At 47.6% G+C, this 277,621-nt stretch overlaps 28 protein-coding genes and 2 long non-coding RNA genes across 67 annotated transcripts; 14 read left to right on the top strand and 16 right to left on the bottom strand.

Annotated features, from left to right (window-relative positions):
* Positions 1 to 11,075: 11,075 nt before the first annotated feature.
* LOC120707869 (putative disease resistance protein RGA3) lies at positions 11,076 to 15,025 on the bottom strand. Its single transcript, XM_039992924.1, has one exon. The coding sequence runs from the start codon at positions 12,743 to 12,745 to the stop codon at positions 11,222 to 11,224; it is 1,524 nt and encodes a 507-aa protein (XP_039848858.1). The 5' UTR covers positions 12,746 to 15,025; the 3' UTR covers positions 11,076 to 11,221.
* LOC120710167 (putative disease resistance protein RGA3) lies at positions 13,463 to 15,031 on the bottom strand. Its single transcript, XM_039995824.1, has one exon. The coding sequence runs from the start codon at positions 15,029 to 15,031 to the stop codon at positions 13,463 to 13,465; it is 1,569 nt and encodes a 522-aa protein (XP_039851758.1).
* Positions 15,032 to 28,255: 13,224 nt separating this feature from the next.
* On the top strand, positions 28,256 to 29,990 carry LOC120707868 (putative disease resistance protein RGA4). The gene has a single exon (XM_039992923.1). The coding sequence runs from the start codon at positions 28,342 to 28,344 to the stop codon at positions 29,905 to 29,907; it is 1,566 nt and encodes a 521-aa protein (XP_039848857.1). The 5' UTR covers positions 28,256 to 28,341; the 3' UTR covers positions 29,908 to 29,990.
* Positions 29,991 to 32,500: 2,510 nt separating this feature from the next.
* LOC120710165 (disease resistance protein RGA2-like) lies at positions 32,501 to 34,045 on the top strand. Its single transcript, XM_039995823.1, has one exon. The coding sequence runs from the start codon at positions 32,501 to 32,503 to the stop codon at positions 34,043 to 34,045; it is 1,545 nt and encodes a 514-aa protein (XP_039851757.1).
* A 689-nt stretch (positions 34,046 to 34,734) lies between these two features.
* Positions 34,735 to 36,503, top strand: LOC120707867 (putative disease resistance protein RGA3). Its single transcript, XM_039992922.1, has one exon. It carries the CDS (start codon positions 34,834 to 34,836, stop codon positions 36,355 to 36,357), a length of 1,524 nt encoding a protein of 507 aa, XP_039848856.1. The 5' UTR covers positions 34,735 to 34,833; the 3' UTR covers positions 36,358 to 36,503.
* Positions 36,504 to 76,036: 39,533 nt separating this feature from the next.
* Positions 76,037 to 77,320, bottom strand: LOC120707863 (probable serine acetyltransferase 1). The gene has a single exon (XM_039992918.1). It carries the CDS (start codon positions 77,145 to 77,147, stop codon positions 76,218 to 76,220), a length of 930 nt encoding a protein of 309 aa, XP_039848852.1. The 5' UTR covers positions 77,148 to 77,320; the 3' UTR covers positions 76,037 to 76,217.
* Positions 77,321 to 78,037: 717 nt separating this feature from the next.
* On the bottom strand, positions 78,038 to 79,292 carry LOC120707865 (chlorophyll a-b binding protein of LHCII type 1-like). Its single transcript, XM_039992920.1, has 2 exons — positions 78,714 to 79,292; positions 78,038 to 78,612 (listed from the first exon to the last, which is right to left on the bottom strand). Exons 1-2 carry the CDS (start codon positions 79,206 to 79,208, stop codon positions 78,307 to 78,309), a joined length of 801 nt encoding a protein of 266 aa, XP_039848854.1. The 5' UTR covers positions 79,209 to 79,292; the 3' UTR covers positions 78,038 to 78,306.
* A 4,568-nt stretch (positions 79,293 to 83,860) lies between these two features.
* LOC120707864 (inorganic pyrophosphatase 1-like) lies at positions 83,861 to 85,042 on the top strand. Its single transcript, XM_039992919.1, has 2 exons — positions 83,861 to 84,099; positions 84,131 to 85,042. Exon 2 carries the CDS (start codon positions 84,166 to 84,168, stop codon positions 85,024 to 85,026), a length of 861 nt encoding a protein of 286 aa, XP_039848853.1. The 5' UTR covers positions 83,861 to 84,099; positions 84,131 to 84,165; the 3' UTR covers positions 85,027 to 85,042.
* Positions 85,043 to 88,378: 3,336 nt separating this feature from the next.
* On the top strand, positions 88,379 to 90,204 carry LOC120707861 (NADH-quinone oxidoreductase subunit B-like). Its single transcript, XM_039992916.1, has 2 exons — positions 88,379 to 88,851; positions 89,701 to 90,204. The coding sequence occupies exons 1-2, from the start codon at positions 88,484 to 88,486 to the stop codon at positions 89,933 to 89,935; spliced, it is 603 nt and encodes a 200-aa protein (XP_039848850.1). The 5' UTR covers positions 88,379 to 88,483; the 3' UTR covers positions 89,936 to 90,204.
* A 382-nt stretch (positions 90,205 to 90,586) lies between these two features.
* On the top strand, positions 90,587 to 93,049 carry LOC120707862. The gene is made up of 3 exons (XM_039992917.1): positions 90,587 to 90,787; positions 90,914 to 91,110; positions 92,549 to 93,049. The coding sequence occupies exons 1-3, from the start codon at positions 90,602 to 90,604 to the stop codon at positions 92,733 to 92,735; spliced, it is 570 nt and encodes a 189-aa protein (XP_039848851.1). The 5' UTR covers positions 90,587 to 90,601; the 3' UTR covers positions 92,736 to 93,049.
* Positions 93,050 to 107,964: 14,915 nt separating this feature from the next.
* Positions 107,965 to 109,323, top strand: LOC120710164 (aspartyl protease family protein 2-like). Its single transcript, XM_039995822.1, has one exon. It carries the CDS (start codon positions 107,965 to 107,967, stop codon positions 109,321 to 109,323), a length of 1,359 nt encoding a protein of 452 aa, XP_039851756.1.
* A 209-nt stretch (positions 109,324 to 109,532) lies between these two features.
* LOC120707860 (uncharacterized protein At4g10930-like) lies at positions 109,533 to 122,837 on the bottom strand. Of its 3 annotated transcripts, none has more exons than XM_039992912.1 (14): positions 122,397 to 122,837; positions 121,541 to 121,638; positions 120,912 to 121,002; positions 120,703 to 120,752; positions 120,154 to 120,226; positions 119,941 to 120,050; positions 119,776 to 119,841; positions 119,054 to 119,670; positions 113,139 to 113,187; positions 111,856 to 113,053; positions 111,702 to 111,776; positions 110,758 to 111,238; positions 110,049 to 110,668; positions 109,533 to 109,960 (listed from the first exon to the last, which is right to left on the bottom strand). In XM_039992912.1, the coding sequence occupies exons 1-14, from the start codon at positions 122,460 to 122,462 to the stop codon at positions 109,748 to 109,750; spliced, it is 3,807 nt and encodes a 1,268-aa protein (XP_039848846.1). In that variant the 5' UTR covers positions 122,463 to 122,837; the 3' UTR covers positions 109,533 to 109,747. The 3 variants fall into 3 exon arrangements, with proteins under 3 accessions (XP_039848846.1, XP_039848847.1, XP_039848849.1); XM_039992913.1 differs by having other exon boundaries at positions 121,541 to 121,626; XM_039992915.1 differs by lacking the exons at positions 121,541 to 121,638; positions 122,397 to 122,837 and having other exon boundaries at positions 109,552 to 109,960; positions 120,212 to 120,226; positions 120,912 to 120,972.
* A 710-nt stretch (positions 122,838 to 123,547) lies between these two features.
* On the bottom strand, positions 123,548 to 125,909 carry LOC120707859 (GDSL esterase/lipase At4g10955-like). 2 transcript variants are annotated; one of them, XM_039992911.1, is made up of 3 exons: positions 125,442 to 125,909; positions 124,843 to 124,930; positions 123,548 to 124,680 (listed from the first exon to the last, which is right to left on the bottom strand). In XM_039992911.1, the coding sequence occupies exons 2-3, from the start codon at positions 124,902 to 124,904 to the stop codon at positions 123,687 to 123,689; spliced, it is 1,056 nt and encodes a 351-aa protein (XP_039848845.1). In that variant the 5' UTR covers positions 124,905 to 124,930; positions 125,442 to 125,909; the 3' UTR covers positions 123,548 to 123,686. The 2 variants fall into 2 exon arrangements, with proteins under 2 accessions (XP_039848845.1, XP_039848844.1); XM_039992910.1 differs by lacking the exon at positions 125,442 to 125,909 and having other exon boundaries at positions 124,843 to 125,412.
* Positions 125,910 to 133,129: 7,220 nt separating this feature from the next.
* Positions 133,130 to 135,881, top strand: LOC120707857 (spidroin-1-like). The gene is made up of 4 exons (XM_039992908.1): positions 133,130 to 133,285; positions 134,032 to 134,993; positions 135,075 to 135,350; positions 135,449 to 135,881. The coding sequence occupies exons 2-4, from the start codon at positions 134,823 to 134,825 to the stop codon at positions 135,617 to 135,619; spliced, it is 618 nt and encodes a 205-aa protein (XP_039848842.1). The 5' UTR covers positions 133,130 to 133,285; positions 134,032 to 134,822; the 3' UTR covers positions 135,620 to 135,881.
* Positions 134,904 to 139,195, bottom strand: LOC120707856 (serine/arginine repetitive matrix protein 1-like). 7 transcript variants are annotated; one of them, XM_039992901.1, is made up of 5 exons: positions 138,349 to 139,195; positions 137,954 to 138,216; positions 137,537 to 137,846; positions 136,034 to 136,231; positions 134,904 to 135,575 (listed from the first exon to the last, which is right to left on the bottom strand). In XM_039992901.1, exons 1-2 carry the CDS (start codon positions 139,157 to 139,159, stop codon positions 138,083 to 138,085), a joined length of 945 nt encoding a protein of 314 aa, XP_039848835.1. In that variant the 5' UTR covers positions 139,160 to 139,195; the 3' UTR covers positions 134,904 to 135,575; positions 136,034 to 136,231; positions 137,537 to 137,846; positions 137,954 to 138,082. The 7 variants fall into 7 exon arrangements, with proteins under 7 accessions (XP_039848835.1, XP_039848839.1, XP_039848836.1 ...); XM_039992905.1 differs by having other exon boundaries at positions 134,939 to 136,231; positions 137,537 to 137,662; positions 137,756 to 137,846; positions 137,927 to 138,216; XM_039992902.1 differs by having other exon boundaries at positions 134,939 to 136,231; positions 137,537 to 137,662; positions 137,756 to 137,846.
* Positions 139,086 to 139,713, top strand: LOC120707858. The gene has a single exon (XM_039992909.1). The coding sequence runs from the start codon at positions 139,190 to 139,192 to the stop codon at positions 139,505 to 139,507; it is 318 nt and encodes a 105-aa protein (XP_039848843.1). The 5' UTR covers positions 139,086 to 139,189; the 3' UTR covers positions 139,508 to 139,713.
* Positions 139,714 to 141,957: 2,244 nt separating this feature from the next.
* Positions 141,958 to 145,281, top strand: LOC120707855. 11 transcript variants are annotated; one of them, XR_005689133.1, is made up of 8 exons: positions 141,962 to 142,387; positions 142,464 to 142,689; positions 142,799 to 142,819; positions 142,966 to 143,011; positions 143,119 to 143,327; positions 144,301 to 144,401; positions 144,525 to 144,615; positions 144,721 to 145,281. XR_005689133.1 is itself a non-coding variant. In XM_039992899.1 (6 exons), exons 2-6 carry the CDS (start codon positions 142,492 to 142,494, stop codon positions 144,555 to 144,557), a joined length of 510 nt encoding a protein of 169 aa, XP_039848833.1. In that variant the 5' UTR covers positions 141,958 to 142,387; positions 142,464 to 142,491; the 3' UTR covers positions 144,558 to 145,281. The 11 variants fall into 11 exon arrangements, 2 of the variants coding, with proteins under 2 accessions (XP_039848833.1, XP_039848834.1); XR_005689134.1 differs by having other exon boundaries at positions 143,109 to 143,327; XR_005689131.1 differs by having other exon boundaries at positions 141,961 to 142,387; positions 142,464 to 142,819; positions 143,116 to 143,327.
* A 2,956-nt stretch (positions 145,282 to 148,237) lies between these two features.
* Positions 148,238 to 161,273, bottom strand: LOC120707853. 9 transcript variants are annotated; one of them, XR_005689124.1, is made up of 13 exons: positions 160,611 to 161,273; positions 160,139 to 160,273; positions 159,918 to 160,054; positions 157,694 to 157,969; positions 157,484 to 157,614; positions 156,890 to 157,004; positions 156,733 to 156,822; positions 156,576 to 156,647; positions 156,353 to 156,430; positions 156,153 to 156,208; positions 154,200 to 154,275; positions 150,193 to 150,290; positions 148,238 to 149,603 (listed from the first exon to the last, which is right to left on the bottom strand). XR_005689124.1 is itself a non-coding variant. In XM_039992898.1 (12 exons), exons 1-10 carry the CDS (start codon positions 161,008 to 161,010, stop codon positions 156,167 to 156,169), a joined length of 1,476 nt encoding a protein of 491 aa, XP_039848832.1. In that variant the 5' UTR covers positions 161,011 to 161,273; the 3' UTR covers positions 154,643 to 155,096; positions 155,751 to 155,768; positions 156,153 to 156,166. The 9 variants fall into 9 exon arrangements, 3 of the variants coding, with proteins under 3 accessions (XP_039848831.1, XP_039848832.1, XP_039848830.1); XR_005689126.1 differs by having other exon boundaries at positions 150,193 to 150,275; XR_005689122.1 differs by having other exon boundaries at positions 148,242 to 150,290.
* On the top strand, positions 151,322 to 155,048 carry LOC120707854. 2 transcript variants are annotated; one of them, XR_005689128.1, is made up of 4 exons: positions 151,322 to 151,974; positions 152,649 to 153,328; positions 153,409 to 153,803; positions 154,363 to 155,048. It is a non-coding gene; the product is annotated as an uncharacterized LOC120707854 (long non-coding RNA). The 2 variants fall into 2 exon arrangements; XR_005689127.1 differs by lacking the exon at positions 154,363 to 155,048 and having other exon boundaries at positions 153,409 to 154,196.
* A 1,454-nt stretch (positions 161,274 to 162,727) lies between the features above and the next one.
* Positions 162,728 to 167,576, bottom strand: LOC120710719. 4 transcript variants are annotated; one of them, XR_005689994.1, is made up of 10 exons: positions 167,293 to 167,576; positions 167,123 to 167,167; positions 165,784 to 165,846; positions 165,034 to 165,177; positions 164,665 to 164,938; positions 164,460 to 164,562; positions 163,971 to 164,180; positions 163,768 to 163,877; positions 162,879 to 163,620; positions 162,728 to 162,795 (listed from the first exon to the last, which is right to left on the bottom strand). It is a non-coding gene; the product is annotated as an uncharacterized LOC120710719 (long non-coding RNA). The 4 variants fall into 4 exon arrangements; XR_005689993.1 differs by lacking the exon at positions 167,293 to 167,576 and having other exon boundaries at positions 162,879 to 163,386; positions 163,466 to 163,620; positions 167,123 to 167,233; XR_005689992.1 differs by lacking the exon at positions 167,293 to 167,576 and having other exon boundaries at positions 167,123 to 167,233.
* A 1,648-nt stretch (positions 167,577 to 169,224) lies between these two features.
* LOC120707852 (fe-S cluster assembly factor HCF101, chloroplastic-like) lies at positions 169,225 to 173,409 on the bottom strand. Of its 3 annotated transcripts, none has more exons than XM_039992895.1 (15): positions 173,185 to 173,409; positions 172,987 to 173,106; positions 172,571 to 172,713; positions 172,403 to 172,453; positions 171,957 to 172,112; positions 171,737 to 171,880; positions 171,515 to 171,657; positions 171,268 to 171,337; positions 171,071 to 171,166; positions 170,895 to 170,984; positions 170,754 to 170,807; positions 170,558 to 170,681; positions 170,335 to 170,459; positions 169,706 to 169,828; positions 169,225 to 169,569 (listed from the first exon to the last, which is right to left on the bottom strand). In XM_039992895.1, the coding sequence occupies exons 1-15, from the start codon at positions 173,270 to 173,272 to the stop codon at positions 169,486 to 169,488; spliced, it is 1,611 nt and encodes a 536-aa protein (XP_039848829.1). In that variant the 5' UTR covers positions 173,273 to 173,409; the 3' UTR covers positions 169,225 to 169,485. The 3 variants fall into 3 exon arrangements, with proteins under 3 accessions (XP_039848829.1, XP_039848828.1, XP_039848827.1); XM_039992894.1 differs by having other exon boundaries at positions 172,987 to 173,109; positions 173,185 to 173,408; XM_039992893.1 differs by having other exon boundaries at positions 170,754 to 170,984; positions 173,185 to 173,392.
* Positions 173,410 to 180,338: 6,929 nt separating this feature from the next.
* Positions 180,339 to 184,948, bottom strand: LOC120707851 (protein SODIUM POTASSIUM ROOT DEFECTIVE 2-like). The gene is made up of 3 exons (XM_039992892.1): positions 184,288 to 184,948; positions 183,710 to 183,785; positions 180,339 to 180,717 (listed from the first exon to the last, which is right to left on the bottom strand). The coding sequence occupies exons 1-3, from the start codon at positions 184,498 to 184,500 to the stop codon at positions 180,557 to 180,559; spliced, it is 450 nt and encodes a 149-aa protein (XP_039848826.1). The 5' UTR covers positions 184,501 to 184,948; the 3' UTR covers positions 180,339 to 180,556.
* Positions 184,949 to 191,360: 6,412 nt separating this feature from the next.
* On the bottom strand, positions 191,361 to 201,870 carry LOC120707850 (protein MLN51 homolog). The gene is made up of 11 exons (XM_039992891.1): positions 201,363 to 201,870; positions 200,824 to 200,938; positions 195,696 to 195,913; positions 194,769 to 195,595; positions 194,185 to 194,299; positions 193,571 to 193,684; positions 192,894 to 192,946; positions 192,760 to 192,805; positions 192,474 to 192,662; positions 191,851 to 191,920; positions 191,361 to 191,773 (listed from the first exon to the last, which is right to left on the bottom strand). The coding sequence occupies exons 1-9, from the start codon at positions 201,479 to 201,481 to the stop codon at positions 192,635 to 192,637; spliced, it is 1,635 nt and encodes a 544-aa protein (XP_039848825.1). The 5' UTR covers positions 201,482 to 201,870; the 3' UTR covers positions 191,361 to 191,773; positions 191,851 to 191,920; positions 192,474 to 192,634.
* A 16,023-nt stretch (positions 201,871 to 217,893) lies between these two features.
* Positions 217,894 to 219,023, top strand: LOC120710718. Its single transcript, XM_039996313.1, has one exon. The coding sequence runs from the start codon at positions 218,129 to 218,131 to the stop codon at positions 218,840 to 218,842; it is 714 nt and encodes a 237-aa protein (XP_039852247.1). The 5' UTR covers positions 217,894 to 218,128; the 3' UTR covers positions 218,843 to 219,023.
* Positions 219,024 to 220,495: 1,472 nt separating this feature from the next.
* LOC120710717 lies at positions 220,496 to 221,361 on the bottom strand. Its single transcript, XM_039996312.1, has 2 exons — positions 221,051 to 221,361; positions 220,496 to 220,871 (listed from the first exon to the last, which is right to left on the bottom strand). The coding sequence occupies exons 1-2, from the start codon at positions 221,295 to 221,297 to the stop codon at positions 220,765 to 220,767; spliced, it is 354 nt and encodes a 117-aa protein (XP_039852246.1). The 5' UTR covers positions 221,298 to 221,361; the 3' UTR covers positions 220,496 to 220,764.
* Positions 221,362 to 226,473: 5,112 nt separating this feature from the next.
* Positions 226,474 to 231,139, bottom strand: LOC120707849 (probable sulfate transporter 3.5). The gene is made up of 11 exons (XM_039992890.1): positions 230,481 to 231,139; positions 230,191 to 230,398; positions 229,853 to 230,024; positions 228,823 to 228,888; positions 228,547 to 228,660; positions 228,304 to 228,420; positions 227,792 to 228,205; positions 227,498 to 227,688; positions 227,227 to 227,309; positions 227,053 to 227,129; positions 226,474 to 226,963 (listed from the first exon to the last, which is right to left on the bottom strand). Exons 1-11 carry the CDS (start codon positions 230,824 to 230,826, stop codon positions 226,793 to 226,795), a joined length of 1,959 nt encoding a protein of 652 aa, XP_039848824.1. The 5' UTR covers positions 230,827 to 231,139; the 3' UTR covers positions 226,474 to 226,792.
* A 13,841-nt stretch (positions 231,140 to 244,980) lies between these two features.
* Positions 244,981 to 250,285, top strand: LOC120707848 (probable E3 ubiquitin-protein ligase RZFP34). Of its 2 annotated transcripts, XM_039992888.1 has the most exons (12): positions 244,981 to 246,377; positions 246,532 to 247,096; positions 247,206 to 247,293; positions 247,736 to 247,795; positions 247,881 to 247,913; positions 248,005 to 248,082; positions 248,176 to 248,219; positions 248,314 to 248,354; positions 248,828 to 248,910; positions 249,028 to 249,119; positions 249,202 to 249,307; positions 249,607 to 250,285. In XM_039992888.1, exons 2-12 carry the CDS (start codon positions 246,918 to 246,920, stop codon positions 249,709 to 249,711), a joined length of 909 nt encoding a protein of 302 aa, XP_039848822.1. In that variant the 5' UTR covers positions 244,981 to 246,377; positions 246,532 to 246,917; the 3' UTR covers positions 249,712 to 250,285. The 2 variants fall into 2 exon arrangements, with proteins under 2 accessions (XP_039848822.1, XP_039848823.1); XM_039992889.1 differs by having other exon boundaries at positions 244,981 to 247,096.
* Positions 250,286 to 251,506: 1,221 nt separating this feature from the next.
* On the bottom strand, positions 251,507 to 259,481 carry LOC120707847 (zinc finger BED domain-containing protein RICESLEEPER 2-like). 3 transcript variants are annotated; one of them, XM_039992887.1, is made up of 3 exons: positions 259,456 to 259,481; positions 257,463 to 258,750; positions 251,507 to 251,826 (listed from the first exon to the last, which is right to left on the bottom strand). In XM_039992887.1, the coding sequence occupies exon 2, from the start codon at positions 258,467 to 258,469 to the stop codon at positions 257,531 to 257,533; it is 939 nt and encodes a 312-aa protein (XP_039848821.1). In that variant the 5' UTR covers positions 258,470 to 258,750; positions 259,456 to 259,481; the 3' UTR covers positions 251,507 to 251,826; positions 257,463 to 257,530. The 3 variants fall into 3 exon arrangements, with proteins under 3 accessions (XP_039848821.1, XP_039848820.1, XP_039848819.1); XM_039992886.1 differs by lacking the exon at positions 259,456 to 259,481 and adding an exon at positions 259,305 to 259,427; XM_039992885.1 differs by lacking the exon at positions 259,456 to 259,481 and having other exon boundaries at positions 257,463 to 259,423.
* Positions 259,482 to 260,826: 1,345 nt separating this feature from the next.
* On the bottom strand, positions 260,827 to 262,863 carry LOC120707846 (FCS-Like Zinc finger 8-like). 2 transcript variants are annotated; one of them, XM_039992883.1, is made up of 3 exons: positions 262,803 to 262,863; positions 261,365 to 262,090; positions 260,827 to 261,249 (listed from the first exon to the last, which is right to left on the bottom strand). In XM_039992883.1, exons 2-3 carry the CDS (start codon positions 262,009 to 262,011, stop codon positions 261,147 to 261,149), a joined length of 750 nt encoding a protein of 249 aa, XP_039848817.1. In that variant the 5' UTR covers positions 262,012 to 262,090; positions 262,803 to 262,863; the 3' UTR covers positions 260,827 to 261,146. The 2 variants fall into 2 exon arrangements, with proteins under 2 accessions (XP_039848817.1, XP_039848818.1); XM_039992884.1 differs by lacking the exon at positions 262,803 to 262,863 and adding an exon at positions 262,526 to 262,790.
* A 12,897-nt stretch (positions 262,864 to 275,760) lies between these two features.
* On the top strand, positions 275,761 to 276,861 carry LOC120710716. Its single transcript, XM_039996310.1, has 2 exons — positions 275,761 to 276,426; positions 276,549 to 276,861. The coding sequence occupies exons 1-2, from the start codon at positions 275,810 to 275,812 to the stop codon at positions 276,628 to 276,630; spliced, it is 699 nt and encodes a 232-aa protein (XP_039852244.1). The 5' UTR covers positions 275,761 to 275,809; the 3' UTR covers positions 276,631 to 276,861.
* The last annotated feature ends 760 nt before the right edge of the window (positions 276,862 to 277,621 follow it).

Raw genomic sequence — 277,621 nt, 5'->3', positions numbered from 1 at the left:
AGACTAAAAGCTGCATGAGTGATTGTCGAAACCATATGAGCATGGCGGCAGTCGAAGAACAGATGTTGGATTGTCCAATCTTTGTGACAATAGCAACACTGTTTACTACCCTGCCAGCTTCTCTTAGCTAGGTTGTCTTCTATTAGTACTACTCATCTTCTGAGATACCACAAGAAAATTTTAGCTTTTAGTGGAGCTTTGATTTTCCAAAGTCGTTTGTTAATGTTTGGAACCTCTTCTGGGGTGCAACATGGGTGGAGGAAAAGGTGAATACTGAACACGCACTAGAAAAGGCCAAAACCGGTGCAAAGACGTTCTGACAATTTAAAAATTGTGAAAGTTGATAAGGATATGACACAATGGTTGTTTATTATATTTAAACAACTAACTTGATCAAGCATGGTATTTCTGTAAGCAAATACCCAATTCAAAACCTTACAAAATTTTTGCAGCCAAGCACCGAAAAGAAATGCATGTATTATCTAGTATTTGACCAGCAATAGAACCCTTCATTTTTGCTCTCAAGGTCTATAAATTGTCAATTTAATGGAGTAAAAGGTTACCCGCCGCTGGTATTTGGAAAAAAAAAACTAAGCTAAACTACCCTACACCTATTTCTAAATGTGAGACTAGAGAAAAAACAAACCACCTAGAACTAGAAGTTAGGAGCGAGGGATTTCAAATACCCACAAGAATATCACTTTCTTATATTCTAACCCACAAGTTCTAGAGTTGTGGTAACCACCCTACCATTTTGCCATTAGCGCCACATGACCCGACCCATATCCATGACAAGGTGCTACAGATGCTCCATGTACGAATAATTTTGTTGCCAAAACTCGTCTCTATGAACCATCCCAAATCCGCTTTGATGGTGAAGTACTGTACCTAAGAGAAATCATTGGCAAACTTGTTAGGTATAGGAAAATTGAGGTTAAGTGACAACTACGCTAGCTGGTCAACGGGCGCACGACGATAAAAAGAAATAGAACTTACATGTGTTGGATTGTAATAAAGTGAGATCTTGCTGACAATTTAAAGACCCGTTTAGCTTGCTACAGAACTTTGGAATTTTTCTTTATCAATTACACAGCACCCATTACAAAAATAACCCAAAAAACCCATACCTACTTACAAATTGTCCACCAACGGCATTATAAAAAATAAAAAAATACCCTTTACTCCCTCTGTATTGGTAAATGAGGTCGTTTTAAGTTTGTCTTAAGTCAAGCATTTTAAACTTTGACTATAAATAAATTCTTTTGGATTGAGTTTAAAAATATGAAAGCGATTTAAGTGTATTCATCTTGCAATGTAGTTTTGTAAAAGTATATATTGACTATATTTTATAAATTTTTATAGCAAAAAGATAGTTGTCAAAGTTATTTTTGAGCCCATGTCGATGTCCGAAACGACTTTCTTTAACAACCTGGAAGGAGTACATGCTTATATATTATATCCACCCATACCATTTACTAAAGAAATGAATCCAAATGCAAAAGAGAAAACAATTACCCAATTTTGAGGCACTCAGTGAGATTGTACCACTTGGCCCGACCCCTGACTCCTGGGAGGTAGAACTGGTGGCTTAGGGCAGTAGTCTGGTCGTGTGTCCTTTTTTTCTTCAACTTGTTATATATGGCTGAACAAATTCTATTTTGGAATGTAAGAGGCCTCAATGGTCGTGCTCGAAGAAATGTAGTCCGCACTCTTGTAAGAGGCCTCAAGGGTGTCGAGGCCTCCTTACACATATTAGTCGGTGATGGGAAGGCGACGCTCTTTTGGTCAGATAGGTGGCTAGATGGGGATACGATTAAAGAGTTAGCACCTGACCTGTTTCAGGCAATTTCCTACTAGGTGTGGGAACTCACCTAAACCCTAACTCACGAACAGTTAGCAACGCTTTGACAGGGCGTCGATGGACAAGGGACATCAAAGGTGCCCTCACAGTTCCGCTCCTAGCACAATATTTGCAGTTCTAGGTTCGCTTGCAAAATGTTGTACTTACCGCGCCTTATTTTACGGTCGTACTTACCTACCCGGGGGGCAAGACCCTTTGGAAGACACGCCTTCCAGCAAAATGTAATTTTTTTTTGAGAAAAAAATTCTTTTGGTTAGCAATCTACAAACGTTGTTGGACGTCGTAGCGCCTGTTGCGCAACCATAGGGACTGTGCCCTTTGATGCAGGAGTCTGAGTCAGGAAATCCGTAACAGCAGAGTGTTGGTTCAAACTGTTACGGATCTCAGGGCATTCCCCTCTTTTCTCCACTTTTCTTCTTCAGACAGCCAAGTTCGAAATTTGAAGTCCGTGATTCTCGGAGTGGCGATCAGGGGGGCGACCGAGGCCAGGCCTTGCCGGTGACCGTCGGCGCCTTGCTGACGGCCTTCCGGCCTTGTCTGGGGACCTCGCGCCTCCGCGGTCTTCTCCCAGCCACGGCCTTCCGGCGTCGACGACGTCGCCTCTTCGCTTTCTCCTTCCGGCCAAGATTTCCCGGCTCCGACGTCACTAATTTGGGGATCGTGGATCAGTCTGCCTCAGGGATGGACTGCGCTGACTCCTGGGATTCCTGGCTGCCTCCGTCTGCCGGCTCCATTTAGGTACGCCTCGCAGTTTTGCAGGTCAGGAAGTCTTGGGCACCGGTGACTGTTCACTGTCCGGCACGGGTTGGCAAGCGACACCCGGTCCAGGTTTCGCCTGGCCGGGATGGCATGTTCACTCCAGCCGGGGGCGACCATTCACTCGCCGGCCTCATCTCTGTCCGAGTCCCTTCCGGCGAGGTCATCAGAGGTTTGTTCGACGGGGGTTCAAGTCGCGGGGACCTCGTCAGGGACTGCCGGATCGTCGGCGTCGGAAGAATCCAACTCACCACTAGAAGATGGGTCCTCGCCGACATTGTGGGAGACTGTGGGACCTCGGCGGCGGCACGGCCGCGGACGTCGTCTCACCTTGGCTCCAGCAGTTAACGAGGTACGTGCCGCATCGTTGTCACCCCGTGATCCTTTGACTAATGAACTTCCGTGTGTATGTGGAGATGCAGACTCCAACAATACACTGAGGAACGATGATGTTGTTCGCTCTCAACTGAATATTGAGGAGGCCTACCATGATTGCATCATGGCCGGATTCACCTCAGAGGAAGCGATGGACTACATCAAAGCAAAAGAAAATTCTCTGCAACAACGAACGGCTCCTGAGTACGACTCTAATTTGATTGAAAGCTTTTGGGCCGAGGTTGGGTTCCCGAAAGGGGCTCGATGGTGGGAACGTGACAATTTATCGGAAGGGAAAGGACCGGATTACAAACAGTGTATCTCAAAGGTGCTTTCTATTTCTGATAAATCTTCTCGCTTGGCTTCTAGGCCGATATCGAAAAAAGGTTTTGCCTTGCGTCCTTGGAGGGGTCCTCTGCCAAAGAGGAAGCCAATGCCCATCACGCTGGAGGCTTTCCTTCCGGACTCAGTAAAACGTGTCGTGGAGGCGCCCAAGTCCACGGTCAGGCCAAGCCATGAAGAGTTGGTCCAACGGGCCCGGCTTTATGGAGGAAAATCCTGGCGTGACATCTTCACAGCGTGGCCCGGAGTCACCAATAGCGATCGGATAGGAAAAGAAGCGCAGCGTATACCTTCACGTACGCCTGCGATTTCCGTTTCACTAGATCGATCCAAATCATCAGCGCCAAACCCTACGCCGCCAAAACACATCTCTCCTTCGACGCCCTCGTACGCCGAGGTCGCTTGACGGCCGGCAGCGATGCCGCCGAACCACCCTTGGGCACTCTCCCATGGCTTCCGTCGTGTCCAGCATGGTGGGGGCAACGGGGCAGGGAGAGGCGGTGCTCAAGGTGGAGATCAGGGCGTGCCTAGACGTGGAGATGGCACCGGTCGTGGCGCTGATGCCGTGGGTGCAAACATGGGCTCTAGCCGGGGGCGCGGCGACGGGTCCAGAGGTCGAGGCGGAGGTCGCGGCGGGCAACCGCAGAGGAATTTTGTGCCCGTCTCAGCAAGCAGCAACCTAGCTGAATCAAATCAACAGGGGGCTGACCGGCAACTGCAGCAGCAAGCGCAGCCGACAGCTGACCAAGGTACCCTAAAGAAGAAAAGAGCATTTTGCTTTAGATGCAAATGTAGCGGCCATGTCAATGAGGAATGCAAGGCAGATTTAGATTGCATAATATGCAATAAGACAAATTCGCATATATCATCCAAATGTCCGATACTCAAATTGCCTAAGCCCAATGCGGCCTTTTTTGGGTCCGCAAAAACAGAGCTGGCATTCATGCAAATCTCAGAGGCAGACTACAAGCTGGATGCCCCTGACTCAGTGCCTACAGGTCTGGTTACAGTCACGGGGGCTCCAGTTACAGTTGAGGTAGTCCAGACAGAGCTTGCAAGGATTTCAAGGATTGATTGGCAATGGGAGGCCTTTCCACAGGGTCAGGACTCTTTCTTGGTTGCTTTCTCGAGTGAAGAAGCCCTAAACAGTATGGTCGACATTGGTTATCAATTGAAAAATCATGGTGTCACTCTTACGATTTCGGTATGGCAACAAGATCAATACATCATTCCAGCGTATGAGCTAGATGAAGTCTGGGTTCATATCACGGGGGTGCCTCCTTCTTATCGTCACTACCTGGTATTTTGGGCGCTAGGCACTGTCATTGGAGCTACACTGGATGTGGACATGCTCACTTACAGGAAGACTGGCGTAATTAGAGTGAAGGTTGGGATTCTAAACAAGGGTCAGCTGCCTCTCACTACTGATCTGGTTTTTGGAAAGGTGTGCTATAATGTTACTTACATGCTCCAAGATGACTCTTTCCAGCCAGCTATTGTTCTGGCAAATACCTTTGACCCTATGGACCATGATGCTGGTGCGGATAAGGGTAATGAGGACAATGAGGATGGAGGGTCAGCAGCAAAAAAGAGGAGGAACGAGGTTGCTCAACCTGATGCGTCGGTTCCGCAGGCCGGCAATAGTTCTGGTCCTGCACCCATGCAACTTGCACTTACGCCTCTCGGGAAGAACCGGCCTTGCCCTCCATGGAAACCCTTGAAAATGATGAATGAAACTGATAAGCTCCCCTGGATTGCGGTGACAAGGCCTAAAAATGGTTTCCACCCATCTGTTGGAAGCGCTCCTAGTAAGTTTCACATTTTGTGCTCAGCAAAAACTAATGCTAATCCTTTATGTATATCATCAGGTGATGCCTTACCTGCTGCAGCTTTGTCTGATACAGGTGCACCGCTGATTAAGAGCAACAATGGCAGCACGTTAGCTGCTACAGATGATCAGATAATGGCCATGCAGCGTGCGCACACAGCTGCGGCAGGCAACAACGAGAAGGTACAGGAGTCCAGCACACAAGGGCTGCAAATGCAGCATTCGGTGGCGCTATCGGACGGTGAGTATGACCCAGCTTGTAATTCCATCGACTTGAGTGCTAGTGATTTATCCGAGTGTCGATGCGATGATGTAGATGGAATTCCTACCGGTGAGGGCACATTTTCCACTCCCGGCGCGATGAAGGCAGATGTTGCGAGCCCAGCCGCGGCTGTTCGCAGAGCTGTGCAGCAACTCGATTTAGCAGGAAGTCTCCAGGGTGCGCCTTCATCAAATTTACCCGGCAGCAACTCGCCGCTGGTGCCTCACGGGTCATCAGAGATGATATCGCCCAGCAGCTCAAAGACAGAAAGAATGACTACACCGGGTAACGAACCTTCTCCTACTGTTATGGGATCAGTCTTAGTAGAAGGTAAAAGAAGAAGTGCTCGCACCAACAATTCATTTAATGCTGATGGCATATCTACAGCAGATGAGCTTATCATGAAAAATGCAATGAGGCGCATGGCATCAAAAAATATGATCGGCGCCACAACATCTTCGAGCACGAGCCCAGCTAGAATGCCACCAGGTACTCTCTCAACTGGTTTATTCAATAATCTTACACAAGATTCCTGCTCGACAAAATTAAAACCTATTGGGATCTTCTTAGGGGCCAATAATAATGCCATACATGTCTCCTATAATGCGCTTAGAATAATAGAAGCAGATAGAGCCCCCCTTTAGTTACGCAAAAAGGACTTAAACAAGGCTGGGTTGGAGAATAATCCATTTGATCCGAGTGATGAGGAAGACGCCGCACAAGATGAGGCGCTCTTATCCCACTTGGTCAAGGACCTGACTGATATTGATTTTGACGATTCAGACCTGACCACAAAGATTTGTGATCTAAAGGTATCTGGACGAAAGTCGAAATCATCAGTGAAAAAAGACAAGGCCCGTAGACGGTCTGCAAAGCAATCCAATAGTGTTTCCCCATGAAAGGAATTTACTGGAATAGCAGAGGTCTTTTAGACTTGGCTAAATATCGCTACATTTTGGAGGCAATCAGGGAACATAATCTAGACTTTGTGGCCGTCATGGAAACCGGAAAAAAAGGATATGTCCAGAGCGAATCTGAACCGCCTATCTGGAGGTGCAGATTATATCTGGCACTGTCTTCCACCGAGAGGGCGGTCAGGTGGCATTTTGCTAGGTATTAATGCCCTAAACTTAGAGTTATCTTTAATTGTGGAAGGGGAGTTTTTTTATTAAATTCCATCTCCGCAATAAAAGTGACGATTTTAAGTGGATTCCAATGGCAGTCTACGGACCGGCTCAGGATGACTTTAAACCAGCATTCTTAGCTGAGCTCGTTCGGACTTGCCAACAGAACCCGGTGCCAACGTTGATTGGAGGAGACTTCAATATAATGAGGCATAGCAAAAGAGAAGAATAAGAACAACTTCAACCCCCGTTGGCCATTCCTGTTTAATGCGGTAATTGACAGCTTCGATCTACGGGAGATTGAGCTAACAGGTCGTTAATTCACCTAGGCTAACTCTCTTTCAGGCCCGACTTTTGAAAAATTAGACAGAGTCCTAATGACCACAGAATGGGAGTTCAAATACCCTTTGGTAACAGTGCATGCTCTCGATAGAGGTGTATCTGACCACGCTCCCCTACTATTAGACACGGGCAAACCATCCTATACAAGGGTGGTCAAACAGTTCAAAATGGAGCTGAGTTGGTTCTCCCATGAGGACTTCAGGGATCGTGTCGTGCAAATATGGAATAAGCCAGTGAATGGCCAAAACGCAGCTCAACGATGGAACCGTAAATTGGGGGCCCTTAGAAAAGATCTGCGGGGATGGGCAGCTCACTTACAAGGGGAATACAAGACCCAAAAACAACACTTCCAGAACATTGTCACATCTCTAGATACCTTAGCAGAAACTAGACCGCTCACAGATGATGAAAGATCACAGCTGGAGACCGCATGTGATGGCTTGATCAAACTCCTTCGGGAGGAAGAGATCAAGTTCTACCAGCGGGCCAAAGCAAATGATGTCCTCCTTGGAGACTCCAATACGAGATACTTCCAGATGGTTGCGAATGGCAAACATCGCAAGAAACGTATCTTTTCACTGGACCATGAGGGGATCAAGGTTGAGGGTCAGAACAATCTCAAAACCTATATCACACAGTTCTACAAAGATCTCTTCGGCCCTCCCGAGGATAACAATTTCTATACTGATGAGCACAGGACAGGAGACATACCCCAAGTCAGCCAACCCAAAAACAATTTTCTCACAGCCCCTTTCACTGAAAAGGAGATTCGAGACGCCATTTTCGACATGGAGCACAACAAAGCACCAGGCCCTGATGGTTTCCCAGCTGAGTTCTACCAGCACTTTTGGGACATCATCAAGGGGGACCTGATGCAAGTGTTCCATGAGTTGCATACTGGAGACTTACCAGTCTTCAGCCTGAATTTTGGGGTAATCACGTTACTGCCTAAAACACACGACGCAAGCAAAATCCAACAATTCAGACCCATTTACTTGCTGAATGTAAGCTTTAAAATCCTCACAAAAGTAGCAACCATCCGCATCAACTCGGTTGCGGATCACTTGATTAGCCCCACTCAAACAGCGTTTCTGAGAGGACGTAACATACTCGAAGGAGTGGTTATTCTTCATGAAATGGTGCATGAGCTCCATCGCAAAAACCAGAGTGGAATCATATTCAAAATAGACTTTGAAAAGGCTTATGACAAAGTACGAAGGGATTTTCTACTACAAATGCTCCGGATGAAAGGATTTGCACCAAAATGGATACAGTGGATCAAATCCTTTAGATCGGGAGGGAGTGTAGCAATCAACATCAATGATGAGGTAGGCCCATTCTTCCAAACAAGGAAAGGTCTGAGACAGGGCGACCCCCTCTCACCCATCCTTTTCAACTTAGTAGCCTATATGCTATCCATTTTCATAAATAGAGCCAAAGTGAACAATCAGCTGAGGGGTGTGGTGCCACACCTAGTTGAGGGCGGCCTCTCCATCCTACAGTACGCTGATGATACCGTTCTCTTTATGGAGCATGACCTGGAACATGCTCAAAACATGAAGTTAATTCTTTGTGACTTTGAATAGTTATCGGGTCTGAAAATTAACTTCCACAAGAGTGAGCTCTTTTGTTTTGGCGAGGCCAAGGACTTTGAGGATCAGTACAGGGAGCTGTTCGGATGCAACACCGGTACCTTTCCTATTCGTTATTTGGGCATCCTGATCCATTTTCTGAGATTGTCAAACAACGATTGGTTGAGAGTACAAGAACGTTTTGAAAAGCGCCTCAGTAGCTGGAAAGGGAAAAACCTTTCCACGGGAGGGCGGCTAACCTTGATCAACTCAGTTCTTAGCAGCCTACCGATGTACATGATGTCCTTCTTCGAGATTCCAAAAGGGGTTCGCAAGAAGTTGGATTACTTCCGATCTCGGTTCTTCTGTCAAAGCGATGAGCACAAATGAAAATATCGGCTAGCAAAGTGGGATATCCTATGCCAACCTAAAGAACAAGGAGGTTTAGGGATACAAAATCTCGAACTTAAAAACATCACATTGCTCAGCAAGTGGCTGTACCGACTGTTGACAATATATGGTACTTGGCAGCAGATTCTACGCAACAAATATCTAGGGACTAAACCGTTGGTTCAAGTCCATTGGAAATGTGGTGACTCTGGGCAAGCTTGATGAAAGCAAAAAGTGAGTTCCTCCGGTTCGGGACCTTCATTATAAAGAATGGGTCACAAGTTAGATTTTGGGAAGACATTTGGCTATGTAACACACCCTTGAGACAACAATACCCGCAACTATATAATATTGCAAGGAGAAAACATGATACGGTGGGTCAAGTGCTTTCAGCGCCAACACCCAATCTATCTTGGTGTAGGGATCTCATCAGAAATAAACTAGCAATGTGGAATGACCTAGCAGCCTGACTGGCTCCCATCACACTCAGCCACGATGAGGATGAGTTCACATGGAATCTTGACCCGGCAGGTGTCTTCTCAGTAAAGTCACATTACTGGGGATTAATAAGTCAGAATATTTCCAATGTCAACAAGAAATTATGGAAGCTGAAACCACCTTTAAAAATCAAGATATTCCTCTGGTACATTAGGCACGGCATCATCCTCACAAAGGATAACTTGGCGAAAAGGAACTGGCAGGGTAATGAAACGATTCAGCATCTGTTCCTAGACTGCAGTTTTGCGCGGATGGCTTGGGCCACGGTATACATGGCATGGGGTCTTCGCCAACCCACAAGTATATCGAACATGTTCGGGAGCTGGCTGAATGGAATTTCAAAACATCATAAATCACTCATCATGGTGGGAGTGGCAGCCATGTGCTGGTCTGTCTAGCTCTGCAGGAATGATGCTATATTTGAAAACAAACAATCTTATTTTTTGCAGGTTATCTACAGCACTACGCACTGCCTTCGTACATGGGCTACCCTACAACAGCTTACTTCCCAGGAGGCGCTTGTTGAGGCCTCTCGGTGGTTGGAGCGGGTGGCAAAGGATTTTTTTTACCCAGGCACATGTGTGGCGTTCTAATCTCAGGATCGAAAGTCGTTAATGTGTCTGTTAAACCTAAAATCTAGTTGGCTGTGTGCCCAATGGACAGAGGCCGGGAACGGTTTCAAGTCGTTGTATCCACTCGATGTAACTTCTTGAAATTAATAAAATATTCTCATTTCCAAATAAAAAAAAGGCACTCTGTCGGTGTTTCTAGATTGGTGGCTGGCTAGCAGGAAATCGGTGGCCAAATCAAGCCGTAAGGTGTTCAACACTTCCGTAATCCTCACCGCTTGGAAACTTTGGCTGTTGAGGAATGACAGTCTTCAACGGCAAGGCAGAACCTACCCCAAGTGTGATCAAGAACATTATCGAGGAGGTGAGATGCTGGATCTCGGCCGACATGGCGGACCTTTCGCTTTTTATCTTCCCGAATGGCTATTTTTTCGTTGTCCTTAGTTGCAGGTCGTTTTTTTTCTTTTGTGGTCCTGTAATAGAAGGTTAGTTCTCTTGGTTAGAGGTCAGATGCGTATGTTGTATCAAACTCTCACTTCTTCTTAATGAAATGCTTGCCCAGGCAAGTTCTAGAAAAAAAAACCCAATTTAGTAATTTAGATAATGCATAAGTTTACTGCACAATGTTTATTATTTTAAACTAGGTGGCAAGATGATGATGTGCTCATAACAAGTCTAATACGGTTACATAAATTTTGATGACTCAAAACTTGATATGTTAATTAGGAAGACAAAACATGACACAGGGGTTGCTGACCCTGTTTGCATGTTCAGTAGATCTGTATGGCATGTCCGCTGCTCTCTCCCTTAATTCTAATTGGACTAGTTTTTTATTCTGTAAACAAATACTCTACTCCAACGTCCAAACTTTAGTTAGTGCATAACTACCACTGCCATTTACTAAAGAAATTAAGCCAAGTATAGAAAAAAGGAGACAACCCAATTTGCTAATTTAGTTAGAGTAAGTTTGCAGCGCCAATGCTTATTTTTGTGAACTGGGTGGGTAGATGATGATGTGCTCATAACAAGTCTCACACGGTTACATACATTTTGATGACTCAAAACTGGATATGTTAACCAGGAAGACAAAACATGACACGGGTTGTTGAACCTGTTTGCATGTTCAGTAGATCAGTAGCTTTTGGCTGCTCTCTCCCTTAATGCTAATTGGACTAGTTTTTTATTCTGTAAGTTTTTTATTCTGTAAACAAATACTCTACTCCAACGTCCAAACTTTACAAGGATTTCATTTACAACTAAAAAGCATTACATGTTGGTATGAGACTACCCGAACAAGTTCATGTCAAACCATCATCTTCCTAGGGCGCTTCTTTGTGACTGTGGAGCATCCGGCCGTTTGCGACGCACAACTGAACATGCAGGTGTGGTAAGGGGGTATGCTAGACCTCCACCCAACTACTCTGAACTTCCCCTGAAGCGGAGCACGCCCAGCTATGATATCATGTGCTGTTAGCTCGGGGACACCCTGCTCCCTAGTACGCTCCTGGTAAATGTTGTAGATCACAACGGCGTGCTGGCTCCTCGCCATGCTCCAAGCGTACACGGGATGCCCTCTCTCCAAGAGGTCTTTCGGGTGCTTCCCATACGTGAGGAGGTACTTCCTCGTGAAATCTCTCGAGCACTGGAGCACCCTGCGCCAGAACTGAACGTCCTGGTTGGCTCTCATCAAACTCCCCACTATGTTTCCTCCCAGGAACGTGCCGTCGTCCAGCAGCGCCGCGATCTCCATGGCTAGTGACGCGAGCTCTGGTTGGTCGTCAGGGTTCGTGCTCCCGAAGGCGAGCGTCTTGAAGTAGTACCAGTAAGCTTCTTGAGTAAGAGACTTCAGTCTGAGAGCTGGCGCGGTGCCAAGAGCTGCTATCTTCTCCGACCGGCTTGTGATTATAATCTTGCTGCCCCCGCGCCCCATGCTTCTCGCTGCAGAGCAGTACAGATTCCTCCATGCCTCCTCTTCCATCTCCATGTCCCCGGCTAGTTCAATGACAGCAAGTGACCTCCCACGGGAGGCGGCGGTGAGATCCTGATGCTTGATCACACCACTTCGTCCGAGAGCAGCCATGTTGTCAGCGCCAAGGTCGTCTCCGCCGAAGAAGACGATCGAGGAGAAGTGGCCGCGCACCCTCTCGTCGAGGCAGACATGCTCAACTAGCGTGCTCTTGCCGATCCTCGCCGCGCCCACGATCGGAAGCACCCCTGGATTCCCGTCGCCCGCAGCCTCTGGCCGGAGCAGGAAATCAATGATCGCCTCCTTCTCCATCTGCCTGCCGAACATGACCTTGTCAAGGACCAAGTGCTCGCTGTACGGCTGCCGGGGGATGCGAGGGTACCCCTCCAGGAACACGGCGAACTCCACCATGTCGCCCATCAGCGTCTCAAGGCCGTCGAGCATCTTCTCCATGTTCTTCAGGCTTTCAGCGTCGAGCACGGTGCTCTGCAGGTTGCTTCTGCTGCTGCTGCTGCTGACGGGGAAGGAGAGGAGACGCTTGGCTGAACTGAGTCGGGACAAGACAACATCGCGGCCACCGCTGCTCACCTCGCCGTGGCATCTGTAGCTGATGGTATCTAGCACGTAGTGGCCGTCGTACATGCCTTGCCTGAGCATGTCGAGCAGCCGGAGCATCGCCTGGTTGGTGATGTGCCGCCCCTCGGCCTCCTCGACCGTGGCGTCGATCCGGAGCAGCACGCGCCGCAGCCGCTGGAGCTTGTGCTCCGTCTCTTCTGCCTTGGATGGCCCGTACCTCTGTATCACCACGGAAAGGGCTCTGCCCAGGAGATCGCTCATGATCGCGGAAAGAAGGGGCTCCATTGCTGGACTCCACGACCACGAGAGAGAAGATTTGGTGGTGGCCGGTGGGTATCCGCAATGGAGAATGGAGCACGGGTCAACTGGTGGGTAGATTTATGCGCACATGTCCTTGGCTGCCTGCAAACGATGAAAAGAAGGGCAGCGAAATGCAGAGATTTATTTTTTGCCATAAATAAATAAAAGGCTTTGATTTAGAAGTCAATCGAGCCTTATAATTCCAATCCAGGTGGAATGGATCTAAGTCTAACAGCTTCGGTTAGGTTGGTTTATTGGCATATTTGACTCGACTCTGCACACTGATCAGCTGCTTGAGCATGTGCTCTTGACTCTTCTGCCTAGAAGCGTTCAACCGTCTGTGCCTCCTCCGGATCACGATGGACCGGGCCCTGCCAAGGAGATCGCATGCGATTGCAGAAAGAAGCGACTCCATTGCAAGGCTGTCAGAGGAAAAGATTGAAAAGGAAAGCGTGATAGACCGGCATTGATCTGCAGGTCAGTCAAGCCGTGCCTCAATAGTCAGTCCCTGCGGTTGGAATTACTTTACTGCTTCCATAAAAACAATAGCCAAGTTGCAGTTAATCTGTTATTACAGAGAAGAACACGCATGATCACAAAGCAGAACACCTTCATGATTGCTAGTGCTTTATAGTGATTACTGGATGGATAAAACATAGAGATCTCTAAAACATACAGAGCCATACCGGATGAACATAAGATTCACACCGAATTCAGTCGTGGCTGCCGCCGGCGCTGGATTTGCTTGTTCATGCGAGGCACACGGAGGAACGACGGCAATGTCTGCACCTCACAACTCATCAAGTAGCTGTAGTAGGGTGGTATGCGAGACCTCCAACCTACGACCTCAAACTTCCCTCGAGGCCTTGCACTTCCAACCTGCAACTCGTTCAGGGTTATCTTGGGCAGATCATGCTCCTGGGATGAAGACGCTTGGTAGGTATGGTGAGCAGTGAGCACGGTATCAGCCTTGGATAATCTCCAAAGGTATATGGGCCGACCATTCATCAGTAGGAGATCGGATGGATGCTCACCAAAGTGAAGGAGCTGCATTTTTATGTAGTGTCTGACGACGCTGAGAACCCTTCGCCGAAACTGAGGACAGGGGTTGGCCCTCAGCATGCCACCTAACAAATTGGCCGCTATGAGGCATCCATTCAGCAGGTCCGCCATCTCCATGCACACAGATGCTAGCTCCGGCTGATCCTCCGCACCCGTGCTCCCGACCGCGATCGTCTTGAAGAAGTACCAGTAGGCTTCTCGAGGCAGAGATTTCAGCTCCAGAGCTTGTGTTGTCCCAAAACTTGCAATCTTCTCTGATCGACTTGTGACTATGATTCTGCTGACCGGCGTGGTGCGTCGTCCTCGCAGTACCGACAGTGTTCTTCCCCACCATGTGTTCTCATCCACGTCCCCAACTAGCTCGATAACAACCAGCGATTTCCTGGCCGGGTCGAGATCCCGGTACTTGATTGTGCCGTTCTCTTCCAGATGAGGCGATAGTTTTCCGTCCTCGATGTCGCCTTGGCTGAGGAAGACGATCAGGGAGAAGTGCCCGCGCACACGCTCGTCCAAGCAGACGTGCTCGACGAGGGTGCTCTTGCCAACTCTTGGTCGACCGATCACTGGAAGCACGCCCAGATCTTCGGCGCCTGCAGGCTCTGGTCCCAGCAAGAAGTGGATGATCTTCTCCTGCTCTGCCTCGCGGCCGAACATGCGGTTCTCCAGCCACAGGTGCCCGCTGTAAGGCTCGCGACGCGCCGGAGGGTAGCTGCTCAAGAACACGACGAGCTCCTTCATGTCGCTGGCCATGCGCTCTAGGCCGGCGAGCACCTCCTGCAGCTCCGCCTCCACCTCCACGCCCTCCTCGCGTCCGGTGTCTTCAGGCGCCGTGCTCGCCGGCGTCGTCCTGGCCGAGACCGTGCACAAGCGCTTCGCCGGATTGAACAGGGACGTGGCGAACGACGAGCGATCGCGAAGACTCCCGACCTCGTCGTGAACGCCTTGGCGCTTGATGGCGCTGAGCAGGTAGTAGCCTCTGTACACGCCTTCCCTCATCAGCTGAAGCTGCCGGAGCATGGCCTGGTTGGTGACGCGCCGCCTGTCGGCCTCCTCGACGACGGCCTGAACTCGTAGAAGCACGCGGCGCAGCCGTTGCGGGGCGTCATCCATGCCGCCGGCCTTGCGCCACCGGTGGCAGCACCTGTCAAGGGCGAAAGTAACGGATCGGCTGATGAGGTCGCAGAGGATCGCGGAGGCAAGCGTCTCCATGGCGAACGCCTGCGTGAATGGAACGAGCAATAGCTTCAACGCTGGAGTGGCCCATCCTTCTGCGCTTATCTTGGGTCATCTCTGTCGAGACGGTATCCATCTCCATCGCTGGAGTGGGCACCGACTCTGACTTTGAAACTTCTTTCAATTGGCAGGATAGGATGGGACGCCATGAACCAGAAGGTGGTGGAGCTTGGCTGGACTCACTGTGGACAAAGAAAAGGGGTGACCACCAGCCCCTGATCGATCACTCGTGAATGTGACTATTATACTTATTTTGACATTTTCCCATTTAGAAAACTTAATTAACATGTAAGGACATATTAGTGGATTTTGTTATCTAATTGCCCAACTCCGATCACAAATAAAAAAGAAATTAAACTATTTGAAAGCTCATCCCAAACTATTTCTTATAGATAAAATAGACGGAACACACAATTTTATCCTCGAACTTTCCATGAAGGGCCAATTTTAGTCCTTAGAGTTTTCCATGAAGCTCAATTTAGTCCTTTTGTCCTGCATGTCCTGCCACATCGGCGCACTATGTTAACATCCAAGTGTTTTTTAGAAGCAACATATGTTCGTCGAGATAATACTTTAACTTCTAAGTCACCATGTTCGTCGAGAGTCTAGAAATTCTCACGTTAATCTAAAAAAAAGAAGAATTTGAACCGTGGGATTTAATGAAGAATATGCATGCGGCAACTTGACTGACGACACCATACCTACCAAGCGTCTTCATCCCAGGAGCATGCTCTGCCCAAGATAACCCTGAACGAGTTGCAGGTTGGAAGAGCAAGGCCTCGAGGGAAGTTTGAGATCGTGGTTTGGAGGGCTCGCATACCACCCTACTACAGCTACTTGATGAGTTGTAGGGTGCAGACATCGTCGTCGTTCCTCCGTGTGCAGCCACCGGCAGCAGCCACGACAACTGAATTCGGTGTGAATTTTATGTTCATCCTGTATGGCTCGGTATGTTTAGAGATCTCTATGTTTTATCTAATCAATAATAAATATAAAGCACTAGCAACCATGCATGAAGTTGTTCTGCTTTGTGATGATGTTTGTTCTTCTCTGTAACAGATTAGTAGCAACTTGGCTGTTGGTTTTCTGGAAGTAATTCCAAACGCAGGATTTGACTATTGAGGCATGGCTGTAGCTTGCTAGAAATTCAAATCAAAAGACCCCTTAAATAGTACTCTGCTCTTTTTTCTACCCCCTGTCTGAACCCTTGAACAGAAATTATTGTACGCAGACCACTTGGATTGGAATTTCAGAAGGCCCGACTGACCTGCAGATCAGTGTCGTCTACCACGGCCGGTCATATTTACCTTTTTACGCACTCCTTTTCAACCTTCGTTGACATGAACATATGCAATTTCTGGAATATTACTGTTACATGATACTTTGCACCTAGATTCAACCGGTTGTGGGGCAAAATTCGATTCAACGTTGGAATAGAAAAATAGGAGCACTAAGAAAACACCTGCAGGGATGGGCACGCCATCACCATGGGGTGTATAAATCCCAAAAAAAACCTACAAAAAGTTGTGACTAACCTAGACACTCAAGCTGAGATAAGAAATCTATCTCAAGGAGAGAGAGACCAGTTGGAGACTGCTCGTGATGACCTAATAAAACTTCTACGAGAAAAAGAACTTAGGTTTTATCAACGAGCCAAAGCAACTGATGTTCTTCTGGGGAATAACAATACTAGATACTTCCAGATGATTGCTAATGGCAAACATCGAAAGAAGCGCATCTTCTCCCTGGAACATGAGGGGAGAAAATAGAGGGTCAACAAAACCTCAAGGAGTATGTCACCAAGTTCTATAATGACCTGTTTGGACCACCGGAGGACAACCACTTCAGCTTGAATAATAGGATGGATGATATCCCTCAACTCAGTGAATCAGAAAACGAGTTTCTCACGGCTCCGTTTACTAAAAAGGTGGTTCGAGAAGCGATTTTGAACATGGAACACAACAAAGCACCAGGCCCGGATGGCTTCCCTGCTGAGTTCTACCAGCATTTTTGGGAAGTCATCAAAGGTGACATGACGAACATGTTCCATGATCTGCACTCTGATGACCTGCCTTTATTCAGTCTCAATTTTGGTGTCATAACCTTATTGCCTAAAACCCGAGAAGCAAATAAAATCCAACAATACAGACCCATCTGTCTACTGAATGTCAGCTTTAAGATCTTCACAAAAGTGGCCATAGGCCGTATTAATTCAGTGGCAAACCACCTTATCAGCCCTACACAAACAACTTTTATGAGTGGCCGGAATATTTTAGAGGGAGTCGTAATTTTACACGAAACCATACATGAGTTACATCGAAAGAATCTGAGTGGGGTTATCTTCAAAATAGATTTCGAAAAGGCCTACGATAAAGTAAAGTGGAACTTCTTATTGCAAATGCTTCGGTTGAAAGGCTTTTCACCCAAATGGATTGAGTAGATTAAGTCGTTCATCTCAGACGGCAGCGTGGCGATTAACGTCAATGATGAGATTGGTCCTTACTTTCAAACGAAGAAAGGGCTGAGACAGGGAGACCCGCTTTCACCCATCCTATTCAATATAGTAGCAGATATGCTCACACTCCTTATCAATAGAGCCAAAGCCAATGATCAGGTACATGGAGTGATGCCATACCTAATCGATGGTGGTCTTTCTATCCTACAGTACGCTGATGACACAATATTATTCATGGACCATAATTTGGAACAAGCTCAAAACATGAAGAACATCCTTTGCGCTTTTGAACAGTTATCTGGTCTTAAAATCAATTTTTACAAAAGTGAAATTTTCTGTTTTGGCGAAGCTAAGAACTACGAAAACCATTACATGGAATTGTTTGGTTCAGGCAACTTCCCAATCAGATACTTAGGCATTCCGATCCACTATAGGAAGCTTTCTAATAATGATTGGGTTAGAATCCAAGGACGATTTGAGCAACGTCTCAGTAGTTGGAAAGGGAAAAACCTTTCAACTGGAGGCAGATTGACACTCATCAATTCGGTCCTTAGCAGCCTTTCCATGTACATGATGTCCTTCTTTGAAATACCAAAAGGAGTTCGTAAAAAGCTGAAAGGACCGGTAGCGCGCTCTAGCCTAAGAGGGGGAGGGGGTGAATTAGGCAAGCTAAAAACATAGACCTATGGCTCCAACTATTTGCACAAAATTAAGCTAAAACAAGCTATCTAGATGTGCAACTATGGTTGTTCTAGTGTGAAACCCCTATCCCAAAAGAGTTTAGCAACCTATAGCCTTTCCTATCAAGAAACTACTATATGAAAGTAAAGACACACAAATTGCTAGTATGAAATGTGGAAGCTTAAAGAGCGGGATAGGAGAAAGCAAACTCTCGACGCGGGTGTTTATCCCGTGGTTCGGTTAGCCACAAAGGCACACCTACATCCACGTTGTTGTAGCACTCACTAAGAGTATTGCTACTCGGCAACCAAGTCTCTTCCGTGAACACAATCACAGTCACCTTAGCCCCGGGTTCCACTAAGGAGCTTCTCCACAAAGGATGGGGGTCTCCATGTCCCCCGTACAATGTTGTCGTCGCCGCTCCATACCAAGTCGGAGGGTCGATGACGTTGCCGGTGAGCTTCACAGCTCCAAGGAGCCGGCGCACCAAGCTCTTCTTTTGGTTCACTAAAGAACCACTGCACAAAGGCTCAAGGCCTTGCAATCTCACTCACTAAGAGCTAATCTAGCACTCACACTTTACAAAGCTAGTGCTAAAACCTAAGGATATGATCAATGATCTCTTGTATGGCTTGGAGGTGTTCTAGGATGTGTATGAGGTGTCTTGGGACTCCAGCAATCTTCAAATGGCCAGAGGAGCTCATATATATAGGCCACCAACTCAAACTAGCCGTTAGCCAGTTTCTGCGTAGACATCGGAACTTCCGGTGCAGGGGCGTCGGAACTTCCGGTCACTCACAGACTGAAACTAGCCGTTGGCTTCTCTGATGCTTCTACAGCTGAGTTGGCAACCACCGGTTTAACCGATGACTTAGTGTCGGTTCAACCGGTGCCTCTTGATCTCCATGTAGCCATTGCCCTTGCTGACATCATTGCTCCGACGCCTTGCTCCGACGCACCACTAGTTCAACCGGTGCTAAAGACTTGGCTCTTGTGCGCTTGACATCGTCTCTGGAACATAGTACATTGAATGCACTGATGCCTCTCTTGAAGCTGTCGGTTCAACCGGTGCTTCACTTGATCTTCCCTTGATCTCCAGAGGCGCACAGACTTATGCCACAGCCAGGCCGTCGGATCTTTCGACAACCATCGGATGCACCGATGCTATGGGCATCGGTTCTTCCGGTGCTGCTGATTTCAGTAGAACTCGTCCAATTCAGCGTTTTTTTGAGTTCTTTCTTCGTGTTTTCCTTTGCATGGCCTTTTTACTTCATCCCTAGGATCTAGAAATGTTCACTTAACAAAACCATTAGTCCCATTGATTGCGTTGTCATTCGATCACCAAAATCACTCGAAATGGCATAAATGGTGCCATGTTCGTTACAAAAGCTAGATTACTTTCGATCTAGATTCTTCTGGCAAAGTGATGAGAATAAAAGAAAATACCATTTGGCAAAGTAGAGTATTCTATGCCAACCTAAGGATCAGGGTGGACTAGAAATACATAACCTAGAGCTTAAAAACATTGCTCTGCTCAGTAAGTGGCTATATCGTCTTTTAACGACAGACGGTACATGGCAGCAAATCCTACCCAATAAGTACTTAAGAAATAAACCTTTAATACAAGTCCAATGGAAGAGTAGGGATTCACATTTCTGGGCAAGCCTAATGAAGGTCAAAGCAAACTTCTTAAAATTCGGCACCTTCATCATTAAGGATGGGATGGGTCTCAGATAAAATTTTGGGAAGATGCATGGTTAGGTAATAGATTCCTTCGCGAACAATACCCACAACTTTATAACATAGTTCGCAAAAAACAGGATATGGTGGCTGAGGTACTAAGTTCAGATACCCCCGATCTATCTGAGCAAAGAGATCTAATTGGAAGCAAATTAGTATTGTGGAATAACCTTACTAGATGCCTAGCTAACATTACACTTAACCACGAACGGGATGATTTCAAATGGAATCTAGACCAGGCAAGTATTTTTACAGTAAAATCACATTACCTCGGACTAATACATCAGAATATCCCAAATACAAACAAAAAGCTTTGGAAACTTAAAATCCCACTGAAGATCAAGATCTTCCTATGGTACCAAAAACGGGGAGTCATACTTACAAAAGACAACTTGGCAAGACGTAATTGGCAAGAGAGCCAACAATGCTACTTTTGTCATGAAGATGAGACAATACAACATTTTTTCTTTGATTGTTGCGTTACACGGCTGGTATGGGCCTCAGTCTACACGGCTTGGGGTTTGCCTAAACCAAGTAGTGTATCTAATATGTTTGGATACCAAATGATTACAAACTACTTGTCCTTGTAGGTGCTGTAGCCCTTTGCTGGTCTGTTTGGTGCTGCAGAAATGCAGTGGTATTTGATAACAAAAAAACAATCTTTCTTGCAGGTTATCTTCGCGACTACACATTGATTACGAACATGGGCTATCCTACAACGGCCCTCTTTGCAGGACACCCTTGTGGCGGCATCGCATTTTTTGGCCCAAGTGGCCAAAGACTTTTTTGCCCAGTTGCATGGGTGGCAGTCTAGTCTTAGGATTGACAGCTATTAATGTGCTTGGCTTCTATCAAAAACTTTTTTGTAGAGTTGTGTGTCATTAGGACAGAGGCCAGGAACATTTCAAGACGATGTATCATCTCGATGTATCATACTTGAAATTAATAAAGTTTCCCTTTTCTAAAAAAATGATACTTTGCATGACGTTAGACCATATCATCGTTTTGTATTGTACATTGATTAGTCTATTGTTGGTTGTACTGTACAGTACTCCCTCTGTCCTAAAATAAATGCAACTATAGAGTTTAAAATTTATCCCACAAAAAATGCTAACTTTGACCCCCACCTACCACAAAAGACAAGACAATTTCTGAAATATTCTTGCAAAAGACAACTAATACCTAGGGATGAAAGCGGTCGGGAATGATCGGGAAAATACCCTAACCACTTTCGTTTTCATATTTTTTATGCGGAAACGGGTACGGGAACAGGAGAGCTCGGTCGGGAAAACAAAATCGAACACACGGAAAATGAAATCGAAATAATTCGATTGGAAGCATGTCGATAACAGTCGGGAAGCGGTATTTAAAAGAGGGAACATCAATGCATGTAACCACTTCAAACGTAGAACTCGACGCAATAGATTCAGCCATACACACATAATACATAGGGAAGCAAAACTATAATCCGTAGATAGGTAAATAGCACCACGACATAACATTAAGCCTTCACATAACAAATAACATGCCATAGTCTCATACTGTCATAACCGATAACATGCCATAACAATCAACACAACAAAAGTCCACACTCATACAAATAATAGGTGAATAGGTCCACTGTCCACAAACAGTCACACACCGACACACACAAACACAAGAACACTGGATACACCATTCAGCTTGATGTGCATCTGCTTCTTTGTGAAATATTCCCACACATTTGATGTGCATCTCTTTCGCCTCTTTCCACCAACAGAAGGTTCATCTACATCTCCATCTTGCATAGGCCCTCAATAATTATGGCATCTGCAGTGTTTCTTCCTTGTTGTCCCTGCACTTGTGTCCCTTGCTGTCCCTGCACTTGTGTTCCACTACCATCTCCAGTGGCAGCATCACTCTTGGCTTCACCATCGGCATCATTCCCACCTTGACTTAGCAAAGAGACTGATGGCGGGCTAGATGCAGGAGTCCCATTTGCAGATGCTGAAGATAGACACAGACCTAGATCCTGACTAGGGCTTCCACTTGCTGACCTAGACCTCTTGCATCCTATAAAGATAAGAAATGCCGAAATGTATAAGACGATTGCAACAATGAACTTGTATCTAGTAAACTAATTAACTTGCTGATCTAGACCTCTTGCATCTAGTAAACTAATTAACTTATTGACTACGCTCTACAGAACCACATCAACATGAAAACATGTACATTGATCAAATTCGTATATTACCTGGTGTTGGAAAAGGAGCTAGAGTGCTGTTATTCAACGGCGGCGCCAGCTCTAGGAAGAGACGCCTTCTGGCGGATGAGGTAGAAGTTGAACCGGTAGATGGCCCTTGTCCGGTCCGCGGCTTCATGGGTCTTGACATCCCGAGTGCCAGGGACAGGGGCATAGGGCGGCGAGGACTCGGCCGTGGCGCGCGCTTTGGCGAGGAGGTGCTGCCGTGCTGGATCTGGGCCTCCGAGGTGACGAGCTGGCTCCTCTGCTCCTGGGCTTTTGGTCCTGCCGGCGCCAGATGGAGGGCGGCAGGGTGCCGCCACGCCGGGGAAATCGGGCGCACGGCCGAGCGGGAAGGTCGGAGGGAGGACAGGAGGGGCGCCGGGGCCGGTCAGGTGGTGCACCGCCGTCCACCGGTGGTCGGAGTGGGAGAGGGTGCAATGGGGGCAGGCGGCACCGTGGCTGGGTGTCATGCGGCGCAGGCGCGCGACTGCGCGAGTGGGGGAGGGAAAGGGAGGGTCGGAGGGAGCCTGGGAGGATGGGACTCGGGAGGTTAGGGTTTGGTGGAGGGTGGGCGCGCTAATGGGCCTTGGGCCGTGAGGTGCGATGGCTTTGGCTGGTGTGGGCTGTTGTAATTTGGGAATACTGCAGGAAAATATTGAGTTAAAAAAGGGATCCGCTAATTCAGTCGGGAAAAGTCCCCAACCGATTTCGATCCCGATTTCGCCGAATTTTCCCAAATTTTTTCCTGATTTCATTTTTTCCCGAAAATACGGCATTCGATCGGGAAAATCGAGATACGGTGTCGGTCAGTATAGAATCTTCCCATTCCCGCTTTCATCCCTACTAATACCTCATCCACTCATCACAAAAGATAAGAAATATTTTGATAATTTTACACATAGCATGGGTTTGCGTGTTTGGTCTTATAGAATTGCATTTATTTTGAGATGAAGGGAGTATATGCTTGCCGTAGTCTAGTCAATTTTAAGGAAGCCCGTCGCCCCGTCCTAACTGTTGAGTATGTTAGCGTCACGAATAAATCCACAAGCGCACGGATACCGTTGTAGCTTTCACCTCAGAGGATTCCAAGGGTTATCGAATCCACAGGGGACGTGTGTGCACTCTCTTCTATACTAGTCAGTCCAAGGACACACCAAGATAGATAGAAGGGTAGAGAGTATTCCTAAGATAGTGCTACTGCTGAGTTAAAGGTCGATCTCTCCGGCACAATACTCGCTTCGGGCACCGGCTTACCACTGGTCTGCCAGTCGACTCCAGCCAACAGCTCTACGCTAAATCCGAACTTGGAGGATTACGAAGGACCAATAGAGCTGTCACCATCTACGGCCTACCTCTAACAAACCGTGGGATATAAGGCAAACGAAGGATAACCCCTAGCCTAGACACCACGTCTACGCTATTGATTACTGCTGCAATCTAACTACGTATGTCGACCTGTAGCAAACTACAGCACTCTGTATAAATACAGAGCGACAAACCAGCGAGTAAGAGAACTGATCTCACTCAACTACAAGCACTACTAGCATCTACTATACCAAGTAAAATACTAGAGATAGGAACCACGAATACTTATTAAAACCCGAAGAATGTAGCAGCATCCGTAGAGGTACAAGCTGGGAGAAGAGAGCCGACACCCCGGCACTTCTCCCGAACAACTCTCTCACTCTTGTAGAGGTACAAAATGGAGAAGAGCGCTGAAGACCGGCGCCCCTCCTGAGTACCTCTACCCTCTCCCTAATCTAAGACAACTCTATTGCAAGAGGAGGCTTGAGAGAGCACTTGGTGGATGTGTAACTCAACTTGGTGGTGTGTCTTGATTCTTACCCCCCTCCTCTCATATATACAGGAGGAAGCCACGGGCAGCACGGCGACCTTCAGCACCTAATCCTCCAAGAACCGACATTGTGAGCCAATGAGAAGCTGCCACGTCAAAGAAGGTAAGTCGGTTGTGGAGTGGGATGGTCGGCCGACGGCCCACTGCCACCAACCGCAACCAATCTTGGTATTTGGGTTGTCCTGGTGTCTCTTGTCCTAATCTCATTGGTCATGGCCTGTCCTAAGCAAGTTTGCTTTGGTACTTGGGTCTCTTTTGATCCGTCTCAGCCTGATTCTCGTGCTCTGGTTGGTTGCACATTTTGCCTTGATCTGTGGAGTGTGTTTTTCTACTCATGAAGTGTGTTTTCTCCCTTAATTCACCTGCATACAAATATTTACCAACACTCGTGGAAATGGTCAGTAATAATCCACTACCACTATGTTGATGTTTACATTTTATGTATTTATGCAGGAGTTGACGGCCTAGATTTGGTACTTTATAGCCGTCAACACTAACCTCAGATACAACAATAGTACAACAGATGTGTATGCACATGGCTGCTATACACTCAGTCACACAACGCGTTCAACCAGTGCAGCATATGGGCGGGCACACGGGCAGCAGTCAAGCGCGGTGTCTGCCTGCTGCTGGTATCCCGAATGCAGCCACGATCATTTTCAAAAATGGACCAAGCTACATCTGGAGCATCTTAAATCGTCTCGGTAAGGACTTAACTTCGATGATCTTAGCATATTCACACCCACAACCGAGACATGCTCTATTTTTCAATTTGCCAAATACTCATATCGAATATCCAAATTTTATTAGCGGAAGGAAAAAAAATATACTTAACTCTCCAACTATTCATGGTGGACTATTTCATCACGACAAACTATAAAACTGGATATTCTAAAACAGTTTAAGTAACACCACCTCCCCACCCCTCCCCAAGTGGTTTTAGATGGTAGTTTTGCTACAGTTGGTTTTATCTTTTTCTTTTTTATTTATTTCCACTGATTTTTTGAAAAATTACAGCAAAGCTTAGAAAAATTATTAAAAAAAAGAAAATCCAATTTTGTTGGAATTCCATACGATTAGGTCTAAACAGTGAAGATATAATATGTATGCTTTAGTATAAAGTTTTTGATATAGCTTTAGATCTATGCTTTTATACAATTAATTGAAATAATTCATAGTTGCAGCTTTTATGATACAATTGTGATGAAATTTTATTGTTTGAAGTATTATTGTATGCTTGAAATTTAGTAGAAATTTCATACTCATTGGATCATGTATATCTTAGCTACAGATAAAGCATGGATTCGCAACATAGATTCAATAAGCATAAACCTAAATAAATCTATAACTAAGTTATACATGATCCAAAGAGTATAAAATTTTTACTACAATTCAAGTGTACAATAATTTTTCAACCATAAAAATTTCACTACAATTGTACCATAGAATCTGCAGTTATGAATTCTTCGTAGCATAGATTCAATAAGCATAAACCTAAATAAATCTATAACTAAGTTATACATGATCCAATGAGTATAAAATTTTTACTATAATTCATGTATACAATAATTTTCCAAGCATTAAAATTTCACTACAATTGTACCATAGAAGCTGCATTTATGAATTCTTCTAAAAAATTCTAGAAAAGCATAGATCTAAAGCTACAGTAAAAACGTTGTATTAAAGAATACTAGACTGTATGTTTATTGTGTAAATCTACTCATGTGGAGACCAACAAAGTATGATTTTCCATTTTATGGTTTTCTATGATTACTATGATTTTCAAAGATTTTCCAAAAATAAATAAATAGAAGATAAAACCATGTCACAGTAGCAAAACCACTTGGGGGGTTATTTGACTGGTTTTAAAAAATTTAGGGGTTGAATATCCATTTTTATAGTTTTGTGGTGAAGTAGTCCACCATGAATAGTTTTTTTAGTCAGGGGTATGGAGACTTTTTCCTTAGTGGAATAGTCAATTTTGTTCTCAAATTTTCAACTGAAGCTCAACTTCATCCTTAAGTTTCAGAATTGACCATTTCAATTCTCAAACTTCTCCAGATCTATTTAGTCCTTCATCTTATGTGTCATGCCATGTTGGCACGCCTGATCATATATAATTTTGGGATCCCTATAATCATCTGTGGTTCATAAAAAATCAGCATTTCTATAAATTTAGACATTCGGCCCGTTCGGCTGTTCTGAAAAGAGCTGGTTGGGCTGGGAATGGAACGACTGGTGTGCAGCCGAACGGCTAGGGCATAAGCCGCTCCTTCCGTACGTCAACTTAAAAAAAACTTGCTTCCGTGAACGCGCATCGGCGGAGCAGGAATAGTAATAATATCAACTATCCAGTAGAAACATGCTGATGGAACAATAGTACCAGCGCGTACAATTCATTTCAGCCACCCGCCCAGCCCAGCCAGCTCTTTTTAGAGCAGCCGAACAGGGTCATTGTAAAACTTTCACCTTGATGAAACTAAAATAAATTTACTATTTTTAAATAAGAGAGTTGATCCCAATTTAAGAAAATACAAGCACAATAGTTTCTTTTTGTGAAAAGATGTAAATAGAAGCTAAAGTTTTATTGTCTCATGTTTAAGTGTGTGTGAACCAATATATGTTGCTGCTAAAAATCACTTGGATGCTGACATGGCACGCCGACATGGTAAGATACGTAGGACAAAGGACTAAAAATTGAGCTGTATGGAAAAATTTGAGAACTAAAATGATCATTTCGGTAGTTTAGAGACTAATTTGGCCAAAGTGTGAGGACAAAATCGGTTGTTCCGCCTATTTTATCTATAAAAAATAGTTTGGACTGAGCTTTCAGATAGTTTTATTAAGACAATATAAAACTTATTTGTGACCGGAGTGGGCAGTGATATAACAAAGTCCACGAATATGACCTGACATGTTAATTTAGTTTCTAAGTGGGAGAGTGGTCAATTATATAACAACTAGTCTATCAACCCGTGCCCCCACACTGGCTAGTTAGGGATATTTAATAATTATCTATCTCACACTCTTTTTTACCAATTAAATATTCTAATCCAGTACTGCAAAGATATATATTTATCATTATGTAATTGTAATAAGTGTGATAAGTTTAGTTACTAATAATTTTTTCTCACTTCACATCGCACCTCCATATATATTTGATATGTGTTTAATTGAATATTTTGTTTGAGCTATGTGAACAACATGAAAATTGGTATTCTTATCTCTTTTCTTATACATGAATATATGGTGACAAACACATTATGGTTAGTATGTTTATATAAATAATATATTAATAATGATAGGAATAGTAATTTAGAATTTTATATTAATGTGCTTTAAGATTTTATTATAATAACATAATTTTGATTCAGATTTGGGGTTCATTCTAACTTTTTATTATGTTATCATTGGATAATATATATATATAAAAATTTAGGGGGGTTATTTGATATTATTTTATAATAGCATAAGTGGGTAATTTACATAAAAAATAGAGGGTTACTTTAGATTAGTTCTTTATAATGGCAGAGGTGGGTTAGGGGGTTACTTTAGCCTATTATCATAATGGGAAATGTGGGTAATTTATTAAAAAAGATAACAGATCTAATGACTATTATGATTAGAGTTGCCCAATTGATGGCCAGATGTTTCTGATTTTTTTGAGAATTTATATGATTTCTCTATTTTTTTAGACTGTCCACTTAGAATCCTAGGTGGCTTCACCTGGAGACTTCAAAAGAGCCTCCAATTAGTAATAGTAAGAAGTCCACTAATATGAGTATATGAACTTACATGTTAATTTAGTTTCTAAATGGGAAAAGGTCAAAATAAGTATAATAGTCACATTCACGAGTGACAAGTTATGTAATCCTTCCGTTCAAATTATGGGTCATTTTAGCATTTAGATATATAATTTTTGTTATGTATCTAGATATAGTGTGTAATATGTCTAGATGCATATTAAAAATTATTGTACATTAAGAAAAAATACTAAAAGCTTTGTTGATGCTGAACGGACTCAGCCGGCCGTTTCAATCAAGCCGGCTGCACAGAAGTCATTATCTAATTTTAAATAGAAGAAGTAGTTAACCTTCTTTAACCTCAAAGTCTCAGCTTGCCATACTGAATGAGAATGGATGGTCCATGGCATTGGATCCGGTGTATTCCTGCCTATTAAAAGAATTTTCGAAGTCACGAATCTGCCGTGTCGCACTCTCGACAGAGATGGATACGTTCCCGACAGAGATTACCCGAAATAAACACAGAAGATTGAATGGGCCACTCCAGCGTTGAAGCTATTGCTCGATCCATTCACACAGGAGTTCGCCATGGAGACGCTTGCCTCCGCGATCCTCGGCGACCTCATCGGCCGATCCGTATCCTTCGCCCTTGACAGGTGCTGCCACCGGTGGCGCAAGGCCGGCGGCATCGAGGACGCACCGCAACGGCTGCGCCGCGTGCTTCTACGACTTCAGGCCGTCGTCGAGGAGGCCGACAGGCGGCGCGTCACCAACCAGGCCATGCTCCGGCAGCTTCAGCTCATGAGGGAAGGCGTGTACAGAGGCTACTACCTGCTCAGCGCCATCAAGCGCCAAGGCGTTCACGAGGTCAGCTGTCTTCCTGATCGCTCGTCGTTGGCCTCGTCCCTAATCAATCCGGCGAAGCGCTTGTGCACTGTCTCGGCCAGGACGACGCCGGCGAGAATGGCGCCTGAAGACAGCGGACGGGAGGTGGAGGCAGAGGCGGAGCTGCAAGAGGTGCTCGCCGGCCTAGAGAGCATGGCCAGCGACATGAAGGAGCTCGTCGTGTTCTTGAGCTGCTACCCTCCGGCGCGCCGTGAGCCTTACAGTGGGCACCTGTGGCTGGAGAACCGCATGTTCGGCCGCGAGGCAGAGCAGGAGAAGATCATCAGCTTCTTGCTGGGACCAGAGCCTGCAGAAGATCCGGGCGTGCTTCCTGTGATAGGTCGACCAAGAGTTGGCAAGAGCACCCTCGTCGAGCACGTCTGGTTGGACGAGAGGGTGCGCGAGCACTTCTCCCTGATCGTCTTCTTTGGTCAAGGCGACATCGAGGATAGAAAGCTATCGTCTTCTTCGCCTCATCTGGAAGACAACGGCAGAATCAAGCACAAGCACCGGGATCTCGACCCCGCCGGGAAATCGCTGGTTGTTATCGAGCTAGTTGAGGACGTGGATGACAACACATGGTGGGAAAGAACACTGTCTGATCTGCGAGGACGATGCACCATGCCAGTCAGCAAAATCATCGTCACAAGTCGATCAGAGAAGATTGCAAGTTTGGGGACAACACAAGCTCTGGAGCTGAAACCTCTGCCTCGAGAAGCCTACTGGTACTTCTTCAAGACGATCGCGTTCGGGAGCACTGATGCAGAGGATGAGGAGGAGCTAGCATCTGTGTGCATAGAGATGGCAGACCTTCTGAATCGATGCTTCATATCGGCCAATTTGTTCGGTGGCCTGCTGAGAACCAACCCTTGCTCTCAGTTTTGGCAAAGGGTTCTCAACGGCGTCAGACAATACATTCGAATGCACCTCCTTCGCTTTGGTGAGCATCCGTGCGATCGCCTACTGATGAATGGTCGGCCGATATACCTTTGGAGATTACCCAAGACTGATACCGTGTTCACTGCCTACCATACTTACCAAGCGTGTTCATCCCAGGAGCATGATCTGCCCAAGATAACCCTGAACGAGTTGCATGTTGGAAGTGCAAGGCCTCGAGGGAAGTTTGAGATCGTGGCTTGGAGGTCTCGCATACCACCCTACTACAGCTACTTGATGAGTTGTGAGGTGCAGACATTGCCGTGGTTCCTCCGTGTGCCGCCCATGAACAAGCAAATCCAGCACCGGCAGTCACGACTGAATTCGGTGTGAATTTTTTTTTTTTGTTCATGCTGTATGACTCTGTATGTTTTATCCATTCAGTATATATGGCACTAGCAACCTTGAAGGCGTTCTGCTTTGTGATCATGCGTGTTCTTCTCTGTAATAACAGATTAACTGCAACTTGGCTATTGTTTTTATGGAAGCAGTAAAGTAATTCCAACCGCAGGGTCTGACTATTGAGGCACGGCTTGACTGACCTGCAGATCAATGCCGGTCAATCACGCTTTCCTTTTCAATCTTTTCCTCTGACAGCCTTGCAATGGAGTCGCTTCTTTCTGCAGTCGCATGCGATCTCCTTGGTAGGGCCCGGTCCAGCGTGATCCGGAGGAGGCACAGACGGTTGAACGCTTCTAGGCAGAAGAGTCAAGAGCACATGCTCAAGCAGCTGATCAGTGTGCAGAGTCGAGTCAAATATGCCAATAAACCAACCTAACCGAAGCTGTTAGACTTAGATCCATTCCACCTGGATTGGAATTATAAGGCTCGATTGACTTCTAAATCAAAGCCTTTTATTTATTTATGGCAAAAAATAAATCTCTGCATTTCGCTGCCCTTCTTTTCATCGTTTGCAGGCAGCCAAGGACATGAGCGATCTCCTGGGCAGAGCCCTTTCCGTGCTGATACAGAGGTACGGGCCATCTAGGCAGTATATATTGTGATGGAAAATTATATACCCCATTCATATTGTAGACTCTAAGAGCATGTTTGCATAATAAACCTGAAACATATAGTTTCAAATTTAAACAAATAATATTTCAGGATACAAGATGCAATTTAAACAGCTTGGAAGATAATACTTAACATACCTATGCATTCAAACATCCGGCAAGAGCATGTAATAGTCGAATCTTCTTTGTTCAATACTAGTGTTGCTCCACGTTCAGATTGCATATACTTAACAAAGAATGTGGAGTTTGTCCCATTACCTTCCAACAATTCACAAGACAACGTAAATTGTTTTTTAAACTCTTCCTCAAAATCTGAATACATTCTCCTCGTATATGTTTCAGCTACAATTTTCAACATTGGCAGATTTGGAATGTAGCAAACTGGGATCTTTCGACGTGACTGAAAATCAGCATCCTTCTCATTTGACCTTAGAGTGACTATAATATTTTCACATTCTACAAGGAGTTCTGAAAGACCAAGTTTCCTACGAAATGTTTTCTTGAAGACATTGTTCATACCTTCGCTCCTCTGGGTCGAGTGCATGTCTGCTGTAAATGAGTCACGGTATACCGCAGCCCACTTTGCCCTCAAAGCATATAGGTTTGACATCCATGTGTTATCCTCAAGGTTGTATTTAGCCAACAATTCATCCCATTTCTCTGTGAAGTAAATCTCTGGTCTGTCTTCGTAGATACAACTTTTGAAATCTGCCCAGAACTTGTTGAACTTGTTACCTGACTTGTCCTCTGCCTCGTCCTCTGCCTTGTCCTCTGTCTTGTCCTCTGCCTTGTCCTCTGCCGCTTTAATTATAGGACCAAGATGTTTGACAGCATTTTGGCCAATATGCCACAAACATAGGCGGTGGGCTGTGTTTGGGAATACATGAGCAATTGCTGCTGCCATTGCCGCGTCTTGATCTGTGAAAATTGTGCTTGGGTGCTTTCCAGACATTGCTTGAAGAAAGGACTCAAATAGCCAAACAAATGATGGAATAGTCTCGTTGAACATGAGTGCACACCCAAAAATTATTGTTTGCTTGTGATGGTTGGTGCCAAGAATCGGAGCAAAAGGCATTTCAAACTTATTTGTTTGAAATGTGGTGTCAAAGGACATAGCATCACCAAAGCATTTGTAATCCATGATAGACTGACCATCTGCCCAAAAGAAATTTGCTATATGACCAGTATCCTTGTCCACCTCAACTGCATAAAAAATGTTGGGTCCTGGGCTTGTTTATTTCTCAGATATTCAGATAATGTTTGTGCATCATTGCCTTCTAAGTACTGTCTGCGCTCGCGACCAATCTCATTATAGCAATCCATCTTAGTAAATGGTACTTTGTCTTCCCCTCCATAATGCTCCTTCATAAAATTGAAAACTTGGGATGGCTTCATTCCAGACCGCCGTGCCTGCCCAATTATTTCTATCTGCCTCTAGCAGGCGGAACCGAGCGCTACGAGACGATTCAGTTCGCAACAAGACGATTCGCAGGCGGAGCCGAGCGCTACGAGCCGCGCGAGGGGCCGAGCCGGGAGCGATCGAGCGCAGGGACGCGAGGAGGCGAGCCGCGCGAGACCCCCGTGCACTCCGTCCAATCCCGACGCGCCACGAGGGGGGGCGCACCCCGTCGCTGGTGCGCGCGGCGCCCATGCAATTTTTTTCCACCTCCTGTGTCACGCTAGACCGACGTTGTTAATTGGATGTATTATTCCACAGTTACCACTTTGGATGAAATTGCAGCACGGTAGTTGACATCGACACTTGTACTAATCCATCATTCTTTTCCGCAAATAATGATGATAATACTAACGTTTCCGTAATCAGAAGCTAAGACTTTTTCACATAACAATTGCATCCATTCTCTCTTTTCCATTGCACAAAGCTCTCCTTGACAAGATCCTTCACCCTTGCAATGGAGACCATCGTTTCCGCGGTCACGAGTGACCTCCTGAGCAGAGCCCTGTCTGTGGTGATCCAGAGGTCCAAGCGGCCCAAGGCAGAAGAAGCTGAGCACAAGCTCCAGCGGCTGCAGCGCGTGCTGCTCCGGGCCGACGCCATGGTGAAGGAGGCCGAGGGGCGGCACATCGGCAACCAGGCGATGCTTCGGCAGCTCGAGATGCTCAGGCAAGCCATGTACAGGGGCCACTACATGCTCGACACCGTCAAGTGCAGAGGTCAAGAAGGCGATGGCGAGGTGAGCAGTGGCCTCCCTGTTACCTTGCCTAGATTCAGTTCAGCCAGGCATCGTCTCCCCTCCTTCCCCATCACCAGCAGCAAGAAGAACATGCAGAACACCATGCCCAACACTGAAAGCCTGAACAAGCTGGAGAAGATGCTGAATGGCCTCGAGACACTGATGGGCGACATGGTGGAGTTCACCGTGTTCTTGGAGGGATACCCTCGCATCCCCCGGCAGCCGTACAGCACATACTTGATCCTTGACAAGGTGATGTTCGGCAGGCAGATGGAGAAGGAGACGATCATCAACTTCTTGCTTCGGACAGGAGTCGCCGCCTGTGACGAGAGCCCCAAAGTTCTTCCAATCGTGGGCGCGGCGTGGGTCGGGAAGACCACGCTGATCGAGCATCTTTGCCTTGATGAGAGGGTGCGCGAGCACTTCTCGTCAATTGTCTTCTTCACCGAAGACGACCTCGGTGCCCAAGGCATGGCTTCTCCTCTACCACCGAACATCGGTGTGATCAAGCATCAAGATCTTACTGCTACCTCATACGGGAGGTCACTTTCTGTCATCGAGCTAGCTGGGGACATGGATGAGGAGACATGGAGCAGGCTGTACTCCTCGGCGGCAAGCAGCATGGCGCATGGGAGCAAGATCATTGTCGCAAGCAGATCAGAGAAGATATCTGGTCTCGGAACGACGCAGGAGGCTCTCAGGCTAAGGCATCTGCCTCGAGACGCGTACTGGTACTTCTTCAGAACACTCGTGTTCGGGAGCGCGAACCATGAGGATCAGCCAAAGCTTGCATCCCTAGCCATGGAGATCGCGGCGCTGACCAACGGTACCTTCTTGGGAGCAAACATAATGGCAAGCATGATGAGAGCCAACCTGAATGCTCGCTTCTGGAGCAGGCTGCTTCAGTGCCTGAGAGATTACACGAGCAGGCACCTACTGATGTTTGGTGAGCATCCTGCAGATCTGATTCAGAAAGGCCGGTCTGTGTACGCATGCAGGATGACCCAGCAGAGCCAGATTTCCATTTTGGTCGACAACATTTATCAGAAGGGACCTTATCAGAAATGCTCTACCCAGAATGATGTCTCCAAGCTAACAGCACAGGATATTATAACAGGATGTGTTACGCATGAGGGGAAGTTCACTGCACTGACATGGAGGTCTACAATACCTCCCTACTACACCTACTTCGTCAACTGTGAATCACAGAAGGCTGGATGCTCAACAATCGGCAAGAAACGCCCTCGGCAGGCGAGATTTTAATATGAATTTGCGGCAACTTTATTGGTACAAGTGCCGCCCATGAACAAGCAAATCCAGCACCGGCAGTCACGACTGAATTCGGTGTTATTTTTTTTTTTTGGTTCATGCTGTATGACTCTGTATGTTTTATCCATTCAGTATATATGGCACTAGCAATCATGAAGGTGTTCTGCTTTGTGATCATGCGTGTTCTTCTCTGTAATAACAGATTAACTGCAACTTGGCTATTGTTTTTATGGAAGCAGTAAAGTAATTCCAACCGCAGGGACTGACTATTGAGGCACGGCTTGACTGACCTGCAGATCAATGCCGGTCTATCACGCTTTCCTTTTCAATCTTTTCCTCTGACAGCCTTGCAATGGAGTCGCTTCTTTCTGCAATCGCATGCGATCTCCTTGGCAGGGCCCGGTCCATCGTGATCCGGAGGAGGCACAGACGGTTGAACGCTTCTAGGCAGAAGAGTCAAGAGCACATGCTCAAGCAGCTGATCAGTGTGCAGAGTCGAGTCAAATATGCCAATAAACCAACCTAACCGAAGCTGTTAGACTTAGATCCATTCCACCTGGATTGGAATTATAAGGCTCGATTGACTTCTAAATCAAAGCCTTTTATTTATTTATGGCAAAAAATAAATCTCTGCATTTCGCTGCCCTTCTTTTCATCGTTTGCAGGCAGCCAAGGACATGTGCGCATAAATCTACCCACCAGTTGACCCGTGCTCCATTCTCCATTGCGGATACCCACCGGCCACCACCAAATCTTCTCTCTCGTGGTCGTGGAGTCCAGCAATGGAGCCCCTTCTTTCCGCGATCATGAGCGATCTCCTGGGCAGAGCCCTTTCCGTGGTGATACAGAGGTACGGGCCATCCAAGGCAGAAGAGACGGAGCACAAGCTCCAGCGGCTGCGGCGCGTGCTGCTCCGGATCGACGCCACGGTCGAGGAGGCCGAGGGGCGGCACATCACCAACCAGGCGATGCTCCGGCTGCTCGACATGCTCAGGCAAGGCATGTACGACGGCCACTACGTGCTAGATACCATCAGCTACAGATGCCACGGCGAGGTGAGCAGCGGTGGCCGCGATGTTGTCTTGTCCCGACTCAGTTCAGCCAAGCGTCTCCTCTCCTTCCCCGTCAGCAGCAGCAGCAGCAGAAGCAACCTGCAGAGCACCGTGCTCGACGCTGAAAGCCTGAAGAACATGGAGAAGATGCTCGACGGCCTTGAGACGCTGATGGGCGACATGGTGGAGTTCGCCGTGTTCCTGGAGGGGTACCCTCGCATCCCCCGGCAGCCGTACAGCGAGCACTTGGTCCTTGACAAGGTCATGTTCGGCAGGCAGATGGAGAAGGAGGCGATCATCGATTTCCTGCTCCGGCCAGAGGCTGCGGGCGACGGGAATCCAGGGGTGCTTCCGATCGTGGGCGCGGCGAGGATCGGCAAGAGCACGCTAGTTGAGCATGTCTGCCTCGACGAGAGGGTGCGCGGCCACTTCTCCTCGATCGTCTTCTTCGGCGGAGACGACCTTGGCGCTGACAACATGGCTGCTCTCGGACGAAGTGGTGTGATCAAGCATCAGGATCTCACCGCCGCCTCCCGTGGGAGGTCACTTGCTGTCATTGAACTAGCCGGGGACATGGAGATGGAAGAGGAGGCATGGAGGAATCTGTACTGCTCTGCAGCGAGAAGCATGGGGCGCGGGGGCAGCAAGATTATAATCACAAGCCGGTCGGAGAAGATAGCAGCTCTTGGCACCGCGCCAGCTCTCAGACTGAAGTCTCTTACTCAAGAAGCTTACTGGTACTACTTCAAGACGCTCGCCTTCGGGAGCACGAACCCTGACGACCAACCAGAGCTCGCGTCACTAGCCATGGAGATCGCGGCGCTGCTGGACGACGGCACGTTCCTGGGAGGAAACATAGTGGGGAGTTTGATGAGAGCCAACCAGGACGTTCAGTTCTGGCGCAGGGTGCTCCAGTGCTCGAGAGATTTCACGAGGAAGTACCTCCTCACGTATGGGAAGCACCCGAAAGACCTCTTGGAGAGAGGGCATCCCGTGTACGCTTGGAGCATGGCGAGGAGCCAGCACGCCGTTGTGATCTACAACATTTACCAGGAGCGTACTAGGGAGCAGGGTGTCCCCGAGCTAACAGCACATGATATCATAGCTGGGCGTGCTCCGCTTCAGGGGAAGTTCAGAGTAGTTGGGTGGAGGTCTAGCATACCCCCTTACCACACCTGCATGTTCAGTTGTGCGTCGCAAACGGCCGGATGCTCCACAGTCACAAAGAAGCGCCCTAGGAAGATGATGGTTTGACATGAACTTGTTCGGGTAGTCTCATACCAACATGTAATGCTTTTTAGTTGTAAATGAAATCCTTGTAAAGTTTGGACGTTGGAGTAGAGTATTTGTTTACAGAATAAAAAACTTACAGAATAAAAAACTAGTCCAATTAGCATTAAGGGAGAGAGCAGCCAAAAGCTACTGATCTACTGAACATGCAAACAGGTTCAACAACCCGTGTCATGTTTTGTCTTCCTGGTTAACATATCCAGTTTTGAGTCATCAAAATGTATGTAACCGTGTGAGACTTGTTATGAGCACATCATCATCTACCCACCCAGTTCACAAAAATAAGCATTGGCGCTGCAAACTTACTCTAACTAAATTAGCAAATTGGGTTGTCTCCTTTTTTCTATACTTGGCTTAATTTCTTTAGTAAATGGCAGTGGTAGTTATGCACTAACTAAAGTTTGGACGTTGGAGTAGAGTATTTGTTTACAGAATAAAAAACTAGTCCAATCTATTATATAAATATTTGAGTGTTAGAAGAAGCCACCATGTTCACCGAGAGAGGCTTGAAGGCATGCAGGACCGGGGTTCGAGCCCGGGGCCGGGCTGGCTCCTAGCTCTCGACCTCAACCACCGAGCTGCAAGCACTTCTGCTATCTAGAGCAAAAGTTTCCTCCAAGATGGCACTGTTCGAGGGATCTCTGCGTAGCGCACCTTGCGCTCTCCAATTCGTGTTTGGAGGAGACCAACCCTTGAATTCGTGGTTTGATGAACTCTTTGTGACGATTCTTATCCCTCTAGCTTTGTGCTATAACCACTGGAATCGAGAGTTCACACGAATTGGCGATTTTGAGTTCTTGAGAAAACCCCAATCATCTTCGATCTTTCCTCGATTTCTCATGATCTACTAATCTTTTGGGTAAGATCTTTTGGGGATATGCTCATGGGGTAGTTATGAAGCTTTCCTCCAAGTTTGGTTGGATTTGGATTTCGTTTGCTCGAGATTCGCAGTTTGAAGCTTTGTTTGCGGGTTTTCTTGACGCCACCGGTCAGACCGGTAGGCGAGACCGGTCAGACCGGTCAGCCTGAAGTTTGAATTGTCCAACCGGTCAGACCGGTCCAGTGCACCGGTCAGACCGGTCTGTGTCTGCCGCGCTGCGGTTCGAGGAGTTTTCTCGGCTTTGCTTCCAAGCTGCAACCTGGGTCTTTTGGTTTGAGATAGCTTGACCATAGTTAGTCTCACAGATTTAGGTTCGAGGGTTTGCGGTGTTTTTGGGACATAGGCCGACGGTTCAAATTTCGAAGAAATTTTGATCGGCTCTCATTCACCCCCCCTCTGGTCGCCAGTTTCAATCCCTCAATTGGTATCAGAGCTCGGTTGAGGTTTTCAGTACCTTAACCGGTTCGAAAACCACTTGGCGACCATGGCGAGTCTTGGGAAGATCCTGGGGTTTTCCGGCGAGGATTATGCCTACTGGAAGGTTCGCATGAGAGCCTTCCTGTAGAGCATGGGAGCCGATGTCTGGGATATCACCAAGAACCAGGCTTACCAGGTGCTTGCCGTTCGGACTTCACCTCTTCAGGTGTCCGAACACGAGGCTAATGCCAAGGCCATAAATGCCTTGTTCGCTGGTGTTTCTCGTGCGGTGTTCTTACGCGTCTAGGATTTTCAGGAAGCCCACAGAGTTTGGACGTGCCTTGAGAACTACCACGAGGGCACACCTCAGGTGAAGGCCAGACTGTTCGAAACTCACCGGCGTGAGTACGAGAAATTCACACAGGAGCCGGGTGAGAGCATTGGCGACATGTTCAGTCAGTTTCAATCGATTGTGAACAAGGTCAATGCGAACAGATCTACAGATGCCCTTGAGTACACAGAGCACGAGAAGGCCCTCAAGCTGCTTTACGCACTTGATCGCTCTGTGTGGGATCTCAAGGTGAACACGATCATTGAGTCTGCTGGCTATGAGACTCTGACCGTGAACGAGCTTTTCAGCAAGATCAAGGCCACGGAGGTGGATAACCAGACACGAGCCAAGCTCAATGGTGCCCCTCCTTCCAAGAGCATCGCTCTTGTGACTGGCCCAAGTGGGACGAGCTCTAATACTAACTCTGCTCTTGGCTTTTCTCTTGCCTCTTTGCCTTCTGTTTCAGATGAGCAGCTGAAGACGCTGGGCGACGACGACTTGTGCCTCCTCATCAGCAAGTTCTAGCGCATCTACCACAACAGGCAGAGAAACAAGAACCCCAGGTGCTACAACTGCGGCGACCTGAACCACTTCATCGCCGATTGCCCCAAGAAGTCCGGCGGTGGCCAGAACAACTACTTCGACTACTACCGCCAACGCCACCGCAACGAGGGAGGCTCCAACAAGAAGTGTCGGCGCCACAAGCACCGCAGCCGTGACCGGGGAGGACGCTTCGACAAGGAGTCGCTCAAGAAGTGCTTCCAGTACAAGGCCAAGAAGCGGGAGAAGGCCTTCCTGGCGCAGCTCAGCGACCTCGACAAGAGCTCCGACACCGACCGCTCTTCTTCACCGACCTCCGATGACGACAAGAAGAAGAAGAAGCGGGACAAGGAAGCCACCGGCTTCATCGGCCTGTGCTTGGCGGCTGGCCGGCGCAAGGGCTTCTGCACCATGGCGGGCAAAGCCGATGGTGCTCGTGCGTCTTCGGGTGGACCTGCTACACCGACGCACTCTGGCTCTTCTCCTGGATCCGAGAGCAATTCAGAGGTAAACTCCACTATCGACATGCTTGATGCAGAAGTTAGGGAGTTGTACGCCGCTCTCGACAACCAGAAGAGGCTGCTTAAGGAAGCAACTAGAGAACGTAGGAAGCTTAGGGCTGAGCTGGCTTGTGCTAGGGAGAAGTCTAGTGAGGATGAGTGTGCTGGCTGCATATCTCACATGAACGATCTTGTTGCTCTCCGAGCCAAGCATGATGAGAACATCGCGGACTTAGATGTTGCTAAGACTTCGCTTTCTGACGTGTTTCATGAGCTCGCTAAGGTCAAGCATGAACTAGAACTGGTTAAGGATGCTCCTGTTGTTAGCGATGTACTTGAATGTGATGAGTGTCCTGTCTTTAAGTCCGATCTAGCTTCGTTGCAGTCCAAGTTTGCTACTGTTGTGTGCGAGCTAGAGGAGACGAAGTCTAGGCCAGTTCTGCTTGGTGCTTGCAAGTTGTGTCCCACGCTTAGGTCGGAGCTAGATGAGAAGAATGCTTTGATCAAGTCTTTTGGAAAGACTAAGGTCGTGGAGTCTAGCCCACCTATTGACTGCTCTGTTTGCTCTAGTTTGATTGCTGATTTAGATAGTCTTGCGGTAGAGAAAGCCAACTTGGAGAATGAGAATACCTATCTTAGGGCGATTCTGAGTTGGGTCTTTACCAGTGAGCCGCAGTTGGGCATGATGATTAAGCAGTTCAAGCGTGGTGATAGATTTGGGGTCGGTTATGTAACGGCCCGGGTTTTTAAATAGCCAATTTAGGGTAATTAGAACCAAATCATGCATCATATGCTTGAATTGCTTGAAAAAGGATCTTTTTGTAAATATAAAAGGTTATTTGTGTAATTATGATTTTATGCAAGGTCCTTTATATAGTTAAATTGAATAGGGTGTGCAATTATTGCTTTTGTGGAGGGTGTTTTTGCAAAATTCAGTGCATTTATTGCATGGCAGCAAATTTTGCTTTTAAGTCTAAGTTTAAAGTGAAATTGCTTGGAAAAAAAGACAAAGTTCCTGGAATTCAAAATCCCTCTTATGTTTTAAAAATTAGCTCTTGAATCTTTGATCAAATAAATTTTTGCACAACATCAAAGTTGTAGATCTTGAAAAATTGAACAACTTTCATGTTGGGCACTTTTTCATTTGAGCCCTAGATTAATAGTTATCAATGTTTTACAGATAGGTCCCTGAAATTTTGGAAATTTCGTTTAGGTCCCTGTCTTCTTCCCGTGTCTGTCTCTTTATGCTCTCTCTCGCCGCCGGTGCCGCCCGCCGCCCGCCCACCGCTCTGGGCCGCCCTCCCCGCGCCACCTCCTGCTCCTCATGGCTTCCACGCGTCGCCTAGAAACTCCCCACCGCCCTTTGCCATCGCGCTGGGGCTCCCTTCCATCGCCACGCCTCCGCCGAAGCTTCGCGCGGCTGCCACCTCGCCGCCGCCGTGGCCCGAGCAGCGCAGCACCCCGGACCCCCATCTATCGCGCGCATCAGCATCCCTGGAAGTTCCACAACGCGTTCCCCTCGCACTCTCGCACGCTCCCTGCCCAGTTTCCCCAAACCAGCGCCGCCGTTCATCCGTAACCCCGGTGAGCTCGACGCCGCAGCGGAGCCGCCACTGCAGCTCTCCTCCGCCCGCGCTGACCCCCTAGAAAGCTCTACCGTGGGCCCGCGCAGCTCACCGACCCATCCTCCCCTCCCAATCGCCACCCGAGCGCCACCCCGCCGGAGCAGACCGCCGCCGGTCACCTGCTTCCGTGGAGCCACCTCCCTGCTATGCCTCGACCCAAATTAGCTTGACCAGCGCCTTATACTTGCGGCTCTGATCCTTCTCGGCCCGAGCCCATTCGCTGTAGCTCACCGGAGCGCCGCCTCCACCATCTCCGACCACCACCGGCCGCCGGAACACGCGGACCCGCCGCCATAGGCCACCCGAGCCGTCCCTAAGCCACCTAGAGGTGCGGCTGGTCCCCCTATTGCTTTCCCACCCCGATACTCTCGCCGCCGGCGAGCCTAGCCGCCGGAAATGGCCGGCGCCCTTTCCCCTGTTCTCCTCTGCGGCCAAGGACCCCGTGTTAGAAGGAACAAAAGTTCCAGGGGGCTTTCTGCAAACCCCGTGACTCATATGAATAGTAGCAGCAAGGTGTAGGATCAAGAACACCGACTAGAGGGGGGGTGAATAGGCGGTTTAAAATCTAAAACCAATAACACTAGAGAAATTTAATTAGTAACAAAGGAAAGCCCTATGTCATGCTATTACTATCTCTAGATGGGTTTGCAACCTAGGGTGACAAGACACAAATCAAGCTCTAGTAAAGTAAATTGCTCAAAGTAAAGACAAGAATAAAAGAGAGCAAGAGTAGTAACCGAGCTTGACACAAGAATATATCCCGTGGTGTCGATGACTTGCCGGTCACCCCTAATCCACGTTGAGGTGGATTCCAAGAATCAACCGCTCCTCTATCAAGAACCTCTTGATCTTGAACCGGCTTGAATCAAGGAACCGCTCCACACCTCGATTCCACTAGAGTTGCTCTTCACCACTCCGGTGAGGTGAGCACAAGACCTCTCACAACCGAAATCGGGGCTCCTCAACAATCTCCTTGGAGGTGCTCCACGAAATCCACTTCTCCAAGCCGTCTAGGGAGCGGCAACTCCCAAGAGTAACAAGTTGATGACGCTTGCTTGAAGTTTCCCTAATGCCACAAAGCTCAAACTCTTGATGCAATGCACTAGGAAGTTCTCACACTCTTAAAAATGCAATCTCTAAGCAAGTGTGTGTGAGAGAGGGATGCCTTAGCTCTAATGTGTCAAGAATGCTATCCAAATGGCCAAGAGAGCCTCCCAATGGCCGGGCATTGGGTATATATAGACACCCCTCAAAAAACTAGCCGTTACACTCTTTTCTGCGAAGTCGCGGACCGTCCGCGTTTCAAAAACCGGACTGTCCGCCGTTATAAGCCAGTGAGTCAGAGTGCAATAAATGCATGTCAGAACAAGCCGTTAATCCCTGGCGGACCGTCCGCTCCCCAGTGGCGGACCGTCCGCAGTTAAGAGTTCCAACCCACCAGAGACTAACATCGTCTCTGGAACAAACTTGAGTTTAGCCTGCGGACCGTCCGCGCCTCAGGAGCGGACCGTCCGCAGTTTAACTTTTTAGCCCAAACCAGAGAAACAACGTCTCTGGTACAAAATGAAATTAGCCGGCGGACCGTCCGCGCCCCATGGCCGGACTGTCCGCCGTTCAACTTTGAAGCCCACACCAGAGAGACACCCTTTCTGGTACAAAAATGAAATACAGTAGCGGACCGTCCGCCCACCTGGGCCGGACTGTCCGCCAGCCCACCAGAGCCTCTGCAAGCTCTCTGGAACGATCGCGGACTGTCCGCCCCTCAGGTGCGGACTGTCCGCCGTTACTCAGTGAGCTCTCGAACTTAGTCTATTTCAAATCTTTTCAAAACGCCGTTAGCCCTCATGCATGCAACTAGACATTTTGAGCAAAATGGCACTAAAGACCCGTCAAGCATGAGTACACAACCCCTCTTGATAGTACGGCTAACTATCCAACAAATCCGGTCACTTTTCATCCACTAAACGCCTTGTGACCGGTAAAATGTAAAAGCCCTATTTTATACCTTTGCCTTGAGCCCGAGCTTTGCTCATCATCTCCAAAACTCCATACGTTCACAACCAAATGTCTTTCATCCGTGAATCAACCTATACTCATCTTCTCAAATGAAATCGTTAATCCACAAACCGTTGTCATTAATTACCAAAACTCGAATTAGGGGCCTAGATGCTTTCACAAGGGCCCCTTTGTAATTTTTGCTGAGAATTTTGAAATTCCATAGAAAATCGTAGGGAATTCAGAAAAATGTAAACTTGGATGTTTTGGAATCCTCTTGAAGAGCTCTATGCAGTAGAACCATAATATGTTAGGCTTTAGTTGCAAGTTTTTGCTGTAGATTTTGTTTTGTGTTACTAGGTATATAAATACTTGTTCTTTAATCTTTTTCTTATCTGATGCTGGAAAGCTTGTATTGCTCTGAAATTTTTGTGGTGGTTGAATCATGTTACACTAGTTTTGCTATAAAAAATTCATGATCAGTTCTTTGTTGTAGATATTTATTTGATGTAATCCTTGTTTAGTATACTTTATTTATGATAAATAGTTTCTGTTCTTCTTAAATCCTGAATGAGTGTTCATCTGGAGTATATTATCTTGATCAGGAAGTTTGAGCCTTAGTTCATGACTAGAACAGGAGCTAAAATTGAATCTTGCTAAACTGATGTCTGTTTTGTTTATTTTCTCAGAATTAATTCTTTGTATATAAAATCATGAAAAATTCACAGTAGATAAATCATCCCTGTGTAGAACTCCTGTTAAATTGTGAGCTTCTGTTTTGCTCTAGTTTGACCTGTATAATTCAAGATTGTGCTAGGTGTTGCCTGCATAAATGATTTGTTGTGATTAAATGGCTACATGTCTTGGCATGATTTTTGTAGGGTAGCTTAGTATGTTCATGTTATGTTAGTGTAATTTTGGTGGAATTTATTACTATTTGTACTCTGAGTTGTTGTTTTATTTGCAAACCATGACTTAATTGTATAGGAAATCACCCCCACTTGTTTATGAAGTTAGTCAACTTCATTTGTGCTGTTGATCATGATGCCTTGTGTAGTTAAATTTGGTATTTAACTACTCTATAAACGATTGCCCATGTATGTTTATAATGTTGTTCTTGCATTACATATAGACACGACTGCCTTATCGGACGGGACGTACGAGTTGATTCCGGAGTCTGACGGAGGTGATCTCAAAGCTCAAGTGAACACCGCCGTACTAACTGAAGCCCCGGACCAAAGTTCGGAAGAGCCTAGAGCTGAAATAGTTAGCAACTACCGAGAAGGCAAGCCCCGGACATAACCTATATTTCAAATTAGTATCACCTACTGTTATTATTTACTTGTGCATTTACAGTTCTTAGGTTTTGAATTGAAACCCTAGATGCATGATCCTAGGAACCTATGTACTGAACACTAGACTTGAGTTCGACTACTTGCTAAGCTTATAGGACCGGTAAAAGTCGAGTGATTGCCTGTCACTCGCGAGCTTTATAGGAATTGCTTGTTTACTTTCTATTATCAATATAAGGACGACAGACGGGGTTGTGTTCGATATCATGACCTTTTGTGAGACCCCGTCTGTGTTGATGAACTTGCTAAGGTCACGGTGTGTGGTAGCGGTGGTTAAGTTTTTGAAAGTACTAGCCACATGCCGTAAATATGGTACGCGGCAAGCCTAGTAGCCGATTGGACCGGGGAGTGGATATACCCCCCACTCTCTCTTAGGGATAGGTTTTATTTTATGTTGCGCAACACTACGACTTCAAGGGACAAGGGTGGACCGGGCACGGGTGGACCTTGGAGCCCTGTAGTCGGGGAGAGTGGCACTATCCACAAGCCGGAAAGAAAGGTCAACGGTTGTTTGGGAATGACCCGACGGTGTTCCAGACGTGTGTGCTAGGTTATCCTTGCAAGGTTGAATTTCGATTCAGAATCGTCCGCCTCTCACGATGAAATGAGACTGCTTGATCCCTTTGCCACACAGAGTAATAAGAGCAACAATATTATTTATCAATCTTGATGTTTGCTTAGTTTTCTACCATGATTGGATAGTAGTTGCTTACATAGAATGGTTAATCAACTAGAATCTTGAAAGCTAAAACTTGAAAGTAAGGACATACTCTTTATTGCTTTTCAGCAAAAGGAAAACCAGAACCTCACAAACCCTGCATAGTCTAGCTGAAGTGGGTTAAATATACCCATTGACGGTTAAGTCTTGCTGAGTATTAGAATACTCAGCCTTGCTGTTGAAACCCTTTTTCAGGTATGAGTCTTGAGGACCAGGTCGCTAGTTTGACCTATCCCTGCTCTTTGCCTCCTGGCTGGTCCGTAGAGTGGGATACGTCTTCGGCCGGCAATGACCATGACGAGTGATACCTTGCTTGGGCTAGCTTGGTATACTTTTGCGACGTGTTGTAGCCGTCGTTGTCTCTTTCCGCTGTTTTCAAACTCTGAAGTTAAAGTTATGGTTTGTATAACTGCTATTTAAAGTTTGTACTTGTAATAATGTTTTAGAACTAGTTTGTAATAACTTTTATGCCTGTGATGCAAAACTTGTGGTTGTAATATCTCTGGACTCGCCTTCGTGCGGGGTATGCTTGTTCGATCCTAGAATCGATGGTTGTATCGGGACGTTACCCGACAGACCAAAAATTGTTCCGTTTGAAGTGCGTTTAAGCTAATGTTGCCTTTATGGTGATGGCCTGCGCACTTAAGCCGGGATAATTTAGGCGGTTCTGCCACAGGTTACACATACACGAAGTCAGACTTTGAGAGGTTGTATGGTAAGATTGGCAAGGCTGCTGGACACATTGCTAGTACTAGCACGCAGCCTTCCCTTGTTGACCCCGCGGATGGTGTGTTTAAAGAACCACCGAAAGCACCTCCGCAGAAGCCCAATGAGCTAAGGAATCCCCTCGACACGCTCCCTGCTGCCACAGCCCAGGTTGCCCAGAAGAAGGGGGCTGCTCCTCCCCGTCCGCAGGCTAGGCCTCCACCTCCCAAGCGTGAGGTGAGGTACCACTGTGAGTTCTGTGACAGGGAAGGTCACCTGGAGGAGTTTTGCTTCAGGAGGAAGCGGGCTGTGAGGCGAGAGCAGGAGAGACGGAACGCGGACATGTACTCTACTCGGGTGCATGGTCCTTCTCGGTGTGATGTTAGGCAAGATGCTAGGGTGCGCCGTGTAGGTGGAGGTCAGGGAGACGGTGGTGGTTACCGTGCTCCAGCGGGTGGTAGCTTTGCCGGCCGTGCTCCTGGTCATTTTCAGTACGGCTATGGACCACGGGACTGAGGCCTTGGAGGAGGTTTTGTGGCTCCACACTTTCCTCGCGGTTGTGTTCGTCAGTCATGCGGTAGACGGGGCAGGGGATACGATTTGTCTGATTTTGCTAACCCTTCTGTAGAGCAAATGGCTCGACACTGGTTTGCTTCTCACTTTGCTAACCCAGTATTGAGACATTTGCTCACTCTTTGTCTCACTACTGATGTGCAGATTGGAGGCTTGGAGAACAGGTAGATCATGGATTCCGGTTGTTCGCGCCACATGACCGGAAATGACAAATGGTTCTCCAGCCTCACTGTAACACCCTGTGTTAATCGTCTCGCTAATCACGAGTTAACTCGCTAATCGTGGACTCAAATTCGTCATTAATGCTAATCGCGTTCGCGTAGTAAACATCTACTTAGCTGTTTTCGATCTCGTTTTTGTCCTTGATCTGAGCTCGAAATCAACTTTCGCCCAAAACAAAAGTTGTAGATCTTCTTTCCCTCTACAACTTTTATTTTGGCCAAATTTCATGTTCCCATATGGAATTTGGAGTTCTAGAGGGTCAAACAGGAGTCAAATTCGTTTCAAATGAGTTCACTGTAGCGACAGCGTTTCCACTGTGACGCTCGCCGGCCATACCGGCGACTGTGCTCGTCGGCGCCGCCTCCACGCGTCGGCAATCGCGCCCGACCTCGGCGTCGGCGCTCTTATCCTCGCGAACGCCTTGAAGCTTCCTGTCCCATCCCGTTCCTCCCTTCTCCTTCCTTGGAGCAGCGAGCGGAAGCGAGCAGAGCTCGACGTCGACGTTCCACTGGCCGAGCTCCGCCCCTCTCCGCCGACGACCTTCCTCCGGCCTTCCTTCGCGCAAAATGAGCCCCCGGTGAGATCCCCCGGTTTGACTACACTGAGCCCCCACAGTATTCAGGACACGAGTCTAGCTTGCTGGGCACCGAGCGCTGTCAGATGATAGTGAAGATTCCTGCTTGCCCCGCTCGCTTGGAATGGGACTCGTGGCAGCTCACTGTCTATGGTAGGAAGCTGGCTGACTCCTGGGAGATTGCAGCTAGGAGGGCCATTGAGGAGTTCTCAGAGAAGCATAATGCAGAGGTGATAGATACTCCTTACAGTGTGTTTCCTCTGAAGGATGAGACTACTCAGACCTACGCAGATCGGGTGAACCGCAACCTGAACTACATGATGCCCGACTACAATGTCAGGACAGCACTCTCATTCAGCTACTCCTCAGCTTTGAGCAACATGTATGAGCAGCTTCGCGAGGAAAATGCGATATGCAGGAGCAAGGCTCGAGAGGCTCACCTCCATGAGCAGCACATGATTGGTACCCAGGACAAGATCAAGAACGTGAAGGCCAAGTCCAGAGCAAGGAAGATCAGGATTCAGGAGTTGCAGGAGGAGTTGGAGAACAGGACTCAGATGGTGCAGCACCTGGAGGGGCAGCTTCAGCAGGCCCAGGAGTGGATTGAGGACGCCCAGGCTCAGGTGCAGGCAGCAGCAGAGATGGAGGCTGAGGCAGCCGAGGAGGAGCCAGAAGAAGAGGAAGAAGAAGAAGAGGACCCTGAGGAGATCGAGGGAGTGTCTGGAGTCGAGTCGGGACCTGGGACTCCATGAGGACGCAGCGGGATAGTGTTGATTCTCCCCTTGCAGTGTAGCCTAACCGTAGGATAGTTGGGTAGGATGACCAACATAGTGCTCTAGGCTAACCTTGGGTTGAGAATTCTTTTGTGGCTCGGTAGTTCGAGTCTTGTAGGATAACCCTTGCTAGTGTGGTGTGTAGCCAGGTCGTGCAAGACCCTTCTTTTAGTAGTGGTGTGTTCTCGGGTCGTTTGTGAACCCTTCTCTAATGTTAGTCGGTTTGCAGCAGGGCTTTGGTAATGTAATAGCCCTTGTTCCAGCTTAAGCATCGTGGCTGCTTAATGTAAATTTTACTCCCGTAATGATCTTTTCTATCAGTGTGTGAAATTTCAGCTATGAGTTGTGTTTTGATCGTCTTCGAATCTGAAACATTGTTGAGCGAGGTTTAGTATTGCATGTGTTGGAGCTACTCTGGACGAAACTTGTTGAGTTGAGGTGGTGTCAATCGAAACAAGCCATTTTAATTCCCTTGGTGAACCATATCGCGAGAGAAATGATTCATGCCGTGTGTTCTTATTATATATGCACATTCTTTACTTGCATGGATTAGTTTTGCTAGCGAAATGGCTAACCAGGGGAATGATTATTTTTGCAGATGGGTGATAATCATGACAATGTTAATCACGAAGCACTGCCCCAACAACCTCCCTCCTTGGCTCAAGCTGTTGCGGCTCTTATCGCGGACCGCAACGAGCAGACTGAGCTAATAAGGCAACTGGTGCAATCCCAAGTCAATGCCGGCAGAGGTCGACATGCTCCCCCGCTAGCACCAGCAGAAACTGACTATGTCGTTTTTCTGGCCACCCAGCCACCTCTGTTCCACAAGGCCGATGATCCCCTGGAGGCAGATGCTTGGATTCGCACCATTGAGGATAAGTTCAGCATCCTCAATTGCGCGGAAATGGACAAAGCCGCCTTTGCAGCACAACAACTGCGAGGACCGGCAAAAATATGGTGGGTCAATCACAAGGCCCTACTTCCCGCTGGTACACGTCTCACTTGGGATGAGTTTGTGGCAGCGTTTAAAGCTCACCACATCCCTACGAGCTTAATGAGGCGAAAGATGGCAGAGTTCCTAGCCCTGAAACAAGGGACCAACACCGTGCTGCAATATGCTCAAACCTTCAATCTGCTATCCCAGTACGGCGGTTTTCATGTGGATACTGATGAGAAGAAGCAGGATTGCTTTAGAAGGGGACTCAGCACAAAGCTTCAAGACAAGCTAGCTCTCACCACGTGCAACAACTTTACCGATCTGGTTAATAAAGCTATCACTCAGGAAGATGCCACACTGGCGCACAAAGCTGACAAGAAGAGAAAGGCACCTGCTGGATCCTCCAGCAATGCACCCCAGAGGTACAAGCTAGTTCAGACAGGGAATCAGCAGGCTTCAAACCGTCCTCCACAGCAGGGCCGTTGGGTCGTTAGGCCACCCCAGCAACAGCAGCAGTGGGCACCTCGTTTCCCGACACAGCAGCAGAGGCCTTTAATGTTACAAGGTCCTCGCCCTAACAACTACCCATGTTACAATTGTGGTAATCTGGGGCACTTTGCCCGTGACTGCCGTCTGCCACCTCGACAGAATATCTACAAGACTCCCGCGCTGAGTCAAGGTTCCAGCCAGAAGGATCAGAAAAAGAAGATTGTACCTGTCAAGACTGGTCGTGTGAACTACACCACTCTGGAGGAAGTTCCGGAGGGCACCCAAGTGATGGCGGGTACGTTCTCCGTTAATCACTGCCCTGTTACTGTGCTATTTGATTCGGGAGCATCCCATACCTTTATCAGTCAAGCATGCGTAGAATGACTCAACTTGCAAGAAATTCAAATAAAAAGACCTTATGCCATTTGTACACCCGGTGCACGGTTGCACACCCATCGAATAATTCCGAGTGTGTCCCTTGAATTGGATGGAAAAATCTTCCAAACCAAGCCCATTGTCCTTCCAAGCCAAGGGTTAGATATCATACTTGGAATGAATTGGATGAAGGAACACTGTGTTATCCTTGATACTTCTTCTCGTGTCATTTGGATTAATTCCCCCATATATGGTTCTATGGATATTCAACTTTCCAAGCATGAAATTCCAGCCACTATCATATACCATCTTGAGGGAAAAATTCTAGAAGTAATTCCGGTGGTTTGTGAATACCCCGATGTGTTTTCGGAGGACTTGCCAGGCATGCCACCCGATCGGGATATCGAGTTTGTCATTGAGTTACAGCCTGGCACAGCGCCCATATCTCGAAGACCAAACAGAATGACTCCGAGTGAGTTAGCTGAATTAAAAATCCAGTTGCAAGAGTTGCTAGATAAAGGCTTTATTCGACCGAGCACCTCACCTTGGGGTTGCCCGGCTCTGTTCGTAAAGAAGAAAGATCACGGACTGAGGCTATGTGTGGATTATCGACCTCTGAATGCAATCACCATCAAAAACAAATATCCACTTCCCCGTATTGATATTCTTTTTGATCAACTAGCCGGAGCTAAGGTATTCTCAAAAATAGATCTACGATCTGGTTATCATCAAATCAAAATCAGACCGGTGGATATACCAAAAATAGCTTTCTCTACTCGTTATGGTTTATACGAGTATTTGGTGATGTCCTTCGGATTAACCAATGCCCCCGCTTATTTCATGTACCTCATGAATTCGGTATTCATGCCGGAGTTAGACAAGTTCGTCGTGGTCTTCATTGATGATATCTTGATCTACTCCAAGAATGAGGAAGAACATGCTCATCATCTTCGCATAGTACTTCAACGTCTGAGAGAGCACCAGCTTTATGCCAAATTCAGCAAGTGTGACTTCTGGCTGAAGGAAGTACCATTCCTCGGTCATGTCATATCTGCTGAGGGCATCTCTGTGGATCCCAGTAAAGTACAAGATGTACTCGATTGGGAAGCCCCCACCTCAGTTCCTGAAATCCGCAGTTTCTTGGGATTAGCTGGGTATTATCGTCGGTTCATCCCAGAATTCTCCAGAATTGCGAAGCCGATGACTGAACTTCTGAAAAAGGGTGTCAAATTCTATTGGAGTGCCCAATGTGAGGAAGCTTTCTAGAAATTGAAAAAACTTCTCACTTCAGCTCCAATCTTGGCCCAACCTGACACTACAAAGTCATTTGATGTCTACTGTGATGCCTCGGGCACAGGACTCGGTTGTGTCTTGATGCAGGAGAACCGAGTGATTGCTTATGCTTCTCGATCACTCAAGAGGCATGAAGAAAACTATCCCATTCATGATCTTGAATTAGCAGCTGTGGTCCATGCTCTGAAGATCTGGCGACACTATCTTTTAGGTTCATTGTGCAACATCTATACTGATCACAAGAGTCTCAAATATCTTTTCACTCAAGCTGATTTGAACATGCGTCAAAGAAGATGGCTTGAGCTGATTAAATATTATGAGCTCGAAGTGCATTATCATCCTGGAAAGGCAAATGTGGTTGCCGATGCGCTGAGTCGCAAAGCTCACTGTCATTGCATCTCAGCTATACCATTAAGCGAATCTCTTTGCTTTGAAATGGAAAAGCTGAATTTAAGTATTGTACCACATGGCACATTGGCTCATCTAGAGCTTACTCCTACTCTTCGCGATCTCATCATAGCAGAACAAAAGCAAGATAAAGGGGTGAAGGAAATTCAGAGAAGACTATCAGAAGGAGACCCTAAAGTGAATTGCTTCCACCAGGATACTGAGAATGTATTATGGTTCAAGAACCGATTAGTGGTGCCTAAGAATTTTGAACTCAGAACACAGATCCTTGATGAAGCCCATACTTCACGACTATCAATTCATCCGGGCAGCAACAAGATGTACCAAGACCTCAAGCAACGATTTTGGTGGACTCAGATGAAAAGGGAAATAGCCAAGTATGTGTCAGAGTGTGATATCTGTCGAAGGGTTAAAGCCAGTCATCTCAGACCAGCTGGGACTCTCCAGCCATTGAATATTCCAGAATGGAAATGGGAACATATAAGTATGGATTTCATCGTCGGCTTACCTCGAACTCAAAAGGGTTACGACTCTATTTGGGTTGTAGTGGATAGACTGACCAAGTCGGCACATTTCCTCCCAGTTAAGACGACGTACTTGACCAAGCAATATGCGGAATTGTACATGGATCGCATACTATGTTTACATGGTGTGCCAAAGACTATCATCTCTGATCGTGGAACTCAGTTCATTGCTCGTTTTTGGGAACAATTACATGCTTGCTTGGGAACGCATCTTATTCGCAGCTCTGCATATCACCCTCAAACAGACGGCCAAACCGAGAGGATAAATCAAATATTGGAGGATATGCTTTGTGCATGTGTCTTGACCTATCCACAGAAATGGGATCAATGTTTGCCATTAGCTGAATTTTCTTATAACAATAGTTATCAAGAAAGCATCAAAATGGCACCATTTGAAGCCTTATACGGTCGTCGATGCCGTACACCTCTCAATTGGTCTGAAACCGGAGAAAGAACTATCTTTGGACCCGACATGGTTCAAGAGGCCGAGGAACAAGTTCGTCTGATCCAAGCCAACTTAAAGATTGCACAGTCTCGGCAGAAGAGCTATGCGGATAAAAGAAGAGATCCACTCATCTTTAAGGACGGTGACCACGTCTATTTAAAAGTATCACCTTGGAAAGGCGTGCAGAGATTCGGAATAAAAGGGAAGTTAGCTCCCCGTTACGTCGGTCCATATCCAATTGTGGAACGATGCGGTCCTGTGGCTTATCGGTTGGATCTTCCAGCGAATCTTTCTGCAGTGCATAACATCTTCCATGTGTCACAACTCAGACTGTGCCTTAGAGTTCCGACGGAAGCTGTTGAAAGTGACTCGATTCAATTAGAGTCTGATCTCACCTATCCTGAGCATCCTATCAAGATTATTGATCGCAAGGATCGAGTTACTCGTCGCACAACCAACCGATTCTACAAAGTTCAATGGAGTAATCACTTCGAAGATGAAGCTACTTGGGAGAAGGAGGAATTTCTGAGATCCAAGTATCCAGAGTTTTTAAACGCTCATCCAGGTACTACATCTTCGAACCCTTTCCGCCTGTTTGAATTCTCTCGTGTGTGAATCTCGGGACGAGATTCCTTTAAGGGGGGAAGGCTGTAACACCCTGTGTTAATCGTCTCACTAATCACGAGTTAACTCGCTAATCGTGGACTCAAATTCGTCGTTAACGCTAATCGCGTTCGCGTAGTAAACATCTACTTAGCTGTTTTCGATCTCGTTTTTGTCCTTGATCTGAGCTCCAAATCAACTTTCGCCCAAAACGAAAGTTGTAGATCTTCTTTCCCTCTACAACTTTTATTTTGGCCAAATTTCATGTTCCCATATGGAATTTGGAGTTCTAGAGGGTCAAACTAGAGTCAAATTCATTTCAAATGAGTTCACTGTAGCGACAGTGTTTCCACTGTGACGCTCGCCGGCCATACCGGCGACTGTGCTCGTCGGCACTGCCTCCACGCGTCGGCAATCGCGCCCGACCTCGGCGTCGGCGCTCTTATCCTCGCGAACGCCTTGAAGCTTCCTGTCCCGTCCCGTTCCTCCCTTCTCCTTCCTTGGAGCAGCGAGCGGAAGCGAGCAGAGCTCGACGTCGACGTTCCACTGGCCGAGCTCCGCCCCTCTCCGCCGACGACCTTCCTCCGGCCTTCCTTCGCGCAAAACGAGCCCCCGGTGAGATCCCCCGCGACCTCCTCTTGCTCCCCATCTGTTTCCCCTTTCGATTCCGGCGCTATCGCCGCCGCAGCGCCGCCGCGCCGTCGTGGCCGCACCGCCGTCACCGCACGCACGCCACCGGGGCTCCCTGCTCCAGCCCGCGGGCCCCTACCACGCGCCCCTAGGCCGCTTGGCCGCCCTGGACCTCGCGCTGCCCCACCCCGTGACCGCCCTGCGCCGCCGCCGGCGGAACGCCGCCGCGGACGCGCGCCGCCGCCCTGCCCGTGTGAGCCGCCGCCTATTTCCCCATGCGCACCCTGTGCTCTGCCCTCGCACGGCCCCCGCATCCCGCTCGCCTAGACGCGCGCCGCGCGCCCCACAGCCGCCGGCCCCCAGGTCGCTACCCACGCCGCATGGGACGCCGCCTCCGACGCAGGCACGGGCCGGAACGGCCGAGCACCGCCGTGCCAAGCCTCTGCCCGCCGCGAGCCGCGCTAAGCGCGTGCCTGCGCGCCGCGCGGGCGCCGGATACGCCGGGCTTGCCTGGGCCGCGGTAGGGCCAGGCCGCGCGCTGGCGAAGCCGCGAGCGGGCCAGGCCGCCGCCGCCGCCGCGGTGTTCTGGCCGCCTCGCCGGGCCACGGCCTGAGCGCGGGGAGCAAAGGAAGGGCGGGCCGGGCTCGCTGACGGTGGGCCCCGGAGGCAGCCCCCCCCCCTCTTTTATGTTTTTCCATTTGTGTTAATTATTCTATTTTCGGCTGAAAGTTCATAATTGCGTAGAAAATCACAGAGAAATGCGAAAAATGCCAAACAAATTTTGTTAGGTTTCTAAAATCATGATCTTCAGAGTAAAAATACTTAAGCATGCATTTTATCACTTTTGCTCTGGTGAAAATTCAAATTGTGTTTAACCTAGTCTATTTTGTACCACTTGTTCTATAACTCTAAAAATTATGAAAAGTTTGCAGTGGCTTAGTTCTTGCATGTGTAGTTCACTGAAAAAGTTTCAGGTGCATGTTCTATGTGCAAGTGTGTGGATCTATTTGTTGTTTAATTGCTTTTCTAGGGAAAGATAAATGCTTTCGATCGTCATTAATTGTTGGAAAAATTTGTGAGGCATGCTTTACTACTTTCGCGGTGCGCTAATTAATTGTGTTGCTAGATCATGTTTGCAAGTTAGGGTTTTGCTTATAATTTGCCCTAGCTTTGCTCTTTTCTTTATGCAATGTTGTTAGTTATTTGTTTCAGGCATGTAAAGCAAACTCATGTTCAATCCACGCTACCCTAAGCCATTTTAGTAGTGGTTGTTTTGAAGGAAACACTTCAGGCTAAATGTTTGAACTTTGGATTCGCATCGTAAACACTTATGCTTTGCTTTGTGTCCTAACGGTTGCATGGCATATTTTATTCGTGTAGACGCCGTGAGCGAAGTCGCCCACGAGCTGATCGTTGAGCCAGTCCAGGAGCCACGAGTAGGAGAGCAGCAGGAGGACGCCGTTGAGCACGCTCCAGCAGACTTTGTTAACCCCGCTGACCTGCAAGGCAAGCCCCGGAGCATAACCTTAATTTAATTTATTCAATGTTTATTTAAGTATTGTGCATTTATGTTCGAGTAGTTGAATGGAACCATAGTATGCATGTTTTCCCTAGGTACCGTGGGCCTATACTAGTATGCAGTTGTCGATAGAAATGCTTTGCTAAATAGGAATTCCGTAGAAGTCGAGTGATTACTGTCACTCGCGAGTTTAGGATCTTGATCCCTTAGCTTTGGCTTGTAATAAATTGTGGAGTAAAGAGAAATGGAGACCGGGCGGATATGAGTTGGATTAATGGTATGGAATGGATGGAAAGTAAGCTCCGCCTGTGTCGATTGAGGACCGTTCCGTTGTTGGCAGTGATGACTGAGTTTGAACAGTACTAACCACATGCCGGAAGTAGGAGGTAGTCGAAACCGGTAAGCTAATTACCTGATTTGCAACGATACTTTGAATCGCGACCTGCTACTCTAGGAGTGGAATGATGGTGGGTGTTGGAGTGTATGTCGCCTCCTAGTTCTCTGGGAGTTCGCTGTGAGGGACCCTTCACCCGGGTTTTGGCAGGCGTGATTCAGACGTCGGGGTGATGATGGGAACAGTTGACGTGTGTGGCCCGATGGGGTTTACGCGTGTCGTGTGAGTTAGATCCACCTTGCAAGGTTAAATCGGATCGATTCGCCGTCTCTCTCGGTTAAGAGAACCTTGGTCACTTTGTCACATCGTAGTAAGAAAGTGAATTGAAAACGGAATGGAAAAAGGCTGGTTTGTGAGTTCTGAAAGATAATCTGTTCCACCATGCGTGCTCTAGATGGTTAGGCGAATTTAGTTAATACTTGGTATACTAAATGGAGCTAAAATATTGAAAGTAAGGATTCACTTCTAGCAGTCTTTCAGCAAAAGAACTCTAGAGCCAGAAAGCTTTGCATGTCTAGGTAATGGGCTAAGTATACCCAAAGTCGGGTAAGCCTTGCTGAGTATTAGTATACTCAGGGTTGTTGTTGTACCCCTTTTAAGCAGGTTGTGTCCCCGCTGACTTCGAGGAGATCTGTGCGTCCTGGATTGGACAGCCGCTTCCTCCGGGTTGGACCGTCGAGTGGGCCCCGTCTTCCCCGTGAAGATTGGGCAGGTTGGCATCACATCGGTGGGCAGGATGTGGAGCTCACCTTTAATCGTCGTGGTGGCTATCGTATTGTATTTCGAACTCAGTTTTAAACTTCCGCTGTGTTTTAAACTCTGTCGCTTGTATTAAGACTGTTATGTAAAACTTGTGTTGTAAATTAATTTGAAGACTTCTGTGTGCTGGTATCACCTATGCTCGTCTTCGTACGGGTCTAAGTGCAATTGTGATCCTGGAGTACAGTAGTTTAATCGGGATTTTACCCGACAGCCTGTCAGGTTACACCGTTTTAAGTGCACAGTAACTGGATTAAGTATTAAGATGATGGTTAGTGCATTTAAGCCGGTTTAATTTGGACGGTGCTGCTACACTCACCCCGATGCGCACAAAGGAATACATTGTGTTCGGGGATAATGGAAGAAGAAAGGTACGTGGACTTGGCGCTGTTCAAGTTTCTGATCGCTTTACCCTGAGAGAGGTTGCTTCGGTTTCGAACCTTGTGTTCAATTTGCTTTCAGTTTCGCAACTTCTTGATAAGGGGTTTGAGGTTCGCTTCAAGGAGGGCTGTTCGCGTGTTCTTGATTCCATAGGAGATTTGGTTTGCCGGATTACACCTCGCGATCGGGTTTTCTTGGTTGACTTCTCTGGAACTCCTCTTGGCCCTTCTCATTGCTTGTTGGCTGGTCCTTCGTCTGATCTTTGGAAGTGGCATAGGAGACTTGGACATTCGAGCTTCGATCTATTGTCTAGACTTAGCTCACTTGGCCTGATCCGAGGATTTCCCTAATTGAAGTTTGAAAAGGACCTTGTTTGCCATCCGTGTCGACACGGGAAGATGATTGCCACTTCACATCCGCCTGTTAATCAGGTGATGACCTCTCACCCTGGAGAGTTGCTACACATGGACGCGGTTGGTCCTTCTAGGGTGATGTCTGTTGGTGGGAAGTGGTACGTTCTCGTGATCGTGGACAACTTTTCTCTCTATTCTTGGGTCTTTTTCATGAGAACCAAGGATGAGGCTTTTGAGTTTGTTCGAGACTTGATCTTGAGGTTGAAAAACAAGCTACCCCAGTCCATGCGAGCGATTCGCAGTGATAATGGCACCGAATTCAAAAACGCTTGTTTTGACGCCTTTTGCAGTGATCAAGGGCTTGAACACCAGTATTCTTCTCCCTATACTCCACAGCAGAATGGAGTTGTAGAGCGGAAGAATCGAACGCTGGTTGAGATGGTGAGGACGATACTCGATGAGCATAGGACTCCTCGCAAATACTGGGCTGAGCGGTTAACACCGCTTGTTACGTGTCCAACCGCATTTTCTTGCGTGCTTTCATGCACAGGACTTCTTATGAGTTGCGGTTTGGATGCCAGCCCCGTGTTAGTCATCTCAGAGTTTTCGGTTGCCGGTGTTTTGTGCTGAAGGATGGAAACCTTGATAAGTTTGAGTCTCGCTTCTCTGACGATATTTTCCTCGGTTATGCTTCTCACTCTAGAGAATACTGTGTACTGATTATTGATACTAACATCGTCAGAGAGACTTGTGAAGTCACTTTCGACGAGACTGCACCGTGCAATTCTTCTGTCTTTGAAGTTGCAGGAGATGATGAGCTCGGCACCTCCATCTTTGAAGATGAGGAGGAAGAAGCTGCGGAGGGCGACGCTGAGGTTACCATGCGTGCTGTGGACCCAGCCGTCTCCGCCACGAGCTCGGACGATGACGACGGCCCCAACCCGACTACTTCTACTTCCCGGGGGCCGGTCGAGCAAGTGACTCAGGCTTCACCAGATGCACCTGAGGAGACACCAGCTTTGGTTGAGGAGGAGGCGACTTCGACCAGGGAAGCACCGCGACACATTCAGCGTCGCCATCCACCACAACAGATGCTAGGTGATCTCAACGAGCGAGTCACTAGGTCCAAGGTAACAAGTATCGCTGGCTTTGCTCATTTAGCGTTTGTTGCCTCTTTTGAGCCCAAAGATATTGGACACGCTCTTTCTGATTCTAATTGGGTCAATGCCATGCATGAGGAACTTAAAATTTTTGAAAGAAACCAAGTTTGGGTTTTGGTCGAGCCTCCACCTGCTTGTAATCCCATCGGAACGAAGTGGGTTTTCAAAAACAAGCAGGGTGAGGATGGTTTGGTTGTTCGGAACAAGCCTCGTCTTGTTGCCCAGGGGTTTTGCCAAAAAGAGGGTATTGATTTTGAGGAGACTTTTGCCCCTGTTTGTCGTTTGGAATCTATTCGGATCTTTCTTGCATTTACTGCTTCCAAGGGTTTTAAAGTTTTCTAAATGGATGTTAAATCTGCCTTCTTGAATGGTTTTATTGAAGAAAAGGTTTATGTGAAGCAACCCCCTGGTTTCGAAAATCCCAAGTTTCCAAACCGTGTTTATAAACTTCAGAAAAAACTTTGCGGTTTGAAACAGGCACCTAGAGCTTGGTATGATAGATTGAAAACCTTTTTGTTGGCTCAGGGCTTTAAAATAGGATGTGTGGATAAAACTTTGTTCCTCATGCGATCTGGCACTGACTTTCTTTTAGTTCAGATATACGTGGATGATATTATCTTTGGTGGCTCTTCTCACGCTCTTGTCTCCAAGTTTTTTGAGTAGATGTCCAGGGAGTTCGAGATGAGCATGATGGGTGAGCTGCAGTTCTTCCTCGGGCTGCAAATCAAGCAAACTCCTCAGGGCACTTTTGTCCATCAAGCCAAGTACACTAGATACTTGCTGCGGAAGTTTGACATGAGCGACTTGTCTCCTCAGCCGACTCCGATCAGCACATCTACGGCGCTTGATGAGGACTTGGACGGCGAGGCGGTGGACCAGAAGGAGTACAGGAGCATGATCGGCTCTCTCCTGTACCTGACGGCGACGTGACCGGACATCCAGTTCGGCGTCTGCCTCTGTGCGCGCTACCAGGCTTCTCCGCGCACCTCCCACAGGCAGGTGGTGAAACGCATCTTCATGTATCTGAAATTCACCCCTAAATTTGGTCTTTGGTATTCTGCGGATTCTTCTCTGGTTCTTGTGGACTTTTCTGATGCCGATTTCGGTGGGTGTCGGTTGGATCGCAAGTCGACATCCGGCACTTGTCAGTTTCTCGGTACATCTTTGGTGTCTTGGTCCTCTCGCAAGCAGGCTAGCGTAGCGCTTTCTTCCACAGAAGCTGAGTATGTTGCCGCTGCTAGCTGCTGCTCCCAGATACTTTGGATGAAGCAAACCTTGCAGGATTATGGCTTGAGTTTCGGTAGGGTTCCCATCTTTGTAGACAACATGTCAGCCATTAGCATTGCAAAGAACCCTGTCCTACACTCCAGAACCAAACACATACATATCCGGTTCCATTTCCTGCGAGACAACCATGAGAGAGGACACATAGACCTAATCCATGTCCCTTCAGAGAAGCAAACCGCAGATATCCTCACCAAACCGCTAGAGCAGGACACCTTTGCTCGCTTGCGAGGGGAGCTTGGGGTTTGTTACCCCTTTTGATCGCGGACTTTTGATTTGGTTAGCTTTGTAGGTCTTTGTTTTTGCTTCTCTTTATTTTCTAGGTTTGGTAGTGGCATTGTGCATATACATTGTACATGTTTGCATTTTGCATTGTCTCACTTGCACTAGCATTCTTGGATATATTGCTATGATCTTCTAGTGCCTGCTAGTGTGAGTTGATAAATTTGATCATGTATAGCTTGCTCCACTGTGCATATGACATCATCTGAGTTAAGCTATTTTGATTTGAAAATCTGAAAACATGATCACCCAGTCTTGGATACTAGCATGTTAGGGCGTGTTGATATGCTTTGCTATCTTATTCATGCTAGTGTAGCCTTTCGTTCAGCAATTTATACTTGAAACGATCTAAATCTGATAAAATTGCTTGAACTGCTCTTGAAATGGATTGAAAAGATCCAGATGGGATTGCTTGTCGCACTGATCGAGCTTTCGGGATGGCTCACTTTGCACTTGTGAGAACCCGGGCAAGGCTGTGCAAGACTGAAACGAGTGCTTTAAGCTTCTGATTGTCTTTTGACATAGGCTTGGCCTCGTTGCTAAGTTAAGCATGACAAGTTTTCAACCCCTGGCACTAAGAATTGCTTGATATAAATCTGATTGAAAAATGAAATCTTGAAACATATTTTGGCTGAGTTTGGATCACCTGTATGAGTTTGATTAGCACTGCTTTCCATTCCCTACTTATTAGTGCTAGATCATGGGTGATGCCTTTTATTTCTCCTAAACTGAACTTGCCTAGCTCTAGACTGATTTGATATACCCTGTTGAGCTAGATGCAGGTCTTGTTTATGGATGCACACGTGCTTGAAACTAGATGTTACTCATATCTTTGTATCCCTGAATGCTTTCACTTACACCTCCTGCATTGCATTCATTGCATAGCATCTGTTCAGGGGGATTTTTCAGCTTCAGGGGGAGTTCTGGGTCTTTCTAGCCTTGATGTGTGCATGTGCCAACAAGGGGGAGAAGTTTTGGGAGAAGTGGTCGAATAAGGGGGACACTTGTTTGATTTTTGAAAAACTTGTTGTGCACAGGGCTTTGAGAGTGCATCATTTTGGGGGAGTTGCACTTGTGAGGGGGAAAAGCTTTGCTTTGGGTTGCTTTGAGAGTTTATGCTTTGTTTGGCTCCTGGCTTTCCCTTCGCTTTCTGCATGACTGCGTCGAGCGTTACCTCTGTCTTTGAGGAGTCATGTTTTGGCTTTTGATCGATTGCGTCAAGTCGTTGCCCTTGTCTTAGGGAATCGATCTTTGCTTGAGTGAGTGACTGTTCTTGACTTTCTGAGCTTTTTGTCACTTGCTTGAGTTCTTCGCTTTCTTGTTTTTCATTTTATCACTTCTCTGGTTACAGCTTGTTTCTGGTGGTGTGTTGATAATGCACTCATCAAGGGGGAGATTGAGAAATGTTGAGTACTCTATCCTGCCTATGATGAGTGAATTGTCAACCGTGCGGTGTGATCGTTCGTTTGGTCTTTGGAATGCAGGTACACGGGCGTTGAGGGTCGACGGTGAGCTGCCGTGGAGGAGCTCAGGCCGGGCGGCAGCTGTGGCGTCCACTCCTGGATCGAAGGCGCAAGCGGCGACGGAAGGCGGGTTTCTTGGTTTGCGCCACAAAACCAAGGCGGCGGACGGCGGTTGAAGACGCCAAGTCGTGGAGGCACGGGCGTCGGTCTCGGGACTGACGGAGGTGACGGGCGTCGACGGCATCTAGGGTCTTGCTACGGGCGAGGAGGTGACGGGTGTCGGGCAGCGTCTAGGGCCGTCAGAACGCCGAGGCGGAAACGGCGTCTAGGGCCACGGTGTGGAGGCGGGAATCTTCCCGCGCGAGGAGTTTTGGCGGTTTTAACAAAACCGGCCACCTACCCGGGTTTCGCGGACCCTCCAAAACCGCGGACCGCTACTTCGTCGACGTGGCGGCATCGCATCAAAGACTTCGAGTCGAAGAAAGGAGCTCCGCCGTCGATCAAGTCTGTACAGCTGGCTGCTGCAGACCCGACCGGTCTGACCGGTCCCCTGGACCGGTATGACCGGTCTGACCGCAGCAGCCGGGTATAAATGCCCCCCCTTGTCCAGGTGGAGGGCTTTGAGTCTCTTGAGTCTTTTTCGGTTTTTCCTTCCCCCTTCCCCCTGCTCAGGTTAGGGCCAAGGTCTCCAACGCAAAAATAGATTAGATTATAGCTATTCTCTTCAATCTAAGAGGGTGGATGATGGGTGGATGGCTCTAGCCCTTGTATAGGTGAATTCCTCTGAGATTTAATAGATGAAATTTGTTTGAGATTCACTTGTGTGTGCTGAGCATCTCGTCCTCCCCTTCTCTCTTGCGTTTTGGGTTCAATTCTCCTCTTTTGGTGCGTTTCGTGTTTGGAGGAGACCAACCCTTGAATTCGTGGTTTGATGGACTCTTTGGGATGATTCTTATCCCTCTAGCTTTGTGCTATAACCACTGGAATCGAGAGTTCACACGAATTGGCAATTTTGAGTTCTTGAGAAAACCCCAATCCTCTTCGATCTTTCCTCAATTTCTCACGATCTACTAATCTTTTGGGTAAGATCTTTTGGGGATATGCTCATGGGGTAGTTACGAAGCTTTCCTCCATGTTTGGTTAGATTTGGATTTCGTTTGCTCGAGATTCGCAGTTTGAAGTTTTGTTTGCGGGTTTTCTGGACGCCACCGATCAGACCGGTAGGTGAGACCGGTCAGACCGGTCAGCCTGAAGTTTGAACTGTCCGACCGGTCAGACCGGTCCAGTGCACCGGTCAGACCGGTCTGTGTCTGCTGCGCTGCGGTTCGAGGAGTTTTCACGCCTTTGCTTCCAAGCTGCAACCTGGGTCTTTTGGTTTGAGATAGCTTGACCATAGCTAGTCTCACTGACCTAGGTTCAAGGGTTTGCGGTGTTTTTGGGACATAGGCCGACGGTTCAAATTTCGAAGAAATTTTGATCGGCTCCCATTCACCCCCCCCCCCCTCTGGTCGCCAGTTTCGGTGCCTCAAAGAAGAACCAGTAAGCTTCCAGAGACAAAAGATCCAATTTAACAGCTCCTGTAGTACCAAGTTTTATGATATTCTCTGATCTGCTTGTCACAACAATTTTACTTCCGGGTGGCATGTGGTTTCTTGAAGAGTAAAAGTTTCTGCATTGCCTTTCATCTAGAACCAAATCACCAGCAAGCTCCATGATAAAAAGTGATCTTCCATGTGAACTGTGAGTTCGTTTCTTGACCGCACCACTGCCATCTAGAGCAGTAGAAGCTCCACTACATAGAATAATTGTGGAGAAGTGATTGTGCACCCTCTCATCATAACAGAGATGCTCAACAAGGGTACTTTTCCCAACCCATGCGGGGCCAATTATTGGAAGCACTTGCAAACTTTCTGCGCCGGGAGGCTCTGGCTGCAACAAGAAGCTGATGATCTTCTCCATCTCAGCCTGGCGGCCAAACATGCAGTTCTCCAAAAACAAGTACTTGTTGTAAGGCTCACGGTTGATGGGAGGATACAATTTCAAGAAAACAATGAACTCGGTCATATCAACCATGATGATTTGCAGTCTTTCTATCATCTTCTGAACCTCCATTACCCCATCAACTTGAAATGAGACATTCATCCCTCTTGTACTGAAGCACAAGTGCTTGGCTCGACAGAATATGGACAAGGGGTGACCACTAACCTGATCGTCCCTGTGTTGCTGAAGCACCTGATATGTGAAAGTATCAAGCAGGTAGAAGCCTTTATACATCCTTTCTCTCAGCATCTGAAGCTGCTGAAGCATCGCTTTGTTTGTGATGTGCCGTCCCTCGGCCTCTTCCATGGTAGCCTGGATGCGCAGCAGGACACAGTGCAATTGCAGCAGGTAGACCTCCGCGCCCTTCTGCAGCCAGTAACATCTATCGAACACGAAAGATATTGATCGACTGAGGAGATCGCCAAGAACTGCAGAAACAAATGTTTCCATTCTGAAACTTTGTGATGGGAACCTGGAAGATATTGATCTGGTTTGAGTTCTCGTTTAGTCCATCATTTCCTGGTCTATATAAGCAAGATTGGCAGATAGCTTACTTACAAACCCAGTCACAAGAAGTTCCTCTCCTTGTTGATGCAAATGTTTCTATGATGACCCAGGGGCAGTTGCTTCCAGCTGTTGGAAATTGAATAGACAAGTAGACCAAATGACCAATGAACGGTGAGAGGATTGTGTTATCCAATGTAATCTCTACATCAGCAGCAGTTGGAAGTCAGAAAATGAGGGATGTTATATGCATTTTTGACCCTGTACAAGGTCAGACAATGAGAAAAGGAGATATGCTATTAAATACTCAGATGCATCAAGTTGTTAAGGCATGTTAACTTAGATGGCTTCTCCTTTTTTCTATGCATTATTTCTTCAGTTCAGTATGGCCACATGTTTGACTATCTTTGTAAGGATCGGGTGCTCTAGCCTAAGAGGGGGAGGGGGTGAATTAGGCTCTATTCAAAACCTTGACATATGGCTCCAACTAGATTCCACAAAATTTAAACTAAAACAAACTATCTAGATGTGCAACTAGGTTGTTCTAGTGTGAAACCCCTATCCCAAAAAGGTTTAGCAACCTATAGCCTTTCCTATCAAGAAACTATTCTATGAAAGTAAAGGCACACAAATTGCTCGTATTAAATGCGGAAGCTTAAAGAGCGGGATAGGAGATAGCAAACTCTTGACGCGGGTGTTTATCCCGTGGTTCGGTTAGCCACAAAGGCTCACCTACATCCATGTTGTTGTAGCACTCACTAAGAGTATTGCTACTCGGCCACCAAGTCTCGTCCGTGAACACAATCACGGTCACCTTGGCCTCGAGTTCCACTAAGGAGCTTCACCACTAAGGATGGGGGTCTGCACGCCCCCCGCACAAAGATTGTCGTCGCCGCTCCACACCAAGTCGGAGGGTCGATGATGTTGCCGGCGAGCTTCAAGCTCCAAGGTGCCGGCGCACCAAGCTCTTGTTTGGTTCACTAGAGAACCACAGCACAAAGGCTCAAAGCCTAGCAATATCACTCACTAAGAGCTAATCCTTTACACAACACTCTCAAAGTGTGCAAAAGGCTAAGGATATGATCACTAAGCTCATGAATGGCTTGGAGTTGATCTTGAGTGTGTATGTCACTTCCTTGGACTCCAACAAGCTTCAAATGGCCGGGGTATGCCATATATATAGGCCTCAAAGTCTTGTAGCCGTTGCTCTAACGGTCAGCAGAAATCTGCGTGCCATCAGATGAACCGATGCTTCTGCATGGGGTGGCGTCGGTTCATCCTGTCACTCTGCGCAACTGAAGTAGTCGTTGGCTTCTCTTACACAGTTGCAGCCACATCAGGGACCATCGGTTAAACCGATGCTTAGGGCGTCGGTTCAACCGGTCACACACAGAAACTTGACTAGCCATTGGGCTTTCCTCTTTTGCTGACGTCAATGCACCGATGCTATGCTCCGGTGGGGCGTCGGATCAGCCGGTGCTGAAGACTTGGCTCCAGCGTGCTTGACATCGTCTCTGGTACATAGTACATCCAATGCACCGATGCCTGGGTTGACGTCTTCGGTTCATCCGGTGCTTTACTTGTTGCTTCACTTGATGTCCAGAGGCGCATAGACTTGTGCCACACAGCAGGGCGTCGGTCCTTCCGACAACCATCGGATGCACCGATGCCTATAGCATCGGTTCATCCGGTGCTACTGATTTCTGTAGAACTCGTCCAATTTAGCATTTCTGTCGGTACCCTGAAACAGGGATACCCACACCTACTGTAGCAAGCCAGGACTCGAGTAGTTATCCTTGACTACGTCATAAGGAACGGAGCAGCCGGACCCCAGGGGCCGGAACTTCCCTCACCAGACCAACAGCCCCGGACCCGTTCCCCACTCAGGGACGGGTCCGGTGACGCCATGTGTCCCCGAGGGAACGAAGCTCCGCGCCTACAGCCAAGGGCTCGGACCCCCCTTAGGGGTCCGGAACCTCCCCGCATATGTCCGGACCTCCCACGCGCATGGAGCTAGTATGCTGCCGGGCGGGGTCCGGGACCGCCACATGTCCCGTGCGCGCGGACGCGGGTGCGAGGCTTCCGCAGGAAGACTCGCCCACCCACCGCATTCAATGTGGGTGGTTGAGGTGTGCTCTGATGCCGCGGAGCGCGGGCAGCCTTTGTCAGGCCTCACTGTACGTCGCGTATTACCAAGGTGCACAGTGAGCCGCAGGCGCCGCGCCCCCGCAGAGCACGCCTTACTGCATTAAATGCGATACGATGGCACGTGTTTTTCCATCATGCCGCCTATGCCGCAAGCTACACGGCCCGTTCAGCTATGCAATAGGCTACGAAAGCTACGCCGCACGCTACGCCCGACGCCGTTCCGACAAGACGGGGCAAATCACGCCGGTCAGAAGATTCCCGTAGACAAGGCAGGAAGATCCTGGAACAAGATCTCCGTCGCCTGCAACGCCTTAATGCCTCCTACAGTATGTATCTTATACTACAATGTTGGGCCCACCTGTCGGGGACCCAACTACCATGTATGCGCCTCCCTTGATATATAAAAGGGAAGGCGTTCGCCAGAACAGGGATTCTAGGCCATTCCATCCCATTCCATTCAGGACACTCGCTTGCTCTCAGGCTCTTGAGAGCACTGGCAATACAACACACAGTGGACGTAGGGTATTACGCTCCGGTGGTCCGAACCACTCTAAACCCTCTGTGTTCATCGTGTTCTTGGGAGAGATCGAACTAAGCTAGCTACCCCTCGAGTTCATACTCCCTTAGGGCATAGGCAGGTGCATTCCGCCACCCGGTTGTGGGTTAGCAAACCACGGCAATTTCTTTGAGTTCTTTCTTCGTGTTTTTCTTTGCATGGCCTTTCTACTTCATCCCTGGGATCTAGAAATGTTCACTTAACAAAAGCATTAATCCCATTGATTGCGTTGTCAATCAATCACTAAAATCACTCGAAATGGCATAAATGGTGTCATGTTCGTTTCAATCTCCCCCCCTTTTGGTGATTGATGACAACACAATCAAAGCAAGCATAATATTTGCAAAGATTGACAAATTTAACCACTTGATACTAATTGAAATCAACTTGAAACCGCTTACGCTTGCTTGGATGCTTACTTCCATCCAATGATGGCTTGGCCTCCCCTTAAAACCATGATTCCCCTTTTATCCTCCCCCTATCTCGCTACTTCTCCCTCACGACTTGATTCACTTGGTACTTCTCCCCCTTTGTTGATAGCATGTTTTGCTTTGATCCACATTTCTCCCCCTTTGAAATCAAATCACCTAAAAAGGTCTTGTACCTAAAAGGTCTTGCAAAACAATATAGCTCAAGAGAAGATTAGTAGCCTAGGGAGTTAGTTCCATGACTCATGATCCAATTGTATGATATCAATGAAGATACCAATTGAAAATTTTACTATGGTAGATCACAAAATCACGAAACTAGCATGACATGAGCTAAACTCTGCATAAGTATGTGCACAAAATGATAATGTGAAAATCAAGTGCACAACTAGATGTTATAACTAGAGAGCTTAGATCATATCATGCACGGAGGTAGCTCTAAAAATGATAAGAGATTGACAAGAGATACCACTTGTTAGAAATTAGAACCTTGCATACCTCCGGAGGTCCTTTGTTTACCTTGCATGTACCAATTTGAAAGTGACTTGCAAATGATACCAATTGAAGTTGAGTACCACTTGAAAATCTTTAAAACAGAAGCACTTGGTACACCAAGGTTAAGCAAATGTATGAGCACATAGCCTATGAACTTATATATGAGCATGTAAGATCAATAGAGCATGATTCAATATGCATGAAAGCACAATCTATCTAATCACTCTTATAGAGTTGTTTGTTCACATGGATTGTGAGAAACATTCTCTTAGAGTGTTAACTTCACGTGAGACTACAAAAGATAAGCTAGCAAACATGTTAGTCTCAAAATCACAAGCCATAGCATGAACTCCCCCTAAATGTGTGCATTTAGTGTTTGAATCACCAAGCAAATGTATGCACATTGATTTTGACACAATTGGAAAGTTTACCCTATAGCTTGTGCTCATGGTACACATATGAAATACATACCTCATGAAATCCATGTACCATGAAGGGTGACCTTGTGTAGCTTTCTACACTCTTATCAAACCATGTAGGTTGCTCATAGGTTAGAGTCATGGCACAAGCAAACTATCATATATAACACAAGGTGATGCGATGCAAACAACCTAGCAAAAAGCAATGGAGCTACATGATGCTTGAATTGAATTCTAGCTACCATTATCTTATATGTAGGGAAGGGGAACTTGGGTCACTAATCTTTAATCCATAATTTGGCTCTATTTTAACTTTGCATGATGCATCCCTACTCATGCATCCCAAATCTTGCCAAGCCTCCAAATTCCCCGTTGCCATTCTTGGGCTTCAAGTCTCCTTTGGAACCCACACCATTTGAGGCCCATTCATATTGGTTATGACATCCTTGGGCACCCAAATGGGGCGGTTCCAACTCCTTTCTTGCTTTCCAACCTTGTGAGCAACCACCTTGTCATTTGTTTTCTTCTTGATCACATAGGTGGTGCTATTGATCTTGTTCCTCCGGTTGAGCTTGGTGTAGATGAGAGAACTCTTGATTGTGAGATTCTTCTTGTTTTTCTCATCCGAAAGCTTCTTCCTTGGTTGATGACACTTGTTTGACTTGTGGCCTTCTTTGTGGCACTTTGAGCAAGTCACGATGGACCCCTTCTCAAGCTTTTTCATCATGTCTTTACGGTTATCTTGAGAAGGTTGGACATTTCTCTCTATGTCTTTGCCCTTCAATCTATACAAGTCCTTCATGAACCTTTCCACTTCTTGCTTGAGCTCATCATTTTCCTTGGCAATGAGATCATCACATGATTCTACAATGACATTCTCATAGCATTTCTCATTGCAAGGGTTAGTGCAAGATTCATCAATTAAATCAATGCAAAAAGTTGAAGCATCTACCCTAAAGATAGGAATTGCACAATGGGTAGTTTGCTCCATTTCCAAAGAGTCATTATTATCATTAATACTCTCAAATTTTAATTTGAGCTCTTCATGCTCCTTGCTAAGCAAATTGAATTTGCACATCAAATCTTCAAAATTTGTATCAAGAGAAGCATTTAGATCTTTGAGAGCACTAAGGTTTTTAATTTCTTTTGATTGCATCTTAATGACTTTTTGGTGCTCATGAAAAAGATCAAAAAGTTCATCAATTGAAGGAGAATCGGAGTCATCATCACTTACATCGCTATCCATACCTTTGGCCATAAGACAAGTGTTTGATGATGATCCGAAGCGGGTGGTGAATTTCTTGCTTGATTCATCACTTGAGCTATCACTTGATTCTTCACCACCGCTCACACATTCACCAAATATGGCAAATGATTCATGCTTGGACTTCTTCTCCTTCTTTTGCTTTTTCTTCTTGAACTTCTTCTCAACCTTCATGAGTTGATGGTGAGGCCCATCCTTGAGGAAGACAATATACCCCATTGAGTTGATTTCCTTCAAGCATTTATTCATCTTCTTTACTTGCTCGTAAAGGTAGGGGTTCATTGGCTCTTGATCATCATTTGAGGAGCTTCTTGCATCCTCTTCTTCCTCATCACTTGAGCTACCTTGGATGGCCATCTTCTTCAATTTTTTGACTTGCTTGCATGCAAGTGCGCTATGTGTTGGTGAAGAAAGTGGTGCTCTTGACTTGATGACATTGCGTAGCTCATGGGCGATCACCTTATTGAGGACTTGATTTGGTGCCATTGTTGTGAGATCTTTCTCACATAGTATTGATGTCACCAAATCATAGTCCGGCCTTCGGAGTGAGTGAAGGATCTTGCGAATGAGCTCCAAATCTTCAATTTTCTTCACATCTAAAGAATTAATCTCATTCACTAGAATATTCAACCGTGAGTACATAGATTCGGCATTTTCATGATCAAGTTGCTTGAAGCTATTAAGTTTATCAATGAGAACATGATATCTTTCATTTGCAACATCTTTTGTGCCTTCATGGTTCTCACTAATAGTTTTCCATAAAACATTAGCATTTTTGCAAGCAAACACACGGTTGAAAATATTTTCACCAAGAGAATTTGAGATAGCACACTTGGCTATAGCATCATGTTGCTTCTCTTGTTGACTATTGCTTTTCATTCCTTCACTTGTTACTCTCCAAACATTTAGGCCCTTTGCTTGGAGGTATGATTGCATTAAGATCTTCCATAGTTGGAACCCCATGCCATCGAAACGTGGAGGAGATTCTAGAGAATCCACCCCTTCCCCTAAATGAGCTTACTCACTAGGCGGTGAAGCCTACCGATCTAATGAGCCGGTAAACACAAATTTGCCAATGGAATTGGCTTTGTTTGTGAGACAAAGTGAGTCCCGGCTATGATACCACTTGTAAGGATCGGGTGCTCTAGCCTAAGAGGGGGAGGGGGTGAATTAGGCTCTATTCAAAACCTTGACCTATGGCTCCAACTAGTTTGCACAAAACTTAAACTAAAACAAACTATCTAGATGTGCAACTAGGTTGTTCTAGTGTAAAACCCCTATCCCAAAAAGATTTAGCAACCTATAGCCTTTCCTATCAAGAAATTATTCTATGAAAGTAAAGGCACACAAATTGCTAGTATTAAATGCGGAAACTTAAAGAGCGGGATAGGAGATAGCAAACTCTTGACGCGGGTGTTTATCCCGTGGTTCGGTTAGCCACAAAGGCACACCTACATCCACGTTGTTGTAGCACTCACTAAGAGTATTGCTACTCGGCCACCAAGTCTCTTCCGTGAATACAATCACGGTCACCTTGGCCCCGGGTTCCACTAAGGAGCTTCTCCACTAAGGATGGGGTCTCCACGTCCCCTGCACAAAGGTTGTCGTCGCCGCTCCACACCAAGTCGGAGGGTCGATGACGTTGACGGCGAGCTTCAAGCTCCAAGGTGCCGGCGCACCAAGCTCTTATTTGGTTCACTAGAGAACCACAACACAAAGACTCAAAGCCTTGCAATATCACTCACTAAGAGCTAATCCTTTACACAACACTCTCAAAGTGTGCAAAGGGCTAAGAATATGATCACTAAGCTCATGGATAGCTTGGAGTTTATCTTGAGTGTGTATGTGACTTCCTTGGACTCCAGCAATCTTCAAATGGCCGGGGGATGACATATATATAGGCCTCCAAGTCTTGTAGCCGTTGCTCTAACGGTCAGCAGAAATCTGCGTGCCATCGGATGAACCAATGCTTCTGCCTGGGGTGGCGTCGGTTCATCCGGTCACTCTGCGCAACTGAAGTAGCCGTTGGCTTCTCTGACACAGTTGCAGCCACATCAGGGACCATCGATTAAACTGATGCTTAGGGCGTCGGTTCAACCGGTCACACACAGTAACTTGACTAGCCGTTGGGCTTTCCTCTTTTGCTGACGTCAATGCACCGATGCTATGCTCCGGTGGGGCGTCGGATCATCCGGTGCTGAAGATTTGGCTCCTGCGCGCTTGAAATCGTCTCTGGTACATAGTACATCCAATGCACCGATGCCTGGGTTGACGTCTTCGGTTCATCCGGTGCTTTACTTGTTGCTTCACTTGATGTCCATAGGCGCACAAACTTGTGCCACACAGCAGGGCGTCGGTCCTTCCGACAACCATCGGATGCACCGATGCCTATAGCGTCGGTTCATCCGGTGCTACTGATTTCAGTAGAACTCGTCCAATTTAGCATTTCTTTGAGTTCTTTCTTCGTGTTTTGCTTTGCATGGCCTTTCTACTTCATCACTGGGATCTTGAAATGTTCACTTAATAAAAACATTAATCACATTGATTGCGTTATCAATCGATCACCAAAATCACTCGAAATGGCATAAATGGTGCCATGTTCGTTTCAATCTTCCTCATTGAAACTAGGGTGGAAAATTAGCACATTTCAAGGAACGTGATATAAGGTGTTATCTAGGATCAAGCTTGCTCACTGTGTTTTGCTATTTTTATCATGTTCGTTGTTGTTTCTTCAGTTCAGAGTCTGGCATGAGCACACGGTCTGTGTGATACCATTGCTTTAGCTGTAGGTGTTGATTGGTGCCGAGTTTATCTCGCATCGAGTTGGGCTGTGTGTTGTGGACATGCCGCTTGACGTGGTCCGGGGAAACTGCATACGTGGGATGGCGCGTGCGTTGCGGATCATGGAGAGAATGGCGGGCGGTCACTCACTCCTCCAAGAGTCCAGCGTCTGTAATCGTTTGCCAATAAAACAGATGCGACAGGGTCAGAAAATTCTGCAAACTTTGGCAGCACAAATTCCAGTTGTTCGCGCGCGCGCGCGTGTGTTTCTGTGTGTTCCCCGCTGGTGATCGCCAGAGTTCCAGCTGACATAAGGTTCCTTCTAAGCTTGAAGCACCAGCCACAAGTCTACAAATCAGCCCTTTCTTATCTTTGAAGTGATGATGATCGCAACTGTCTACATGAGTCACATTTGAGAGATTCCAAGGAGAGACTACAAGATTTTGGTGCAAATATACTCATGTTTTTTTAACAATTGAAACTTTTTCTTCATTGTATTTTTATTGATGATTGAAATGATTATCTCGCATCCTTTAGACATGAAGCCACTCTGCCCTTGTTTCATGGATCATCCAAAGGGGGCATTTCTAATTCGCGCGCGCGCCAGGAGCGGTCCTGGCGATCGATCCGACAAGTTCCATCATTACCGGCTGTCCGGCTCCTCTCTCCGCAGTCCGCACATTCGTCCGGCCGTCCGAGTGTCCGATTCCCCCGTTCTCTTTCATCATTCTAATAAAAAAATATAAATGAACAAAAATGTAAAACCAAAATTTGTCAACATAAATTATACGAAAATATATGTGAAGATGAATCATTCAAAACAACTACAAAATGAAAAAATGAATATACACTATTTATTAAAAATTGTAAAAACATAAATTTACATATAAAAAATATATGCATAAAAGCATAAAAATATTTGCCTAAATTGCATGACACCAAAATTATGTGCATAAATTGTACTACAAAAAATATGTACATAGACTTCTATTCATAAGTTATGCAAAAAAGCATAAGTTGTATCCACACATTATATGAAAACAAAATTTATGTTCATAAGTTGTGTATAAATATTTACAAAATGTTATGAAGTAAACATATTAAGGAACAAAAAATCTAATAAAAAAGAAAAAGAAAAGGGATGCTCGGATCCACGGTCTGGTTGCTGATGTCAGTACGGAGCACCACTTGTGCCGGCTGGTGCTGCTTTTATTTAGTGCCTTGGTTCCCCCGGAGAAAGGAAATGAAACCAATGTATGCATCACATACTCCAAAAAAAAGGTATGCATCACATATGTGGCGTGTGCGTGCGTCCGCGCGGACGGTGCGGTCCGATCGGAAATCGAGCGCCCGCATCCCAGCCAACGCTCGCGCGTTTGTTTGGATTTGCGATCCAAAGGCCGAATTACAGGTTCTTCGCGCTCTTTTTTGTGGCAAGCTGGTGCCAATAAATTCTTGATCAGAAAGACGGCCCCGGTGCGCCCCTTTTCGGCTGAATAGGGCCGAATTGGACGATGGAAGATAAGGGGTGATTAATTCATTGTCTAGACAAGCTATTGTTCATAATCGAAGGAATTTGTCAGAAAACTACAGCACCCAATGGCCGATAAATCACATGTCTTGTCCAACACTGGATCAGGAACTGCGTGATGCTATCTGCCTATCTCAGTAGAGCTTGCTTAGGTTTTCTAATCAGATCGAACTGTTGAGTAAAAAATAGAAGAAGTCAACGGTAGGCACTTGCGCTTACAAGATTAAGTTGTCTTCATTATCCTGCCCCTTGACTGCAACTGTGATACATCGAAATCAACCTCAGGTTCTAGTAAGAATACGTGTGTGGAGGATGGAAGATAAAGTGGCGTTGTATAAGCTCGACATGCATATAGGACTGACACGGAACCTGTGCAGTGAATAAAATTGCGCGCCCAACCCTGACAAATTCGATGCTAGACCAAGACACGATGCGCAAAGAGTTACCAGCTGCCCGCCGGCGACGGAGTGGCTGGGCCGTCGTGACTCGTGAGGCGTGGAAGAGGAGCATTGGGTCAGCGGCCACCGCGGCGACATGTGAGGCGGGGATCAGGCAGGGAGCCGCGAGCCGGCGCCGCAAACGAGATCTGCTCGGAGCCCCGTGACGGCGGCGCCGGCCTCGCGCCGGCGCGCTCCAGCACGCGGCCCACGGCCACGGGACCGAGCGGGAGGAGGAGGAACTCAGGTCGCGGGAGCATATGCCGCCGCGACCACCAAGCGATCACTAGCGCCCGCGCCTCCCGGCGGCCTCCGGCGCCGGCGAATATCGCGGGCATCGTGGTGTTGGTGTGCGGGAGTGGGACGGAGCCACGGAGGTGAACGCGAGACCGGGGATTGGATTGGACGGAGGTGGCTTGGGCCTCTAGGCCCGTGAAGGTGCTTACTTGGGCGGATGGGTTGAAAACAGGATGATATGGGCCGAAAACGTCCCATCTCGCTGTTCCGCGGAAATTCTATATATCTTTCCAAAAAAATTTTCCTTCTCCATCTTTCAGTATTTGAGATTCGTGCAGACTATCTCGTCCGTTAGATCTACCCAGCCCTGACCTTCTTCCTTCCTCCTTCCTCCCGTGCGCCGCCGCCACCACCGCAACTGCTGCGCGCTAGTGCCGCCGCCCCTGCGCTGCGCTGCGCTGCGCCGCGCCGTTGCATGCCCGCCCCTCTCCGCACCGGCGCCGGAGAAGAAGATAGATTGAAAAAAATATTAATTTAGATTTTAGTTTGTTGAATCTATTTTTTGAGATGTTGAAATAGTATATAAAAAATATTGAATCTACTATTTTGATATGTTTAACTATTTTTTTCAAAATGTTGAAGCTAATTTAGACTTAATGAGTTTTATATATGGATAGTTTATACATCGTTATAAAGGAGCCCCCGCTGTTCCGAAGCGCCAAACCGAAGCCGCTGACATTTCAATTTGACCCGATGCCTGTCTGTCCGTCTACTCCGAGGTACTGAGGCAGAGGCAGCAAGCCAAATCGCGGTTGGACTGGAACTCTCTCTCTCTCTGGAAGGGCGCCGCAGCCGTTCAGAACTACCAATGCAATGCAAAATGCAAAAGCAGTGACGAAAGCTGCGTCCCAGCGGACAAGTCCAAGCGCCGCATCGTGCAATTTTCTAGCAAAGGAGTTGTTCGCGAGCACACCCATCTCTGTCACGCACTAGGCAGGTGTGAGCGGAGGTAGAGAGAAATTGAGGGGGTGCGGCACCGAAAATATGTACCAACCTCCATTTCCAAATATTTATCAGTTTTGACTGCTTTATTTGTTTTAAAATATTTAGCACTTCATGTTCCCCGAAACGTAACTTTCTATTTTGTCCTCGCAAGAATATTATAGCAATGTTCTAGAAATACTAAAAGTATACTTACAAGGATATTTTGGTCATTTCATGCTTAAAAGTTATCTTGGTCAAAGTTGCCAAGTATTTGAAAATGGGGGTTAGTATGATTTTCAAGTAAATATGATCAAAGTTTCAAGGTACTAGGTAATTTTTTTGATTTTTTTTTGTGCATCCGCACCCACATTTCGTAACTTGACTCCACCCCGGAGTGTGGCGTGGTATTGTGACTGTGTTGCCATATTCCAATATAGGGACGGATCCAGCGTGGGGATAGACTCTCTACCCCATGCATGACATGAAGCCGCCCCCACGCCCACCCCGCCCCCACAAAACGCACCTAATTTTCTAGCCATGGACAAAGAGAAGGAGAAAATGAGGAAGAAGAAGAGAAACAAAATTCCTCAAAAGTTAAATTCTTGGTACATATTTTGTTTAACTCCCACCAAAGGATAAGCCATCGTCAAGTTGGTACAGTACCGAAGCCCAAGAACAGTCGGATGCTCGAGCAGATCGCGTGTGAACACCTGAACAAGCGAAAGATTCCGTTGCGCCCCCCGCGTGTGAACACCTGAACCATGTGCTTCTTGAAGGAATACTGCTAGTATACAGCTCTGCACTGCGAACGGATAAAGACGGCCGCATCAAAGTCGTGCATAACGATATACCGATTAAACTCGTGCAGAGAAAAAAAAAAGAAAAGAAAAGAAGAGGCGATGCGATCGATGTTATCTGCAAAGGCTGCGGCATGTAAGTGACAGGACAAGATGGTGCCTTTCACATTCGATACCTCAACGGACCGGACAGATACGGCGTCCATTCGAATTCGATTATTCTGATAGCTTGAGCGCGTCCCCGTCCTCAAAGTTGTGGCCTTTGCTGTGCAAGACGAAGGCGAAATCTGCAATCAAACACAGCTGATGCTGCAGCAAGGTTTTCCGGTGTTTTTCTCGTGCACGGCGTGCAAACGGCGGACAGGGAAATGTTCCCCTTCCTGATCGTGAAAGAGTTTGCAATCCTGCAATGGTGGACAAGTTCACAAGTGTTTTAAAAAAAAACTGTTAAAATTCTCCAAATTCAGAACCTATCTTTTTTTTTTCCTTTTCAACTTGTCGTTCTTTGGAGATGATTGTGAAAGCAAACAGTTCTATCTTGCAAAAAGTAGCATTGCTCATCTGCTTCGAAAATTACAGAGTGAACTCTCAGCACATCTGGCAGGACTCCATGCTCCGACGAGCAAGACCGGAGCCAGAGCACAGGACGACACAACGAAATAACAAAAGTACAGTAGGACTAGCAAGACGCTCTCGGGCTCAGATGATGTAGTCGGACCACTGCTGTATGAAGGACGTGTGGTCCATGGATTCCCCCGGCATGACGTCCTCGCCCCTCTTCCCGCCGATCAGCCTCGCGGGGTTCCCCACCGCGGTGCTCCTGGGCGGCACGTCGATGAGCACCACCGACCCGGCGCCGACCTTAGCCCCGGCCCCGATCCTCACGTTGCCGAGGATGGTGGCGCCGGCGCCGATGAGCACGCCGTCCCCGATCTTGGGGTGCCGGTCGCCCACCGCCTTGCCGGTCCCGCCCAGCGTGACGTGGTGGAGGATGGAGACGTTGTCGCCCACCACGGCGGTCTCGCCGATGACGACGCCCGTGGCGTGGTCCAGCAGGACGCCCTTCCCGATGGCGGCGGCCGGGTGGATGTCGACGGCGAAGACCTCGGCGACGCGGGACTGGAGCGCGAGCGCCAGCGCGCGGCGGCTCTGCGCCCAGAGCACGTGCGCGACGCGGTGCGCCTGCACGGCGAGGAAGCCCTTGTAGTTGAGGAGGCAGTGCGCGAAGCCCGCGCAGGCGGGGTCCCGGGACCGCGCGGCGAGGAGGTCGGCGGCGGCGGCGGCGCGGACGGACGGGTGCGCGGCGAGCGAGGCGACGAAGAGGTCGTACAGGAGCGTGGAGAGCAGCGTGGAGGAGCAGAGCTTGTTGGCGAGGTGGAAGGCGAGGGAGCGGTCGAGGGACGGGTGGGACAGCACGGTGGCGTAGAGGAACGAGGCCAGCGCCGGCTCGGCCTCCGCGTCGCGCCGCGCCTCGGCCTTGATCTGGGACCAGACCCAGGACTCGTCGCCGTCGGACTCGGGCGGGGGGTACGACGGCACCACGCCCGCGTCCAGCGCCGCCGGCGGGCTGCTGCGGCGCGCCCGCTGGGGATGGGCCGGATCGGCGCGGAGCGGCTGGCCGGCCGTCATCGCCGTCGGCGGGATGGTGCCTGCCTGTGCGGCCGGTGGCGTGCGCGGGAGGTGTGGCTCCGGCTCGGGGGGTGCTGCCGTGGAGTAGCCCGTGGTCGGGGCGTGGGGCTGCTATATAGGGTAGGAGCGGTCCACGGGGTGCCACGTGGACCTGCCAATCTGGTGGGGCACACCACGCCGCAGGCCGACGAGCACGAGCCCGAGTTGCCGAGAGCAAGCGGAGCGCACAGGCCGCCGGCGCCGGGGCCCGGCTTTGTCAACTCGACCGCCACCCGCCTCCGCCTGGTCTGGTGGTTGGTTCGCTGATTCTCTCGCGCGCCGCCGTGAGCGCGAAGATTAAGACGATATCGATCAACATACCGAGCCACAGGGACGAAACGGGACTGCGGACCGGGTGGAGAGCTGTTTGGGCACCACCACCACCGGCACCAGTGCGTCTCTACCCGGAGCCGAGAGCGGGGGTCCAACCGTCCAAGTACAATGCATTGCTAAAACCTAGCAATGGTTATACTTGTTCTTCAGCTGTGATTGGTCATGCCTGATCTGATGATTCCGAGGCTGCGTCGACGACAGTGCTCACCTGCTCGGTTTGTTCGTTTAGCAAGGCAAAATCAATTTTCTTGTCCTTGGGCCGACAAGCAGTGCTGGGTCCTGCCCTGCGTCCTGGTTCGGGCCGGGGGTTGGGGGTTGATTCCAGCCCAGCAATACTCGAAAAATAGGCCCAGCTAGGGATATTTCGGTAACATTTTGATACTAGATTCCACTAGTGATATGCCATATCACACGGTAATGATATTGCATTTTTTAGAAATGATTTCTGCAGTCAGTATATTAATGAGGGTACATTTTTTAGAAATGATTTCTGCAGTGAGTATGGTGTACTAGTGAACGGCACAAAGAGCTAGCTGAGGTTTTTTTCAATTTCAATCCATCGGCCCTTTTTTTTCATGAACCAATCAAGTAATATACATGACACGATCCAAACGAACAAAATACAGGGTGCGCGCTAAGGTGCAGCTAGCGCTGCTCATCGCAGCACGGCCTCATTGTCCGTTTGCTCTTGTACGAGCACTCTCAACTTTGAAGCGAATGGGATCAAGGCGCCACGTTCGCATTCGCAGTGGGAACCGCCTCGAATAGAGCCCTCAATGGATCATCATCAGTTGCCGGGGACGAAGTTGGTGGCGTACGCCCAGGCGTTGTTGCCAACGGGGTCGGCGATGTGGTCGGCCAGGTTTTCCAGGGGCCCCTTGCCGGTGACGATGGCCTGCACGAAGAACCCGAACATGGAGAACATGGCGAGCCGGCCGTTCTTGATCTCCTTCACCTTCAGCTCCGCGAACTTCTCCGGGTCGTCGGCGAGCCCCAGCGGATCGAAGCTCCCTCCAGGGTACAACGGGTCGACCACCTCGCCGAGCGGCCCGCCAGCCACCCTGTAACCCTCCACGGCCCCCATCAAGACAACCTGATCGAGCGATAGCGAGTGTTCATTCGCGTTGCAAAATCAGAACAAGGAATAATTTTAGCTTGGATGAATTGGGGATCGATGGATTGTGATACTGTTACCTGGCATGCCCAGATGGCGAGGATGCTCTGCGCGTGCACGAGGCTGGGGTTGCCCAGGTAGTCGAGGCCGCCCTCGCTGAAGATATGGGCGCCGGCCTTGAACCAGACGGCCTCGCCGAACTTGACGCCGTTCCGGGCGAGGAGCTCGGGGAAGACGCAGCCGAGCGCGCCAAGCATGGCCCACCGGCAGTGGATCACCTCAAGCTCCCTGTTCTTGGCGAACGTCTCGGGGTCGGCCGAGAGCCCAGCGGTGTCCCAGCCGTAGTCCCCCGGGAACTCGCCGGTGAGGTAGGACGGCGGCTCGCCGGATAGCGGGCCGAGGTAGAGGACGCGGTCCGGGCCGTACCACGGGCTGCCGGACGCCGCGGCGGGCTTGGCCTTGGCGGCCGTCTTGCGCATCGTGACGCGGCCCTCGCCGAACACGCTGGAGGGGGCGATCTTCGCCGCCTTGCCGGCGAGAGCAGGAGAGGAGAGCGACATGGTGGAAGCCGCCATTGATGAGCGCCGAGGGTGGGTCTTCCTTCTACTTCGGCTTAGAGCTTGCGAGCTGCTCTGTTGCTGGCTGCGATGAGGAAGTAGGCAGCCGGAGTGGAGTTTAAATAATGGCGGGAAACGCTGGTAGCCACACGCTAGGCCGTAGCACGGATGGGCATATCTCTTGCGAGCGATCTCTGATTGGAGAGCTTGCCTGTCCAGCGTGCCACCTATGCGTTTGCTTTGCCTACGTGTAAAGTGAGCTGAAACCAGAACGATAAAATTATTATTAAATTTGAGGCCTAGGAAATGTGCACGACCAATCAGGAGACGACGAGTGGACATTTTTTTTATATGGTTGGATAGAGTGGCAACAAAAATTTTGGTTGCTAAATAGAGATCACCAGATCATAGCTAAAGATCCTGTAGTATGCTCACTTCTTAATTACGTCCTGCGTCGAACGCAGAAGTGATTGAGAGGACTGGAAGATACAAGGCAAAATAGCTAAAATCGCCCCTCAACTATCGAGTTCGGCTCAATTTCGTCCCTCAACTATTAAAATGACCAATTTAGTCCATAAACTATACAAATGAGTCCGTTTTCATCCTTATGCTGAGTTGACACGCCGCGGTGGACTGCCTCGTCAATGACAAGTCAACTTAGGATTGCATCTCGTGATTAAATATCCATCTTACCCATGAGGCATCTCTATTCTTCCTGTTGCCTGCACACAAACCAGAGCACTCGTCAGCCCCTCCCTGCCTGATTGAGTGCTCACCGCCCAACCACGCTCGCTGGCTGCTCGCCCCAGCCAGGAAGCCACGCCGGGCGTCGCAAGGGCACCATGTCGTGCGCCGAGTCGGAAGCCGTGAGGGCGCCGCGCAGGATGCCGGCCAGGATGTCGCGCAGGGGGGCTGCACGGGCAGCCTCACCGGGCGCCGCGCAGGCAGCCGCGTGGGCACCTTGCAGGTCGCCGGCCAGGGCGTTGCGCAGGGGGCGTGGCGTCGCTCAGGTCCGACATGGCGTTCCAACTCAGCATAAAGACGAAAACGAACGCATTTGTATAGTTTAGGAATTAAATTGGCATTTTTTTATAATTGAGGGACAAAATGGAGCCGAACTCGATAATTTAGGAACGATTTTGGCTATTTCGCCTAGATACAATGAAATTTTACCAAGGCAGAAGGCACAATAAGAAAAGTATTTCACTGGTTACGCCTTTCCTATACCAAAAATGTTATCAACATATTAATAAATAAAATACAAAATTATTATATCGTGTTGCAAACAAAGCCTCACTAGACTAGGACTAAACGTGGCTCCCAGCACGGTTAAACTGAGCACATGCAAAGTGGGAGGAAGAGGTTGAGCATTTATTTTTTTGGAGAAGTCTGGTTGATATCTAACTATCACTAAAATTCAATTTTGAACTTTGAACTATAAAATTGGATAATAAAGACCATCTAACTGTTGAAACTAGACAAATTTGACTCCTTAAGTGGGTTTTGAAGGTGGTTTTTCATTTTGTAGAATTAAAAATATTCAAATTTAAACTAAAAAATCATAAGTAATTCATTTTAAATAAAAAAATATGAAATGAGTATAAAAGCTTTTTAAAAAATATAACCTATCTATTGGCACAATATTTTTTAGCTATTCATATCTAATTTTTTTATTTTCATAATATTTGGTTGCTTGTAATTATGTTTATTATTTTTGAATAACTAAGATCCAGATAGAGCAATAATAGATAGATTATATTTTTCTGATTTGAAATGAATTAGTTTGGATTGTTTAGATCCAATTAGAAATTTTTTTATATTTTTTTTGAAAAATACAAAACCACCTTGGAAACCACCCAGGGGCCAAATTTGTCCGGTTTTCCACAGTTGGATGGCCTATGTTATCTGATTTATAGTTAAAGATTAAAAATCAGACTTTTATGATAGTTGAAAGGTATAAACCATGCTTCTCTTTTTTTTAAGAAAAGGAGCTGTGTCAGTGACACATCCGATGCTATTTTCCGAGCTCGCGATGTGGGTAATAAGCAACATTGACCAAAAAGTTAACGACACAATCGTCACACCGAGTTTGGTCAACTCATCCAAATTATCAGAACAGACTAGAAATCTCTCTTGGAGAAAAAGCAAGGTGATTACTAGGACAGTATGCACTACGCCCTTGGATAATTCTAGAGATGCCGGCCACGAAGCAATCCTATGCAGTCATCAACTGGCTCCAAGCAAATTGTATCCACATAATAAGTTACTAGTAATTATAAGTAGAGTTTCGCAAAGCAACACGTGTTCCCAATTATGCAAAAGTTTGAACTTGCACAGACACGGCTGCCGGCAGAAAAGGCTACCTGTTCCTGAACGTTCTCGTTGCTTTTCTCCGATAGGAATGCAACCGCATCACATCATCACATGATTCACGAAAATTGGAAACTCATCATCAGTCCCTGGTCAATGTTTCGATCTAAACTAACATGTCATGTTTGCTACATACTCGCATGGTCACCTACAAATTACAAACATCCAAACATATGCTATCTTTATATCCGTTATGCAATGTATTCTATGAAAACCAATCCTTTTGTGCAAACTTTGAAAACTTCGATCAAGATGGCAGGATTCTCATCGAGGACTAGGAAAAGAGGTTGGTTATTTTAGTACTTAAACTCTCTCACTCATCCCATCCTAGTTTTAACTTTTGCAAATAACCCCCGCCCCCCGAATCGCAGGCTGCGTGGTGCCGCTTCCCCGCCTGTCGATTCACGTCGCCGCCGGAGTGCAGGCGGAGCCGCGGAGGGTCAGGCGCCGCCGCCCTCATCGACGTTGCCCTCCAACGGCGCCGCACAGTCCAACTCCAACGGCGCCGCGGCCCTCGTTGAGTCAATCTCAAGTCGGTGTGGACAGATTTTACTATATGGAACCTAGCCAAATAAGAGACATGCCCATTTCATGCAAATTCTCTGGCGAATTTCGGTATAGGAGGCTAAGAAACTTACACTGCGCCGAACCGTGATTGTGGTTATGCTGAATGATTAACTGAATTTTGGTTGCAAAACGACGACTGATTCAGACGCCCATGTTTGCCCCATCAATCAGACATGCTATTGCGATTTGCTAATCTTCTGCCTTTGTGGCAGCTTAAATGCCGGATTATTGTCTTTATGTGCAACAGTGACCAGGAGGCGCGAATCTTACCACGACAGTGTGTCGCATCGGGTGAAGTTCAGTGGACGCACCAGGTAGCTCCTAAGTCTCATCTGATCGATCTCATTCAACCGCGCGGCGCGGCCTCCACATGGAAGGCATCTGATCTCATCTGATCACGGAGATGTGTCGGCTAGCAGAGCACGAACGCTGCAGGGTAGCTTCCTGTCTGATGCCGTGAATCCTGGGTCATTTGGTTGCGCCTTGTTGAGCACTGGACTTGTTGGGCACGTACGCCTGCGAGGACACCGGCTGATTTGGATCCTTTTGGTTCTGGCATGTGAGGCCGTCGAACCCTGTGAATCTGTACCCGTTTGGCAGGCATTATCGCAAATTATGGTTTTGTGCAATGCGTGCAAGAATGTTTCAACTCTGAGAAAAAAAATTCAGCATGTGAGGATTTCAAAACACGCGCTTCAAAAGCAAGCAAATTAAATGCACTCTTCTTTTTCACAGAGTGAGTGATACTGGCATTATTCTCTCTATACTGGCATCATCCATGCATTGTGCAAATGCCACTAACTGAAAAGACAAGTAAATAGAATAGCAGCATATTGCTAGGAACGACAAGAATGAGAATCTGTTCTTTCTTCACCACGTTGGCGCGATAAGGTGGAATAATGAAGCAACTATGAGCTTTCCTTAGCGGACGGAGCTTGATGCTTTCTCGACATTACTAATTCCATGTTGCAAACTACTTTATATACAGGCACATCCACGATCACTAGCAGAATGTTTTTTAAATATTACATCAGAAGACCATTGACGTAGGGGGCGCACGAGGTTTAACATCCACTGAAATTTCATCCGTTAGGAGGCGTCGTGAGGAACAAAACCTGATTAGAAGATAAGACGGAGAGAGAGAGATGAGGCGGAAACACAGAGCTAGGCCACCATGTTCTAGCGGTTGAGAAGAGCCAGCAGCACACCACCACCACCTAATCAAGAGACCTTGGCAGCCACCAGCTGAGCAGCCAGTCGCCGCAGAAGATCAGCTGACTGCCGACTGCCGACTGCGATACAGATATGCTAGTCAAAAACATTAGTTTTATGATGAAAAAAAAGCTTCAAATTTTCACTTGGCTGGCAGCAGCACGAGACCAGATTTTTTTCTAATAAAAAAATCGACCGGCGCGTAAAATCTTTTGCAGTTTCCTTTTTTGTTACTGCTGGGGAAATGTTGCGGTGCGTGCGCACCACGAACCGGCGCCGCGGCAGATTCTGCGAGAGCGACTCGGCCGCGGCTGGCTCCCGAGACGGAGCGGGGAGTGGATATTCCCCTCGGCAATCGGCGAGAGCCGAGCATCTCCTCCGGATCCTTCCCCACGCGCGCCCCGCGCCCTCCAGAGGCCGCCGCCGCCGCCCCCGCCCCGCGCCTTCCTCCCCTTCTTCCCCGCGGCGGCCAGCGTTTCCGATCCCACCACGGCTCTAGCCCACACGCGCCGCGCGCACCAGACCAGATGCTGGCGCGCCCGCGTGGCTTCGCGAGGAAGAGGTCGGTCCGCCGAACCGAATGTGCTCTCCACCCCCGCCAAACTTGACGCGCGCGGCCGAACGGCACTAGCTATTCTTGGGCATCTTCGTAATATTCCCTCGGCATCTTCCCGCCCGGCGCCCCCCGGCCCGGTATATAAGGCCGCCTCCGCCGCGGCTCCCCCAGCCATCTATCGATCAGATCCATCGCAAACACCAAGCAAGCGTCGTAGCCAGCCAAGCCGCCTCTCGCCTCGAGAAAACCAGCGAGCCTAAACCTCGCGCAATGGCCGCCGCCGGTAATGGCATCGTGGTGGTGTTCGACTTCGACAAGACCATCATCGACGTCGACAGCGACAACTGGGTGGTGGACAGCCTGGGCCTCACGGAGGAGTTCGAGCGCCTTCTCCCCACCATGCCGTGGAACACCCTCATGGACACCATGATGGGGGAGCTCCACGCGCGCGGGGCGACCCTGGCCGACGTCGCCGCGGCGCTGCGCGCGGCGCCCATCGACCCGCGCGTGCCGGCCGCCATCCGCGCGGCCGCCGCGCTCGGGTGCGACCTGCGCGTCCTCAGCGACGCCAACGCCTTCTTCATCGAGACCGTCCTCGAGCACCACGGCCTCCGCGGCTGCTTCACCGAGGTCAACACCAACCCGAGCCGCGTCGACGCCGGCGGCCCCCTCCGCATCGAGCCCTACCACGACTTCCTCCGCGGGGCGCCGCACGGGTGCGGCGTCGGCACCTGCCCGCCCAACATGTGCAAGGGCCAGGTGCTGGACCGCATCCTCCGCGAGGCCGCCGCCGCGGCGCCCGCGGGGAGGAAGCCGCGCGTCATCTACCTGGGCGACGGCCGCGGCGACTACTGCCCGGCGCTGCGGCTGGCGCGGGAGGACTTCGTGATGCCGCGTCGCGGGTACCCCGTGTGGGACCTCATTCGCGAGGACCCCGCGCGGGTGCAGGCCGAGGTGCACCCCTGGGCCGACGGCACCGAGATGGAGGCCACGCTGCTGGGGCTCGTCAGGAGGGCGCTCGTCGAGGACGCCGCCGCGCTGCTGCCGCTCGACTGCAAGCTCGAGTCCACCATGCCCGCCGCCGCGCAGGACGGCGGCATGCCCATCATGCCGCTCGGCGTCAAGAACTGATCGACCATTGTATTCGAAGACCGGCCGGAAAAGATTGCCGGTTCGGGTTCGTTCGTGGCGATCGCGAGCTCGATCGAACAACTGCGAGGCACGGCCGATTACTTACTAGTGTTTAACTGGAGTACTTATTATTGACTAATTTTTGTGCGTGGCGTGTGGCGTTGCGTATCCCTGATTGAGCCTGTCACCGCTGAATTGGCGACGGCTCACTGTATCTTACCGACCAACAAAAGATAAATTAATGGATGAGAAATTCCGCGAAGACAAGCGAAATTTCAGTATACGCGCCCGGCGTTAAGCGTGGGACGAGGATCCGGTGCATTAACTGCACGTGCAGTTACTGGCGCTGACACGTGGGCCCCACGGCGCATGGGCCCACACGTCAGCGGCAGTAACTGCACGTGCAGTACTGCACCGGATCTCCGTCGCTAAGCGTGGCACTTCAATTTGCGGCCATAATCATTAATTAGAGATGCGAAATCCATTCAAGTTTATTCGTAAATCAAGCGCGGCATCGCACAATTCTACCGTACATTTTTTACGGGTACCATGGCGCATGGGCCCACACGTCAGCGGCAGTAACTGCACGTGCAGTACTGCACCGGATCTCCGTCGCTAAGCGTGGCACTTCAATTTGCAGCCATAATCATTAATTAGAGATGCGAAATCCATTCAAGTTTATTCGTAAATCAAGCGCGGCATCGCACAATTCTGCCGTACATTTTTTACGGGTACCATATTCTTTCTACACACCACCTAAAATTCGAATCCCACTGATACTTGTTGCGCGCCCGATTGCCGAGCTGCTTGTTGCGCGCCACCGAAAGCCAAGGCATCAGGCACCTGTCACGCATCATGGAGCACCCGTGACCGTGAGAGTGAACCTGAAAGAGATATTCGCCGGCAGGTCGGCCGCAGATCCGAGCTCTCACCAAAATTTCAGGTACACATTCGTGGAATATGCTCTGGCCGCCTGGCGTGTCCTCGATCCGCGGGAAAGCAATCGAACTGGAGCCGCGGCCTCCCACCTCGTCGGATACACGCACTCGCATGTGACTAATGGGGTGTTTGCACACATGCGCCGATCTTGACTGGCACGGTGGCCGGCGGTGGACCGCGGGCTGCTGCCTACGGAGTGGAGCCCAGGATTTCGGGCATGGGATTGCATACTCCCAACTTCTGAGTGTTCAATCTTTCCTTCAGCTTTGATGACCTTCTTTGCTACTACTAAGGCCTTGTTTAGTTCGCAAATTTTTTTGAATTTTGACACTGTAGTATTTTTGTTGTTATTTGTCAATCAATGTTCAATTATGGACTAATTAGATTTAAAATACTTGTCTCGTGCTAATCAGTTGAACTGTGTAATTAGTTATCTTTTAACTACATTTAATGCTCCATATATGTGTTCAAATATTCGATGTGACGGGTACTGTAAAAATTTTCTTGGGAACTAAACAGGGTCTAATACAAGAGCATTTGTCGAGAGCTCAATTGTATATATTACAATCATCACAAACGGGATTTGCTTAGATGTTGACTCATCTTCTCTGCCTTTTTTTTGACAAAAGCAACTCATTCGTTACACCCATTTTGTCGCCATCATTTGTTTTACTTTCCTTTGTAATAAAGAAAACACACGCCTTTAAAAAAGTAGGTCATACTCCCATTCTCATTTTAACTTTCATCAGGTAACATCAATTTAGGTTGTTTTTTTTAACTGGCACAATAGAGAGCCAAATGGACACATCATCCCATATCACACATTGGGCTCTCTCTCTCTTATCTACGGCACTTTAGGCCTATTAGAGCAACTATAGCAGGGCTTTTATTTGAGTGACTAAATCCACATTTTAGTCATTTTGCTCAAATTTTCATTTCCAGCAGGACCCCTACTTGGGTGGCTAAAATGAGGGGCTGACTAAATTTTCTCTCCCACCCCTTTAATTTGGTCACCCTCTACTTGGGCTACTGAAAGTAGAGCCCACCATTTTTAGTCTATTTAGTTGGTGCTGCTGGAGTATAGACTAATTTTGGATGACTAAATTTAGAAAGTGGGTGACTAAAATGAATTTTAGTCACTCAAATTTAGTCACTCCACTGGAGTCGCTATGAAGTAATCATCACGATAGACGGGCCTAAGAAACTTGGGCCAGTCACACTCAAGCACGCACCCCGACCTCCCCAGTTCCCCACGCCCGCGAGACAGCCACGAGCCACCACCCGACCTCCTCCCAAGGATTACATTACCGGCGATACAGCATTTATCAGTGAGCTCTGGTAACGAAAATCGGTTGAAAATCGGTGAAAAATCGCCAAAACCGATCGTTAAAGGGACCCAAATTCAAAAAAACGAAAATCGACAATTTATCATCGATAATCGATACAAACCGAACGATTTATCGCTTCGCCTACTGAAAATATGTTTTGGCAGTGGAAAAAATATAAAGGTTTGATAGCATTTAATTTTTTAGGTTATGTATTGTATTATATTAGATAAATTACACATATATGTACAATTTTGCATATGAAATTGCCTAAGAAATAAACATGTTTATATATTTTGCCCATGAAATTGCATAAAGCACATGAATTTGTACATGTATACAAACCACGAAGTGCATAGTCCATATAAACAAACGAGTGCATAAAGTAAAGACATGCACCTTGTTTTCCTATTTAATATAGCATATTATACAACAATAAATTTTTCTCCGGGACTAATATCTAAAACTGTAGCCTAGATTTTAGATCTGTGATACAACCAACCATCCAAGAAATATTGTATACTAATGTAGTATATTTGGCCAAATCGGTGAGTAGAAATATAAAATAAGCTGGCCTGAACTGAAAATCATCCGATACAAATCGATAATCAACAATTTACCTCGATTATCGACGGGTTAGTGGACGGTAACGGATAGTTAGATAAAAATATATTTTTTCCTAAGCAAACAATTGTTGCCTTCAACATGTGACAACCCTCTGGACTCAAAAGAAAGTCTAGTTTTTTATAAAAATAAGTTCTCTACTTTTTATGAATTTTTTTAAATTTTTGAATTTTTCATTGAAATCAAGCAAAATTCCAGTCGGTTTACGTTTTCAGCCAGCGTCGCATCGGTAACGATAATCGTGATTATCGAGCGGTTTGCCCTGTTTGTTTCCGATTATAATCAACTTATCGGTGGAAATAAGCGATAATCCCACCAAACGCCTCGATTATTTTCGCTTCTCTGGTGATCCGCTTTAGAGATTTGAACTACGAGAAGCGAGAATCGAGAAGCGAAAAAAATCTTCGCTTCTCTCGGCCACGCTTAGATTATAAACTAAGCGAAAACAAAGGCCTTTGTATTCCATGCCGCCTCCTCCGTGTGCCCAGAGCTTCGAGAAGCTGCTCCCCAAATCCGCCTACGCTTCCCCCTCCTCCTCCGCGAGGTGAGGAAACCCTAGCGGACCGACCATGGCGCTGCTCCCGCGCACGGCGCGGCTCGCGCTCCTCTCCACCCCGCGGGCGTACTCCGCCGCCGCCGCGGCGGGGGCCTCGAAGACGTCCCCGGCGCCGTACGGGGGCGCGCCCCCGCCGGCGATGTCGAAGACGGCCGAGTTTGTGGTCTCCAAGGTGGACAGCCTGATGAACTGGGCGCGCAAGGGCTCGATCTGGCCCATGACCTTCGGGCTCGCCTGCTGCGCCGTGGAGATGATGCACGCCGGCGCGTCCCGCTACGACTTCGACCGGTTCGGCGTCATCTTCCGCCCCTCGCCGCGCCAGTCCGACTGCATGATCGTCGCCGGAACACTCACCAACAAGATGGCGCCGGCCCTCCGCAAGTCAGTAACCCATTCCTTTGTCCAGCGCGATTTAAAATTTCGATTTGGGTATGGGTAGATCTCACAAAGGATCTGGGTAGGGGAGTATGAAGAAATAGGATCCATAGGATAAGATTTTGATTATTATTGGTAGGCCATGCCGTTTTTAGGAACCAGGTTGCGCTTAGATCATTGGCAAGGTGAATTTTCAGTGTGCCCCATGAACACCATGTTGACACTGTTGTTGAATATGATGTAGTAATTTCATTGAAAACTGCCACATAGACTTGACCATACTGTTGTTCGGTATTACTAATTAGTGATTGTACATGTTGAAACATAAGAGTTCTCAATCAATTCCAGCATCACTTTTGGATGCAGTCCCTCTGCTGTATTCATAAGTCAAGCTTTTAAATTCTTGATCACTGATCCATGCATTTGTTTTTAGGGCTGCATCTAAATAACATTTAGACTCGTTAGATGTGCTTCTATAGTGCCAATTTTTTTTAAAAAACTTAAATACTTAATAACATAGATCAAACAAGCATGATAGAAAAACAAGCGTGCGTTCTCTTTCTGACTGCTGAAACAGAGATCTAATATATATAGAACGTGGGAGGAGGGAGTTGTTTGGTGTGTCCCTCAAAACCAAACCTGGATTGATTCACTTAAGCTTTAGTTGCTTCTAATATTGCCATTCCTCCTCCCCCCCTGTTTTTCTTTTCTTTTGTTTCTGAGATGTGTGCAGGATTAAGAAGATTTCATGAGCAATTTCTTATTGACTGTTATAGTTTGGGGATAACTTTAAAATGTTATACATTATCAACTAATAGTTTCCTAATACTCCTTAACTTCATTTATCATCTGCAGGGTTTATGACCAAATGCCTGAACCTCGATGGGTTATCTCGATGGGCAGCTGTGCTAACGGTGGTGGATACTACCACTACTCCTACTCTGTTGTCCGCGGATGCGACCGTATTGTTCCCGTTGACATCTACGTCCCTGGATGCCCACCAACTGCTGAGGCACTACTGTACGGTGTCCTCCAGCTCCAAAAGAAGATCAACAGGCGCAAGGATTTCCTTCACTGGTGGACCAAGTGAAGCAATTGTCTGTTCTTGTTGTTGCTCGCTTGCTATATTTCTTCGCATTTGACCTACTTGTCATCTGAAATAAGGACAGCCTCGGTGCTTGGATTTGCAAATTTGTTGTTGTACCTGGAAGGATGTGTGTCCAGGTTGTTTGATGAGCATGGAAGTATGGAACTCATGTACCTAAAATCAGTTCAACAGTAATGGACAGACCAGCTGTGGATCCGTATTTTTTTTGCTTTCTGTTGTAACACAGGGATGCGCCGTGTCCTGCTTGTGAATGGCAGAATGGGTTTATCTTTGCAGTATGAGTGCTGCTGCTCTTGCCCTCACCATTGGGATTTTGGGTTCGGTTGGGCTTTAGATGCAGCAGGAACTGTCTAGTTGATGTAATTGCATATGACTGCTGACTTGTACAATAGTTACTCTAAATGGCGCCTTCCAAGTTAAATGCTGAAAGCCCTATGGAGAAGATTTACTTAGGTAGTTCCTTTAAAAAAAAAAGATTTACTTAGGTAGTATTGCAATTCGTTTCTGAAAAAAGAAAGGGTATAATTGAAGTGACTGAATGTGAGATAACAGGTGGTCCTGGGACCACATGTTAGTGACACATTTGTGCTATGTTGTTTGGAAATAGTGATATTCCATGGAGTAGATTTTATTACCAGTAAAAATCGTATGCATAATAATGGAGTACGCTTGGACAAAGCAGCCCTAACCTCCCCTCCAAGACAAGAGCGCCGCTACAACACCAGGACCGGGCCTTGCCCCTCGTCTCCTCCCCTCGTCCCCGATAGCCGCCTCTCCCGGTCTCCCCCAACTCGTGCCCTCTCCTCGGATCTCTCCGTCGGCCACAACCAAAAGGTAAAGCCCAAGGAACCATCAAAGAGCCTTTGCATCTGCGCTCTCGAACCGGCGGATTTCCTCTCCTTTTCTTTCTTTCGATTTTCTTCTCACCACCCGCATTGCCCCGTTTTGAACCGCGAGCAGATCCCCATGGCGGCGCTGGGGTCGAAGCTGGCGCAGCTGCAATCCAAGGCGTGCGAGGCGACGAGGTTCGTGGCAAAGCACGGCTGCGCGTACCACAAGACGCTCATGGAGAAGAACAAGCACCACGTCGTCGACCCGCCCACCATCCAGAAGTGCCAGGAGCTCTCCAAGCAGCTCTTCTACACCCGCCTCGCGAGGTCAGTGATTTGTTCCCTGTCCTGGACTCCCGAGTCCCTGGCGTCGATTGGTTTCTGGGATGCTAGATTGTTTCCTGATGTTTGCGTAGTGGCGTCAGGGCAACTGGCAGTCGATCGTCGTGCGAGTTTGCCCAATTTAACGAGTAATTGGAACAACTTGGAACTGTAGGTGGATGTGCCTCTAGGTGTTCCTATGGCAAGTGGTAGTCGATCACCGTACTGCCAAATCCATGTGATGTTGTTAGAACAACTTGGAATTTTAGGTGGATATGCCTTTGAATGTTCCTGTGGCGCTTATGTTGCCCCCCCCCCCTCATCAAATTTTTTAGCCCCATGGGAAGCGCATTGGTGACTTTTATTGCACGCTAGGTTCAGTAATCAGATGGGGATGTGAGAAGGGTTCATATGGTATTTTTGTATGCTCTAAGGGGATTCAATGGAGGGGGATATGGATTGATCCAAAGAGCCTCTGGTTACATTCATTTCTTCTTTGTAGGGAAGAGCCTATACTTTTCCTTATTAACCTTGAAGTCTTCTAGGTTGATCTCAGTCAGGTAAGGTTTGTGGGAGATAATACAACTGAAGCTCAGGAGGTGCAAGCACTTTGATAAAAATTATGATTGCCTCTTTTTCTGTATGCACAAAGGTTGGGTTGCCTGAACACAAATGGACCATAGAAAATTACACATAAATCCTTTGGTGGCCTGGTCTAGTAGCACCTATTTAGCATTAGACCTTTTAACCATTGCAAATTGTTCCTGCGCGTTCGAGAAAAAAAAACATTGCAAATTGTAGTTTTCTTCAGGCCACATTTTGCATAAGGCTATCAAGCTAATCATAGGGATAATTGTAAGGCTCGAGATATCTTTGTTCAGATGAACCATGTATCTTCCACCACATTTATATTTTTCAATTACGTCTGCTGCCTTGGATGTCTAATTATATCTGCTTATTTTTTAAACAGAACTTTGTGTGCCTGTTTATTAACAGAAATATTTATGGTACCTTGTCTAGATAGGAAATTGCTGCTGCTCAAATTGCTTTTCCATTAAACCTTTATGGTCGATAGGGAATTCTTGAAAAATTTTATTGTTATCTCCTAAAGTTCTGGCCCCCAAGAGGTACTAGGTGCCCTATGATGAGGTACTTGATATCAGCCATATGTTTGATCTGCTAAGGGTGTTGTGATAGTTCTGGAATTAAATAAAAAATTCTTGCACGTGGTAAACCTGTAATGTCAAATTTCAATTATTGGATCAAGAATGCTTGACATCACAATGGCCCATGAACTCCACCTAGACTGAGCTCTTGGGCAGCCTCCAGTTCAATTGGACTTTTTTTTGGCAGATAATTTTTAGAAATATGCATTGCATTTGCATATACTTTGCTTTCTTCAAAATTTCAATGTAGTTTACCTGTGGATATGTGTTTCTTGCAGCCTTCCTGGTCGTTACGAGGCATTCTGGAAGGAGCTTGATAGCGCAAAGCTCTTGTGGAAAAACAGAAACAACCTGAAGGTTGAGGATGTTGGCGTCGCAGCATTGTTTGGCATCGAGTTGTATGCTTGGTCCTGCCTCGGTGAGATCGTTGGGAGAGGATTTACTCTTACGGGCTACCATGTCTGAAGCCTTACCTCTAGCATGAACAATCACATTAGTCCACATTTGCCGACGAATACTGTGTCGGTGGTCAGTTTTACTCTGACATGAATCCTGTGATGCAAAGTTTTGGTATTCTCAAATACTCTTGAACCTTGATGCCGTAGAACTACATTGATCTCGGTGGAAAGAGAAATGATGAGCTAATAATTTGCTGTTATCCTGCCCTTTTGTGCGCCAGGTCTATGATATGCTTGTGTAACTGGGCATGAGATTTGTAGGTCATGAACTCATATGCTTATGATTTGCTGATATACGCAGTGCTATAGGCCTGAAAGCCACACTACCATGCCTACAAAATTCTGGTTCCAGTATTACTGTGTGTGAGTTGCTTGTTGCCTTTGTTATCGGTTCATTAGATTTGTGTGATACTTGGAAGTGGGAAACATGGTATTTGTAACCCGTTTGTGTGATTCATGGGAAAGGTACAAGCAAAAGAACCGCAATATTCAGTCCACACTTGGACATGGCCCAAGACGCGCCCACAAGGCTAATTGCAACAACGTGCGGTTGTTTGGCTTCAGAACTTGTCTTCCAATTGTGCTTGCTCTAGTTCGAGTCTTTAAATGTCGTCGTGTGCCAATTCAATTGGTTGATCATCGAATTAATGATGAGCATAGTTTAGAAGTCGCCTATATTAATTGCACACCATGGATGATGGCGATTAGGGCTTCCGGGCAGAGGCATGGCGATCTCGTCCGACTCCCCGTCGACGTCTCGTCGCGGGCGTTCCGACGAGCGCGATCGGCTCCTCGATTCCCTTTCGATACGATGGACTCTGATTCGGTGAAGCTAAAGGATTTTCCGATCAAGTTCTGTTGGGGTTCAGAGAGAATCTCTCTGGATCGGGATTTGGCCGAACACCCATCTTCTCCGGCGAGAATCTCACCGGAGTTGGTAGTGCACACGGTGGCGAATTGCCCCGTTCTTGACCCACATCGGGTCGGTTTCGGCCCAATTCCAGCCCACCCACCCCGATTCCGCTCACCTCCCGCTATCTCGCTCACCGCAGGGATCGTTGAATGTCACCGCAGGTGGGGGGTGAGAGTTACCATGGCGGTGATCGGATCCCTTGGCCCCTGCTCACCCAGGAAGAGACGAGTCAACCCTTTCTTTCCCCTACCTCAAGTCAGGATCGTTCCTCCCTTTCCACGAAACCCTGATTCGCAAACCTAGACAGATTCCTCGGGTACTTTCACAATTCTGTGTTGCCGGAAAGCTTCAATCCTAGAAGATCGAATGCTCAAGCCATGAAGGTCCCCTCAGCGCCTATCAGGATGGTCTTCCCAGCCCCGAATCGGGGTGGGGGCGTGCCGGTTTTGGTGCGGGCCGTCAAGGTCGAGGAGGAGGAAGAACCGCTGCCAGAGGCAATGTCTGGCAGCGCCGCGGACCCCCTGGGATGAATCACCCGGCTGGGCATCAGGAGGCAGGAGGGCAACATCAGGATGAGGGAGAGCATTCTGAAGAAGGACAGCTTCCCGAACGACAAGATGAGAAATCCTCTGAAGAGGTAGGCCTTGATGCTACTCTCTCACATGATTCTGGGGTCGATAAGTCTAGATGGGGTCATAGAGAGGAGATGCGATCTGGAAGAGACTCGGATGAATCTAGTAAAATGGCTGAGAAAGGAGATCCTAGCAATTTAGAGAAAGGAAAGGCTAACATTGGTGAGGTGATGCAAGGTTGCTCTAACTGTGGGATGAGGAACCACAGCACTGAGGAGTGTACACGCAGGATTACATGTGAGATATGTGGTTACAGTAACCATCACACCTATGATTGTAAGAGAGAACCTCTTTGGAACTATGGGCCTGAATTATGCACTGCACAAGTTGATAACCAGAGCTTCTTCTTTATCGATGAGTCCATTGACCGCAAAGTCCATAAAGAGAAGTCTAGTACTGCCATTATCACTGTAATTGAGGGAGTGGCAACTGCTAAGCAAATTGAGGCTGAATTCCAGCATACCACTAGTAGTAAAATGTGGAGATGGTCTGCAAGGAATATTGCTGAAAACAAGTTTACCATGCAGTTCCCAGATGCTCAAATGGTGCAGGTGTATAGTAATTTCAAAAGATTGGGATTGAGAGATGCTGATGCTAAGATCATGGTTGAACCTTGGTCATCGTCTGCTGGAGCAAAAGGGGAATTACATCATGCTTGGTTCAGGGTAAAGGGGATTCCTGTTGATCAAAGATCAGTCAAAACCATTGCTAAAATTGGTGGACTGGTTGGGAAGGTTTTGGCAATTGATGAGAAATATAGATTCAGAACTGATTATGTGAGAATCAATTTGGCTTGTAGAGACATTACTCAAGTGCCTGCTGTTGCTGAAAGTACATTAGGGCTGAAAATATATGACTTCTTCTTTGAAAGGGAAGTACATGGAGAAAATGCCACTGATCCTTTAAGAGGAGGTGAAATGATTGGTGATCCCTCTAACCAATCTCAACACAAAAAGCCCAGAATGGATCCTGGCACAAATCTTGATGGGGCTGGGTATTCTGGTAGTACTAAATCTGGGATGGCTTCTTGGGCTGGGAAACCTTATGCAGGCTCACAATCTGCACCCAGCAAGAGGGCACTTTCTCCTAAAGCTTTGGAATGGTTACAAGATAAGGATAAGAACCTGAAAATTGACTCTGGGAAGGGAGCTTCCAAGGAAGATGACCTGGGTGACATTTCTTGGGGTAACTCTGATGACTACAGTGACTCTAGCCTAAACACTGGTGGGGGAAATCAGCTATCTGCCAATTAGCTGCTCTGTTGTGAGAATCCAATTCATGGTGAGATCTACAAACAGAAAATGAGAGCTAAGAAACAAGAGGCAATTCAAAAAATAGTCACAATGATTGATCAGGCTAAGTCTGTTGGGGAAACTCCTTGTCCAGAGCTTGTGGATGCTGTTAATTTGCTCTCAAATAACATGCAACATGAGATATTGTCTCCTGACATTAATGTTGACTTGTCTACTGATTCCCAAGACAATGAGGTAGGGAAACAGAAGTCAGATATGGCCACTCAAGAGATCCAGGCTGGTGAATCATCTGATCAAGTCCCTCTTATGGTGGCAAAAAATCTCCACGATTCTGAAGTGAATATCAAGGACATTCCCTTAACCCAAGAGGCAGGTGTTGCTGAAGAGGAGGTTCTTCCTGTTGTCAAAGAACAAAGAAGGAGGTGCAGTAGGCTTCAGAAGGATATCCTGAAGACCATGCCAGACGGCAACAAGACCATGGGTGGTGGGAAAAGGACTTTGGAATGTACTAATCTCAACTTTAAGAACTCTTTTTCTGTTTTAAGCAATGAAGAGATTATTTCAATCTCTGATATGATGGGTGTCCACATTAATGATTGTGATTTTTCTGCCATTAATCTCATTAAAGACTTAGAAGTTGCTAGGCACTCTCTTGAGGAAAAAAATAAAATCAACATGCCCACCTCTGTTGAGGTGGAGATTGAAATTGAGGAAATTGATGATGAATTGTCTGATCTACAGGAAACTGTGGAGATCACTCCAAAAAGAAAAGCCAAACCTGTTAAGAGACTCTCCTTATCAGGCCCAAGGAAAAAAAATAAAGAGTAAGGAAAATCCTACTCTTCATAATGGCTTAAGGGGAAAGGGTCAAGGAATCCATGGCTCCTCTCCTTCCAAGCCAAGGAATTATAAGAAAAAGAAATCATGAAGGGACTGATATGGAATTGTAGAGGCATCAAGAAAAATGGTGTCTCTTCCTTTCTACAAAATCTAATTAGAGAACATATGTCGTGGGATTTCTAGGGTACCCACAGCCGGGTGGCGGAACGCACCCGCCTATTCCCAGTGAGGGGGTGCTCGGGAAGGTACTAGGCGATTGGGCTGATCTAGCTCTGAGATAAGCACACAAGAACACACGATCTAGAGTGGTTCGGGCCGCCGGAGCGTAATACCCTACGTCCACTGGGAGAAGTTTTGATCTCTGTTGTGTATGAATCTATCCTCTGCCAGGCCTTGGCTCTCACCCAGCCTCAGTTTTTCTCTAGCGAGCACCCCCTTTTATAGACCAAGGGGTGCGGATACATAGGACGTTGGGGCCCGACAAGTGGGCCCAACATGACTGTGCAGCATACTGCGCAGAGTACTCAAATGGCTACAGTGGCTACGAATCTTTCCTCCGATATGCTTCCATCCCCTGCTGACCCTCTGAGGCTCTGACGAAGGGAGGTCTTCTATTGTCCCGTCAGCAAGGTGCCCGTTGGGGGAGCGTAGCTTGCGGCGTGACCTGTTGAGGCTATTATGTAGGCGTCATAATGGGTGAAGCCGAGCCGTCGTGTCCATCTGTCATGGCAGACTGACAGGCGCGGCGTGGGCGGCGCCATCGACTCCATTACACGTCTTGGTAATACGCGATCAACAGTGTTCCCTGGTCAAAGAATCGCCTCGGCTTCTGCTATATTAATGCGGACGTCCACCTACCGCAATGAACGCAGTAGTAGGTGAACCCTTGTAGACCAAGCGATCTTATATACGTGTCTGTGCTTGCAGACACGTGGCAGCTCCGGACCTCCCCAGGGCGGGATGTCAATTCCTTCCCTTAGCGAGGGGTCCGGGACCCCATGAGAGGTCCGGAGCCTCCGGCTGTTCGGGCTGAGCGCCTGTTTTTCCCGGAACACGTGGTGCTCCCGGACCTTTCCCAACCAGAGGACGGATCCGGGACCGTTGACGGGTGAACAGGGCTTCCGGACCGCAGGGGTTCGGCTGCTGGACGTAGTTAATGATAACTACAAGGCTCTTGCCTAGACGCAGCGAGAGGGGGTACCCCAGTCCTGGGGTACCGACAGTGGCCCCCGGGCCCACCTCGGGAGAGGCACGAACCCGCGGGTGGGGCCACTAACGAGATGTGTTTCCACGCAAACTTAATTGCGTCGGTATGCTTATACAAGGAGCGGGTGCTCCGGACCCCTGAGGCCGGTACACCGGTTGCTAGGTTCAGGCTCTAGAGTGCTCTCCACAGGGCGACGAAGGTGTAGGCTTAGGGTGCGGAATTGTAAGGATCTTAAGATGCCTAGAGGGGGGGTGAATAGGCAATCTGCAATTTAAAAACACTTAACAAAAGAGTCAGACACAGACTATCCCGGATACTCCGGGTATGTGCCCGGATACTCCGGGTTTGGTGGTCCGGAGTATCCGGAGTCTCCGGGTTTGAACAACCTGAAACGAAATAGCAAGTATCTCTGCAAGAAAAGTAGATCGAGCTAGATAAAGAGTACCAGGGGTTCCTTAAGGTTGATTTCCAACAAACGAAGTTCACTAGAAACTCGTGAGTGAGTAGATCGAGCTCAAACCCTAGAAAAGAAGTCTTACAAGCAAATGACAACGAAATCAAGTAAACTAAGACAAAGGAGACAAGGAATTGTTTCCCGAAGTTCACACCCGAAGGTGCTACGTCTCCGTTGAGGAAGGATTCGAGAGACGGTGCTCAAGAACCCCTATGCTCCTCTCCCAAGGGCGAGATCACCTCTCAAGCCCAAGGTTACTTACTATGGATTCCTCGGCGAGGAATGAAGATTACAAACTTCTTGTGCAGCTCACAACCTTGGTTGAGCAATCACAAGCACACCTAGTCGTCTAGGAGCACAAGGCTCCAAGAGTAACAAACTTGAATCCGCGGGCTTGACCAAAACCAAGCGCTCAAGAGATGGGAATGAGGCTCACTCGCTTGAATCCTTGCTCTTGCTTGCTTCTCACTCAAATCCCTCAAGGGAATCACTCAAGAATGGAGAAGGGAGAGTGAAGGAGCTCTCTTTGGTTTAGGTTTGAGTTCTGTTCGTCCAAAGGGGCAAGAGAGAGGGCTGAAGGGGTATGGAGTGAGTATTTATAGTCTTCAGCCCAAAAATAGCCGTTGGGTGAAAGGGTACCCGGAGACTCCGGGTATATGCCCGGAGACTACGGGCAACCCTGATTTTTCAGCCCGGAAACAGCACCCAGACACTCCGGGCAATGGGGTCCGGAGTATCCGGCCCTATACCCGGAGTATCCGGGTAAGGCAGGGAAAAACTTCGGTTTATGGCTCCTTTGAGTTGTTTTGTGGCTCACAAATGTTTGTAAAGGTTCTCTTGAGCACAGGATCTAAATCAAAACCCTTGAACCAAGTCCCTCTTGATAGTACGGCGTTCCTATACTCAAATTTCAAATTCAAAAACTAATTTCTTGAGTAAACTTGAACTCCGCTTTTTCATTTCCTTTTTGCGGGTCGTATATCGTCACTTGATTCACCTATATTTGTTCACCACCTGCACACATGCTCAATTACACGATTAAATGCACATGTGTTTTGTCATTAACCACCAAAACCCACTTAGGGGCCTAGATCACTTTCAGGAACCACGCTAAGCGGCTACACAGACCTCGGATCGCTCAGGGAGCTTGCCCACCTCCCGGACCTGGCTCTAGGCGACCGTGGCGAGCGGTCTCCGCCGGAGCGGGCCACCGGAGTGGACTTGAGTCGACCGTGGCGAGCGGTCTCCGCCGGAGCGGGCCACCGGAGTGGACTTGAGTCGACCGTGGCGAGCGGTCTCCGCCGGAGCGGGCCACCGGAGTGGACTTGAGTCGACCGTGGCGAGCGGTCTCCGGAGGAGCGGGCCACCGGAGTGGACTTGAGTCGACCGTGGCGAGCGGTCTCCGCCGGAGCGGGCCACCGGAGTGGACTTGAGTCGACCGTGGCGAGCGGTCTCCGCCGGAGCGGGCCACCGGAGTGGACTTGAGTCGACCGTGGCGAGCGGCCTCCACCGGAGCGGGCCACCGGAGTGGACTTGAGTCGACCGTGGCGAGCGGCCTCCGCCGGAGCGGGCCACCGGAGTGGACTTGAGTCGACCGTGGCGAGCGGTCTCCGCCGGAGCGGGCCACCAGAGTGGACTTGAGTCGACCGTGGCGAGCGGCCTCCGCCGGAGCGGGCCACCGGAGTGGACTTGAGTCGACCGTGGCGAGCGGTCTCCGCCGGAGCGGGCCACCGGAGTGGACTTGAGTCGTTGCTGATGATCCGATGAAATATATCACCGGATCTGAGGGTAAGGTGCGAGAAACCAAGGTGTGAGAAACCAAGCCTTATACTAGAAGGGAGCTCGGGACCTCTAAAGACAGCAGTTCTCGGATACTAGAGTACTTATAACAGGGTAGTGAAGTATGTAAACTTAGGGTACATTACCAGGCTAAGCTACGCGGAGCTTCTCTACCCCAGGATACGAGTACTACTTCTCCGGACCAGGTCCTTAGGGGTCCGAACTGCCTTCCAGCTTGAAGGGGTGTCCCCACCTGGCCACAAGCCAGCAACTTATCTTGGATTGTTAGCAATAATAGGAAGATTCTATTTTAGAGGAAAGAAAAAGCTAAACCAAGGCGAATAAATGTAATCAAGGTGGAGCCTAGATAAAACTGAGAAAGATCTCCTTTATTATTGTGGTTGTCACGGTATACATTAGAGGTCGGGATTACGAGGTCGGACCTCTACCGCTCCGGACTGTAGCTTGCCTGTTTGTGCGATAGGGCCAGAGGTCGGGTTTACAAGGTCGGACCTTGACCGCCCTGGACTCACACGTAGGCGCCACATTATTACAAAGGAGGAATTTTCCCAGCCCTATTTTAGGAGTAACCTTCGGCTGCATTCTATACAGCATGTTCTTCTCTTGATTGGGAGTGGTATCACTACTCCGGGGTTCTTCATGGTCGTCGGAGGTGAAGGCGCCCTGGATGTGCCTGAACTGCATCATCCAGCATCACCTCGGGAGCTCGGGGGGCCACTCCTTGCCTAAGAGCTGTCATATGCTTAGGTAGCATGAGACAAATTCTTTGGCTTTGAATGGGAGGGGCCCCCTGCCGCCCTTGCGCAGCAGAAGGACCGGTGCGAAGCGCGGAGAGGTGCGGTCGTTCGCCGGCTTGTCCTTGGTGCTAGCGCCAGGGGCCTCCGCGCCTGGCGGCGGGGCCCTGTCTGCAGCAGCACCAAGCTACGCTGAGGTGGCTCTCCGGTGCTGGCGACGACAGGACGACACGGCCAACTTCCTCCGGGATGGCCGTCGGCTCCAGGCTCTATGTTGAGAGAAAGCCTTGAACCGACATCATGCCGCCGGAGAGGAAGCATGGCCGTTGCTTGAGAGAAAACCTTGAGCCGACACTGGGATGGCGCGGGGCGGCACGCAACAGGCGTCGCCCCCGCGCACCACCGTGCCGGCTCTGAGGCGTCGCAGTGGCGTCGCACAGTAGGCGCCGCTGCCGTGCACCGTCGCACCGAGGGCGCTGGTGCCACAGCGTAGTAACATGCGGTGTAGGTGCCACCATGCCTCTCTTCATCTTCTCGTTCGTCGTTGCAGAGGATGAACACGGCCCCAGAAGCCTGAAGATCCAGCCAGCGCCTGATCCTCCCCACAGACGGCGCCAAATGTCGTGGGATTTCTAGGGTACCCACAGCCGGGTGGCGGAACGCACCCGCCTATTCCCAGTGAGGGGGTGCTCGGGAAGTTACTAGGCGATTGGGCTGATCTAGCTCTGAGATAAGCACACAAGAACACACGATCTAGAGTGGTTCGGGCCGCCGGAGCGTAATACCCTACATCCACTGGGAGAAGTTTTGATCTCTGTTGTGTATGAATCTATCCTCTGCCAGGCCTTGGCTCTCACCCAGCCTGAGTTTTTCTCTAGCGAGCGCCCCCTTTTATAGACCAAGGGGTGCGGATACACAGGACGTTGGGGCCCCGACAAGTGGGCCCAACGTGACTGTGCAGCATACTGCGCAGAGTACTCAAATGGCTACAGTGGCTACGAATCTTTCCTCCGATATGCTTCCATCCCCTGCTGACCCTCTGAGGCTCTGACGAAGGGAGGTCTTCTATTGTCCCGTCATCAAGGTGCCCGTTGGGGGAGCGTAGCTTGCGGCGTGACCTGTTGAGGCTATTATGTAGGCGTCATAATGGGTGAAGCCGAGCCGTCGTGTCCATCTGTCATGGCAGACTGACAGGCGCGGTGTGGGCGGCGCCATCGGCTCCATTACACGTCTTGGTAATACGCGATCAACAGTGTTCCCTGGTCAAAGAATCGCCTCGGCTTCTGCTATATTAATGCGGACGTCCACCTACCGCAATGAACGCAGTAGTAGGTGAACCCTTGTAGACCAAGCGGTCTTATATACGTGTCTGTGCTTGCAGACACGTGGCAGCTCCGGACCTCCCCAGGGCGGGATGTCAATTCCTTCCCTTAGCGAGGGGTCCGGGACCCCATGGGGGGTCCGGGACCCTGCGGGGGTCCGGACCTCCATGGGAGGTCCAGAGCCTCCGGCTGTTCGGGCTGAGCGCCTGCTTTTCCCGGAACACGTGGTGCTCCCGGACTTTTCCCAACCAGAGGACGGGTCCGGGACCGTTGACGGGTGAACAGGGCTTCCGGACCGCAGGGGTTCGGCTGCTGGACGTAGTTAATGATAACTACAAGGCTCTTGCCTAGACGCAGCAAGAGGGGGTACCCCAGTCCTGGGGTACCGACAACATAGATTCCAGTTTATTGGCCTGCAAGAAACCATGCAGCCCAACATTGATGATCAGTTTCTCAAATACATAGATCCACTACAAAGTTACCTCTGGAAATGGACACCCTCTAATGGGAGGTCTGGTGGTATTCTAGTTGGCATCAACATTGATAGATTTGACGTGGGAGGGTTCTCTGAAGGTGAATACATGCTGCAAATGAATCTCTGGGATAAAAAAGAAAGGAGTAAATGGAACTTAATTGTTGTATATGTGTTGTCGGTCAAAACCCACCGGCGAGTAGCGACAGGCAACACGAAGAGCCGGGAGGTCGCCGGGGCGCTGGCAGGCACTGCTTCCTCAGACAACGGCCCACAATCCGGCACACGCCGAGGATTCCGGAGAATGTAAGGCGTGCCACCTGACCTATACCTGATCAGGAAGGTGCGAACGTGCTTGCAACGATTTGCCTGCATACACAAACACGTGGAAACGTAAGTCCGAGCCGTGGTCGGCTCCCCGGGACGACTCTTGCATCGGCTTTAAAGAGCCGATCGAGTCCCAGTGTCAGATTGGATCTGCTTGTATCCGGATATTGATAAATAAGGCAAATAATTATGAAAAACTTGCTTCAATTAAATCTAGCTGATCCGATCCACGACAGTAAAAGCTTCACCACTAGATCGGAACGTCATACACGTAACTAGGCCTAGCGAACATAACAGGTAACTAAACCATAACAAAAAACAGAGGCCTAAGAACTAGCAAGAGCCGATTCCCGGAACAATCCCTATCAAGGCTAAAATAAAGCATCTATTACATCACCAGAACATCCAATCCATTTGCAGGGCCTAACCTAGCAGATATTGAGCTAATTCTTTAAGTATAAGAACAAACCGTAGCAGATTGGATCTACTAGATAGAAAAGAAGCAGGGTGTTGTCTCCGTGCAACTAATTTTATGCAATAAGAATTAGCATAAGATTAAAACGTGGCTGCACAGAAACAACATGATATTCGTAGATGGTAAGCAACAAAAGCATAATGAATCTACTAAAAGCCATGCTACGAACATCAAGATAACTAGTACTACTCACCATAAAAAATGCTTCAGTACGAGTAATATCAAGGTAAAAGCAAGAACAACACTGCCCTGATCGCAAGAAGCGATCAGGGCAACATGGCGCTTACTTGGATGAAACCCTAGAATTAGGGGTGACGGTGCGCCGAGAGTTGTTGTTTGTAAAACGTGATGACGTTCTCCCTTTACGAATATCATAAGGTACATATTTATAGTCCGGAGACTTGGGAAACAATCTAAACTAATGTGTCCATATCGGACTCTACCTCTAACTCAATCTGAACTAAATCTAATGATACACGGCCCATAGGGCCCAAATGCTCACGCAGGAGCCGATTCGTAAGCCTTCTTCAATCTCTTCATTAAGCCCAACTCACTCGCGGCCCATTAATTAACCCTGTTAATTTATGGCGATAACAATATGGTGCTACACAAAATGATAGAAAGGACTCTTTCCTAAGTGAGTTGGCCTCCTTCTGTTGCAGAAACAAAGATCTATTCCTAATTGGTGGTGATTTCAATATTATTAGATTCCCTTATGAGAAAAACAAACCTTCTGCAATAAGCAGATTCACTAATACCTTCAATGCCATTATTGCTGCTTATGAGCTGATTGATGTTAACATTTCTGGGGGGAGATTCACCTGGTCAAATAACCATTCAGATCCTACTCTTGAAAGATTAGACAGAATTCTCATTAGTAAGAGCTGGGAGGACATTTTTCCTCATGTACTAATCAACAAAATGCCTAGAGAGGTATCTGATCACAACCCCCTGATTATTCACACAGATGCTAATCCTCCTCTTACACATCTCTCTTTTAAATTTGAGTTGTCCTAGTTACGTCATGCTGACTTCAAACCCAAAGTGGAGTCCATTTGGAATGCCCCCTGCCATGCTGAATCAGCATTTGACAGGATCCAAATGAAGCTGAAAAAGTTTAAACAATATTTTAAAGGCTGGGGTTTCAACTTGCAAGGAGAAAGAAAGAAAAGAAAACAAATGATCCAAACTGAGATATATAACATGGAGATAGAGGAAGAAAACGGCCCCTTGTCAAGCAGTCAGCTGACGAGGAGAGCTGATCTGAAATGTGAGTTATTATGTATCTTGGAAGAAGAGGAACTTTACTGGTTCAAAAGATCTCATGAGACATGGTTACACAAGGGTGATAATAACACCGAGTACTTCCACCGTATTGCAAATGGCAGAAAAAGGAAAAAAAATACTATCTTTCACCTCAAAGATGGCAATAATGTTGTGGTGGGGGATAAAATGTTGCTGGAACATGCCACTTTGTATTACAAAACTCTTTTTGGCCCTGCTAACAACAATGTGCTCCAACTTGAACAATCCTTTTGGGACGAGGTTACCAGTCTCTCCCCTGAAGATAATGAGCTCCTGTGCAAACCTTTCTCGGAGGGTGAAATCAAAGAGGCATTATTCCAAATGGAGAAAAACAAGGCTGCTGGGCCTGATGGCATTCCCATTGAGTTCTTCCAGACATGCTGGGAGATTGTAAAGAAGGATATAATTGAGATGTTTGATGACTTTCATAAAGAAAATTTGGATGTTAGTAGGATTAATTATGGGATCATAACTCTTCTCCCAAAAACAATGGATGCCGATAGAATGCAGCAATATTGTTTATACAAATGGATCACTAAGGTCTTGACCATCAGAATGGCACCTTATGCTGAAAAGCTTATATGCCAGGAACAAACTGCTTTTATGAAAGGGAGAAACATAATGACAGGAGTTATGGCTCTGCATGAAGTAATGCATGAAACTAAGAGGAAAAGAAAATCTGGTTTGATCCTGAAACTTGACTTCGAAAAAGCATATGACAAAGTGGATTGGGTCTTTCTGCTGAATAGTGTTAGGCAGAGAGGCTTTGATGAAAAATGGTGTGAACGGATTAAACAAGTAATATCTGGTAGGACAGTCAGTGTTAAACTAAATAACCAGATTGGTCCATATTTTGTGAGCCACAAAGGTGTTAGGCAGGGGGATCCCCTCTCCCCTATTCTATTTAATTTCGTGGCTGATTGTCTCACAAGAATGATCAAGCAAGCTCAAAGAAATGGACTGATTACTGGCCTAGCAAGCAATCTGATTGACAAAGGGGTGGCAGTATTGCAATATGCTGATGATAGTATAATTTGCCTCGAAAATAACATAGAGGGTGCGAGGAACATGAAATTGTTGCTGTATATATATATGAAATTATGTCTGGTCTCAAAATAAATTTATCTAAAAGTGAGATTGTAATGATCAATGGTGATGCTGATCAAGAGAAACAATTCTCTGATCTTTTCAATTGTCAAGTAGGGAAATTTCCCATCAGATATCTGGGTGTACCTGTAAGTCCTAGTAAACTACATCTTGTAGACTGGGCACCCCTAATTGAGAAGAATAACAAAAAGCTGGACAACTGGAAGGGGAGCTCCATGTCTATTGCAGGAAGAGCTACTCTTATCAACTCCTCCCTGTCCAGCACCTTTATCTATCATATGTCAATGTACTTACTCCCAAAAACAATTTTGAACACTCTGGATAGGCAAAGAAGATCTTTCTTTTGGCAAGGGGGAGGATCTAGAAAGAAATACCATCTTGTGAAATGGGAATCCTTATGCAAAAGTAAAAGAAAAGGAGGGCTTGGGCTGAAAGATATCAGGAAAATGAATGTCAGTCTTCTTAGCAAATGGTGGCGGCGGTTGGAAAAGGAAGATGGCATCTGGCAAAGGATAATCAGAGCCAAATATATTAAGGGGGAGTTGGTTAGTACAGTTAAGAGCCGCTGGGATGACTCTCCTGTCTGGAAAGATCTAATGAAAATAAGACATATCTACCTAGCTGGAAGGAAGATCAAAGTGGGGGATGGTTCAATCACTTTATTTTGGTTGGATTGCTGGATAAATGACAAACCCCTACATTTGTTATACCCTACTTTGTTTGAATTATGTGAGGCAAAACTGATAACTGTGAAGAAATTTTTAGAAGTCGGAGGGAATATCTCTTTTAGAAGATGGCTTCCCCCCTTTCTACAAGAACAATGGGCAGAGGTGATCAGAAGCATTCTACCCCCTCCTAGATCCATGAGTCTGGACACAGTCTCTTGGAAGTGGTCAACAACAGGGGCGTTCACAGTTAAACTTATGACCGATTGACTGTCAACAATACTGGAGAATCTTTCTCTAGAATTTGGAAAGCCAAACTCCCTTACAAAATCAAGATCTTTTTATGGCTTGTTGAGAATGGTGCCATATTAACAAAAGATAATATGGTTAAGAGAGGGTGGCAGGGGGACCCCTCGTGTCGTTTCTGTGAGAACATAGAAACCATTCAACATCTCTTCTTTGAATGTTCCCTGGCAAGAGTGGTGTGGAGTATTGTAGCTATCCCTTTGAAAGCTAACAACATCCCTACCTCTCTAAGACAATACTGGAACTGGTGCAGCGAATGGACTCACACCAGTCCCCCAATGCATGCTTTTGTGCTAGCAGCAATCTGTTGGGCCATCTGGAAGGCCAGAAGTAAAGCTTGCTTTGAATTTAAATGGTTGAAACACCCCGCTGAAATTATTTGTCATGCTTGTTCCTTCTTGAAATTTTGGACAGGTTTGCACAAGGAAGAGTTTCAGGCGCAAATCAGAGACGGTGTGGACGTCCTTCTGTCAGTGGCCTGCCAGATGATTGCCAACCAACGTCAGGACCTCCCCAGGCTGCTTCCTCCACGTACTGGCGATCACTCAGGTGACCAGGAGTCGGAGTGAGCTGGAAGCGCACTGGTCAAGCTATCGTCTACTATATCGCCTTAGTTGAACCAAGACTTGTAATAATCATGTGAGCTCGTATGGGTTGTATCTGTATGACTGCCCTGGATCTTGTTCTTACACTAAAACTGTCCGGATTTTTGCTCCGAGGTCTTGCCTTGGTCTCGGTCCTGAAGCAGGTCCGGGACCGGGTAGCTAGCTATCCCTCATCTAGCTCTTCCCCCCGCTGTATCTTCAGAACTACTTGTATTTCCGTTTTGCGAATGGAAATGGGGTGCGAGTGTGCGACCTCGATTCAAAAAAAAAAAATTGCCAATCTATCATGTCTTTTGTACTAATACTTGTGCTGCGCTACTATCAAGCTATGTCATTTGAACATTCATGATCGTAAATGGCCATCTCGATTTTAATTACCCATTTGTATCAGTATTACTTTGTTTTTATGCCCGGATCATGAATTGGGAGCTGGAAGTGCCGCCGGGAGTTCAATTTTTTTTTCCAGAGAGAGAACGGGAGGGGAGAGAATTCCGTACCTGAATATGTATTGATTGGGCTATGTCCATGCCAAAAGCTTATGACAACATCGATCTTCAGCACATTTGGAAAAAAGTTCAGACTTGAGATACACGCAGCCCAGCAGCGGAGAAGCAGATGGTTATTAAAGCAACTCAAGTCGGAAGGGGTGTTTCGAATTAAAGCAACGAGCCAGTAGCATTCATGGCTGAAAAACTTACACGCCTGGTGTAATTGGCAAATTGATTTTAAACGGACGCTTCACGAGAAGAGAACTCCCATCGAAACATCTTCCTCACGCATGCCTCTCCATCAGCATACACCTCCCGCCGGCGTGCCCTCATGGCGTTGCGCAGCCTACTGCTCCCTCTCCTCCTCCTCGTCTCCTTCGGCGCCAGCGCCACCCAACCACCAAGAACGCTCCACGTCCCCGTCGTCCACCGCGACGCGGTCTCCCCGCCCGCGCCCGGCCCCTCGCTGGGCGGCCTCCTCCTCCGCCGCCACGGAGCCGACGCCGGCCATTACACCGTGCAGCTGGCGTCCCTCCACCCGACCGCCGCCGGCGCCGACGACCGGCTCCGCTCCCCCGTCCTCTCGGGCCTCCCTTTCGACAGCGGCGAGTACTTCGCGGTCATCGGCGTGGGCGACCCGTCCACGCGCGCGCTCGTCGTCATCGACACCGGCAGCGACCTCATCTGGCTCCAGTGCGCGCCCTGCCACCACTGCTACCGCCAGCTGACCCCGCTCTACGACCCGCGGAGCTCCAGCACGCACCGGCGGATCCCCTGCGCCTCGCCGCGGTGCCGCGACGCCCTCCGGTACCCCGGCTGCGACGCCCGCACCGGTGGCTGCGTCTACAAGGTGAGGTACGGCGACGGCTCCGCCTCCAGCGGCGACCTCGCCACCGACAGGCTCGTCTTCCCCAACGACACGCACGTCCACAACGTCACGCTCGGGTGCGGCCACGACAACGGGGGGCTGTTCGAGTCGGCGGCCGGGCTGCTCGGCGTCGGCCGGGGAAACCTGTCCTTCCCGACGCAGGTGGCGGCGGCCTACGGGCGCGTCTTCTCCTACTGCCTCGGCGACCGCATGTCCCGCGCCAAGGACAGCTCCTCCCACCTCGTGTTCGGCCGTGCGCCGGAGCTGCCGTCCACGGCGTTCACCCCGCTGCGGACGAACCCGCGGCGGCCGAGCCTCTACTACGTGGACATGGTCGGCTTCAGCGTCGGCGGCGAGCGTGTCACCGGATTCTCCAGCGCCAGCCTCGCGCTGGACCCGGCGACCGGGCGCGGCGGCATCGTGGTCGACTCCGGCACGGCCATCTCGCGGTTCGCCCGGGACGCGTACGCGGCGGTGCGCGACGCCTTCAACTCGCGCGCGGCGGCGGGCGGGATGCGGAAGCTGGCCGCCAACTTCTCGGTGTTCGACGCGTGCTACGACCTCCGCGGGAGAGGCCACGCCACGGTCCGCGTGCCCAGCATCGTGCTGCACTTCGCCGGCGGCGTGGACATGGCGCTGCCTCCGGCGAACTACCTCGTCCCCGTGGAGGGCAGCGATCGCCGGACGTACTTCTGCCTGGGGCTCCAGGCGGCGGACGACGGCCTCAACGTGCTCGGCAACGTGCAGCAACAAGGGTTTGGGGTTGTGTTCGATGTGGAACGGGAAAGGATCGGTTTCGCGCCAAACGGATGCTCAGCCTGAGTGATCAGATGCAAGTTAAATTTCTTGAATTTAACCCGAAACACTTTGTGCGTGGCAAAATGTAGTTCTGAACTGTTCTTCGGCTCTCAGATGTACAGAAGTTACGGGAAGGATGATACAGATATAATGGGTGTTTGGGTCCAAGTGCTAAGGTGCTAAAATTTAGCACTATACGATCCAAAGTGGAGTGCTAATAGGATGCGCTAAACTTTAGCCAAGACTCAAAGATTTTAGCAAATATATAAATGCTAAAGTTTAGCACTCAACTTTACCTCATCCAAACAGAGCCATAGCCACCAACGCCCCCCATGCGTTTCAGAAGGATTGGTACTCCGTGAGGAGCTGCCAATTTGCCGCATATGGAATTCATGTGTGGATGAATTGCGGTTTTACTCGGTAGTTACATTTACAAAATCAGGCAGAGTCAATTAATCTTCTGCTGAGCTGCCTCAACGTACTGCAGCGCAAGCTTTTTCACCTTGTCACCCTCCTTGATCAAAAAACTCGCATTCTTCGCGTCCCGGTGGAAGCTCATTACCTTGTCTGTTGTTTTCGTGACAGCCCACCTATACTGATCGACAGTGATCACACCACTCTTGCAGAGTGGCCTGATGTGCTCTTTCACGAACATTTCAACCTGCATACATTGAAAGAAAAACATGTATAAAGAAGTGATAATGGTAAGAGCTATAGGAAAAATGCCGTCGATCAAATAAGTGGGTTACCTTCTTATATGTAGAACTTGAGGCATCTGGTGTGTTATTACTAGCTGGATCAGGTGCTTGCTTCTTTGGATCATCTCCACCTTCAGCTATATGGGTTGATTTGTCTCCGTTTGGATGTTTGCTGTTTAGTGATGGTTTGTCACTGGAAGATTTCTCTTTAGTGGGCTCTGAATTCTTTGGATTTCCGATCACTTCACCATCTTTTGGCAACCCATCCTCTTGAGGTTGATTAGGCAAACTGCTAGCTGCTTTTTCCACATCTTTCAAGGCCTCTGCATTCCCAGCAACTTTATCAGGCATGTTGCGATCAACTGAAATTTCACTACCTGGTCCACTTGATTTTTCACATTGCTCACTACACCTATCAGTTTCAGCCAAGTTCATTGCATTGGTTTTGTTTGCTGTCACGTCCACAGCTTCTCCGTGAGCTGCCAACTTCTGTTGCTCCTCAGAATTAGGTTGCGGTTGCTGACACGACACAGTATTCAGGTTTTGACAGTTTGCAGCATTAAGATCATTAGGCAGTGATGATATGTCATCTTTCAGTGCGGATACATTCTTCACCCTATAATTGTGATATGACTCTAAGCTTTTGCTCTGTTCCTCTAATCTGCATTCACCTGCATTAACCAACAGAGTATCTTTCCCAATTAATATTTCCTTTGTGAAAACTTTGGATAATTAGATACTGTCAGGGAACTAGAATTACCTTCAATGGATGTGATCTCTCTCTCAGGACTGTTAGGAGGGGAATCAAAGAGGCCCGCTTTTCTTAGTGCTTCTTCTGCGCTGCTGAAGCTAACAGTGTGCTTGTGCACAGTTTGCTCTGATGCATTATCATCGCCTGGTTCACTCTCTAGATCAGAGACAACTGTTCTGTGTAGAGTATCTTCCATATCACTGCCATTAACATTGGTATTCTCAGATGTAACTTTCTGAGATATCTGATCATTGCCTAATTCAGTCTTTTTGGTTAGAGTTGAAGTGTCCTTATCAGATTTTTCCTTGGCAGGCTGGCGACTAGCCTGAGAGCAAAGATTCACATATATGGATTTGTTACTTGACCTTTCATAAATATCCTTTTCAACATTGACAGCATCAGCAATGGCCAATTCAGTATCTGCACATCTGCGGATGACATCCAAATTTGCTTTCTGCAAATAGTGCTCAGCGATGCGGTGAAGTTGTGCCTGAGATATATAACATAAGTCTGATATTAATACTTGACCACTGGATTCAAAAGATAATAATGCAAGCACAGTTATGCCTAGGGCAGTTTGTGATTGTTGCTGATGTGTATCTATCCATAATATTTTTTAATATTATGGAATTAGAGAAATTCGCACGCTTTCTCATTTAATTCGCGAGGAGCTGGATGAGAAGAAACTCTCAAATGGCTAAGTGATGGTGTGCAATATCGCTCAACCATAGACCACCATTTATTGGATCTAGTCCCCTGCAAGAAATTCTGCATATTTGGACCAATTCAAGTTTTAAGATGGTGTTGTAATTTGTAAAGTAGTTGTGAGAAAGTCTGGCATCGTTTGGCAAATCGGGTATCAGTTTAGAAAAGAAAATATATCACCACGGTTGTGTAGACAAGGGCAGCGACGAGATTCTTGAAATCTATAGCAATGCCTAACATATGGTTACCTGTCTAACTGATATGGGAACTTTGTTATTGCGGCCAGCTGCAAGCTTTGGCCTCATATCCACCGGAAGTTGTGCCTAAGAAAACCAAGTAAATGAGTATTCTGGAGCTGTTAATGTACTTCTTTAAAAACATTTTTGAAAAACTGGCACATACTAGTAGAGGGAAGTTTCCCTTGAGAGCATCATTGTCTCCAGTTTGATCTTTGCTTGTAACAGAGCTGGCATTTTTTCTTGCCAGGATCTCAAGAGCCCATTTTCTCTTGTCCTCCTTGATGTCACCAGAAGAATGATTTGTTTTATACAGGAAAGGCTGACTGTTTCTATTTTCTATTCTGCTTGATGCTTCTTTATTCAGAGTCGAAGAACTTGATATTTTTCCAGTGCTGCTGGGTGAACTGATTTTAGTTGCATCAGTCTCTGCTGCAGGTATGTTAGGAGATTTGCTATTATTAGCTTTGCTTTGGCTACTTTTATCTAATGGTGCACATCCTTCAAGGGCAGAGAGAGGTCTTATATCATCCTTCCTTGGAACAACTGACGCATCAGCTAAATACAACCTGGACAAAATGGAATTGTCATTTTCTCCCTTTTTCCCCTGAGCACTTTCCTTGTCCATTTCAGAGGATCTCTTGAGTAGCTGAAGTACTGATTGCAGTGTCTCAATCTTTTCAGGATTCGTTCCTGGGGAGCAACGGTATTTCCAAAATTCAACTTCCCAATCACGATGCCAATCACTTCTTCTTCTTCCTGTGGATGTTCCATACAACTTTTTAGTCAGATTCTCACGTTTCTTGCCCTTCTGAAGCAATGACCTCCTTGTTCTAACTAATTGGTTGGTATTTTTGGCTGTTCCATCCACTGACTTTCCAATAGCTGCACGGAATGCAGTCAACAGTTTTTCATCAAAAGATCCATCCTTCTCGAGTATATTAGTGCCTGTATCTCTAACTACTTCCCTTATCTCTTTCTGTAGCTTTTGAACCATAGCGGATGATTGTTTCCTATCTTCCTTTCGCAAGATCTTTTTCACTCTAAGACCAGGCTTATCTCCTGCTCTTCGTCCTACAGGTTTTGCCAGTTCTCTACCAGGATCCCTTATGTAGGCCTCTCCTTCAACAATACTCATTATATCAGGAACAGATTTTTGTGCAAGAAACTCTGACATATCATCAACAGTATCTTTTGCAGAATTAGTAGTATGACTTCGTGTTGAAGAAAAAACAGAGTTTCCGATTAGATTTGTATCCTGCTCATGCACTTCCAATTTTGCTTTCTTCGCAGGATGGATCGCTTCACTTCCTGATTCCAAGTCTTTCTCTTCTTTCATGTCGTTGCTCTCATGTCCATCGTGCCTAAAAAACAAAATAAAGAAGTTACTTAATGAAATGGTTGAACCAACATGAAACAAGTGAGTTCTAAGTTCCTGAGGATTTATACCTGAGTGGCGACTGCATGTTCTGAGCAGTTTTCATCTGCTGTACTGAATCTGTATCAATCACATGCCTGTCAGTCAAAGCATTGATACTTGATAGAAGAGAATACGCCATGTTGGATGCAAAAATTTGGTCCTAGAACAAAATGCAGCTTAACAAAATAGGATTATAATAGCCATGGTATATCTACACGAGATATCGTAGTTGCTTAAGTAATCTATAAAATAATAAATGGCAAAAAAAATTGTGATTAATAAATGAATACTTTTCACAGTTGCACTTAGTGAAAGCGAATATGGCACGGGAAAACTATGGATTGATTAATCAGGGGTACAGGGGTCTAGGATTTATAGAAGACACCCTAATCAACGAGATCCTTGCCTATTCCAAACCAATCACAAGTAAACCCTAAGGCAGCCCTAGCCGCATGGGCTGGGCGCCATGGCCCAAAGGCCAGCCCACTAATCACCTTGCTAACACGCCCCCGCAGCCTGATCGTCAGCCACTCTGCACGTTCAGACTGGACCTGAACTCCGTGAACACCGAAGAAGGAAGCCCTTTAGTGAAGATATCGGCATATTGCGACGAGGTCGGCACATGAAGGACACGAAGATCACCAATGGAAACCCGCTCCCGGACGAAGTGGAGGTCAATCTCAATATGCTTGGTGCGCTGATGTTGAACTGGATTGGAGGACATGTAGACGGCGCTGATGTTATCACAATACACCCGTGTGGCTTGGCGGAGGGGGTCGTGCAACTCCTGCAGGAGTTGACGCAGCCAGGAAGCCTCGGCGACACCATTAACCACTGCGCGATACTCAGCTTCTGCACTAGATCTGGAGACAGTGTTTTGACGTTTGGAGGACCAGGAGATGAGATTGTCCCCGAGGAACACAGCATAGCCCGATGTGGACTTGCGCGTATCCGGACATCCAGCCCAGTCAGCATCAGTGTATACCACAAGATCAGTCGAAGTAGACGGGCGCAGCAGAAGGCCAAGGTGTAGAGTGCCTTTAACATACCGAAGAATGCGCTTCAGAGCCGCCAGGTGAGGTTCACGCGGATCATGCATATGAAGGCAGATCTGCTGAACAGCATAAGCAATGTCTGGCCGGATGAAAGTGAGATACTGTAAGGCACCAGCAAGTCTGCGAAAATCAGTAGCATCCGCCACGGGCGCACCATCAACAGCTGCAACCTTGGGATTAGTGTCAATTGGAGTAGAACACGACTTGCAATCTGTCATACCAGCACGATCCAGAATATCTGGCATGTATTGCCGCTGCGAGAGAAGAAGGCCATCACCACAGCGTTGAACTTGCATCCTAAGAAAATGATGTAGTTCACCAAGATCTTTCATGGCGAATTCCTGCTGGAGAGCCGAAATAATCCGCCGAAGAAGACCCGGAGAGGACGCCGTGAGAACGATGTCATCCACATAGAGCAGCAAATAAGCAATATCTGAACCCTGCCGAAAGACAAAGAGCTAAGTGTCCGTTTTGGCTTCAACGAATTCTCGTGAAAGCAGGAAGGAGGCGAACCGACCGTGAAAGCAGGAAGGAGGCGAACCGACTGTACCAAGCACGAGGAGCCTGCTTCAATCCGTACAGGGACTTGTTGAGGCGGCAAACAAAGTCCGAGTGAGCAGAGTCCTCAAAGCCAGACGGCTGTGCATAGTAAACTGTCTCCGACAAGGTGCCATGTAAGAAAGCATTCTTCACATCCAACTGATGAATTGGCCAGTGATGAGAGAGTGCCAAAGAGAGGACTGTCCGGACTGTAGCAGACTTCACGACCGGACTGAAAGTCTCTGCAAAATCCACACCAGGACGCTGAGTGAACCCTCTTAGGACCCAGCGAGCCTTGTACTGCTCGAGGCTTCCGTCGGCGTTGAACTTGTGCTTGAAGATCCACTTCCCAGTGACGACATTGGCCCGCGGAGGGCGAGGCACAAGATCCCAGGTGTGGTTCTGGAGCAAAGCATCATGTTCTTCCACCATAGCTGCTCGCCAGTTGGGATCGGCCAGAGCGCTACGGTAGGTCTTCGGAACAGCAGAGAGCGGTGCGGCGTGGTAGAGTGCAGGCATCCGAAAGCCACTCTTGGCTCGCGTGGACATGGCACGCTGATTGGAGACTGGGGGAACCGCCACAACGCCTTGGGGCAGCGGCTGGTCAGCTGGTGCAGCCGGAACCGCAGTCGCGCTGCTCGGTGCTGGAGCGGGGGACGGCGGCGGGCGCGGCCGTCGGGTGTACACCTGCGTGATGACGCGGGCGGCCGGTGCTGGCGGCGTGGGTGAGGGCGCCAGGGGTGGAAACCCTGGCGGTGGTCCACTCGTCACTGCTGGGACGTCCAGGCCGCGCGAAGTGCTGGCGGGACGTACAAGCGACGTGGAGTGGTCGACGAAGGAGCTGGGGTCGTCGTGGCCGCGCGTGGCGCGGGGACGAGCGTCGATGGCGATGCCGCGCGTGGCGCAGGGGTGGGCGTCAGGGCCCCTGGACTGCGTAGCACAGGCGGGACGTAGAGCGTCGGCGGGTCGTCGGAGGGCTCCAGTGGTGCCCCGGGCAGTCGGAGACGGATTGGCGGGGGCACCAGGAGTGTCGGAGGAGGCCGCCGCAGCCCCTGGAGGGGGCGGCAGGAGCAACGCCGGTGGGAAGACGCAGGCAAAACTGTGTGCAGCGGTCCAATGGGAGCCAGCACAATATCAGTAGCATCAAGAAACTCAAGCTCCACGGTAGACCTGGGACCATCGCGCTCAGCGAAAGGAAAGGCAGTTTCATCGAAGATGACATGCCTAGAAATAATGACTCTGTTGGAAGAGAGGTCAAGGCAGCGGTATCCTTTATGGTGAGTGGAGTAGCCCAGGAAGACGCATAGGGTGGAGCGAGGGGCGAGTTTGTGGGAGGCTGTGGCAGACAGGTTGGGATAACATTTGCAACCAAAGACTCGAAGGTGACCATACGCCGGGGGTGTCCCAAGGAGGGCATGGTGCGGCGTGGAGAAGCCGAGGGTCTTGGTTGGCAAGATGTTAATCAGGACAGTCGCCGTGGAAAGGGCCTCGACCCAATAGGAGGGAGGCATGGAGGCCTAAAACAGCAGGGAGCGAACAACATTATTAATAGAGCGAATAATGCGTTCAGCTTTACCATTCTGGGGCGAGGTGTAAGGGCAAGACATGCGAAGATGAATGCCCTTGGTGAGGAATAACGTCCGAGCACTGGAGTTATCAAACTCCTTCCCGTTGTCGCACTGAGTCGCCTTGACTGAGGTGCCGAACTGATTTGACACAGGCGAGGAAGTTTTCGAGCATGTTGTAAGTATCAGACTTGAGGCGCAGAGGAAAAGTCCACAGGTAGTGAGTGCAATCATCAAGTATGACCAAATAATATTTATAACCTGAGATGCTGACTACTGGAGATGTCCATAGATCACAATGAATAAGATCAAACTTGCTAGATGCACGAGAAACTGATGCATGAAAAGGTAAACGAACATGTCGTCCTAACTGACAAGCATGACATAAGTCTAAACAATCCTCTATCTGACAAGAGATACTAGAAGCAAGCTTCGACAAGGCTTCATGACCGGGATGGCCGAGACGTCGGTGCCAAAGTGGGGAGGCCGACTTGGCGACAAGGGAGTGTGCTGGAGGGAGACGTAGTGGATACAGCGGCCCGGAGCTATTGCACCTGACTATCTCGTCCCGAGTTTGCAGATCCTTCACAGAACAGCCAGCAAGGTCAAACTCCACAGAATAATTGTTATCGGTAGTAAATTGGCGAACAGAAATAAGATTCTTAATAATGTGGAGACACAAGAGCATTATTAAGACGAAGGGCGGGAGACAGTGCAGCCGAGCCAGTGCAAGTGACCGGGAGCAAAGCGCCATTACCGACAACAATGGATGAAGGAGTATGATACCGCTGGGAGCAGGCATGTGAAAGATTATGAGGAGAGGAAGTCATGTGGGAGGTGGCACCTGAATCGAAGTACCATTCGCCGTTGGAGGGCTGATTCAGCGACGCCGTGCTGAACGCGGAGGCCAGTGATTGCTGGTCCCAGGAGGGCAGGCCGGCCATGGGGTGATACAGCCTTGGTGCTGTCCAAGGGCCGGCCCCATCAGCAGCAGGTTCCTGATGCTGCTGCTGCTGCGCGACGAAGGCCTGCTGGGGAGGACGAGGCTGCTGCAGGGGCGGCACCGGAGGGCGGGGGCCAGGCCACATCTGGATGGACCCCGCCCAAGGGTTGTAGAAGCTTGGCCACGGGGCCCCTGGGGAGGTGGCAGTCTGGGCGCCGGGGGCAGGCTGGGCGCCGCCAGCCTGCTGCTGCTGCTGAGAGCCGATGGTGGAGCGCTGGCCACCCCCGCCACCACTAGAACCACCACCGCCGTCGCGGCCATTGCCGCCACACTTGCTGCGGCAGTTGTTGTTGCTTCTGCCGCCAGTGTTGGCGCCCCCGGAGCCAAAACCGGCGTTGTCGCCCCCGGAGCCGAAGCCGATCTGCGGAGGAGGTGCAGAAGTCCTGGTAGAGGCGGCGAGGGCGGCGGCTGGCAAAGACTGGTGGTTTGCTAGGGTGATCTCCAGGATGAGATCGTCGCGGGCCTCCAGGAAGGAGGGGAAGGGTCGACCGCGCCGAAGGAGGGCCCCGACATGGGCGAAGTTGTCGTTGAGGCCGCGGATCACGTTGAGGACGAGAGTGCGGTCGGTGATGACTTCGTCGAGGGCCCCAAGGTCGTCAGCCATCTTCTTGAGTCGACGACAGTACTCAGAGATGGAGAGGTCGCCTTGGACGAAGTTGCGAAACTTCATCTCGAGCTGGATGGCACGGGCCTCCTTGTTGCCGAGGAACTAGGACTCGACGGCAAGCCATGCATCTCTGGCGGAGGAGCCCTAGGAGGCGATGACTTCGGCGAGGTCGTCGGCGAGTGTGCCGAGAATCCAGGACTTCACCACGCAGTCCATCCGAACCCAGTCCGGGGAGAGGACTGGTGCGTCGAGGTGGATGTGATCCTGGAGAGAGAACTTGCCGAGGGTCAGCAGAAACTGATCGCGCCAGCGACTGAACTGACCGGAGTCGACGTCAAGGACGATCGGGATGAGGCTGCGGATGTTGTGGACAGCAACCGCCTGGGCGAGCAGGTTCAGGAGGGCAGTGGCTTCCTGAAGGAGCATGGCGGTGTGCAGATCCGTTGGTGCAGCGTGAGGACCCGAGGAGCCGGAGGATCCTGACGGGGCAAGGGTGGCAGCAGCAGCAGCCGCCCGTTCCTGGGCGGCAAGGGCCCGGGCAGCGTCCAGGGCCTTCGCCGCGGCTACGGCGTCGGCGTCTGCCTTGGCTGTGCGAGCCATGGCGGCGGCGTAGGCGTCCTGCCGCTCCTTGGCGAGGCGCTGCGCCTCAGCCGCGGCGGCTTCCTCGTCGACGACGGCGGGACCACTGGTGGCCGAAGGGGAGGTGGGCGGGGTGCCTACCATGGCGCAGCGCGGCAGGGAGCTGGCGCGCAGGAGAGGGGGTGCGCGGCAGGAGGGCCGGTGCACGGAGGGTGGACGCGTCTGGCGGGAAGCCGGCGTGTGGGCGCGGCGCGGCGAGGAGCCGGCGCGCTAGGGAAGCGGAGGGTGAATCCGAGGGGAGACCCGGACTCTTGATACCATGAAAGCGAATATGGCACGGGAAAACTGTGGATTGATTAATCAGGGGTACAGGGATGTACAATATATAGGCAATGAGCGTCTAGGGTTTATAGAAGACACCCTAATCAACGGAGATCCTTGCCTATTCCAAACCAATCACAAGTAAACCCTAAGGCAGCCCTAGCCGCATGGGCTGGGCGCCATGGCCCAAAGGCCAGCCCACTAATCACCTTGCTAACACTTAGTGTAATTGATGTGGCATATCTAAATAAAGCAAGCTATAAATATGACATACCTGGTGAGGAAGGTTGTGGAGATTTGATCACAGGAGATCTTTCATCTTTGCTTCTTTGCGCTGCATTATCCTCTCCAGTAATTTTAGCCTCCTTACTGTTGCCTATAACTGGACAAGACACAAGCTTTGATACTTCCAACTGTTCATTCAACATGTTACCCAGCTCTGCGTCAACTATGGTTGCTGCTGGCTCACGTATTGGTGAAAACTGTAATGATGCTTCTGTTGGTTCAGAGTAAAGAGCGCGGACAATATTCATTTCAGAAGATTTATTCTGGGATCTACTGAAACTATCTGTGTTCCTCAGGGTACTAGAATCTGCTGCAGTATTATGTGTAAAAGCATCTCTAGAATGGCTTGAATATGGACTGTAGTTAAATGCTTCATGTGTTGTCTTCAAGCCTAGTGAAGCTTCTGATAGATCACTCCTAGTTTCAGACTGTACACCCACCATTGATACAACAAGGGCAGTTTCTCCCTCATCAGCAACAGCTACAGATACCCTCCCAGAAAATGATGCGCCAGTACTTGTCCTATCAGAACCAATTACACATTCCTCACTTAAGTTTTGCTTCAAGTTAACATCTGCCATGTGTTTCACTTCAGAAGACACGCACCTAGAATGGAATTGTTGATTCAATTATCACAACAGTAGAGCAAATTCAACATAATTAGTTACTACTATCAAAGGGTGATTGAAGAGAGAGCATATATCACATTACCTTGGACACAGCCAAGAATTTTCAGATGTCACTTCTGGATTGAATCCCACGCATATAGCATGATACCTAGTTTAAAGTTAAGGATCAACAAAATTAGAAAAAGAATATGGTTCCCAAGTCTAACTCTCAATTGGTAATTTCATAAAGGATGACAAAATTAAGTACCATTTATCACAGGAGTCACAAGCAATTGATGTATCTAAAGTTGAATCATCTTCAGCTGCCACAAGTCCACTCCGAATCTTGCAATCACCATCATCCAAACAAACTACTGCCTGGAGAATGGAATAAACGGAGCAAGCTACACGATCAATTTCGTGGGACCGAGAAGTATGATTGTTTGAAAGGAGATTGCGAGGGTTATCTGAATATTTTTACTTCAGCATCAATATAGTACGATGGGAAGGAAAGTGTGCTGCTTTCCTCTTGCACATACCAATCATCATCATAGCTGCACAATGAGAAGCGTAAATAGAAGTCATGAAATGGCCTTAATTTTATTTCTTTGAGCATTGGTAGGAAAGGGTTAACATAAGATTGGTGAATCATAAAATAAGAAGCGCACAATCATGGCATTCATGGAAAAAATGATATGGCACGAATGCACATGCAAATGATGCAGAAATACACAAGCTTCCAGGTCTACCAATCATTTCCTGCTTCACATGGTCAGGTAACTCAATATGACTTTTTGGTTGCATCGCTTGAGAAGAAACCAAGGCCAGGCTTTCACTGGCACAGTGATTCAAAGACTTAGGAGGAAATAAAACACTCTGAGATAAAATACTAAAGCATAGGATAGAAATAGTCTACTTTAGGACTTAGGAGGAAACAGGTGACCACAGAATATATAACATAAGCAATTAAGGATACTAGTGTTAAACTAACATGTGTGCATACTGGAAGCACAGGGAGTTGCCACCATACCTGGTTAAAGAGTATTCATCTTCATCAATAGCTCCAATCGTACCATATACCTTCACCAGTAAAAAGCAATATAAAACAATTACATTTCAATAAAATTCTATCTTCCAAGGTGACAAATTGAGATAAATGTTTTACATCAAATTTCCTCCAAAGGTATTATCAGAATTCAGTCAGGAAAAGATTGTCAAAAAAGAATATCCGATACTTACTGGAGTGCTTGTTATATGTTGAAATTCACTTTTGCAAAGGGGGCAGCGATTTGTGATGGCAGCCCAGTTGTCAATGCATGTATAGCAAAACCTGGTATTTGGAAATTCCAATTTCTATGCATCACATTACAGTTTAAGGGAATCTTCATATCAATCTTTGAAAATTAAATACTATATTTGGTACTTTTGCTAAGCTGCAAGTTCTTTTCTAAGATCCCTTGTGATACATAGATTAAGTGCTGAGATAACAGAATGAATGGCTACTAATCCAAAATAAGAGGATGTGACTCTAGCATATAATAGGAACATCAATTTAAGACCAAGGCACTTGATTTCAAATGTAACAGGCAAGAAAAGGAATTGAAGTGAACAAGTAGTACTGGAGTGTTGGATTATAACCACAGACAATGTAGGATCAAATAAGGATGAACTGGATGGTGATGAAGAACTTTGTGTACTTACTACTTAGCTTGGCTATTGGAACTATCTAATATACAGATTTCCTTTTATCATTACTATCTGCCCAATAATGTATGTTCCAAGGAAATTCCCAAGTGGCCTTGGTGGAATATGCATGAAAGGTGATGGATCAAATCCTAGAAACTATAAATCTACAATTGAAGCCCTACCAATGTTGGCAACAATCCAAGACTCCTCTATCGATGACGATGTCTCCACAAATGCCACAACTTTTGTTCTTGAATGCATAATTTTCCTGCAAAACAGTCTGATGGACCATATTAGAGCACAAACATGATTATGTGAGGAAACATGGACTCATGGTATAGATAATAGACAGCTCCTATAAAAGCAAGCACTCAGAACTATTGCACTTACCGGGCTATGTTATTCTTACAAAGTTAGAAACAGGATATTCCTTTAATGTTTGAACAATCTACTTAACAACCTACATCTACTTAAAACATTATCACACTACACACTTTCATCCCATGACGCAACAAGTTTGGTCAGCAACGGTATAAACCATACTAACAAAGTATAAAAGCGGGAAGAATTGCAGAAACAGAAATTTCCATGTATACAAAAAAAATCATTATTAGTTTCACTTTTCATCTCTCCAAAACATAAATCCTCATAAGAAAGGTGGCCTGTTTGAATAATTCAGAATTGAGAAACAACTCTGAAGTTTGATTCATTGCTTCTTCATGCTATAGCAATGTAGCCAGTGAACCGACAACATTCCATACCCTGTGAGCAATCATGACTTGCTCTGACGGTTGAAGCATCCTAGCATGATCCGACTGGAAAATTAACAAAATTCGCTACAAATAATCTAAGAACTACATCATAGTAGTTACTGGGAACTACTATCTGCGTAGAATTAGTTCATTCTTCATTGAACAACTCCACTGGCAAATGGCAGTACCACCAATTAATAGCACAACAACGAAACCGTAAAACCACCAGCAGCAAAGCAGCTCTAACTTCGCTAAGCACAAGTAAAAGCCTAAAGGGACACAGTACCGGATCATCCATCTTCCCCGGTGCTCCACTCAATTCTCCATCAACCTCCGTTTCCCACGGGAACATCGCGATTGAGCTTCGGCACGCAGAAGGCAGCTACGAGCGCGCCCTTGCCCGAACCCAGTACCCGCAGCCCGAAATCAGGGACTAATCAAGCGCTGGGGCTTAAGAGAGCTGGGGAATCTCGCGGTCCGATCGCTCGCCACTCGAATTGGGGGAAACGCGGAACCGATTGGCGCAGGGTATCACCGGCTCCGGCGAGCGGCAACTGGGGCAGCCCTAGCAAAGGTGGTTAGTTGGGTGGCTGGAGGCGCAACCCCAGTAGGGTGAGCGAGACGTCCTATGCACAGCGCCGGCGGCTAGGTGGGACGGAGGAGATGCCGCCGCGGCGGTGCCGGTCCGGCCGGAGGAGGAAAGGGAAAGGGAGGAGACGACGTACGCGGGCCGTTGTACCACTGCATTTGAGTGAGGCCCAAGAAACAAGTTTGATGGGCTCAGGCAGCCCCGTGCAGCCCAATAAGTACGGGCGGCCAATTAGACCTCCCAGTATTTTTTTTTCGATTTTAAGTTTTTTTTTTCATTGCCTTTTTTCTCCCTATAAAATTTATGTTTATGTCTTTCCCTCTTCATAAGCAACAGAAAATGTAAAATTTTGATCCATCACTTTTCGAAACTATGCTCAATGATTGAGTATTGTTTTGGGGGCAACATATGTAAATCATTAGAGTGATGGCAGATGGCACGCTTGATTATAAAGGGTTAAAAGTACCAAAATATATACCCAATATCAATAACATAATGTAGAGTTGATACCAATATCAATAACATAATGTAGAGTTGATTTTGAGGAACACTACCATCAAGGGAGCATTTTCAAACGGGAACATAGTTCATGAGAAATTTATGACGAGAACACAGCCAATTTATTTTTTTAACATACACCAAGATTTAAACTGTTATAAGTCATATCGATGCATAACTCCACTACCATACCAAATGTGCTTTCACAATTTGTTCAGTAGAGGGGGGGCACGTAACACGTTTGTTCATGTCCGCCCTATGCCGGAGGTCTTACACGAAGTAGAGGACCGGCGGCTCACCGTCCAAGAGACCACACGGATCAGTCTAATAAAGATTTGAAATTTGATTGATGCAGTTCCATGGAGACTCTTTCAGTTTCTGTTTCAATTAAACAGTCCGATAGACTATGTAGGATATAAGTAAATTGCACTACAAGTTTCCAAACCGCAATTTCACCTAGATGTCTAAACTCTCAATTTACTAAGTGTACTAATAGTAATGCGCGGTGCACTCGAGCGCCAGGTCGGGGCGCCACCACTGGTGGATCCCGTGCGCCGTCTTGAAGTCCGGCGACGGCCCGCGGTTCACCGTCAGCACGGTCGACGGGAACAGGTGCAGCGGCTCGCACCCGCCGCCCCCCTTGCCGATGCCGAGCAGCAGGTCCCTGACCGAGTTCCTCGTCGCCAGCCTCCCCACGGCGCCGGCCCCGATGGCCTCCATCTTCCTGCGGTGGTCGAAGTACCCCACGTACTCCGCGCTGATGGGGTCCGCCGGGTTCACGAACAGGTTCGGCACCCACGCCGCCAGCGCCGCGAACGACGCGTCGCGCGCGCCGCCGCCGCCGCCCCTCTCCAGGACGGCCGCCACGCCCGCGGTCACGAAGCTGCTGGCGACGCGGACGCCCTGCCTCACCCGCCGGTCCCCGATCCGCTCCACGGGCGCCGACAGGAACGGCGCGTTGAAGAGGAACGTGGGCAGGGCGGCGGCGCTTGCCCTGGCCAGGGTCTTGGCGGCCAGCGTCGCGATCGCCGACCCCAGCGAGTGGCCCGCCAGCCAGACGCGGCGGCGCTGCTGCCCGGCCCCGGCCGCCGCGGCCACCGTGTCGTGGATGGCATGCATGGCGACGCGGAAGCGGGACTTGCCCTCCAGCCCGTTGCGGACCAGCTGGAGGTCCAGCTCCAGGTCCCGCTTCGCCGAGCCCTTCTTGGTGATGGTGCCGCGGAAGGCGACGACGTGGTGCGGGGCGCTGGCGGCCGCCGTGGGGTCCAGGAGGTGGAACGGCGGCTGGAACGCGTAGACGGCGCCGAAGATGGAGCCGTCGGCGGCGTCGACGAGCACCTGCCGCAGCTCGAAGTGGAAGAACCTCCACCACGCCGGCGCGCGGGCGTCGGGGCCCTGCCGGTTCCACTGGCGGTCGCGCTCAAGGACGTACACGCCCTGGACAAGGCTCGCCATGACGGAACGCTGGTGGTGCGGGCAGTTCCTGGCCCGAGCAAAGCATCAGATTTCGCCAATTTTTTGCAGGTTAGCATAAATCAGGAATCACATTTCTAGCTCACTAGAACCATTGTGTCTACTTTCTAATTCAACGAAAAAAAAATCGATTGAGATTCAGTCATTCAGAAAGAAACAGTAAACAACTCACCAATTCACATATGTCAAATACGTAGGCCCTGAAGCATCAAAGAGGTCCTTCAGCGACAACATTTCGCTTGCCCCTGGTTCTGGTCCTTCTGTACCAAAAGAAAAACGAAGAAGAAATCCATCATCCGGTCAACTTAAATTCTTTTTCCTACAGGGATACTCCGGAGTTGTCAAGAACAAGATGCAATTTCGAAATTTCGGTGGCCAAGAAGTTCAGACAGAAGCAGAGACGCAAAGCCTCCAAGGTAAAATCTTCAGAGATCTTTTCAGAAACACAGATGGATCAACATAATCCCATACGCCTACAAGTTTCTGACCCAAAATGCCTCTCCTCCTTTACTCCTGCAGCGGAGCTGCATATGTACCCTTTTTCTCTCCGGAGCTTTCTTCTCCATGGATAAACCCACATTCTCCATCGCACCTTTATTCCCCCAACCCCCTTTCCTCTCATCGGATATTCTCAATAATCCATGATCCAGAACCGGATCCGGGCCTTAGAGAAAGTGAATCACGGATCCAAGATGCCAGCAATCACACCTCTGAAGACCCAACAGATAAAAGAAAAAAAAATATGAAAAAGAAACGGTGCTAGGAAACTACCAGGGCGATGTCTTCTTTAGCAGTTCACCCTCGGAGCAACCTCTCCCTCGTTCCACTACGAACTCTGCAATGATCAATGAATCTCGTACGCTGCCGTACCTCTGCAGCTGAATATATTGTGCACGCGGCTTCCAGGGTCAAAGAGAGGCGGACAATACTTTAAGATCCATCGGCACGGCGACGGACCAGGGCACCGTACCAACGGGGAGATGCAGCTGCAGGAGTTGGGCAATATTTTTTGCCTGTGCTGACTCAGACCAAAGGTTTTAAAAGAAATGGCACCGGAGTTCGCCGAGGAGAGAAGATTTGCGAGCAAGGAGCGTCGAAGTCTTCCCATTTATAAAGCTGGGAGGATCACAAGTGGGATGGATGACAAGAGGAGCATACCAGGATATCATTTGCAGATTTGCATTGAACAGCATTATTTCTGGGGTATCTTCTTTCCCTGAACCGGCAAGTGTGGATGTGGCCAACTGATGGAAGGAATGTGTAGATAGAGTAATTGGGCTCCTGGAGCTAGGCTGTATTAATTCTGCTCTGGACTGGTTGTTTGGATGGATCTTTTTTTAAAAAAAATGCAGTGGAGGCCTGCAGGGATATTTTTTTCTCTGAAAAAAAAGCAGGCTATGACTATGAGGCAAATTTGCTTGCCGGTTGGTGGCAACACCTTTCGAAGAACCTAAATGTGTCGATGGTCACTATGAATCTATGATTCCGTGATAATGGAGCATTGTCATTCTGCAGTAGATCGAACGCTGTTGGAAGAACTATCACTCAGTGGAAGCAAAAAGATTACATGGTAGATTCAATTCATTGAACAATCTGTTTGTGGTCGATAACTACTATGAGCTACAGATCTGCAATATTTTTGTGCGTTGCGGCCAGGTAAACGGGAGAGCGCAAATAAAATTGCAGTATTCGGCTGAAATTATTGTTAAAAGTTCAGACGTCATACAAAAGTCCGTTGCACGTCGTTTTAAGTATTTGGAGGTATATGTGGCCTGTGGATACATATATACAGTGCAAGACGCGTAGAGGATTTTCCACTCTACGTTTCCTCAAACGTTTTTTCAGTTGGCTACAGCCTACAGGATATGTCATATATTTATAGGAACTATTCTAAAAAAAAGATACAACACATTCACTAGCTTCAAAAAGATTTGGAAGTGTAAAGGCTGTAAAATCCTCATGGCTGTAAATTTTCCTTACCCATTTCGGTTGGCTTCAGGATATGTAACGCATTAACACTTTTAGGGACTCTGCTCTAGAAAAACAGGGATATCACGAGTCATTGTGTAGGAGCATTTCACTAGCTTGAAATGGAGACCCTTTCTGCGAATGCGGGTGCTTTATTGAAAATTAAGTAATGTCAATAAAAAAGAGCGAGTTAACACCCTCAGGAAAGGAAGAAAAATAATCTCGACTCTTGAAATGGCTTAGGGAGTTCATAATTTCTGATCTACTACTAGCTAGTGTTTCCCGACGGTTAGGAGGTTTTCAAACCCCTAAGAGTTCTGGGAACTCAACTTTACATATATTGTACTTACTTATTGTTAGCCGCAACACGACAACTTTATATTAATAAAGAGTTGATTTTTTTTCCTAAATTGACTACTTTGCTTTTACAATCTGTGCCGACCCGAGCTCTTGTATCTCTGCTGTCTTCGCACTCGAGTAGTCAGTTATGTATTTGCTTTTAAGTACTAAAACTACCTCGAGTATCCAACTTTTCTCTGCCTCGCAGAGTCAAAGGCATAGGTTAATGAAGTAGTTCTTAGGCTCTCACGCCTATTGGGGTGTTTTTCCACCAACTACCTCGAGTACCCAACCTTTCTCTGCCTTACAGAGTCAAAGGCACGGGTTAATCGAATAGTTTTTAGGCTTCTACGCCTATTTGAGTATTTCCCTACCAACTACCTTGATTACCCAACATTTCTCTGCCTCGCAGAGTCAAAGGAATAGGTAGTTTTTGTAGACCCTCGCGCCTTTTAGGGAAATCTTGCATGATTCGCCTTAGTCCTTGATAAGGACCCCTACTCCGAATACTTCTTCCGCAGAGTCAAAGGTACGGGTTAGATCGGGTAGTTTTAATGCCTTCACGCCTATTTAGTATACTGCTTGCATACAAGCGTGTAACTCTTGACTCGCGTAGGTCCCATTTGTGGACCGAATACAACTACTTCAAGGGCCCAACTTTTCTCTGTTTTGCAGATTCAAAGATACGGGCGCCAATGAGTAGTCTACGACTATTTGGGCAAAAATGATGTCTTGCTTAAGACGCAGCTTCTAGGCCCGTGTTACAAACTACACAGTGTTCATCCCATCACCAAATACCCAACAGGATAAGCATGGCAATCAAGTATCTTACATACAACCTCAATGTCGAGTACACTTTTCACGCCTCTACATCCTGCTATAAAGCGTTGACTATCTTGTTGGCCACAGGCTTGACCTCCTCAAGGAGTTCGACAAACCTTTCTTTATTAGAATACAGTTAATTGTTTATGCTTAAAGGCTGCCCAATCATGATATAGATCTTGCATAATTTCATGAGTTGAGGAGCATCTCCATAATCATGAAGGAACATTTTAGCCTCCCCTTGAAAGACATGGGAACCTAATTTCACTATGCAAACAAAAGGAAAGCTAAACTAGTTAACCATTGAAAAAAATCGGAGTTTTCTTAAATTATCAATCTGACAATATTAAATGGTGTCGTAATGGATGGACTAGTCCAGTAAATCTAAGGAGCACGTTCATTAGCAATCACTGCAGCAGGAAATTAGCCAAGTCCAACTGCTCCTTAGGTTCTGAATACTTCTTGTCTTCTATCACGGAGCAAGCAGAATTGTATGCTGTGACGGAACCGCCAAATTAAAACTCTAAGTAAGCGTAATGGCCGTCATTTGAACACATCGGGCGCATTAGCTTAACAGCTTAATTTGGCGATCCTTTCTCAACCCACGGCCCGATCGAAACAACACCGGTGGTCCCACACGAAGGTGAGCGCAGATGGTACGAGCACCACACAGTACTTAAAAATATAAACACCAAACGCTTATGAAACATTTAGTTTACAAACCGAGTTCGAAAATACATAATAATATACAAGTGTGTCTGCTATTATACAAAGTTTTATGAACATGGAATCTGCCCACTACAACACACCCATACGCTCCAAGCTACGCTCCTGGGTCCTCGACCTTCCACCCATCAGCGTCCAGTCGAACAAACTTGGCGCAACACGGACAGAAGTCTACGTGTGCGGGTCTGAAATCATTTTTCCAACAAAGCCCTGAGCAACTAATACTCAGCAAGACTTACCCGACCAGTGGGTATAACTTAGCCACATATCTAGACATGCACAGCGTTCTGGCAGGTGAGTTGTTTTTGCAGAAAAGCATCTATAGTTGGATCCTTACTTTCAATGTTTTAGCCGCATGTTTTGTACAGAAGACTCTCATCTAATGTTGGCATATCTACAACAATCATGTTGGAGCATTGCAATAATAAATCAAAGTAGTTCCATCATTTATCTCTAACATCTCAAATTCATTTCTACGAGGCGACAAAGAGATCAAGGCCCTCATAACCGCGAGACAAGGCGAATCGATCCGATTTAACCTTGCAAGGTGGACCTAACCAACACGGCGCGAGTATGCCCCGTCGGACCACACGCACCAACCCTTCCCCTCCCCGCCTCGAACTACAGAACCGCCCCACCTACATATAGTCAGCCGAGCTCAACGAGAGACCACCAAAAGTAAACATATGCATCCCGTTTCTCCTCGACTACTCGACTCGCCCTAAGGGGTGGTGATGAAGTTCTGTACTTTCGAAGCAAGGCAGTACTAGGCTTACCGGTTTCGACTACCTCCTACTCCCGGCATGCGGTTAGTACAATTCAATCCCCGATCAGCACTGCCACAACGACTGGTCCTTAATCGACACAGACAGAGCTAAGACAACCAGGAACCATGTCCTGCTGCCATACCTAAACATCCTCATCTTTCCCTGTCCGGTCTAAATTCTCCATTTAAATCCATCTCGAAATCAACATCCCATGTACTGGAATATAATTATATCTCATCTCTCACGAGTAATCCAGAGATTACTCGTCTTCTAAACATCCTATATCTCGCGAGTGCGAGGAATCACTCGTCTTCTACCGGAAACCCATTAAGCATAGCACTTCTATCGTCCTATACATACTAGTATAACTCCGGGAATCCTAGAGATCATGCAACTAGGTTTCCAAACAATTTCATAAATCTAATGCACAGGTAATAGTTACGTATATAGGTGTCATAATTTAACATAATAGGATGTGCACCGGGGCTTGCCTTCGGGCTGCTGCTCGACACTGGGCTCAGCTGGGCCTTGGGTCGGGTGCTCACGCCGCTCTTCCTGCTGAACTTGCCCCCGCTGCTCCTGTGGCTCGGCGATCACCTCGTACACGGCTCCCTCGGCGGCGGTGTCTACACGTATACAAATGATATGAGAACGCATGCATGGGTTGAAATCTTAAAATAGCCAATGACTAGATGCAACTACTAGTAATTTACACAAAAATTACACTCCCTGGCCAAAAACATTCCCAAAAAAATCCGGAGTATCCGGACTCCCAAGTCCGGAGTTTCCGGGCCTATACCTGGAGTTTCCTTCGGAGTGTCCCAAACCCGGAGTATCTGGGCTTATACCTGGAGTTTCGCCCGGAGTGTTCCAAAACCCGGAGTATACGGGTTTATACCCGGAGTTTCGCCCGGAGTGTTCCAAAACCCGGAATATCCGGGCTTATACCCGGAGTCTCCGGACCCGACAGCATTTTCGTCCCAAAAACCGAAATATCCGGTCGTGCCGCGCACGGACCCGGTGTCTCCCGCTGCGCCACATGCGGTCCCGGTGCCTTCCCCTGCCCTTGAGCGGTACGCTCAGCCGATGCAGGTGTACCGGCGTCGCTCGGCGCCGACACCGGCGCCGCGGCGGTACGCTGAGCCGGTGCAGGTGTACCGACGTCGTTTGGCATTGACACCGGCGCCGCCTCCTGCTCCGGAGGCTCCTGCGACGCCGACACCGGAGCCGTCGCCGCCGCCGCCTCCTCCAGCTCCCTCTCGAGCCGAGCCGGAGGTGTACCACACGCCGGTCATCCATCGGGATCCTCGGCATATCCATCCCATGGTGACTCGGCGGATGGCGTCCCAGGCCACGACTCTCTCCGCCACTGAGGGAGAGCCGCGAGTCTCTCCGGTACCCTCCTCTGTCCGCGACGCCTTGGCGGATCCTCACTGGCGTCGCGCGATGGAAGAGGAGTACGCGGCTCTTCTTGCCAACCAGACGTGGGACCTCGTGCTGCGTCCGTCTGGTTGCAATGTGGTGACTGGCAAGTGGATCTGGACGCATAAGCGTCGGGCTGACGGCACACTGGAGCGCTACAAGGCTCGCTGGGTTCTCCGGGGGTTCACTCAGCTGCCTGGTGTGGACTATGATGAGACCTTCAGCCCGGTCGTGAAGCCCGCTACTGTGCGCACAGTCCTCTCGCTTGCGCTCTCGCGCAATTGGCATGTGCACCAGCTGGACATGAAGAATGCGTTTCTTCATGGCACCTTGTCAGAGACCGTTTACTGCTCTCAGCCTGCGGGATTTGTGGACTCGAGTCGTCCGGATATGGTCTGCCGGCTCAACAAGTCTCTCTATGGACTGAAGCAGGCTCCACGGGCTTGGTACTCTCGGTTCGCCACGTTCTTGCTGACACTGGGGTTCATCGAGGCCAAGTCTGACACGTCTCTCTTCATCTACCGCCGTGGGGATGCGACGGCATATCTGCTGCTATATGTCGATGACATTGTGCTCACAGCTTCCAGTCAGCAGTTGCTTCAGAGTGTCATCTCCTCTCTGCAGCAGGAGTTCGCTATGAAGGATCTCGGTCAGCTCCACCACTTCTTGGGCGTCACTGTTGAGCCTCGCCCGTCTGGTCTTCTCCTTCACCAGCGGCAGTACGCCCTCGATATTCTGGAGCGGGCTGGGATGACTGATTGCAAGCCCTGCTCCACTCCAGTCGACACTCAGGCGAAGCTGTCTGCTGATCTAGGTGATCCGGTGTCTGATCCTACTACCTACCGGAGTCTAGCCGGCGCTTTGCAGTACCTCACCTTCACCAGGCCGGACCTCACCTACGCTGTTCAGCAGGTCTGTCTCCACATGCATGATCCCCGGGAGTCACACCTTGCTGCGCTGAAGCGTCTCCTCCGGTACGTCCGTGGCACTGTGGACCTCGGCCTGGTACTTCACCGTTCGTCCTCTGCTGAGTTGGTGGTCTACACCGATGCTGACTGGGCTGGCTGCCCGGACACTCGTCGCTCCACCTCCTGCTAGGCCGTCTTCCTGGGCGGCAACCTGGTCTCCTGATCGTCCAAACGGCAGCCGGTTGTCTCTCGCTCCAGTGCCGAGGCGGAGGCGTCCTGGCTACGACAGCTCTTGGCGGAGCTCCACAGCCCGCTCGCCAAGAGTACGCTCGTCTACTGCGATAATGTCAGCGCCGTGTATCTCTCCACCAACCCCGTCCAGCATCAGCGGACGAAGCACGTGGAGATCGACCTACACTTCGTGCGCGACAGAGTCGCCATCGGTGATGTTCGGGTACTCCATGTCCCGACTACCTCCCAGTTTGCTGACATCTTCACCAAGGGCCTACCCTCCTCGACCTTCTCGGAGTTTCGATCCAGCCTCAATGTAGCCGGTGGCTAGTTGTGGCTACGGGGGGTATTTGCCCTTTGTACTCTCATCTTGTCGAGTCTTGAATACCGTTGCGTCGGTTGTTCAGACTGCGGGGGGTGTTAGCTTTCTTGTTGTCCAGTCTTGAACACCGCTGCGCCGGTAGTTCAGAATGCGGGGGGGGGGGGGGGGTTGGAGTATATTGAGCCCATGTGTATAGAGGTCCATCTAGATGCCCATGTATATGTTCTATATATACCCACACATCTAGAGTTGGAGGAATAGAGCAATTATTCCCGTCATTACCTTAGATGAGGACTAGATTTATATGAAATTTTTAGAGCTCGATGGCATCTACAAGTTTATAGTTCAACACCTTTTCATTTCAAGCCATCTACTCAATACTAAACTAATTAATACAAAGTCTAGATCGACAAATACAAATCTGATTATTTCTTTACTGTGATGACTTTAAATAATTGATATAATTTTTAATTTTTATCTCCACATACGGTTATATGCAAAAAAAAATGTTTTTATATAAATATTATCTTGTAAAAAATAGGTAATGCCGCCTTTTGATTGGGCCGTTAAAGGACTGATGACCTTTCACCAATTGAATTGGCTATAGCCATTTCAGTTGGCGGTAGATTTGATTCTTAGAAAATATCGCCATGTCAACCAGCGGGAGAGATACAGATTTGCAAAAAAAATTATTGGACATTTATTTTTGCTAAAAACGAAATAAAAAATGTAAAAAAAACGGACGATACACAGCACTTATATTACTATAGCGGGCCTTTGCCTCACGTCCCCGGCCCACGGCCCACCTACCGGGAGGCACTTATATTACTATAGCGGGCCTTTGCCTCACGTCCCCGGCCCACAGCCCACATACCGGGAGAACAAGAACAATTGGAAGATTTGTCTAGTTGTCCCTATAAACCCTGAACAGCTCTCACTTGGTGAGCTTGGTGCGAGCGCCGCCGCCGCGCCACCACTTTCTCCGGCGCTTCGCCCGCGAGCTTGTCCTCGAGCGAGCGCCGCCGCCGCGACACCTCTCTCTCTCTCTCTCTCTCTCTCTCTCTCTCTCTCTCTCTCTCCCCGGCGCCCGCATCCTCCCGCTTCACACAGGTATGCCTTCGTCGGTGCCATTTCATTCCTGTGTCTCAGACACCAGGGTTCGTAAGGCGTCGACTAGGCGTCCAGGCTTAATCGAGAGAGGGAAACAGAAGAGAGGCGGGACTGCGGGAGATGAACCCACGGCGGCGGGGCGGATCCTCGGCGAGGCGGCAATGGCGACCCCGCAGCCTCGAGCATCTCCCTGTCCGCGAGGACCTGCGCGGCCTGCGCATCTCCGCCTGTCCGCGAGGACCCGTGTGCCTCCGTGTGCCTCAATCTTGCGTCTTCCCTTCCTCTGCTGGTCGTGTTTTCCCTTTCCCTCATCTCAAGGAGATAGTCCCTCCGTCCCAAAACAAGTCATCCTATAAATTTTAGGACAAACTAACAAGAAGTAAAATGATCATATTTGCCTTTATTTATTACCCATATTTGGCACTAATAGATTCTTGCATGCACATGCACTTTCTAAATAGAATAAGATGACTTATTTTGGGGACAAATTTTGAATCCTAGAATGACTTCTTTTTTTTTGACCGAGGGAGTAGGATGTCTATGGCGTCACCTCGCCACGCGCCTTATACGTCTAGGCGTCTAGGTGTTGTGAGGGGGTAGGTCGCCATAGTGCGCCTTAAGAACCATGGTTGTCTCCAATGAGATTGATATGAATAGACTAGATATGGATTCTAGATATGCTTCATTCTTCTTATTGAATATATAGTAGAATCCTTCATCGTTAATAATTATTTGCTTTTAAACAGATATGGCTGAGGTGCTTGGCTATTCAAAGCTTGCAGAGGAGACGTTGAATTCTGTTGTTAGCGTAGAAGCAACTCTATGGCACCACGTACACAAGAAGCATGCAGCATCAATGAAGGAATACTACATCAGGAATGATAAGGTCAACCAACTGTCCACAGAGGAAGATGATGCAGACCTACCCATGGATACAGCTGCTAAACGGAAACAAGCCAAGAAAAAGCTAGTCAAGGATGATGATCCAGAACCTGATGCTGATAAACTCCAATACCCAAATCGGGATGCTGGTACCAGGAACTCAACTGGATTTGTCATTGCTATGAGTGAGAGCAAGAAGACACTCAGAATTCTCATGTGTGCTCACACCATGGACGAATGCTATGCGCCACACGTTGAGGATTTTACAGTTGAACTTGCCAATAAATTTTTCAAGTTTGAGGTCACTTGCTCTCACCAAGAGCTGAATGTGCACAAGAATCTTGGCAACGAGATCTCTAAGCAGGTTAGAGTAAAAACACCAGCATCCTGTATTGCGCTTGACACAGAAAAAGACCTTATGGTGCTTGAGGTTGTTGCTAATCAGATATTCATGGGCTTCAACAGTGAAACAAATATTGTGTGTACGCATGAGCACCCAGTAATTGCCATGGTCACAGAGACACCAAGAGCGCTAGATCACTGCATCTTGCAAGGGTGGCCACCCCAATGCATCTAGTGCTATTGTGTTGGCCATTTTTCTTTCGGTAACAGAAGTTACCCTGACATAACAAGAACAAATCCAAAAGGGTACAACATGAAGCTGTCAGATTTCTGTGGGATGGCAGCTCTTGATGGTTGTTCCGGTGGTCCAATTGTAGATTTCAACAAAGAGTGCTTAGGTGTCTTCCATGGTGTCATGGACAAGATCAGGGGATATGCGGTCAGTCCTATGGAAGTGACTGAGTTCTTGATGCGGTTTCACATGGTAAGTTTGATTACTTACAGCATAAAAAAATTTCTTAAGTATGTGCACGTGTACTAATCAGCCTGCTTTTCTCCTTTTCAGTTTGATCAGTGGAATGATGATGATGATGATGATACTCCTGGTGGTGGTGCTGGTGGTGGTGGTGGTGCTGGTGGTGGTGGTGCTGGCGGTGGTGGTGGTGGTGCTGCTGCTGCTGCTTTTGCTGGTGCTGCTGCTGCTGCTGCTGGTGGTGGTGGTGAAGCTACTGGTGCTGCTGCTGCTGCTGCCGCCGGTGGTGCTGGTGGTGGTGGTGCTGCTGCTGCTGCTCCTCCTCCTCCTCCTCCTGTTGCTGCTGGTGGTGCCCGTGGTGGTAATAAGGTGTGTGAATTCTGGGTGGCTCAGTTTCAATGCAAAAACCTTATAATTTTATCTGACATACCCAATTATTACTTGTCCATATGCTGGTGCTGGTCCAGATCCTGGGAGTTGATGCAGCAGCTAAGCGGCAAGATGGTGTTCGTGAAGAGCAAGCTCAACAAGTAATTTGTAAACAGCATGGAGTTCATGAAGTGCATGCTCGACAATTCATTCATGAAGAGCAGCCTGGAGTTATTACATATAAGCCGCAGCGCAGAAAGAAAAAATAAATGTTTTGGTAGAGGAAGTTTGTGTTTATGTGGCTTAACATTTCTTTTGGCCAGTAACTGTATGAATATTAGCAAGTCTGGCGGTTCGTGCAGCTTAATGTAGAAAAAGAGTGGGTCTTTTGCACAGGATGCTGGTGTTCTGTTTGGCTAGTAACTAGTACCGTTTAATGTTTCCCTAAGCATGAATGAGACTTGGTAGCTAGCGAGCTCTTGACATACTTGTTTTTTTTAAAAAAAATCTAGCTGTTTTAATCTTGAGCACTGTGGACCTGTATCTCCTTTTTCTTTCTTGCCACTTGCAACCTCTCTTATTACACTGTATTTCATTTTGAAACTGGCCACTTTGATCCAGGATTATCTGAAACTTGTTTTCAGAACAAAATTCAGTAGTGATATGGTTGTTTGGCTGCTTACCTGACGTTTCGTTTCCTTGTTCAACCCATAGCATGCTCCAACCATAAAAAGAATTGATGTCAAAGAATTTTAACAGGGCTGCAGGGGAGACATTGCCTCGTCGTGTGCCAGAACTGAAGAGTGCAGGATCGTAAAAAGACCTTTGCTTGCGTTGACTTCTTTCATGTGCGATTCTCAAGATTTTATTTACAAGCAAACCTGCACAGTTGCATCAGTGAAATCTGTAAACACTCATTAACAAGTAGCAAAGCCAGATATGAACTAACAACATAGAGGACCAATATAGGGGAAATAATTGTCTAGAAGTTGGAAACTTGTTAACTCTAAAATCGTATCTACACAAGTGCTCAAATTTTGAAAAATTACCATTCAAACATAAAATCAACTATGTATGAGCTTTTGGCCGCACAAGCCCTCTAATGTATCCAGGTGGTTCTTTTAAAAAAATATATTCAGGTGGTACTGATTTTTATAAATTGGACGAGTTTTTCCTACACTCGCGTGTAGCTATTCTCATCATCAGTATACGGCAATGACTCGTGTGTGGCTATCCTCATCATTAGTATATTGTATGTCCGCATATTTAATATCACTTTGAATATATTCATATACTAATTCTAATATACTTCAAAGGGCTATATATGAAAATTTCATAAGCATCCTTATTTTTAAATATATTATAATTATACTTTAATGCTAGTATATAAAAATAAGTATGTCTATATACTCTATTATGATCACATACTCCACGTGCATACTCATCATTGGTCAGATACATCCTACATCATGAGCACGTGAGAATTTTTCTATATATATATATATATATATATAAAAACAGTTTAGGTTAGGACAAAGGAAAAAGGGCTTACACCTTTATCAAGTACTTGCATTGGAGAGATAATTCCTACAGTAGTGACTAGTGCCCACGTGAGATGGATTAAGATTGACAATAATATTAAATTAATTCTATAAATTTTGATTGATGAAACAATTTCTCATTTGGAGTGGCCTAGCCTTATTAGTAATCCTCTAGATTTTGGTGGATGAGACCATTATTCCTCATAATTACACTAAGAGTTGCTTGTGACTTGTGAGAGAGGTGGGTGGTTGACAAATCAATTTATTATTTATCAGACCATATAGAAATCTGAAAAGTACTAAGTTAATGGATCACCTTATTTCTAAAATAAAACGTAGAGAATTGTTTTAGACGCTCTAGTCCACATCCATCAATCAATTCGAGGCGCCACAAGCAAAAACACTCCCACAACCAATATACGAGAGTTGGAAACTTAGGTAAACAATAGTTTTAGAGATCAATAATGGATACTTTTTTGAGCTTAATGTTACTAGTATGCTACCAATATAATGGTTGGACCAGGAACCAGAAGCTAAACAAATGACACCAGAATAGGAGGGAATGAGCTCCAAAACCAAATGCTACACTAGCTTGTTTCAGATGAACATTCACGAAATCTAATTTACAAACCAGACAACACCAACCTTTTTTTTTTGGGCTTTGCCGCAGAACCAAGACAATACAGTAAGAAGAAAATCCCATAAATTGTTCCCACTCATCGAGTATTGGTAGCACCACAACATGGAGAACTCCTCCTCTTTTACTTTCAACTGAAATAGACATCCGTTAATCCTTCAATCAGACAGGTATCATCAGTCTATCCATCCTTAGATTAGTGATGTAATAGCGTCCTTTGTTCGAACCAGTAGCAAATAGGCACGTCTGATTTGTGGCATGGTTATAATAGCTAGGTCGCCGTCCAGCATCGAAGAAACGGTGGGAATATTGCTACGACTATATGCAAAAGAGAAGAAAAAACAGATCAGTAAACAGTTGCTTTAAAAGAATAATCGGTGAAAAAATAACCGGCACACCAAAAAGATTTGGTTTCGGAGGAAAACCATGGCCAGGTGCAGGAGATCCCTTTCCTCTTGGCCACGCAAGCGCTGGAGGGGAGAGAGAGAAGCGGATGGGAGGAGCCGAGGTGTGCGGGGACCTGGATCCAGTGCAGTTGCTATAGCGACCGCAACTTAAGCAGTTGCACGATCCGGAGCGTCGGGAGCGAATCGAAGGGACGGCAGGCAGTGGCTTCGCGACTTGGCGCTGGGTGGAGGGAAAGTGCCAACACTTAGCGCCAATTTCTTCTTTGCCGCAGGTCCGCGACGGAACGAGATCCGCTGCAGTTGAGTGACCTACAGTGGTGTCCCTGACACGTGGGCCCCACACATGCAGACCCACCTGTCAGTGGCCCAACTGCAGGCTGCCGAACTGCAGCGGATCCCTTTCCGTCCGCGACAGCTCGACCGTGCGAGCGGCCGGCGCGCCACACCGTCCTTCCGCTGCGTCGCGACCGCGGTCCAGCGGCCCGCGGGGGTGAAGCAGTGCAGCCCCGGCGGCGTCACGCGGCGCTCGCCGGGAGATCGCGGTCGCCGAGCGCGGCCATCTGGATCTCGAGCCCCTTGCCGTAGCAGGCGATGGAGTCGTCCATGCGGCCGAGCATGGCGTGCGTGTCGCCGAGCTGCATCCAGCCGGAGAAGGCGGCGAGGGACCACTTCTCGCCCCTCTGGTCGGCCTCGGGTTGAGGCTGCTGCTGGTGGTGGTTCTCGTCGGCCGCCTCGCCGTCGGCCTCGGCGGGCGGCGGCGGCGTGACGACGGCGACGGCGCGCTCGATGACGGGGATGGCGTCGGCGTGGCGGCCCAGGCCGCAGTGGATGGTGGCGGCGACGTGGAGGCTCATGGCGAGCTCGAGCTCGGAGCCCTCCCCGCGCCTCCCTCCCCGGAGACCATGGCGTCGCGCGCCTGCTTGAGGAGGAAGGGCCCCAGATCCGGGTTGTCGAGCGAGTCGTCGGCCTCGGCCGGGGCGGGCTTCCTGGGCTTGGCGCGCGAGGAGGTGGACGGGGACGGCGCCGGCGGCACCCTCCGCGGCAGCGGCGACGAGAGGCGGCGCGGCGGCCGCCGGGAGCGAGTTGTCGGTGGCGGCGAGGCCCGGCATGGCGGGCGGAGTTAGGTGGTCTCGGTGGGAGAGCAGACAGGTAGCCTGAGATAACTCCACCATCCCTTTTCCCCACCGGCATGGCGGGCAGAAGCTCCCTCCCTAGATCTCCCATTCCCCTCCCGGCCGCGCGGCCGATCCGGCGATGGCGTCCAAGGCGAAGCTCAGCGAGCTAATGTGGGAGCACCGGGTCCAGGCCGCGGTCCTGGTGGCGTTCGTGGCCGTGACCGCCGTCTCGATCTCCGCGCTCGGGCCGAGGCTCGGCGCCGTGCTGTCCTTCTTCTGGCCGCTGCTCGTCTCCACGGGGTTCTTCCTCGTGACCGTCGCCGTGCTGCTGCGGTTCTCGCCCCCGCCCGCGGGCGCCGACGAGTCCGGCAAGGAGCTCATCGAAGCCAAGTCGCGAAGCCACTGCCTGCCGTCCCTTCGATTCGCTCCCGACGCTCTGGATCGTGCAACTGCTTAAGTTGCGGTCGCTATGGCAACTGCACTGGATCCATGGATCGATCGAGGTCCCTCGGGGACCATCTGCAAACCATCGGGATGAGAAATCCCATCTCTACCCCCACATCCTTCCGAATTCCCTTCCCTACCCCTCCGGCGTGTGAATTCCCTTTCTACCCTCATGATGACAAACACTGTGTTCGGCTGGTCTTCTCCCCTCCAGCGCTACAGTAATTTCCTCTCACACCACTCCAGCCACCAGCTCCAGCTCCAGCCAGCCCAACAGTATTTTTCTCTCACCCCATTCCAGCTCCAGCCTCCAGCTCCAGCCTGCCGAACGCGGTGAAAGTAGCCGTCAGGGCCCACCTGCTCAGTTCAACACACAGGCGATTGGATCCCGTTTTGTGATTAATCAGAAATCAGATCGAATTTATGCCTTTCAATCGTGATGACTCGTCGATAACGTGGCCTGCGTTAACGGACGGAACACTATATATATCTATATCTATACCTATTTGTAAAACAAGAAACTAATCATTCATATTTTCTGTCTTTTAATTTTTCATCTGTCAACCGTCCCTTCCGTTTTTTTTCCTGAAGCGAACGCCAACACTTCGTGCCTGATGCGAACTCAGCTCCGGAGAGCCACAATCCACGCCAAGCCGGACAGTCGGACACCTTAGCCCCTAGAGAGTCGAGACGACATGCGCGGCGCAGCTATTTTACGGTCGCCGGTAAACATAGATGCCGTGCGGTCGATTTTCGGACAGGGGCACGTAAATGATGATAGCACTCTGTCGGTCCGTCCCATTATCTTTAGGTTTCCGCATGCCAGCTATTCTACATGCATGTGCATAAATTAATCTGCTAGTTCCCACCGAACTATTTTACAGGCATATACAATGTGCATGGATTCATCTAGTTCCAATTGAATCCCACGCCACGCTTGGTAAGCTCGTCCAATTATATTCCTGACGATTGATCCAGTTGATAAATACAACTAGATAAGTATAAAAAATTTACATAATGCAAATTATAAACAAATTTATATCAAAAAAGAGATAAAGTAAAAGTTTGAATCAATTTTTTTGTCCAAAAATATTCCGAATAAATTTTGGATAAAAAATTGGAATCAAAATTTGTAGCACAACAAAAATTCAAGAAAAAAAATTAAACACACAGAACTTTGTGAAAAAGAGAAAAATTCGAGGAAAAAAGAGAAAAGCAAAAGTTTGAATCAATATTTTTTTGTCCAAAAACATTATGAACGCTGAAAATGGAAAAAAGAAATTGGAGTAAAAATTAGGAAACAAAATTTTCAGAAACACATTTTGCACAAAAAATTGGAATCAAGATTTGTGGGAGAGAAAAAAGAACACAAAAATACCTGGGCAAAAACTTTTGGAGACAAGCATTGGTGTCAAAAATTTGAAACAAAAAAAAATCAGGGAAAAAAATGTAAAGAGAAATCCTATAATAAAAAAGTTGGAGCAAAACTTTGGAAAGATAAAAAAATTGCAAACAAATGTTATAGAACAAACTTTGGAAAGATAAAAAAAGGCTGGTGGTGAGCTTCACCTCGCCGGCGCATGAATCGGAGTTTGACGGACTAGCGTTGGAGCACTTATCCGGCTCGTCAGAGCATGCCGATCTGCAGCCTCTGCTCGTCGCAGAGTCAAAGCAGCTTCGCACTTTCACGTGGAAGTATGCAAGATTTGGACGGAGGCAAGATATAGAAATTAAGGGGAAACAAAATGAGAGAGAAAGACGGAGGAAAACCGATCACCGGCCGGCAGAAACATTGGATGGTGGGGCTCCCAGCTCCGGACGCGCGTCCGCGTCGTCGACCGGAAGTAAGAGAATCACCGGTCGATTGTAAAATTAGCATTGGGGAGCTGGCTGCGTCGACCGCCTCTTCAGTGCGTTGTAGCCGGATTGCCGCCGCTTGTGCCCTAGGCGGCCTAGCCCCGTGCGATATTGTCAATTTGCCTGTTCGCCACCCTGCTGCCTGCTGCCTGCTGGTGACACTGACCACCGGCCACCATGGATGCTTGGCGTCTGCCTGACGCCATTGCCTGTTCGTGTGGTGCTGCTGCTGCCTTGAGTGCTCGCTGTTACTATGCGGACCGGGTAGAAGAGAGATGTTACTGTCACGTAGCACTTACGTATGGTCTAAATTAATTTGCACTCAGTGGATGTTTTAATTTTATTAGGAGTGAAATAATTGGGCAAACTCTAATCATGGTTGAACCATCATGCACATTAATTTAATCAGAATTGCTAACTCATTTTTAACTTGGTGATTATATATATATATATATATATAGTAGGTCTATTGGGTACCCTGGGTATGGAATAAGATATCCCATACCCGAGCTCACCTTCTGCACCCGATCCGCCGCTCCGGTTTCGCACCCACCGGTTCGCCCCGGTCCACGTCCCCCCTCAACCCCACACCCCCGGCCCTACCCCACCACCACCAGCACTACCAGCACCACCGCCGCCTAGCCCAGCACCCGCTCCGATTTCCCAATCCCGTCGCCCGGCCGTCGGCTCGCCACTCCCTCCCCCAGACGCGTCCCAAATCCCGGCGTCCCACCTTCCTCATCCCGGCGCGTCTCGGCCTCCCGTCGGCGACCCTCGGGCCATCCTGGCGTAGCTCCGCGCGGCCGGCTCCCATCCCGCCCCGGTGATTCATTCCGCTCGTCGCGCCGTCGACCGTTCCGAGTTCCGCCGCCGCCGCCCGTTCCAAGCTCCTCCGCCGTAGTCTCGGTCAACCGCCGGCCGGAGTCCTGCGACCTGATCCACCTAACGCGTGGGAACTCATACATCAGTTCACCATCATTCGTGACTCCGTTCCAAGCTCCGCGAGGTCGCTCCGCTCCCGTCGCCATCGCCCCAGGTCAGAACCTGCCCCCGCCGTTGCCGTGGACACATGATTTGTTTGTTTTTTTTCCTAAAATCTAGCGACAAATCAGGTGCAAGCCGAACTGCCGGGCAACATCGATGGTTGAAAAGATTCTCCAGCTAGCTGCCCATATCACCTGCAAAAATCACATACCCCGCGCACCAAATTGCTCAGTCCCTCCAATTTCCTTATCCATCCTTCAATCCCCACGGCCACAGATCCATTCCATCGCAATCGCTGCACACCGCGTCCACAGATCAAGAAGCATAGTGCACAGGAGAAGGAGAATCAAATTGGTTTGCTTCTTTTATTTTCCACGTAAACATCTATTTATTTCAGTTTCAGTTTGTCCCAATCAACTAACATTGGAATCGCATTTGTGGCGTTCTACCACGCTGGCGCCAGCTTCCTATCCCTCCCCTTACTGTGAGCAACTAATCCATACTCAATCTCAGTTTTCCATGCTGCGTGCAGATCAAATGTCTATGATTTGGTTCCAATTTTTGGAGGCCTTCTTCCATGATTTGATTCCAACCTATGGAGGTCTCTGAGTTTGATTCTATTTTATGCAGGTCTTCTTGGCTGTGAATCTGGAAGCCCAATTTTTGGATGATGCTGGTTAGTCCCAAATCAACCTTTCTCCATAATTAATCTGAATTTCTGCACCACCATGGTGTCGTGGATTCAATCTAGCTGTGGTCTGACTGCCTATAAGGTTGTAGCAGCAGTTGCATATGTGCCGCTCGCCGCCGGCGGATGGGGCCACGTGCAGAGGCAATGGGATGGGAAGCGATGTCACCGTGTGCTTCACTGTCAAGGGAGCTTGTACTTGCTGCTGTGCATGATCCCTTCAATTCGACCATCCCTGTCCCAGCGGCCTAGCCGAATTTGTGCTCCCTGCTCTTTGTCCCCTATTCTTCTTCACTCGATACAGGTACTTCTATATCCTTTTCTTTTGTGAGCTGCTAGCCTGCTACTGCTTGCGTGTTTCTGATTGCTGCATTCAGTATACATACATATCTGGGTGATCAAAACTCAGTGTATGATCTTACGAATGATACAATATCTCATGGATTGTGATTGTTTCAGTTGGCCGTGCAATTTATGAGCTATTCAGTATTCACTCATAGATAACTGTTCCTGTTGCTGGAATGTTGTAGCAAAAGATTTAGAACTTTGATTTATTACAAATATTCTAACTGCTGCAGCTGAGCCACAGTAACCAACTGTTAATCGGAACTCCACTTTAAGAAATTGACTATAAGAATTGATCTTATCCTTCCAATCATATAGTCAGGAATGTTAAACCTTGCAGTACATTAAATATTGATCGTGGTAGACATGTATGGATGAAAGGAACTCAAATTTAGCAACTATATGCTTTTTTGGCTGGTTGAATGTCTTTGTCTGCTCTGAGCAAAGATGCCCATATCCCATGACTTGTGTCTCTGAAACAAATTCATATATGCAGCTTTCAGTTATATAGAGATTGTAACATTTACCTTGCTGAGGTTGTTATGTTCAGTTATCAAATTTGTGTCAATTATCTTCAGGTTCTAAACTAGGTTATTTAGTTTATACGCTGCAAAAGAAGGCCACAACAACTATTTTTTACGTGTTTGGGTGTTAACCTCTGTGGCTCTATGCGCTTCTTATGTATTCATTATTGCTAATCATTTTCTGTGATTCCCAATTTGTAGCGCTGATTAGAAAATATGCTGCCAGAGGCAGACCAAAGCCTTTTCCAAATTACATATCCTTCATGTATATGACTATATGATACATGCATGCAGCTTCTTTCCTGTAGCCATGCAATAATTATTTTGACAAAGGTTATATGCAGTTTTACGCTCTTTCGTAATGTTGGAGATTTTTTCTGAACTCTGCACTGCTCATTTTTCTGGCAGAAACTGATGCAGAGGTGAGCTTAATTGCCAAGTAAAGCCAGATTGTGTCTATAACTTCATATCAAGATGAACGCTACTGATTTTCCAGAGCTATAAGGCATGTTAGTGTATTATCACCTTGTCTTTACCTATGCTTCATATCAATGCCATCATTGTTGTTTCTTGAATGTTGGAAATACTCATTGGTGCAGCAGAGATAATTCTTTTTTTTTCTTTTGAATCAGCTGCAGGTGCAGGTGCCATGGCCATGGAGATGAGGTTGTGGAATGGCGGGTGTACAATGGGGCGTACACGGATGAGCTCTGTGAAAAAGAGGTCAGTGCCACCTGATCCTCTCCTAATCATGATGCTTCCCCTATTCAATCTCTGTTTGTCATGCTGCTTAACGTTTTTAATGTTTTTGAAATCTGAATTACCCAGCGGTATACATCTGCTTTCGGTTGTTGTCTTCGGAGGGATATGGATGTCCGGATGGATCCTGCTGCTGACAGCCATTTTGGCCATGCTAGAGGCAACAATCGGATAGCAAACAATGTGTCCGGATGGATCCTGCTGCTGACAGCTCAACCTGTGGAACACCCTCTGTATAGTTCTTGAGCTGCAGAATCCCCGTGATACTTCCATGACTATATATGTCACTGTTTGTGACTAGAAACCTATCTCTGATACATCCCATGTAATTGAAGTTTTTTCTAGTCAGACATCAGAGTATTTGTGATCAGTCAGTTTGGCTTCAAAATAATTATGGGTTTTTTCTTGACACTAATCACTATATGCATTTAAGAATTATGTAATAATGGAAGTTGTTATCTAGAATTTATAACAAAAGAGATATGTTCTTGGTAGTTTGTGATTAAATTTACTCCAAATAGAAGCATTTCACTGTTCTCATTATATGATATCACCATGTATAACTATTTGTTAGTGACTATAGTTGTTTTCATTAGATATGCATGCCTGAAGGTGGGAAGAATATTTGATTCATAATTCTTTTGTTGGCATGCCCCATTTTACTATGGTTGTTCTCAACTAATCAACTAGTACTAATAATATCTATGTTGTTGCATAAAAATGTGGATGCTTGAACCTGTAATGTCTTCAGATTGTGAGATGTTGTCTCTGCAGGGATGATAGGATCGATCCTGCCTCTGATGCTTGATAACCTGGAGGCTACGCAGATGGCAAACAATGAGTTGTCTCTGCAGGCTCTGAGATGAATTGGTAGCTAGCAATTATGTGTTGTCATGAACTATTGACATCTGCCTGCAGCTCCAAGCCTCCAAGATCGCATTACAGCAGATTGGTCAGAACCAAAAAGCTTGACTTTTTTTTTTGCATTATGGATGACTTCCAAACAAGCTATCAGATGATGTTGAAGGCTGAAAGATCTCGACAGAAGTGTGGTAGACATCCATTTGCATGCCTGTGATGTAATCCTTTCTAAGCCTTCTAGCATCATATGCTTGTGCCTGATGCAGGTGAAGGCTGGTGAACACATGCTATTCCGTTCCTTCATTTGTATGGCAATCATTGGCTTGATTCTAGATTTAAGATATGTATCTACAATGAGATAACGACATTTGCAAATAAAAGTCTCTAATGCTGAGAATTTTTCTCAAGTTGCAAAATCATTCCATGGATTTTGTGATTCAAGTGAATTGATTTTTTTCTGATTATAGTATGACTGTATGTAGTACAGTACTACAGTGCTATAGTTAACAATTTAGTATGTATTTTTTAACTTATTAAGAACACCATAGGAATTGATCACCTGAATTTTACATAAAATCCATGATGTTGAAGCATTAATGCTAGCTCCTTGGGTCGAGCAACCAGATGTGAACCAAAATTTCTATCTAGATAGGCAACGGTTAACATATTTAACCATAGTCAGGGAGATTATGGAAAATAACATGGAGTAACACTAACATATTGATGGGGACACGTGTGAGAAAACGACCCACACCATTAGCTTTTTCATTTAGAAAAATAATGTAAAACTGGTATTGAGTTCCCCACTTAGAGACAACCTCTGTCACGTCTCCATAAAAACGCATCTTCCAGCATTTACGAACAAGAAGCAACGATGAGACCGACACGTGCAGGCGTGGAAAAAGAAAACCAGGCGCTAGCCGCTTCGTCCACCATCGTGGGCGTCCCACGCGCAAAAAAATCGGACACAGGAGGGCGCTGGCGCGCTGCTGCGGGCGCCGACGGACGGAGCGCGGGTTGGGAACGGTGTGGCTGGGTTGCCTCGGGTATGGAATAACTATTCCATACCCAGGGTAGAGATTAGCCATGGCCTATATATATATATATATATATATATATATATATATATATATATATATATATATATATATATATATATATAGCTCGAGGATGAGGAACCGAGGAGGAGCACTGTAATACTTAAATTGATGGGTGATTGGACCAACATACCCTGTGATAATAAATTAACTGTAATTTCAGTTATGCATAGAAATTGCTTAATTTTTTTGCCATAACTGAAAAATATAATCTATGGCTGTTTTCTTTGCCTGTTAGGGTAGGACTGATATTTGTTTCCCTTAACTAATTGGTCGAATAATTGAGTATCTTTATGTTTCTTCAGTAATGGAACAGAAGTGCCAAGGTACAAGAGATTAAAATGCTTGAATATTTCTAGAGATATTTGACTAGATATTTTGGGGATAAATTTATTGCTTGTTCTCTTTGTTGATAAAGAAAAACATTTCAACAACCTTCGAAACCAGTGGCAAGTCAAGAGGCAATTGCTTTGCATTTGTCCAGTTTACAGTTGTGCTTCCTGCACATGAAGATTAATTATGTACATATTTTCAAATACCCTATCAAAATTTTTGCTGGGCATAGCTTTGAACATTGATATCACCATGAAAGTATGAATTGGGAGCGAGGAGATAGTGTTTTGGAGAGGATAATATATAAGGAGTCGTAGCAACGCACTGCTAGTAAGTCTCAAATTGCAGTTTTATAGCATGTTTCATGGTATTAAAGTTTATATCACATCACCCGCAAAAAAAATTATATCACATCACCAATTTTGCTAACATGACGAGGAGAGAGAAGATGAGTTTTATAGGATGAGAGAGAAATTTCATCCCTATGAAACTTAGCTGTACAATTATCTAGTAGTTAGTCTTGGTAAATGTGCTATGAAATTGTACATTGAGACTGGCTTAATGTGCAGTTGTTCTTAACGCGTGCAATTTCTACAGATTCTATCGTAGAATATACTGTTTATCTTCTCCGCCCACCGCACGTGTCCTCCACCCCTTGCTCCTTCCACCTTCGCCCCCCGGCCGGCGGTTCTCACCACCGCACCACGCCGCCTACCCACTACCACCCCCACACCACCAGCTCGCCCACCACGTGCCGCCACCTTCCACACGTCCTTGTTGCCCCTGCCGCCGGCCACCGCCCACCGGGGTATAACCCCATTTGGCTGGCGGCGCTCTCGTCGCCTAGCCTCTGCCCCAGTCGAACTGCCCCAGTCGAACTGCCACCGCCGCCGCTGACCTCCTCTAGGCTGTCAGTGAATCGGATACAAATCAAAAGAGCACCCATTTTGTTTGGTTCATCTTCCCAGTGCACGGTTTTATAGTGTCAATGTCATTTAAATACATTTAAATTTGCTCATGATCTAGGGACCCGGCTAACGTACGACCGGCTGTAAATTAGGCCGACCGTACGACCGCCATTAATTAGAAAAGCTAACCAATCAGTGACGTACTTGTACTTTCCTATTTTGGCAAATTTGCATTTTTCACTTTTTTTCCTTCCCTGGGCGGCCACATTCCTTTCTCCAATGCTATCAACGCAGACATAAAATATCATTCAATTTATTGCCCAACAAATTTTTCCCCCCAAGCAGTTCCATCCATCAGGTATGTGGTTTAGGCAAATATCAAGCATCTTAGAACAAAAAAAATACCAGGCAACAGATAAATTGTCAAGCGATTCATAAGGTTCAGCATCAACCCTTCATGGAAATAAAAGAGCGTATAAACATCACGCAGCATCAGACCTACAAAGTTACCTATTAATTTCACTACAATTTTCATTGCCTCACTATGTGAATAAAAATTCTAAAATGTACTCAATATGTGCTCCCAACTGCTAAAAATGTACTCAAAATGCCTTCTGATTTGCATTCATGTTCAATACTCTGGTGACCTGCAAATATAATGGAACAAAACATAAAAATCAGAGAGGACATGCAACTATGTATGTAGTGGAGGTCAAAAATACATTCCCCAATTAGTAGTCGTATGTTAACTATGTACTGAAGGCAACTAAAAAAATGAATTGTAAGATACTCAAACAAAATTGCTTAATGAAGTGTGCCGTTATGCCTAGATAGAACAATATCATTGCTTCTTGGGAATCAATATTGTCTAATTCCTTCTATATTAGTACCTAATTAGAGCCAAGTTATTGCCTAATGAAAAATGGAAAAGAAAAGATATTCATCACTGTTCAATTGCTCTAAACAAAGTCAAGTTGTAGCTGCCAACATCCACAGAAAACACCAGCAAAGCTACTGGACAGGTCTAATTACATGAATTGACCTAAAAATTCAATTTACTGGACAAGAAAGCAAGCCATGACTCAACAATGAAACAACAGTATTATTGCCTATTTGAAATAATAGTATTGCCCAATTCCTATATATATTATTGCCTAATCGAGAATCAATGATGCTTGTATCATAAAAATATAGGATCTGCCACAACAACAGGAAAAAAAAGCCTATAATTGAAGGGTGAAAACATGATGTATTATTCTGGTTAAATATATGTGCTTGTAGATCCGAATCATATAATGGTGCAGATTTAGTTTATCATATCCAGTTCTGCAAATGATTGAGAGTACTTTTGCCTGGCTATAAGCAACATCATTAACTAACAAAAAATAATATTATTGCCTAATGAAAACCATGTTATTGCCAAATGAAAATAATATTATTATCTAGAGAAAAATATGTTGCCACATTCATTAAGCTTAAAGAACAAGCATCATCTAACATGCAGGTCAACAGGTGGTGATCATAACATTCATAAAGTAGTGAAGCACGAACACTAATTTAGGAAGAGCGATCATGTACCTTGAGTTTTCTTTATGCTCTTTCAATAAGTCTGTTCATAACATGCCGCTCCAAACTCATATAAGATAATCTTAAAATTAGCCAACTCCATGCGCTAGTCTTTAAGTTATGATCAAGAAATATGATTCACCTGATACCTCTCCTAAAGATCTTTTGTATCTTGGAATGGATTTATCTAGCTCGAGTAATCACCAGCAAACGCAAGGATGTTACCATTTTAATATGCTTTGGTGCAACTAGAACAAAAAATTGTTAAACTAAAATGAACAGTTTGTCTATTCATTTGGCATAGATGGTGTACACATGTAATTGCATGCAGTGATTAGTAGAAACAACAAAGAAAAAAACACACATTGTCACAATACGTGAAAACAGCTACAAGGCACAAGAATGCTTAGCTAGTATAATTAATTTGCCTGTTGATCGAGCATAAGTTGAATATATGAAATTTTAAACAAATGATCAGTAGGAACATGGGGAAAATGCTAGAATCAGAATGCAGAAATGCTAAACTAATACAAACAAATTGCTTGATGATTTAATAAAACTTGCCTACAAATAAATTCGAGAAGGGTTTGATACTGATTAACAATCTTATTGGCTGAGACACATTCCTATTTTTCATGTAAATGATACAAAACTCCCTACAAACAGAGCTGTGGATATTTCAGTAGTGCTAAATCAGAATAACGAAAAATGCTAAACTGTGATAGATAAATTACTTGTCGATTTAGTATATGTTGCCTACAGGTGAAACAACATACATGAGCAGAAAGGTCAAACCGGAAGTGGTGTGGACAACTGGACTCCACTCTCCAGACTTGTCTCTTCCCATAGCATCTTTAACCTAGGAGCAGAAAAACTATAATTTCTTATCAGTAGCTATAACATTGCTTGGTGGAACTAGAAAAAAAATAGAACACTTGTGCATACATGCCTAGGTAAAAATACCAACAGCTGTTATACTAATCCACCAAAAATTTTGAACACAACAGCTAATGCTAGGAACAAAAAAGGACATTATTGCTCAACTGTGGGGCAGCCAACACATGAGGAGTGGATTATTCTGTGTTTCATCTGACCACTCTCCCTCCCGTTCAGCTCTGTCATGAAAAGTAATGGAGTTTCCATCCAATCCATTCATTTATTCTGGCTAGCTGTATAAACATACATACCTTACCATGCGTGAAATGCTATTGTCAGCCTACCTATGTTCTTTCCCTATAACCGTCAGTCGACACATATGTCAATTACTATCTTGTTGATTTTATTTTCACTAACAATTTCTACTGTAGCTTGCACATGAACTTTACATGGACATACAACTGGTTGCAAAGCATATTTGAATCAATCAATCGATGGATAACAGCTCTAGGCAATTTAGCTAGAAATGCTACTTTTAGTATGAATGGATGATGCACAATGATTGAATATCTCTTGTATAAATGTTGTCTCACATATCTGTTCCTCCACCACAAATTGGATCTCAGCTCATCTCCGCTGAAAAGTTCACGGGAAAAAATTCCCAAAAGCCAGTTCACATCGCAACAAAAAAAGGACGAGCATCAATAAAAAATTATGGAAATAATGGGAAATACGACATCTACGCGCGTCCCCTCGCCTCTCCACCTCCGATCTATGCTTCCAACAACACAAAATCGCTGGATCTGAGGGAACGCAAGTGAGAGAGGAGAGAGAGACTAACCCTAGAGAGAGAAAGGCGAGGATGCCAAATGAACACAAACCTCAAAAGTCTGGAGGAACGTATGCTCCACCCTGCTTGATGCGCCGCTTGCCGAGCCCGCGCCGCCTGACCCTTCCGTGCCGATGCAGCCTTGCCGCACCGTGCGGGACCCCTTCGCACCGCGCGCCTTGCTGCGCCGCGCCGGACCCTCCCTCCCCCCCCCCCCCCCCCCCCCCGCCACCGTGCCCCACGCAGCCCCACTTGCGTCTCTCCACGCGGAACCCCTCCGCGCTGCGCCGCCCGCCATGGAGCCCAGGAGGTGGGGAAGGGGAGGTCGTGAGGAGCGAGGAGGCCGGGAGCCTGGTACCCAGCCAGTCGAGGGGATGCGGGAGGGAGTGGGAGACGGTGGCAGGGGAGGGGATACAAATAACTAATGGGTTTCTACGGTGAGTGGAAAATGCAATTATGGACGATGGATGAGTATGCCGTGTGGAAGAACGAAATTATGGCTTGCTGATAGGAAGTCATTACCTTTAACCCACCAGCCAAACCCACGGACTGACGGACGAGAGTGGAGGTCCGCAAGAACCCGCAGCCTCGTCTCATGTCTCTCTCACTCCCAAATCCTTCGCAGCGCCACCGCCGCCACCGTGGCTCAGGTGGCTTGGGCCTGCCCGCCGACGCCGTGCTGCTCTCCCCTTCCTCCTTGGCCAAGTGCTCCTGGAAGGCATCAATGGCGCAGTCGATGGCCTCACCATCACCATCCAGGAACCTATCCCAGAAGGACCAGTAGCCCTTCCGCCCTCGACTCTACCCTCGCTGGGGCCGGCGGCGCCGAGGACTACCATGAAGCGAGCACCAGGTACGCCAGCACCTCCTTCCCCTTGGCTCTACTATTTTTTCTGAACTACCTTCGCTGAAGAAATTCTGCACGGAATGGTTGACATGTGTTGTCTCCGGCTCAAATGAACAACTTGCGCAAGCAATTATCTTAGTGCCTGGATCTAGCGGCAAGGCGCGGAGCAGCTGCAGCTGCCAAAAGCAGTAGCAAAAGGGTGGCCCATGCTCTCAGGATCTTCGTTCCGCGTTTGATTTCCTGTTTAATTTTCCTTGCAACAATATTTTTTTCTGTTGATGGAAATCTCTGCTGATGGAAACTCGATATGACATTCCTATTGTTCTGACAAATTAGTTAGTTGGATCATATAGCATAGTTGCCTGCATAGTGTCTATAATAGCAAATACACTTTCTTTTAATACTATGTGATTGTTCATACATATTTTCTGAAACCTGCGGAAGCCTGCAACCTGACATTGTTTCATTCAAACATGTGGACTGAATGTTGTCATAATCATTTAAATACCCATGTACCTAATGTGCTTGCAGGACATTTGTGATCTGATTTTTGCCAATTCTATATAGAGAGAGTAAAATCATTAGTGCATGAACATAAACTACAATTATGCACATGTTTAGATTCTGAACATAACAATGCAATTCTTATAAAATTTTTCCTTTTCTTTTTAACTTACCAGATTCGAAGAAAGAATGGAGGAGATTTGAGGATGAAGATTCATTGTTTTACTTTGTTGCTATTGTTATTCTCGAAAGATTTCAGATCATACGCTTCTATCAAGATTACCGCAGGGCCAAGATTTGAGATTTGATTAGTCTTTTGAAAACCTATGGAATATCGAGTTGAAGTGCCGTAAAGCATGTTAATCTATATATTCAGAATTGATTGAGTAAACTATTTGTCAATCCTAAAATATTCACATATTTACAACTTGATTGTTACACAAATTTGGGTAATATAATCTGCACATGCTTTTAACCTGTAGTCATAGTTTTCTGCAAATGTTTATAGTTTAGGCTTAATCTTGTAGGTTTGTTATTCTAATGATAAACATTCTTATTTTCGAAACTTGCAGATTTGAATCAAGAGGTTGTTTTGCAATTTTTTGAACTATTTGCTATTGTTAGTGTTAAAGTTTTGTGATTTGCTTTTTTTCTAAAAATTTTCTAAATTGTTAGTGGGCGGCCACGAACCCGCAAGATCAGTTTTGTGGCGAGCTTTGCGGGTTGCGACTGGCCGCAACCCGCCCCGCCTGCAATGGGAGGGATAACCCTTGCGACCGCAGGGGCATGCGGAAAATCCGTGTATTCGTGCAATGAAATCCTCGACATGTACCGTCGAGTATACAAGCATCATAAGGTGAGTGGTTCCTTTGTTTGAACAGATGGAGTACTTCCTCTAACAACTGGCCTGATGTTGCTTTTGCTTTGGATGCACAGCTTGTTAGGGCATCCGCAGTAGCGATTCGTTTCGTCAAGGAGAGAGAAGGCCACGTAGATGCAAAATAGAATCATCAAGAAGTCGACTCTTTCTTCTCCAGTGGTGTGGGAGCCCCCAACCGACTCATCCTTGCCTTTTCAACTACCAGCCGCTTCTCTCTCTTTTGTGCGAGGTGTGGCCAATTCATTTTTTATTCGGATGAACCGATGCAAGATCTTGCATCGACTCCTCTCTCTCTCCTCAACGAGTCGGCATTCTCCAGTGATAAAGTCAACTCATCCAGATTCCACATAGGAGCATGGTTCGCTTTGTGAAAGCCACTGGAGAAGCCCTTATAGATTGTTCTCGGCGAAAGTCTGATATTCTGAAGGAGAAATCTGAAGATATCCAACAGGTTGCCACTGTCAAACATGAACTTGCCAAAAATTAAGCAGGTTGCTGAGCTCCAAAGGCGCCTATATAGATGACAATATTAATTATCTGCAGGAAGCATTTTTGCTTCGACCTCATGTGCATATGCCAAAGTGACCCAAAGTCACTGCACAACAAAGAGGCGCGAAGCATGCCTCGAAAAAAACAAAGAGGCGCGAAGCCTCGTATGGTCATGGTATAAAATAAAGCAACTATCCGACAAAGTGAAGAACGAGTTGGGGAAAAAATAGATGTATTATTCTACAGTTACACCAAAGATTTTTGTCCTTTCAGCATCAATAGGAACGCATATCTAGAGCCAAAATTCGTCTAATGTGCCCTACCCATTGACAGTTTTGGATCAATAGGAAAAAAATACCTTAACAAATTTCGGTAGGTTACAAAGTCTCCAACAGCGGCAAAAGCTCAGCAGCATTCCCCGGCAGCAGCCACATCTACATATACTAGAACATCAGTGCACTTTGCGCGCTCCATCACAATCATTATAATAGAAACTAATGTACATTTCACGTGGAATGCAGGTTAGGAGCTGGGATTGGATGGGTGCTCCAAAATCGATTGCAGGTGGTTTCTGCAAAAAACTAGGAGGAACACACACACACACACACACACACACACACACACACACACACACTGCAAACTCCACCTTGCAACTCCTATCAGCAGCATGACACAGAACAAGCAAAACATCCTGACTAGCCCGGCAATTAAATGAAGGGAGAAGTGATCATTGATGGATGCAATGCGAATATGTAGAAACTACTAGTAGTCTAGTACATCAAATCCAATCTTTTTTAAAAAAAAAATAACATCAACTCTTTCTCTCCATCCATTTGGACATATGGTCCTGGTCACGGCTTTGCCATCTATGCGTAGCCCAAACAATATGGCAACATCTTGCAGTGTAATTGTCATCTCACCCGCAGGAAGGTGGACAATACTCATATCGAGGATCTGCCTTCTGACCACTAAGATGTTTGTAACAAGTACGATGCTCACACACGGATGGGTAGGCAACCCGAAAGAGGACCCTTTGAAGATTACATTGTAAACTGTAATACAGATTAAGAGACTCCAACTACAGTGCATTAGTTTACAAACTAATCTGTATCCAAACTATACTGTACCTAGATAAGATAATTGTGCACAATGGAGTCAACACTTTGGATTGAACATGCTCTAAGATGGTCATATCCTTAAGTTCTCAGCTGCTTTGTTCCCAGATTTTCAGTGGATGGAGAGCTAGCATTTTGAGAACCATAAAAAAATTTCTTAGCCAAAAACCAAATTATTGCAGTACGTGCTTGATCAAGTTTGCAACAAATTTTGTGAACACTTCTACAGATAACTTCTATAAGAGTGTCTAAAAATTCATGCGGCAGTCGTTGCTCAAAACTGGCAGAAAACTCAGGTGCGAGAGTTTCTAGTTTTGCCTACTATGTATTGGTCCACAATTTTTAAATTTTAACAGCAGGAAGTGGGCAAGGTTTGGGGCAAATTTTTCCATACACCCTTACAGATAAAATCATCTACCATGTCAATTAAATTCATCTCGCAGGATACAGCAAAGTGATAAAAACAGAGAATCAGAAATAGAGAGTACAGTGGAAATCTTTCCCTGCTGCCTTTACATGCATCAGATCGGAATTTCATCTACTAATTTAGAATAAATAAAAGCTAATTACATTAAGCTCACAAGAAAACATAGAGAGTTTAACATGTCTCCGGCAGCACTGCATTTCCATTAAGCTGACTACATAACCAAACTATATCGCTTGGTGTACAGAACAAAGGATAATCAGCAACAGGCTAAAAGCACAAATCCACTGCAAACTCCACCCTGCAACTCCTATCAGCAGCATGACACAAGCAAAACATCCTGACAAGCCCTGCAATTAAATGGGACAAGTGATCATTGATGGATGCACTGCGAATATGTAGAAACTACTTCAAAAGTGCACACTGATACTATCACGTTTTTCTCAGCAAATTATAAAGAACCATAGGTAAACTTCAGGACCCGTTTGGATCACAGCCAAAGATTGCCATGATTAACCTTACTACCTTAGGAAGCCGCAATTTTCCTTGTCAGTTTTTAGTTGCTTCCGCAACTTTCACCTAACTTCTAAGCCGCATGGCCCAGTTACCAGAGTAAGTTTATTTCATCTAAATTTGCCGGAGTTAGGTGGTCAGTTTTCTTGCTACAAAAGGGTGGCAAGACTAACCTTAATAGCCGCCTTATACACGAATACAAAAAAACATAGAACCCTGGAAAAATAAGCTAAGACGGAAGAAGAGCTTGCATTATTACCGGAAACCATGACGCTAAGAGAGGTCATAGGAGCCCATCCACTCAAAGTCTTCATCCTGATGGTAAAGTAATTTTTGTGAAAATTCTTGTGCCAAAAAAGGTGGGTACTTTAAAAAAACGTGCTCTTTGTGGAGTTTGCATAAAAGAAATGTAGTTTTGTAGAACTCACAAAAAAATACAGTAATAGGTTAAGGACATACCCGTTCAGGCTTATCATAGTATCTGACAGGCACTGTGACATCTCTTTCCACACGGCTTTTGAGATCAAAAACTCTAAGCTGATACAAAGGAATAAGAGTATTTTTCTTCCTCATTTTTTCAATTAACAGATAGCAAACTTTGACTCATAAGTATTTCTAATATTTAGACAGAGTAATGGATCCAAAGGGCTGTCCTATATTGCAATCCTCCTCCTGGGCATACCTTGAATTCTTTCATGCAAGTTGATTTGTCCATCAAATAGCCCCAGCCAAGTGATAAAAGATATTCTTCCAGCTACAAAAAAAAAATGTTTTACATTTAACCGCATTTGCATCAAATTTGAAATTATCTATCAAGATCATCTTGTGTCTGTTTTCACCTCAGGTAACCTCACAGCATCCAGCCCATTTATCGAAATAATCACATTACCAGATTTAATCCCAAGTTCCTCAGCCACAGGGTTATAAACCTAAAGACACAAAAAAAGGATTACAATAGCATCAACAATGCATATACAGACTGAGCAACAACCTTACCTCATCTACAACGAAACCACCTTTGACGCCAAAGAAAGAGATATCCTCATGAAGCTGGACATCCAACAGCGCTATTGTTCTCATCTCAATACCAAGAATGGGGCAAGCAACCTGCCTGAAATAAGTTGACTTTAGTCAGCCAACAAATTTAAAAAAAAAGGTACTGTACACATTTTTTCCATGCCAAGCCAAGGGCAGGACCGCCTTACAAGACCATATCATTGTCTTAACTGGCACATTGACTAGATATGTTAGGTTATCATAAAATTCTAGCATCATTCCAAGTCATGTCATATGAATCCCTGATTCGATTCTAGTATAAAATCGTTCCACATGTTAGATTTCATAGCATGAAAGCACAAGCCACCAAGAGAACTTAAATCTAAAAAGATGCTTATTCTTACACTAAATTCAACATTTACCAGAAGTTAGCAAATCATACCAGGTCCATACACCTAATTCTGAAACCTACCCAAGCTAGCATGCGAGGAATGGCAGCAAACCCACCATCGAGTACGTACCAATTCTAGAATTCACCAAGCATAAAGAGGTCAACTAAATTCTAACGTGAGGATCATAGATAGGATGACTTACTTGAAGCGCATAAACATGTCAATACATCTTTCAATAATAGAAATTGATATAACAGCAGGATGCGGGCTCGAATGTACTGCCATCCCTCTGAATATCCCATCATGGTCAATCACCATTCCTCCATTGCCACCCTGCATCAAAGAAATACGACACAATTAAATTAAATAATCATAACAACAATAAAATACAAGAAAAAAATATAATTGTTACCTGAGGGATGGCAGAACTGAGAAACATATAGTGGTCACGACCTAAAAAACCTGATTCTTCTAACCATTTGATATTTCCACGCCTAACCCTCAAGGATGCACCTCCGTCCCTGGCCAGCACAAAAACCTCTTCACCATACTGTGGATGACATCCAATAGATGGGAGCTCCAAGGTGACGTTTAGATCGATGTATAATAGGGCAATGTTATAACGATCATTGAAGTACATAAGCTTCGCATCCAAGCACATTTCCTTGTGCGGCACGGTAACAGATAGCTGAAAAGATGGGCGTTGACCATATATAGTTAAAATGCATGGCCACACACCTCGTTCAAGGTTAAGGAAGAAAATAACAGTTGGCCATAAAAACACCACAAAACTAACAAGCACTACAGATAGACAAATAAGAGCAGGATAAGGAAAAAGTCCATTTTTGGCCATCCAACTATCACACGGGTTTGGTTTTGGCCATCGAACTCCAAAACCAGGAATGTTTGGCCATTCAACTCTGCAAACCAGGTATACTTAGCCACCGACCCCTGTTTTGACTGGTTTTAGGTGGTTTTGACCGCCACGTAGGATCCCGCCGCCCTGTATACTACCCAGGCTTCTTGATGCAGTCCCTGTACTGGTAGTGTTTGCCTTCCTTTACCTAGTCGCCGCAGTTGCTGAAGTGCTTTGCTGAGTGGAGACAACCAATGGTGGTTCCTGATGTGCAGGACCTGAGAAGTTTGCAGGAGTAGTACTACTTTGTGCATTGCCTGATTTGTCACCACCACCAGCAGATGGAGCATTTCTTTTCTCACAAGTGGACCTATGGTGGCCAATTTGCTTGCATTTCCTACATATGATGACTGTGCCAACTCTAGAAATCTTTCCTGCTTTTGGTTTCTCATGTGGCACAAATCTCTGGCAGAGACACTTTGTCACGATCTATGTACGACATCTCTTCCTTTCCACCACAATAGAACAGACGCTTCTGAGAGGTTATGAACTCCATTGAAATGAAATCGCACTGGTAATGTTCCCAACACATCCATCTTTGCCTTTATACGCTATAACATATGCATCTACAAACAAAAGCATGAAAAGCATCACCATCAGATCTCCCTTTAAACAACTGACTCTAAACAACCAACCGTACCAAAGAACTACTAAACAACCACTATCCAGACCACATGCACCAGATCCAACCAATAATCAATTCCTAATTGCGCGCATAAACAATCTGCCACCAACTAACCAAATCCAATAAACAATCCAAATGGCTGCACGGAGGGTAACAAAAGCAAACAGTACAGAACAACTCACATGCGCTTGATGTGAGCAGCGGGGGTCCTCCGCTTGCGCCTGCTGCCGTCAATCTCGCTCGCCGTCGACGGATCCAAGTCACGCCGCCGCACTGCCCTCCGCTTCTATTCTAGAGTTAGGAACGAATCGATTTGAGCCCAGCGCCGCCGGCTGGAAGGAATATGGAAGGCATATGGCCCCATCTGAGTCAGCACGGTTACATGGCGGTGGGATCCAACGTGGTGGTCAAAACCACCTAAAACCAGTCAAAACAGGGATCGGTGGCTAAGTATACCCGGTTTGCAGAGTTGAATGGTCAAACATTCCTGGTTTTGAAATTCGATGGCCAAAACCAAACCCGCGTGATAGTTGGATGGCCAAAAATGGACTTTTTTCCGCAGGATAATAACCCTATGGCCCAGCTGAGCTGATGATATTGTAATATGGCAAAGGCAACAATAGCTGACACTTTTGAAATACCACAATACGCCCATAAAAAGAGTTTAAGAGCACGATAGGAGGTTATTATCGTGATAACTGAGGTAAAAATAATTGCTTAAGGTAAAAGAAAAGGGGGAGCCAGCATGCTGTTGCAGGCATAATCGAAAGCAGCACAACCTCAGTGAGAAGGAAAATCCAGAAATGAACAGAGTACCACTAAACATGAAGAAAAAAGAAAGAAAGATCCAGGACATCTTCAAACAATAGTGAAACAAGAAAATATTTGGATCGAAGCACACTAGCACAATGAAGGCCACACAAACAGATGCCACATTATGTCTTCATAGCATAAAATATCCAACGAAAACATTTTGCCCAAAATGCAGCATGCTCTAGGTGGCTGAACCATACATGTTGAGGGGCTACTTATAATAGGCACAACAGAGTGAAAAACTACATACAGCCTCCAAGCACTGAAAGGAAAAGTTTGTACCGTGGGTAAGGGATCACGTAGTCGACCACTCGTGCAGACAGCTCCACAATAGGTCACAACCATAGCACCATACTTCCCAGAACCATCAGACAATTCTTTAATGATGATGCCATTACATCGTGGTTCCCTCCGTCCATCTGAAAACACAGATATGATGTTATTATATTCAGCTAGGAGGAAAAGATTGGGTGAATCTTGCAAAATTTGTTATTTAGTCATACCATCCTTAATGTAGGACACAATGACAACGTTGTGTGCAGCTCGCAGAACCACCTCCTTGTCTTTTGAGCTCTGTACGGCTTTGGTGGTTAATGGGTCCTTGGGCTTGCGCATGGTAGGGATGTCGTAATCAATATCTGAAAAAAAAGACGTGTAGGAAAACCTTATGGGTCCATTCCATAAGAATTATCTTTACCCAAATACAAATCCACAGACCACAGGCACACGCATATGCACTTAACCAATGTTACTTCATACACATGCACACAAGTTAGCAGCATCACTGGTTTCCTTGCTACAAGCTGACATTGTGGTCGCCGTCACATGTACTCCGCACCACCAAAACCGTAAATTCCCAACCTAATTCCTAACCCTAACCTCTAATAGCTTAAGTGACTGACAGATTTGCAAAATCTCAGACGATTGATGAGTAGGGAAATAAAAAAATTGGCATCGCGAAATTCAGAAGCAAACCTTTATCGAGTATCTCGCTGATCCTCTCGCACTCCTTGTACCACTTTAGCATATCCCTATGCTTGATAATCTTCGGGCATGGCGGGTATCGAAGACGGGGTGCAGCAGCTGAGGACCTGGAACCCTGGCCTACTATTGCAGCCGACGCCTTTCCCGGCTGATTCTTTTGCACTGCTGCTGCTTCCTCTTGTTCTGTCAGACTCATGGCAATCTGCCCCCCTTCTTCCATCTTCCTCTTCCCCGGCCTATGTTCTGCAGATCTATGAGGTCCGTGATAAGCGGCATCTCCTTCGCTCCTCACGGATCCGGAAGCTGGGGATCCACGAGAAGCGCCCTCCCCTTCCCTCGCTTCGGATCCGGGGTCCGGAAGCAGGGAATCAGAGGATCGGCTTCGAGACATTGCTCTGCCCTCAGCGAACTCGCGCCCTCGCCGCGACCGGGGGTTGGGGGCGACCGGGGCTCCACGGCTCGAGGGGCGCCGCTCGCGCCCTCGCCGCGTCCGTGCTGCTGTGCGGCGGCGTGTGAAAGGGGCAAGAGGAGGTGCCGCTGCGGCGGCGGGTAGGAGAGGCAGGGGGCGGAGGCGCGAGGGAGGAGAGGCAGGGGCGGCGGCGTGTGCGAAGGAGGCCGGGGCCGGCGGCGTGCGGGAGATCAGGGAAGTGAATGACAGGGTGAGGATACCTGTGCGTATTCATATACTAGACCATTCGGCGCCTACCACATAAACAATCAAAAAGCACGTAAGAAAATAAAAGACAATCGTTATGAGTTACTTGGCATGCGCATTCCAGACACATAAACACATCCGAAGAAGTTATAATCGAAGGTGATTGTTTGGCATTTAAATGATTAACATCACAACACATGCATCCACCTTGTCTATGTGTTTGTTCGGCACTTAAACGATGAATATTACAGCACATTCATTCAGCTGGGCTACCCTACTGATAAGATCTGAGGTGTCCGTCCGGCAATTTGAAACATAAGATTACAGCACATCCGATCACCTAACTATCCTACCATTTTTTTGGCATCTATCTGGCATCAAGGACATCATAGCTAAAGCACATCCGATCACCATAAATGGTATAACCAGTATCAGTAGCTACCAAGCAGCCTAGCCGGTAGCTTTTGATACTAACTTGAATTGTTTTTGGAAGAGAAACCTAACCAAAACGCTACACATGTTGCAGGCACATGCCGATAAAGATGATGTGTCGACGCAGACTAAAGACACCCAAAAGTTGGCTGCAACATGGAGCGGCAAAATGAGCACGAGCCTGTCTGCTCATGCTTCCTTGCTGGGGCTGCAAAATGATAGAAGTTAAATTCCCAATATGTATCTAGCATGGTGATGTAAAAGAAGCACGCAAAACACGTTGGAGAGTCCTCATGTAATGTGTAAATAAAGTTACTTGCCACATTCTGCTATAATGTACTGGAGGTATTCTGGGTTAGTTAGAATAGCCAGCTCATTCCAAGCTTAGCACATGTATCCTAGGAACATAGAATTTACAGCGATGGACCTGGTTTGAGGGAGTGCATCGAGAGAACTCTGAGCAGTAGCATAGCAAGTATATCCACCTAGGCTATCATTTTCAAATTCACATCTAACCTGACATGTCTAGTTCATTTGAACATCCACATATCAACCAAGTGTTCTAAAAAAGTAGGCAGCAGCTAGGCAAATTATTTGTTTCATAAACTCAGCAAGCAAAAATGCAAGATGTATATGTTTATATCTATCTTTTGGTCTATAAATCAAGAAGGCTCATGGAAGCTTTGCAGATCAGGTTCCAGTTTGTTCATGAGCAAAGGTATGTGATCAGATATATAAGCCTCGACCACATAACTGGATTGAAAGGAATATCAGCATATTTGCCAGGGTCTATAGGCTAGGCTTTTGATTTAAAAGAGAGATATAGAAAGGGCACCTTTGCTGATCAGCAGAGGCCGCACCCCCGCTGCTGCCACCGTCGTCTTCATCGGCCTCATCATCAATGAGAAGTTTCTTGGCCACGTTTCCTTTGCTTGTTGAACGGGACATATAAGCAGCACTATAAGCATTTCTAGAAAGGCGTGTGTCCACGTGAGAATTTATAAGGATGCCTCACCTTTTCCTAGTGGATGTCTTCTGTGGCACCAGAGCACTCTTAGAAGGCTTCACAGCAGGATTTTCAGACTTGTCCTATGATGACAGATGCAAAGGCGATCAGGAATGTGTGCTGCAAGAAACAGCAGGTAGTTTATAACAAATCGAGGAGCGCGTACCTTGTAATTAGCTGTGCTCTTCACACTCTGTGGAGTCTGTGGCGCATCAGATGCAGGTAAGACAGGCCTGACCGGGGAGGCATTGGAGACATGGCTATCAACAGAGCACGCAGCAAGTGGTGACATAGGAAGAGCCTGGTTCTGGTGAGAAGCGCCCTGGTGAGAAGCGCCATGCACGCTGGTGGTGGCACCTTCTGACAGCATGAGTGAGGATATTTGGGATGTGGTTGGCATGGCTGGAATGATAGAGCCTCCTTGACCGACTTCTCCAACCACTGTGTTGACTTGGAGTGTTATGGTGCCAGAATCTGTGGTGCTATCAGTAAAACTGACTATCCATGTGAACGTCTTCTCAAGCAGCCTTGTAATCTCATCTGAAATGAAGTCAGTTGGGTTTTCAGCCACAAGGGTATCAGCCGATTTTCTTGTCAGTCGCTGAGCTTGCCTCCCAAGCAGAATGAACTCAGCCGCATTTGTGTCGTCACTAGCTAGTATGGATAACTTGAACCTATCGACGCTAAGATCAGAATAGGCAACAGAAAGTATCTGATCAAGAAGGATGAGAAGTTCAAATTCAGATAACTAACCTTAGATTGGGTATCCCAATGTTGTTACACTTAGCATTTGTGCACTTGTAGGAATCACCATGGCGTTTTGCTGTCTTCATGCATTTTTTGCATGCATTGTACCACCAGTTGCTGCCGATCTTCTTTACAGCGACAGTGACTATAAACTCAGTTTTCTGCATATAGTAGCATGAGTCAGAAGAGAACAAAGGCTACAATAAATTGTTGAATGACACTAAACCTAAAAGCTTCTAATAAAACCCTGACAGTAGAAGTGCAGGATGGAAGCAGCATGGAATGCGTGAAGGGATTGAAGTTTGCACCTGGAACTCAAATGGATTGAGATCTAAAATCTCAGAGAGCTTTTTTTCCTAAGCAGGTTCTTTTTGGACAGCAGCACTTGAACTCTCCGACCAAGCAATTGGCTTATACCCTGCTGTAGCGCTGTTAGGAATGATGAGGCATTAGAAGTTGCTGAATAAATACTGGCAATCTAAAAATTCAGCTGTGTAGATGAGCACATCACCTAGCTAGAAGTTTCTTTGTGTCAGGAATGTCAGGATTGATGTACCACTTGCAAGACGAACTCCCGGACAAGGACATACCTCCAAAGCTTTTGACAAGAGTACCAACAAACAACACAACCTGTGGAGAAGTCTGGCCATCTTTGAGTATTTCATCTGCTAGGAAAGCTGTGGCACGCTCTAACCAAAGCACAACATCTAAGAGGATGTTGCTGCAGCATTGATGAAAGGCTTAGTTAGATATAGGCATTTAAACAAAATCCTATAACTATTGGTGGGGCAGGATCTATAGGCTGTAATACAATAGCAAAATTAGCCTGAAATGGCAGAATGTGCATAAGTATATATTGATGAAAGGCTTAGTTAGAGATAGGCATTTAAATAAAATCCTATAACTATTGGTGGGGCATGATCTATAGGCTGTAATACAATAGCAAAATTAGCATGAAATGGCAGAATGTGCATAAGTATACATTGAGCAATAAAATCACCTTGGTGTCTGTATAGTGACGGTCCTCTTGGTGTTGTCGCCCTGCCTTAGCTTTGTTTGTGTTGTTCCAGTATTTGAAATGGCAGTTATGACTCCAATAACGTCTATATGGAGAAATAGCCATGGGTTAAACAGGGTAAGTATGGAGAAATATACCGCATCGATACTGTAAAACGAATGCACACAACAGGAAAAGCTTTGTTTACCTGTAAACTGTGCCCTGTTGTCAATACGTGCTTGAAGCTGTTCTTGTGAGGCAATTGAGTAGGCATACATTGGGAAAGCAGGAGGAACAGCAAGGACTTCTTCCACCTTGGTCTATTTTGTGAACACAAGCATCTGGTCATTTTCTACTGGCTTGTAGTAGATGTTGGAGGCTCTGACCCGAAAGTAGGAGAAAGTGTAGACACCGTCTTCCTTGACGCGGTTCTTGAACAATTCATCAGCAGGAGGATAGACCTGAGCATGGATGCTATTACCCTGTTAGGGGAAAAATAAACAGCTCATAATTACTGGTTAACAATAGATAAGAGAGGCTGGAGGGGTAAATTAAGGAGCAGATCAGAGGTGCTTACCTCCTCATCAATGAGGACCATGTCAGCGTGAAGGAGTTTTGTTTCATTATTAGTGTCATAGAAGTTCCAGAACCTGGAAACGCGAACGCACACACGATCGCTGCAGTTCCCAGTCAAAAGGTTTGGGAGAAGCAGGTCAGCCATCTGCAAACACAAGAAAACAGTGTGAACATAGGCAGCTAACCTGAACAGAGCATGAGTAGCAAATATGAAGGACAACAGCCAATCAAGAATAGGACCTTAGCAAAATTGCAAAGAACCATTGTCTATTCGTATTAGGCATAAATCAGCAAAAGTCACAAGGGTTTCTTGCATAGTAGAGGTCTCAAAATAGAATCATATAAGCCCACAAAATCTATGTACAGCAAAAAAAAATTGCACTGCAAAGGTCTAGACTGCTGCCGCGTCAGTGGCAGCAAGAACCTCTCGATACACCACATTGCGAGTCTGAGATCCACACGTTCCATCATCGTGTGTAATTTTGCTAAGGCCCTATTCTTGATTGGCTGCTAAGACCCAGCCATGGCTAAACAAAAAGAACAGCAGAAAGCATGCAGTAAATATTTAATAAGACATGCGTACGCACAGCAGCTACTCAGATATAAATGCATAGGGAAAGACTCCAACATAGAAGATGGGCAGGGGTAAAAGAAGCGCAAGACCAGGAGAGAGAGGTGCACATAGAGAGGGGGAATGGATCGCATATAAAAGAGCTGATATGAAAGGAAGGCAAAGACGAACATGACTTACTTTCACAAGAACACGCTGCATCAGAAGCAAAGCAGGGACCAGCTTGTGCCCAGCAGCAGCAGCCTAGCAACCATATAGCAGCACACACATAAATACAATTTGGTAGCTGCAGAACATATATAAATAAAATTTGATATCTGCAAACTGTCCTATAGCGGGCAAATAACAAACTTTTTAAAAAGGCTACCACAATAGCAAGACACAGGAAGGGAGAAGCCTCATACTTGCAGAGGCACAACCTCTGGACATGTCAAGGCCGTAGCCATAAGGCCTGAATATATCAATCTAAGGCTACAAATCTGTAAGTTCTGTTTGGGCAAACAGTCTTTAATAGGTTGAACATGCAAAGAAACATTAACTCTAAAGTCTCTAACAGCAATGAAGTCACCCAATAATGGAGAAGCAAACACTACTAATACATTTCAGAGCATTATGTGCATTAATACATTATTAGCACATGAAATTAAATTAACAGGTAACTCAGATTTCCATTAGTTCATACTACACAACACACATCTCAAAAGCATGCACCCCATTGATTTGTCTCACACCAAAAGCAATTGAATGGCAAGAATCTGATGGTGCATTCTAATGCAACCACCCAAAATCTGTCTTTTTTTAGCAGACAGATAGAATTTCTATAGATCTGTCAAATGACAAAATCATGTCCCAGAAATGCAAACAAGACAGGTCTAGTTAGATGCTAAGACAATCATCACAATGTAGGCATAAATTTGTGTAAATAAACTCAACCACGCCTTGACAACCTGGTACACATGATTTCTATGCAAAATTAAATAGATCAAAGTAAGAGTCACCATATCATCACAACCACCCACAATCTATAAAAAGCCTATCTTGGCAGATATTTATTTGTTCTAGATCAAAACTATCTAGATGCTAAGTGCTAGGTCTAACAACTCTTTAAAAGGCACCACCACAAGAGCATCATACATGGTTAAATACACTGCATAGACACTACAATAAACAGCCAACCCATATTGAGGAACACACGAAAGAAACCACACCAAAGCATTTGTTCAGAGACTGTGACAATAGAAGCTGTACATAAGACCACTTGCACAAACTTTGCCGAGGTGATCCTCAGACAAGTTCTTCCAAATAAAAGATCCAGCAAGAACCACATATAAGAAAAAAAGATCACAACATAAAGCATCAAGACACGATAGCTCTCTATCTAGCAGCACACACACACATCAGCTCCACAGGACACCCAGCTCAACAAAAGCAATCATCTAATAGCAGCAGGGAACAACAGCACAAATGAAATTATTTAAATCTAAGGAAAGACAGAAGCTTAGATGTACAGTGAGCGTACCTTGAAGATCTGTAGCGCAGGCAAACCCAACGCGAACGCAGCTTCCTAATCGAAGAGAATCCAAGGGATCGTGCATCAATCAGAAAAAAAGTGGCGGCATTAGGGAAATCAAAGGACCAAGGCAAAGCACGCCAGTAGGAAGCAAGAGAAGGCAGTGGAGGAGGACCTACCTCTCCCAGCAGATCGAGGTCGAAACCCTAGGTGACGTGCGCCATCGCGGATCCACCTCCTGCAGAACACGAGGACGAATATAGACATCAGGCTAGGATCTAGCAACGCGCAAGCAAAGGAAAGATCGGCGACAACAAGAGGCACATGGGCTCATAGATCTCAAATTGCAGAGCAGATGGGAAAAGCGGTCGGCAGAGAGGAAGAACACGAGGAGGAGAGCAAGAGGGAGAAGAAACGGGGGAAGAGGAGGAAGAGGAGGGGGAAGGGGCACGGCTCTTATCTCGGCGGGAAATGGGCCGGGCATCGAGCTCCGGGAGCACGTCGACGCGATGGGGCGGTCTTGGGGCATGGCTCCGACGAGACGTCGAGAGAGCAGCAGAGGACAGGGCGGACAGGCGCCGCCTGCGCACTGTTCCGGCGGGGGGGGCTGTTCCGGCGCGGTGAGGCGAGCGAATCCAAGGCAGATCCACCCGCGCCCAGCTAGAAAGATGCCGCGTCCGCCGCAGCCTCGCACCCGGGCGCGGCTCCCTTCCCCCGCCACAGGCAGCCGGGCTCCACAGTGAGGCGCCCCCACCGATCAGACGGCGGATGAGGGCCGGCCGGCCGCGCGTCGCTCGCTCCCGACGTGTTGCCGCCCGCGCCCCGGCCCTATCCACCAACGCGGTGGACGCTCGCTCCACCCTAGTCGCAGGGAGCTGCGGCCGCCGCCATCCGGGCTCCACCGAATGGCAGGCCCACCGGGCAGCGAGCGCGGGAGCCCAGGAGGCCGCAGGCACGGCGCGGAGCGCGCGCTCCCTCCCACCGCGCGGCACGCATCGCGGCAATGCGCTGCCCCCGCCAAGCGCGCTCCACCCGATGGCTGGCCCACCGGTCAGCGAGGCCGGGCGCTTACGCGGCCACTGCCACCGCGCGGAGCGCGCGCGGTGTGGCGACACGCGTCCCCGCCGTACCGGCGGAGCGCTGTGGTGCGAGCACCAGGCAGCAGCTATTAACAATTTTGATTTAGGGCTTGTTCGTATTGTTCGAGCTAACGAGCGACCGATCGCGCAAACACCCATCGCGCGACCCCTACCCTGTCCTGCCACGTGTTTGCGCGTGTCAACAGCACGCAATACACGGAGCGCAAAGCAGCGAGCAATACATGAGATGTCACTTTCAAAATGACATCACTATTGATGTTAGCAATAAAAATTAGCTGCATTTTCTTTTAATGATCACTAGTCTCTCGTTAAGCATTCAATTTCAAATCCGTTCGCACCATTGTGTTTCTTTTGACGAAATCTACAAAATAAAATATATATTGAATATAGTTGAAACCGTTTTATAAAACTATCAACTTATATTATAAGTTATACGTATAGTAGTAACTTATATAGATCATGTATAGTAAATTATGTTTTATTTTGAAGATATTAACAGGCATAGCAACTCTTGTGTTGTCCAATGTGGCAACTTCTATAATTTATATAGAATTTTTGTATCAACCTACTCAGATTGTTGAGCGACATAAATGCTGTTACAATATACCAAATTATATAGGGTTTCGAGTAGCAACTTATGTGAATCAAATATCATATGTAAAGCTATGTGAATCAAAAAATTGACAATATTGACTGATTACAATGTTCCACACAAGGGGAAAAAAAGACCAGCTAGTGATTACCAGGTATTGAAGGGGAAATGGTAAACTGAGAGAGAATAATAAGCATACTTAAATTAAACACGGCAGATGGCACTGATTATCAGAGTAAAAAATCATCATATAAAAGACTACACCCCAGAAATGGCAAGACCAAGATAAACAGAATACAGTTAATATGTGCCACAATTATAAAAAAAATGTTCACTTTTTAGATAAAAGACTCAACAGCACGTCGTTCTCTTAGGGCCAAAAAAAAATCTGCTCAAACTTTGATCAGACCTCCAACAGAGAAGTACTCAAATTTCAGCTAAAACAGAAATTGCCGCATTATTCACCAGCACGTCTGTCCCTTACACCATAGTTTCAAATCTCACACCTGTCAGCTGAAAGTAAGAAGAACACTATCTCTTATTTCAATAAATAATTTTAATTATGTTGGTTCAACAACTTGAGAAATCATTCAAAATTCACTGTAGACCTATAAATTATCTAATTGCAAGGAAAGCCTGTTTTCTTGTCCCTTGATAACCGAACACAGTTTTCCCCTGTATCATGATGAGGCCACTGCAGGTGTTGCTGCACGCGGAGCATCCACTAACCGCTCAAGCATTTCCAATTGGTCATAAGGTGCTATCTGCAAAGCATCAGGCGCGTATGCATTTTAGATCTATGCATCCATTTTTCAGAAAATGGATATGAAATTCCAGAACTTCCATATACTCCAAATGTGACAATACTTAAGATGAAGTGGATCCATTTTGTCATATTACCTGACTGAATCCATCAGGCCAAGTAATAGAAACAGCGTAGTTTCCCATCGGTCTAATCTCTTCAGGCTCGATGTCATCTGGTACATCGCTGTACTGAATTTTCTGCTCTCCTGTCCATTCATCCTGTAGAAGAGGACTTTGTAGTTTGTAAACAAGAAATACAAAGTTGTGGAAAATCTGTTTCCCAAAATATAAATAGCATGCATGACTTAATATTTGAAATAAGAAAACTCGACTCCTGGGGAGAACCTCCCCAATGGCATTTTTGAGAGGGGATCCTCGATCTGCAGTGCCGAGAAAAGGACCTTACCCAGGACATGCCTACAGCACATGTAACTCTGAAGACAGTATCTTAGTGGGGCCTTTTTCTTTTTTGATGAGACCTAGGGTTTGAGCCCTGGTCGGATGGTACCACAACTGGGTACACAACCACTGCACTACTCATGCGTTCTCATATTTGAAAAATACAAATACCATGCATTTGGGACCCTGATGATGGTGACATGTGATCAAACTTAGAAGTAACTTATGATCTGAATTTATAAAGATGTTATAAATTGGAAGGCTTAAGAACTGGTGTAAGAATCATATATATCCCACATATCGAATGATGGAAAGCAGATACGCACCACACTTTGAGCAGATCGATCATTCCGCCTGACTGTTGCCGGATGCAACAAGAACTCTTCATCTGAATCTGGCACTTTCACTCTGATCGCTCTAATTGATCTATCATAGGACACTGCTGTTGAAACTGAAAATATAAATAACAATTTTACGTGTCAATATTCTCAACTTTCTTACTTCCCTGAACTACTTCTCCAACTCCTAGATTGCAAGCTTTCAACTTACCTTGTTGCCTAATTTTGGCACATTGTTGAACAACACAAACTCCAAGATTTTGAAATGTCTTGGCAACATCTCCTTGTGGATCAGCCACCACTTCAGGAATTCCAGTATCTCCAGAAGCTGAAAGCTGTAAAAATAACCAAACTGTGATTTCTACTCTCTTGTTTAATCAGCTGTAATTACATAGGATTGAACTTACAGTTGGCCGTATTGGCAAATCGAAGAGATGAGGTATTCCAAATTGCTGCACAACCTGAAACAGTGATCGCATTTCAAAAGCAATCCAACAACCATCCAAGAGAAGTATGCTACGAAATAATTGATATGTTTTGTTTCTTGCCTGAGTTCCAGAACCTTGTCCGAATGGGTAATAACGCTTCCCATCAGCATCAAAGTAGCACATGTTCTCAACAACTGCAACACAAGGAACCTTGGCAACAAAGGAGACAGAAACAAGTCAATACAAGGTTAGGTACCTCTGGCTTTTAATGCTTCACGTTGTGCAATATTACACACCTTCAGCTTGGAGAACATCCTTACTCCCTTTGCGACATCAATGAAAGCCAGCTTCTGAGGCGTGGTAACAATCACAGCTGCAGTCAATGGGGCTACCTGACATTTACAGATATGTTATATACTGTATTTACAATACTTTGAAGGACTGTTCATATTACTGCAAATGATTTGTACAAGATAGAGGCTGGAGGTACCACCTGACAGAGTGTTAAGTGTATGTCGCCTGTTCCAGGAGGCATGTCAATGACAAGGTAGTCAAGCTCGCCCCTTTACAAAATCAAAGAACATACTCAACTTATTTATTACCAGGAAATCAAGAACATTGTTGGGAATATAACTGAACTAGAGAAGACTATGCCTGGTAAGAATGTCCTGTCTTTTATGTAGTACATGTTATTATACCTTTACATAGGTAATTAATACCAGCAGTGCAAGTTTGCCTACCAGTCAGTAGTGGTCAGCAACTGATTAATGACTCCTGAAACCATTGGACCTCTCATAATTGCTCTTCCTTGTCCAGCAAATCCAAAAGACACCATTTTGACGCCCAAATACTCAGTCGGAAGAATAGCTCTGCTTTCTGGGTTCTAAAGGTAAGTCTGTCTACCATTATTAGTGCAAGTACTTTGTTCCATACTAACATAGGAGTTCAATCAGGAGGTTTACCATCACTAGCAATCGGTTTTCAGGAGAAACCATAGTTGGTAAGCTTGGACCGAAGACATCAGCATCAAAGATTCCAACCCTAGCTCCCATTCCAGCTAGTGTATAAGCTAGATTTACAGCAACAGTTGATTTTCCAACTCCTCCCTGCAAAAAAAAACATATTTCTTTAGGAAATGAATGGTGATATTTGCCTGATATACACAAAGTTACAAAGGCTTGCCTTGCAGCTTGATACTGCTATGATGTTTGAGATCTTCTGCAGTCCTTCCGGGAGCTCACCTCCATACACCGGCTGTGCAGTCTGCGCAGACATTGTGACTTCTACCTTCTTGACCCATGGAAGTGCTGCAACAACCTCGTTTGCCTTTTGTTCAAACTGTCGAGCACAAACCAGTAGGGTTTCGCACTTAAAATGGCTAGTTTGAACTCAGAAGTAGGAACTGATAATGTGATGTTGAAGATAATTATTGCTTTACTTATATAGCTGAATACTTTTTACAAGCAGATTTATATAAATCAAGTATTCACATCCATCTATCCAGGGCAATAAGCATAAATACACTCATACAGTTAATATGTTGCCAGCATTATTCTATAACACTAAAACAAAGAGTTAGTGAGTAGTTGTTCAGAGAAGTAGATACTAGATACAGCTGCTATTCTTGCCTCGTCTTTGATTGGACATGCGGGAGTTGTCAGCTCCAGGCGAAATGAGACCTGAAACATAGTCAAGAGTCAAGACAACCGATATAAGTCACCAATTCCAATCGATGTGGATCTCGTCGCCCATCACGCTCCTATAACTTGATAAAGGAGTTCCCTTTAATTGACTACCTTATCCAATGCATCGCTGATCTCTAAGTCCTTGACAAACCCACATGAGACGATGTCCGTGCCGAAATCAGGATCAATGATTTGGGAGAGTGCTATGAGCACATCCTTCTTGGCATCATCCGCCGAGGTGACTGTCGCAGCAGCTGTTGAAAAATAAACAGAACGTTTTGAGCAGAGTGCGCACGTTCCACTGCACGGGACACGCGACGCATCGACAGGCAACACCACAGTAGCCAAATTTTGCTCTAGGACACTGGATGACTGGACACGCCGACTCATATGCGGAGATGATTTTTTTAAGAACTGATATTAGGCTTCCATGCTAAATTCTAGAACAAGGAGCTCTTCCGGGTCGTTAGTCATTAGCAACATACGCACGTGCGATAGGACTACAGGAGTCGCTGAACGAATCTTACCGCCGGACGAAGCAGCCCTGGAGCATCGCCGGCGCCGGCTCGCGCGGCGCGACGGCGGGAAGCAGGAGCGCGACCGGCTGGCGACCGCCGCAGGGACAGGAACCTTTGCCGATAGACCCCCTGCTGCAGGTACCATGGAGTGATCAGCAGTAGTAATTCAGTATGGGGCGAGACCGCGCGCGCGCGAGAGAGACGCACCTCTTAGGGCCGGTGCGACTGGGGGAAGGTGGAGGTGGGGAGCGGGCGGCGCGAGGAAGGAGGCGGACGCGGCGTGGAACGTCCGCATTGCCGCGCTGCCCGAAGGCGAAGGAGACGAGGACGCTGCGCGCGGTGAGGCTTGTGACGGAGAGCGGACGGGGCAGAGAGGAAGAGGATGAGGGGACGGGAGGGAGGGAGGGAGTGGCCGCTCCGGGTCCGCTGGTTGTGTGGATTTGGTTGCGCGTCCTCGGCCACTGGCTTTAACGATTGGCCACAGCGGCGCTGCACGCACAGCGAGAGCGTGGCAAACACAGGCCGTGGCGATGGATGGTTCGTGCTCATGATGACGCATGATTGATAGGTTCACGAAATTCGTTTGCAGAAGCACATGGAGCACTGGATAAGTGGCAACGTTTTATTGTTTTAACAAGAGTGGCAGTGAAGGTTTAGCAAGAGTGATTGAGTGAAGGAGCATCGCATCGACGCAACGCGTCGTTAACCGGCAACAGGGTGCCTTGATAAATTCGTGGCCAAACTTCAGCAGTCTCCCCCTGAGTTCGTCGACATTTTTCACTTGGAATTTGCAAATTTCCCCCATATTTCGACCAAGAAGGACAGCATTTGAAGAAGCCGAAGCCTATAACTACTGCAGCCCATGTCATTAACACGGGCCAGCGCAGCCCAGTTCTTGTCTGGGCCGATCGATGGCACTGTCCCTCTCTTTTCGCGCGCTTGCCAGCCAGCGATTTTTTCTTTTTTATATTAAAAAAATCAATATTTCAAAAATATATGTCCGTTTTGAAAATTTTCAAAAATATACCCCGGTCGCCCTATGGGGGCGACAGGTCCTAAATGTAATTTTTTTTCTTCAAATTTGCAACAAGGTCCCTGGCCGGGGGGGCGCGGGTGAAGGGGGCCTGTCGCCCCCCCCCCCAACACCCACGGGCGATAGGGGGTCTGTCCCCCCCCCCCCGACCGGGACAGGCGCGACAGGGGGGCGACCGGGTCTTACCTCTATATAAGCATTCTACCCCATTTCCTCCTCATTTGAGCCCAAAAATTCTACTAAAAATCCAGAAAAAAAGAGAGGGGTGAGGAGAAGGGAAGCGGCGAAGCCCTGCCGAATTGCGCACTTGTGATCTGCAGGTTAGTACATTTAGCTTATGTATTTTTCCATTGGTATTGTAGAGTAATTTAATTTAATTAGTGCTATAGTAGAACTATTTAAGTAGGAGTTTAATGATACTTTAGTTACGTAATAGTAAATTAGTTTAGAAAATTAGTACTACGCGTTTATTATTACAATTGCAGTACTATTAGAGACGTGTTTATAAATTAATTACGATTTAGAATAGAATTTCGTATATGCAGTATAGAATTTGAGTGTCATCACGTAGTTACGAATATTTATATGTTGTAGTTGAAATGCATACTTAGTTTTTACGGATTATTGAATAAGGTAGTGAAGTAAAGAGTATAACTCGATAAGTATTCTGTGATATACAGATATGTCGAGTAAGATGCAGTTTCAAGTATTTTATGGTGACTACAATGTTTTGTACGGGCCAAATGGAGTAGACCTTTCTGCCTTTAAGTGCGCATCTAGCGCCATAGATAAACCTCTGGAAAGGAGTTTTGATTCCATATGTAAGTGGCTGCAGCGTGGGTTCCGTGTTGATCCGTTGACACATGTGATGACCGTCCAGTCTCTTATTAATTGGGAAGTAGAAAGTGATTTATGGGAATTGATGATGATACACAGCACTGATGACTGGCAGAAGTACATGCAAGAAACTATAGAGCGTGGGTGGCCTCTGGCCATTCTTGTTCAAATCCGGGAGAAGACACAAAATGAAATCCAACATGGTGCCGATCAAGTAACTCCTCACCCTCTCTTTTTTCTGAATTTTTGGTGTAATTTTTTGGCTCAAATGAGAAGGGAATAGAGGCCAGGGCTTATACAGGGTGGGAGACCCCCGTCGCCCGTGGGGGGGCTGTCGCCCGTTGAAGGGGCGACAACAGGCCCCCTCCCTTGACCAGGGACCTCCTTGCAAATTCAAAAAAAAATTACATTAGGGTCCTGTCGCCTGTTGCTTGGGCGACAGGACCGGGCTGGGCTGGGCGGCCGGGGATATTTTTGAAAATTTTCAAAACGGACATATATTTTTGAAATTTTTATTTTTTTAAATATAAAAAAGAAAAAGACGCTGCCAGCCGACACGGCTGGGTGGGCTTTGCTTCACTTTCTCTCATGATGCTGCGGCCTGCCCATTTCGCGTCGCCGGCTACGCACCTCGTCTACGCGTCCGCGTGCTCGCCCGGGGCGTCGCCTCGTCGGCCTTCCGCTTATAACCGAATTCTAAATGAAAATAAGCAAAAAGTCCACCCAAATATTTTTGATTAATTTTTTATTCTTTGGGTCGCCACTTACCAGAGAAGTCTGGGGCAGATATTGATTATATTGAACAAACACAGTGAAACAACAATTCCCAAGCTAATGGGAGAAGTACCACAAATGTCTTAGTAATATAATTATGTAGTCAAGATACTCAAAAAATATATAAGAATTATTGAATTCTGCTCATATTCAGCAAAAAAAATGAGATGTCATCAGCCTCAAGGACATTTCAGACATTTTACCACTCAACTCAGAGAATCGACTCAAAATAATCAGAATTACCAAACACCTAGTTTATTCAGACAACCAATTCTATAGACACCTCACTTATCTCATATATTAATTCTCAGAAAAGCGTGGTCCAGAAAAACGAAAACAAACAGGGCCGTCATCGGCCGGCCGGTCAGCCGACCGCCCAGCGGTGCGAGCGAGCAGGAGCTTTGTTTGCCATTGCTGCTTGGCTCTTATGTAACTTCTGGAAGATGGATAAGCTATCTATCTATAAAGCTCATTAAGGCCCAAATTAGATTCAACATTTTCTTAAAAATAGTTTATTATTTGGGAAGAATAGATTATTCAACATTTTTAGAAACACATACACCAACATGTTGAAAAAACTACTACATTCAACATTTTTTACGAACTCTTTCAACATCTCAAAGAAAATAGATTCGACATTTATTAAAACCTAAATCAACATTCTTTTACAAAATGAATTGCTTCTTCTCTGGCAGCAGCACAGGGGACGGAGCCATGTAGAGCTGGGCGGGCGGCTGCGCGCAACAGCGGAGCGTGCCCCGCACGCCGGGCGAGGTGGCGCGGCAGGGTAGGGCCGACAGGGGGCGCGTCGAGGCCGCCGGCGACGCGCAGCGAGGCTGCGATTGCAGGTGCGCTGGGCAGGCGGCGGCGCGGCGAGGTCGAGGGGCGGGTGAAGCGCGAGTGTTTAGTTGATGAAATTTTTTTTTACAAAGGTCACATTAAATGTTTGATTAGATGTCGGTAGAGATTTTCGGGCACTAATTAAAAAATTAATTTCAGAACTCGTTTGAAAACCGCGAGACGAATCTTTTGAGGTCTTTGACCGCATCATTAGCACATGTGGGTTACTGTAGCACTTATGGCTAATCATGTAATAATTAGGTTTAAAAGATTTGTCTCGTCGTGTACATCTAAACTTAGCAATTTGTTTTATTTTTAACTACATTTAATGTTTCATACATGTGTCTAAAAGTGAGGCAAAAAATTTTGGTGAAAATTTGTGGTAACTAAACGGGCTCGAAAGCTCGGGAGGATAAGATTTGGATGGAGAAGGTCCAGCGAATGATGGTGTTTGTACGAATTTCAAATACTAAAAAAATGAGAAAGAAAAAAATCTGGATTAGGATTCCCGCTGCTGCCTGCCCTGTTCGTTCCTATCGTACTGGACTGCCGGGCCGTCGGTTGTGGGTGCGCGCTGGGCCCGTTTCGTCGGCGCACTGGCTGATGGGGCGTGTATTGGCAGCCTCTTCCTGTTGCCACACGAAGAGGGCATCGCCAGACGTTACGTTACATCTTCCCTGCTGCTAATTTCTTTCTAGCAATTGAATCGACAGTTCGACACGCGACGCAAGTGGTGGCTCCCGTTGTACTTGTACCCCAATTGCCCTTTTGCATAAAAACACAGAGCAACATGTTCACAGGCGTGTCCTCATGTCCGGACCTATTTGCCACACCCCAAAATGATCGCTTCATCCTTCCTAACTTACACTTCGCGCGCCGAGATGAGGCGGCTGTAACACCCCAGGTGTTAATCTTTTGTAATTAAGGATAAGCCCGCGATTAACATAATTATTAGCCTTAAACACGCATGAACAAAATCGCTAAATAATTTTTTTTGCTAGCAAGTTAACTTATGCGAGGAGGAAATAACTTTTAAAATTATTTTTAAAAGCGGTTCGAGCCACGTTTGAAATCCAAATCGACCCAATATCAATTTTTCTCCTCGGAATCAACCTGGGCCCGGATAGTCCGGGTATTAGCCCGGATAGTCCGGACTAAAGTCCGGATACTCCGGATAGTCATCCGAATACTCCGGACCTGAATTTTTCTATGTCATTTTATTTTGTCCTCTGGGCCCCACAACCCTCTCGTTTCCTCCTCCTCCTCCTCGACTCAAGCTGAGCCGAACTCGCTCACGCCGGCGCCCGGCCATCTCCGGCCACCTTCATCGATCCCTTCCATGAGAGCCCTCCCAACCACACCTCGCACCTTCTCCACACCTCCATGAGCCTCGCTCGAGCTTTTCCCAGCCGTAATCGGCCCTCCACTGTCGACCTCCATGGGAGCACCGTCCGAGCTCCGCCCTTTTTCGTCGATCCGCTTCCTCGGTCCCCCTCCGCCCAAATCGACCGCACAAATGGGTTCGTGGTGAGTTCCTCCATCTTCCCCACCCTTTCCCCGGCCCTTTCTACACTGCTTAGTGCGCCGCGCGCGCCGCTGCACCCCGTGGCATACACCGTAGTTTGCCCTTTTGTTAGGTTTACCCGGATACTCCGGGTTTGAACCCGGAAATTCCGGATTTACCCGGATACTTCGGATTTTTCTTCCGGATAGTCCGGACCTGAAGTTTTATATCACGTGCCTTGGTCCTTTTTACTATTCCAAACGTTAAAACATCAGCCACTCTCTTTTCCTCACTCCCCCACGAGCTCTTCCTCTCCCCTTAGCCCTAACTTCCAAATCTTCCATCCCAAATCCATCTCAAGGCCAAGGGAGCTTCAAATCATCGTGAAAGGCTCGCTTCCCTATGTGTTCCACCTTGGGTGGCTTTGTTTTCAAGTTTTTCGGGCAAGAAAGGTGAGCTCAAGGTACTAAAAGCTAGGGCTAGCCGATTTGGTGGTTTTGGGAGGTTTTGAGTGATTTCTTTTGGGTAAATCATCTTCATGTGAGTCACTCTACTAGGGTCTAGAAGGGTTTTGATTTTTGTGGGTCAGTTTTGCCAAAATCAGGAATTCAGTTTTGAGTGCGAAAAACTGTGAGAAACCCGGATACTCCGGAAAATCCGGATATTCCGGATAGAAATTCCGGATATTCCGGGTTGCATTAGGAATGTTAAGTATAAATGGTACAAATTAGTAGTGTTTATACTCGGTATTTGTTAAGTTGTTGTTGTATATCATGTTTGCATTCTCATGTCATATGCATCTCATGTAGATGCGCTAGATGTACAATGCGTGAGCGTAAAGCACGCGATGTTGGAGCCGAACCCCAAGACGGTGTTTGGTGGATGTATCCTAAAGAGAGAAGGACCAGCTGGCGCAACTGAAGACCCGGCCCAAGGTCGGAAGGGCCCAAGGCCTTGATAATATTAACACTAGCTTAGTGTTACCCTCAGGCTAGCCCCAGTGCATGTCCTATTATTTTAACTTATGATTCACTATAAATATATGCTTATTTAATTATTTGTGCATTAGGTTTTAGGAGTTGTCTGAAACCCTAGTTGCATGATCCCTAGGTCTAATTGAGTTTATACTAGTATGTATATGTCGATAGCAATGCCATGCTTAATAGGATTCCGTAGAAGCCGAGTGACTTCTTGGCACTCGCGAGATATAGGATGTTTTAGAAGTCGGGTAATTGCCGGTTACTCGCGAGACGTTTAATTATTTATGTACTTCAGTATTGAGTTGTGGAAAGCAATGTGAAATTGATGAAAACTTGAGACCGGACGGGGAATGATGATGGTGTATAGGTATGGCAGCAGGACAGGGTTCCTGGCTATCTTAGCCCCGTCTGTGTCGGTTAAGGACCGTACCGTTTGTCTGGCCCTGCTGATCGAGTTTGATATTGTACTAACCGCATGCCGGGAGTAGGAGATAGTCGAAACCGGTAAGCCTAGTATTGCCTCGCTTCGAAAGTACAGAACTTCATCACCACCCCTTAGGGCGAGTCGAGTAGTCACGGAGAAACGGGATGCACAAGTTTACTTTTGGTGGTCTCACGTTGAGCTCGACTGACTATATGTAGGTGGGGCGGTTCTGTAGTTCGAGGCGGGGAGGGGAAGGGTTGGCGCGTGGGGTCCGACGGGGCTTTTGCGTGCCGTATTGGTTAGGTCCACCTTGCAAGGTTAAATCGGATCGATTCGCCGTCAGTCGCTCTCGGATATGAGCACCTTGATCGCATCACCGCATCGTAGCGATATGATATAGAATATGGATTATACATTTATGATGATGGTTACATTGAATTATAGTATATTTGCTCTACATGTGTGCTCTAGTTGGTTTAGACAAATAGTAGATTATAGTTAATCTATATAGAATCTGGAGCTAAAATATTGAAAATAAGGATCCACTTTTAGATGCTTTTTCTGCAAAATAAACCACCAGCCAAATGTCTTGCATGTCTAGATATGTGGGCTAAGTTATATTCACTGGTCGGGTAAGTCTTGCTGAGTATTAATTGCTTAGGGTTTATTGTTTACCCTATTTCAGGTATAGGAGCTAACTAGGTTTCACATTGGTGGGCTCGATGTGGCGCCTTGTCTTCACGTCTCGGTAGTTCTCGACTTATTTAGTTTGATGTATTTATTCTCTAGCAAAAATGCTCTGTAATTTAGATTATCTTTCGCTGCTACCCTTTCTTTTGTAAGTTTTAAATTTTAAAGCTGTTTTATAAAAGTCTTAATATTATTTACTATTTGTGAAAAATTGTATTATGTTGGTACCTTCTGCGCTCGTCTTCGTGCGAGACTTCTGGTGTGTTTCGATCGGTCTGTGGGTTGGAAACAGCCTGTCAAATTATACTTAATTAAACTAATACATCTGATAAGTTCAAATGATAGCAGTTACGTTTAATTAAGCGTTTCAACTCGACGGGTCTGTCATAGCGGTCGTGTTCTTTCTGCTTGCTACGCATGGTAGGTGGAGAACTGGAGACGAGGCCGAGACCGTGGACGCATGAGAGATCGACGCCGACCAAAGCACCTAGCAACGTCTACTGCCTCTCCTCCGCGGCCTGCGGCTTGGGGTTGGGCGCCACCCACAGCTCCGCGAACTTCATCACCTTGGAGACGCTCTCCAGCACCTCGTACGGCGTGACATCCCCGATCACCACCACCTTCTTCCTCTCCAAATCCACCTCGAACGACGTCACGCCTGCTCATAGTACGCACAAAAGAAAAAAAAAGTTAGGTCACGAGTCGTTAACTCTTTCTGTTTAACACGTAACACTAGAAATCAAGAATGTTGTTACTGTTGGACTGACGTGACTAATTGAGGCACTTTTTCTGGGAGCAGGTGAGCTCTGTACACTAGTGCAGGACTACAAGTAGTAGCACGCAGCACCGACAGGTGTAACCGAAGCACGAGCCGGAAATGTTCCTGTTCCGGGACGTGCAGGAAATCGCTTTCTTTATTGTCGCGCCGGCAGCAACGAGCCGCCGCTTGGGTGGCGGAGGCCGCCGCCGTGCGCTCTCGTACGTGCTCCCCGCGAGCTTCCTTTTACCACTAGCATATCCGCAGCCTGCCTCGCCCAAAGTTTTTCCAGAAAAGGTAGGCACCACCAGGCAGCCGGCCGGGCATCATGCACATGTGCACAGTGCAGGCATGTGCCGGGGGCCGGGGCAGGCGTCTCTGGCTGCCTGCGCAGCCGAAGCGACACGACGCCAACTCACGAGCAGCGGGTGATCACCGGGTGCCGATCTGTATATTCCGCAGCATGCGTGCTTAATGCGATTAGACTGATGAACTGCAGCACCGGCATGGCGGCATGTCTGTCAGTCTGTTCGTGCTCGACGCGACGGTCACTGTTCGCCGCGGACCAACAGCGCGTGACCAAGGCTGTCGTTTGATTTTTCAGTTTAAATCTATCGTGTGGTTTTTCAGTTTAAATATCACATATTGGAAGTAGGCAGACGGGCTGATAGCCCGGTGGTGTGGTCGCCCGGCTGGGAACCCACCCGCCCGCGTTCGAATCCCATCGGGATCGACCGGGTGCTAAACCCCAGTGGAGACTGAGCAGTGTGTGTGCGTATATTTAGGTGGGTTAGGGAGTGAGTTGCTCAGTAGGTGCGTTCCAGACAGCTGGACAACCTCACCTGCGTTCGAGCGTGCGGTCGGCGTGGGTGCTCATTGTCGAGTCTTATATGATGGGCCAGTGCTCCTGGCATAGTTCAAAAAAAAACATATTGGAAGTAGTAAATATAGATTTATTATAAAACTAATTTCATAAATAGTGATTTAATCACGAGATGAATCTATTAGGCTCAATTATTTTATAATTATCACTAATTTCTATATTAATCATTCACTAATCATATATTAATTATATTTAATAAATTCGTCTAGAGCTTTAATTATAATTTATATAATTAATTTTATATTAAATTGTCATCTGAATATTTCATATTAAATTGTCATCTGAATGATTTAAAAAATAGCTTAAAAAGAAAATGTAAAATAATCGGGGCGCGCACAAAGGTCAGCCGCGCCGGGGCGCGTTTTCTCGCTGCGTCAGGCGATCTTGACCCGGGCGTCTCGTCACCTGCTCCTGCCCCGAGTGACCCCGGGCGCTGTAACTTGTCCTCTCTGAAGACCGTGCTCATCTTCCGCTCCCATCCCAAGGCAGGCGCCCATGTGCTTGCTATTCCTACCAGTAGTCTATACTCCCTCCGTCCCAATATGTAACCATTCCAACAGTTCAAAATTTTTACCACAATGTAAGCATTTCTAAACTTAAGTGGGTCCTACCTCATCCATATCCTCTCCCTACCTCGCTCCTCCTAGCCTGCACGCCGCCTCCGCCCCTTCTCGCTCCGGCCGCCGCCGTCCTCGCCTCATGCTCTGGTCGCGCCCCTCCCCTCTTGCTCCTGCCGCCGTGTGGGATCTACCACGCCACCCTCCTCCCCTCCTGCTCCGCCGTCGCCCTCCTCCAATCCCCTCCTGCTCTGGCCGCCGCCGGGATCTGCGGCCCCGCCCTCCTCCCCTCCTGCTCCAACGGCCGCGCGGGATCCGCCGCCCCGCCCTCCTCCCCTCCCGCTCCAACGGCCGCGCGGGATCCGCCGCCCCGCCTCCTCCCCTCCCGCTCCGAACGCCGCACGGGATTCGCCGCCCCCACTCCTCCCCTGCGGCTCCGATCGCCGCGCGGGGTCCCCCGCGTCGCCCTCCTACCCTCCGGCTCGGGCCGCCGCGCCGCCCTCCTCCCTTCCCGCTCTCGCCGCTACACGGGGGCCGCCGTGCTGCCCACCTCCCCTTCTGCTCCGACCGCCGCGCGGGGGCCCGCCCCGCCGCCATCCTCCCCTCCTGCTCTGGCGTCCGCGCAGGGGGCCGCCCTGCCGCCATCCTCCCCTTCCGGTCTAGCTTGCTCCGCGGGCGGTGCAGCGGCGCCGGTCGTCACCGGGAGTGGCGGTGGCGTCGCCGGCAGGAGCCACTCCAGCGCCGTCGGGCGGTGCGGCGGCGTCCCAGAGCCGTGCCGCCCGCCGCTTGCTTGTCCTCCCACAGAACTCAGGGGCAAAAACGTCATTTCCGCCTTGTGCTATTTTGTGTGTTTGAATGCTTGGAATGCTTACATATTGGGACGGAGGGAGTACTACGAACAACGAACCTACGAGTACGAATTATCAAAAAAAAACTTCTTCCATTTCTCACCCGGCCATTACTTCGAGAACTTGGAAATACAGATGCCAGTCAGCGGTCAGTCTTTTGCGTCGCCGAGAAGAAACGAAGGCTGTGCATATAGGCGTCGTGCACGCATCGAGGAGATGGCGTTTCTTTTCCTCAAACCAAACTTACATCGAGGAGATGTTGAACCTCGATGTTGAGAGAAGCTGCATTTCATTTTCATCTTTGCTGTCAGTTGCTCCACTTAGCAGTTTACCACCGTTCCTAGTACTGCTAATCTTACACTACCGTAAAGGCACTCACTCCCTCGAGCAAATTAGCACGAAGTGAACGAAACGTGAGCAAGTGTAAACTGTGTGTGATCAGTTGCGTAAAACGTTTAGTTTTGTAGGTCCAGTAAATAAAAGTAACTTTACGTTATTTGCATGTGCTTAAACATGCAGCCTTTTTACCCCCTAGTGACCTACAAAAGGATTCCTAATAACACAGCCCCAAAAGTGGATAGATTGAAGGATCAGTTCTCTCATACCGTCCATCTTGGAGATGTGCTTCTGGACTTTCTTGGCGCATCCGTAGCAGTGCATGGACACCTTGAGCTCCACTGTCTGCACAAGGGGCAAGAGCAACACAGATGCAGCAGCACAGAGCATATCAACAACGGCTATGTTTGGTTCATAACGTGAAAAAATTTTCACAAAAAGATGAATGCATGCATGGAGTACTAAACGAAATTTATTTGCGAAACTTTTTCACGGAGGAGTGTAACTTTTCGAGACGAATCTAATGAGCCGAGTCTACCACGATTGCTACAGTGATGCTACAGTAACCATATCTAATGATGCTCCAATTATACGGTCAAAGATCTTATTAGCTATAACACATGCTACAGTATCATAATTGTAAAAGTTATTTTGTAATTAGGCTTCATTTAATATATCTAATTAGTGGTCAAAGGACGAAAAATTTTCATGAAATTTTTTTCACCCACTAACCAAACACGGCCAACTACGCAAAGGTACCCAAGTGAACAGAGGTCAACGTGCTCTGCACAGGCGCCAATCTGAGAGGGACAAACAGGCAACAATGGATACACGTTTGCTTGCTCACCTTGGGCTCTAGATGGAAAGCAAGGGTCTTGGCCGCTCCGTCGACGAAGTCCCTGAGCTTGACCAGCTCCTCCAGCTGGCTGCTCACCAGGGCCTTGCGCTCGTCGGCCTCGTCCTCGTCCTTCTCCACCGAGTGCACGCAGGCGCAGCCATTGGCGCACAGCGAAAGCGAGAAGCAGTCCAGGACCCTGTCGAGGCCCAGCTTCCTCCCCATCTCTCTCCTCCCCTTCCTTCCTCTCTGCCCACTGAAGCTTCTGATGCAGCTACACAAACACCAGCAAGGCTGCAGAGAGCAGGGACACCCTTTCCAAAAGCCCACCGGCGTTTCCCTCTCGTCAGATATTGGCCGGGATCTACTACTGGCGATGCGCAGCTGGTGGTAGCTTTGCGTGGGTAGAGAGAGACAAGCAGGAGAGCTGAGCAGGCAGGCCTACCAAAGCGCTGCTTCAAAATGGCGAGCTTTGGGGGCAGAGAGAGATGGAGCAGCACGTATATATAAGCAGAGAGGAGGGTTGAACTCTGAACTTCTGAAGTGGTGTGGTGTGTTACCCAAAAACCTGAAGAATTAAAACTTCAGCTTCGGTCTGGGTGCAGGACAGAGTCATACATGCGCGACGAACCGGGGCACCGGGCTTGAGGACCCGAGCAGACAAGATGGCGAGCTCGCCATGTGACAATGTGCCAGCTTATTGGCGCTGCTGGAATGATTATACGTTGGACAAACACATTGCAATGTTCACAATACAATAAAGATGAATAGATGATGCAGCAAAATACTTCTAGACAGACAGATAAAGTTGATCTGATTCTGATGGAAAGCTTAATGGCAATATAATAGGCCCAATCATGCGCCCATGAACGCCTGACCTTTCGCAATAATTATTCAAGTAACTTGCATTGCAACAAACCAAACAAAACTCGCAGCTGGTCAGTTAGACGGCGTCAGCACCTCACAAGTTGCCACATACGTGCCTTTCACCTGTGCACATCACCAATAGACTCGTAATTTTGTAAATCAGTGTAGGTTCAGGCCTCTCGTTCGGTGGGGGAATACGTGTCAACGCAGGCTGAGCGGCAAGAAGGCGGACAAGTGAGACGGCATCAGTTTACAGTATAAAACCATATCCGGTTGCGCCTGCGCCGGCGAGAGGACAAGGCTTGCATCTGGCCGGGGAATAGGAAATGCCCGTAGGTCGCCGTCGCGGACGCATGCCACAGCGGCTGGAGCCTCGGTAGGCCACCACGACTCGGGCAAGCGACGGCATTTTTCTCAACCTTTTGGCGACGATACGAGCGAGAATGAAAAGGTTTCGACGGATAAATCTATGACAATTTGCTAGCCGGGATCGTTTGGTCGATGCAGATTATTCGCGGGAGCGGGACGATCCCTTGTTAGTGCAGAGATACACAGCTCTTTTGCGTGTTTTTAGAAATAATAATAATCATACGCGCGCCATCCTGGTGCTGCTGCACCCTTTTTGCTTGCCGAAAGTGCAATGCGCATTGGTGTAACACCCAGAAAAAACCACGGACGGTCTGCTAGGGATCGGCAGACGGTCCGCCAGAGTAACGCCCAGATATTTAGCTGAATGTGGGCCCGGTCGTCATCTCCTCCTTTCTCGTTCCCACCTCGACCAGAGACAAGCGGAGCTCGTCTGCTTGCGCCGCCGTCGCCTCCTTCCGTCGATCTCCCTCCTCCGGCCACCATACTTCGATTCCTCGCACGAGCACCTTCCTCAACACCTCCTCCACCTTCCCCAACCCCCAGCCCAGCTTCTCCCGGCCGGAATCGCCCCCGCCACCGTCGGTCACCATTGGAGCCGCTTGAAGCTTTGCTCCACCATCGATCCGCTTCTCCGGTCATCCTCCGCTCGAACCGACCACGGGAATGGAATCGTGGTGAGTCACTTGGGCCCCTGGCCTCTTTTCCCCTCCCGTTGTGCGCCGCCGGCGCCGGTGAACCGCCGGCGCCGGCGCCACCGTGCTTACTGCCGCCTGTCGGGTGGTCTGCAAAAGTGAATCGCGGACGGTCCGCAAGTTAGAAGTTGTCCAGAGAGGATGTTGTCTCTGGTGTTTTCGTATGATTGAACTGCGGATGGTCCGCTATTGGAGAGCGGACAATCCTCCATAGAGTTCGAACTTCGTCCAGAGACGATGTTGTCTCTGGTGGGTTCCGCAGGGTTGAACTGCGGATGGTCCGCTTTTGGAGAGCGGACAGTCCGCCGTATAGTCTAGGATTTTGTCCAGACATGTTGTCGTCTCTGGTGGTTGGGCACAGTGAACTGCGGACGGTCCGCCAAGGGGGCCGGACGGTCCGCCGTTAGGATTAGAAATTCGTCCAGAGACGTCGTTGTCTCTGGTGGATTGGCGTAGGTGTGTTGCGGACAGTCCGCTACTGAGGCGCGGACAGTCCGCCAGTCAGTCTAGAAATTCATCTAGAGACGTTGTAGGTTCTGGCGAGTTGGCAGAGGTGTACTGCGGACAGTCCGCTACTGGATCGCGGACCGTCCGCCGTATAGTTGTAAGTTTATCCAGAGACGTGGGTAGGTCTGGTAGGTCGGCAAGTTTGAGTTGAGGACAGTCCGCTGCTGCATAGCGGACAGTCCGCCAACTAGTTCATTTTTGAGTATGGTTCTTTTGTAAGTAGGGAATTTTAGCTGCACTAATTTGTGTCATATGCATGTGCATTAATTGCCATTTCATATATATTCATGCATATGCATTATTGCACCTCATTTAGGTGCGCTATAGGTACACGTGGGGACGTGAAGCACGCGGTGTTGGAGTCGACCCAAAAGACGGTGTTCGACGGATATCGCCAGAAGATGGAAGGACCCGCTGAAGCAACCAAAGACCCGGCACAAGGTCGGAAGGGCCCAAGGCCTTAATAGCATTAACACTGACTTAGCATTAACACTGACTTAGTGTTACCCCAGGCAAGCCCCCGGTGCACAACCTATTAATTTAAATTATGACACATATATATATCTATTACTTGTGCATTATGTATAGAAATTGGTTGAAATCCTAGTTGCATGATCCCTAGATTTCCCTGAGTTGTACTAGCATGTATAGGACGATAGAAATGCTATGCTTAATAGTTCTCGATAGAAGTCGAGTGACTTCTTGCACTCGCGAAAAATAGGATGATTAGAAGTCGAGTAATTTCCGGTTACTCGCGAGATATATAATATTTGACAATCCGGTTCCGAGCTGTTGAATTTGATATAAATGGAAGCTTGAGATCGGGCGGGAGAGGTGTAGTTCCTCCTGTGTCGGTTAAGGACTGAGCCGTTGTTGGCCCTGCTGATCATGTTTGAACTGTACTAACCGCATGCCGGGAGTAGGAGGTAGTCGAAACCGGTAAGCCGAGTACTGCCTCACCTCGAAAGTACAGGACTACATCTCACCTCCTGGGGTAGTCGAGTAGTCGCGGAGAAATGGAGATGCATATGTTTACTTTTGGTAGTCTCACGTTGAGCTCGGCTGACCATATGATGGTGGGGCGGTCCTGTAGTTCGAGGCGGGAAGGGGAAATGTCGGTGCGTGGGGTCCGACGAGGCTTTTGCGTGCTGTGTTGGTTAGGTCCACCTTGTAAGGTTAAATCGGATCGATTCGTCGTCAGTCGCTCTCGGATATGAGCACCTTGATCACTGCGTCGCATCGTAGTATTATGAAGGGATAATGAGTATATTTATATATCTTTGATGATGAAAACATTGAATTATTATTAATTGCACCACCATGTTTGATATAGTTGATTCGTGCAAATATTAGATTAGAGTAAATGTATATAGAACCTGGAGCTAAAATATGGAAATTAAGGAATTACTTTAGGCGCTTTTTCTGCAAAACAAACTACCAGCCAAATACTTTGCATGTCTAGATATGTGGGCTAAGTTATACCCATTGGTCGGGTAAGTCTTGCTGAGTATTAGTTGCTCAGGGTTTGTTGTTTACCCTATTTCAGGTTTAGCAGCTAACTAGGTGTCATATCGCTGGGCTCGATGTGACACCTTGTCTTCACGTTTCGGTAGTTCTCGATTTATTTAGTTTGTTTTATTTATTCTCTAGTAAAAATTCTCTGTATGTTAGATTCTTTTCCGCTGCTATCTTTTCATTTGTAAATTTTAAGCTATTTTGTAAAAGTCTTAATATAATTTGCTATTTTTGTAAGATTGTATCATGCTGGTACTTTCTGCGCTCGCCTTCGTGCACGACTTCTGGTGTGTTTCGGTCGGCCTGTGAGTTGAAAACAGCATGTCAAGTTACACTTAATTAAGCTAATGTGCCAAATAATAACGGTTATGCTTAATTAAACATTTTAACTTGGCGGGTCTGTCACAATTAGCTTCGTGCGACCGGATCTGACCGCACTCCCCGTCCAATTAGGAATGATTGATAGCTAATGTGTGTACTGCACTTTTTCAGCGCAATTTAATCAGGAACTGTTCCTACTTAACGTGCCAAGACCCGATGCAAAGATACGCAAATTCCTCAACGTACTACTGACGACTGATGAGGGGGAAAAAGAAGAGAAAATCTTAAACATCCCTATTGTGTGGCGTCACTTGTCACCCTTTACTTGCCGAAAGCGCAACGCGCACCAGCTTCATGTGACAGGACCCGGCCGAGTGTGCCTCCCACCCATCCAATTAGGAGGAGCGGCGTGAGTTAATCAGTGGCTAATGTTTGTAGTTACGCGCGACATCTCCGTCGCTCCCAGCTTTGGTGAACGGTGGCGTGGGGAATATGGTGGGGCCTGCTGCTGCTGCCTGCTCGGTGCTGAAGGACGGGGTGCCCATCCATGTCCATGAGAGTTCCATCTAGCTGAAAGGTTCATGGGTGGGGGTGCCCAAGGGGGAGCAGACATGGCCGGTGGGCCCGGGCGCCAAATTATTGGACCGGAGGGCGGGGCAGCGGCAAAAGGCCATATGTCGCCGTACACTTGTCTAGCGAGGATTGGCTGTCTCTGTGTCACTTGCGACCTGCCCAGCTGCCCCCTCCGCAAATTGCAGGCAAACATGAGAATACGAGATGTATTGAGACGTAAGGTCTGCTTACTTGGATGTTAAAATGTGGGATGCTAATTTTTTTTACCTAAATTTTAGCAATATTAGAATAGCCTTGGTTTAGGTGGGCTATTTTTTAGATTCCAACCAAATAAGTGCCAAAACTTATGGACTTGCTCACATTTTGGTAGCCAGCCAAGCAAGCTATGCCTTTTGTTGTTTTTTTTTTGGAACGGCCTTTTGCTTATTCAGAGATGGGAGCCGAGACATTTCATGGGAAGTAAAGCGTAGCGTTTGTCTAGTTCTTCGAAATGAGAAGCGACGTGTGACGAGTCATGTGGCAGCTGATAGTGTGTCTCGAGGGGGCTAAGGCCGTTCATGCTTTTATGCCTACTAGGGGTAGAGAGACAGTGAGAAGGTAGAGGTGATCTAGCGTGGGCACTTTCTTGCTATGGATACCCATGATTTGCTTAGGAAAGGCTCACTGTACGTCAAGGTCCTTCAGGACCAGAATCAAGCTGTTGCATGTGCGAGTGATTATGAATTTCTGATTTCCAGTGTTGTTGATGCTCATTAGGTTTGGAGAATATGACTTGTACTCTAGTTTTTTTTAGGGATACTTGTACTCTGATACTGATAGGATGCGGCTTGTTCCCTGCTCACAGGTTGGAGTGGGCTCACTTGCCATGTAGTGGTGGCCAGTTGGCCACTACCCAGAAGGCCAGAAGGCAACGTGAGGATGTTTCGCGGGTGGGGCGGCAAACGAATGGAGGCTTTTTTTTCGATTTTTATATTAATTTTTTTTTCAAAAATATATGTCGAATAGAGAAATTTTCAAAAATGGGTGTCTGTCGCCCCAGTTGTCTGTCGCCCATCCAGTTGGCGACAGGACCTAATTGTAAAAAAAATTTACATTTACATCCTGGCGCCTAGGGCGTATTAAACAGTGAACTTGTAAAATCTATATAAAATCGTAAAAAAATCGGAAAAATACAAACTCAACTGTTATGGATTCTATGAAATAAGATCTACAACTTTTGTTACATAAAGTTTTTCATTTGATCAATATATCTAAATCAAGAAAAAAAGTTCTTGTACCTAGAAAAATCTGAAATAATTCATTTGGTCTAGTTGTGCTTATCTAAAATTTACCAAACTTTTTTTATAGCTATTAGAAAATAAAATAATGGTACGGTAAAAGTTATGGATTCTAATACTCAGTATAGCAGCATGGATAAATAACTCATTTAAACTAGACATATTGCAAGATCTAATTTAAAACTTATTCTAGAAATATTTTCTGAGCCTACCAATTTTGTACAATCCTATGCTCACCATATGCAACACTCTGGCCAAAGATGACATGCATCCAAAGGATGGATCTTAATATTTAAATAAAAGTGGATTAAACTGGTATTTAAAATAGAGCAAGATACATTGATCAAACGAAAAACTTTATGTAACAAAAGTTGTAGATCTTGTTTCATAGAATCCTGAATAGTTGAGTTTATATTTTTCTGATTTTTCTACGATTTTATATCGATTTTAAAAAAACTTGACCTGCGGGGGTGAGACTGCCCCCACGGCATTGTTTGAAGAGGTAGAATGACCTTCTCACAACAGGCCAAAAAAACCCCCGAACCCCTGCCCCACCCGTACACGGGGGTCTGTCGCCTTGTGAGTTAGGCCGGGCTCCACAGTGCTTTGGACGTGGGACAAGCGAGGGATTTTATATCGATTTTACAAGTTCACTGTTTAATGCGCCCTAGGCGCCAGGACCGAAATGTAATTTTTTTTAACATTTAGGTTATGTCGCCAACTGGATGGGCGACAGGCACCATGTTGCCCATTAGGGGGCGACATGCACCCATTTTTTAAAATTTCCCTATTCGGCATATATTTTTAAAATTTTGTTTTTTTAATATAAAAATGAAAAAAGCGCCGAATGGAGGATGGAGCAAGGGGGCCTGGAGTGGGCGCGCCCAGGCCCAGCAATTCCTGCTCCCATTCCCCGTTTCGCCCAATTCTCAGGAATATCCATGCACTTCCAACCGATTCACCAGACTAGAATAGCGGTTTCTTCATACAATCCAATCAATATATACAAAGTAGTAAAGTGAGCAGTCTGACAGGTTTCCGCGCTCTCTGCAGGTGCAGGGGAAGCAAGCTGAATGAATTTGACAGCAGACTCACCTGAGCAACTTCCCAGTTCCAGAAGTTGGCAAGTCCCAACTCCTAATTGAGCAGAGAAGGGGCAAGCCCCTGAACCGGTACGAACATGCTAAGGGCCGTACTGAAAAGCAGTCTAATTGGCTACTGCGAATTTCTAGCTACCAGAAGGATGAAACCAAGTTCTTAATGAAATGCGACGGGCAAATCTGCAGGGAGCCGCAGCAGATGACGAAAGCAGAGGCAGAGCTGAGCAAGAGTTGCCGTGAGTAACCACCACCTCGGGTTATTCTCATGGTGAGAGACCTGCCAGGGAAATGAAGCAATCAAAATTATGTTCGTGACCACAGGTACAAACTAGCGTATTGGATATAAGTTCTCACCTAAGAGCAGGATACAGCAACCCCATGGAAGTGTGCAACCGATGCAGATGGCCGTAGCAGTTAGCCAAACCTGCAAAAAAAAAAAATGCAACGTTCTCTATGACCGGAGAGATCCCAAATTCCGAGTGCATGCATTTTCAGAATGTACCAACAGGCAACAGATAGTTTGCTTTTCTAGAGAAACCTCAACTGAAGGCAGTTTAGGAACTATGTAATGGTACCTCATGGAGGACGACACAACCAAGAAATAGGGGCACAGAAACTATGTGTGTAAGCTTCCTAATTTTTTATCCAAATCCAAAAAAATATGAACCATATTCTGATGCTGTTCACGTACACCAGCTAAATTCCTAAACTAAATCGCATTATCAGTTTATGAAAAGGCAACATTTAAATAATGATGTTTCATTGCTGATAACTAGTTGTACTACCTTTAGTTTATTGCAAATGCACAGCCTCTGAAGGACAGTTATCAACACTTCACTAGTACGAATTGAAGATGGAATGCAAAGAGCAATACAGGAATGTTCGAGAGAAAAATAAAAAGAGCAATACAGGAAGAATTTTTTTTTTTTTGTACAGATATGAGATGCAGCTCATGAGCAGAAAACAAGTTTGTGTACCTGCCATCTGGTGAAGAAAAAGAGGAAAAACAGTAGTTCTACACGAAACCGGGGGAGTTGATCTTAAGAAAGAACTTAAGTGCCTGGCAAAATGGCAATAAATCATGCAAATTCTATCGACTCAAAGCTGGTTCAGTTAATCCACTTCAACTGTTAACTTTTCATAAGGCAAATCTCATCTCCGAGTATCTGGCAAAATGTAATTAAGTCATGTCAACCTTTGCATTGGCGTTAGTGCATGGATCATAGTCATAGACCTAATAAACTCCAAACATTTTGAACTTGCCTGCGAGTTCTGTTTTGATGATGAACAGGTTCATGACTTGCAGCCTCTGCAGAAAAAAGGGGGAATAATATTAGAAGAATAGCCATTTGAACACAAAAGATAAGAAAGCGGAAAAAAACATTAGTTGATTTCACCTGGTATTTCTTGGGAAGTCAATGAAATAGGACCATTACTTGCAGCATGGTCTCTGAATGGAAAAGAAATAAACTTCAAATGATGGACATTTGTTCTTGTTTTGCTGAGTCATGTTATTAAGAACAGAAAAGGTCCCATGCATTTTAGCAAGCATGTTACAACACAATTGGCATGCAATGGATAAATGGAAAAACACAACTGAAACAGACTGGCAGGATAAAGATTGGGAACATGATATTAACTGGGAACACATATCTACATGAAGCTAGTTGAGAATTATAATTGGGAACACATAGCTTTAGGAAGCTAGTTGAGAATCTTCTACGAGCAGCTATTGAACAAAGTAGAATGTCAAATTAGAAAAATCTAAGCTCTGTGACTAAGGTGATTTAACAACCTGTAGGCTGATAGTTCTCAAAGAATATATATATACTGCGATTACACTAACATAAACAAATATTTAGCATCAACCTAATCAAGGAACCAGGTTCCTTCAAAATATTATGTTCAGATTCAGAGGATAAACTTTGACTGCAACTGGAACTGTGGCTAAATGTTAAAGTACTACAGATTACATCCGGCCATAAATACTTGCTTTGAATATGTACTAAGAAATGTGAGTATGATATCCAAAACTGTAATACAAGGCATGATAATCGATAAAGTTTGAATTTACCTTAGCGATGTTAATGAAGATGCAAGTTCAGAAGGTTGGGGACAATTCTTGCCAAAATTAAGTGGACTGCTTGATCCTCCCAGAACTCCAGCAGCACCAGTTGATATTGGCAACCTACTTTCATTAAAATAATCCAAACATAAGGATCAGATGCAAGTTTATGAACGTAAAATATATAGGAGACAATCCAGTAACAATGAATGCCACATCCAAGTAGTAGTGCTGATTATCTATGAAATGTCAGAATCAGAACAAATCAGATTGAAATAAACTGCAGCTTGGAGTTAATTTGGCCACTAAACGGCCAGCTACCAAGTTTTCTTAAACCAGTTAATTTCCTCACTAAACAAAATACCAACTAGAATTAATCAATAACTCAAGAAATTAGGGGGGATTCAAATTTCAAATGGGTGTATAAAGATTAAAACTATCAATCAGAAGTAAGGCTAAGTGCACCACTAAATAAAATTCCAACAAGAATTAATCAATAACTCATGCTGTTAAGGAAATTTTTTTTGACAAGTTTCAAAAGGATACACAGATTAAAACTATCAATCAGAAGAATTAAGGCATAGTTCTTCTATAAGATGCAGAGAAATTAAACTCCTGCATACGAGATCATTAGTCCCATTTCAGAATCGCCATCACGATGTTGACCCACAAATCCCGGCAGAACCATAACCGAAGAAAAACCAGGCCCCATAGGATGCAAGCCACTGAACAGCATAACTACAGGGTAAATGCAGCAAAACGTTAGCTTAAGGTGTTTGCAGCAGGACTACAAATTGAATCATACATGCACAGTTAGAAAAAAAAAGATGGTAGGGGTAAAATAAAACAAAACTGCATAGCAAATAAATGTGAATAAAATGAAGACAATCCCCCGTATGATGAAACATTACACAAACCCAGAACCTTGAGTAAGAATACAGAAGTATGAATATACCTAGGCCCAATCCTTATTTCAGAATTACTGCCAATGAGCAATAAGCCAATAACAAAAGCTTTCCAAGAGCTAAGGTGTTGTTAGTACTTGGCAAAATCGAACCAATATCACTTTCACTTCGACTTAATTGAATGCTTGTATCCACACAATGCAAGAATAAATGTCCTTCAAATGGCTAGATTACTCGATAGTTTTCTCTTACGGCTATGCATACAGCTTTATGTATTAAAAAAATCAAAATGATACACAAACCTGGCAATTTTGCTGAAGTGCTAGTGGAACCTGATTCATCAAGGGTAGAGCATCTTGATCCTGTATCATCAGCAACAAAGCTTCCTCCATCCAGAAAATAGGTCCTCTCTGCTTCCTTCATATCATCTTGCACTGTCAATGCCGATAGCACTACAGAACTGTTTGTTTCAGGGGGTGTAGTGGCCTCGCCATCATCAGATGAACTTATCAATCTTGTTTGTGGATGAGATCGAATTTTGTTGGTACTACTATCTTTCAGTACAAATATCTGAGAAGATGCCCTTGGCTTGGGTAGGATTGGTTGTTGAACTGACATTTGCTGATAAACTGCAATCTGGGGCTCAGTACAAGGTATGGTAGTCTCAGCAATGTCTAAATCTCTACCTTGATTCCAGAATTCTGAATCTTTGCTATAGTTATGTGATGTTGACATGGGATGCAGAGCAGAGCAGGCCATGACGTCAATAGGACCTATGTGGTGAGAATCAACAGCAGTTCCATGCTCAACAAATACAGATGGAACAAAGGCCTTCCTTCCGAAAACGGGATGGGACTGTGGTGTCGAAGAATTATGTGCCTTATGAACAGCTGATGAGAACAGTTTGTTGAACGTTACACGCCGTACTTTCTCTCTTGGAATAAAAGGGAGTCCTTGATGGGATGCTCTAGAAGAGTAAAAGGTTGGTGGAGCTGACCTTATGTCTGATCTAATGGTTTGCTTGCAAGGACGGGTTTGTTCATGCTGCAAACTTAGAGTCTGAGAGGAATGCTTTCCCACACCCGCATTAGATGAAACCTTTGCATTCTGTGATCTGGAATATGATTTTCTGAAACATTGGCAGTCTCACTGTTAGTGTTAGTTATAATCAAGCTAGCATTATCTTTCACAGAGCACAAAAAGGAGAGAAGAAATGGAACTCCACTTACCTATTGTCTTGCGCTGAAGAGATTCCAGAAGTCATCTGATGAGATTGGTAGTTTCTAGAGCCTTTCTCTCTGTACACATTTCGCTCATCATTAAAGCTCTTGGAATCATTGTAGGATTTGGTTCCTTCAAAATTACCATTGTCACCACTCTGCATGTGTTGTGGACACCTTCTTTGGCAAGAAGTACCAGCGCAAGAAGAAGGAAGGTGTCTCTCCAGCTGCGGCATAGTTAGTTTTGATTTAGTTTCCTTTTTATTCGGCTGTAATTTAGGAAGTCTTGGATATTCTAGAGACTCTATATATATTGTAAGAGCTGCGGCTCCAAAAGGTTATGCAGAAAAGTTAATCCTTGTGCTCAGAGCCTCAAGCGAGGGCGAGCTAGGGCATTATCAATCTGCTACTCGTGCCAATCTCCACAAGCCATAACAACTCTGGTATCAGTCTAGGGATCCTCCTTGGCCTGATCTGCACTCCGCCGCCCACCACAACCCCACCTTCCCCTGCGCGCCGCTAACCCTCATCGCAACCCTGCCATGGCTGCAGACAACGACAACGACACCCCCATCACCAAGGCGATCCTTGACGAGGTGGTTGACAAGCTCGTCAAACTCGTCGGCGACAACGGCCGGAAGCTGGACACCGACATGGCGGACTTTCGTCAGGAGCTCCGTCTCCTCTCGACGTCCATCAAGAACGTCCAGACTCAGGTTTTGGATCGGCAAGGCCACTTCGACGCCGACGCATCCTCGGCATCTGGACCCTCGCTGGCGCTGACCCACAAGCTGCGCGACCCTATTACATGGCTACACAAAGGGGAGCAATTCTTCCGCGCCTACGGCACGCCGGACCATCTCAAGGTCTCGACTGCGGCGTTCTACCTCCAGGGCGCTGCGAGCCAATGGTACTACCGCCTTGAGCAAAACCAAGGCGTCCCGACGTGGACGCAGTTCGTCGACGGCATCAATCGCCACTTCGGTCCTCCGCTCTGCAGCAATCCACTGGGCGAACTCACGCATCTGCGTCGCACCACGACCGTCGACGAGTACCAAGACAAGTTCCTGGTCCTACTGGCGCGTTGCGAAGGCGTCACCGAATCGCAACAGATCGCGATTTTCTCGGCCGGGCTCCAACAACCATTGAGCACGGACGTCGAGCTCGCGAAGCCAACGACACTGGAGGAGGCCATGAACTTGGCGCGCGCGTTTGAACGCCGACAGTCCGCGCCCACGGAGGCACCCGCTGCTACCGGTCGCCTCCCGGCACGTCTTCCTCAGCATTCCTCGACATCGTCTTCCAGGACGCCACCGCTGACTAACACGCCGGGCTCGACATCAGCACTGCCCGGCGCCCTATCCAAACCGGCGGTCCCTGCCGACGGGCGATTCAAGCGTCTCTCCCCAGAAGAGATGGCTCAACGCCGTCTCGACGGCCTTTGTTTCAACTGCCCTGAGAAGTTCTCCCGTGACCATCTCAAACATTGTACCGGCAAGGGCATCTACCTCCTAGAGATGTCTGCCGACGAGGACTCGCAGGACGGCAGCGAGTCAGATGAGGACTTGAAGATTTCATTGGCGGCCATCACCGGTATTCAGACGAGCGCGACATTGCACCTGACCGCTCGCATCTACGACACGCACGCCACGGCCCTGGTCGACTCCGGTTCCACCCACTCGTTCATCGACGAAGCTCTGGCGCAACGCCTTGGTCTAACACCAGTTCCTCGTCCCGGTCTCTCCGTGGGCGTGGCTAATGGCGATCGCGTGGCCTCGGCTGGACTGTGCAAGGCGGTGCACCTCGTCATCGACACGGAGGAGTTCATAGTCGACCTCTATGTTATTCCACTGGGCGGTTTTGGGATCGTCCTTGGCTGCGATTGGCTTCGCACTCTTGGCCCTATTCTCTGGGATTTCACCAATCTCACCATGCTATTCTGGCGCCATGATCACCGTGTCCAGTGGAGCGGCAACCGCACCCAGATCAACCCACGTGTGACAGCAACTGCGACGGTCGACTTTCTGACTGCCCTCCTGGACGAGTTTGCGGATTTGTTTGCTGAACCCAAGGGACTTCCGCCGCAGCGCACGTTCGACCACAGGATTCATCTGCTTCCGGGGACACCGCCGATTGCCGTGCGTCCATACCGTTATGCTCAGCTGCTCAAAGACGAAATTGAAGCTCAATGCCAAGCAATGTTGGCGCAAGGCATCATCCGTCAAAGTACATCGGCTTTCTCATCGCCGGTGCTGCTGGTGCGCAAAAGAGATGGCTCGTGGAGGTTCTATGTGGACTATCGTGCCTTGAACTGCAAGACAGTGCGTGACAAGTTCCCCATCCCCATTGTTGAAGAATTGCTGGACAAGCTCAAGGGTGCAGTATTTTTCACCAAGTTGGACCTGCGCAGTGGGTATCATCAAGTCCGCATGCACCCCGACGACATCGCCAAGACGGCAGTTCCTGGACGCATCACGGGCACTTCGAGTTCCTCGTGATGCCGTTCGGCCTCACCAATGCGCCGTCCACCTTCCAGGCGTTGATGAACGCGGTGCTGCAGCCATTCCTCCGGCGGTGCGTACTTGTTTTCTTTGATGATATTCTCATCTTCAGCGGGACATGGTCGGAGCATTTGCAGCACATCCGTGCGGTTTTCCTTGCTCTGCGTGAGCATGGCCCCGTCCTCAAGCGCTCCAAGTGCTCCTTTGGGGAGCAGTGGATCCACTACTTGGGTCATGTCATCTCCGACGACATGGTGGCGATGGACACTGACAAGGTCAGTGCAGTTCAAGCGTGGCCTCTCCCCCGCTCCGTCAAGGCGCTACGTGGCTTCCTCGGGCTCACGGGATACTATGTCGCTTCATCCACAACAACTACGGCGTCATCGCGGCGCCGCTCACAGCCCTCCTGAAACGGGAGGCGTTCCTGTGGTCCACGGTGGCGACGGAGGCTTTCGACGCGCTGAAACATGCGCTCACCACGGCGCCGGTCCTTCAGCTGCCGGACTTCGACGAGCCGTTCATCGTCGACTGCGACGCCTCCGGCACGGGCTTTGGCGCGGTGCTTCATCAGGGAACCGGACCGATCGCTTTCTTCAGTCGTTCGGTCGCACCTCAGCACGCCAAGCTAGCTGCGTACGAGCGCGAACTCATCGGCCTCGTGCAGGCCGTTCGCCATTGGAGGCCATACCTCTAGACACGGGAATTCATCGTCCGGACGGACCACTGCAGTCCAAGCACCTCTTGGACCAACGTCTTGCCACCATCCCGCAGCACACATGGGTAAGCAAGTTGTTTCGCTATAGCTTTCAGGTGGAGTACAAGCCTGGCAAATTGAATGCAGCGGCCTGACGCCCTGTCACGGCGTGATGAGCAAGGGCCGTGCACGTCGACTTGTGCAATTTCTAGGCCGGAGTTTGAGCTATTCGACGACTTTAGGCAGGAGTCTCTTTCTCTTCCGGAGGTGGTGTCCAAACGCCAAGAGATCATGGCCGGTACTGCAGGCAAGGAGTGGTATGTGGTTGACGATTTTGTGCTTCATCAGGGCAAAATTTTTGTTCCGGATTCATCCACGTTCTGGCCACAGTTACTGGAACACGCGCATGGCGTTGGACACGAGGGCATCCAGAAGTCCCTTGTCCGCCTGCGCTCATCGTTCTACAACCCTCGGGCTTCCAAGCACGTCCGTGAGTTCATCCGTGGGTGTTTGGTCTGTCAACGCAATAAGACCGAGCACCTGCATCCCAGGGGCTTGCTGCAACCACTCGACGTTCCGTCCACGGTGTGGAGCGATATAGCCATGGATTTTGTGGAAGGGTTTCCCAAGGTTGGAGGCAAATCAGTGGTGCTGATAGTCGTCGATCGTTTCTCCAAGATAGTTCACTTTGTACCTCTCGGGCATCCCTACACTGCCCTCACGGTGGCTCAAGATTTCTTCGACAACATCGTCAAGCTCCATGGCTTTCCGACGTCCATTGTCAGTGATAGAGACCCGGTGTTCACCAGTGGCCTCTGGACGGAGCTCTTCAAGTTGGCCGGTGTCAAACTCCGCCTGAGTTCGGCTTTCAGACCCCAAACTGATGGCCAATCAGAGGTGGCCAATCGGGTGCTCGGCGTGTATGTGCGCTGCCTCGCTGGTGACCGGCCGTGCAGCTGGCTTCGTTGGCTACCATGGGCGGAATTCTGCTTCAACACATCCTACCAGTCCGCGCTGTGCACGACGCCATTCCAAGTTGGGTATGGACGTGCACCTCCGGCCTTAGCATATCGTATCAGCCAGGCTTGGCCCGTGTGCTTGCGGTGGACAAGCAGCTTCAACATCGTGATGTCTTCCTGTCCGAGATCAAGGAGCGCCTCCTCCAGGCGCAGGATTACATGAAGTCTTCCCATGACAAGTCGCATCGAGAAGTCGTTTCTGAGGTTGATGATTGGGTATGGCTCCGTCTACATCAGCGTTCCGCGGCAGGGATCACGGACGGTTCTAAAGGGAAGCTGGCACCACGATTCTACGGCCCATTTCAGGTGTTGGAGAGGATTGGTTCTGTGGCATACCGACTGTGTCTTCCTCCTAAGGCGCGCATTCATGATGTTTTCCACGTGGTGTTCTTGAAGAAGTACCATGGTGATCCTCCTTCATCAATCGTCACTCTTCCTCCCATTGATAATGGTCGAGTGTTACCAGTCCCAGCCAAGGTACTTCGCGTCAAACCAGCTCGCAATTCATGGGATTTGCTGGTCCAGTGGGAGGGACGCAGCCCTGCAGAAGCAACGTGGGAGCCTTTGCTGGAGTTCAAGGAGAAGTATCCTTCTTTCAAGCTCGAGGACGAGCTTTTCGGTCGGGGGGGGGGGGGGAGTGTTGTGGACACCTTCTTTGGCAAGAAGTACCAGCGCAAGAAGAAGGAAGGTGTCTCTCCAGCTGCGGCATAGTTAGTTTTGATTTAGTTTCCTTTTTATTCGGCTGTAATTTAGGAAGTCTTGGATATTCTAGAGACTCTATATATATTGTAAGAGCTGCGGCTCCAAAAGGTTATGCAGAAAAGTTAATCCTTGTGCTCAGGGCCTCAAGCGAGGGCGAGCTAGGGTATTATCAATCTGCTACTCGTGCCAATCTCCACAAGCCATAACAGCATGATACTCACATTGAAATGATACTCATTCTTGGTATTAGAATGAGAATTTATCTCATTAAACCGATCATGCACCCACACCGCCTCCTCTTCAGGATTCCATATCTTTTGGCCACCAAAAACTTGCCTGAATCAGTTATATGGATACATTTGGAAGCTACAAAATACGGGCTACGAAATTTAGCAATGAATAACAATTAACGAATGCAACTAAATGCCAATTTATCAATTGAAACTCCTGTGCAACCAGCAAAGCAATCTTTGCAGCCTGCTTTTTCCAGATATACATGCCAAAAAACTGTATCCTTCTAATACTAACAGTGCCACCTTATTCGATAGTCTCCTCCAGAAAAGTGAATGATTCTCTCACTATAAAGCATGGAGTGCTTCCAGTAATATGCCGTCGCAATTTTACACTCAACAGGTTAAATTTGAAAATCGCAGCAGTAGTAAAATCACTAGGAACTTCTGATTGTAATTCGGTCTATACTACTGCTCAGAAAAACAAGGAAAGAAGAAGCGACGGGCCAAAAGGACGCCAAATTTAGAACCTTCGGTGGCTGCGGCCGCCGTCTTCCTGGCCCTGGAAGCGATTGTCGTGCTCGTAGAAAGCGCCTACCGTCGGCACGTCGTACGGCTCACTCCCTTTCTTCACCTCCTCTCCTTTCATCGTCACTTCATCCTCCTCCCCTTCCTCCGCCTCGTACCTTCCTTCGTCCTCCGGCGCCACAACCACCTCCACTTCGACATCTCCTCCGCCTCCGCCGCCAACGCCTCCAGCCTCGCGCTCATTGAACGTGTATCCGCATTTCTCCTCCTCCTCCTCCTCCTCCTCGGTGTCGTAAAGCCCCTCGTCGCCGTCGTCGTCGTACAACACGGCCGCGCCCTGCCCGTCGGGGTCGGACTCGGAGTCGAACACCGTCGATGATGGCGCCGGCGAACCCCTCCCGCTCCCACCGCCACCCTCGTCCTCATCGTCGCTCGCCGCCGCGCGCCGCCTCAACGAGGGGAGGGGCGCATCATCGGCGTCGCTCTCGTACTCCGCCTCCGCCTCCGCCTCCGCCTCCCCGCCTGCCTTCTCCGCCTCCGCCATGGGTGGGGTGGGATCGGTCGGGCGAGCGGCCACCGGGTGGGTTTAGCCGATTGGGCAAGAAAAATGCTAGGGTTTAGTCTAGGGTTTGAGGGAAATCTAGAAGGTCCGAGAGGGTCCCCGAGCTCCCGGGTGGCTCCGTGCTGATTCGCCGCCGCGAGCTCGCTTGATCACCTTTTGCGGCCTATACGGTGAGACTCGTGAGAGTGCTCGTCGATCGGCTTGCTTTGTCGATGTGGTTGTTCAAACGCCGGAATAATGGGACGCTGACATGTGGGCCCGGGCGATGACACCGACGGCGGTTCCACTGGGTAAACAGCTCCTCACTTCTATCTAAGCCGCGGACTCCTATCTGGGCCCTCCGGGCGACTAGGGCTGAGGATTCTAGTGCGTTAGATTGTCCCTGTGCGGCTAAGCAGATGATCAGCAATGTTGGGTGGTGGGAATTGTTGGCGATGGCTGGGACTAGAGCAGAAATTATCATATTTTGATCTGAGTTTCTCGCTTCTCTGAAATTAACCCCTCTCATTTCCTAAATCAGTGCACTATTCACCGAAGCGAAGTCACGGGCGATGAGACGATGACCAACATGGCAGGCCTCACACCCACGTTTTTTTCTCTACCCCTCCACTCCTCCGTTTCCTTCCCGCGATGATGAATCTGCGGGTGACCGTAAACTCAGCAACTCACGGTCGACGACCGACCCACATGATGGACCCCACTCGCTCTCTCTCCGCTGAGCTCTCTCTCCTCCCCCGGCTCTCTTCTCTCTCTCTTCCTTTTTCTCCTGGATCTCGGCTCCGGCTGTGGGAGCTCCGCTCCCCATGGCGACCGCGCCTCTCCCATCCCCATCCCTTCCCCTTCCTTCCCCTAGACGAGATCCATGGCGGCAGCGGGGAGGCGCGGCGGCGGGCCCGCCTCGGGGTGGAGCAGCGCCGGGGCGGCAGCGGGCCGGCGACGAGCCCCCTCCCCCTGTCCCTTCCCCCTTCCTCCCCCCAGGCCAGATACATGGTGGCGGTAGGGAGGCGCGGCGGCGGGCCCACTTCAGGGCGGAGCAGCGACGGGGCGGCGGCGAGCCTCCTTCCCTTTCCCCTTCCCTTCCCCCAGGCCAGATCCATGGTGGCGGCGGGGAGGCGCAGCGGCGGGTCCGCCTCGGGGAGGAGCAGCGACAGGGCGGCGGCGGGCCTGCCTTGGGGCGGAGCGGCGACGGGGAGGCAGCGGGAAGGCACGGCGCGGCGGGGCCGGCGGCGAGGCGACGCGGCGGATGTGGGGCGGCGGCGGGGAACGGCGGGGCCGGTCTTTGTCGGACTGTCTTGGAAGGCTGCTTCACGAACAGATGGCCACCTTGCGGAAGAAAGAACAGAAACGAAAAAAAGAAAAAAAACTGTGATGCAGCAGATGGCAAGAGATGGTTGCAATTGCTAGCATCCGGCTGATCAAACTGCCCGGAGCAATGTGTGTGAATTGTGATGTGCGGTGACTACAGAGAGTCAGAGACCATTCATGCCCTTCCTCGTGTCCTTGCCTAGAGTAATTCAGAGACTGAATAATCGATCCACTGCACATCGTCAAGCTTCAAGCTGCTGCTTGCGCGCGAGAAACGTTGAATCCGCCTGCCTGCCCGTATGCGATTGCGAGCCGTTCCTGGGTTGTCTCCACTTCTGTCTAGCTCGCCGAACCCCCATCGACGGCGCGCGATCAGTTTGCAGGTCGGTGGCGCCGCAGAACGTGAGAATCTGAGATGGCGCGACATGGCAGTAGAAGCAAGACAGCGAGGAAGCGCGCAGCGGCGAGCACGGCCACCGTGACTAGTGAACTGGTTCAGTTTGGGCAAGAAAGCAAATTGACAAATACGGCGATCCTTCCTTTGGAAAGGTGAAGAGAATGCAAATGGAAGTCATTGTTTGGTTAACTGGCCCACTGTCAACCGGCCAAACGACCTAGGCGGTCTAGGAGTTTTGGACTTGGACAAATTTGGTAGAGCCCTTCGTGTGCGCTGGTTGTGGCAGGAGTGGAGTGCTGATAACAAACCTTGGTCCGGCCTAGAAATTCCATGCACCGAAATGGATCGTTTTTTCTTCAACGCATCCACCACCATAACTATTGGCAACGGAAGGAAGACAAGGTTCTGGCACCACGCCTGGCTAGATGGAGAGGCACCTCGAAATTTGGTGTGACGAAACCGCCACATTAAAATTCTAATTAAGCGTAATGGCTGTCATTTGAACACATCAAGCACATTTGCTTAATGACTTAATTTGGCGATCCTTTCTCAACTAACGGCCCGATCGAAATATCGCCGGTAGTCCCACGCGAAGGAGGGCGCATATGGTATAAATACAACATAATACTTAAAAATACAAACACCATATGAGTACAAAACATTAGGTTTTACAACCCGAGTTTAAATATACATATAAATTTACAAGAGTTGCATAATTTACAAACTTTACAACGGATGTACTGAAGTTCGAATAGACTAGATCCTACAACTACACTAGCCTGCAAAAACCCTGATTAACCATGACTGGTCAGACCGGTACACCCAACCGGTTGGACCGGTCGGCACTACCCTGCCGACACCACCGGTCAGACCGGTCCCACGGACCGGTCAGACCGGTCTGCGCAAAACAGAAAGGCTGAACACTCTGCTCTCAAGTGTACAACCCGACAATCCCCTAACCAAAGGGTCTCGCTCCACCACCTCCCACCCCTCTGCATCCCGGCGGATGAACTTGACACAGCAGTGGCAGAAGTCAATGTTTGGGTGTCCTGAAAGAATTGTGGCAACAAACCCTGAGTATACTAATACTCAGCAAGACTTACCCGTCTATTGGGTATATTTAACCCACATATTCTAGACATGCAAACTTTTTGGCTAGTGGTTGATTTTTGCGGAAAAGAAGCAATTACAAGTGAGTTCTTATTTTTCCATGTTTTAGCTTCAATATAAAGTAATCAATTTACTAATCCTCTATGATTTGCAAATCTACAGCAATCATGGTGAACAAATCAATAATTAGATAATATCAGCCTGCATCTCATCTCTTTTAATTCATTTCCTTGCTACGATGTGACCAAGAGATCAAGGCTCTCATGACCGCGAGACACGGCGAATCGATCCGATTTAACCTTGCAAGGTGGATCTAACCAACACGGCACGCTAAAGTCCCGTCGGACCCCACGCACCAACCTTTCCCCTCCCCGCCTCGAACTACAGGAACCAGCCCAACGACATATGGTCAGCCGAGCTCAACGTGAGACCACCAAAAGTAAACATATGCATCCCCAACTCTCCGCGACTACTCGACCACCCCAGGAGTTGGGTGCGGATTCCTGTACTTTCGAAGCGAAGCAGTACTCGGCTTACTGGTTTCGACTACCTCCTACTCCCGGCATGCAGTTAGTACAGTTCAATCCCTGATCAGCACAGCCGACAACGGAACGGTCCTTAATCAACACAGATGGGGCTACACATTCCCCCATCCGGTCTCCCAACCCATACCTTTCATCTTGAATATAATGATTCATATACTGTAATACAAAGACATCCTATATCTCGCGAGTGACAGAATTATCACTCGACTTCTATCGAGCCCTATTAAGCATATATAGCAGTGCTAACGACCTATTCATACTAGTATAAGGCCCAGGAAAATCTAGGAATCGTGCAACTAAGGTTTCAAACAATTCCTAAACCTAATGCAGAAATATTAGAGACATATATAGGTGATATAATTTAAAATAGTAGGATGTGCGGATTTTTCGGAGTATCTGGGTTAATACCCGTAGTTTTCGGGTTTCCTACCATTTTCGCCCCCCCAAAACTGAAATCTTGATTTTGGCAAAACCAACCCACAAAATTTGAAACCCTTTCAGGCCCTAATAGAATGGTTCATAGGGAGATGATTGACCCAAAAGAAATCGCTTTAAACACCCTAGATTGATCAATCCCTTTTTGCCCTAGCTCTTAGGACCTTGAGCAAGCTCTCCTTGCAAGAAAACTAAAAAATGAAGCCACCCCATGGTGGAATACCTGGAGAAGATGATTCCTCACGCTGATTGGAGCTTCCTTGGTCTTGGGAATGGATTTGGAAGGAAGGATTTGGAGTTTAGGGCTAAGGGGGAAAGGGAGAGCTCGTGAGGGAGAGAAAGAGGAAAAGTGAACGGTGTTTTAACGTGTGGGAACAATCATAAGGCCAAAACACGTGATAAAGCGTTTCAGGTCCGTACTATCCGGAAGAAGATCCGGAGTATCCGGGTAAATCCGGAATTTCCGGATTCAAACCCGGAGTATCTGGATTCCTCTGGCTCCAGAATTTGAAATCGAGTTTTGAGTCGATTTGTGACTCGACTTGTAACCGAGAGAATCGGATCACTAGTTAGCTAGTTAAACCCAAGTTTAACACTCGGGTGTTACAATCCTTCCCCTTAAAAGAAATCTCGTCCTGAGATTTAATGCATGTGTTAATTCGAAAATGAAGTGTCAGGGTTAGTTACCTTGATGAGTTCGTAACAACTCCGGATATTTGGATTTAAGAAACTCTTCAGTTTCCCATGTGGCTTCTCGCTTGGAGTGGTTACTCCATTGCACCTTATAAAAATTGCTGGTTTGATTTCGAGTAACTTGAGTCTTGAAATCAACAATTTTGACCGGGTGCTCTGGATAGACAAGATCAGGCTCTAACTGTAAATTCTCCATGTTAACAACCTCAGTTGGAACTCGAAGGCATTTTCTGAGCTGGGACACATGAAAGATATCATGGACCGCTGACAAATGCGGGGGAAGTTCCACACGATATGCCACCAGGCCACAACACTCAGTGATAGGAAAAGGCCCAACATAGCGGGGTGCTAACTTGCCTCTTATGCCAAACCGCTGCACACCTTTCATCGGAGATACACGAAAGTAAACATGATCACTAACTTCAAATATCAGAGGCCATCGCCTCTTATCTGCATAGCTCTTTTGGCGGGCTTGGGCGGTTTTCAAATTTGCCTGTATAAGACGAACTTGATCTTCTGCTTCACAAACCAAATCGGGCCCAACGAAATTCCGCTCACCGGCTTCTGACCATTTTAGTGGAGTCCTGCATCTCCGCCCATACAAGGCTTCAAAGGGTGCCATTTTGATAATTTCTTGATAGCTATTATTGTAAGAAATTTCAGCGAGTGGTAAACACTCATCCCATTTCTTACTATATGAGAGTACACAGGCCCGCAGCATATCTTCCAGAATTTGATTAATTCTCTCGGTTTGACCATCGGTTTGTGGGTGATAAGCCGAACTGCGGATCAATTGTGTACCCAAAGCGGCATGGAATTGTTCCCAGAATCGTGCAATAAACTGTGCACCACAGTCCGAAATAATGGTTTTAGGAATTCTATGGAGACTCACAATACGGTCCAGGTACAACTGAGCATATTGCCTTGCCGTATAAGAGGTCTTTACTGGAAGAAAATGGGCTACCTTCGTAAATCGATCGACTATTACCCAAATAGAATCATACCCTTTTGAGATGTTGGATAAGCCGACAATAAAATCCATACTGACATCCTCACATTTCCCTGATGGAATACTCAAGGGTTGAAGTATACCGGCGGGCTTCAAATGGCTTGCTTTAACCCTTCTGCAAGTGTCACATTCCGACACAAACCTGGCGATTTCCCGCTTCATCCTTATCCACCAAAATCGTTGTTTCAGGTCTTGATACATTTTATTACTGCCGGGATGGATGGAATACCTAGAGAGGTGAGCCTCATCAAGAATCTGCTCCCTAAGCTCCAAATCTTTAGGTACCACTAATCAATTCTTGAACCATAACACCCTCTCATTATCTTGATGAAAACACTGAACTCTGGGATCATTTTCACTGAGCCTCTGTCTAATCTTACCCATGCCCACATCACTGTTCTAAGCAGCAATAATCTAATCTCGAAGTGTAGGGATAAGAGTGATATTAGCAATTGTGCCTTTAGATACAATAGCCAAATTCATCTTCTCCATTTCTTGGCACAAAGTTTCTTGCAGAAATGTAGCTGAGACACAGCTGCAACTCGCCTTGCGACTCAGTGCATCGGCAACGACATTAGCCGTGCCGGGGTGATAATGAATCTCCAGATCATAGTCCTTGATCAATTCTAACCACCACCTCTGGCGCAAATTTAGCTCACTATGGGTAAATATATACTTGAGACTCTTGTAGTCTGAGTATATATGCACCGGATTGCTCAGAAGATAATGACGCCAAATCTTTAAGGCATGCACCACTGCTGCCAGCTCCAGGTCATGAGTAGCATAATTCTCCTCATGTCGCCTGAGTGCTATGGAAGCATAAGCAATTACCCTCTGATCTTGCATGAGTATACAACCGAGACCCGTACCTGATGAACTATAATAAATATCAAAGGGCCCAGAAATAACGGGCTGAGTCCAAACAGAAGTGAGAATGCAGCGAAAACCCGTACCTGATGCATCATAATACACATCAAAAGGTCGAGTAATATCCGGCTGAGCCAAGACAGGGGCCGACGTTAAGTGTAGCAGCACCGTCCAAATTAAACCGGCTTAAATGCACTAACCATCATCTTAATACTTAATCAAGTTACTGTGCACTTAAAACGGTGTAACCTGACAGGCTGTCGGGTAAAATCCCGATTAAACTACTATATTCCAGGATCACAATTGCACTTAGACCCGTACGAAGACGAGCACATGTGATACCAGCATACAGAAATCTTCAAATTAATTTACAACACAGGTTTTACATAAAAGGTTCGAATACAAATGACAGAGTTCAAAAGCACAGCGGAAGGTTAAAACTGAGTTCGAAATACAATACGATAACTACGATGACGATACAAGGTGAGCTCCACATCCTGCCCACCGATGTGATGCCAACCTGCCCGATCTTCACAGGGAAGACGGGGCCCACTCGACGGTCCACCCAGGAGGAAGCGGCTGTCCAATCCAGGACGCACAGACCTCCTCGAAGTCAGCAGGAACGCAACCTGCTTAAAAGGTTTACAATAACAACCCTGAGTATACTAATACTCAGCAAGGCTTACCCGACTTTGGGTATACTTAGCCCATTACCTAGACATGCAAAGCTTTTTGGCTCTGGAGTTCTTTTGCTGAAAGGCTGCTAGAAGTGAATCCTTACTTTCAATATTTTAGCTCCATTTAGTATACCAAGTATTAACTAAATTCGCCTAATCATCTAGAGCACACATGGTGGAACAGATTATCTTTCAGTAACTACCAAACCAGCCTTTTCCATTCCGCTTTCATTCCCCTTTCTTACTACGATGTGACAAAGAGATCAAGGCTCTCATAACCGCGAGTCACGGCAAATCGATCCGATTTAACCTTGCAAGGTGGACCTAACTCACACGACGCATGTAAACCCCGTCGGGTCACGCGCGTCAACTGTTTCCATCATTACCACGGCATCTGAACTACGCCTGCTAAAACCCAGGTGATGGGCCCCTCGCGGTGAACTCCCGGAGAACCCGGAGGCGGCATCCTATCCAACACCCGCCAACTCCCACGCCCAGCGTAGCATGACGGAATTCAAATCACCGCTGTAAAGTGGTACACAGCTCACTGGTTTCGACTGCCTCCTACTTCCGGTATGTGGTTAGTACTGTTCAATCCTCGATCAACACTGCCAACAACGGAACGGTCCTCAATCGACACAGGCGGAGATTTCTTTTCATCCATTCTATACCATTAAACCAACTCATTTCCGCCCAGTCTCCATTTCTCTTTACTCAACAACTCATTCAAAGCCATAGCTAAAGAAACAAGATCCTAAACTCGCCAGTGACAGTAATCACTCGACTTCTACCGAAATCCTATTTAGCAGAGCATTGCTAACGATACCTGCACACTAGTATGGACTCGCAGGTACCTAGGGAGAGCATGCATACTAGGGTTTCATACAACTCCTAATACTTAAATGCACAAATACTTAAATAAACATTGAATAATTAAAATTATGGTTATGCTCCGGGGCTTGCCTTGCAGGTCAGCGGGGTTAACGAAAACCTCTGGAGCGGGCACAACGGCGTCCTTCTGCGGCTCTTCTGCTCGTGGCTCCTGGACCGGCTCAACGATCAGCTCGTGGACAGCTTCGTTTGGGGAGTCTACACGAATAAAAATATGCCATGCAACAATTAGAACACAGTGCAATGCATGAGCACTTAAATGCGATGAAAAGATCAACTCAAAAAAAAATAGCCTGAAGTGTTTCCTTCAACCACAAAACTACTAAACTTGCTTGGGTAGCAGGGATTAAAACCGAGACTTGCTTTGCTAAGGTTACACATGCATGAAACAATTAACTACCACATTAAATAAGGAAAAGAGCATAGCTAGGGCAAATTATAAGTAAAAACCTAACTTGCATACAGGACCTAGCAACACAATTCACCAGCTCAAGCGGAACAGTACAGCATGCCACCCAAATTTTTTTCCAACAATTATTGCTGCTAACAAAGCATTTAAATAACCCTAGCAAGGTAAAATAAACATAAATAGCTCTACCCAAAAGTGCACAACAGCAGCACCAGAAATTTTTATAGCGGATTACTCATACCAAGAGTAAGCCACTGCAGATTTTACATAATTTTTAGAGTTATAGAACAAGTGGTACAAAATAAACTAGGTTAAACACAAATTGAATTTTCACCAGAGCAAAAGTGATAAAATGCATGCTTAAGTATTTTTCCTCTGAAGACCATGATTTTAGAAACCTAACAAAATTTGTTTGGCATTTTTCGCATTTTTCTGTGAATTTCTAGGCAATTATGAATTTTCCAGCCGGAATAAAGAAATAAAACTTAAAAACATAAAAGGAAAAAGGGGGGCTGACAGCCGGGCCCCACTTGCCTGGGAGCCCAGCCCGCCCCCTCCTCTGCTTCGCCCGCACGGGCGGCCGCGCGACCAGGCGGAGCGCGCTCGGCGCGGCACCGGCCCCCGCCGGCGGCGGCCGGCCGGCGACGCGGCTGGGCCGAGCCGCGGCCGGGGTGCGGGGTGCGGGACGGGCGGCGACCGGCCAGAGCGCGCGCGGCGCGGCTCAGAGGCGCACGCACCAGGGGGTCCGCGGCGGCGGCGCGCGGCGTCCCCCGCCGGTGGGGCGGAATCGGCGGCGCGGCGGTGCGGGTGAGGGCCAGTGGCCCCAGGCGGCCTAGGGCACGCGGCGGCGCGGGCGGGCACGCACAGGAGCGGCCCCGCGGCATGCGCTGGCGGTGGCAAGCGGCGGCGACGGTGGCGCGGCGGCGTTCCGACAACTGCGGCGCAAGGCGGCGGTGGGAGCGGGCGGCGCGAGCATCAGGGTGTCCAGGCAGCCTTAGGGCACGCGGAGATGGCGCACAGGGAGGCGCAGGGGGGGCTGGCGGCGTGCGAGGAAACGAGCTGCGGCGACGAGCTTTGACCGGTGCGACGAACGACGACGGCTCGAACTCGTCTCTGCGCTACGCGTGAGCTCGAGGAAGGACAAGACGATGGAAGGGGAAAAGACAGAGACGGCACCGCGACCGGATAAGGACGCGCAGCGCGGCGTGCGAGGATCATCGACGACCGACACGTGGAGGAGGCGCCGACGAGCACAGTTGCCGGTATGGCCGGCGAGCGCTCGTTTAAATGATTTTAGCCCGAGTTTGACCAGTTAAAACTCCAAATTTCGTATGGGAACATGAAATTTTGCCAAAACAAAAGTTGTAGAGGAAAAGAAGATCTACAACTTTCGTTTTGGGCGAAAGTTGATTTGGAGCTCGGATCGGTGACAAAAACGAGATCGAAAACGGCTAACTAGATGTTTACTAAGCGAACGCGATTAGCGCTAACGACGAATTGAGTCCACGATTAGCGAGATAAATCGTGATTAGCGAGCACAATTAACACAGGGGTGTTACATTAAGAGCTTTCTCAATGTCTGAAAAGACCGCTCACATTTGTCGTCCCAATTAAATTTCACCCCTTTCTTGAGTAATTCAGTCATGGGCCTAGCAATTTTTGAGAAGTCCGGAACAAACCGCCGGTAATACCCTGCTTGACCAAGAAAACTCTGGATCTCTGGAACAGATGTGGGAGCGCTCCAATTCAAGATATTCTGAATCTTGCTAGGATCAACAGAAATACCGCCCTCAGAGATAACATGGCCCAAGAATTGAACTTCCTTGAGCCAAAAATCACATTTACTGATCTTGGCGTATAGCTTGTGCTCTCTAAGGCGTTGAAGAACAATGCGAAGATGCTCTACATGCTCCTCTTCATTCTTGGAATATATAAGGATGTCGTCAATGAAAACCACGACAAACTTATCCAGCTCAGGCATGAACACCGAGTTTATGAGGTACATGAAGTGAGCAGGGGCATTGGTCAGCCCAAATGACATAATCAGATACTCATAGAGCCCGTATCTGGTAGAGAAGGCCGTCTTGGGAATATCCTCAGCTCTGATTTTTATTTGATGATAACCGGAGCGGAGGTCAACTTTTGAGAATACTTTAGCCCCGACTAACTGATCAAACAGAATATCAATTCGGGGCAAAGGATATTTGTTCTTGATGGTGACGGCATTTAAAGGCCGATAGTCCACACACATTCGGAGGCTCTGATCTTTCTTCTTGACAAAGAGTGCAGGACAGCCCCAAGATGAAGTGCTAGGGCGGATATACCCTTTATCAAGCAGTTCTTGCAAATGCTTCTTTAGCTCTGCTAGCTCATTGGGTGGCACCCGGTAAGGCCTCCAAGAAATCGGTGCCGTACCCGGTTACAATTCAATGGCAAACTTCACATCACGGTCAGGTGGCATGCCTGGCAGATCCTCCGAAAATACATCTGGATACTCACATACTACTGGTATGTCAGCCAAAGTCTTGCCCTCAACCTGATTCACCGTATGTGTCAAAGGCATATGATCCCCCAATTTCAAAGTCATAGACCCATGAACAGGGGATTTCATGTGCACAGATTGGGAGATCGTGTCCAGAATAACTCCACGACCCTCTATCTAGTTCATGCACAATATAATATCTACCCTCTGGCTTGGTAACATTATAAGAGCCGTAGGAAAAAAAAATTTCCTTGCAACTGTAGGGGTACTTGCTTGACAAATTTATTTGTGATTAATATTCCCCCAGGTGAGTGAATATGGTACGGCTTGGGCATACTCTCTATCTTCAGCCCCAGTCTAATAGCACATTCCTTACTAATAAAAGTATGTGATGCCCCTGAATCAAATAATGATGTAACGGGTTGATCGTTTACTGAGAACGTACCCGCCATCACTGGAGTTCCCTCTGGACTACCCTCGAGGGTGGTGTAGTGCACTTGCCCTGGCTTGAAATGAGCCACTTGCTGCTTCTGACTCTGCTGACCGGACGGTTGGCTTGCTTTGGTGGCATCGGCAGTTCCGTGCAAAGTGTCCAGACTGCCCACAGTTATAGCACGGAAACAAATTGGAGCGCGCCCCCGACTGCTGCACCCAAACTTTCTGCTCACTCTGCTGAGGAACATGAGGTCTAACTATGCCCTGTGACGGTGTGTAATGAGGGGGCCGATAGCTCCACTGCTGCTGCGGCTGATGCTGAAAGGGGGCTCGCTGCGGGCCTGACTGCACCAAGCGGAACCTCTGAGGAGTACTGCCAGAAGATCCCACGGCCGGTGCCTTTCTCTTTTTCTCCATCTTGTGAGCTAGATGAGCGTCCTCCTGAATGATAGCCCCATTGACTAGCTCACTGAAGGTGTCAAACTTGACCATCGCCAGGTGATCCTGGAGCTTACTGCTAAGCCCCTGCCGGAAACACGCCTGCTTCTTCTCATCAGTGTCTACATGATACCCGGCATATTGTGACAAAGTGTTGAAGGCCTGAGAGTACTGTAGCACACTATTATTGCCATGCTTCAGGGCCAAGAACTCCTTGAGTTTTCTTCTGATCATCCCTGCTGGGATGTGATGTGCCCTAAATGCTTCTTTAAACTGGGTCCAGGTGAACCGAGTGCGCTCGGGGAACATGGCCACATGATTGTCCCACCAAGTGCGTGCGGGGCCCGTGAGCTGCTGGGCTGCAAATCCTGCCTTGTCCCCATCATTGTACAGGTGCAGGGTGAACTTGGACTCGATGGTTCGGAGCCAGCTATCTGCTTCCAGTGGGTCATCCGCCTTATGGAAGAGCGGTGGCTGGGTAGCCAAAAACTCCGGGTATCCAGGAACAGGTGGCGGGTGATGATGTTCATGCCGCTGCGCTCTGCCCTGCTCCACAATCTCCCGGAGGAGTGCCGTCTGCTCGTCTCGTCCGGTGACCATGGCCGTAATGGCCTGGGCCAAATCAGGAGGGTTCGGTGGGCCCGTCATTCTGCATTCAACCATGATTGTATTAGTTACATGATTCTTGATTACAAAATAATCCACCATGAAAGAATGCAGAAAACATAAATTAAACCAAAAGGCCGGAAGTTTTGCAGAGCCAAATCCGGAATGTCCCGATTTTTATCCGAAATGTCCGGACACAAGTCTCGGACTATCCGGAACTATATCCGGAGTATCCGGATATTCATGTCGTGTTCACAACGCCCCCACCCTTAAGATGCAGAATTTTTTTAAAACAATGAATGACATGAAAACAATGAATGACATGATGAATGATCGCCCTACGCTACCTTCTTATGAAGAAACTCCGAATGTACTGAAGTTCGAATAGACTAGATCCTACAACTACACTAGCCTGCAAAAGCCCTGATTAACCATGACCGATCAGACCGGTACACCCAACCGGTTGGACCGGTCGGCACTACCCTGCCGACACCACTGGTCAGACCGGTCCCACGGACCGGTCAGACCGGTATGCGCAAAACAGAAAGGCTGAACACTCTGCCCTCAAGTGTACAACCCGACAATCCCCTAACCTAAGGGTCTCGCTCCACCACATCCCACCCCTCTGCATCCCGGTGGATGAACTTGACACAGCAGGGGCAGAAGTCAACGTCTGGGTGTCCTGAAAGAATTGTGGCAACAAACCCTGAGTATACTAATACTCAGGAAGACTTACCCGTCTATTGGGTATACTTAGCCCACATATTCTATACATGCAAACTTTTTGGCTAGTGGTTGATTTTTTCGGAAAAGAAGCAATTACAAGTGAGTCCTTATTTTTCCATGTTTTAGCTTCAATATAAATTAATCAATTTACTAATCCTCTATAATTTGCAAATCTACAGCAATCATGGTGAACAAATCAATAATTAGATAATATCAGCCCGCATCTCATCTCTTTTAATTCATTTCCTTGCTACGATGTGACCAATAGATCAAGGCTCTCATGACCGCGAGACACGGCGAATCGATCCGATTTAACCTTGCAAGGTGGACCTAACCAATACGGCACGCAAAATCCCTGTCGGACCCCACACACCAACATTTCCCCTCCCCGCCTCGAACTACAGGAACCAGCCCAACGACATATGGTCAGCCGAGATCAACGTGAGACCACCAAAAGTAAACATATGCATCCCCAACTCTCTGCGACTACTCGACCACCCCAGGAGTTCGGTGCGGGTTCCTGTACTTTCGAAGCGAATTAGTACTCCGCTTACCGGTTTCGACTACCTCCTACTCCCGGCATGTGGTTAGTACAGTTCAATCCCCGATCAGCACAGCCGACAACAGAACGGTCCTTAATCAACACAGATGGGGCTACACATTCCCCCATCCGGTCTCCCAACCCATACCTTCCATCTTGAATATAATGATTCATATACTGTAATACAAAGACATCCTATATCTCGCGAGTGACAGAATTATCACTCGACTTCTATCGAGCCCTATTAAGCATAGCAGTGCTAATGACCTATTCATACTAGTATAAGGCCCAGAAAAACCTAGGAATCGTGCAACTAAGGTTTCAAATAATTCCTAAACCTAATGCACAAATATTAGAGACATATATATGTGATATAATTTAAAATAGTAGGATGTGCACCGGGGCTTGTCTTCGGGCTGCTGCTCGGTACTGTGGTGAACTAGGCCTTGGGCCGGGTCCTCACGCCTCTCTGCCTGCTGGGCCTGCTCCAGCGGCTCCTGTGGCTCCGCAACCACCTCGTACACCACCCCCTCTGTCGCAGCTGCTACACGTATGCATATGATATGAGAAATGCGGTTATGATTTGTAACTTTGAAACAAGCCTAAACCGTATACACGCACCACTACCCGAGACAACCCGACGTCCACAATTCTGTAAAACCCGGAATATCTGGATTTTATATCCGGAATATCCGGATTTTCCAGAGTTTCCGGGTTTCCTACCATTTTCGCCCCAAAAAACTGAAATCTTGATTTTTGGCAAAACCAACCCACAAAATTTGAAACCCTTTCCGGCCCTAATAGAATGGTTCATAGGGAGATAATTGACCCAAAAGAAATCGCTTTAAACACCCTAGATCGATCAATCCCTTTTTGCCCTAGCTCTTAGGACCTTGAGCAATCTCTCCTTGCAAGAAAACTCAAAAACTAAGCCACCCCATGGTGGAATACCTGGAGAAGATGATCCCCCACGCTGATTGGAGCTTCTTTGGTCTTGGGAATGGATTTGGAAGGAAGGATTTGGAGTTTAGGGCTAAGGGGGAAAGGGAGAGCTCGTGAGGGAGAGAAAGAGGAAAAGTGAACGGTGTTTTAACATGTGGGAACAGTCATAAGGCCAAAACACGTGATAAAGCGCTTCAGGTCCGGACTATCCGGAAGAAGATCCGGAGTATCTGGGTAAATCCGGAATTTCCGGATTCAAACCCGGAGTATCCGGGTTCCTCTGGCTCCAAAATTTGAAATCGAGTTTTGAGTCGATTTGTGACTCGACTTGTAACCGAGAGAATCGGATCACTAGTTAGCTAGTTAAACCCAAGTTTAACACTCGGGTGTTATATCTGGCCTCATAACTCTTTGAACTGGTACAAAGAAAGAGCAAAACAGTAGCGCAGGAGCTGACAAACAACTCTTGGATTAGTGCGCTGCAAAATAAAATAACAAACACCACCCAGCTTGAGTAATTCGTCTCGCTTTGGATTCGAATTCAAGGAGTATTCCTAAACTCAGAGATTGAGGATTCCATCACTTGGAAATGGACACCAGATGGCATCTATTCTGCACGGTCAGGATATCGGGCTCAGTTCATCGGATCCTTTCGGAGCTTCAACACGGACATTATCTGGCGTGCGAGGGCTGAAAACAAGTGTAAAGTATTTGCTTGGATTCTCATCCAAGACAAAATCCTAACCGCTGACAATCTCGCGCGTCGGGGATGGCCGCATCAAACTTCATGTGCTCTCTGCAATGGACCTATGGAGACTAGCCAGCACCTTTGCCTACTTTGCCCTTTGGCCCAGGCAGTTTGGAACCAGATCCTATCTTGGGAAAACTGGACTCTTCCTCAACAGAACCATCCAGCAAACTTCGATTGCATCAGAGATTGGTAGGAGGCAACGGCAAAGACTGTGCACAAGAACCAACGTCGTGATTTTAACGGTATGGTGATTTACATAATGTGAAATTTGTGGAAGGAGCGGAACCGGCGCATTTTTGAAAACAAATTCCAATCGGCGAAGCAAGTGGCAGAAAGGGTAAAAGAGGGCCTTGTCCAATACAACAGAGCGTTTAGTAGCATAACCTTTTAGTCTTCTTTTTTTGGGGGAAAGGACATAGGGGCACTCTTCACGGTTTTTTTTTCCAGGGTCGACCTCTCTTTTCTGTTTTGCGGTTTGTGACTTTGCGCGGTGTACCTTAAACTCTATTTCTTTCTTTCTTAATTGAAAGGCAGAGCTCCTGCCATTTTGTTCAAAAAAAATAATCGGAGGAGTCTAATAAATCAAAGAGAATATAGTTTAAGGGGTATCGAGTAGAGAGAACAATTTTGGAATTTCTTTCACCATTAGGACATCCAAGGTGTTGAGCAGCAATATGCCAATATCCAATGCGCCCAACCCTGAATTACCCTCGGTCTGGATATGGATATGGCTATCCAAGGTTGAGCGTGGCATGCAGGCAAGTGTACGCCTGCGCCGAGGATATAGTATAGGAATACATCCAAGAGCTTGAATGAGCTTGAATCCCTCCGTTTGGATACGCGATCCGTGACCCAGCTCGAGTAGTGCTCGTGTGATCGATCTCTCAAAATCGCTATAAATAAATCTGCAGCAGAACGCTAGATTGCTACATACCTGCATCGGCACGATGGCGGCGCCAACGGCGACGACGACGACGGTCTCCTCCGCGCTCGCCGCGCTGCTCCTCTGCGCGGCGGCCTTCCTCGCCGCCGACGCCGCGAGCGGCCGCCACGACCCGAAGGCCAGGCAGGCCAAGCCCGGCGCCGCCGGCGCCGACCTCGTGGAGAGCGCGTGCGCGAACATCACGACGACGAGCCGCTACAAGGGGCCCGAGCTCACCGCCGACTTCTGCACGCTGACGCTCTACCCGGAGAAGCGCGCCATGTCGGCCAGGCACCCGCGCGACCTGGCGCTCGTGGCCCTGGACCTCGCCCGGAGCGCCGCCGCGGACGCGGGCGCCGAGGTCGGCTACGCGCTCCGCGGCCCCGCCGCCGACGACGACGAGGCGGGCTGGAGCAAGGACACGGCGCTCACCCTCCGGTACTGCCGGATCGACTACTGGGCCGTGGCGCGCACCGCCCGGGTGTGCCGCGCCATGGTCCGGGAGTACGATCCCTGGGTCGAGGGGCACAACAGCGGCAACCTGCTCCCCTACACCTACCTCGAGTGCGCGGACAGGATGATGGACGCGGCGTTCAGCTGCTGGAACCACATCTCCTTCGACGGTGAGGTGAAGAAGGCCGTGTGGAAGCAGGTCGACGCGGCCGCAAGTCTGGCCAACCTCGCCAGAGCCATGGTCGGGCAAATGCTCGGCATCCCCGACGACGATGGTCCTTACTAGATAGGATCTTAAAGTTTAAATTGGATCTGTCAGGCAGTCAGTAGGGAGCCAGGCAGCTAGCTAACCACCAAGTAGTGAAAGATGGTTTATCAAAACAGTAATGAAAGATGAATAACCGTGTCAGGGCATGCAGAATATGCTATATATGTGAATCCAAAGCACAAATCTACCTTGACACCAATTCATGTGTTACAGTCTTCCAAAACATGGGGGAAATTATTCTCCCGGTCTCTTTTTAGGTGTATTTTTTTAGAAAGGAAAAGGTCCGTTACTACCCTCACCGATCACCAATCCATTTTTCCACTTTACCTCTCGAAAAAAAAGTTAGATTCGATCAATTCCTTCAAACTATTTCGGTTGGTCCAATCTACCCCCAACACAAACATATGCAGGCTTTCAGCCTACGTTAAGTTACGGCCACCAGATTATGCTTCTCCAGGCTCTCCTCCAAAGCTATAAAGCGGACAGGAACAAAACTGATAGTGTAAGAACAACAATTGAACCGAGTGCATTACAGGAAATGTTTTGTTCCTGTGCAGCCCAAAAGACAATAGTGCTTGCCGGCCATGGCTGGCTTTTGCAGTTTGCTTAATACTTAACTCTGTCTTGTCGATTTCCTGCTCGGGAAAGAGGCTTTATTTAAAGGTGAGACCATGGGAGAGCAGTGAAAAACTATCTGGCAGAAAATGTATGTTCTTCCTAGGCAACAGTGTATTATCTGGAATGAGCAGAGTTAAGATGTAACCTAATATTACATATTTGATTTTCCTCACAAAAACTACAGAACAACCATTGATTACTGCAGGCTAGTGACAGTCTATCACGTGAAGAAATTAAACCAAAAGCAGGCAAAAGAATGTGCCCAACACACAATTAATTAAGATACAAGATAAAATCACATGCTTTGTAACTCTATCACGTGAAAAGCTAAGCATTGCAAAGCCAGAAATGCAGTGATGTTGTATGAAGGCCTACAACTGAAAGTAGAGCAGTGACTGGCTGCAACTACAGCTCAAAGCAAACGTTCTAGAACAACTGAAAAAAGAAAAGAGAAGAAAAACGAGTTCGTTTCCTTCTAAATTCAAGACGTCTTATTGCATCACTATTAAACTAGAGTAGTAGATTTAATTTCAACTCCTAGCCAATCATGCCATGACACTGCCTGCTTTAATTGAGGCCATACTTAACTTAACACGTCACAGATTTAATTTGTTTGTAACAGTTTGCAGAACGCGGAAGAATGCATACATACGGAAGGTTTGAATTCGTAGATAAATATTAAATTCAGAGAAGGCTTGTGGAAGGAAACTTTATCCCTCTAGAAATGATGGAAACTGTGTAGACGAGACTTTGTTACAGCATCGGTGTTCTTACAAACAACATAGGCAAGACAGCAAGAGCAGTACCATGAAAGAACTGCAAGCAGGAGCCGAACACATCTGAATCTGTTGGACCGGATCTTCATGCATTTCACCAGTACCAAGCTCACGTATGCTGCAGGTAGCTTATATATGTTGTAGCGGTTCGTCGACTGACACATTGATCGCGGATGCATGCGTGCAGATTGACCAGTTCTAGTCACCCGTGGTCAGCACTCAGCAGTAAAAACACTAGCAGCACGAAAAGTTATACGTGCAGAGAACACTCCAGGCCTTTTTCTCTAAAACGTTCATCAAGCTCAAGCATATAAAACGACAGGCACACACAGAGAGTTGTTCTCAGTGATCAAGTCCAGATATATAATCACATCCAACACGACCCTTCCAGAATGGAGAACAGATCTCATCACAAGCATGCATTTTTATTCTTACTACTAGCTAGTAATACTCTCAGCTGGCCTTTACGGCCACCAGATTATGTCTGTCCTTCTCAGCAGACAGCAGTCAGCCTCCATTCTCCATGCATGCAGCCCCGTCCAGCTCTCAAGGAGCGGCTCCCTCTCCAGTGCCATTCACCATGCCCAGACTGCCACCGCCGGCAGCAACGCCCCCTCCAGCTCCAGTGCCATTCACCATGGCCACAACCACGTCTGAAAAAATTCAGCGACAGAACACAAGAAACTAGGAAGATCAGGCAATCAATCACCACATAGAAAAAACACAAGGAACACGTAGTTCAGGCAAACAGCCTTTGCAAAAGAAACAGACGAGAACCAGCAGGCGTTATAGATGATCAGATACAAATGACTAAACGAGGAGTTGAACTCACCGTCATCGCTGGAGGCCTGCCCGCTGTGACCGCGGTTCTTGCAGCTGAAGCTGCACCTGCTGTCTTCGAAGCACCACCAGTGGCACTTCACCTTGGCGTTGGGGAGGTGAGGGTTGTTGCGCTTGCAGTCGTTGTAGCAGGAGCAGAAGCAGGGCTCGAACACGCCGGCCACTCCCTGCATCAGGAGGAAGGAGGCCAGCGTGGCCACCAGAAGGGCCCTCAGCAGCGGCGCGTTGCGGGCCGCCATCGTGCGTGCAGGCTCAGCGATCGAGTGGATTGGCTGGGATGGGCGTGATCGAGAGGGGTCTGGCCGCTTGGGTGTGTGCTGTCTGCTGTGAGCGCGCGCGCGAATTTATAGGCTGGCGAGGCTCCTACTGTTCTTCTGAATCATGGATTGAGGTTCGTCGGATCTCTGATCAACGGCAGATATGCCTGTATGCGTGCTTTGAGACGAAGCATTACCATTTCGATCCGGGTCATGCACGACCTGTAACCAAAGCGGATGAAAGGGGCGTGTAACTGAAGAACAGGTCAGGAGCACTACTAGCACTAGCACCTGCAATTCAAGTAGACCGGTTGGTGTTTGTTACCATGTCAGGTCAGGGACTACTAGCTCTGGGTAAGGGTGACTACATTTTCGTACCAAAAGCGCACGGCATTGTTAAACAGAGCAGGGGCACTGCATCGTGCCAAGTCAGAACTCATCGCAAAACAGTGTGTCCTCAGCTAATCACGCCATCGCTTTGGAGGCCAAAACGAAACACCTCACGGCTTTAATTCTGAACTACAGCATAAGCTGCCAACAAAATTAAACCACCAAAGCTATCAGTCACAGAGATTTAGTGCAAAGACTGTGTTGTGTTGCGTCCTGGAGCTTCTACTTGCCTTCTTCTCTTTTGGAAGTGCCCTTGACTAAGTTGTTCGTAAGGGCGGCGATGCTGCAAAATGAAATCTCATCTGCACGGTTTGCCGTTTGCGCCAATTCTGGAGGAATATTTTGTTTTCTTCCAGGAATTTTGTTAGGATGTAATATTTTCAACTTACAAGTAATTCAAACCGTATGTACATTCTTCTGCATTCTGCTGCGGACTGATGAAAAAATGTCAAATTGGTGGGGGTTCATCATGCTGTGACAAAACCGCCAAATTAAAACTCTAATTAAGCGTAATGGCCGTCATTTGAACCCATCGGGCTCATTAGCTTAACGACTTAATTTAGCGATCCTTTCTCAACCCACGGCCCGATTGAAACATCACCGGTAGTCCCACGCGAAGGTGGGGCGCAGATGGTACAAGCACGACACGCATTTGAAAATACAACAAATATGCATAGACTTTACCTTAAGTTTTGCAACCAAGTTTGAATAAATACATAATTTACAAACTTTTCATTACTGAAATCCGGCTCAACTAGAGTAAAGAGGCCCACATCTACCAAAAGTGTACCCTAGGGAGATCCCTAACTAAACGTCTGGCTCCACGACCTCTCATCCCTCTACATCCCGGCGGATGAACTTAGTGCAGCAAGGACAGAAGTCGACATCCGGGTGTCCTGAAATAATAATTGTGGCAACAAATCCTGAGTATACTAATACTCAGCAAGGTTTACCCGACTTGGGGTATACATAGCCCCTAACTAGACATGCACGGCTTTCTGGCTGGTAGATGTTTTGCAGAAAAGCATCTAGGGTTGAATTCTTACTTTCAATGTTTTAGCCACAAGTTCTATATAGAAAGACTCTCATCTAATGTTGGCATATCTACACAATCATGTTTGAGCATTACAATAATGATTCAAAATAGTTCCATCATTTATCACTAACATCTCTAATTCATTTCTACGAGGTGACAAAGATATCAAGGCCCTCATAACCGCGAGACACGGCGAATCGATCCGATTTAACTTTGCAAGGTGGACCTAACCAACACGGCACGTATAAGCCCCGTCGGACAACACGCACCAACCCTTCCCCTCCCCGCCTCGAACTACAGGACCGCCCCACCATCATATGGTCAGCCAAGCTCAACATGAGACCACCAAAAGTAATACATACATTCCCAATTCTCTGCGACTACTCGACTACCCCAGGAGGTGAGATGGAGTCATGTACTTTCGAAGCAAGGCAGTACTAGGCTTACCGGTTTCGACTACCTCCTACTCCCGGTATGCGGTTAGTACAATTTAATCCCCGATCAGTACTGCCACAACGACCGGTCCTTAATCGACATAGACGGGGGCTAAGACAACCAGGAACCCTGTCCTGCTGCCATACCTAAACATCCTCATCCTTCCCCCGTCCAGTCTCAATTCTCCATTTATTTCATATCGAGTTCAACATCTCATGTACTGGAATATAATTATATCTCTTCTCTCGCGAGTAATCCGGGAATTACTCGTCTTCTAAACATCCTATATCTCGCGAGTGCAAGAGATCACTCATCTTCTAACGGAAACCCATTAAGCATAGCACTTCTATCGTCCTATACATACTAGTTTAACTCCGGGAATCCTAGGGATCATGCAACTAGGGTTCCAAATAATTCCTAAACCTAATGCACAAGTAATAGTTACGTATATAGGTGTCATAATTTAACATAATAGGATGTGCACCGGGGCTTGCCTTCGGGCTGCTGCTCGACACTGGGCTCAGCTGGGCCTTGGGCCGGGTGCTCACGCCGTTCTTCCTGCTGAACTTGCCCCTGCTGCTCCTGTGGCTCGGCGATCACCTCGTACACGGCTCCCTCGGCGGCGGCGTCTACACGTATGCAAATGATATGAGAATGCATGCATGGGTTGAAATCTTAAAATAGTCAATGACTAGATGCAACTACTAGTATTTTACACAAAAATTGCACTCCCTGGCCCAAAATATTCCCCAAAAATCCAGAGTATCCGGACGAATACCCGGAGTATCCGGACCCCCAAGCCCGGAGTTTCCGGGCCTATACCCGGAGTTTCTCCCGGAGTGTTCCAAAACCCGGAGTATCCGGGCTTATACCCGGAGTCTCCGGACCCGACAGCATTTTTGCCCCAAAAACTGAAATCTTGATTTTGACAAAACTAACCCACCAAAATCAAAACCCTTTTAGATCCTAGTTGAGGGATGCATATAGAGTTGATTGACCAAAAGAAATCACTTAAAACCTCCTAGAAACATAGATCGTGGCGGCACAAGTTTGAATACCTAGGATGAGCTTTTCGTGCGCGAAGAACTTGAAATCCAAGGCACCCTTGGGAGGAGCTCGCGGGGAAGATGGCCCTCCACGCGGATTCGAAGTCTCCTTGGTCTTGGGACTGGTTTGGAGTGGGGGATTTGGAGTTTGGGATTTGGGGGAGAGGGAGAGCTTGTGAGGGAAGTGAGGGAGAGAGGTAACGGGAGAGAGAGAGCGAGGGAGAGAGAGAGAGTTATGTTTTCTATTTAAATGATTGTGGGCTCAGAGAACAAAAATTATATGAACTAGGAACTCCATGTTCAGAGTATCCGGGCCTACGGCCGGAGTATCCGGGCAGGGTGTTACACATGCCTCCTAAGCAAATCTGCCTGGCGTCATTAGCTAGGAGTTAGAATATTATCCTATTATATTCTATGGTGGTGGCGGTGGCATCAGGAACTCGCTGAGTAGGGCCGGCATGGATACCTATTTAGGGTGTGTTAATGGGTGATTCTTAGGGACACCTTCAACCCTTTTAGTTCAAAATTTTATACTATTTCTTTAAAATGATATTTTATTTTAAAAAAACTAATTCAAAATTTTGAACTAAAGAGGGTTGGAGGTGCCCCTAAGGGTCACCCATTGGCACCCCTATACATGTTCATCATCTGCCAACACACGCTTCTTCAGGTTCTAGTTCAGGCACGGCTGGCGCAGGATTTGCTGGGTTGGGGGTTGACGTGACGCGTGGGAACTATAAACTATAGATCGCATATGCTATAAAATCGGGATCCATCACCCACGCACGCGGCCCATTATATTCTGCTTCTTGCGGCCCAAGACAGCCCAAGCGCATGCCACCATCTTCCTCACGCCATGGCTAGGGTTAGGGAGTTTGGGGTTGGGGGTTCAGGTCTCGGGGCTGGCAGGGGCGGCTGCTCACCACCGGCCACAGAGGGAGGGCTGGTGGCAACAGGCCAGCCTGGCGAAGGAGGCGAGCGCAGGGGTGGTGAGGCCGGTGGCAAGGGCGCCGCTGGCCGGGCGTCGGGAAATGGTGGTTGGGCTGGCGGGGGAGTCAACGGTGACGATGGCCGGTGCGGAGCTCCAGCATGATCCTAGCCCGCCCGCGTCGGTGGGATGGGGGAGGGGCTAGACGGCAGGGGCTCCTATCTATCTTATGGAAGATAAATAAATCATCCATATTTAAAACTCATTTGGCCCAAATAGCTACTGCAAACATATTAACATTTTGGTAAAACTAAGTCAATATTTTTCTTAAATTTGTCCAACATTTAACTTTCTAAATGTTGAAACTGGAAAGACAAGATGTTAAAATTAGAAGCACAAACTGTTGAAAATAATAAAATCGAAACGTTGAACATGTGCTTCTTATTCGGTGAGACGGGCATCTTCTTCTCCGACGAGCTGGGCGCGGCGGTGGGCAGCGGCGTGGCACACAGTATCGATGGGCGGCGCAAGCCCAGGAGGCAGGCGCAGGCGGCGGCAGGCGACACAGGACCTAGATAGTGGTGGCGGGCGTGCGGGCACATTCGGCGGTGAGTGGGCGTAGGCGGCGGCGCGCACGGGAGAGAGAGGCGAGGTAGGTTGAGGAGAGAGAATGTTAGGTTTGAATTTAATTATTATGATTGTTTGTACAAATCTCAAATACTGGAAGGTGTGGAATTTTTTTCCGAAAGATATAGGATTCTCGAGACGGCGGACGGCAGGTGTGGGCTCGGAGAGGGGGTTCCTCGAACCATGGTCTGCACCAGATAGTTTTTCTATGGATCGGATGGGAAATGAATGAGACCGGGCTGCTGGATCTGGGGGGGGGGATGTCGTCGAACAAAAGCATGGACGGGCCGCAGGAGTGAATTGGCCCAATTTTATTTTCAGTCCACTAGTCCAGCAGACAATCAGCCCATGCATGCGCGGAGGGGTCCCAACCACAGGCTCACAGCCAATTGGCAGAGTTTTCCATTTTTCTTCTTCTCTTTTTTTTCTTTTCTATTCATTTTCTTCCTTTTTATTTATGATCCATTGGAGACACTACATAATTTTTCACTCTTAGCAAAATTGAGTTCGCGATGTTAATTTATTCGTTCGTGTGTGAATTTATTTATATTTGATTTTTCTGAAACAAAATTTATTTATATTTGATGTGTTCGTAGTGCAAACTTATTTATTCACTTTATAGACTAAATTTGTTGGTACCACCACCTTGCCCTTGCGGATCCGGTCATAGCGCCCTCATCACAGTCAATTGGCATGTGTTCTGCCCCCTTTTCGAGATGGTCATCTATCATTAGTAAGGAAGTAGATGCCGCGAACAAAAGAAACTCTTTCCAGTACGTGGTTTCCCATCACTTCTAGCAAACACTATTATCCTACCACATTTCTAACGTAGTATCTCTTTTTATAAAGACTCCAACGCAAATATCCTATTCTTCAGCGTTATGCAAACTGCTACCAAAGACCTACATACCCCCACCCAGTTCCACACGCAAAATCCTAGCCGAGCCACCCAACAATATCTACACCTACATCTCCCTTCCTAAAACACACTCAATCCGTGGACACTAGTCACTAGCTATACTTCACTGTCCTCCTGCTTTCCCCTGGATCTCTGGAGCCCGTACCGGCACGCCGTGATGGCGTCCTTCACGGTGAGGAACACCCACTCCTTCCCTACCTTGTCCCTGATGAACCCGGACAGCACCAGCTTCTCTGTCACCTCCAGCCTGGGGTTCGTCAGAGCTACCTGCAAGGTTCAGAAAATGCGGGACTGATCAGATTCTGCTGCTGCAAATTCAGCTGTGGGCCAATAACAGGTCTGGCGTTGGACAATACCGTGATCCCTTTCCGGTCAAGGCTCTTGTGAACTTCTCCTAGCATCCCGATCCCCGTGTTGTCGATCGAACTCACACCTGTGCAATGTTCAGATTCAGACATGTGGTCGAGCTCATCACGGGGGGCCTGAACTTGAAAAGAGTTGAAATGGGCGGATCGGAGATTTGGCCATACCACCAAGATCAAGGATCACGTATTGTAGATCTTGCCCGTCTGCCTTGCTAGCGCTCTCCTCATCTTCTACCCATCTCAAAATCCTGCAACATGCACGGCAGATTAGCATCTCTTCACATGGGGAAAAAGAAGAAGAAGAAGAAGAAGAAGAAGAAGAAGAAGAAGAAGAAGAAGAAGAAGAAGAAGAAGAAGAAGAAGAAGAAGAAGAAGAAGAAGAAGAAGAAGAAGAAGAAGAAGAAAAGGACATGATCTGATCACGCACTGCGCTCACCTTTCACGAAAGTAGCCCGCGTTGACGAAATAGATGGGAGATCCCAGCTGCAGCACGAGAACGTTGGGGATGTTCCTCGCGTGCGGGTAGTGCCTGACGTCGCAGAAGATCTCGCCTCCAGCCATGCTTCCGAGCTTGCAGGTGGTCGGCCTCGCCACGTGCAGCAGTGCTCTGATCACTGACAAGCCTATCTGCACCGTGCACAGTTCGAGCGAAGCCGCGCATCAGCATTGCGCAGAGAGACTTGGCACCAGTTACCAAGCAGAGCAGCTGCAGCAGCCAGGGGGTACTTACTGATGCGCCGAGGCCGATGACCATGGTGAAGAAGACGACACCGACGAAGGCGACCATGCAGATGCAGAAGTCGAACTTGTCCACCCGGTAGAGGTGCAAGAACTCCTTGACCTTGATGAGCCCGATCATGGCGACCACGATGATGGAGGAGAGCGCCACCAGCGGGGTGTACTTGAAGAGCGGGGCCAGGAACAGCAGCACCAGCATGATGCACACCGACATCACCACGTTCGACATGGGCGTCCGGCACCCAGCGTGGAAGTTCACCGCCGACTTGGAGAAGGGGCCCGTCGTGAGGTAGCAGGAGGTGCAGGACCCCGCAATGTTCATGATGCCGAACGCGATCATCTCCTTGTTCCCGTCGATCTGCTCGTTCTTGATCAGCGCCAGGCTCCGGCCGACGGCGATCCCTTCCTGAGAGCGATCGAGAGACAGTCTGATGAGAAACACCTTCCAGTAACAGAAAAGGATAAGTTCAGAAAAGCAGAGAGACGAGGCAAACATGTTCGTACTGCCAGTGCGAGGATCCCAGACAAGAATCCTGCTTTCACAGCTGTGTTGACGTGCTTGTCCGTGAACGTTAGCTGCGAAATGGACAGAGGGTTGATCCCTTTCTTCAGGTCACCAACCTGTGTCACCAGCACACATAAAACAAGTAAATAAGCCACTCAAACAGTCACGCATGCATCATGTGCTGAAAAATTATGTGGCTCTGAAGCCTGAACATCAAGGGATTCTGGCCATGGACGGCTTACAATTGGGATCCCGTGCTCGTTTCCTTTGACCAAGAAAGCGAAGATGCCACCGATGATGACGACCATGAATGGCGCAATGGCCGACACCCAGAATAAGTTTGGCTTTTTCTTTCTCTGAAATTTGCCCAATCAAAACATTATCATAGTATACTCCCTGCATCCTTTAATGTTTAGGTTGTTAAATTTTGAGCTAACCAACGTCAAACGTAAGAACGGAAGTAGAAACGTAGAGTACTTGATAAAAACAGTATCGTACATGCACTAAAACCCACTTACCAGTTGCTTGCTTAACAGCAAGAACAGGAGGAAGCATACGCCGAGAACTGCACTCTGCCACCTCCACTGCGCACGCGAAAAGAGGCATACAAAAATTCAGACAGACAATTCAGAACCTTACACGTACAATTTCCAACTCAAATCATTCGTTTTTCAGAATATATATTTTTTGAAGGTTTTTCAGAAAATATATGGAATGTTCTACACGTATAATCTGTATAAACATCTACTGATTTTGATGTGCCAATTATGCAAGGTCCTCCGAGGTCGAAAACTCCACAAGAGGGTTGTTGAAAAACAAGCACCACATGTCGACATCTACCCGCTGCACACATCGACGTACTAATGTACCACGAGTTGTCAGTTCTGGGATCCACACACCAATGATTTGGGGTCTTTTGTTATAAGGACAAGACCTAGTCACAAGTAAACATGTGTGTTCGTCCATCATTGAGATATGCTTGTCATGTTCTGAAACTGTTTGTTCAGAGGCAGCCAGCGTCTAATTCTATTATTTCAGTTCGAGAAACCACTCGCTTGTGAAAGGAAAGGAAAAGCTGTTCTGCAGACAACAAGAAAGCTTCGATGAGCAGTGAACATTGTGCACGAGTAAAATGTTATTTTTATTACGGAGAATGGAAGTTGATTTTTGTTTTTCTTTCCTTGGCTCTTACTCCTCGGAGAAGTTACTGGGAGCGGTTAAGAGCAGGTTTCCATCCACGACACGTCTTGTCAGTTAGACGCCCAGGCCTTTCAGCGTACGGTTGCATGCCACTTTTAGCCGATAAGATCAGATTACTTCGCCGGAAATTAATTAACAAGCGCATTTGAATTTTGGAACTAACCGCAAGGAAAAAATGAAAGAAAAAAACTGCCCAAAAAAAACGGGGAAAGCAGGGGACGGAGAAGCAAAGGACGAAGCAACTTCTACTCCCGCAGTGCCATCTGCCATGTCCCGCGGTGGAGATGGAACTGAAGGTGCTGAGCAGATCGAGGCGAAATGCACGCGCGCGATAATAATCTGACTCACCTCGTCCCTGTAAAGGAAGATGGAGCGCACGACGGAGATGATGTCGGTCTTGGACGTGAAGTGCTTCATCCCCAGCATCCCCTTGAGCTGCTGCAGGATGATGATCGCCGCCGTGCCGCCCATGAACCCGGTGATGGTCGACCGCGACAGGAAATCCACTATCAGCCCTAACCTTCACACCAGACAGACAGCGTAACCATGGATGAAACTCGTGTGTTCGATTCTTAGCTAGGAGTACTATTAGATAGAATCGGTTGACCAAATATAATGCATGCAAACGGATCGTCATGGAGACGGATCGATTAAAAATCTCGATTCGTGCTTTAATTGTTAGGTACCTGAAGACTCCAAGTGCGGTCTGGATGACGCCGGTGAAGAAGGCGGCGGTGTAGAAGATCTGCAGGTACAGCTCCGGGTTGTCCTCCCGCGGGACCTCCGCCTCGACGATGGACGCCAGCAGCAGCGACGCCGCCGCCACCGTCCCCACCGCCAGGTTGTTGGAGCTCCCGAACACCGCGTACAGCAGCGGCGGCACGAAGCTCGAATCTAGCAGAAGAGCAGAAGAGCTCGAATATAATGCATGCGGTGGTGGCCAGGAATAATCGACGGAGGAGGAGAGAGTGCGTACAGAGGCCGATGATGGGCGGGAGGTTGGCGAGCTTGGCGTAGCTGATGCCCTGCGGGATAGCGAGGCTGGCGATGGTGACGCCGGCGAGGAGGTCGTACTTGAACTTGCCGAGGGTGTAGCGCGGGGCCCACTCGAGGGCCGGCACGAAGTACTTGAGCCCGCCCCACGCGCGCTCGGCGGGCGGGAGCGACCCGAACCCGCGGAACGGGTCGTCGGGGAAGAAGGTCTCCGCGAGGCCCGCCCGCAGCACCTCCGCGAACGGCCGCTGCGCCGTCAGGTTCACCTTGTGCTCCGCCGCCGCCGCGCAGAGGAGGTGGCCCCCATCGCCGCCGGCCGCTGTCCCCATGCTGAGGTCCGGCGATCGGCTCTGGATCAATCACTCGCACTACCCTAGTACCCGCGTCTCGGAGACGGGGACGGGAGGAGCGGATCGACGATCGAGGAGATGGAGCCGGGAAGGGAGTGTCCGTGTGGCCAGTATCTCCTCTCTCTCTCTCTCTCTCTCTCTCAGTCTCAGGGCTAAATTAAGTAGGTCGATGGCGGCCGGCCGGGGAAGAAGCACAAACACTGCGGATTGATTGTCTCAGCACCGACCGAGCAGGAGGGTGCTCGATCTCCCTCTCGCGCCCCCTGCGGTTGTGCAGCCTGCGTGGAGCGGCGAGGAGCGCATGGCGGTTTATATAGATAGAGCGCCGGCCGGTTGGGGAGCGCAAGACGTGGGGTGGGGGGGGGGGGGGGGGGGCAGTTCCCGTCTCTGAGCGGATTGGCTCGACGACTCAGGCTGCTGCGGTTGTGCTTGTGCATGTGTAGGTGACGATGTGACAAATCGACGTGGAATTCAGCAATTTTGAGAGGAGAAACCTAATAAGTAGCGGTCTTCTTTCGCAGGCCATCTGATCCAGGTCCTCCGATCACGTCCAGACACACATTAGCTTTGAACGGTGTGTAAAGGTTAAACCTGAGTAGGAGAAGTTACCTTTCATGCTATAGCCCCTTTGAGGTGTAAGTGGCACAAAAGCGTTACGAGGTACTTCCTCCATTCCGAATTATAGGTCATTTTGGCATTTCTAAATTCATAGTTTTTGTTATGTATCTAGACATAATATATATCTAGATCCATACTAAAATCTATGAATATAGAAATATCAAAATGACCTATAATTTAGAACAGAGGGAGTAGTAGAGTTTTGGGTGAAATAGGTGCAAGAACCCGAAAAAACAGACCCTCAATAACTATGAAAGAAATATTAGGAGAACATCCCTAGCTATTAATTAGTTATTGAAAAAGATTTATTGGAAGCTGCCGATGATGCTTTATGCAAATTTTAGCGCGTTGAGAGGCACAAATTTGACCTACATGCATGTCAATCCTGTTTACAAAACCGCAGCTAGCGGTAACCACCAGCAGCAAAACTTCGTGTTGGACTCCAGTTTATGGATGGCAACGGGTACAAATTACCCGCGTGCCCGCGGGCATAAACCCACTAGGGTGAGGATTTGGGTTTGGATTTGTGCCCACGGGTACGGGTGCGGGTTTGTATTTAAACCCAGCGGGTAAAGTTTCGCGGGTTTGAAAAAATGGTACCCGTGCCTGCTCTACCCGTAAACCCGCAACATGAACTAACATGTGGACCCTGTATACAAGTATATAAGCAAGCACTTCTAGGGTTTGCCCTCATTCCATCCCATCCCGACCTCCCGTTCCCCAGACCCCAGCCGCCGCCACCCCACCCCGAGTCCCCGACCCCGACGCCAATGGCCCGACGCAGCGATGCCTCGTGCCCCCATCTCTGCCGGTCCGCCCTCGTCTCCAGCTCGTCGAACCCGCCTGGAGCATCAGCAGCCACCGACCCGCGGCATCCCGCCGGCCGCCGCACCCCGCCTGGAGCCCGAGGGGCCGCCGACCCCCGGCCTCCCACCGGCCACCACGCCCCGTCTGGAGCTCGAGCGATCCCTACCCGCGGCCTCCCGCCTGCCACCGCGCCCCGCTTGGCGCCCAAGGGGCCGCCGACCCGCGGCCGACCGCCGCGCCGTCTGGAGCTCGAGCGGCCCCAACCCGCTGCCTTCCGCCTGCCACCGCGCCCCGCATGGTGCCCGAGGGGCCGCCGACCCGCGGCCGGCCGGCCGCTGCGCCGCGCGCACGGTCTAGTGCCCGAGCGGCCGCCGGCTCGCCGCCTCCCGCCTCCTGAAGCCCGTCGCCGACTTGCCCCTCGCCGGATCTGCTCCAGCAGATCTTGGCGGGCGGGCGGGCGTGCTCGCGGGTACACGGCACCCGCGGGTCACGGGCACGGGCACAGTTTGTTACCCGTGGCGGGTCGCGGGCGCGGATACGGGTCTGAAAGTGATCTGACGGGTGCGGGTCTGAACATCCTCTACCCGCGGGTAGTATGCCCGTTGCCATCCCTACTCCAGCTTTTGTCGCCTTAAGATTTGCTGTTTCCCTGACCGTAAAGAAGCCTCTCTTCCAGAGGGCCCGGCTTGCATGCAACAAAAACTCCCGTTACGATAGGCTGATCAGTAGCCGCCCACATGGCACTGGCTAGTACTAGCCTAGTACTACACGGCAGAGATGTTCAGACTACTTGGAACTAGGATCCATGGACGTCGTGGTCGACCCGTGTAGGCCTGCTAATGGGTTGGGTTGAAATGGGTTTTATGGGGTGAGTTTTGAAATGGAGTGTGTTTGAATGATTTAAAATGGGTTGTATTAGTTAATGGGGTGGGTCGGGGCGGGTTCTATATAAATGCGGGTTGGGGCGGGTAGGGGTGGGTTGAAATGGATACTTTTTACAAAATAGTATAACTATATATAAATGTGGGTCCCACGTGAGAGCTGGACTCTGAAATTAAAACCACGTGTTTATATCAGAAAATTTTATCGAAATTGACTGAATTTTGTTGGAGATGACTCAGTACGACTGGCAGTTATTTTGTGCAAAGCAGTGTGGCTAGAACTACCTGTGGGCCCCACATGAAGAGCCGGACCCTGGAATTAAAACATCGTGTTCACACTATAAAATTTTATCGAAATTGATTGAAATTTGTTGGAGATGACTCAGTACGACTGGCAGCTACTCTGTGCAAAGCAGCGTGGCTAGAACTACACGTGGACTTCACAACAAGAGCCGGACCCTAGAATTAAAACCTCGCGTTCACACTATAAAATTTTATCGAAATTGACTGAAATTTGTTGGAGATGACTCAGTACGACTGGCAGCTACTCTGTGCAAAGCAGCGTGGCTAGAACTACACGTGGGCTCCACATCAAGAGCCGGACCCTAGAATTAAAATCTCGCGTTCACACTATAAAATTTTATCGAAATTGACTGAAATTTATTGGAGATGACTCAGTACGACTGGCAGCTACTCTGTGCAAAATAGCGTGGCTAGAACTATACGTGGGCTCCACATCAAGAGCCGGACCCTGGAATTAAAACCTCGCGTTCACACTATAAAATTTTATCGAAATTGACTGAATTTTTTAGAGATGAGTCAATATGACTGACAGATACTCTGTGCAAAGTAGTGTGGCTAGACATATATGTGGTCCCCACATTAAGTGTAGAACCACTAAATTCCTCTGCATAGTAGAACCCATGGGTTTTTATGGGTTACCCGCTTATAATGGGGCGGGTTGGTTAGAGTTGAGAAATTAACTAATTGGGTTGGGTGGGGTTGGGTATCTAAATATATTAATTTTGGGTGGGGTTGGGTACGGTGCGGGTTCCAACCCATTAGCAGGGCTAGACCCGTGTGACCACCACCATCTCAGACGAGTGAGACAATTTCAGAACGAACAAGCCGCGCGGGGTCCCTCGTCACGGGCGGGGGCGCGCATGCGCGTCGGCCCGTGCTCGGTGCGACATGCATGCATCCGCCGGCAACGGCCAGAGTCCGCTGTGATCCTGTCAATCATGGCGGATCGTAGTCGGACACCCCCCATTCCCATTCGATGCATCATCGTCCGTAGATGCACGAGTACCTCTCCCGATGCATCACCCATGGATGCGTACCTGCAGCAGCAGAGGGACGTCACGCACGCGGCACGCCAACGAAGCACGCGCAGCTAGCCAATCAACTGACGCGTGCATGGTTCGGATCATCGGCTGGCCGCTGCCGGCGGTGGTGCAGCCGTGCAGGATATGCTTGGAAGTTGGGACGGCAACCATGGGCGCGCGTCGCAGCAGATTGGCGGCAAACCCCCGACGATCAGATCGATGGCGAGTCCGAGGAAGATCGGATCGGGAGCGACACGCGACGGCGACGCGGCGCGGGCGGTCGGGCGATTCTATTCATCGCGCCCGCGTCTGGGCGCTGTGGTGTCGCAGAAGAATTTTGCCACGCGCCCGCACGATGCTAGACTGTTACATGCACGGTCCGTCCTCTCCCACAGTCCCACTCCCATCCGAAGAAGGCAATCGACTCGGTTTTCGTGCGAACACATTCAAATAAGAAAAATTGTAGTTCACAAATTAGTTAACCAAATCAATTTCTGATTGCATCATTGGGTTATTTACAATGAGATCTTTCAAACTAGATCACATTTGACTATATTTGGATAATATTTTTTCTAAAACATTTTTATTTGTTTCAGAACAATTCTTTTGAACATTTTGTTTTGTTCTTTGAATGTTTTGTTTTTTCTCAAAACAAACTATATTTGGTGGAACATTTTTGTTTCTATTTGGATAATTTTCTAGAATATTGTTATTTGTTCCAGAACAATTCTTGCTTTTAAAGGAGAAACAAGACTTTTTTTATCTAGATTACACGTGCTATTAACAGTGGAGGCTTAATCACGCAATGGGGTTCCGGCTTCTGCGATAGCAGCGCGTCCAGACGCGCGCGCTATAAACAGACACCCCCCGGGCGGTCGGCACGTATAGGCAGCAGGGGGGGGGGGGGGGGGCGGGCGAGCGGAGGTGGTCGCGTGGGATTCGGGAGACCCCCGCAGGCCCCACGCCGCCCGCCGCCGCCGCGCGTGGCCCTCCGCTCTGCTGCTGCCGTCAGCCAGCTACTGGGCAGCTCTCCCTCCGCCGCATGCCACCGCGCGCGCGGCGTCGGCTTCTGGGGAAGTGGTTTTTGGAGGCAGGCGGAATCGAGCCCGCGCGGAACTAACCCCCGCTCGCATCGCAATCGCACGACGCGCCCCCGTCACTCGTCGCCGCTTTTCCACCGTGCGGGAGACGGGTGCAGGGGTTGGTGGTTGTGGTCTTGACTCTTGAGGACTGAGGAATTACGCTTCCAGCGGGGAATTGGTTAATTTTTGGCAGCGAAAGTGATCGTGGAGTTGGGTGCCATGTGCTGTTATTTCCAGGCATCTTTGGACACGTACGCCAGCAGCCATGGATGTCTGCTTGAGCTTCAGTAGTGATCAGAATTTCAGAGGTCCTCCTCATACGCACATGCAAATGCGATTCGGAGGTCAGAGGGCAGAGCGACCTGCTATTGTCCTAAAAAAATAGGGCAGAGCGAATGTATGCGGTTAACGGTGATATTTCTTCAGTCAGCACTGCGTCTGCTAGAATCTGTTCAATCCTTCTCGTCTCTGTACCTTAGTGGTGATGACTACACTGAAGCGGTGTCGATCACCAACTGAAGCCTGTGCATATTCTACTGATTTATGGTATTCAGAAACAGAAAACAAATCGCTGTGGTAAGATAACATTGCAGCATACTGTCATACTGTGAGTAATGGCTACATAGTACCAACTGCTTGCAATTTGCATTGCGTCATGGTGCATTGGTCTTGCACTATCTGAAAGTAGCCATCACAGGGAACTGTGCAGTGCCACACTGAACCACGACACCTCTTCATTCGTCACCTGAACCTGAATAAAACTGGCTTCTGGTACCACAGAAAGCCATTGTTTACGGTCGAGCGGCGCAGTTTCTCCCGATCGGATGGAAGGAACCTGGCTCTCATCCGAAAGATAGGGATTCCACAGCTTCTTCTGCCCCGTCCTCTCGTTCCAAATAGAGCCATGTATAATTTTTGCCAAATGGTCGTCCTTTTCAGTCCCCATTCAAGATTCAGCCAATCACGCGCAGCACACACCAGCATGAACATTTTGCTATCATAGTGCCACGGCAACATTACACTCAAACTAGTGACAGTGGAATTTTCATGAGAAGCAACTCTGTTTTATCCACCGGAAAAAAAACTAATTAACTTTTTGGCAAAACAAGGCATTGTACATATGCCAGTGATTTGAATAGCAGATCATTATTGTTTCCAATAGTACAATTGTTCAAGATTCAAGCCTGCATGATAGGCCCATAAATAAGAAAAAAAATTCTGGTGTCAGCACGTGTGTTTCTAGACGTGTGATATGAGCTAGGAGCGCCCTTGCTCGCGTCTGGTACGAGCGTGGCATGCGTTGTGTGTGTCTTCCTTGTAATTGTAATTTTTTTCAATTGTAAAATACTGCCACAGGTTGCAAGAAAATCAGTCGGTCATCAATATTATTCGCTCTAGAACATTATCGGCAGCACTACCAGCATTCCCTGACCTCATGTATTCCCAGTGAGGCAGTGAGCCATGAACCAGATTCTGAAACTATTCTTCCAGCTTAGTTGGTACTAGAAGATAGCATATCCTAATGTCTCCCCAAAAACAGAATGGAATTCAGAATCTCCTTTTACTGGTCTAAAAGTTAGCTAACACAAATAATCTACTCTACGCTACGCCTTAACCCTCGTGGCTCACAACTTCCTTCCTGCTCCTCCTAGCTTTTTAACCACCCCTGGTGGACAGGAATGGAGACCCGAAACATGACCATCATCCATCCTGGCCTTGTTCAACCAAGAATAGGGCATTTTCAACGATTAACAGGGCAGTTGCGTCAATAATGCCAAAAGGGTTCTAGCACTTTCCTCGAATCTGACTCACCATTTCCAAATCTTCTCGCAAAGAGAGTTGAAATCTGCCACCACCCGTGCATCCATCCGTCCATTAATGGTGGGAGGGCACTCATTAGCCACGGCCGAATGATGCCTCCCTCAGGTGAAGCAAAGCTTATTCGGGAGACTCTAGCTAAGCTAGCTGCTCTCTGCCCCCGGCGGCTGCTCTGAACTGTCATGCGTGACGACGGCACAAGATTCGGCGGGCGGAAAGCAAGTAGAACCCGCCACCTTCTCGGCAATCACATGTCGAAATAGATGATTTGCTGCATTTTTTATCTCACAAATCTTAACGGTAATACTATATATATCCTAGCGTAGAAATGGATTTGTATCCGGTTTATCCTTTGAGTGCCTTCCTCCGGCTTATCAGCATTTCGTAGCTAGAGAGATACGGACGAATCCAACGAGCTGAACTGAACTTTTCTGACGAGATGAACTGGGCTGGACTTTAACACCACAGGTGTTAATCACCTGTAATTAAGCTAACCGCAGTCATTAGTTCAAAACTCATGCGACAAATCACCAACTCAAACTTGATTCTGTCAGCCTGGGCCAGACCGGTCTGACCGGTCTGGGCAACCGGTCTGACCGGTTGGGGGCTGACTCAACCGTTTTATTGGCCTCACATTATTTAAACCTCACTCCCTCTCTCACCAACTTTCTCGGTCTCACCCCGTGCCCAACTCGCCCTCCCGAGCCCCCCCTCTTTCCAAACTCTTCTTCCCCAAATCCTCACTCCAAATCGATTCCAAGGCGTGGGAGGACTCCAATCGGCGTGGTGAATCATCTCCTACTCGATTCCCTCTCAGGGGAGCCGGGGATTCAAGTTCTTCGCGGGGAAAGGACTCATCTAAGGTACTTCAGCTAGGGATGGATCGATCTCCCTCTCTAGATGATTTTAGGCGATTTCCTCTGGTCAAACACACCCAATTGCGTCCAGGAACTAGTGTCTAGAAGGGTTTCGGTTTTGGTGGGCGATTTTCGCCGCGCCGAGGATTCTAGGTTTTGGTCTGGGTGGGACCGGTCTGACCGGTCGGAGTGACCGGTCTGACTGGTGGTGTGGTTGAGTATCTAGGACCGGTCTGACCGGTGCTAGCAGAGCTGAGAGGGTTTCATTAGGGTTAGTTGGTGCAAATAGCTAGAATTTAATTTGGCTATTGGTTACTTGTAATTTTTTTAAAAAAATTTATGTATCCATTCTCATGTCATATGCATATGCACACGTGTAGCAGCCGCGGTAGAGGAGGTGGTATACGAGGTGGTTGCGGAGCCACAGAGGCCACAGGGGCAAACCCCGCAGCAGGAGGATCGTGGGGAGTCGGCCCAAGGCCCAACTCACCCCAGTAATGAGCAGCAGACGCAAGGCAAGCCCCGGTGCACATCCTACTATTTTAAATTATGACACATATATATATATTTCTATTACTTGTGCATTAGGTTTATGAATTGTTTGGAACCCTAATTGCAGGACAGGGTTCCTGTGTGTCTTAGGTCCGTCCGTGTCGATTAAGGACCGGTCGTTGTCGGCAGTGCTGATCGGGGATTGAACTATACTAACCGCATACCGGGAGTAGGAGGTAGTCGAAACCGATAAGCCAAGTACTGCTTTGTTTCGAAAGTACAAGAACCCGCACCCAACTCCTGGGGCTAGTCGAGTAGTCGCGGAGAATTGGGGATGCATATGTTTCTTTTTGGTGGTCTCACGTTAAGCTCGACTGACCATATGTCGTTGGACTGATTCCTGTAGTTCGAGGCGGGGAGGGGAAAGGTTGGTGCGTGAGGACCGACGAGGATTTTGCATGCCATGTTGGTTAGATCCACCTTGAAAGGTTAAATCGAATCGATTCGCCGTGTCTCGCGGTTATGAGGGCCTTGATCTCTTTGCTGCATCGTAGCAAAATGTTAGAATGTAAGTTATATATATATATATATATATAATCTTGAACACATTGAGATATTTGGATTGCACCATCATGTTTGCTATAGTTGATTCCTGCAAATATTAGATTAGAGTTAATTCATATATAATCTGAGGCTGAAATAATGAAAGTAAGGAATTACTGTAGTTGCTTTTCTGCAAAATAACTACCAGTAAAATGCTTTGCATGTCTAGATATGTGGGCTAAGTTATACCCACTGGTCGGGTAAGTTTTGCTAAGTATTAGTTGCTCAGAGTTTGTTGCCACCAATTTTTGTTACAGGACACCCGGAAGTTGGCTTCTGTCCCTGCTGCGTCAAATTCATCCGTAGAGATGCAGAGGGGTGGGAAGTTGTGGATCGAGACCCCTAGATTAGAGGTTTGTCGGTTTGCACACCTGTGGGCAGGGTGTGCACCCTGTCAGTTTTGTTGGGACCGGTCTGACCGGTCTGATCGGTATTTGCGCAGGGGTTTCTTGCAGGCCGGTCTGACCGGTTGAAGGAACCGGTCTGACCGGTTATTCTTAGGCAGAGGTGTAGAAGTAGTGAAATGTAGTCTTTTCCCCTTTCATTGAAGCTCTGGTATCAAGGGTTGTAAAACTTGTAATTTATGTAAGCTAGTGTATGGTTGAACTCGGTTTGTAAAACTAACGTATTTGAAACCGGTTTGTGCAAAAGTTTGTATAAAAATTTTATCGTGTTGTATTTTTCAAGTAATTGTCGTGCTTGTACCATCTGCGCCCGCCTTCGTGTGGGACTGTCGGTGTTGTTTCGATCGAGCCGTGGGATGAAAAAGGATCGCCAAATTAAACCATTAAGATAATGCGTCCGATGTGTTCAAATGACGACTATTACACTTAATTTAGAGTTTTAATTTGGCGATTCGGTCACAAGACTGACCAGGGAATTATCAAAGAGAGCGAGTAGATTAGTATGGTCTTAAAGCTTGGGAATGATAACCGCGGTCAGCCGGTTTCTAGAATTCCATTTGTTTATATGCTTGTTTGTCACTTGCCTTTTTGGTAGTCTAGAACACGCCGTTAAAGGTCTGTTTAGATGAAACACAAAAAAATTTCTGTTGGAATCTTGCTAATTTGAAGTATTAAATGAAGTCTATTTACAAAACTTTTTGCATAGGTGGGTTGTAAATCGCGAGACGAATTTAATGATGCTAATTAATCCTTGATTAATCAATAATTAGCGGGTGGTTACTGTAGCATCACTGTTGCAAAATATGGATTAAGTAGGCTCATTAGATTCGTCTCGCAATTTACAACCCATCTATAAAAAAAATTTATAAATAGATTTCATTTAGTACTCCATGCATGTGTCAAAATGTTCGATGTGACAGTTTTTTTTATTTACGGGGTTTATGGGGTGGGAAATAAACATGGCCCAAGTATTTAAGTGTACTGCCACCTAACCTGTGGCCAAATTGATTGCCAATGCAGCGTTGAAATAGTAGCAGCTCTACCTCTACCTTTAGAGCCTTGACTGTGGTAGTACTCCGAGTACAAAGACTGTGTTTAGTTCTAAAATTTCTCTCTCCAAACTTCACTATCTATCTATCACATCAAATTTTTTGCCTTATGTATGGAACATTAAATGTAGGTAATTAAAAAACTAATTGCATAGTTTTGATATACACGACGAGACGAATCTTTTGAGCCTAGTTAGGTCATGGTAGGACAACAATTACCACAAACAAACGAAAATAGTACAGTATGCTACAGTGTCCGATGTGCCTTTTTTTACCACCATTTTACGAATCTAAACACAGCCTAATAAGCAAACTAAGCACAGTGAGGAGGTTGAACTGTCAACGAACATGGGAAACCGATCAGGCAGAAAAAGGCAAAAGGCAGAGTGGAGTCCACCACATGCGTGAGGTGTGGAGAGAAGTTTGAATGTTTACAGTACTTACATCACGACTGGAATGGCTCAACAGTTGTGAATGTCTTGTGATCGAGACAAGCTCAATCTTCTACTTCCTCAAACTTGAAGTACAATTGTAGTATTTAAACGCACGCCCAACACACACCACATACAACCCACGCACCTCACACACATTCCTAAGGCGCACGCTAGACCTAAACTTATACACAGGGACACACCTACAATATATTCACGAAGACCAGTCTTCGCTTAGCGACGAGAACATTGCCTCCTATTGTGCTGCATAGACGCCTGAGGATACAACCGCAAAATACGGGAAATAAATCTCCTGGTGGGAACCAGGCTATACAGGGACACGCCTACAATATATTCACGAAGACCACGCCTACAATATATTCACGAAGACCAGGTTTCGTGAATATATTATTCCTCAAACCTGGAGTACAAGTTGTAGTATCTGAACGCACGCCCAACACACACCACACACAACCCACGCACCTCACACACACATCCCTAAGGCACACGCTAGACCTAAACTTATACACAAGGACACGCCTACAATATATTCACGAAGACCAGACTTCGCTTAGCGACGAGAACATCGCCTCCTATTGTGCTGCATAGACGCATGAGGATACAACCGCAGAAAACGGGAAATAAATCTCCTGGTGGGAACCATGCTACACAGGGACACGTCTATAATATATTCACGAAGACTACGCCTACAATATATTCATGAAGACCAGGCTTCGCTTAGCGATGAAAACATCACCTCCTATCGTGGAGCATAGACGCCTGAGGATACAACCGCTCCTGGTGGGCACCAGGGGTCGAAGCACGGTTTCAAACGTGGGCGGGCAGGGAGCACACCGGCTTCGCTTGCCAACTGAGCTACGGTTCAGTCCCCACTGGTACAAAGGTTTTGCAAAGGAAAAGCTCGAGCACGGAAGGATAAGGCCGAAAGCCACGGAGACAAATGTTACTGGGCCTGGTGCGGATAAGACGGGCTCTTCGGAAAACTGCGTGGCCCTATGTGGGCCTAATGGGCTCTGAGAAATGTGGTGCTACTGACTGCTCTCCTCCAACATTGAGCAGAGTTTTCTCTTTTTGACCCCTCGTCGTCGTCCAAACGAAAGAAAGAAAGAAAAAGGAGAGTTCAAAAGGTGGGACGGCGATCGATCGGCCCCGTGAACAGCGTGAGTAATCAGAATCTCTCTGATCACACATCTCAGACGACACTTCTTCCTTCCTCCCTTGTTTCGATCGACAGACGACAGTGACTTCAAAAAGCTGGACGGCGAATGACGGACCCGCAGGAAGGGCGTGACCCAGACCCAACCATCCTCCATGATCGCGTATCCTGCTTTCTCCGATCCGCGACACCGACGGAGCACATCACCGTGCTGATCGCTGCCCCGCCGGCCGCACGACGGAGGCGTCCTAATCACCGGCCGTCAGTCAGCTTCTCGCCATTGCCTGCCGCCCCGTGTAGAAAACACTGGCCGGTCCCGTCGTCAGCACGAGCCAAGCCACAAATCCCCGTCGCGCCCTCGCAGCTTTCGTGCCGCCGATGCCCTCCACGCAAGCAACCAGGCATCATTTGCTGGTCGACTGATTGGCTAGTGCGCGGCAAATCAAGCATTTAAGCCGCTCTACTGTAATGATCCTGGGACTAATAATTGCAGCGCGACCTGTGCCGCGTTTCATCAGAAATTCGGGGGTACTCTTCTTCTTTTTAACCAAAGTTGATCCTCTGGTAAGGTAAATTTCAGTGGAAGTGTCATAAAAGTGTCATAACATTAAATTTACTAATATGTACCAATAGTATGATGAGAGAAAAAAAGAGTGTCATGAAATGTATGAGAAGTGACATGGTGATAACTATGTCAATGACACTCCCACTAAGACTGGCCTAACAGCAGTAGCTGGCGTATACGAAACGGATTATTACCCGACGACGATGGGATTGGGATCTATCCGCGTGATCATTTGAAGCTGCGGCCGTGTTTGGTTAGCCGTCAAATCAAAATTACACAAAAAGACGAATGCCCGCATGGAATACCAAATGAAATCTATTTGCAAAATCTTTTTAGGGATGTGTGTAATTTTTCGAGACGAATCTAATGACGGTAATTAATTGATGATTTGCTACAGTGATGCTAAAGTAACGTGCGGTCAAGGGCTTTATTAGATTCGTCTCGCGATTTACACGAGGGTTGTGAAGGTAGTTTTGTAATTAGACTTTATTTAATATTTTAAATTAGTAGTCAAAAATGAAAAAAATTTCATGAAATCCTAACCAAACACACGGCCTGCGATTTCGTGGCGCAGGCTGGAATAGCTGGTGTGCACGCCGGGAGCTCCGTCCTGGGGCCGAATCAAACACGTCCGATTTCAAAATTTTGCCCAGGACCAGGACCAGGACCAGGACCGAGGGGCCGTGCACGGGAGAGCCACTAGCTCCTGTACACGTCTCGGCCCAAGAGGGACGCGTCGCGCCTAGACATGGGCATGGGCTGCCCGACCCGACGGACCCGACCCAACCCGCCCGAAAATAGCCCGACCCGACCCGACCCGAAGAGTTTGATGGGCGGGCTCGGGTCAAAATTTTTGACCCGGTATGACTGACGGGCCGGGCACGGGCTAAAAATTTTGACCCGAAACCCGAAAAACCCGAAGGAACCCGACATTTTACATAGGCCCGGCCCGACCCGACCCGAACCCGACCCGACCCGACTGGCTGTCGGGTCGGGTGCGGGCTCAATTTTACGGCCCGGCCACCGGGTCGGGTCGGGCACGGGCCGCTAGAAAAAACACCGGGCTTTTTTTGGCCCGACCCGAACCCGACCCGGCCCGGAGGATGCCCAGGTCTAGTCGCGCCCCAGGTGGAGGCACGCGAGCGAAACGTTGCGCAGCGCCGGCCGGGTCGTGATCACGTCGGGCCGCATGATTCATGCGCCGCCGTGCGCCCGCGCCGAATCACCGTCGCGGCGGCTAGACTAATTGTACGATCCATTCGGATCGCGCGGGACGTGACGTAAATAATCCCTCATCGCGGGAACACGTAGCTCCTCACGTCACGGCACGGGGCCGGGCACCCGGCAGGCTCCCGGCAGCTCCATGGCGGAGGCCCGTGGGGCGGTGGAGGCTGGAGCCTACGTGGCGGCATCAGCCGCGGTGCGCGGCGGTTACGGTCTGGGATAGGATTGTGTATTTTTGTTGGTACCTTCTTCTACTAGACTACTACTAGCAGTGGCGGATGCAGAACAGAATCAAAGAGAGGCTGATCTCTTCTTCCACCATCTCTCCATTTTTTCTTCTTTCTTCCACCTCTTCTTCTCCCTCACCCTCCCCATGTTTCCATTGATGCACCAGCAGTAGGGGGGCTGGAGCCCCCAGCCCCCCTTTGGATCCGCCCCTAACTACTAGTGGGATTGTGTAGGATAGTTCAACATAATTGTGTATTGTAATTGCTCTAACAATCTTTGCAAGAATGTACCAAAACCATGTGCTGCATAGTGTTCCGAAAGTAGAAAAAAAAGTCTTTTCTGCATTATCCTTGTTTCCAACCTGCATTTTATTCTTTTAGAAAATACAGTAGCAAGATTTTTTTTTGTTAATCCATACGCCGCGTTCACACGGCCGTTTCTCTCGTCGTCCTCGCACCCAGGATAAGACCAAAATCGCAGTCGCGGTCCGCTAGGCCCGGTCCACGTCAGCCGAACCCTCTGGAAACCGTGTCCTCCTTGGAAGCAGTTTAAATACGCTCCTCCCAGCCTTCCCCATCTGAATCGCAGTTACCACTCACTCCCAGCTACAGTACGGCCTACGAAACCTTCACACCCCCAACCCCGTCGTCCTTGTCCCCGAGTTCCCCAAATCCACACCCCGCAGGCGCTGCAGGATCCGGGCTCCTCTCGGTCGGCGGCCGCCGCCGCGTCGTCCGGCCCCGCTCGATTGGGTCGCGTGTGCGATAGGAAGTTCGTCATACGCCTCGCGGTTTTTCTAGTTTTCTGTTCTGATTCCTGTGCGCGCGCTTAAATTTGCTCTGTTCTGATTGGTCGATCTGCTTAGGTACGTGCGATTGTTTTGATTGCTTGCGGGTGCGCCTAGATGCTGATGAGCTGATAAATGTCTACTTGCTCTGATTTTGGTTTGCGGTGACTAATTGCTCGGCTTGATTGCGGATTGTGATGACTGATTGTTCGATTTACTTTTGGTGTGCACGGTGGAGCATCAGTACATTTGGCGCTTGATTGGTCGTGCGATCTGTATAAAATGTCCATCCCCTTTATCGTTTTGCAACAACTGCATGTGCCTGATTCTTTTGGTTTGTACCGACAGCGTTGGGTGCCTACAGCCTACTTGAGATGATATTGACGATTCTGGGGTTGTGTTCTAGGTTCGTGGTAATGTTGTGTGCATGGTCCGATACCTGGGATAATGGTTCCCCGATGCCTATCAGCGATTGATTATGTACCTAGATATTGGGCTAGAATTTAACAGTGCCAAGGACTCTGCGCCTTTAGAAGTTCAGAACTTATATACTGTCCTAAGCAATGCATTCTGCGACTTCCATAACCAATATTTACTGCATATGGTTTCTCGTCAGAAATGTTTGCTCCATATGCATACCACACTTTTGTTTGCTCTATCATCTCTTGCGGCACAACACTATGCCATTTTACATCCTTGATTTGGCTGTCCTTTGCAAATACCGGTCAGCACAAGTTGATTGCAGTTCCTTCGCTAAATTAAAGAGAAGTATACGTTTTGGCAACGTAATGGGGGAACCTATCATCTTCTGGACGACTTCCTTTATGTGCCTACAGAGTCGAGAATTTGAAGGAGCAGTTTGTGGACTGCTCAGTGCTCACAGGCTATTCGTTTCTGTACTCCTTGTACAAGAATTAGGGAGAGCATTTCTCTTATGCCAGTCATGTAAAACTGGGTCACTGGTGTTCTGAGATGATCTCTATTCAGTTGGAAGTAGATATAGGTTAAATTTCAGGTCTGAATCGGTGAAATCTCAAGTAGAACCTTAGGATGATGCACGAAAGAGCTTGCTGGTTTTCTCCAAGGTACTTCTCATCAAAGAATCAATGGATTGAAAATCTGTTATGGGTAGCAGTGCTTGTTAAGTAAAGATTTCGAAGATGAAGCTGATGTCTGCTGGAGGTAGGCTTCCTTGAAATCTAACGTCTTAATGAACCTTTCAGAGTATAAAAACGTGCACGAGTGGTACACGCTAGCATGTCGAAACCTTGTCATGTTTCATTTTTTTTCTTCATTTCCTGGCATTTGATGCTATGACGTGTTCCTCTTGCCACAGAATGGGGGTGGACAACGCGGTAAATATCATGCAGATGGATGTTCGATTGCTTGGGAGTTCTCTGGAGTCTGGATGGATACCTATCGAGTAGTATTATTCCCCTCTCAGCTCACTGTCCAGATAGATAGTGCTATCTGTGACTGCTGGGTGATCAGTTTATCGAGATTTTGCTGGTTGGAGATGTTCGGCGTTGCTTTCATCTTTTGTGATGCCTGGCCTTCGGCAGTATATGGCATTCCAGAACTGCGCGCAGTGGTTTCCTCGAATTTAGGACCTCCGACTGCATTCTGTACCGGGAGCAATCCTGCTAAATACATGATATTTGCAGGTATTTGTGTTGTGTTTCCAACGTGATAGCTTTCAGCGGTAAAAAAAAAACAGTCAAGATGGGCGCATTGGATCTACACCTTGAGTCTGCTTCTGCTCAACATGGACAAGCCAAGCTAAATGTGGAGGAATACACCAAGGGCTCTTTGGAGTCTGGTGGAAATTACAAAAAAGAGAAGATCAACGGTTCAGATTCTGATGATTTTGAGAAATTTGAGAAAGGAATAATGCAGTATGGGTATGCCTTTCTCTTAACCTTTGGTTGCCTTGTCTATTTGGCTTCTGCTTAGAACATTGACTTCCTTAACAAACTCCGTGATATCAAGTAACAAGCATTTGAATGGCAGGTGTCGACACTACAGAAGGAGATGCCGCATACGAGCTCCTTGCTGCAATGAGATTTTTGATTGCCGGCACTGCCACAATGAAGTTAAGGTATAATTTTTGGAGTTGTAATGTCACATCATTTTTTCTGTGGTATGATCTATGATAATCAATTTGCTTTGTGTGCTTTGTCAATTGTCGTGTATTTATGCATGATCTTACAAACAGTGAAAAGTCTGAAAACACATGCAGTTTGGTATGTTTTTACTCCTAGTAGATAAGTACTCAGTTCTTGCTCAAGATACTGTTAGTAGCTTGATGTTTGCTACAGCTTTATACGTGGCATTTGCAGCCTGTATTTCTATCTAGAATCCTCAGTGAGTTATTCTCTGCTCATATTTCATGGTTTTGTTTTTATTGCGTAATTGGTATTCAGTAGAATATTTCCATGTTCCATTGTATGCGCTTAGTATCAGTGTGCCTATTATTGTTTTTGAACCATGGTTCATCTTAAATATAGGAAAACTAATATAATATGTACTTTTACTGATAGAATTCCATTAAAGTCGATACACTGAGGAGACATGAACTTCCACGCCAGGAAGTGCAGCAGGTAAGTTTGCCCTATAGGCTCACCTTATGCTTGCAAGTTACTTTTGCATTCAGCTGAGTCCATGTTTTCATTTTTCTGTCATCAGGTTATATGCTCATTATGTGGCACTGAACAAGAGGTGTGTGATTCAACCTTTGCAACTACTTCGTGACATGCTATATTTATGTTTCTATGTAACTATATCATCATGCTGCTTTGTCTGCTGCCAGGTACGACAAGTATGCATCAATTGTGGAGTATGCATGGGGAAGTACTTCTGTGGATTGTGCAAGCTCTTCGATGATGATGTTAGTAAGAGAAATCTTGCTATTGTATATTCTGTTTGTTTTATTTTAGATGTTAAGAGTGCGCCTCGCTAAATCTTCTGTTTGTGATTTTAGGTTTCTAAACAACAGTATCACTGCAATGGATGTGGAATATGTAGGTACGTCTATGGTAGTTTTTCGAAGTGGACATGGTATGGATGCAGTTAAAGTTTAAAGTATAGAAACTAATACTTTGATTGTAACTGTTTGCAGAATTGGAGGGAGGGAAAATTTCTTCCACTGCTCAAAATGCGGTAATGCCACACACTTCTCTGCTTTGTTTAATATTTCATTCTAAAGTCACTATATAATTCGTTCTGTGCTTCTGAATAGTTTTGATCTTTCTCTGAATTTGTAATTTCCATTATGCCACGTGGCACGCAATTGGGTATATGAATTTAGTTTTCCAATGACAGTTTGACCTATTTTCATTTGTCGATTGCTAGCTGAAAAATGTACACTGATTTGGAAAATGGAAGATACATTTCCTAAACTCTACTTGTCTAACCATCCAATCCAAAACTCTACTTGGCTAACCATCCAATCCTAAACTCGGCTCGCTATCCAATAAGTTGTATTTTACTAATACTATTTGTCTTCCTTGTAAGAGCTATTTTTCAGAATCCTTATGTTATTATAAATGGTTATGAAGTAATTCAGCATTGTTATAATTTATAGGCACTTAGTCAACTGGTATGGTTTATCACTGTTTATCTATTTCCTGTAGGATGTTGTTATTCAATTGTGCTGAAGAACAGTCATGCATGTATTGAAGGAGCAATGCATCATGACTGTCCAATCTGCTTTGAGGTTGGTGTTCTGCTCTTTTTTAATGTTCAAGATATTCGATTATGTTTTCATGAATTGTTTAATCTCTGCTCTTGTTCTAATGCTATCCTGTTACTGATTCTGTTTCATGAATGCCAGTACTTGTTTGAGTCGACAAATGATGTTTCTGTCCTGCCTTGCGGTCATACCATTCATGTGAAGTGCTTGAAAGAAATGGAGGAGCACTGCCAGTAAGTTGGTTCTGCATGTCCCTTTTGTATGCTTTGGTTTACCATGCAGACTGGGTTTTGACTGCTAAAAATGAATCTACAGGTTTGCATGCCCACTTTGCTCCAAGTCAGTTTGTGACATGTCCAAGGCATGGGGGAGACTCGACATGGAGCTGGCGACTCTATCCGATTCTTATGATGACAAGATGGTAATCTTCCTTTCTCTTTTGCTGAAACCCTTATGATTGCAGCCTTTTAAGGATAAAAACCCTGCTCTTCAGGCTGAAAACAAAGTTAATAAGGCAAGTCTAACATCTCGAACTGTAGCCATGAGATTATTCTCAAGTGTGCTGACGTGGAATAGTGGAAATGTGTGATCCCATAAAACCCGTGCCAAAGCCATTTCTGGATCCTTTGTTGTATCTCCTGATTGCTGATGTATTAGATAGATTGAACTAGAGGCACAGCCTGTTCTAAACGCTTCTAATTTGATTTTATTTCCTTGTAGGTCCGCATATTATGCAACGACTGCGGGGCAATATCAGAGGTGCAGTTCCATTTGATCGCGCACAAGTGCCAGAATTGCAAGTCATACAACACCCGCCAGATCTGAAGAAAGTGATTGTTATGCGGATTCTGCATTCTTCAAGAAGCGTGACGACGCCTCTTGCGTGAGCTGCTGAGCTCTCGGGACGGGGGTCCCATCATTGGGTGCAGCTTCAGGTCTTCAGCGAAGGCGTACCACTTGAGATTATCTATCTGTGCTGTTAGCTGCTGTCCTTGATTGCGCCTCTTTAGCCTGTTAGCTGTTATTCTAGGTGCTTCCGCCTGTTTACTTCAGTCGTCTGTGGTTCCGGTGTATTGGTTATATTCCTCGCTTCAAGATTGTGTCCTCGGAGGTCCTAGCTGAGATAAATGCCCAAGCTTGTAGCTGGAAGTCGATTCATAATGTAGGGGTCTCTTTTGGCAAGGATGAGAGAGGTTTGTGGTTGCACGGCAAATCTATGGCTCTCCTAGTATTTCCGTAACTTTAATTCTTTATAAGTACTAGATTTTGCCCTTCGTTTGGATTCTTGGACGACCATGATGCTACTAAAGTGGTTGTCCGAGGTTTATTTTAGACTGTCACATCAAATGTTTTGATGTGAGTTAGATTAAATAAGTTAATTATAAAATTAATTGCATAAGTTTAGAGTTTATTTACGAGATGAATTTATTTACATTTAATGAATTCTTAGTTAGCATATATTTATTGGAGCATTGTATGGGTTAATTATGAACTACGACTAATTAGTATTCAGATAATCGATGTTACGGATTTTACGATAACCTCCGGTAGAACCAAACTTGAGTTCTGCAGACACCTTCAGTTCTGCAGCGCTCAGGTCAGATTGCGGACGGTTTCGTGTGAGCTCATCTTTTGACTTCCCAGGCCCGTTTTACTTCACAGTTTCTTCTTCCGGTAGCTGCGCTCAGGAGCTCTTCTCCAACAACAGGAACGAAAGTATCAGACGATCCTGCCGCGTAGTGTAGAAAGGAGGGACATGAAAATCCTTGTTGGAATTCAGAAAAAAAAATCCTTCTTGAAATGGATGGCGCCGGCGGCGGCCGGCGGCGGACGTGGCCTCAATCAGCCCGATCGGTTGGCTGGCTCTAGCCAGCGCTGGCTGGAACTTGAGCGTCTGGCAGGTAGGACAAACCTGCAAATGGGCCAAAATCCCATCCGAAACCCCACCAATCCATTTCCACCATACAAGTCAAGTCCCCCCAATCCAATCCAACCCTCCACGTTGACAATCCAAACTACCCAAACCATTGTATAATTTCAAGCCAAACCAAATTAAATTGTTTGACAGTCCATGGATTCAACCCATTACAATCCATTTCTCAATCCATGGTTTCCGTGCACGGCTTCCGTGCTCTATGATAGATGTTCTGCTCGCTGAGACACAGATCCACGCATGTTCTTGTTAGCTTCTCTGAATTTATTGGCTTCCGTGCTCTATCTTCTGCTCGCTGAGACATGGATCAACGCTCGTTCTCGTTAGCTTCTCTAGATGAAACCGAGAAAACATGGGAGAGTACAAGCAAGTGCAGAACATGCTTCATCTGTTCCTGCTCAAAACTTCACCAGAGAACACAACATAAATCAAAACTTGCTTACTGAAAAGTGCTGATCATACTGGAAAAAGGGGACAGATCAGGATCAACAACATTCCCTATTATCAGCTTCAGCAACTGAAAACTGTTTGGGCCCAAAGCTGATTGTTAGAGAACAGTGAATAATCTAAGCAAATAACTAAATTCCATACCGTGAAGAGTAAAGAAATCTGATGAAACAATGGACTCACAAGAACACAAGAGTGCGATAGAATTTCAGTGCCATCATCTGTGGAAACACGGAAATCTCAGAGAAGTATCTAACTGTGCTTCTCTTTTCAGTGGCAAACTGACAATAAGCGAATTCACAATCTTAAGAAAGTTAGCTGATCAGAAATCAAAAGCACACACACATATGGTCTAACATCGAGTACCAAATTGTTGCAACATAAACAATAAGCTTCCATGAAAATCAACAGATCCTTTGCCAAAACACAAGCTAAACGCTTAAGTTACATGTTCTTCTCGACACCAGACTTGGCCCTTTCTACAATATAGAAGCTCTTTGGTCTTATTAATCTCCTGCCTCCAGCTTGCTCTGACAAAGACACCCTGCCTCCAGCTTGCTCTGCCAAAGAATCAGAATTATAGTTTTGGTTTAGGAAGGAGCATTTATATGCAGCATGCACACCAACTCACCCAATCAAAAGGAAAAAAAAGGATTGTGACAGATCACATGAAAGCGAGGTTTATTTCTTCAGGGTACTGCTCACTTTGGAGCTGCTGCTTTTGAACCTCACTTTGCCAATGCAATCTCTCATGTGTCATGCTGTTCTCTCCTAGAATCACTAAAAGATTAATTCTATCACAAATATATTTGAGCTGCAGATTCAATCATATTGCAGAAAGTTACACACAACGATTGAACCAAATGGAAAAAAGATTGCTTATTTGTTACACACCTATTAGCTCATGGATAATTCACAAATTATTGCACTGTTAATGATATCTCCAATTGTCTAAGCTAACATGAACTGTCACTCTCTGCATCAATTCATTGGATTATAACAAAAGAGAAAGGGCAGTCATATATTTATGACTCAGAAGCTGTGTTACCCGGACACCTGTGTCTTAATTTTTTTGCCGAGTCGGATACCCTGCACCCGTGTCGGATTCCAAGTGTTATTTGCCGTGTCCCCAAAAATTCTAACGAATTGGACACCCGCACCCGAGTCAGACACCGACACCCGCACTCGTGTCCATGTAACTGTCACTTACATTGGATACGATGGATGCAGCACAAGTCCCCTTGGAGGGTGATATATAGAGAGTGGGCCTAATGGGCCTTAACACCCCCCCTCAAACTCAAGGTGGAAGTGGAGGATCTGAAGCATTGAGTTTGATTAAATGAAACTGATGTTGTGCCCTGGTTTGTGCTTTTGTGAAGAAGTCAGCAAGTTGTGCTTCCGAGGGCACATATTGAAGATCAACGGTCTTCTGACGACAATGATACCGAGTGAAGGATACATCAACACCAATGTGTTTTGTAAGTTCACGCTTCACTGGATCATGACAAATTTGTATAGCTCCACTGTTGTCACAGAGAAGAGGTGTAGGAGTGTCACAAGAGACACCTAGATCAGCCAAGAGCCATCGAAGCCAAATAATCTCAGCAGTAGTAGTGGCAAGCGCACGAAGTTCGGCTTCAGTACTAGATCTGGATATAGCAGCCTGCTTTTTGGATTTCCAAGCAATAGGAGATGATCCAAGGAGGATACAGTAACCTGTAACGGAGCGACGATCTGTGGGATCACTTGCCCAAGTAGCGTCAGAGTAAGCATGTAGCTGAAGTGGGCTATTGGAATCATAAAGTAAACGTCTTGATCTTGTCCCTCTTAAGTATCTCATCACACGAAGTAAATGACCATAATGAACACAGGTAGGTGCAGATACAAACTGACTGAGAATATGAACTGCATGAGCAATATCAGGCCTGGTAATAGTGAGATAGACTAGGCTGCCAACAATATGTCGATATCGAGATGGATCCTCCAAAGGCGTCCCATCAGTCGGACGAAGTGTTAAGTGAAGATCCATGGGCGTGACAACAGTGCGAGTATCGCTAAGACCAGAACGATTAAGAAGATCTTGTATGTACTTGGACTGAGAAAGATAAATACCTTTCTGAGTTTGCAAAACCTCAATTCCCAAGAAATAACTGAGTGGACCCAAGTCAGACATCTGAAATTCCTTGTTGAGATACTCCTTTACATGAGAGATATGGTCTGGATCATCCCCTGTAATCAACATGTCATCAACATATAATAAAAGCAAAGTGCGTCCTCGTGGAGAGATATGGATGAATAATGCAGGATCATGATCACTGGAAGAGAAACCAGCAGCCTTGATGACAGAAACAAATCTCTCAAACCAAGCACGAGGAGCCTGTTTCAAACCATACAAGGCACGACGGAGACGACAAACATGACCTGAGGGAGCATCTACCCCAGGAGGTGGATGCATATAGACTTCTTCATGTAGATCACCATGAAGAAAAGCATTTTTGACATCCATCTGAGAGATAGTCCAAGAAGATGAGGCTGCAACAGCAATTAAAGTACGAACAGTAGTCATATGTGCCACTGGTGCAAAAGTCTCATCATAGTCAATACCCTGAGTCTGCTGAAAACCTCTGGCCACAAGACGAGCTTTATATCGCTCAATAGACCCATCAGATTTGGTTTTAACCTTGAAAACCCATTTGCATGTGATAGGTACAGCGCCAGAGGGTAAAGGAACAATATCCCATGTACCTGTGCGATCGAGGGCAGCCAATTCCTCAGTCATAGCAAGTTGCCACTCAGGTATACCAGAAGCCTCTTTATAAGAGGATGGCTCAGCAATAACTGCACTAGCACGTGGAAACCCATAACGATCTGGAGGTACAATGGTGCCACGGTCACGAAGACGATATCCCTGATTACAAACATCATGAGATTCATCAGTGTTAGTACAAGCATCAGCAACAGGAGCATCATCAGGACTAGCCGTGGGAGTAGAGCGAGGACGACGAGTGTAAGTCTGGGTGATAGGTGGTTTAGAAGAGTAAGAGGAAGATGACGTGGAAGTGGAAGGTGGTGCAATGGGAATGAGGACATCAGGTGTGGATACAGTAGATGATGGTGGCATGGATGAAGGATCAGAAATGGGAGGAAGACACATGAACGAGGTGGACTCTGTGGAAAAGGATGAAGAGTGAGTGGACGAGTTGTAAAAGAAGGGTCGGTTTTCATTAAAGCTCACGTCTCGTGAAATACGAATGCGACGAGAAGACGGATCATAACACCGATAGCCTTTATGTTCAAGGCTATATCCAAGAAAAACACACTCAACAGATTGAGCAGTCAATTTAGTCCGCTCACGGGGTGCTAACAAAACATAACACATACAGCCAAAAACTCGAAGATGATCATATCGTGGAGGAGTCCCGAAAAGAACTTCACCAGGTGGTTTGCCAGAGAGTTTGGATGATGGTTGTCTATTGATGAGATAAACCGCAGTAGAAACGGCTTCACCCCAAAAGTGCGAAGGTACAAAAGAAGATATCAAAAGAGTGCGTGCAGTTTCTATGATATGACGGTGTTTGCGTTCAGCCACACCGTTTTGTGCATGAGCACCAGGGCAAGAAAGCTGAGCAAGAGTACCCTCTGAGGTTAGGAACTGGCGAAAGCTATCAGATAAATATTCACCACCAGAATCAGAACGAAAAGTTTTAATAAGGGCAGAAAACTGGGTGTGAACCATGCGAGCAAAGGATTTATAAATAGAGAGCAACTCAGAGCGGCGTTTCATGAAGTAAAGCCAAGTATAACGAGAATGATCATCAATAAAAATGACATAATATTTATGACCACCTTTTGAAGCAAAAGGTGCAGGACCCCAAACATCAGAATGGACCAAGTCAAAAGGTCTAACAGAGTGAGAATCACTAGTAAAATATGGAAGTTGTATTTGTTTTCCAAGATGACAACCCTTACAATGAAGACCAGACTCAACAGAAGTAGGACCTAAGCAACCTGACTTTACTAGAGTAGACAAACGGGATCCACACAAATGGCCAAGACGATGATGCCATTGGGCAAAGGACGCAGCAAAAGCAGACGCAGCGGAAAGCACTCGAGCTGGAGATGCAGTGGATGAAGGTAGGCGCAAGGTGTCTAAGATGTAGAGGCGAGGAGCAGCTCTACGGCGACGGCCAGTCCCAATCACTTCCCCTGTGCGTAGATCCTGTACAAAGCAAGATGAGTCATCAAATCCAACAAAGCAATTGTGGTCTGTAATTTGTCCTACTGAAAGGAGGTCCATAGATAGTTCAGGGACAAAGAAAATATTAGGGACAGTAAAATGAGGATCACAAAGAGAACCCTTATGAGTGATGTAACATAAAGTACCATCAGCAGTCTGCACAGAAGCACCCTCTGTGACAGGCGTAGTAGAAGCCAACTGCGACTGATCAGATGTCACATGAAAAGAGGCTCCTGAATCAAGAACCCAAGATGACGATGAAGTACCAGCAGATGAAGTGGCAGCAACAGCAACTGAACCTCTAGGAGATGGTCCTGCACCACGACCACGAGTAGCACGACGAGCACGGAAATCAGCCAACTTCTCCGGGAACTTAGCAAAGCAATTCTCAGAGCGATGAGTGGTCTTGTTGCAATGCACACAGGGCTGAGAAGAGGAACTCCTAGGCTTCTGAGCAGCAGCCAACACACTGTGAGAGCTCACACCAGTAGTATAAGACATAGACTTAAGGCGAGTCTCTTCAGCAAGTAACTCAGACAATGCCTTAGCCATGGTGAGAGTGTCAGAACTGTGAAGCAATCGTGCACGAAGAGAATCAAATTCAGCTCTAACTCCCATAACAAATCTGTAGGTGAAGAACTTCTCAATGAATTGATGAGCTGGACATGGAGTAGTTGTACAAGCAGGTACCATAGAGAGCAAAGTACTCATCAGACGATCAAAAGCTGAATAATACTCATCAATAGATATATCATTTTGCTCGATGACATGAGTTTGTTGCATAAGAGTATGTAAAAGAGCACCACTGTCCTGAACAAAGCGATTCTTCAAATGAGACCAGATCTCCTTGGCAGTATTGAATTTGGACAAACTCATAATCATGGACTGTTTAGTGCTGTTGACCATGGCAGCCATCACCTTGCCATCATTAATCTGCCATGTTTTGAGATCAGCAGCATTGCGCCGATCATCGGCGAGAACTGGTGCATCATCAGTCAAATGGAAGAGTAATCCATGACCCCTAAGTGCAGTCTGAACACAAAAGGCCCACTCGGGATAGTTCTGACCATCAAGCACAATACTAACAACAATAGAATTGACTGCCATGAGGAATAATGAAACTCAGCACAATCAACAGATGTATCTTGATGCACCACCAAAAGAGACAGAGTAGTAGCAGAACAACGAGCCACAGCAGAGCACCAGCAAGCAGCAAGTGCAGGAGCAAGCAGCAGAGCCGCACGTCACAGCAGTGGAGCACAGAGTAGCAGCAGAACAGAGCAGTAGCAGGCAGAGGTGAATGAGTACCAGAACAGCCGCTCCCCTCCCCCCTGGTTCTGCAACAGACGGTGCAGGGGCGCAGCGATGGGCGGCCCCGACAGGCGGCCGCGACAGGCCGCGGGCGGAAGGGGGCGGCGGATCCCGGCCGCGACGGGCGGCGGATGCAGCACCCCCCCTTCCCGCGGCCGGACGAGCGGAGATGGAGGCGGGGCGGAGGAGCTGCAACGGCGGACGGACGGGCGGCGCTGGACGGAGCAGACGGCGGTGGCGGATGAGGACAGCGCCGGCGACGGAGCGGCGGCTGGGACGGCGCGGACGGCTCGGATCCGCCGGGGACGGGGCGGACCGGCAGCCGGGAATGAAGCGGCGGCGCGGCCGGGACAGAGCGGCGGCCGGGCGAGGATGGGGCGGCGGCGGACGGCGCGCCGTTGGTGGAAAAAAAAAGGAGACCTAACCCTAACCTTGCTCTGTTACCATGTCACTTACATTGGATACGATGGATGCAGCACAAGTCCCCTTGGAGGGTGATATATAGAGAGTGGGCCTAATGGGCCTTAACAGTAACACTGCTCAGAAGGGAACTCAAACACATGCACATTTAGAAATACTACTGAAAAGCAACTGAAAGTGTTGCTCGATCGCGACCCTGCTAGGTCAGAGCAGGAAGCAAGCACGTACCAAGAAGACCCTGCTCCATCGCGACCGACAACACGTAACAAGAAGACCCTGCTCAATCGTCCAGTACTTCATGCTGTAGGCTTCCTGTGTGCAGACACAACAAGTGTGAGCTCTTCAAAAGCTTTAAGAAATTCACAAAGTGCTTCTGCCTTCTTCCACTCATCCTCATTCAGAGATTCTTCAAAGTTTCTATTTGCATAAGCATTGAGTGTATCTTTGTAAGCCTTTGCTTCTCTAAGCTTTTTGTAGGTCGAATTCCACCTGTTTGGTATGTCAATGTATATTCCTGCCTTGGAGGCCAAACCCATTCCGTTTGCAAGTGTGTTGAACTCTTGGATTCTTGATGGAGAAGAGTCGATATACTTTAATAACTCACGAAGCTTCTTTATTGCTGAATGAATAAGTTTCATGCCATCTTGAACCAAAAGATTGAGAATATGAGCACAACACCTCACATGAAGGTGCTCACCTTCAAACAGCAATACACGCTTGTGAGTTGCTTTCAATTCTGTACATGCTGAGGTGTTGTTGCTTGCATTGTCTAGTGTCAAATTGAATATTTTCTCTCTAATATCCCAATTTGTGACACAACTTGCAATGGCTTCCTCAATGGCAAAACCAGAGTGTGGATACTTCAATTCTTTGAAACTTATTATTTTTTTCTTGACATTGAATTTAGGATCAATATAATGAGCTGTTATCACCATGTATCCAATATTCTGGCTTGATGTCCATATATCAGAAGTTAAGCAAACATGAGAATCCGAACATCGAAGTTCATCTTGAAGCTCTTTCTTCATCTCTTCATATTTCTTCCAGCAATCATTACGGATCGTTTGACGCCCCTTAACCTTGAAAGCTGGCTGCATTGAATCTATCCAAGGCTGCAGGTAAGGATCTTCAAACTTTAGGAAAGCAATTTCAGCATGGATGATAAAATCAATCATCCGTTCACGACAGAGTTGGGCATCAAAGACAAAAATTTTATCAATTGATTGCTTGATCATGGATGCTTGAAAGCCCTTTCTGACAGCACTGTCAATCGCTGGACATGCATTGGCAATATGGCTTCTGAGACTGCTAGTTCCTGATTTGGTAACCAATTTCAGGTGGCAATACTTGCAAACTGCTTTTAGCTCACCATCCACATCAACCAAGTCTTATAGTGTTCCCAAACAGCGGAACGAATACAACGTGGAGTCGAAGTTGTATCAGCCTCTTCATTAGCACAAGTTCCAGACCCCTCTGATATACTAATTGACATCATTTGTAATAGCAACGATGCAGCCTATTAAAGATGCATAGGGTAGCTGTTAGTTTAACCCATGCATTTTCAGAAAAGCAAGCTAAATAAGGAATTCCCCAAACAATGACGCAGTACACATCTACTATTCCAACAACGTGCATATATATAATCATACAATCAAGGCATCAACTAGTAAAGATGGTAAATTTGAATCAGCAAGCAAAGTACCAAACTCATAGGAACTGAATATGCTAGGCAGGAAGCAGCATATCTGAATATGCTAGGCAGGCAGCAGCAAAGTACCAACTAGTAAAAATAAAGGATGCAGGCAGTGCCAGAACAATCCCTCTGCAGCATATCTGAAAAGAAGAAAAATTATGTTTTTCATAGAATGAGTGTGAGCAACAAGCACAGCCAGTTACCAACTTACCATCTAGTCTCTGCATCAAAAACCTTCCAGCGTGCAAGCTGTGCAAAGGTTTGATTTTTATCATATTTGTTCATGAGAATTTGATTACTTTTTCTCTCTTCCTAGATGCTGGGTTGAAATTAAAGCAGTCACTAGACCAAATGGGAACAAGTGCCACGACTCCTACCTGCACCGTTCCTGGGCTCCTCGTCGGCCTCACCAAGCTGTGCAAGCTCACCAAGGTCTGCGCAGAGAGAGGCGGAAGATGACCCCGCGATCCTCCGACCCCCATCCCCCCACCCCGAAACGACGCGAGAGGCGGAAGACGAAATCCTCACCTGCGGGCGCGCGGACTGATTGACGGGGCGGAGTCAGCCGCAGGAGGTACGGGGGGGGGGGGGGGGGCAGTGGCGGAGCATGGTTGCCGCCGCGCGCCGGGCCGGGTGGAAAGGAGGGGCCGGTTCGGACCTGGACTCGGGAGGAGGCGCGACGGCGGCGGCGGCCCGGCGCGTACCCTGCGGCGGTGGCGCTGACGGCGGCTCGGCGCCTTGGAGCAGCGGCGGCGCGGGTGGGATTTGGTCGAGGAAGCAGCAGCCAGCAGCCTGGACCGTGGCTTCGGGACTCCAGGTTGGAATCGTGGGTCCAGCACATTAGCGAATCGTTACAAGTAGCCCAAAACCAAACCAAACTAAATTATTTCGAGCAATAGCTCGAACCGAATCAGTCCACCAGTTTGCTCAGTCTGTTTTCATCCAAATTAAATTAACCCAATAAAAAAATTAAACCATACAAACTGGTTCCACTCACACCACTGTCAGATTTACAACCACTGTCAGATTTACAAGACCGTGGGAGGTCCGCGAGCTGCGCGTAGTGCAGCAAGCGGGACTCGCGCGTGTCGCCCTGATGACCCGTGTTGTGAATAGTAGGATCTGCAGGGACGAGTAGTACGCGACGGCCGGGCGGCGTAGAGCACCCATCGGCGCGTGTACGCGACGGCCCGGAACGGGCGGCGCGGCCCGGCCCAGCCCGGCGTACACGGGCACACCGACTCGGCTGAGCAAGGATGAGTCTCCTCTGCAGTACTGCAGGGAGACTCTTCCACTGACCTGTGGCCCCCTGAACCATGGGGCCCGCAGGTCAGTGGCACCGAGTCCCTCTGCAGTACTGCAGAGGAACCGGTTCCGCTGAGCAATGCCTGCCCGCCTGCCGGCGTCCTTGCGTAATTGGATTGACGCGACATACAGCAGGACCTGGGTCCTGGACTGTGGTCTCTGGAGCGGAGCTCGTTCTTATATAAAATTTTGGGTATGAAGTACTGTATTATTTATATTTATATTTATTAATTATTGTCTCGTCAAAAATTAACTAAACTCAAAAAATTCGCCTAGCAAATTATAGTTAAACTGTATAATTAATTATTTTATTTAACTGCATGAAGTGTGTAGAGAATCTTGTAAAATTTTGGAGGCAACTAAATAAAGCCTAGACAACGAGCTACTGTACGAGCTGAGGCTGTTGGTAATTGCCCTGCAACGGGAGTTACTGGCAAGGTCACCAGAGCACAGTTTTCCTGACAAGCATCTGCTTACGGACAGGGCTTTGCTGCTGACACAGAGCATGATATGAGAAATCTCGGCAGGATTCGCCATGATGAAGACAGGAGTATCTCAATAGAAATCACCAGCATTCAAAGGATCAAGAGAGTATAAAAAAGGGCATGAACTAGCCTTGTAAAAACGGGGTAATATATGGTGCAGATAAAGTTTGACAGCGGCTAAAATATGGAGCCCAACAAATCGTGAAAATTGGCTCGGCCAGTGCACAAACAGGCCGAACCTAAACCTCTCCATTTCAGAAAAACATGAACGAGAGGCATTCCCCTTCCCTCCTTTTTTTCTATTTCCTTTTTTCCCTTCCCCTCTTACTAGTAGTTAATCCTAGCAGTAAAGGCAAAAGAGATGGCAGAAAGCTTGCGGGCAATATTTAATACTACTACTTTGCCTCGGCAGCTTAACAAAATCTTCAATCAGAGATTCAGAGCAGAGTCCAGAATCATGAGTTCCTCCGCCTCCTCGATCGCCTCCTCGATGTACCCTGTCCTGCACTCGTTGCTGCAGAACGCCATGCCCCTGCACACCCACAAGTCCACAACAAGTTCTGTCAAAACTCAAGAACTGAACGCCTGCAAGCACCGTCATACAAATGCACGCAAGCTAGAGACAGAAAAAGGTGACGAAAACTCACAGGTACATGAAGATGTCCGTGTCCTCCGGCAGCCTCTTCATGCAGCAGCGGCAGCGGCCGGACGCAGCACTAGCCGGCGCCGCCGCCGGCGATGACGTCGACAGCCGCTGGTCGCTCAGAGGCTCGATGCTGAAAATCGCCTTCCTGCAGCCACCACCGCCTGCCTCGCCCTTTCCGCGCACCTCCAGCGTCTCGCCGGCGAGGATGTGCGTCGTGCGGGGGTTGGGCCCGCGCGAGATGACGCAAGTGTACTCCTCGGAGTCCGCATAGTCGTTCGCCTCATCCAGCGTGGTGGTGGCGATGCCGGCCGGCGAGGCAGCTTTGCTCCCGCACACCGCCTTGGGCAGCGCGAGCTCGAGGAACGGCCTGATGGAGTCGAGGAACGAGCTCCGGCACCCGAGCTGCACGGAGCAGCCTCCGCCGGCGGTGAGGGCGTCGACGAGGCCGAGGCCGACCCTCGGCGGGCTGGACCTGAGGCCCCTGAAGTCCAGCGGGGAGGTCGGGCTCCACACCGAGTCGGCGTCCACGGCACTGCTCGCCGCCGCGGCTCCCTTGGCGGTGCCCAGCCTCACGAACAGCCCCGGCACCCTGAAGACCCCCGCGGCGGCAGGCGCGGCGCCACCCCGCAGGCCATTGGATTCCACCATGGCTCGGTTGGTGTTGAGCAGGCGAGCAGCAGCAGCTGGCGTCCCTGATCAGAACGGTCGCAGGTGTCGGTTGGATCAGCTGCATGATGTAAGGTTTCTGGTCAATGGGTGATGGGAGGCCAAGAAAAAGGCGAGCTGAAATCCAGCTTTTGCTTTCCTTCCCAACCAAGTCAAAGTTGCAGGTAAAAGAGAAAGGGGATAATCATTTGTCTATGCGCATCAAACGAAAGTACAGAAGCAAACAAAAACGGAAAGGCAAGGCGAGGGATTCATAGGGGGAACGTGGTTTTGTTGGGATTGCAGGCCCAAAGAGGAAGACTCGTCCACTGAAACTGATTCTAATCGCAAGCATCTCGCTCAAGGCATCACTCATTGGAACCGAACATGATCATCAGGAAACATGTAAATAATAAATGCAAGAGCACCACCAAAGCACTGGCTCGTTCTTCCCCCAAATCCTCTAAAATCACCCGCCCGCGAACTCGCCCCCTACATTTCAGGACAGGCCAGCCACCTCAGGAAGAACAACTTGATTGAAATGGAGAGATCGAGCTCATAGCTCCCCAACCATGGCGTTGGCCAGCCAAAACCATCCAGGCGCAACAAGCAAATCACCAGGAGAAGCCCCGCACTAAGTGATCGGCGACGGAAGCAATCCGATCCGAGGCCCGAACTAAGGGGAACCACCCAGCCACGCAGCGCGAGCAGCCGCGTACGAGCAGAGCAAAGCGCGGGTCAGGGAAGGAAGAGCACGGGCAACCGGTGGGGAACGAGGACGAGCGGCGGCGTACCTCGGCGACCGGCTCGGCGTGGGTCCTGGGGGAATGGGGATGCGGGGGGGGGGGGGGGGGGCGCGGCGGGTGCTGACTCCTCGCCTCGACTGGGGAGGGGGGCTGCTGCTTAAGGAGAGGCGAGGATGGGGGGAAGGGGAAGGAAGGAGGCTTCCGCGGCACTCTGCTTCTCGCTCAAGACTTTGCTCGGGTCCTGCGCAGGGAAAAACTTACCTACCGGCGGTAAGCTATTTACCGGACGTTACCACGGTAAAATACCGAAAATCGCCGGTTTACCGGATTTACCAGTCGGTAAACCAATTCAAATTTGAAACCACCGAATTTCGTATTTTTTGACCAGTTTCCGTTGTAATTTCGGTGGAATTCGCTGTGTACCGACCAATTCAAATTTGAAACCACCAAATTTCGTATTTTTTGACCGGTTTCCGTTGTAATTTCGGTGGAATTCGCTGCGTAAGTACAAAAAAATATTGACCACGGTAGAAAATAACAAATTGTGTTAAGAGAAGTGTAATATTTTCAGAGAATTATATCTAATTCTTATATATAATAGTTCAATATGCATAATGATTTTCTTACAAAGCAAATATTAATAGAATTGACGTAAAACATATGTATATCAATACAAACCACAATCCAAATGCAATAAAATATAGTTCAACTTGTTAACACAATTTATAGGTTCAAATAAAATATAGGTTCAAATAATACAAGTCTCAAATAGTTAACACAAAATATACTCTAAAATTTTTATTTCGGTGTTTTCCAACAGGTCTCCAATAATACAAGTCTCAAATAGTTACATTTCAAAAAATATTAGTCCAAATTGCTCATAAAAATGTCTAGTTTTTTATCAGATTTTTACCCTATTTTATATATATTTTTTTGAAATTTTCAAATTTAAAACTAGTAAATGCGAAATTACACCAAAATTTGTTTCTCGGACACAACCAGTAACAGTAAATTTTCCGTTAAACCGGATTTACCGTCCGAAATTTTTTTCCTTTGTCCTGCGCGCTCCGGCCACCGGGACGCCTCCCAAATCTGTCTGCTTGGTGGGGTTTCGTGTGCGGGGCGCGTGGTGTGGACCGTGTGTTGGCGTCAATGCGCTGCGCGCTGGGAGAGGGGACAGGTGTCCGCGGAGGCATGCAGGGGCAACGGGCGGGTGCGGTGGCGCCCTCCCGGCTCACCACCTCTCCACGCTAGGACCCACCTCTCCTTGTTTTTTTTTAAGTGCTCTCTCTCTTACAGTATTTGCTTTGTTTCTTGGAGCACAATTTCCTCTCTTCTCACAGCATGGGTATTTTTTTTTATTTTGTTCTCGCTTTATGTCAAAGGACGAAAGGCCAAGGGCTGGACCAGGTAAGATGGGTGCTAGTACAAAATGACTCGAGACTCGACGGAAGATCCAGAATGGTTTTTTGTGTTGATTGGTGCCTCGCTGGTTTAGCTCGGTAATCATCGCCACGCGCTACACTCACTGTGTTAGCGGGCTGGAGGTTGGAGTTGGAATGGTATAAGAGAAAAATATTATTGGATTGGTTGGAGCTGGAGTGGTGTGAGAGGAAAATACTGTTGGCCTGGAGCTGGCTGCCGAACGAAGTGTGTTTATTGACGCCTCCTCGATGGTAATTCCAACGAGATGGTCCAGCCAGAGCGACGCGTCACGCGGCTGCGCGGCGCTTCGGTTGGCCTTTCGCGGTCGCAATGCATCGCCGCTCTTCATGAGTCGTGTCGTGATGGCCATGGCCCCATGGGATCCCTACGCATGATGAGCGGCCTGTTTTGTTCTCGTCGTCGGACTCCGGACGGGTGAGCGGTCAGGTCACTAGACCTGCAGCGATCATTTTTACCTGCCTTGCCAAACGGTTTCCACTTTTAGAGTGTAGAAGCGCTTAAGGACATTAAACTGATGTCCCACGGGAATTAATCCCTCAGCTAATGACCCTATATTCCTAGTACAGCCCTGCTGCAGGGCCAGGGCAGCACAGCACCCCACCCCCAGGCTACCATGTTTGACCGCCGCTGTAAAAACGTCGAAACGGGCGTGAGTGGTGGCGCTTGTCGGCTTGTGCGCCCGGAGACATCCGTGGTACGACGCGTGTATAGCCGTGCTGTGCCGACTGCCGAGCACCCGTCGTCGTACGGGCCGGAGGCGAGCGAGCGACAAAAAAATGGGGTCCTGCGAGCTTTTCTTTTTTTTGTACGTCCCTTTGAAAAGCGACAGCACATGGTCAGTACCACGGATGACGCATCTGTCCGTTGGGCCCGCCACAGCGGAGCCCACTGAATGCGGGCCCACAAGCCAGCGTCCGGTAAACATGATCGTCTACGATGCCTGCGAAGTTGCACGTTCCACGTTCAGCATTAGCACTATTTTACTTGGGAGCAAAGCAAATCCTGTCAGCATTTAGGCCTGTTTAGTTCCAGCGAATTTTTTTTAGAATCTTACTAATTTGAAGTACTAAATGAAGTCTATTTACAAAAATTTTTGCACAGATGGTTTATAAATCGCGAGACGAATCTAATGATGCTAATTAATCTATAATTAATTAATAATTAGAGAATGGTTACGGTAGCATCACTATTGCAAATCATGGATTAAGTAGTTTCATTAGATTCGTCTCGCGATTTACAAACCATCTATAAAAAAGTTTTGTAAATATACTTCATTTAGTACTCCATACATGTGTCGAAACATTCGATGTGACGATTTTTTTTGTGTTTACGGGGTTTAAGGCGTGGGAACTAAACAGCGCCTTACACGCCGAAAGAGACGGTAGTACATTGTACTATTCGCTTTCTCGTACGAGGCCTTATCTACTAATCTACCCCCTCTCCGTCCCGGTGCAGTGTTTCCGCCCATCACCCTGCAGTTAACCAGGTTCCCTGAGACTGCCACTAGCCGCCAAGCACGGTGATTAGGGAGCCTTTGTCTTGTCACAGGGCGTGGTGGGTGGTGGGGGGGGGGGGGGGGGGGCGCAGGTGTCTTCCCCCGAGCCGTCGTTATCCCATCGCTACCCGAGCTTTAGCAGCACAGCAGCCACCTGTGACCTGCTCCGCGGTAATTAACCAATTAATTAACCCCCCTCGTGCGGTTCATACGATGGTTTACCCGCTCCCCGTCGCCGACCACGAGAAATTCCTCCGGCTTGGGCCGGGCCTTTTGCCCTTCTGCAGAGCATTATTTTACCTTTCTGCTCAGGCAGCGGGTTGGGTTGCGCTCGGCTTCCATAGGCGCATCTTTTAAACGGGGCGCCACCCACAGCGGCTGCGGCGTCCGCAGGGGACAGCCCCGTGGTGAGTGGGGTGACTCACCGCGAGCAGCAGTAGCAAAATAATTATTTTTAGCGTTCCCTATCTTATAAAAAAAAATCTGTCACCGCGTGGCGATGCGTCTCAAAGCTTTCGCCTTCCGGCTCCGGTGGGTGTTTACTGTGTGAGAGGCTCTGACGCGCGCTGCGGTCCATGAAGGATTGAAGGCTAGAGCACGCGATGCGGCGCGTTGTTCGTGGAGCAGCGAGGCCCGTGCATGCTGTCGGGACTCGGGAGAGAGATTTCAATTGAGACGCACCCCTCTCCGAATCGTGGGTTTCTCGGATTGGCTCGGCTGCAACGGCAAGCGCCAGAAGATATTTGAAAGGGTAAATTTGCTTTTAGACATTTTTTAATGTTGATATTTACTGATAGACACTACTAAATTATGTATTTGTGAGCGGACACTTTTCGAATTTGAATATTTGCTACAGGACACTACATGTATTATAAAATTTATTTTTAAACTAAGAAGTATTAGAATTAAAAAAAAGACCAAACTACCCCTGAGGTCTTATCCCAGCCCACCGCCAACCACCCGCGTTCCATACCTGCGACAGGCTGCCGCACCGTCGGGCATGCTGAGCTGCGGCGCCAGCCGCCAGGCCGGAGTCGCGGGGGCGCTTAGCGCCGGACGACGCTGGCAACTGCTTTTCCGTCGCGTCGTTGGTGCTGGCTGCCCCGGGACTGCTGCCGCCGTCGACCTCCTCGCTGGTCGCTGCCCACCTCGGAGATTTGCGACATCACGGACCCCCTGGCAGGACGAGAAGCTCAGTTGCCCCATGAGCCGCGCGTCACCGACGACGCTGTTCCTAAACCCGCCCCGCGGTTGCTGTAACCCAACCCCGACTACCTCGTGCGGTCGTGCCCTGCAAGAGCTGCCCAGTGCCGTCCTCTCTGCTCTGCTTGACATGTGCAGCTTTTGAACCTTATCATGCTTTGTCGGCATGAGCGGTTGCTGAACCTGTAATGGTTCTATGCTGTATGGATATTGAGCCCCGTAATGGCAGTGTGGTCCTGGGGTATTTAGTCATTTCACATGTTTTCTCTCTCTTATAAATTAGGAAATTATTATTTTAATGAAAATGATGTCTTGTAGCAAATATTCAAATTTGAAGATTGTCCACCAGCAAATACATAATTTAGGAGTGTCCATCATCAAAAGACAACATTGAAGAGTGTTCACGAGCAAATAAACCCTAAGCCTTGGTTCGATTGCGTTGCAGTTTGCAAGGGTGAAGTCTACTACTACTGCGCTCACGAGGTTTCAAAGTCTGGTTTTGACCCGGCGCGGCCTCCTGTCCGCCTTCACCAGTCATGCGGCCTCGATCCGAGCTCAACTTCGGCCTTATTTGGTTAGGGGTAAAAAAAATTTCCCCTTTAACCACTAATTAGAGATATTAAATGAAGTCTAATTATAAAATAATCTCCATAATTATGATACTGTAGCATGTGTTGTAGCTAATAAGACTTTCGACCGCATGATTAGAGGATGATTAGGGCCAGTTACTGTAGCATCACTGTAGCCAATCATGGTGGAACTTGATTCATTAGATTCGTCTCGAAAAGTTACACCCATCCGTGAAAAGATTTACAAATAAACTCCGTTTAATACTCCATACATAAATTCGTTTTTTTAAAGAAATTTCAAGAAGCTAACCAAACATGGCCTTCAAGTCACCTCCAACACATTGACGACGTCGGTAACCGACATAGAGTTGAGAGACAAAACAACGTAAAATCTTATCCAGCTCTCCTCGATACGTGTAGTTCCGGCAAACGCGTGCATATTAACATTCAAACCTTTTTTATTTTTGACTAATAATTTGACTATTATTTTTTATTTTTATAATTGATTTGATATTAAATATAGTTTATAATGATTATAAGTTTATAATTATAAGTGATATAATATATGATAAAATGATCAAAATATTATTTGGAAGACTATATCATGTTCCACCATACTTTATAATAAGACCGTCCACAATGGAAGGAGGAAATGAAAGAGCAAATACACTGTTTGACATTGTAGATGCACTGTTTGGCACTGTAGACAGAGAGGACGTGGGAAACGAGGAGGGAGCAAATTTGCTCTTGCTCCCTCCGCTGTGGTCAGCCTAAATATCGAAGGAGAGAGTATACGCTTAGCTAGCGAGCAAACAACAGCTAGCGCAGCAAGTTTTGCACTTTCTCTCCGCCATGTCGGATCAGGTCAATGATATGTCGCTCGATGGAGAAGGCCTTAGGACATCAGCAAAGTTTTAAACTTGACCTGCGGGAGAGAGACAACCACGGCATTGAACTGAGAAAAGATCTTTTCACACAAGTCAACAAAATATCTAAACATCCGCCCCACTCGTACAAAGTGGGCGGTTACCTGTAAAAAATAGGGAAAAGTTCAATTTTCATTCTCGTACTATCGCAAAAGTCTGATTTTCAACCTTCAACTACAAAACTAGACAACATAGGTCATCCAACTGTCAAAACAGACAAATTTGACCTTAGGAGTGGTTTTGCATTTTCTAAAAAAAAATAAATAATTCTAATTAGATCTAAAAAGTCAAACTATTGCACTTTAAATCAGAAAAATATGAAACTAGTCCCAATTTTTTCTAAAAATATAACCTATATATTATTGCTCCATTTGAATCTTAGTTATTAAAAATAATCGGCATAACTTCAAGCAATCAAATATTATAAATATAAAAAATAGATCTGAATAGGTTACAAGTTAGTTACGTGACAATAGATAGGTTACATTTTTAGAAAACTTTTGATACCCATTTCATAAATTTTTGACTTAAAATGAATTACTTATAAATTTTTTAGTGTAAAATTGAATATTTTTAATTCTCAAAAAATGGAAAACCACCTTAGGGGCCAAATTTGTCTGGTTTTGACAGTTGGATGGCCTATTTTGTCCGATTTTGTAGTTAAATGTTGAAAATCGGACTTTTGCGATAGTTACGTTGGAGGGTGTAAATCGGGTTTTTTTCCTAAAAAAATACTAGGCCCCAACTATGATTTTAATTTTAACATGGCATAGGCGAGGAATTTTTTTTAGGCAAACCAGGAGTTGAACTCCCGCAACTTGATGGTTTCCCAACCGTATTCCCACCAGCTGGGATAAAGCCCGTTCGTCTCTGTACAAAGGTTTAGATAGCTGCCAGAAATACCATAATCATATAAAGACAGTAACAAAAACAACTTATGCACTGGCTTGTCTATTGAGTTATCTGTAAACTGATCAATTTATATCTAGAGACACTAAATATGCTGATCAAATAAATTCGATCTTTGCATGTCATTTTGTGGCCTGTTTAAGAGAAGGCACTATGTATAGAATGTAAATCCTATTATAAGAATTGCACTGTAATTTTATATTATATTTGGCGCCCATGTTGCCTGCATAACTTGTCTGTTCTCTCGCATCTCTCCATCCCACCTCTCTCTTTCCCCCTCTCTCTTGGAGTGTAACATCCCAGGTTTTGAAAAAATTTAAATTCCGGAAGTTCTGGGTTCAAAAACCGGAACCTCCGGTTTTACTCTGCTTCGGTGGGCAGAGCACGAATTGCGGTGCGCCGCACGTCGCCACCGCCGCCGCCGATCCTCGTGCCACGCGCGTCCTGCCGCTCGCCCTTATCCTCCACGACCCAGCCTCAGCCTTATCCTCCGCGACCTCCTTCTTCTCCCCCAAACCCTAGCCCTTCATTGCCGCCGCCTGGAGCTTCACTGACGGCCGCGATTCGCCTTCTCCGGTGAGCCGCGGCTCAATTCCTCGCTTGGGGAGCATCTCCTCCCTCTCCTCGACCCGTTCCCCTCCTCATCCGGCCCTCTCTCTGGCCCTCCTCCGCCCGCCGCCGCCGTTTCTTCATCGCGCTGCGCCGCCGTTGCTCCTCTCCGCTCGTGCCGCCGCCGGTGAGACTCGCCGCCGCTTGGGACACGCCGTGCGCGCGCCCCTGCCACTCTCCAACCCTGCCTCGCCGCGCCGCCTTGCGTCGTCGCTGTGCGCGACGTGCGCACACGGGCGCGCCGTGGTCGCGTCCACGCCGGAACCTCCATTTGTCGTCGCGCCGTCCCGCCGTTGCTCCTCTCTGCTCGTGCCGCCGCCGATGAGACTCGCTGCCGCCTGGGACACGCCGTGCGCGCGCCCCTTGCCCCTCTCCAGCCCTGCCTCGCCGCGCCGCCTTGCGCCGCCGTCGCTGTGCGCGACGTGCGCGCACGCGCGCGACGGGGCCGCTTCCACGCCGCGCCGCGCACGCCTTGTGTCGGTGCCCTTACCCGGGGGTCCGGATCCCAACTAGTAAATGCTGCGTGTTTTCTCGTCCCAGATGTTGATGCAAGAGGCAACACAGTAACGCACGGTTTATCCTGGTTCCGGCCGCGAGGCCGTACGTCCAGCAAAGGGGGTGTGCGAGGGCGCTGTATTATCTTACACCCGGAGTGCTTGTAGTAGGAGGTACAAGCGAGGCGAGAGTGGGAGGGAATCTCCCAGGTCTCTGCTAGAAGAGGAGTCGGTTGAGGTGAGCACTCAGTGGTGCTGAGAGTGTGGCGATGATCGCGAATGTAGGTGATGATAGCTAACGTCCAGAACGTCCCCCTTAAAGGAAGCCCGCCTCCTCCTTTTATAGTCACAAGGAGAGGAGGGATACATGAGCAAGGGAACGTGGAAGTCGTCGTCTTCCCCCGAATCGCGGGGTACAGTGGTCGAACACTGTAGGAAGTACACTGTGGGGCATGGCGTCGGGCGTGGCAGTCGTCCTAGATATCGTCCTTAATCTTGCGGAGATCGCGTCGGCGTCCTGCCAGCTCCAGCAGGCGGCGTGTTCGTCGCCGTAGGGTGTACCGTCCTGCAGATGTGGCATGGTGGCGTTCCGTGGGCCCTGTAGGTCTGGGTCTTGCGTGCACCAGCGGTGGCGGGGCACGCGGCGGTTCTGAACCCCCTGGACGGAGTGCTGGCGTGCGCATTAGGAGGTTCGGAAGACACGTGGAGGTCCCGGACCCCTCGAAGGGGGGAGGTTCGGGCCTCCGGCTGCTAGCGCTGGGCATTCTTCTCCGAGGGGCTTGTGGCGACACCGGACCCCTTCCCGAACAGGGGGTGGGTCCGGGGCCATACGTGTGATGAGGTGGAGTCCGGACAACCGGAGTTGGCAGAATAGTGACGTGAACAGTGCCGAGCCCATCTTGTCCCGCGTCGCAGGTTCCACAGTGCTGCCACAGCGTCCGGGATGGCGGAGCAGTGACCGTGGTTGGCGGACGGGACTCCGGTCACAGCCACTGTGGGGAAGGGCGGCCTGACGCCGTCTGTCCTGGGCGCTGTGTAGGAGTGGTTGGCACTTAATGCCTCTGTACGACGGGTGGGTGAGCGGCAGGGCCGTTTGTCCCTTAAGCCGAGGGGTGGCCTCGAGCGAGGCGGAGATGTTTCGCCCGCTCGAGGGTAGATTCGCTACCCTCGAGCGAGGCGGAGATCGCCCCGTGGGTCCGAGGGGGTGCGAATGGGCCGCATGCTGGGCTTCTTTGAGTCCTTTCCTTTCTTCCTGATGGGAAGGAGGCCGTGGGCCTTCGTGGGCTCAGTCGCCAAACATGTATTTGCGTTTTTCAGAGTGATCTTAGTACCCCGATTAGGATGTCCCTAATCGTGGTACCCGACACATTGGCAAAGTCCGGCTGAAACCGGAACCGCCGGTTTTAGAAACCGGAACTTCCGGTTTTGGCCTGACAGGTGCTTAAAACCGGAACCTCCGGTTTTGCAACCGGAACCTCCAGTTTTATCTGGCCGGAACCTTCGGTTTTGTCAGGGTTACATATCCAAAGTGTTATCTCATGTATATCTTTTCGCGCATATCATTTCATGCATTTTATTTTATGCATAAGCATAGCATCGCACTAGTACATGCATCTCATTCATGCATTATAGTGACCGAATCGTCGGAGAACGAACTCGTTGAGCCCACCGAGTCCGTTGAGCCAGAGCCTGGAGTCTTGCGAGTACCTTTGTACTCAGGGTGCTTCTAACCCTAGTTGCAGGTGAACTGAAAGTGGTGTTCGGCCACTTCTACCCCGCCAATTCAGGCGCGGGGGAGGAGTAGGTTGTTGAGGCTGGGATGGTGTCTTTGAGCAAGACATCATCGTCGTAGTATGTTTTTATCGTAATCGAACTCCGTGAGAGCATGTAAATATAATAATATTTAAGTTTCTGTTTAATATGGTTTTCGTGAGCTCAAGGCTTGTAATTGAAGTTAGTTGAACCCTCCTATAGTGAACTTGTAATTTTAAGTGTGTAAAATTGCTCTTCGTGAATCATCGGCAATGTACATGCTTGTGTAATGGTACATGTGCTTAATTCTGGGCATGTGGCAAACACGTACCGGGACTACCGGGTTTGTTCTCGTTCTAGGTGAATTGTGGTGGTTAAGTGTCTCTAAGGTGTGGATTAGCACGTAGCGTGTCGAGAGACGGACACGTACTAGCCCTCATCTTAAAGTATTAATCAATAATTTCACCTAAACCGAGGGCACCACTTCTACCCCGCCAATTCAGGCGCGGGGGAGAAGTTGGTCATTGAGGCTGGGATGGTGTCCTTGAGGAAGACATCATCGTCGTAGTATGTTTTTATCGTAATCGAACTCCGTGAGGGTATGTAAATATAATAATTTTTAAATTTCTGTTTAATACGACTTTCGTGAGCCCAAGGCTTGTAATGGAAGTTAGTTGAACCCTCCTATAGTGAACTTGTAATTTTAAGTGTCTAAAATTACTCTTCGTGAATCATCGGCAATGTACGTGCTTGTGTAACGGTACGTGTGCTTAATCCTAGGTATGTGGCGAACACGTACCGGGACTATCGAGTTTGTTCTCGTTCTAGGTAAATTGTGTTGGTTAAGTGTCTCTAAGGTATGGATTAGCACGTGGTGTGTCGAGAAACGGACACGTGCTAGCCCTCATCGTAAAAAATTAATTAAATTGGACGGTTCTCACATGCAGCGGCACGTAGGGGAGCGATCGGATCATCGGACCGGCGCGACGCCTGCAGGCGAGCGAGCAGCACGGCAACATGAACAGGGAGAAGCATGCCGCGATGGCCGGATGGCAGTAGGGTGCAAGTGTTGGCGTGGCGGTATACAGACGGCAGCCGTGTCTGAGGGTTGTACACATATGACATATGCCCTGTCGAGGTTCAATTCTACGGGCACGTAAACGCGTAGCGGCAGACAGCGTAATCCTGGCGATTAGGGTCCTGTTTAGTTGGAAAGCAAATTTTTTTTTGAAAGAATCTTATTAATTTGAAGTACTAAATGAAGTTTATTTATAAAATTTTTTGCACAGATGGATTTTAAATTGCGAGACGAATCTAATGATGCTAATTAATTCATAATTAGCGGATAGTTACTTTAGCATCACTGTTTAAAATCGTAGATTAAGTAGGTTCATTAGATTCGTCTCGCGATTTACAGCTCATTTATGAAAAAATTTTATAAATAGCTTTTATTTAGTACTCTATGTGTCAAAATATTCGATGTGATGTTTTTTTGTTTACGGAGGTTACGGGATAGGAAGCTCGCGCAAGCGTGCAAGCAATGGTCCAGTATCTTGCGGCGCGAGGCCTCCCCGGACGCATGCGGCTCATGTCATGAAACCTGCTACAGTACGTGCCGCCCAGAGCGTGCAGCGCGCTGTCAGGTCAATGGCCACCAGATCCCGCCTGCATGTCTGGCTAGCCGCATGCAGTGTCCTGTCGCCGCAGACAACAGGCAATAATCATTTCTTTTCGTCCAAGGCGACCGAGCTGGCACCCACTAGAAAGCACCGGGACTTGGGCCTGGTGCTCTGTCTCCTCTGTCCTCACTCTTCGATCTTCCTTGGGCTCCAAGAAGAAGTAGAACCGCCGCCGCTTGTGCTCCAAGCAAAACCTCCTAGAAGAAATTCTACATACTGCTGCCGGCGCCTGTCGTCTTCGGGATCAGGTGTTGCAAGTTGCAACTTGCAAGATGCCACACAGGACCGGGCCGGGCAGGGGCTCCTATCTATCTCGTGGAAGATAGATAAAGCATCTATCTTTAAAGTCCACTTTAACTTAATTATTTATTATAAATATATTCAATATTTTGATAAGAATAACTCAACATTTTATTAAATATGTTCAATATTTGACTTTCAAAATATTAAAACTGTAAATACAAAATGTTGAAATTGGAAATATAAAATGTTGAAAATACTAAATAAAAAATGTTGAAGATTTCTTCTCCGGCAAGACCCTCCGGCGGCGGCGGCGCCGCATCGCGTGCGCGCCCGCAGCAGCCCACACACAACATCGAGCAGCAGCAGCTCGCAGTGGGCGGTGCGCGACGGCGAGCAGCAGTGGCCCGCAAAGCGCGGCGGGCAGGCGGGGGGGCGGCGCCGCGTAATGAGGAGGGGGAACAAGGAGGAAGAAGGTTAGGTTTGAGAAAATCCAACGAATGAGATAGTTTGCACGAATCTCAAACACTGAAAGATAGAGTTAGAAAAAATCTTCCGAAAAATTTATAGGATCCACCGCACTTCCTCCCCTTTGTTGAGCAAGGATCCGTAACGAATTGGGTGACGGCCCGGCCCGTCAGCACACATGGACCTTTTTGGAGGAGCGAGGCCGTGAGAGGCCCACGACCCACTTTGACCTAGTCCGGCCCATCCACAAGTGCATCTCTTTAAATATCGATAAAACTCCCTTCAGCAAAGAATAGGCACCTGAGCTTTGGAGCTGAAAGAATCTTGATGCTGGTTGGTTTATATATATCTTGAGCGTCTGACATGTGGCTCACCAGCAAGAAAATAAAAGAGTAAGCCAAACATCACCAAATGAGTTTGCTCCAGTGGCAGATGCCGGATGGTGCATAAATATAGAAAAAAAAAACAGGCAACGATTACGCCACACACCGATTAAGTGCGTGTGCCGTGGACGTGTGTTGTTAAGATCGCACTCAGGATCGGAGTGGCTACAATGGCCTTGTTTGGATGCGCGCTAGGATTCTAGCGCTAGTGAATAGTGCAACTTTGACTGTTAATTACAGTGTCAAACAAAGTCATTTTACAAAACTAACTTCAGAACCCCCGCGCTAGTGACCCTGAAGAATCTAATGAGGCCTTTGACCGCGCGATTAGAGGATGGTACTGTAGCACCACTGTAGCAAATCATCGATTAATTACCGTCATTAGATTCGTCGCGAAAAGTTACACCCATCCCTAAAAAGGTTTTGCAAATAGACTTCATTTAGTGCTTCATGCATGCGAGATTCTTTTTTCGGGATTTGTGCGCGCTAGAATCCTAGCGTTGCCAAACAAGGCCAATAAACTATCATCGCCGTGCGTCACGGGGAGGCAGCTATTGCCAATGCAGAATTTGCAGCCGCCAGAAAAGATCAAGACTAGTAAAAGATGCGCGCATTTGATCCAACACGCTCTCCCTGCCTGTCACCTAGTAGTATTCAATTCTATTCAGTCGAGCCCAGTTCAAAGCAAGCAGGCGAGAGGGAGTTTCAGTTGGCACGGGCACGGGCTACCAAATGGAGCACTGGGTCATCTCACCTCCATTTCCGTGAAATAAAATGCAAGCTCTCCCTCTGCCAGCCTAGTCATCATCTTCTCCTATAAAGGACCACCTGCATCAAGCTAATCTCCTCCCAAATCCGAAAGGCCTAATTTTATTCCATTTCATGGCTCCTACTTCTACTTCTCTGCCGGAGCCGCAGCCCTTCACCTTCACAAGTCCAGTCTCGTCAGAAACCCATGAGGACGCACTCGACTTCGACTACGGATCTTGGATCGAGCGATCCAAGATCGCCAACCACTGCTCCAATCTGTGGCCGGACGACGCGGAGGCGCAGGCGATCAGCAGGCACCACCGGGAGATGATGCTGCGAGCAGCGGACAGCCTGCCTGAAGAAGCCTATGAACTGTCTCTGAGAGACCTCAGCGAGCTGTCTCTGCCTAGTAGGGCCACAACCACGGATGAACCAGCATCGAGCGGTTCGTTCAGATGGAGCACGGCAAGGGGTCCTTCCAACACCAAGCCCTGGCGGAAGAAGACCCCGTCTATGGAGGGGGCAAGCTTCATCATCAAGCTGTTCATGCCTTCGCCGTCAAGAGCTGCCGCTGCTGGTGGCCGGAGGAGGAGGAAGAGCTTCTCCAATTCGACAGCGTCAGCCCTGCGAGAAAATAATGCGTCTGTCAACGATAGTTCCAGGGTGAATGCAGCTTCTCGGACGATAATGGACCTTAGCTCTACACGCAGCCATAGCATGCCAAGGAAGAACCAAGACACTACCAACAGGTATCTGCAGATACTCAGAATTTCAAGTGTGCCAGGGGCATTAGTCACCTTCATGGGACCAATAGATTGCTTTTGCTAGTACACTTCTTTTTCCATCTTTTGAGACAGTGAAAAACTTGCAGGAAACCAATGGGCTGCTATCCATTCTTCAATTGCAGCAAGTACAGAGTGAAAAGGGACGCCGGTGGCCGCTTGTGCATCTAGATTTCTGATGGAGGCTGGAGATCAATCATTAGGGAGGGGTGTATGCACATAATCTTAATAATCTTAGTTAGCAGTTACATTATTCTGTTCCAAGTTGCAAGTAGCGCAAAAGGCCGCAAAATACGTAGAGAGTGGTACATAAATGTGACAGACCCGCCGAGTTAAAATGTTTAATTAAGCATAACCGCCATCAGTTGGTGTATTAGCTTAATTAAGTGTAACTTGACAGGCTGTTTCCAACTCACAGGCCGATCGAAACACACCAGAAGTCTCGCACGAAAGCGAGCGCAGAAGGTACCAGCATGATACAATCTTACAAAAATAGCAAATTATATTAAGACTTTTACAAAACAGCTTAAAATTTAAAATTTATAAATGAAAAGATAGCAGCGGAAAAGAATCTAACATACAGAGCATTTTTACTAGAGAATAAATAAAATAAATTAAATAAATCGAGAACTACCGAAACGTGAAGAAAAGGCGCCACCGAAATGTGAAGAAAAGGCGCCACATCGAGCCCACTGATATGACACATAGTTAGCTCCTAAACCTGAAATAGGGTAAACAACAAACCCTGAGCAACTAATACTCAGCAAGACTTACCCGACTAGTGGGTATAACTTAGCCCACATATCTAGACATGCAAGCCTTTTGCCTGGTGGTTATCTTGCAGAAAACAGCGACTAAAGTAATTCATCACTTTCCTTATTTTAGCCCAAGTTCTATATAAATTAACATAGTCTAATATTTGCATAACCAAATCTAAAGCAAACAAAGTGGAGCAATAAATACTAAATCATATGCTCATCAACATAGGTATAACCATTATTCCATCACAACACTACGCTACGACGCAGTGACCAAGGTGCTAATATCCGAGAGCGACTGACGGCGAATCGATTCGATTTAACCTTGCAAGGTGGACCTAACCAACACGGCACGTATAAACCCCGTCGGACCACACGCACCAACCCTTCCCCTCCCCGCCTCG

This window comes from Panicum virgatum, chromosome 5K (genome assembly GCF_016808335.1).
Source record: "Panicum virgatum strain AP13 chromosome 5K, P.virgatum_v5, whole genome shotgun sequence".
NCBI classification, from domain to species: Eukaryota; Viridiplantae; Streptophyta; class Magnoliopsida; order Poales; family Poaceae; genus Panicum; species Panicum virgatum.
The sequence above is the reverse complement of the archived record's forward strand: the minus strand, read 5'-3'. Positions and strand labels throughout refer to the sequence as shown.

Coding starts and splice junctions, on each gene's coding strand:
- LOC120707869 (XM_039992924.1), bottom strand. CDS start 12,745: ATGGAGCCCCTTCTTTCCGCGATCATGAGCGATCTCCTGGGCAGAGCC.
- LOC120710167 (XM_039995824.1), bottom strand. CDS start 15,031: ATGGAGACGCTTGCCTCCGCGATCCTCTGCGACCTCATCAGCCGATCC.
- LOC120707868 (XM_039992923.1), top strand. CDS start 28,342: ATGGAGACGCTTGCCTCCGCGATCCTCGGCGACCTCATCGGCCGATCC.
- LOC120710165 (XM_039995823.1), top strand. CDS start 32,501: ATGGAGACCATCGTTTCCGCGGTCACGAGTGACCTCCTGAGCAGAGCC.
- LOC120707867 (XM_039992922.1), top strand. CDS start 34,834: ATGGAGCCCCTTCTTTCCGCGATCATGAGCGATCTCCTGGGCAGAGCC.
- LOC120707863 (XM_039992918.1), bottom strand. CDS start 77,147: ATGACGGCCGGCCAGCCGCTCCGCGCCGATCCGGCCCATCCCCAGCGG.
- LOC120707865 (XM_039992920.1), bottom strand. CDS start 79,208: ATGGCGGCTTCCACCATGTCGCTCTCCTCTCCTGCTCTCGCCGGCAAG. Junction 78,613..78,713: donor TCGCCATCTGGGCATGCCAG/GTAACAGTATCA, acceptor TCGCTCGATCAG/GTTGTCTTGATGGGGGCCGT.
- LOC120707864 (XM_039992919.1), top strand. CDS start 84,166: ATGGCCGCCGCCGGTAATGGCATCGTGGTGGTGTTCGACTTCGACAAG.
- LOC120707861 (XM_039992916.1), top strand. CDS start 88,484: ATGGCGCTGCTCCCGCGCACGGCGCGGCTCGCGCTCCTCTCCACCCCG. Junction 88,852..89,700: donor ATGGCGCCGGCCCTCCGCAA/GTCAGTAACCCA, acceptor TATCATCTGCAG/GGTTTATGACCAAATGCCTG.
- LOC120707862 (XM_039992917.1), top strand. CDS start 90,602: ATGCATAATAATGGAGTACGCTTGGACAAAGCAGCCCTAACCTCCCCT. Junction 90,788..90,913: donor CCGTCGGCCACAACCAAAAG/GTAAAGCCCAAG, acceptor AACCGCGAGCAG/ATCCCCATGGCGGCGCTGGG. Junction 91,111..92,548: donor TTCTACACCCGCCTCGCGAG/GTCAGTGATTTG, acceptor TGTTTCTTGCAG/CCTTCCTGGTCGTTACGAGG.
- LOC120710164 (XM_039995822.1), top strand. CDS start 107,965: ATGGCGTTGCGCAGCCTACTGCTCCCTCTCCTCCTCCTCGTCTCCTTC.
- LOC120707860 (XM_039992912.1), bottom strand. CDS start 122,462: ATGTTCCCGTGGGAAACGGAGGTTGATGGAGAATTGAGTGGAGCACCG. Junction 120,753..120,911: donor AACATATAACAAGCACTCCA/GTAAGTATCGGA, acceptor TTACTGGTGAAG/GTATATGGTACGATTGGAGC. Junction 113,054..113,138: donor AACATGCAGTCGCCACTCAG/GTATAAATCCTC, acceptor TTTGTTTTTTAG/GCACGATGGACATGAGAGCA.
- LOC120707859 (XM_039992911.1), bottom strand. CDS start 124,904: ATGTTGTCGCTGAAGGACCTCTTTGATGCTTCAGGGCCTACGTATTTG. Junction 124,681..124,842: donor TATTTGACATATGTGAATTG/GTGAGTTGTTTA, acceptor TGCTCGGGCCAG/GAACTGCCCGCACCACCAGC.
- LOC120707857 (XM_039992908.1), top strand. CDS start 134,823: ATGAAGCTGTCAGATTTCTGTGGGATGGCAGCTCTTGATGGTTGTTCC. Junction 134,994..135,074: donor TCTTGATGCGGTTTCACATG/GTAAGTTTGATT, acceptor TCTCCTTTTCAG/TTTGATCAGTGGAATGATGA. Junction 135,351..135,448: donor GTGCCCGTGGTGGTAATAAG/GTGTGTGAATTC, acceptor GTGCTGGTCCAG/ATCCTGGGAGTTGATGCAGC.
- LOC120707856 (XM_039992901.1), bottom strand. CDS start 139,159: ATGGGAGATCTAGGGAGGGAGCTTCTGCCCGCCATGCCGGTGGGGAAA. Junction 138,217..138,348: donor GCCGCTCGCACGGTCGAGCT/GTCGCGGACGGA, acceptor GGATCTCGTTCC/GTCGCGGACCTGCGGCAAAG.
- LOC120707858 (XM_039992909.1), top strand. CDS start 139,190: ATGGCGTCCAAGGCGAAGCTCAGCGAGCTAATGTGGGAGCACCGGGTC.
- LOC120707855 (XM_039992899.1), top strand. CDS start 142,492: ATGGTTGAAAAGATTCTCCAGCTAGCTGCCCATATCACCTGCAAAAAT. Junction 143,012..143,115: donor CCAATTTTTGGATGATGCTG/GTTAGTCCCAAA, acceptor ATAAGGTTGTAG/CAGCAGTTGCATATGTGCCG. Junction 143,328..144,524: donor TTCTTCTTCACTCGATACAG/GTACTTCTATAT, acceptor CTTTTGAATCAG/CTGCAGGTGCAGGTGCCATG.
- LOC120707853 (XM_039992897.1), bottom strand. CDS start 161,010: ATGTCTCGAAGCCGATCCTCTGATTCCCTGCTTCCGGACCCCGGATCC. Junction 156,648..156,732: donor ATGCTGTGAGGTTACCTGAG/GTGAAAACAGAC, acceptor TTTTTTTTGTAG/CTGGAAGAATATCTTTTATC. Junction 156,209..156,352: donor ACTATGATAAGCCTGAACGG/GTATGTCCTTAA, acceptor CTTTACCATCAG/GATGAAGACTTTGAGTGGAT.
- LOC120707852 (XM_039992893.1), bottom strand. CDS start 173,272: ATGCGGACGTTCCACGCCGCGTCCGCCTCCTTCCTCGCGCCGCCCGCT. Junction 171,167..171,267: donor TACACTTAACACTCTGTCAG/GTGGTACCTCCA, acceptor TGTAAATGTCAG/GTAGCCCCATTGACTGCAGC. Junction 170,682..170,753: donor ATTTGCCAATACGGCCAACT/GTAAGTTCAATC, acceptor TTATTTTTACAG/CTTTCAGCTTCTGGAGATAC.
- LOC120707851 (XM_039992892.1), bottom strand. CDS start 184,500: ATGGGGAGGAAGCTGGGCCTCGACAGGGTCCTGGACTGCTTCTCGCTT. Junction 183,786..184,287: donor CTTTCCATCTAGAGCCCAAG/GTGAGCAAGCAA, acceptor CCCCTTGTGCAG/ACAGTGGAGCTCAAGGTGTC. Junction 180,718..183,709: donor GCACATCTCCAAGATGGACG/GTATGAGAGAAC, acceptor TACTATGAGCAG/GCGTGACGTCGTTCGAGGTG.
- LOC120707850 (XM_039992891.1), bottom strand. CDS start 201,481: ATGAAAGGAGAGGAGGTGAAGAAAGGGAGTGAGCCGTACGACGTGCCG. Junction 195,596..195,695: donor TCTTCAGCGCAAGACAATAG/GTAAGTGGAGTT, acceptor CCAATGTTTCAG/AAAATCATATTCCAGATCAC. Junction 194,300..194,768: donor CACTTCAGCAAAATTGCCAG/GTTTGTGTATCA, acceptor TTTACCCTGTAG/TTATGCTGTTCAGTGGCTTG.
- LOC120710718 (XM_039996313.1), top strand. CDS start 218,129: ATGGCGGCGCCAACGGCGACGACGACGACGGTCTCCTCCGCGCTCGCC.
- LOC120710717 (XM_039996312.1), bottom strand. CDS start 221,297: ATGGCGGCCCGCAACGCGCCGCTGCTGAGGGCCCTTCTGGTGGCCACG. Junction 220,872..221,050: donor GCAGGCCTCCAGCGATGACG/GTGAGTTCAACT, acceptor GAATTTTTTCAG/ACGTGGTTGTGGCCATGGTG.
- LOC120707849 (XM_039992890.1), bottom strand. CDS start 230,826: ATGGGGACAGCGGCCGGCGGCGATGGGGGCCACCTCCTCTGCGCGGCG. Junction 230,399..230,480: donor CCCGCCCATCATCGGCCTCT/GTACGCACTCTC, acceptor CTCTTCTGCTAG/ATTCGAGCTTCGTGCCGCCG. Junction 227,130..227,226: donor CGTGATCCTTGATCTTGGTG/GTATGGCCAAAT, acceptor AACATTGCACAG/GTGTGAGTTCGATCGACAAC.
- LOC120707848 (XM_039992888.1), top strand. CDS start 246,918: ATGGGCGCATTGGATCTACACCTTGAGTCTGCTTCTGCTCAACATGGA. Junction 248,220..248,313: donor AATGGATGTGGAATATGTAG/GTACGTCTATGG, acceptor AACTGTTTGCAG/AATTGGAGGGAGGGAAAATT. Junction 248,911..249,027: donor ACTGTCCAATCTGCTTTGAG/GTTGGTGTTCTG, acceptor CATGAATGCCAG/TACTTGTTTGAGTCGACAAA.
- LOC120707847 (XM_039992887.1), bottom strand. CDS start 258,469: ATGATCAAGCAATCAATTGATAAAATTTTTGTCTTTGATGCCCAACTC.
- LOC120707846 (XM_039992883.1), bottom strand. CDS start 262,011: ATGGTGGAATCCAATGGCCTGCGGGGTGGCGCCGCGCCTGCCGCCGCG. Junction 261,250..261,364: donor ACGGACATCTTCATGTACCT/GTGAGTTTTCGT, acceptor GTGGGTGTGCAG/GGGCATGGCGTTCTGCAGCA.
- LOC120710716 (XM_039996310.1), top strand. CDS start 275,810: ATGGCTCCTACTTCTACTTCTCTGCCGGAGCCGCAGCCCTTCACCTTC. Junction 276,427..276,548: donor AACCAAGACACTACCAACAG/GTATCTGCAGAT, acceptor AAAAACTTGCAG/GAAACCAATGGGCTGCTATC.